The following is a 276,196-nucleotide window of genomic DNA, read 5'->3' on the forward strand; positions in this document are numbered from 1 at the left end:
TGACTCAACTCTTTGGCAGACGTTACATCCCCATGTATGACCTATTTCTTTCACAAAAGGTACATGCCCATGTATGACTCATCTCTCTGACAGAAAGTACATCACCATGTATGACCCATCTCTCTGACAGAAGGTACATGCCCATGTATGACCCATCTCTCTGACAGACGTCACATACCCTTGTATGAGCCATCTCTCTGACAGAAAGTACATGCCCATGTATGGCCCATCTCTCTGACAGAAGGTTAATCCCCATGTTTGACCCATCTCTCTGACAGAAGGCACATCCCCATGTATGACCCATCTCTCTGACCGAAGATGCATGCCCACGTATGACCCATCTCTCTGACAGAAGGTACATGCCCATGCATGACCCATCTCTCTGACAGAACGTACATCCGCATATATTACCTATTTCTCTAACAGAAGGTACCTCCCCATGTATGACCCATCTCTCTGACAGATGGTAAATCCCCATGTATGCCCCTTCTCTCCACCAAGGTACATCCCCATGTATGACCCAACTCTCCGACAGAATGTACATCCCCATGTATGACCCATCTCTCTGACAGAACGCACATGCCCATGTATGACCCATCTCTCTGACCGAAGATGCATGCCCACGTATGACCTATGTCTCTGACAGAAGGTACATCCGCATGTATGACCTATCTCTCTGACAGAAGGCACATCCCCATATGTGACCCATCTCTCTGACAGAAGGTACATGCCCATGTATGACCCATCTCTCTGACAGAAGCCACATCCCCTTGTGTGACCCATCTCTCTGACAGAATGTACATGCCCATGTATGACCCATCTCTCCGACAGATGGTACATCCCCATGTATGCCCCTTCTCTCCGACAAGGTACATCCCCATGTATGACCCATCTCTCTGACAGATGGTACATCCCCATGTATGCCCCTTCTCTCCGACAAGGTACATCCCCTTGTATGACCCAACTCTCCGACAGAATGTACATCCCCATGTATGACCCATCTCTCTGACAGAATGCTCATGCCCATGTATGACCCATCTCTCTGACCGAAGATGCATGCCCACGTATGTCCTATGTCTCTGACAGAAGGTACATCCCCATGTATGACCCATCTCTCTGGCAGAAGGCACATCCCCATATGTGACCCATCTCTCTGACAGAAGCCACATCCCCTTGTATGACCCATCTCTCTGACAGAAGGCACATCCCCATATGTGACCCATCTCTCTGACAGAAGGTACATGCCCATGTATGACCCATCTCTCTGACAGAATGCTCATGCCCATGTATGACCCATCTCTCTGACAGAAGGTAAATCCCCATGTTTGACCCATCTTTTTTGAAAGAAGGCACATCCCCATGTATGACTCATCTCTTTGGCAGAAGTTACATCCCCATGTATGACCTATTTCTTTCACAAAAGTGACATGCCCATGTATGACCCATCTCTCTGACAGGAGGTACATCCCTATGTATGACCCATCGCTCTGCCACAGCAATCCAGCAAGTCCCACTCCCCTGCCTTTTTAGAGTCATAGAGTCACAGAGATGTACTGCATGGAAACAGACCCTTCAGTCCTACCCATCCATGCCAACCAGACATGCCAACCCAATCGTGTCCCACCTGCCAGCACCCGGCCCATATCCCTCCAAATCCGTCATATTCATATACCCATCCAGATGCCTTTTAATTGTTGCAGTTGTACCAGTCTCCACCACTTCCGCTGGCAGCTCATTCCATACACGTACCACCCTCTGTGTGAAAACGTTGCCCCTTATGTCTCTTTTATAGCTTTCCCCTCTCACCCTAAACCTATGCCCTCTAGTTCTGGACTCCCCCACCCCAGGGAAAAGACTTTGTCTATTTATCCTACCCATGCCCCTCATGATTTTATAAACCTCTATAAGGTCACCCCTCAGCCTCCGACACTCCAGGGAAAACATCCCCAGCCTGTTCAGCCTCTCCTTGCAGCTCAAATCCTCCAACCTTTGCCCAGCCATTTCTTTTCTCGTCTGGTAATGATCCCTTTGTCTTTTCAAAGCCACAGTTGGACCTGCCGTTTTCTGGCTATCCATGTGTTTCCAACTCTGACCCCGTGTTGCTGATGGGATTCTGCCTGTGCTGCCATTGCTTCTATATGGAACCATTTTAAATAGAGTTCCTCTGCTCCTTGATTGTCCTGCCATTGAGACCAGTCTCTCTGACCATGCCCCTCATGTGTTTGAAAACCTCTGGTAGTCCCAATGAGTCTGCTTTTCAAATCATTATTAAACACGCTGTCATTATTACTTCCCTCTTTTCCCATGCAGAAGGAGACCCAGCCTGGCCTTTCCTACAACAGCTTCTGAGAATCAGGCAGTATTTTCTGCTTTGATTTCCATGAGTTGACACGTTCAGTTGTGTCACTGTTGGAATGACAATGATGCAGCTGTCACTCACAGTGAACGGGGAATGTCATGGGGAGCCCCTTATTAATGTGGAGAAAGTGAGGAATGCAGATGCTGGAGATCGAAACGTGTGGTGCTTGCAAAGCACAGCAGGTGAAGGGTTTAGTTCTTAAATATCAATTCTCCTGCTCCTCGGATACTGCTTGACCTGCTGTGCTTTTCCAGCATCACACCTTTTGACCCTTATTAACATGGTTCAAGATGCCACAATGTTACATTTTGCATGGGAGTCCCACAGCTCCACAAAAGATCTTTTCACTAGCTAAAAAATAGGAGGCAAAACAAACTTTTTTTAACAATGTGGTGAACGTGGTCTCACATTTTGGAACTCAATATTCACACTACTGTGAAAATTTCACAGGAACTGTTTTCAGAGGTGTTGAGGTAAAGGAGAAGACTGGCAAAGCGACCAAGGAAGAGAAGAGTAAAATTCCCTTTAGTCCAGTCAGTTGCGAACTGAAACACATTGCTTCAAAGGACAGTGAAAGCAAAAATGATCATCTGGCCATTGGCTGGATACTTTATCTGCAAAAAGAATTGCAAGATGAGTGAAGACAGAAGAACGGAAAGGGAATTAATTGAACAGAGCTTTTGAAGAGATGCACAGAGCAGACACATGGGAATGAAAGCATTTGTTATTAGTATATGTATTACCTAGTGTTCACTTTCATTTCATTCCTAGTTGCCCCCGTTGAGCACCATCAGTACATATGTGCTGTCCATTTATCTTGGTCCCATGATCATTCCACCACAAGATGTATGTGCAATTTCAGACGCATGCAATTTAACACACATATGCGATTCCAGCAAAGACCACAAGCTAAGTATATGGCAGTAATTCTCCCGAGTCCCTGGTAAACTAACAGTGACCTACCCCTGCATATAAAGCTCTTCACCTTGGCGTCAAATGGCCCCCTGCAAATGTGCTATCAACAGGAAGCTGCTGAACAGACCAAAGTGTTTCAAAATGACACTGCTGCATCAGTTCTCCAGAAGAATCCCTGCCTTCCACAATCATGAAAAATAATGTAGGAAGAAAGGTTACTCCCTGACCAGAATAAAGAGAACAATAACGTCTTAGAAAGCTGGACCTTGGTAAGCAGCTAATTGCAGAACCATTTAGATTTTCCTGTTGAAACCTGCAGCATAGATTAAGTAATCCTTAGGGCCTGTAGTCATATTTCCTTCTGTTTCATGCAATGAGCAGTCATGGTTCCACAGTTAGTTTTGAGGTTAAACATATCCCTTCGCCTCAGTTAAAATGCTGCCCCGGGAATAATTGCAGGATCCATCTCGAACCCAGGCACAGAATTAGCAGCAAATTAGCTCTGAAAGTTTGCGACATGCCAGTCTTCTTAGAGAATTGCTTTTCCGACAATGCCCTACTCTGCTTAAATGTGAAATATTCTCTGCATACATTTATATATATATATATATATATATATATATATAGCTGCGTATAAATGCATATTCATAGGCCCCATTGCTAAGATCTGGCTGACTCACAATGTATAACTGTTACTTACCCAAGACAAAGCCAGCAGCACTGGCAATAAATGTTCCATTCTTTGCCACTTTCCCATACATGTATATTCCTTGCTAAGTTTGAATGCAATTTGAGAACTTGCTTCCCCATTTAACAAGTATTTGCTGCCTCATCTCCCTGTCTGAAGCTCAGCAGTGCCAGAGACAACAGCAAAGGCTGCCCCTTGGAATTGGCTAGCGCCAAGAACTCACTCACTGGCGGACTGACCCTTAACAGCCTCATGCAGAAGATCATCCTTAGCACTGGCTCTGCAATCTGGTGCCCTCTGGGCACAGTAGGCTCTGAACAGGCTTCCGCTGAGTTTTCTTAGTCTTTGTGAAGACTCACACTACAATGACTTCTTGTCTTAGTTCATATCACTTACGAAATTGGCAGAACTGAAATTAACATTTATTATCATTGTAAACACATCTCCCAGATATGGTCACAGACCAGGAAGAATGCACACATGGGAACGGAGGAAAGGGAAGACCTGGGAGCTGGAATGAAATGAAGGTGGGTGGGGTATTGGATAAAACATACTTACAAATATCTTTAGAATGCCTTTGAAAACATTTAAGGAGTAAATGGAGAAGTAGATGGGAGCGCATTGTTAATGAGGTTAGAGTCATAGAGACATACAGCATGGCATACATATATACCCTTCGGTCCAACCCATCCATGCCGACCAGATATCCCAACCTAATCTACTCCCACTTGCCAGCATTTGGCCCATATCCTGCTAAACCCTTTCTATTCATGTACCCATCCAGATGCCTTTTAAATACTAGTGTCCACACTTCCTCTGGCAGCCCATTCAGCTCTGCTGATGAAGCAGGCCTAGGAGCCGGGGTGGGTGGGTATGGGGGCGGGGAGGGGGGGGGGGGTGAGGTTGCAGGGGGTGGGGGTGGAGGTGACATTGTAGAGTTATTGGAGCTCAGGAGGCTATTTGTCCCGGTATGTCTCTTCAGGAGCAGCTCACCTTATTCTCTTGGATTCTTTTTCGAGACGTGGTGTGTGTTTGGGCTCGAAGCTAAACAATTCAGTTGCACTGTAACACGCTTCCCACATGTGTCATGCTACAAGTGAAGTCAGTAAGATGGAGACCGAGAGCTTCATACCATTGGGCCACCTGCCATGATATTTTCATGACAGTATATCCCTTGCCGATGTACCGCATTGCTGCTTCAAGACATACGTTGTGAGAGGGATATAAACAGTTCACAGAGAGACATTGGTAGGTTAGGTAAGTGGGAGAGAAGTTGTTCATTTTAGAAGGGAGAACAAACAAACAGACTATTACTTAAGTGGAGAAAAACTGCAGAAACCTGCAATACAAAGGGACTTGGGGGAATTGGGCACAAAACACAGAAAGCTAGCTCACAGGCACAGCAGATAATCAGGAAGGCGTATGGAATGTTGGCCCTTATTTCAAGAGGGTTGGAGTGTAAGAGTAGGGAAGTCTTATTGTGACTGTACAAGGTGCTGGTGAGACCACACTTGAAGTACTGTGAGTAATTTTGATCCCTTATTTAAAGCAAGATATTGTTTCATTGGAGGCAGTTCAGTGAAGGTTTGCTGGGACGATTCCTTCAATGGAGAGATTGCCTTATGAGCAACAGTTGAATTGTTGAGGGTATCATTCACTAATCTAACATTTGCCTTCTCATTTCCATAAGAGTAGAGTACAGTAACTTTTATTTGTCATTTCTACCATATACAACTGATACAGTAAAAAACAAGACAGCCTTCCTCCATTACCAAGGGTGCTACATGAACAGTACAAACTGCACAATTGTGCACAAGGCTGGGTAAATTGTATAGGAAGTGCAACACTCAACTTACAGTGTAATAAACGAATGATAATTAATAGACATTTTTCTAGCAGCAATTCGAAAGAATTTCAGATGGAAAAGAGTCTGATCATACAGTGTTCAGGAGCCTGATGACCTGGGGGAAGGAACTGTTCCAGAGTCTGGCTGTGTGAGACTGAGTGCTCCGGTATCTTCTGCCAGATAGTGTGTAGCTTTCTGATTTATTGAAGCAGAGTACAAGGTCTGTTTGTACCTTTCTTTTACTTGCTTTGTTGTTGTGTCCTTTTGGTTTTCCTTATTTTGCTTCAGGTTTTCATTATTTTTAATGGCTGCCATCTCCTTAAGAAGGGTTTTGTGAGAATGGGTGTAAGACCTTTCAGAGATAAATGTTTGTTTATAGCAGCTTTCAGTCATAGAGAGAGAGAGAGAGAGAGAGAGAGAGTTTGCACCAGATAAGAAGTAGTGATGTTTGCGCCATTCCATTTTTGGTGCCGAATTGAAAAAAAAGCTTGCATAACCAACTGCACATGGATAAGCTTCTTCAGGGTAAAAAAAAAATCACTTTGCGAAGCTTAAACTTCTGTATTCTCCAACAGGAAGGCTTAGCAGTTACTGTCACTATTCATTTAAGCCTGTAGGAAGCCTTTTAACCTTCAAATTTTCTTCAAAATACTGAAGAAGTCCTTTGACTGTATACCTTAGCTTCTATGTCAGGAAGCAGACTGAAACTTTGCTTTTTTAGTTTGTGTTAAAGAGGGCCTCAGGCCTTCGGGTCTTGTACTTCAAGTCAGTAGAAAGTAAATCTGCTTCTTGTCTAACTAAATTCGAAGTTGGTCATCTGAATGCTTGGAGACAGTGAGGACTGCAGATGCTGGAGGTCAGAGTTGAGAGTGTGGTGCTGGAGAAGCACAGCAGGTCAGGCAGCATCCGAGGAGCAGGAGAATCAATGATTTGGGCAGGAGCCCTTCATCAGGCATGAGGCTGGGAGCCTCCCGGGTGGAGAGATAAATGGGAGGGGGCGGGGCTGGGGAGAAGGTAGCTGAGAATGCAATAGGTGGATGGAGGTGGGGATAAAGGTGATAGGTCAGTGAGGAGGGTGGAGCAAGTAGGTGGGAAGGATGATTGACAGGTGATGAGGGCGGTGCTGAAGTGGCAGATTGGAACTGGGGTAAGGTGGGGGGAGGAGAAATGAGGAATCTGGTGAAGTCCACATTGATGTCCTGGGGTTGAAGGGTCCCAAGGTGGAAGATGACGCGTTCTCCCTCTAGGCGTCAGGTGATGAGGGAGCAGTGGTGGAGGCGGCCCAGGACCCGCATGTCCTTGGCAGAGTGGGACGGAATGCTGGGGTTGATTGGTGCGGGTGTCCCGGAGATGTTCCCTAAAGCACTCTATGTGAAGGCGTCCAGTCTCCCCAGTGTAAAGGAGACTGCGTCGGGAGCAACGGTTACAATAAATGACATTTGTGGGTGTGCAGGTGAAACTTTGATGGATATGGAAGGCTCCTTTGGGGTCTTGGGTGGAGGTGAGGTGGGAGGTGTGGGCGCAGGTTTTGCAATTCCTGTGGTGGAAGGAGAAGGGCGCCAGGACGGGAGGGTGAGTTGGAGGCGGCGTGGATCTGACCAGGTAGTCACGGAGGGAACGGTCTTTCTGGATAGGGGTGGGGAGGGAAATGTATCTCTGGTGGTGGAGTCCGTTTGTAGGTGGCAGAAATGTCGGCGGATGATGCGATTTATGCGGAGGTTGGTGGGGTGGAAGGTGAGGACCAGGGGGTTCTCTCCTTGTTGCGGTTGGAAGAGTGGGGTTCGAGGGCGCAGGTGTGGGATGTGGGATGTGGATGAGATGCGTTGGAGGGCATCTTCAACCACGTGGGAGGGAAAGTTGCAGTCTTTAAAGAAGGATGCCTTTAAAGAAGAATGCTTTACAAACCCGAGCTGTCTAATCTTTAGCGAGGATTCTTTAATAATCAGGTATTCACGCTTATGAGTGTACCATCACCACAATGTGATGTGATGTGATGTGATAGCTGATGGTCGTCAGATGTTGTGGTGTGGTACTTGTCTTAGCTCCCGTAACCTAAGAATGAGACATGGGCCCTGAGGAATTCAATGAATCTTTCTTGCAACACCTGCTATCCACATATTTACAGGACAGTTAGAGGGATTGGTGTATCTGGGCCTAAGCTAAGTAATTTAGCTGTACAGGACCATGCTACCCACAACATGCTGCAAGAGGACTTCAGTAAGATGGAGGCTGAGAGCTTCATACCATTGGGTCGCATGCCACGATGTGGTGATGACTTCATGAGCGTGTTCCTTAAAGGTACACCGCTCTGCAATTGGGAGCTATAACCCTCCACTTGGAAACCTGGATACTGATCAGAAAATCTCAATCTGACACTGTAGGGAGCCTAACAGACACCAGGAAAATCCCAATTGCTTAATAAGTGAACTGTCGCTTGCATGCAGGCCCTCTCCCCTTGATTGGCCCTCCTGTAAAATTGCTCAGGGGCAGGATAATCCCAGTGCACTGGCTGATTTTGCCAAACTTTGTGTCTGCCAACTCTGCCCCCTCCCCCACCACCCACATTCCTGGTCCCATACTGGGATTACAATCCTGTCTCTGGTTGTAGGTCTATTGATGAGGGAAGCAGAAAACAAGATTCTTTTCCCAACTGTGGTATAAAGGCTTTAAGATTCTGGAGTAATCAGTACGTTGTGTTACTTTAATGTTCAAATCTGAAGCAAGCTTTCTTTCGCCACCAACTGGTCTTGAAGTCTCACAGTGGATCCAAGTCAATGTGTATTTTAACAGGATATGACATCACCATAGGAAATAATGTCACTACAGGAAATGACATCACCAACCCAAGGAAACTCAAATATATGAAGATGTTATCTGGTATGGTGATGAAATGTCTGAAAATGAACCTTCCAGCTCAGCGAGCAAATCTACATCCAGAACTGTGTCCCCAGGTTTCACACCTCAATTATCAGTCTTCATGTGAGTCAACTGATGGTGTCAGGTGAGTTTGAGAGACTGGGAGATGTGTGTTCTAGAGACTGGGAAACCTGGGTTCTGTGATCTGGAGGTTGAGAGATATGCGTTCTATGATACTAGAAGATCTAGGACATGGAAGACTGGGAGATCTTGAATCTGGGATATCTGGGACACTGAGAGATTTGGGCTCTGGGATCTGGATATTGGGAGATATGCGATGTGATACTGGGAGATCTGGGATCTGGGAAATCTGGGATACTATGAGATTTGGGTTCTGGGATCTGGATATTGGGAAATCTGGGTGACTGGAAGATCTGGAATCTGGAGGTGGGGAGTTCTAAGTTCTGAGAGATCTGGGATATTGGGCAGCTTGTTGGTTAGCTCTTTTGCTCAATGTGTGGCATAATGAGAGTGAATATGTTGATGATGATGACATAGAAAATGATCCAATTGTGACATCAGCGGGGATCCCGAGGAGAGAGATGAATGGAAGAACTGTACTAAAGAGCTGAAGCACACCCCAACAATATTCCCACATTACTATGTAAATGCGAGAGTTGGTTGGAATGAGATAATGACTGGATAATCAGTTTGCATGGTATTGTTTGAGGGACAAGGGAAATATGAACTAGGACATGAGGAGAACGGCTGTGCTCTTCTGCTATTGGATATTTTCCACCCATCTAAAAGAAGGAGCCTCAATTTGGGAAAACAACACCTTTGCCAGTGTGGCATTGCCCTCAGCAGGGCACGACAGAGTCAGTCTGGGTGATGTACTCAGGCCTCTGGAATGGGACATGAAGTCATGACTCACTACCCAATCAGCCTGGCTGGGCACCTTCAGCCAATCATGAGCTTCCCTCTCCTACTGAATAGCAACGGCATGGCAGAGCTGCCTGGAGCTCATCGATCATGTCCATATGGCTGCCATGCAATGCTGATTGTGTTAGCAGTATGCAGTCAGAATGTGTCACTGGGATCCTCTGTGTGAATCACACCAGCAGGACCTGATACCACTCGAATCAGGGAGAAAATAGAGGTGTTGCAGCGCTGCACAGCCCATGTAGTGCTACTGAGTGACTGCGATGGCACTGTTTGGGCAGGGGAGGAGATAGTGTAGCATGTACAATATATGAGCTGGCCAGCCCACCACCTTTACCCCCACTCCCAAGCCCCCACTCCTACCCCAGCACGGCCCCTGAACTCCCTGCCATCATTCACAAGGTGGGCATTTGCAAAAAAAATTGGCAACGTGCCTGCCGTATTTCAATGAGTAGCTAAGGATTAAGGCTGAACTCTGCATTGAAACGTTAGCTCGCTCTCTCTGCACGGGTGCTGCCTGACCTGTGGTGATCTCCAGCAGTTTTTATTTCAGTACTGATTCCAGCATCTGCACTAATTTGCTCCTATAGTTCAGCATTAATTGTTGGCAAACTTTGCAACTGGTATAATGTGCTGCCCATACCAAAATGTGCCAGGTATGGGTACTTGAGCAGGCTATTTTATATGAGGGACTATTGTGGCACATTGATAGTGTCATTACCTCTGAACCAGGAGGCCTGGGTTCAAACCACACTTGCACCAGAGGAGTGTCATTACATCCCTGACCAGGTTGATTGGGAAAACCTTATGGAAAAGGGAACAGGACACCTCAGTCAGCTCTACATGCACCCTCCACCCCAAAGGGGAGACAATGGTCTGGTGGTGTTATCGTTGGACTGTTAATCCAGAGATCCCAGTAATGTTCTGGGGACCTGGGTCCGAACCCTGCCACAGCAGATGGTGGAATTTGAATTCAATAATGGGAGGGGAAAAAAAAAATCTGGAATAAGGAGTCTGCCTTTATTCCTGATGAAGGGCTTTTGCCCGAAACGTCGATTTTGCTGCTCCTTGGATGCTGCCTGAACTGCTGTGCTCTTCCAGCACCACTAATCCAGATAATGATGACCATGAGTCAATTGTCAAAAAACTCCGTCTGGTTCATTAATGTCCTTCAGGGAAGGAAACAGCCATCCTTACCTGGTCCTGCCTACACGTGACTCCAGACCCACAGCAATGTGGTTGACTCTTAACTGCTTCTGGGGCAATTAGGGATGGGTAATAAATGCTGCCTAGCCAGTGATGCTCTCATCCCCTCAGTGAATAAACAAAAGAAGACTCACTTTCTTCTTTAATACACTTGCCCTCCACCCTGAGCCCTGTCCAAATCCAGCCTGAGATGGTTATGAATATCGTGGTCCTGTCTGATTGCCTGTGCATGGCAGGGAGGGGTATTGTGAAGTTACAGTTCTGAAACTGGGAGGACACAGGTTGTGGTGAATGTAACTGCGAACGACAGAGACTGGGATGACGAAGTACTGAGACTCCCCCCTTCCGAAGAGGCGCCATTTCCCACATTTTAGCTTCGACCTGCTGATTGAAGCGAGTCAGCTTCTTACAGTTAGAGGATTGTGTTGGATCCACACTTCAAGAAAGTACCTTTAAATGGCAAGATCAGAATCCTCACCTTTAAGAAGGGAATGGGATAAGCTGCTGAAGGGGGCAAGGATTGCAGGAATACCAGGAAAGGGCAGGGAAGTTGGGATGAGCTGAATAGTTCTTGCAGAAGACCAGCATGGACTTGATGGGATGACTAACCCTCTGTGTATGTCTGGGATGTGGCATTGCTGGTTATTATTATTATCCATCCCAAGCTGCCTTACTGAACCATTGCAGTTCCTATCGGGTGCTGGATTCACTAATTCTATTCCATGAATTCAGCTGATCCGGAAGGATTAATTTCTTAAAGCTTAATTGCATGTTTATTTGCAAATTTCTGCAGTTAATTGACTGTCTTTAAAACCCACTGAGGGACTGCTGTACAGGGAGAGCTCACTGCCTTACAGACCTCATAGCCAAACTTCTTTGCGGGGCCAGTTTGAATCTGCCCAGCCTGTCGAAAAGTTGGCATCAATAATCAGTGATGTAAGGAGGGATGCAATGTCAAAATTCCATGTAATTCCATGAGTTTCTCACCCAACCTTTAAGGGTAAAATTACTGATCTATCTCAAAATTTGTAAAAGCTATGAAATGAATGTATCAGAAGACGCTGAAAATTATTATTTCTGGGAAATTAACAAGGACACTGGTACTTATGTGTAAATGGCTTCCCAGTCCCTCCCCCTCCTCCCAGCCACCTATCAGATTCATTTCTCCCATTGACCAACCAGATCGTACCCTCTACCTGTCTTCACTGATCCCCCCCACTTAACCACCCTGCCCCCACTTCCCCCCATCTGCAGCTCCCCCACACCCAGCCCCAGTCCTGAAGAAGGGTTACACCAGAAACATTGACTCCTGCACCTCCTGATGCTAGGGGAAAGTGAGGACTGCGGGTGCTGGAGATCAGAGTCAAGAGCGTGCTGCTGGAAAACACAGCATGTCGGGCAGATCCAAGGAGCAGGAGAATTGATGTTTTGAGCATTAGCCCTTCATCAGGAATGAGGCTTCTCAGATGCTGCCTGACCAGCTGTGCTTTTCCAGCACCTCCTAATGCTGCCTGGCTTGCTGTGTTTCTCCAGCCTCCTGCCTGTCCCTCCTGATGCTGCCTGGCTTGCTGTGTTCCTCCAGCCTCCTCCCTGTCCCTCCTGATGCTGCCTGCCTTGCTGTGTTTCTCCAGCCTCCTGCCTGTCCCTCCTGATGCTGCCTGCCTTGCTGTGTTTTCCCAGCCTCCTGCCTGTCCCTCCTAATGCTGCCTGGCTTGCTGTGTTTTCCCAGCCTCCTGCCAGTCCCTCCTGATGCTGCCTGGCTTGCTGTGTTCCTCCAGCCTCCTGCCTGTCCCTCCTGATGCTGCCTGGCTTGCTGTGTTTTCCCAGCCTCCTGCCTGTCCCTCCTGATGTTGCCTGGCTTGCTGTGTTCCTCCAGCCTCCTGCCTGTCCCTCCTGATGCTGCCTGCCTTGCTGTGTTTTCCCAGCCTCCTGCCTGTCCCTCCGAATGCTGCCTGGCTTGCTGTGTTTTCCCAGCCTCCTGCCAGTCCCTCCTGATGCTGCCTGGCTTGCTGTGTTCCTCCAGCCTCCTGCCTGTCCCTCCTGATGCTGCCTGGCTTGCTGTGTTTTCCCAGCCTCCTGCCTGTCCCTCCTGATGTTGCCTGGCTTGCTGTGTTCCCCCAGCCTCCTGCCTGTCCCTCCTGATGCTGCCTGCCTTGCTGTGTTTCTCCAGCCTCCTGCCTGTCTCTCCTGATGCTGCCTGGCTTGCTGTGTTCCTCCAGCCTCCTCCCTGTCCCTCCTGATGTGCCTGCCTTGCTGTGTTCTCCCAGCCTCCTGCCTGTCCCTCCTGATGCTGCCTGGCTTGCTGTGTTTTCCCAGCCTCCTGCCTGTCCCTCCTGATGCTGCCTGGCTTGCTGTGTTTTCCCAGCCTCCTGCCTGTCCCTCCTGATGCTGCCTGCCTTGCTGTGTTCTCCCAGCCTCCTGCCTGTCCCTCCTGATGCTGCCTGCCTTGCTGTGTTCCTCCGGCCTCCTGCCTGTCTAGATTCTGGATTAGTGGTGCTGGAAGAGCACAGCTGTTCAGGCAGCATCCAAGGAGCAGCGTCCTGCTGTGCTCTTCCAGAATCTGGTTTCCAGCATCTGCAGTCATTGGTTTTACCTCCTGCCTGTCTACTTCAGTAAGAGAGTGGCAGATGTACACACGAATGGGAACACCCTAAAACTGCAAACCCAAGTATTTTAAAAACATCTGTGCCACTCTCTCATTTCAGGGAGAAAACTGGCCACGATAGGATAGAGGGCGCTGAGACATGGAGACAAGGAGACAGTTATGCAGAGGATCCTGACTGACTGCCAGGTGACTGTGTCCTTACCTCTGGACTAGTACTGGAGGCTGCCTTGACTTCCTGTGTTCAGATCTCCTGGCCAAAAGCTATCCCCATTGAAAACAAAAAAACGCTGGCACAGTGGTTAGCACTGCTGCCTCACAGCGCCAGAGACCCGGGTTCAATTCCCGCCTCAGGCGACTGACTGTGTGGAGTTTGCACATTCTCCCCGTGTCTGCGTGGGTTTCCTCCGGGTGCTCCGGTTTCCTCCCACAGTCCAAACATGTGCAGGTCAGGTGAATTGGCCACGCTAAATTGCACGTAGTGTTAGGTAAGGGGTAAATGTAGGGGAAATGGGTCTGGGTGGGTTACTCTTCGGAGGGTCGGTGTGGACTTGTTGGGCTGAAGGGCCTGTTTCCACACTGTAAGTAATTTAATCACAGCCGGTCAGGCAGCATCAGTGGAGTGAGAGCAAGTGAACATTTTGAGTTCAGATGACACTTCAGAGCTGCCATGAAGTGTGGAGGGAGACAGCATTCAGGCAATGACAGAGGGTGCTGGTGGAGAAAGGATGGTTACGGTGCAGATTAAGTGATTGGAATGTGAGAATGGCAATAACAATGGCATGTCCAACTGGTCAGACCAGAAAGGACAGACAGTCCCATTGGGGTTGGGGGAGGGGAGAGAGGACATGGTGACAGAGAATGTAACAAGGAAAGTGAAAGGAATGGGGAGGACCATTTGAAGGTGTTGGTCTCAATTTTAAGGCCAGAAGATTGTAAAGTGGATCAAGGACTGTTGACACACTTCTTGACTCTGTGTCTGCACATGGGTGAACTCTATCGCTATAGAATGCCACATGTGTCTGTCATTAAATTCCCATAATGAGCTATGTGTGAGGAATATTCCTTCATATATTTAAAGAGACATTTACCTTTTTACCTGAGGTATAATTTGCCTGTTAATTCACCATTGATCTGCTTTCATTCTGATGTGCGTTAAAAGTTACAAGGAGTCAAACCTGGATGGTACTGTCTTCATTTTGGGCACATTCTGTAAATTTGTCCATTTTAGTTTATGGCTCTCCCCTCATTCCCATCACCATCTCTTTATCTTCCTTCTTAACCTGATCTGACATGGAATAAATCCCGTTTTGATTCATTCCCCTTCCCAATCCTGTCCAGGTCAACTTTCCAATCCTTAAATCCCCATTGCTTAGATGTTGATTGCTCTGTCTACTGTTTTTCACCTCTTGCTGAGCCATTCCCCGGCAATGTAGTGGGCAAAATATTTTTCAGCTGTGAGCCACAGGGATGAGTCTGAACAACAACCGTGGTTATTACTGGCCAGCCGCAGTCAATCCTGGTTAAAGCCTCTTCTTTGTGTCACGCTTATAGATTCCTGTGAGTCACAATATCCTGTATTGTTCCGTTCCATCGACAATCACTTATTAATGTCCCCGGCCAGTCCCACCATAACATTTAAGAACATTTTTTTGAAATATAAAAAGAAAGCTCTATCTATTTTTGTTCCCCATCTGTTACTTAAATTTGCTCTTCAAAACTGTTCTGCTGTCAATCACTGAGTGCAGGAGACCGGAAAAGGCCTTTTCCATAGATTATTACTTCAATACGGAACGCTGTAGGGGAACCACCTCATCCCTGGATTCTCCTGCCAGTCATTCCTTGGATATTTGTCATCTTTCCCTCCTTAGTGACTGGGTCAAGACCACAACCCTATCAAATCCCACAGACTGCAGTGGTTTAGGAAGGCTGCTCACCACCGCATGGTCAAAGGTGACCAGGGATAAGCAATAGTCCTTTTCTCGGGACTATTTAGAGTACTGTGCCTCAGGGTTTCCACACCATACCTAAAACATGGAAAACTTCATTGTACAAACTGAAGTTGAGGCAACTGTCAGAGTCATTGAATCATAGAAACAGGCCCTTCAGCCCACATGTCTATGCTGACCAACAACATTAAATTATACTAATCCCATTTGCTAATCCCATCCCACTTGGTTCAAAGTCAACTGACATTTTAAATGCTCATTGAAATGCTTCTGAAATATTCCTCAACTGCCTCAACCACTTTGCCAGGCAGTGTCTTCCATATTTCTGCCACTGTCTGGGTGAAACGTTTTCCTCAGATCCCCTCTAAACCACTTACTCTACACTTTAAACTAATGCCCTCTGGTCTTAGACATAGCTGTCTTCCTCCTTTATGATGCTCATTGAAACCTCTGTGACCACCTTTCCTTTTAGCTCTCTCACTGGCTCAGTACCAAACGTCATTTATGAAGCGTGTTGAAGCAACTTCCTCAGATCACACACCCATCCTAATTTGTAATATGGCAGCGATGTCCCTTCACTGTCATCGAGTAAAGGAAAAGAAAATTTCCCTCACTAACAACACCTTGAAGGCACCGATACCAGACAGACTGCAGTGGTTCAAGAAGGCATCTCACCATCACCTTCCCAAGGGGCAGCAAGGGATGAGCAGCAAATGTTGGCCAAGATTAGAGTGGTGCTGGAAAAGCCCAGCAGGTCAGGCAGCATCTGAGGAGCAGGAAAATTGACGTTTCGGGCAGGAGCTCTTCATCAGGAGCTCTCATTTCTCATGAAGGGCTTTTGCCCGGAATGTCAATATTCCTGCTCCTTGGATGCTGCCTGGCCTGCTGTGCTTTTCTAGCACCACTCTAATCTTGACTCTGATCTCCAGCATCTGCAGTCCTCACTTTCGCCTAACAAATGTTGGCCTAGCCAGTGATGCCCAGGTCTCATGAACAAATTTAAAATAAAATAGGTTTTACTAAGTCTCACAAAATCATTAAAAGTGCAAAACAAAGGCAGCTTATGTTGGTTCTTGAAGATTGATGTGAGGAAAGTGAGTGTTAGGAATGGAAGACATGGAACTAAACAAAGATTGGGAAGGAGGCATGTGGGAGTCTGGAATGCATTGGAATATTGTCACCAATCTGATTGGTTTGTATTGCTTGGTGATGTCAGTGAACAGCCCTTAATCTGGAATAGCAATGTACCTTTTTACAGGAATATTCCTAGTTACTGCTTGGTCAGATTCCAGTCAGTATGATTAGTGAACAAAACACATGATTTACCTCACAGATAGTAAGTTGTTCATTGTTAAGCTGTAGTCATAGGGTTATAGAGTTATACGGCAAGGAAACAGATCCTTCAGCCCAACGTATCTGTGCTGACCAGATTTCTGAAACTGAACTAGCCCCATCTGCCTGCATTTGGCCCCTATCCCTTCAAACCTTTCCTATCCATGTGCTTGTCCAAAGGTCTTCTAAATCTTGTAATTGTAACTGCCTCTACTACGTCCTCTGGTAGCTCCTTCCTTTTTGTGTGAAAATGTTTGCCCTCAGGTCCCTTTTAAACCTTTCCCTCTCACTTTTGGCTTACGCCCTTTAGTTTTGAATTCTTCTGTCATTGGGATATTTGAGCCAATTGGAATTGTTTGGGTTTACAAAGATACTCCACACCCTCAGGGCAATACTTACACTATCGGTACTTGAAGGTGAAGATGTTCCTGTGTATCTACTGCCCTTGTCCTTCTAGATGGAACTGGACGTGGGTTTGGATGGTGCTGTCTGAGGAGCCTTGGTGCATGTCTGTAAGTGTATCTTGTAGACGGAACACACTGCTGCTACTGAGTGTCGGTGGTGGAGGGAGTGAGTGTTTGTGGATGGGGCGAGTATCAAGTGGGCTGCTTTCTCCTGGATGGTGTCAAGCTTCTTGAGTGTTGTTGGAGTTGCACTCATCCAGGAAAATGGGGAGTATTCGATCACACTCTTGACTTGAGCCTGTGGATGGTTGACAGGCTTCAGGGAGTCAGGAGATGAGTTACTCACCGCAGTATTCCTAGCCTCTGACCTGTTTTTGTAGCCACTATGTTTATTTGGCGAGTCCAGTTGAGTTTCTGGTCAATGGTATGTCCATTATGTTAACAATGGGTGATTGAGTGATGGTCTCTTATTGGAGTTGGTTATTGCCTGGCATTTGTATGGTGTAAATGTTACTTAACACTTGATTACCAGTTATGATCCAAGCTTAAACCCACAATAACGGTTCAAGTAAGGGGAATAGAATTATAAAACAGAACAGAAGAAACGTGGAACTTTGTAAACTGCATCAAAAGATGTGAAAAGTAAGCAATTCCTCATGAATAGAATCATGACAATTACGAAGTAACATGGAACTGAATGAAAAGGTCAAAGCATTGAAAGGATTATTTCAAAATGTACAGAGGTTGATAGTTTGAGGTGAATTAAATGAGAAGACGCCAACTTAGAGATAAAACAGCACCCTGCTTGGAGAGACAGTGCTGTAGTAGCAATAACATTGGACTGGCTGACACCCTGGGGCCTATGGTTCAATCTCACCATGATGGTGGGATGGAATTTAATTTTAATTCACTTTGAGAACTGACAGAAACTTGGAGTGTAAGGATAGTCTCAGTGACAGTGATTGTGAACCTATTATTGACTGAGGGAAGAAACCTGTGACTTTCACCTGGTTTGGCCTACATCGCCACATCAGCGTGCTTGACTCTGAAATGGCCCAGCGGGCTGCAAGGGTAATCATATGGGATGAATGACAAGTGCCGGTGATGCCAACACCCTGAGAGAAGGATAAAAATAAAGATTGTTTCCTTCTTGGTTGTAATGTTTCTGCAGACCCATGCAGTCATACTACATTCTCCTGAGGTGAATGGAAATTGGAAAGTTGAGGAGCCCGACAGAATGGCGGATTGGAGATTGTGATGAAAGATACCCAGGAATCAAACAGCAGCCCTGATCCTTGTCCTGGGTAAACTGTGAGTGAACAGGCCCCACTGGGGAGACATGCGGCCTACTCGGAACCCTGGGTCGAATGGCCATCTTACCGCTTAGATTCATGAAAAGTCCAGTTGGGATCGGATGTTAAAGGAAGTGTCTTTGGGGAATGGGGCACATGTGCAGGCACTATTGGGGCATATTAAAGATTGGATCAACACTCATCAAAAAAAGAAGAGGAAGATGAGCACCTGATCAACTGAAGTCCGTTGATTTTTAATTTGGTTGGAACTGCTTTGAATGAGCCTCTGAAGTGACACATGTTGAGGCCATGTTGGAGGAAGTGCAGTGGTTAGGTTTATGGGGGCCATGATCACATTGGCCAAAACCGACCCAGACAATAGCTCCCCCCCGCCACCATCACCACCTCCACGCACCCCCGTCCCACCCAAACTCACCCCCCCCCCTCCCCCACCCCTACCTCACGCTGCTTCTGACAAGGATGTCAGTCACCAATGTTCATCAGCTGCTCCGAAATTGGAGTAATGGGCACTAGAGGCGAGGTGTCAGTGGTGAATAAGCCTTTGTAGAGCCAGCCTTGGCACTCCCACTCAAATACTGGGCAGGAGGGTGAGGAATCCAGAGTGTCAAAACCCCCATCGTTGGGAGGCAGGGGAAAAGGAAAGATCATCGCGATCAAAGCATCAGAATTGTGTTACAAGAATTCTTCCCCATCACTTTTCACAGTAACGGACGTGGACAAATTCCAGATACCATAAAATTAGCAAAGGAATCTGCAACAGATGTAGAAGTCACTGAAATATTCAGCGTGTAGAAGTTGAAAGGGTTTAAATGCCTGCAGATGTGGGCTAGATTGATTGCAACATGCAATCTTTAGAAAATAGAGGAGGCCATAGGTATTATTCCAGCTTGGTTTCAAAGATCTCTTGCTCGCATTAGGAGCTATACAAATGAAGAGCAAGGTTGGGCCATTCAGGCCCTTAAACATGCTCCAATATTCAGGAAGATCTGAGTGTAATCACAATCCACATTCCCGCCCACCCCCAATGACCTTTCACCCCTTTGCTGAACAAGAATCTATCTCTGTCTTCGAAATGTCCCAGGATTCTGCTTCCACCATCTTTTCGTGGAGATAGACCCAAGGACTCACAATCCTCTGCCTCATCTCCATTTTAAAGGTGGTTGACCCCTGAGTTTGAAGTAGCGATTCCGAGTTGCAGATTCTCCTAAAAAAGGAAAGGCCCTCGTCACGAGTTACCCTGTCAAGACCTTTCTGCGTTTTATGTTTCAATCAAAGTCAGCTCCCAATCCTCTAAACTCCAGCAACCTTCCCCCTTCTACCTTAAACCTTGTTGCAGTAATGGGCATTAATGTCCCCTTGACACTTCTACCCTGGGAAAAAGACTCCAACTATCCATTCTATCACTGCCTCTCATAATTTTGTAAACTTCTACCAGGTTGTCCCTCGGTGTCTAATGTTCAAGTGAACACAAACCAGGTTTGTCCAATAGCTGATACCTTCCAAACTAGGCAATATTCTGGTAAATCATTCCTGATCCCTCTGGAAAGCCTCCACATCCTCCTGGTAGTGTGGTGACCAGAACTGGACACAATATTCCAAATGTGGTCTAACAGTTCTATACAGGCCTCATTCCTGATGAGGGGCTCCAGCCTGAAATGTCGATTTTCCTGCTCATTGGATACTGTCTGACCCGCTGTGCTTTTCCAGCAACACACTCTCAATTCTGATCTCCAGCATCTGCAGACCTCACTGTCTCCTCATTAGGGAGAGGTGGCTGATGGTGAGTTTAACCTGGGGGTCACCAGGCCTCAGGTGAGGGGAGAGGTTGGGAAGGAGAACCCTTCATGATAAACTGAGCTGTTGGAAGAATTGAACCCACGCTGTTAGCGTCACTCTGCGCTGCAAACTGGTCATCCAGCCAACTGAGCTAACCACCTCCTCCACCCACCCCCCCCAACAGAGTGACACTGAAAGACACAAGGGACCTTCAAAGTGCAGCTGAATTAGATTGTAAAGTGGATCTGCGATGTGTCACGCTGATGCAATGAGGCTAGTACGTGTTGAATGCCCAGGTCAGTGGGCCCAGGGAGCATGTGGTCACTGCCCACCAAGTGCCCGCTGAGAAGTTGATGCCAAGTGTCCAAGACGGAGTGCCAGAGGATTGAGCAGCGAAATAGAGTCACCAGGCTCCCCCCCCCCCCGCAACCCTGTGCAAATTTCCACGTTGGGAATTCTCAGTGTCTGGTTCCTAGCCAGTAGTAGGAGAATGGAGTAATAATGAGATATTAATGCAGGCAAATAGGCCTTATGCCACTCACAAGCGAGAATTTCATCTCACCCTTCAACATCTCAGTTAGAGAATGGGACTTTCATCTCTTAACATTAAGAAGCTCCTCACTGTCCACCTCACAGAATCTCCCCAACTTCCTTGCCACAGCCTCCCTCATTCAGGGCTTGGGATGATTCTGCCTATTCTCTCAATTCCTTCCTGTTATGGTCAGTTTATTATTTACCCATATTAAAATCTTTACTCTGTTCTATTTTACTACATCTTCCCAAATTTGATCCCCTAAACCCTACTGTTTACTTTAAATTCCTCTCCACTCCCCTAGTTACGTAGTTGGCGAGAACACCAGCCCTAGCATGGTCCAAATAGTCCCATTTTACCTCCTGCCAAGTTTAACCTGAGGGTCACCATACCTCAGGCAAGGGGAGAGATTGAGTTCTTCATAGCAACCTCAGCCAGTGTGGGAATTGAACCCATTAGGCTCAGGCTACATTACAAATCAGCCTTCCAGCCAACTGAGCTAACCATTTTCGCCAATGCTAATTGTCTTAAATGTAAGTTCTCTTCTTATTGATATTGTACTGACCCCTCTACCATTGACACCATTAGTTTCCCTATCAAAACCCTCTGTGAGTTTGGATACCTACATCAACAGGACAGTCCCACTTGGTTTTTCACTTCCTGATATTCTGCCCCTGATGGTCTTGGACATTGGTGGGATTGTGAGGGAGTTGACCTGAGAATGACCTTATGAGGTAAAGTATATACAAGGCCGAAGAAGGGGGATTTTTAATCAGTTCGGGAACCCGTAAGGGGAAATGGCAGGAAAATGGAGCTGCGTTCCGCTCAATGTTGACTTCACCAGTTTCCTCACCTCCCCTCCCCCTGCCCTCTTGAACTGTCCTACCTGTACATCTTCTTTCCCACCTATCCTCTCCACCCTCCTCACTGACCTATCGCCATCACCCCTCACCTGCAGCTACCTATTGCCTTCCCCAGTACCTCAGCCCACCCCCACCACCCCCTCATCCCCACCCCCTTTATCTCTCAGCCCCCTTCCCCCCACGCAGTCTAGATGAAGGGCTTATGTCCCGAAATGTCGACTCTCCTGCTCCTCGGATGCTGCCTGACCTGCTGTGCTTTTCCAGCAACACACTTTTCGACTCTGACTGTCCAGCGGCTGCAGTCCTCACTTTCTCTTTGAGGAGTATCAGTCAGCCGTGATCTCATTGAATGGTTGATGTGATGGGCCGAATGGCCTACTTCTGCTTCCATGTCTTATGATCTGATGATCAAGAAGCGATGAGAAACGGTGGCAATGAGTAGCAGAGCTAGATGGAGTCTGCGCTGCTTCCCATGCACTTTACAATAACCGACTGGTCTGTATAATACTGATGACCATGAACTCTGTAATCGAGAGAGCGCATTTGAAGAGATACTGATCTCATGCAAACTGGACAAATCAAAGAGATGGAATGTGAAAGGAAGATTGATGTGAAAATTGAAAAGTGGTGGATTTTAGAACAGGAAATACAATGCATGTGTTTGCAATAAAAGGATTAAAGAAAATGTTTAATTGGGTGCTTATTGAAATCGTCCAATGAAAATTTTATATGAATTTACCACTGAGAAATGGGCGATTTGGTTTATACTGGAAGGGGGTGGGAGGGTAGTGTCCACCTGACTAACGTTAGAAAAGCTCCATCAGAGCACAGCTCAGCTTTCTCTTTTCTGGATCACACAGTGAGGAGCCAATCAGGAGAGTCATTCAATGATATCAGCAAGCTCCCCCCTGATTCACTTAAGGGGGTTAGTAAGGCCAAGGCTGCATTTACATGACACCTTCTCAGGATCATTCTACCAGGTTCCAGCTGCAGTACGACGATTGCTGCAATGGAGAGCAAAAACTGCAGCCCTTTCATGCACAGAAAGATCCCACAGTCGATGACGAGAAAAGCCAGCTGATTGGCGGTTCATTGTCAGTGGTGGTTGTGAGAACTTCCCGATGGCCCAGGCCACTGGGAGAGTTCCTGCCCAGGCGACCCAGCCTACCTCACAGGTTCCCAGATGTTTACAGCACAGGATGAGGTCATTTGGCCCATCATATCCACACTGGTCAACAAAGAAGCCATTCCACCCATTCCATTTTCCAGCATTTTAGCCTTGGAGGATAAGGCTATACACATGAACATCGAAACACTGTTTAAATGTTACAAGTGCTTGTGAGTTAGCAGTGCGTGCAAGGATGGCTGAGTCTCAAACTCGTGTAACATATAATCCAGACTCCAAACACAGTTCCTCAGATCTCTTCTTAACTCTGTGCCCCCTGGTTGTTGACCCCTCGACCAAGGATAAGATGCCTTCCAATCTCTTTCCCCCACTTTATTCAGTTGAATTCAATTCAGTTCAATTCAATTTATTGTCACGTGTACCGAGGCACAGTGAAAAGCTTTGTCTTGCGAGCAATACAGGCAAATCATAGAGTTAAGTAGCGTAGATAGTAAATAACGGGTAAATAGCAGCAAACACAAAAACAACAGGTACAGCGAATGTTATGAGTTTGTGAGTCCATTCAGTATTCTAACAACAGTAGGGTAGAAACTGTTTCAAAACCGGCCAGTGCGTGTGTTCAGGCTTCTGTACCTTCTCCCCGATGGTTGAGGTTGTAGAAAAACATTACCAGGGTAATTAGATTACATTAGAGTGTGGAAACAGGCCCTTCGGCCCAACAAGTCCACACCGACCCGCCGAAGCGCAACCCACCCATACCCCTACATTTACCCCTTACCTAACACTACGGGCAATTTAGCATGGCCAATTCACCTGACCTGCATATCTTTGGCCTGTGGGAGGAAACCGGAGCACCCGGAGGAAACCCACGCAGACACGGGGAGAACGTGCAACTCCACATAGTCAGTCGCCTGAGGCGGGAATTGAACCCGGGTGTCTGGCGCTGTGAGGCAGAAGTGCTAACCACTGTGCCATCGTGCCATCCCAGGGTGGGATGGATCTTTGAGAATACTGGCAGCCTTTCCTTGACAGTGGGCCTGGTGGATGGATTCCATAGAGGGGAGGTTGACCACTCTCTGTAACCATCTCCGATCTTCAATGGCACAGTTGCCATACCAAATAGTGATACATCCAGACAGAATACTCTGGATGGCGCACCTATAAAAGTTGGCAAGGGTATGCGCCACCATGTCAAATTTCCTCAGCTGCCTGAGGAAGAAGAGAAGTTGTTGGGCCTTAGTAACCAGTGCGTCCACATGAAGGGTCCAAGGTGACCCCCTTCTCAGACCTGAAAATTCTAATTTATTTTACTATCACTTTAAATCCTAATTCCCAAATGATAGCATATTATATATGTTTTTCAAGGTACTAATCAGGTATATGGAGCTGAAATGCCTCTGAAATGATTTCTTATTGAGGGATAAGGTAGGCTTAAGGGGCTGATTGGCCTCCTGCTGGTAGCTATGTATAGTTCCAGGGATGGTCAACCTAGATTGGAGAGGTTTGGACTCTTGCCATTGTCGAGGGGAAGACTAACAGGAAATGGGAGAGAATTTTTCAAAATCATGAAGGGTGCAGACAGAACAGACAGGGAGAAAGTGTTCCCACCCACCAAGGGACTGAGAGCTAGGTGGAACAGTGCTTTGCAAAAGGAAACAAGTGCAAAGTGAGACAGACATTTCCACAAAGTGAGCAGTTTAAGACTCGGAATGTGCCACCTGGAAAGTGGTGGGGGTGGGGTGTGGGTGGAAGCAGGTTCAATTGAGGCATTTAAAAGGACACTGGATGATCATTTAAATGGAAACAATGCGTACCGTTATGGAGTTTGGCACTGAGTCAAAATGTCTCAGAGAACAGGTGAAGACACAGTGGGTTGTAAAAATAATGTGATTCCATTCGCTTGTTAATCTTTTCAACACCTAAAGGCTAGGGGACAAAGATAATTCCTTCCAAGCCTCTATGTTACAGCATTAACATCCTCAGGCTTTAGCTTTAGAATTGGTTTGAAATTATCTGAATTTACCTGAAAATTGTATGAATGAGTGAACCGATAATATTGATCCCACAGTGGGTGGCTCTCTTACATCGCACTGGGGTTGTGTGTTGGAAACGGAGCCCTATTATTCCTGGAATCATCACAAAAGTTAAAGATTTTATAAAGTATGCAAAACTCCTCAATTAACCTGACTTTCAGAGTCCGGCTGATGGAAATCATGGACCAGGCTATTTTGTATCAAAGAAGAATGACTATTTATTACAAGCAATTAGACTCTCGTTACAGGTAAACAACACTCCTAATTACACCTCCCCATTACACTCACACAGCCAGATTAGATTACATTACAGTGTGGAAACAGGCCCTTCGGCCCAACAAGTCCACACCAACCCGCCGAAGCGTAACCCACCCATACCCCTACATTTACCCCTTACCTAACACTACGGGCAATTTAGCATGGCCAATTCACCTGACCTGCACATCTTTGGACTGTGGGAGGAAACCGGAGCAGCCGGAGGAAACCCACGCAGACACGGGGAGAACGTGCAAACTCCACACAGTCAGTCGCCTGAGGCGGGAATTGAACCCGGGTCTCTGGCGCTGTGAGGCAGCAGTGCTAACCACTGTGCCACCGTGCCACCCTTAAGATAAAGTTAAGTACATTGTGGATAGAAAGAAAAGACCAGGAAGCTAGTTCAGTCATCTTTGTTCCTAGGTTTTGTTGACAGTGATTTATTTCGAACCCCTTTCTCCACTGATGCATCCACTGGTTGGGAAGGAACACAAGGTGGTCAGTTTACTTACAAAGAGTCTCTGACTCATCAATGAAAAGTCACAAGTTGCAACATATTTTGCAGGAGAGGTAAATTAGTTTTTTTCAGGTTTGCAGTGAATTTTTGACTACAGAGAACAAAGAGACTGCTCCTGACCTGGGGAAGATCTGTATTTTTTTTCAGGTGTGGAGTTGAGATTTATTTTTTTTTTCTCTCTTTTTTTTCTTTTTTTTTTAAATTTTTTTTCCCCAGCACCCATGGTGTGTGTATGCCAGTGTGAGACACAGTGAAAGAGGAAGATCTGTATACGTCTCTCTCTCTGTAAATAGCTTGTTACCAGTTCAAAGCTGTTCAATTGTCTAAGAACCAATCACATTGTGGTTGGCAAGCAGAAAAAAAGGTCTCTGTCATTAATATCTGGTCACTAGCCCGTAGACCAATCAAATTCTTGTTGCCATCAGAAGCTGCATCTGTCCGACTTCTCATCTGCAAATCTTCTACAACTCAAACTACAGTTTCCAAGAAGCTTGCAATCAGTATCAGGTTACTTAATTTCAAAACATACTGCCCCCTTTTCAAAGACCGGTTCTTTCTCATTTCAGTCCACAGTTTAAAAAAGAAACAAAACAAGAAGAAACAGTTCTTACAGCACCCACTGCTGTTAACATGGCTCTTACAGTAAATAGGTCGGCAAACTTCACCAATAATATCCATTCCACCATGGCAGCGAATTGTTGGCTATCCATTAAGATCGATATACCTAACAGTTATCAACACATGGTCCAACCCTGCAAGGTTATTCCCTGGTATTGAGGAGCAAGTTCAGACCAATAATTCATATCTTTTAACCTGGATAGTCTTTTAGACAAGCTCAGAGTTACAGGGACGTTGTTATAGTTTAGTGCCTTTGTTATAGACTAAGCCAGACCACCCAAAACATTCTTAAACAGGCAGCCCAGACCATAACTTTGCAATTTGTTTTGGCAAGTATGCAGTGAAACTTACCCAGATTAAGTTAGCTATGTTGACTACTAAGTTTTAAAATTGACAAAAATTTGTTCACAAAATTACACAATGAAACACCAAGAACGGAATGAAGAACCCCTACAGAACCCAGCCGATCCAAACTAGACTGAATTATGCTGTTCCAAATATGCACAACAGTCCCAATAAGCAAACCCCTTAAAACACAGTAAAAATTAAACAAAATCTTCCAGGTGGAGGTTCGAAGGGCAGAAAGAGAGAGAGCTGAGTAGCCTGTTTCCACACAGCTCCACTGCTGAACCCCTAATAAAGATCTAGACGGAACTGCACAGCTAGAAAGCTGCCCAAGCCCTCTTGACCTGTACAGGTTATTTCGAAAAACATAAAAGCTTTGGCCGAAAGTCTCATCTGTTTACGTATAAACAAAAAGGCCTCTCAATAAATACCCTTTTATCTCTACCAAACCCAGCCGTTTCGGAGCCCGGAATGTTTTATGACCCCTCTGAACAAAATCAAGGACACAGTATCCTTGAGAAAAGCAACAGCTTTCAGGAAAAAAGGACCAGCTTTGTGACAACTTTCTTGATTTTTTTTTGCAAATTGCTGGACAAGGATGAGGTCCACGTATCTGACCTTGTACAGAATGGGTTATGTCTTCACTACAATTGGCTCCTGGGCCTTTGCTACAGAAAGTATACAGTCAAAGGGATCTACAGCACAGAAAATTGAGTCTGCATTGGTGAAAAACAACTACCTCACTATTCTAATCCCGCTTTCCTGCACTTAGCCCATAGCCTTCTATGCCTTAGCATCACAAGAGCATATCTAAACCATGTGGTGAGTGTTTCTGCATTGACCATCGTGACAGGCAGAGAGTTCCAGATTCCATCAAACATCTTTCTTCCCATCTCCTCTAAAACTTCTGCCCTTCTGCCGAAACCATAAATCTCTGACCCTAGTTATTGATCCCTGCACCAAAGGGATAAGTTTCTTCCTGTCTACCCCATCTATGGCCCTCATTATTTGAGACATTTCAATCATGCCCCCTCTGAATCTCCACTGCTTTAAGAAAAACAACTCCAGTCTTTTCTTTGTTTTTAGGTATATATTTATTGGAAATTTTTTTCGCTCTTTTACAAAAAAACCCAAAAAAGTTATAAAGGTACAAAAGTGCAGAGAAGTAGAAATAATATCGTACTACTTTATTACAGTAACGTTGACAATAAACTACTTACTACAGCCCTCTCATATTTATTTAACTTAAACCAAATTTGCATAAACTTAAATTAAATAAAGTAACATTGAATTAAGTTACAATCCACTGAAATTAAATTACTCCATATTGTACTATATTACATTACTCCACTCCGGCACCTCCATCAAGACTCTTGTCCACGGGAGTAACTGTTATTATACCCATATTTACTAGGCCTCTTCCCCCTGCCCCCATGAGGGTCCCCGGACTGCCCTTTACGGCCCTCGTGGCTATATCTAGGCCCTAATCAGTACCGCCGATAAGTTCATATCTATGTGATTTAGAATGGGCCACCATGCTACAGGGAGATGCTGAACAGGCTGGGACTGTTTACCCTGGAGCGTCAGAGGCTGAGGGGTGACCTTATAGAGGTTTACAAAATTATGAGGGACATGGATAGGGTAAATAGACAAAGTCTTTTCCCTGGGGTCAGGGAGTCCAGAACTAGAGGGCATAGGTTTAGGGTGAGAGGGGAAAGATATAAAAGAGACCTAAGGGGCAACTTTTTCACGCAGAGGGTGGTGCGGGTATGGAATGAGCTGCCAGAGGATGTGGTGGAGGCTGGTACAATTGCAAGATTTAAGAGGCATTTGGATGGGTATATGAATAGGAAGGGTTTGGAGGGATATGGGCTGGGTGCTGGCAGGTGGGACTAGATTGGGTTGGGTTATCTGGTCGGCATGGACGGGTTGGACCGAAGGGTCTGTTTCCATGTTGTACATCTCTATGACGCTATGACTATGTCTTATAAAATTGCTCCATTCTGTGGTGCACCATACTTATCAGGTAATCCGAAAGGGACGTGCTCCATCACTAGTCTGCGTCACCCTGCAAGACCTGGAGGTTTTTCTAATATCCAATTCATGAGGATGTTCTTCCTCGCTCTGTGTGTAAGAATATTGAATACTCTCTTCCCATGCTCACCCAAAAGACAGCAGATTCGGTCGTCCCAAAAGGAGCGACACCAGATCCTCCCTAACATTCATTCCCAGAATCCTCTCCAGCTCATTCACTATGGCCCCACCAGTATCCACGGAGTTTGTAACAGGACCAAAAGCAATGTGTAAGGGTGCCGATACTGTTATTACATTTGGGACCTTTCGAGAAGATCCTTTCTTAAACTTTGCTAACCTCTGTGGTGCCATATGGGCCCTGTGGATGATCTCAATTGCATCGCTTGCACCTCACTGTATATTGAAACGTTCTTCACATTCTCCCATATATCCTCCCATGTTTCTGATGAAATTTCTTCCCCTAACTCCTGATTCCAGATCCCATGGAGTCTCTCCATATCCCCCAAGGCATTCCCTCTCTGCAGATAGTATATGGTACTAACTGAGAGAGTACCCCATATTGGAGCACTCTTCTTTCTATATCTGAATTGTGGGGCTGGGTCAAGAACGTGGTCTTCTTCTGTATGTAATCCCTAACCTGGAAATATTGGAAAAGGTCCCTATTGAGAATCCCATATTTCTGACTTAATTGTTTAAAAGACATCAAGACGTCTCCTTCGAATGAATCTCCCAAACAGGAGATTCTTTTACCCTCCATGTTCTGAAGCTGGAGTCCATTGACCCCGGCCTAAATCCTGGGGCTCCCACTAACGGGGTGAACAGTGATGTCTTAAGCAATTTGCCCTCACCCAGCCGCATAATCCTCCATGCTTTCACCGTATTTATGATAATCATGCTCTCACAGTGCTCAACCACAGATCTCATCTTATCCATAAACTGTAAGTTGTTGAGGGGGCATGTCACCTGCGAGGCCTCAACATCAAGCCATATCGACTTTGAGTCATTGTGCACCCATTCACCTACATATGACAGCAGGGTGCCTGTTTGGTATCTCTTCAGATCTGGAAGGTCATTCCCCCCCCCATATCCTGTGGAAGTTGCAGCTTAGTAAATTTAATTCGGGGGCCCCTACAGCTCCAAATAAAGAATCCAAGCCAACCGGCAAACCTCCGCAGCGTGCTTGTTTGGGTAATAACAACGGGAGCATCCTCATGGGATATAATAACCGAGGAAGAAGAATCAATTTAATCAAGGCTACACAGCCTAACCATGATATGGGTAGTCCCTCCCACTGTTGCAAGTCCTGCTTTATTCTCTCAAACAACTGCACAAAGTTAGCTCTGTACAGCTGACAGAAGGTAGGGGTAATACAATTTCTCAGATAGAGAAAACCTTTCTGTGACCATCTAAAAGGAAACTCCATTCCGTCCTCCAGCTTTGGTACTTCCATCAATTCCCCCCACTTCCAACTTTGCAAAATTTATCCTGTATCCCGAAAAGCTGCCGAATTATTTAATGTTTTTGTATTAGCCGGGGTACGGACTTTTCCGGGTTAGCCAAAAGCAGAAAGACATCATCCACATAAAGAGTAATTTTGTGTTCCCCAATTCCCACCTTTGGTGTCACTGTTTCAGGGACTTTTCGGATGGTCTCCGCCAATGGTTCAAGTACCAGAGTAAACAGCAGCGACAAGAAGGCGGAGAAGGATTCCCAGTCGGCTGCCTCTCCCCACACTAAAATTGCTCGATTTGACCCCATTCGCCTTGGGTCTCTATATAATACTACCACCCCCTGGCGAAGGTCCTTCCCAAACCCAAAGCGATCCAGAACAGCACATAGATACGACCAATCCACCTGACCAAAAGCCTTTTCTGCATCCAGGGAGACCACCAAGCCCGGAACCAATCCCTGCTGACAAACTTGCACTGTGTTCAGTACCCTCCTGATATTGTTGGAGGAGCTGCGGTCCTTGATAAAACCTGTCTGGTCCTCTTTTATAATAACGGGCGGCACCTTCTCCAACCCAAGCACCTTTGATAAAATTTTAAAATCCGCACTCAACAACGAGATGGGCCTATACTACGTGCAATCCTCGGGATCTTACCCTTTCTTTAAAATAAGTGAGATATTAGCCTCCCTAAGAGAAGGCGGATGGCAGTCCTGGCTATACGAATGACTATATATCTCCAGAAGTGGTTCAGCTAACATGTGTATAAACTCCTTGTAAAATGCACTCGGGAATCTGTCTGGACTGGGTGCCTTGTCACCTTGGAGCAGCTTTCCCGCTCCTTGCACCTCTTGTATCGTCTGAGGTGCACTTAAAAGGGAGCGCTGATCTGTGTTTATACAGAGAAGGGCCAGGTTTTCAAAAAAGGATACCATTCTTTCTACTCCATCCCCACAGCCATCCAACCGGTATAACTCTGCATAGAACTCCTGGAATCTGACATTGATCTTCCCAAGGCTGGAATCAAACCCAGGTTCCTGGTGCTGTGAGGCAGCAGTGCTAGCCACTGAGCTACTGTGCTGCTCCTAAACACATGTAGGCGCACCTCAAGAGCCATTAAATTAGAGACTGCGTCAACTAAAAACTTGAGGGGATGCGTCGGGGGAACAGTAAATGTTCAGGATACCATACTCTTCTCCGTGTACCAGAGCCTTGAGAATGATGAACACATGCTTGATTTGATCTATCACCTCAAATGGAAGGTTCCTTCATACCGGTATGGCCACTTCTCTGTTTTTGGAGCTGAAGGAGGTGAAGAATACTCTATCGTATCCCCCCCTTCTGTAACTCCAGATGTTCCCTATCAGTTAAATGTGTCTCTTGGAATAGAGCGATGTCAACCCAATCCTTCTTGAGGTTTGAGAGCACCTTTTTTCTTTTAATGGGAGGATGGCTCCCCTTTATATTCCAGGTGCACCACCTGAACAGTTTGTTAGCCATGACTGCACACTACAGCCCACAGTCCCCTGAGAGGAAGAAGCCCATTCTATGTAAGATGAGTGGAGAAAAAACAAACTTTATCAGATCTAAAGACTATTCCTACAAACACTATCAAAACTACTAAAACTAAAAAAAAACCTCTATTCCTAACTTGAACAAATAAACACAAAAAACACAAATCTCCAGAGACCTCCCCCCTTGCCCATAGGGGCCATTCACTCCCAACCTCACAACCATCCCAGCACCTTGCAGGTAAGGCTGCTCCCCGAACCCAAGCAATGGAGAAAAACAACACTATTTACACTCTGACAAGTTAACAATGGACACCCACCCCACCCCCTCCTCATCTCAACCCCACACATCTTTACATCAAAGGAGTAACCGCCCCTTCCCCCAGCAAAACAGAGCAATAGAATAACTAATAACCACCACACAGATATAATATAAAACATACCAGATTTCACACCAAAGCAATACCAAGCCTATAAGGCCCGAGACCCCAAAAGGGAAAAGAACAAAAAGAGAGAAGATTTAAAAAAAATCATGCCATTGTCCGCACACATCTTTTTCTCCTTCCCCCTCAGCCAAAGTCTATAATTTCAGTGAGTTCAAAAATTCTTGGAGTTTTCCTGCCGAGTTGAAGTTAACATAGAACATTACAGCTCAGTACAGGCCCTTCGGCCCTCGATGTTGCGTGGCCCTGTCATACTAATGTGAAGCCCATCCCACCTACACTATTCCATGTACGTCCATATGCCTGTCAAATGACGACTTAAATGCACTTAAACTTGGCGAATCTATACCGTTGCAGGCAAAGCATTCCATACCCTTACTACTCTCTGAGTAAAGAAACTACCTCTGACATCTGTCTTATACCTATCTCCCCTCACTTTAAAGTTGTGTCCCCTCGTGTTTGCCGTCCCCATACTTGGAAATAGACAGATCCCCCATAATTAAAACATAGCACTGACGGGTACCTCAGAGAGTATTGAATGTTTAAACCTCTTAAATTTTTGTTTACATCATCAAAGGTCTTCTTTTTCTTAATTATGGCCCCAGGAAAATCATGAAAAAACATTGTCTTCGAACCTTTATAAGCCAAAGCCTGTGGATCTCCTCCCAGTCTTCTGGCTGTTTCCATTAGTAATTGCTTTTCCTTGTAATGCTGGAGTTGCACTAGGACTGGGCGGGGGCGCTGGGCCTGCTCCACACTCACCCACCCTGAATCAATCTCCAGCCCCAGCAACTCCAGAGGCCAACTCTCGAGAAAATCGGCCAGGTTTTCACTTGCTTCACACTCCGGTAAATGCGAGGTGCTGCATTTTGGGAAAGCAAATCTTAGCAGGACTTATACACTTAATGGTAAGGTCCGAGGAGGTGTTGCTGAACAAAGAGACCTTGGAGTGTAGGTTCATAGTTCCCTGAAAGTGGAGTCACAGTAAATAGGATAGTGGAGAAGGCGTTTGGTATGCTTTCCTTTATTGGTCAGAGTATTGAGTACAGGAGTTGGGAGGTCATGTTGCAGCTGTACAGGACATTGGTTAGGCTGCCGTTGGAAATTGCGTGCAATTCTGGTCTCTTTCCCATCGGAAAGATGTTATGAAATTTGAAAGTGTTCAGAAAAGATTTACAAGGATGTTGCCAGGATTGGAGGATTTGAGCTATAGGGAGAGGCTGAAAAGGCTGGGGCTGTTTTCCCTGGAGCGTCAGAGGCTAAGGGGTGACCTTATAGAGGTTTACAAAATTATGAGGGGCATGGATAGGGTAAATAGGGGAGTCGGGGAGTCCAGAACTAGACAGCATAGGTTTAGGGTGAGAGGGGGAAGATATCAAAGAGACCTAAGGGGCAGCTTTTTCACACAGAGGGTGGTACGAGTATGGAATGAGCTGCCAGAGGAAGTGATGGAGGCTGGTACAATTGCAACATTTAAAAGGTGGGACTAGATTGGGTTGAGTTATCTGGTCGGCATGGATGGGTTGGACCGAAGGGTCTGTTTCTGCATTGTACATCTCTATGACTCTATGTCTCTAAATCTCAGGAAGGATACACGTCCCTGGAGCACGTTCAGAGGAGATTCACAAGAATGGTCCCAGGAATGAAAAGCTTAACATATGAAGAACATTTGAGGACTCTGGGTCTATATTCAATGGAGTTTAGAGGATGAGGGGATATCTAATTAACACATACAGAATGCTGAATGGAATGGACAGAGTCGATGTTGGGAAGGTGTTTCCATAGTGGAAGAGACTAAGACCCAAGGGCAGAGTCTTCGAGCAAAGGGAAGATCTTTTTGAAGAGAAAAGGAAGGACTTCTTCAGCCAGAGAGTGGGGAGTCTATGGAATTCACTGCCACAGAAGGCTGTGAAGGCCAGGTCATTGAGTACATTTAAGACTGAGATGGATAGGTTCTTGAGTATCAAGGGGATCAAGGGTTACAGGGAGAAAGCGGGAGAAGGGGTTGAGAAACTTATCAGCCATGATTGAATGGTGGAGTAGACTCGATGGGCTGAATGGCCTGATTTCTGTTCCTATGTCTTATGGTCTCATGGTCTTATGAGAGCTGAGGAAGTTACATTCAGCTGATTAAATCAATCGAGAATAACAACTGCAAGAATGATTCACCAAAGCCTGTCCACCATCTACAAGGCCCAAGTCAGGAGTGTGATGGAATGCTCCTCATTTGCCTGGATGGGTGCAGCCCCAACAACGCTTAAGAAGCTCGACCCCATCCAGGAGGAAGCAGCCTCATTTGATTGGCACCACATCCACAAGCATCCATTCCCTCCAGCACCGATGCTCAGTAGCAGCAGTGTGTACCACCTACAAGATGCTCTGCAGAAACTCACCAAAGATCCTCAGACAGCACCTTCCAAACCCACTTCCATCTAGAAGGACAAGGGCCACAGATGAGTCAAAATCCTAGAATTCCCTGCTGAACAGCACTGTGGGTTTGTTTACAGCACACACCAACTGCAGCAGCTCACCACCACCTTGTCAAGGGGCAATTAGGGATGGGCAATAAATGGTAGTCCCGACAGCAATGCCTTTGTTGCACGAGGGAATGAAAGCAAATAGCAGAGCAGTGTAGTAGGGCTGATCAGGCCATTCCTGATCCTACTGCTACATCTGATCTGGGGCCATCAGCAATGTTTGAATGTTTGGAAAGTCCCAAAAGCCACCATCAGTCTGGCTATGATCGATAACGAATCAGGGCCAGCTGCTAATGAGAAGTAACAGGCACAGAGAAGCATCTTCAGCCAATGGCTTTGGCAGAAAAACACCATTCTTTTTTCAGATGTTCTTGTGGTATCACAATTCCTGAAAACAGAACCATTCATTAAACCTTACTCTTCGTGGACTGCTCTGGACCAATTCTTACACCGAACAACCTCGTGTCTTTTATGAATGTCAGTTGCTTTACTCATGACTTTACATTCGTTTCAAAAATGCCGAAAACTCATAAATATGCACAGGACAGCTTTCTGGGGATTTAGGCCCTGAGAAACTATTTTGAACTCTTCCATGATGAGGGCATAACTAGCTTGGCATGGATTTACTGCCCATAGGTAAAAACAATGACTGCAGATGCTGGAAACCAGATTCTGGATTAGTGGTGCTGGAAAAACACAGCAGTTCAGGCAGCATCCGAGGAGCAGTAAAATCGACGTTTCGGGCAAAAGCCCTTCATCAAGTACTGCCCATAGGACAGTTGAGAGTCAATCACGTTGCCTTTGGTCTGGAGTTACATACAGGTTCAAAACGTGTGGTGCTGGAAAAGCACAGCAGGTTGGGCAGCATCCAAGGACCAGGAGAGTCGACGTTTCAGGCATAAGCTCTTCATCCGGGATGTCGATTCTCCTGCTCCTCGGATGCTGCCCGACCTGCTGTGCTTTTCCAGCACCACGCTAATCTTGACTCTGATCTCCAGCATCTGCAGTCCTCACTTTCTTCTGGAGTTATATCTAGACTAGACAAGATAAGAATGTCAGATCGTTTCCTCTAAGGCATTAATGAACAAGTTAGTTTTGTTTTAACTAAAATGACAACGGTTTCATGGTCACCATAAGGCCATAATGTCAGACTTGGTTGAGTTCAAATGTCACCATTTGCCAGAATGGGATTTGAACCGATTTTTCCCTCAGAGCATTGGTCTCGGGATTCTGGATTGCTAGTCTAGACGCTACCACCACCTTCCCACATGATATATCAAATGGCACAAAGAGGTAGCATGGGTTAATCACCACATCAATTGACCCAGTGATGTTACTACAACAGGGGCATTGTATAGGAGTGCTAATGCCAGTGGGCTGCTTGGGGGAGTTCATTAGCTCAGTTGGCAGAATGAAGAGTGATGCAAACAGCATGGGTTCAATTCTGCACCAATAAGATTACCAAGAACACCCGACCTCTGAACATTGCTCCTCACCTGAGGAATGGTGACCCTCAGGCTAACTGCACCACAAATTGTCTCTTTCTCTCAGCCCCAGGGTCCAGTAGGAGTGTGGCTGCTTTGCTGGACTGTTAATCTTAGAGCATTGCAACCAACAACAGAGGAATGGCAGACTGCCAATATGAAATAATGAGGGCATAACTTCTGAATAAAGGGGCACCAATTTAACACTGAGATGAGGGGTATCTCTTCTCTCTGAAGGTTCTGAGTCTTTGGAACTGCTTGCCACAGCAAAATGTAATGGGGGAGAACAAAGTCCATGTGTATATTTAAGGCTGAGATAGATAGACTCTCGATCAGTCGGGGAACCAAGGATTATGGGAAAAGGGTGGGAAGTGGACGTGAGGAGTGTCGGATCAGCCGTGATCCTATTGAATGGCAGAGCAGGTGAGAGGGGCCGAGTGGCCTCCTCCTGTTCCTATATCTTATGGTCTTAACATTTGGAAGATATGACCTTAAATCCTATCACAACAGTTGTGAAATTTAAATCCAATCAATAAATCAGTAATTAAATGCAAGTCACATTAACGATTGATCTCATTATTTCACTAATGCCTTCACAGACCTGATCTTACCAATATGTGACACTAGACCCATAGCAGTGAGGTTGATCCTTAATTGCCCTTGGGAATGGCCTGGTAAACTATCTGTGGTGGGTGGCTGACTGCTACCAGTTCAAGGGCAATTATGGATGGGCAATACGTGTTGACCTTACCAGAGATGCTCAAATCCCAAGAGTAAATGTTAAAAAATGTCTTTTCTTCGGGCAGAGATGTTTAGAATTGAACACATTTTCCAGTTTCATCTTGTTACCAAAGTGACCACCTGGTGGTTGTGGATAGAATCCTAGAATCTCTACAGTGTGGAAACAGGCCATTTGGACCATCAAATCCACAGCAATGCTTGAACATCATCCCACCCAGACCCCATTACCCTGTATTTCCCATGATTGAGTCACCTATCCTATACATCCCTGGACACCATGAGTAATTTAACATGGCCAATCCAACTGACCTGCACATCTTTGGACTGAGAGAGAAAACCGGGGCATCCAGAGGAAACCCACGCAGACATGGGGAGAATGTGCAAACTCCACACAGACAGTCGCCCTAGGGAGAGATCGAACCCTGGTCCCTGGCGCTGTGAGGCTAACCACTGAGCCATCATGTCACCCTGAATGCCTGGATGCACGAAGAGAGGATGGGGTTTGGTGATGAGCCATCCAGTTAGTAACATAAGCATCAGAACCCAATGGTTAGATGATCTTACAACTTTGGGACAATCTTAGAGCACAGTCACCAACAACAGAGGAATGGCAGACTGCCTTAGGGTGACGTGAGCTGATGAATCCTCAAACAACGGGGCACACAAAGAGGCCAGTTGACCCATTGTATCAATGGCAGGTTTTGGAAAGCACTGTCCACTTAGTCTCGCTCTCCTGCTAATTCCGTACCATCCTGAAAATCTTTCAGGTATTTATCCAATTTAGTTTGGAAAGCTACTACTTCCACCGTCCCCTCAGGCAGTGCAGTCACGGTTGTAACAACTCGACAGAAAAGAGTTGAGAAAAGCCTTAACAAAACATGATTTGAATTGTTTTCCTGGAAGTGTTACCCCAGTGTAATGCACCAGACAGCGGTGGAAGCTGAGCAAAGAGATTTACTTCAGGCTGGGTTCGAGAACCGGATAAATGCAGCACGACAAATAGGTTGACAATAAGAATGATTTATGGAAACTAGCCGTGGAGATTTCCACATTTACTGCTCTTGAATTTATTTTAGAAATAGTTGGTAGTGCAGAGCCGAGCCAAGTCAGCAGATGGAAACATTTTGTAAATGCATTCCGATATTATTGCAGAGAAGGGTAGGATCAGAAAGCCAGTGTACAATAAATTAAGCAAACACCAGCACATGGTGGAGGGGGTCAGGCGAAATGTCATCATTGCTAGTTGCCTGCAAAGATCAGGAAGTCAGCTCACTTGGTCACTTTGAGCTTGGGAAGTTGAATCGTGGTCACAGCTGATTGCATGCGAGCCAATGAGAACCAGCTCCTTGCCAGAGCCTTGCCAATTAGTCAATCGATCAACTGACAAAAGAGGTAAACGTTTCCAAACATTGGCAGACGGATTGAGTAGCGGAGCAGAGACGGCACTAGGGAACAGAATGGTGTGAAATGAAATCCTAAAGATCAGGAGTGTGTTGACACCTCAGCAGCTATTGGGGAGAGTGAATGAATCACTTGCAAAAGGCAGTGCATTTGAACCTGGAAAGGATATCCCTGCCATAGAGGGAGTATGGCAAAGCTTTACTGGACTGATTCCTGGTCAGACTGTTGTATGAGGAGACACTGGTTTGTTTAGGACTATATTCACTGGACTCTGGAAGAATGAGGAAGATCTCATAGAAGCCTACAAAATCCTAACAGGACTAGACAGCATAAACACAGGAAGGATCTTCCTAATGGAAGGGGAATCCAGAACCGGGGAGGGGGGGGGTCACAGTCTAAGGATAGGGAGTAAACCATTTTGGACGTAGATGTGGAGGAATCAGAGAGGAGCAAGCCAGTGGAATTCACAATCCCAGAAAGCAGTCAAGGCCAGAAAACTGAGAGTTCTCAAGAAGGAGCTGGGTGGAGCGAGGAGGATCAATTTGATTTGAGGGAAAAGCAGGAACAGGTGACTGAGTTGGAAGATCAGCTATGATCATAATGAATGATGGAGCAGGCTTGAAGGGCTGAATGGCCTGCTGTGCTTCTGGTTTTCACTCTTTCAGTGGGAGTAGTAAATGTCCAGATGGCGGTGAGAATTGTGACCCAAAGGCTCAAGCGGTCATGGATCACAATGTGTTGGGGTCACAGGTCAATGCCACCCTCGGGTGAGGGCACTGCCCGCTGACTGAACATTTTCTCAGTAACCAGGAAACTGTGGGTGAATCTGATCCCAGAAGGCTGTAAGCATTCCGCAATCTGAATGTATCGCAGATAAGCTGGCTGGACAAAAACCAGGAAGGATGCGACACAGTCAAATACTTAAAGAGAGGCTCTCCCAGTTCAACCCTCTTCAGAATGTTAGTGCAAGCAATTCTCCTTGTGATGACTTAGGAAGAAATATATTCTACTTTTCACCAATGTGCTGAAACCTTTTTCGAGTGGAGAGCTATTAAAATTCCAGCCAGGAAGGTGTTGATATCACACTGTGATCTGGCACTCATTCTGTTGTTTGAGAGGGCCATCTGTTCCCAATATTCCAGAGCTCACGTTAGCCTCCATCCCAAGGCAGTGTCTGGGAAGCATATCTGTCAAATGAAGACTCCACCTCTCCTTAAACTCCACTCTACATAGAGAAACTGAAGCCTATTTGCTTTCTGTCCCATGTGCGTTGGGAGACTGTAAGTAAGAGCGTTGAAAATGTAGACGGCTGATGTGATTCCCTGAGCAGAGCATGAAATAATTTCATCCTAAACGTGATACGTCAAGGCAGCAGGCATACAATACTTCAGGAGGTGCATGATGGTCTAGGTTCTATGTGGCCCTAGGAAATCTCCTAATGCTGCTTAATCAACTGCTCACAAATGCTTGGATAATGTTTATTGACAAAAGAGGGTCAAAGTTAGACCATTGGGTATTGAGTCTTTTTGTTCATATGCATGTTCCGTCATAATGAATTGAAGATGACAAATGGTATTCACGCTGAACTGGCCAGTGCCTCTCCTGAACAAATACAGTAGGCAGCTAGCACACTAGCCCCAGCGACCTCCTTCATTGCGTGCACTCATCTGTAGAGGGCCAAGTCTAGCATGCACAGAAAGGGATGTTAATCAGGATTATGATAGCAACACTGCAGTCTTTACTCTATGAAACTGCCGATGTCCCTCCAGAGGGAGTTGAATGAGGAAATCCAGAAGCTGCTGTTAGTGGTTCCCTGCTCCCCCACAGTGAATGTTCTTTAGTCCTTACTGATAGAAAACGTAGATAAATGGAGCAGGAGTAGGCCATTCTGTTGAACAAGCCCACCCGACCATTCAACAATTACATAGCTGTTCCTCAAACATTGCCATATTTACGTACTGTCTCTCTCTCCCTTGATGCCTTTAACTTCTAAAAATCTATGTCTTTCCTGAATGTGTTCTATGTCTTCACCTCCACAGCCTTCTTCCATGGAGAATTCCATGCGTTCACCATGGGTGAGGAAATTTCTCCTCGTCTCTGTCCAAAATGCCCTACTGCGTATCGCGAGGCTGTGACTCCTTAATGTGGACACAACCCTACCCCCTCTCCCCACCTTGCCATCCAGGGAAATCATCATCCTTGCATCCAATCTGTCCAACCAGCCCCCTGTCAGAATTTTACATGTCTCTCTGAGGTCCCCTCTCATTCCTGTAAACTCCAGTGAATACCCGCCCTGCTGTCCCAATTTCTTCATCAATTAGAAACCTACCAACTTGGTATGAATTGCTATGAATGTGTTAAAACACTTGGAAAATGCTATCCTCATTGATTTAGAGATAACTGGGTTTTAACAGTGTTCTACGTGATAATTCCAAAAACAAACTCTATGGCCCAGAAAAAAATTTGGTTTTGAATTCATAAAACATCAAATTGCCTAATCTTTGCTTAAAAAATTGTCTAGAGTTTGAAAATAAGTTATTAAATGTGCTTCAAGATATTTCAGCTTCTACCTTAATCTTATGCCCCAATTTTGTGTTGGTTTTTGTAAAATTTGTAAAGTGAATAGGAAGACCAGCTTGTTACTTCCTGGTTGGCTGTCCATGGGAATGCTTCAAGGTGATTGGTTGCTTCACTTTTTGATGATATCCCTTTTGTTTGGCACTTTGAGATCCCCCTCTGTCTTCAGGTACCATGAAGAGGCATTGGAAACCATAGGCTTCTGCAAGATGTATACAATTAATGGTTGGGGCCCTGGGTAGTGTTGTAGAACAGAGGGACCTGTGGGTTCAGGTATATAATTCTTTGAATTTTGCATCACATATCGACGGAGTGGTTGAAAAAGTGTTGAGTGCGGTTGGCTTCCTTGCTCAGTTCTTTGAGTATCAGAGTTGGGAAGTCATGTTGAGGTTGTACAGGACATTGGCGAGGCCTCTTCTGGAGCACTGTGTCCAATTCTGGTCACCCTGATATAGGAACAATGTTTAGATTTGATTCCCTACCGTGTGGAAACATGCCCTTTGGCCCAACAAGTCCACACTGACCCGCCAAAGAGCAACCCACCCAGACCCATTCCCCTACATTTACCCCTTCACCTAACACTACGGGTAATTTAGCATGGCCAATTCACCTCACCTGCACATTTTTGGACTGTGGGAAGAAACCAGAGCACCCAGAGGAAACCCACGCAGACACGGGGAGAATGTGCAAATTCCACACAGACAGTTGCCCGAGGCGGGAATTGAACCCGGGTCCTGGCACTGTGAGGCAGCAGTGCTAACCACTGAGCCACCGTGCTGCCAATGTTATTAAGCTAGAGAGGGCTCAGAAGAGATTCACCAGGATGTTGCTGGGTATGGAATGTTTGAGTAATAAAGAAAGGATGTATAGGCTGAGACTTTGTTCAGCAGAGCACTGGGGTTTGGGAGGTGACCTTATAGAGGTCTATAAAATCATGAGGGCTATAGATAGGATTAATGGTAGGTATCCTTCCATCAGGTGGGGCATTTCAAGAAGTTGGGGCTTTTTTTTAAGATGAAAAGAAGGTGATTTAAAAAAGACATGGGGGACAAATTCTTTTATTCAGAGGCTGGTTCGTTTGTGGAATGCATTCCCAGAGGAAGTGGTGGATGTGGGTACAATTACATTTGTTTCCAAACAGTATGAGTCTATGACACTATGGCTCCATGGTTATGGTGGGCTAAGTACAGTGGTTTGCCATTGTCTTTTGTTAATCACTGACAAGAAGACCCTCCAAATCTTACCACCTGCCATTGCTGTATGTTGGAAGGATTTACAAACTGGTACTCAATCAGTCAGGCTCTGTTATAAAACCATATTACAAAAAGTACTGGGCAAGGACTTGAACTTAGAGGTTCCGACTCAAAGGTGAGGACACTCAGGAGATCTTTCCAGGGATAGCCGAGAGCTGCCAAAGTGAAGTTAATATTGGAAAAAACTAATGTCGATGCCTTGGTGTGTGTGGGATCTTTGTGGGCAGATTTTTTTTCTCTTCAATGTCACTAATGAGCATTCTCCAGGCCGTTGGATCCATTCTGCGATTACCTTTTGGCAGGACGATGACTAGCCAGCTCAGCAAAATAATCTGTTCCGTTGACAAGCCCCCCCACACACAGAAGACAATCACCCAGATGCCAGCCATCACCCAAATGCCAGCCATCACCAGATGCCAGCCAATCGACAGGTTGCGCTGGGGAGGGTCAGCCAGATCCCACACTGAAGTGGAGGACAAATCTCTGAGTCAAAAGTGGGGCAAGTTAAAAATCACTCAACACCTAGCTTTCGGAGCATTGGTGCTTCCAAATAAACCTGTTGGACTATAACTTGGTGTTGTGTGATTTTTAACTTTGTCCATCCACGTCCAACACCAGCTCCTCCACATTAAAGAGGGAAAGTTAGACAAACAGTTGGAGAGAGAGAGGAAGTACAAGACATAGACCTGGTGGTGGTGTTTCAGAATGTTCTCTTCATTCATTCACAGGATGAGGGCATCACTGACTATGTATTGCCCAGAGGGCAATTTAAGAGTCAACCACATTGGCTGTGGGTCTGGAGTCACATGCAGATTAGACCAGGTAAGGACAACAGTTACCTTCCCTAAAGGGCATTCGTGAAGCAGATGGGCTTTCCCAACAATGGATTCATGGTCATCATTAGACTTATTTTTACATGGAATTCAAATTCGACCATTTGCCGTGGCTGGACTCGAACCCGATTCCCAGAATCGGGATTAGCAGCCTGGCTATAATACCATTGGACCATCTCCTGCCCAGTAACTGATCAGAGTTTCTGGAAACACAGCTGAAGAGTGCATATGCTGAGCCATGAAATGGGGAGGTGGTGATACTGAATTGTTAAAATCTCAAGCTGGGTGGCCCAGAAAGAGCACGGCTGATCCTTCTTCTTTTTGAATCTCAACAGTAAAACAAATGCTTTTTTTTTGGGCTGCACTGTGAGTGATCTCAAACAGTTTCTCTGCAGCCTTTTGGCTGTGTAGCCAACCATCAATGCAAGTAGACCGTACATGTACAAACACTGTCCATTTGTTGTACTGATGCTAATCCGTGCCATCCCACAGACACAGGAGAAGAATACAAACTGGTTTTTGTGTGATTTGGTTGAACAGAAATGAACACTATGGGAGAATCGCACTAATTGCAGTAATCAGTGAGGAATGTTGGAGCAGCCATGATCCTACTAAATGGCAGAACAGGTCCTTGGGGCCAAATGGCCAACTTCTGCTTCCTATGGCCCTTATCAGTTACTAGGAGGACTTTAATTGTAAAGACAAAATAATCACAATGCGATCTGAAGAGGCATTACCAGACTTGGAACATTAACTCTGTTTCTCTCTCTACAGACACTGCCAGACTAGCTGAGTCTCTCCAGCAATCTCTGTGTTTGTTCAAGATCATCTTAAAATGTGTCTAATTGCCATTAATAAGAACCCTTTGCAATGAAGCTTCTATAAAGCTTCCAAACAGCAGATTCAACACAGATCATGTCTTCAGGTAATTTTTTCCGTGATAGTTTAATGTTATCACTGGCACCTCCTCTCTGATTACACTCTGACATTTAAAAAGAGCTAATGTACCAATAGAAAATTATGGGAAATCCCAATTGCTGTATTTCCCAGGCCAAGCCAATGACTCAGAATTTATAATTATCAAAGTCGATGGCTTACAAATGATTTCCTGACTAGACAAGTGACCCTTTTGGGCCTCAGTCAACTGCTCGTAAAGTGGAGCTTGTGTTTTCTACAGGCATATTGTTTTGAAAAGTGTAATGACTTGTGTCCATGTCAATCTGCAGACAGGGATTTACATTATTTTCATGTTTTGGATGGACCCGGATTCCATGTATCTCCACGTTTATCAATGGGGCACATCTCACATTCACTCGCAGAACTACAGACAGATATAATCATTTCCCACGCCCAAGCCACTGACAAAGGCTCAACTGCAGAATGTGCCATTAGATCTGAATAAAACAGTCCCTTTTCACCCTAGATGTCACATTCCATAAAGTTAGTCCATAACAGGAATGAAGAGGTGGATTCCATTTGAACAAACCCATCAATTCAAGAAAATATTATCATTTATCCACTTATAGTATTCAGCTGCACTTCCAAAGTTAATTTAAGGTTTTTGCTTCCAGTGCCTTATATGAAAGTCCATTCTAAATACCGATCATCCTTTAGGTAAGTGTTTTTTTTTAAAGAGTATTATCCTTCTAATCTGTTTTTCCACTGATTTGGGAATGCAATAATGTTTGAGTGTAAAGAATAGGACCCTTTGAGGTGTGAGGTGATCATAGATAGATATTAGTGTCATAGGGTCAGAGAGATATACAACATGGAAACAGACCCTTCAGTCCAACTTGGCCATGCCAACCAGATTTTCTAGATTAATCTAGTACCACTTGCCAGCATTTGACCCATATCCTTCTCAACCCTCCTATTCATATACTCATCTAGATGCCTTTTAAATACTGTAATTGTACCAGCTTCCATCATTTCATCTGGCAGCTTGTTTCATACATGCACCACCCTCTGCGTGAAAAAGTTGCCCCTTAGGGCTCTTTTATATCTTTCCCCTCTCACCCTAAACCTATGCCCTCTAGTCCTGGACTCCTCCACCCCAGGGAAAAGACCTTGTCTATTTACCATATCCACATCCCTCATGATTTTTAAAACCTCAATAATGTCACCCCTCAGCCACCGACGCTCCAGGGAAAATAGCCCTGTCAGCCAATCAGAGGGCCACCGGGATGCCAGGAGACAATACCAGACTAACCACATGAGTACGTGCGGAGAAGGTGAGGACTGCAGATGCTGGAGATCAGAGTCGAAGCATGTGGTGCTGGAAAAGCACAGCCAGTCAGGCAGCACCCGAGGAGCAGGGGAATCGACGTTTTGAGTATGAGCTTTTCGTCACACGAAGGCACACTGACTGTGGCAAGGCTCACATGATCTAACAGGCTCCAAAGTGAGACCGGGTAGGATCACAGCCAACAATGCAGCCCTCCCTCATGAGCTCAATGTATTCTACATCCGTTTTGAACAGAAGGCCGGGTGAAGTGATGTCAGCTGGCTCTGCCAGCATCTGGTGCACCTTTACCTATGGTCAACACCGCAGAGGGCCAATCAGCCCACTAGAGGGTGAACCCATGGACAGCGACTGTGCCCGGCTGTGCACCCTGATCCTGTGTGGACCAGCTGCTAGGAGTCTTCGCAAACCTCTCCTTACTCTGATGTGAGGTTCCCACCTGCCTCAAAAAGGCCACCATCATGTTGGTGCCAAAAAAAAATCGGGTAACGTGCCATAATGGCTACCACCCCAGTGGCTCTGACAGCCATCATTATGAAGTGTTTCAAGAGGTTAGTAACATAGAATAAAGGACATAGAAAAGTACAGCACAGAGCAGGCCCTTTGGCTCATGATGTTGTGTCAGGGATTAATCCTAATGTAAAATAAAATAACTTAACATAATAATGTAACGGCACACATCGGCTCCAGCCTCCCAGATTGTCTTGATCCTCTACAATTCGCTTACTGACACAATAGGTCCACAACAGACACCATCTCGCTGGCCCTATACTCATCCCTGGAACATCTGGATAGCAAGGACGCCCACATCAGACTCCTATTTATTGGCTTAGCCTCGCTTTTAGCATCTAATTTCTAACAAAAGTCACTGTAATCTCCAAGTGTTTGGACTCTGTTGTCCCCTCTGCAACTGGATCCTCAACTTCCTGACCTACAGAACACAATCAGGAAGAATAAGTGGCAATGCTTCCTCCACAGCAATCCTCAACACCGCTGCTCCACAAGGGTGCGAACTCAGCTCCTTACAACACTCCTTATACACTCACGGCTGTGTGGCCAAATTCAGCTCTGACTCCATGTACTACCTTACTGATCACACTACTGTAGTAGGTCAGATTTCAAACAACAACGAGACAGAATACAGGAAAGAGACAGACAGCTTAGTGGCACAGCATGAAGATAACAATCTCTCCCACAATGTCAGCAAAACGAAGGAGCTGGTCATCAACTTCAGGAAGCAGAGGCGAGGACACGTCCCTGTCTGTCTCGGTGGTGCTGAGGTGGAGATGGTTGGGAGCATTATGTTCACAGGAGTAAATATCACCAACAAGCTGGACGGCATGGTGGCTCAGTGGTTAGCGCTGCTGCCTCACAGTACCAGGGACCTGGGTTCAATTCCCGCCTTGGGTGATTGTCTGTGTGGAGTTTGCGCATCTCCCCCATGTCTGCATGAGTTTGCTCCAGTTTCATCCCACAGTCCAAATATGTGTAGGTTAGGTGAACTGCCCATGCTAAATTGCCTGTAGTGATATGGTGCATTAGTCAGTGGTAAATATAGGGGAATGGGTCTGGGTACATTACTCTTCGGAAGGTCAGTGTGGACTTGTTGGGCCAAAGGCCTGTTTCCATACTGTAAGAAATCTACTCGAATCTGTCCTGGTCCACCCATGCTGACACTACTGTTAAGAAAGCACACCAACATCTCAACTGCCTCAGAAAGAAATTTGACATGTCCACAATAACTCTGATCAATTGTTTATAGGTGCACCACAGAAAGCATCCTATCCAGATGCATCACAGCTTGGTATGGCAACTGCTTTGCCCAAGACCACAAGAAATTACAGCGAGTTGTGAATGCAGCCCAGTCCATCATGAAAACAAGCCTTTCTTCCATTGACTCCAGCTACACTTCCCACTGCCTTGGGAAAGCAACCAACATAATCAGAAACCGCTCCAAACCTGGTTATACTGTCTTCCATCATCTTTCATCAGGCAGAAGGTACAAAGGTTTGATTACACATAACACAGATTTAAGGACAGCTGTTTTCAGACTTTATGAATGAACCTGGCGGCACGGTGGCACAGTGGTTAGCACTGCTGCCTCACAGCGCCAGAGACCCAGGTTCAATTCCTGCCTCAGGCGACTGTCTGTGTGGAGTTTGCACGTTCTCCCCGTGTCTGCGTGGGTTTCCTCCGGGTGCTCTGGTTTCCTCCCACAGTCCAAAGATGTGCAGGTCAGGTGAACTGGCCATGCTAAATTGCCCGTAGTGTTAGGTAAAGGGGTATGGGTGGGTTGCGCTTCGGCAGGATGGTGTGGACTTGTTGGGCCGAAGGGCCTGTTTCCACACTGTAAGTAATCTAATCTAATCTAATCTAAAAAAAACCTCTCATATATCAAAGCTGATCTCTTTTTGCACCTTCTCTGTAGCTATAACACTGAACTATATACCCTATATACCCTGAACTATATACCAAAGCAATACGTTTCACTGTATCTTTGTACATGTGACACTAATAAACCAAATCGAAATCAGAGTGGAAGCACACCATCCTCTCAACTAGGAATGGCTGGGGAGTCTTGGAGTGTCAAGTCATGTCCAGCAAGACACCACTGGAAGGTTTGTGAGGCAGGCTGGTGGTGTCATGGTCAAGTGGGCAGCTCCCCTCCCTGAGCCAAGAAATGCCCGAGTGACAGAGACTCCCTCAAGCTTTCCTGCAAGGATCCACCAGGCACAGCTCGGCAGCATTGGGAAGAGGCAGTATGCTAGCCCCATAAATGGATCAAATGGCCTCTGGGAGTGACAATCTCCTTCCATCTTGCCTGCCTTCCCTCGCCATGTAATGGGCACTCCTCACCAACGCTCCTCAACTCATTCCTGGAATGCTGCCCTCAGCTTAGAGATTTCCAATTGGGGAATTGTAGTGGGGGATGGGGTTGGGGTTGGAATCTCAACAACTGGAGCATCATAACATCACTGCCAGATTTCCTCAGCATTCAAGATTCAGGGAAGACCGATGTGGAACATTGGGCTCTTCCGCATCACTGGAATCACCAGAACCCAGGACATTCCCGATGCTCCCCAGGCAACAGTGGAGCAGTTGAGAGGTTGCTACTTTTTCAACCACTCGACAATTTGAAACGCACGGATATTCCAGCCGGTTCTAATTTGCATTTTCGTTGCGGCATTTTAACATCATTTAATCCTTAAAACAATAATGAGCTCTCTATGTTTTTCTACCCAACCACTGTTAATCTATGCACAGCTTTGAAGATACAGTGACTCACCCCTCTCTGCTTACACATCTAAACAGCAGCAAATGGGAGGGTGTGACTGATGGAGAGTGGCCCCCAGCGCTTGTTCCCAATTACCCAATGTGGGGGCAGTCCCCATGTTCTACAGACACTAAGGGGTGATATTGATTAGAGCCATTTAAGTTACAAGTGATAGCGTGGTGTCAGCTGAGGCTGAGCTGGCTCATCATGGAGGGCGTCCTGATGAAGGGCTTCTGCCCGAAACATTGATGCTCCTGCTCCTCGGATGTTGCCTGACCGGCTGTGCTTTCCCAGCACATACCTTTTGACTCTGGATGATATGTCCATTCCCACAATCGGAAGAGTGTGAATTTGAGGCTGAGACTGAAGAACAACACTGTGGTGCAACACTGAAGGATTACTGCGTCCTGGGAGGTACCATCTTTCAGGTGGTGATTGATTTCAGATGTCCCACCCCCCTCCCCACTTTTCAGATGGATAGTGCCAGGCCCATGGAGCTATTTTGAAGATGAATACTGGGAGTATACCTTGACCGACATTTATCCCTCTGTCAACGTTGCAAACCATCGCTGTTTGTGGGAGCTTGCTGTGTATAGATTGGCTTTTGTGTTCCTGACATTGCTGGGGTGGCACGGTGGCTCAGTGGTTGGCACTGCTGCCAGGGACCTGGGTTTGATTCTTCCTTCGGGTGGCTGTCTGTGTGGGGTTAGCATGTTGTCTGCGTGGGTTTCCCCCCACAGTCCAAACCTGTGCGGGTTAGGGTGGATTGGCCATGGTGTCCAGCGAAGTGAAGGCTAGGTGGATTCGCCATGGAAAATATAGGGTAGGGGGATGGGTTGGATGCTTTTCGGAGGGTCAGTGTGGATTTAGTGGGCCGAAGGGCCTGCTTCCACTCTCATATGGTATATGAACAGTGGCTACGCATCCTAATGACATAGAACTTTGAGACATCTGGCGATTGCAAGAGGCATGATACAAATTCAAGTCTTTCTTATATTGCAAAACAAAAACATAGATCATGTATCAGACCACAGGGCTGGAGATGTTTCTTACAGAATGTACTGAGCCCATAGAAGTACTGCCAGAATCTCTCCCCACATCCCAGTGTTAAGTGGCTTTCTAGTGTTAGTAATGGAGGCCAGACCGAATGCAAGCAGCCAACTTTCAGTTATATTTAGTGTGTGGTATGCTCTGTCAGCATCACCAGAGCACATTAAATTGCAAGAACATAGGAGAGTTGCAATCTCAGATCCAGAGTAACGGCAATAAGGGCAGGGAGAAAAGCCGAGAGGAAACGGATCTGTTTTGAAGTGGACCTACTCAAAATGTGCAAGATGTTTCATGGTTCAGAAAACATAGCATCAGTCACTTAGACCTGTTCTCCCATTCAGTTTTGGATTATCTGTACTTTAACTCTATTTATCTCAATTTAGATCCATATCTCTCAACAACATTACCCAATAAGAATCTATCAACACAAATACTACTTTCGGCAAATGCTGGAAATATGAATTTAACAAGGTGAGAGAGGAAACCAGGAAAGTGGGAAGTAAGGCTCAGAGAATGAAGGCTAGAGGCTACAAAGGCAGCAAAACATCCAAACTAAAGGCTCTGTATCTGAATGTGCACAGCATTCTTCAGCAAGTAAATTATTTGATCGTGCACATTGAAGGTAAATATATATCATTAGATAATCATTGCATGCCTACAGGATGACAAGGATTGGGCCCTGAATATTGAGGCAACTTGAATTTTACAATAAATTAGGAAGGATTTACGCTGAGAATGGGAATGGTCTGGAATGGTCTGGCCAGCTGGGTATTGGACATGAAAACAGTAGGATTGCTGGGGTAGCACAGCGGCTCCTTGTCCTATGTGTCCAAGGATGTGCAGGTTAGGGTGGATTGGCCGTGGGAAATTGTCCCATTGTGTCCAGGGTTGTGTAGGTTAGGGTGGATTGGCCGTGGGAAATTGTCCCATTGTGTCCAGGGATGTGTAGGTTTGGGTGGATTGGCCGCGGGAAATTGTCCCATTGTGTCCAAGGATGTGCAGGTTAGGGTGGATTGGCTGTGGGAAATTGTCCCATTGTGTCCAGGGTTGTATAGGTTAGGGTGGATTGGCCATGGGAAATTGTCCCATAGTGTCCAGGGTTGTGTAGGTTAGGGTGGATTGGCTGTGGGAAATTGTCCCATTGTGTCCAGGGTTGTGTAGGTTAGGGTGGATTGGCCGTGGGAAATTGTCCCATTGTGTCCAGGGATGTGCAGGTTAGGGTGAATTATCTATTCTAGTACTTTCACCATTCTCTCAACCTCACCAATGCAAGCTTTCCATAATAGTACAATAAAATTGCTGTTATCCAGCACACAGTGATACTTCTTCCCTGGAGCGTCGGAGGCTGAGGGGTGACCTTATAGAGGTTTACAAAATCATGAGGGGCATGAATAGGGTGAATAGACAAGGTCTTTTCCCTGAGTTGGGGGAGTCCAGAACTAGAGGGCATAGGTTCTCGGTGAGAGGGGAAAGATTTAAAAGGGACCTAAGGGGCAACTTTTTCACACAGAGGGTGGTACTTGCATGGAATGAGCTGCCAGAGGAAGTGGTGGAGGCTGGTACAATTGCAACATTGAAAAGGCATCTGAATGGGTATATGAATAGGAAGGGTTTGGAGGGATATGGGCCAGGTGCTGGCAAATGGGACTAGATTGGGTTGGGATATCTGGTCGGCACGGATGAGTTGGACCAAAGGGTCTGTTTCTGTGCTGTACATGTCTATGACTCTATGGTAAAAGGGGGAAAAAAAAGTGAACCCATTGCAGCTCTTGTCTCACAAACTTGATTGAGTTTTTTGAAGAAGTAACAAAGAAGATTGATGAGGGCAGAGCAGTAGATGTGATTTATATGGACTTCAGTAAGACGTTCGACAAGGTTCCCCATGGGAGACTGGTTAGCAAGGTTAGATCTCATGGAATACATGGAGAACTAGCCATTTGGATACATTTCAGACTGGAGGCCTGTGACCAGTGGAGTACTACAAGGATCGGAGCTGGTTCCTCTACTTTTTGTCATTTACATAAATGATTCGGATGCGAGCATAAGAGGTACAGTTAGTAAATTTGCAGATCACACCAAAATTGGAGGTGTAGCGGACAGCGAAGAGGGTTACCTCAGATTACAACAGGATCTGGACCAGTTGGGCCAATGGGCTGAGAAGTGGCAGATGGAGTTTAATTCAGATAAATACGAGGTGCTGTGTTTTGGGAAAGCAAATCTTAGCAGGACTTGTACACTTAATGAGAAGGTCCTAGGGAGTGTTGCTGAACAAAGAGACCTTGGAGTGCAGGTTCATAGCTCCTTGAAAGTGGAGTCACAGGTAGATAGGATAGTGAAGAAGGCATTTGGTATGCTTTCCTTTATTGGTCAGAATATTGAGTACAGGAGTTGGGAGGTCATGTTGTGGCTGTACAGGACATTGGTTAGGCCACTTTTGGAATATTGCGTGCAATTCTGGTCTCCTTCCTATCGGAAAGATGTTGTGAAATTTGAAAGTGTTCAGAAAAGATTTACAAGGATGTTGCCAGGTTTGGAGGATCTGAGATGTAGGGAGAGGCTGAACAGGCTGAGGCTGTTTTCCCTGGAGCGTCGGAGGCTGAGTGGTGACCTTATAGAGGTTTACAAAATTATGAGGGGCATGGATAGGATAAATAGGCAAAGTATTTTCCTTGGGGTTGGGGAGTCCAGAACTAGAGGGCATAGGTTTAGCGTGAGAGGGGAAAGATATAAAAAAGACCTAAGGGGCAACGTTTTCGCACAGAGGGTGGTACGTGTATGGAATGAGCTGCCAGAAGAAATGGTGGAGGCTGGTACAATTACAACATTTAAGAGGCATTTGGATGGGTATATGAATAGGAAGGATTTGGAGGGATATGGGCTGGGTGCTGGCAGGTGGGACTAGATTGGGTTGGGATATCCGGTCGGCATGGACGGGTTGGACCGAAGGGTCTGTTTCCATGCTGTACATCTCTATGACTCTAATAGTAGGAACTGAATAAAGATCTTTTTATAATTTACACAGAAGCTTAGAACCTCTCCATCTTGGTCTCTTTTCACTCCGAATGCAGATGGAAAGATAGTTCAGTCTTCAATTGCAAAACCAGAAATTGCTGGAAAAGCTCAGCAGATCTGACACCACCTGCGCAGAGAAATCAGAGTTAACGTTTCAGGTCGAATGACCCTTCCTCAGAAACTCCCCCAGTTCTGTTTGTTTTTCTCTCCACAGACCTGCTGAGCTTTTCCAGCTTTTCCTGTTCTTGGTTCTGATTTACAGCATCCGCAGTTCTTTCGGTGTTTAATCCAATCCTCAGCTGGTTTTTTGCGAATGGTTCTTTAAAGGTGATTGGGGGGGGAATAGATAGGAATGTGGAATTTGAAACACAAACAGCATGAACCTTGGAACAGATTCGAAGGAGCTGAATGGTCTACTGTTCCTATTTCATGTCTTCGTGTGTACAATCGTGTGTGTTAAAAAACAATACTTTTTAAACAACCTGTTAATGACCAACCATCAGTGAGACTTGACTCCTGGCCTTCAGAACCAGAGATAGACTCATTACCACTGTGTCACCAGGCCCATTTGCAGTGACTGCTGCAGGGGATATCGGAGATTCCAGTAGGTGAGTATATTCTGGTTGGTGGGGTGCCGGGTAACATGAATTTGATCATATTGCCAATCTTAAACCGGGCCTGTTGGCGCTGTGGCTGGCATTAATGTGGGTGAGTCTGGGCCAATCATTGAAGTGATGCAGCCGTGTTAATAAAGAGCTCCATACTCAGACATTGTCCCGTGGGGCCTGGACACGTGACCAAAGTCTCCACAGTCGGGATGCAAGAAGAAGATTTTAAAGTGGAATCTCTAAAAGTGAGATATTTAGGAGTCAGGTTAGGAGATTAAGGGGCATTGGCACAAGAGGGAGGGGGAAGAACTGAAAGATTGGCTTCCCTCAGCATGGAGGTACAACCATGACACCGGTGCCGGAATGTTCCACAAAATACCGGCCGGAATTCGACTGCAGGGACTCGATGCTGAAAGCTGCTTCTCCAAACACGGGACGTTGTCATGACATCAACTGTTATTTTGCAGTTTTGACTCCTTATTCGTTTAACCGAGGATTCAGTGACACTCATTACCGAAAGGTGCAGTGCTGGTTTTAGACTCAGAACACTACAGCGACTTCTCCACCAGGAGATCGATCTGACTCACAGCACCGCGATCTTCACCACACCGGGAACAAAGAGGCAGGTCCCACATTCAGCACAAATGGAACTGGCATCAGCCGTCACCACCGATTTGATCCAAACTGACCACTCAGTCAATGGCACTGACCATGCACTCTCACACTGACGACCCAAACAATGGAGTTGACCATGAACACTCACACTGACCACCCAGTCAACAGGACTGACGGTACTCTCTCACACTGACCACTCAGTCAATGGACCTTACCGTGCACTCTCACACTGACCACCCAGTCAATGGCACAGACCGTGCACTCTCACACTGACCACCCAGTCAATGGCACTGACTGTGCACTCTCACACTGACCACCCAGTCAATGGCGCTGACTGTACACTCTCATACTGACCACCCAAACAATGAAGTTGACCATGAACACTCACACTGACCTCCCATTCCATGGAACTGACCGTGCACTCTCACACTGACCACCCAGTCAATGGCGCTGACTGTACACTCTCATACTGACCACCCAGTACATGGAGCTGACCATGCACTCTCACACTGACCACCCAGTCAATGGCACTGATTGTGCACTCTCATACTGACCACACAAACAATGGAGTTGACCATGAATACTCACACTGACCACCCAGTCCATGGAACTGACCGTGCACTCTCACACTGACCACCCAGTACATGGAGCTGACCATGCACTCTCATACTGACCACCCAGTAATGGCGCTGAACGTGCCCACTCAAACTGACCACCCAGTCAATGGCACTGACCGTGCACTCTCACACTGACCACCCAGTCAATGGCACTGACCGTGCACTCTCACACTGACCACCCAGTCAATGGCACTGACCGTGTACTCTCACACTGACCACTCAATCAATGGAGCTGACCGTGCACACTCACACTGACCACCCAGTAAACAGGACGGACGGTGCTCTCTCACACTGACCACCCAGTCAATGGAGCTGAATGTGCACTCTCACACTGACCACCCAGTCAATGGAGCTGTCCGTTCACTCTCACACTGACCACACAGTAAATGGCACTGACCGTGCACTCTCACACTGACCACCAAGACAATGGAACTAACCGTTCACTCTCACACTGATCACCCAGTCAATGGAACTAACCGTTCACACTCACACTGACCAACCAGTCAATGGAACTAACCGTTCACTCTCACACTGACCACCAAGACAATGGAACTAACCGTTCACTCTCACACTGATCACCCAGTCAATGGAACTAACCGTTCACTCTCACACTGATCACCCAGTCAATGGAACTAACCGTTCACACTCACACTGACCAACCAGTCATTGGAACTGACCGTGCACATTCACACTGACCATCCAGTCAATGGCGCTGAACGTGCCCACTCAAACTGACCACCCAGTCAATGGCACTGACCGTGCACTCTCATACTGACCACCCAAACAATGGAGTTGACCATGAACACTCACACTGACCACCCAGTCAACAGGACTGACGGTACTCTCTTACACTGACCACTCAGTCAATGGAGCTTACCGTGCACTCTCACACTAACCACCCAGTCAATGGTGCTGACTGTCCCCTCTCATACTGACCACCCAGTCAATGGCACTGACTGTGCACTCTCACACTGACCACCCAGTCAATGGCACTGACCGTACACTCTCACACTGACCACCCAGACAATGGAACTGACCATGCACTCTCACACTGACCACTCAGTCAATGGAACAGACCATGCACTCTCACACTGACCACCCAGTCAATGGCACTGACCGTGCACTCTCACACTGACCACCCAGACAATGGAACTGACCATGCACTCTCACACTGACCATCCAGTCAATGGCACTGACCGTGCACTCTCATACTGACCACCCAGTCAATGGAACTGACTGTGCACTCTATTACTGACCACCCAGACAATGGGGTTGACCATGAACACTCACACTGACCACCCATTCCATGGAACTGACCGTGCACTCTCACACTGACCACCCAGACAATGGAACTGACTGTGCACTCTCACACTGACCACCCAGACAATGGAACTGACCATGCACTCTCACACTGACCATCCAGTCAATGGCACTGACCGTGCACTCTCATACTGACCACCCAGTCAATGGAACTGACTGTGCACTCTATTACTGACCACCCAAACAATGGAGTTGACCATGAACACTCACACTGACCACCCATTCCATGGAACTGACCGTGCACTCTCACACTGACCACCCAGTCAATGGAACTGACCGTGCATTCTCACACTGACCACCCAGTCAATGGCACTGACCGTGCATTCTCACACTGACCACCCAGTCAATGGGGATCTGTACACTCTCATACTGACCACCAGTCAATGGCACTGACTGTGCACTCTCACACTGACCACCCAGACAATGGAACTGACAGTGCACTCTCACACTGACCATCCAGTCAATGGCACTGACTGTGCACTCTCACACTGACCACCCAGTCAATGGCACTGACTGTGCACTCTCACATTGATCACCCAGACAATGGAACTGACTGTACACTCTCACACTGACCACCCAGTACATGGAGCTGACCATGCACTCTCACACTGACCACCCAGTCAATGGCACTGACCGTGCACTCTCACACTGACCAACCAGTCAATGGCACTGACCGTGCACTCTCATACTGACCACACAAACAATGGAGTTGACCATGAACACTCACACTGACCACCCAGTCCATGGAACTGACCGTGCACTCTCACACTGACCACCCAGTACATGGAGCTGACCATGCACTCTCACACTGACCACCCAGTCAATGGCGCTGACTGTACACTCTCACACTGACCACCCAGTACATGGAGCTGACCATGCACTCTCACACTGACCACCCAGTCAATGGCACTGTCCGTGCACTCTCACACTGACCAACCAGTCAATGGCACTGACCGTGCACTCTCATACTGACCACACAAACAATGGAGTTGACCATGAACACTCACACTGACCACCCAGTCCATGGAACTGACCGTGCACTCCCACACTGACCACCCCGTACATGGAGCTGACCATGCACTCTCATACTGACCACCCAGTAATGGCGCTGAACGTGTCCACTCAAACTGACCACCCAGTCAATGGCACTGACCGTGCACTCTCACACTGACCATCCAGTCAATGGCACTGACCGTGCACTCTCACACTGACCACCCAGTAAACTGGAAGGACGGTGCACTCTCACACTGACCACCCAGTCAATGGAGCTGTCTGTTCACTCTCACACTGACCACACAGTAAATGGCACTGACCGTGCACTCTCACACTGACCACCAAGTCAATGGCACTGACCGTTCATTCTAACACTGATCACCCAGTCAATGGAACTAACCGTTCACACTCACACTGACCAACCAGTCAATGGAACTGACCGTGCACATTCACACTGACCATCCAGTCAATGGCGCTGAACGTGCACTCTCATACTGACCACCCAAACAATGGAGTTGACCATGAACACTCACACTGACCACCCAGTCAACAGCTGATGGTACTCTCTCACACTGACCACTCAGTCAATGGAGCTTACCGTGCACTCTCACACTGACCACCCAATCAACAGGACTGACGTTGCTCTCACACTGACCACCCAGTCAATGGAGCTGAATGTGCACTCTCACACTGACCACCCAGTCAATGGAGCTGTCCGTTCACTCTCACACTGACCACACAGTAAATGGCAATGACAGTGCACTCTCACACTGACCACCCAATCAACAGGACTGACGTTGCTCTCACACTGACCACCCAGTCAATGGAGCTGACCGTACACTCTCACACTGACCACCCAGTCAATGGAGCTGACCGTACACTCTCACACTGACCACCCAGTAAATGGAGCTGACCGTACACTCTCACACTGACCACCCAGTAAATGGCGCTGACCGTGCACTCTCACACTGACCACCCAGTCAATGGAGCTGACTGTTCATTCTCACACTGACCACCCAGTCAATGGAGCTGAACGTGCCCACTCACACTGATCACCCAGTCAATGGCGCTGACCATGCACACTCACACTGACCACCCAGTCAATGGAGCTGACCATACACTCTCACACTGGCCACCCAGTTAATGGAGCTGACCATACACTCTCACACTGGCCACCCAGTCAATGGAGCTGACCATACACTCTCACACTGACCACTCAGTACATGGAGCTGACCATGTGCTCTCACACGGACCACCCAATCAATGGCACTGAACGTGCACACTCATACTGACCACTCAGTCAAAGGAGTTGACCGTTCACTCTCATATTGACCACCCAGTCAATGGACCTGATGGTGCAATCTCACACTGACCACCCAGACAACAGAGCTGACCGTGCACTCTCACACTGACCACTTTGTCAATGGCGAGAAAGTGAGGTCTGCAGATGAGGGGAGATCAGAGCTGAGAATGTGTTGCTGGAAAAGCGCAGCAGGTCAGGCAGCATCCAGGGAACAGGAGAATCGACGTTTCGGGCATAAGCTTATGCCCGAAACATCGATTCTCCTGTTCCCTGGATGCTGCCTGACCTGCTGCGCTTTTCCAGCAACACATTTTCAACTTTGTCAATGGCACTGACCGTACACTCTTACACTGACCACCCAGTCAATGGAACTATCGGTGCAATCTCACAATGACCACCCAGACAATGGAGCTGACTGTACACTCTCACACTGAGCACCCAGTCAATGGAACTGACTGTGTACTCTCACACTGACCACCCAGTCAATGGAACTGACGGTGCACTCTCACACTGACCACCCAGTCATGGAGCTGACCGTGCACTCTCACCGTGCACTGTCAATGGCACTGACCGTACACTCTTACACTGACCACTCAGTCAATGGAACTGACGGTGCAATCTCACACTGGCCACACAGTCAATGGCGCTGACTGTGCACTCTCATACTGACCACCCAGTCGATGGCGCTGACCGTTCACTCTCACACTGACCACATAGTAAATGGCACTGACCGTGCACTCTCACACTGACCACCAAGACAATGGAGCTGACCGTTCACTCTCACACTGACCAACAGTCAATGGCATTGACCGTGCACTCTCACACTGTCCACCCAGTCAATGGAGCTGAACGTGCCTACTCACACTGACCACCCAGTCAATGGAGCTGACAGTACACTCTCACACTGATCACCCAGTCAATGGAGCTGACGGAGCACACTCACTCTGACCACCCAGTCAAAGGAGTTGACCACTAACTCTCAAACTGACCACCCCGTCAATGGACCTGATGGTGCAATCTCACACTGACCACCCAGACAACAGAGGTGACGTGCACTCTCACACTGACCACTTTGTCAATGGCACTGACCGTACACTCTTACACTGATCACCCAGTCAATGGAACTAATGGTGCAACCTCACACTGACCATCCAGACAATGGAGCTGACCGTACACTCTCACACTGACCACCCAGTCAATGGAGCTGACTGTGCACTCTCACACTGGCCACCCAGTCAATGGAACTGACTGTGCACTCTCACACTGACCACCCAGTCCATGGAGCTGACCGTGCACTCTCACCGTGCACTGTCAATGGCACTGATCGTACACTCTTACACTGACCACCCAGTCAATGTAAGTATCGGTGCAATCTCACAATGACCACCCAGACAATGGAGCTGACTGTACACTCTCACACTGAGCACCCAGTCAATGGAACTGACTGTGCACTCTCACACTGACCACCCAATCAATGGAACTGACGGTGCACTCTCACACTGACCACCCAGTCATGGAGCTGACCGTGCACTCTCACCGTGCACTGTCAATGGCACTGACCGTACACTCTTACACTGACCACTCAGTCAATGGAACTGACGGTGCAATCTCACACTGGCCACACAGTCAATGGCGCTGACTGTGCACTCTCATACTGACCACCCAGTCCATGGATTTGACCGTTCACTCTCATACTGACCACCCAGTCGATGGCGCTGACCGTTCACTCTCACACTGACCACATAGTAAATGGCACTGACCGTGCACTCTCACACTGACCACCAAGAAAATGGAGCTGACCGTTCACTCTCACACTGACCAACAGTCAATGGCACTGACCGTGCACTCTCACACTGTCCACCCAGTCAATGGCACTGACCGTGCACACTCCCACTGACCACCCAATCAATGGAGCTGACCGTACACTCTCACACTGACCGCCCAGTCAATAGCGCTGACCATACACTCTCACACTGACCACCCAGTCAATGGAGCTGACCGTGCACTCTCACACTGATCACCCAGTCAATGGAGCTGACGGTGCACTCTCATACTGACCACCCAGTCCATGGAGTTGACCGTTCACTCTCATACTGATCACCCAGTCAATGGCACTGACCGTGCACACTCCCACTGACCACCCAATCAATGGAGCTGACCGTACACTCTCACACTGACCGCCCAGTCAATAGCGCTGACCATACACTCTCACACTGACCACCCAGTCAATGGAGCTGACCGTGCACTCTCACACTGATCACCCAGTCAATGGAGCTGACGGTGCACTCTCATACTGACCACCCAGTCCATGGAGTTGACCGTTCACTCTCATACTGATCACCCAGTCAATGGCGCTGACCGTTCACTCTCACACTGACCACATAGAAAATGGCACTGACCGTGCACTCTCACACTGACCACCAAGACAATGGAGCTGACTATTCACTCTCACACTGACCACACAGTCAATGGCACTGACCGTGCACTCTCACACTGACCACCAAGACAATGGACCTGACCGTTCACTCTCACCCTGATCACCCAGTCAATGGAACTAACCATTCACACTCACACTGACCACCCAGTCAATGGAACTGACCGTGCACTCTCACACTGACCACCCAGTCAATGGAACTGACCGTGCACTCTCACACTGACCACCCAGTCAATCGCACTGACAGTACAATCTCACACTGACCACCCAGTCAATGGAGCTGACCGTTCACTCTCACACTGACCATCCAGTCAATGGCGCTGACCGTGCACTCTCACACTGACCACCCAGTCAATGGAGCTGAACGTGCCTACTCACACTGACCACCCAGTCAATGGAGCTGACAGTACACTCTCACACTGACCGCCCAGTCAATGGAGCTGAACGTGCCTACTCACACTGACCACCCAGTCAATGGAGCTGACAGTACACTCTCACACTGATCACCCAGTCAATGGAGCTGACGGAGCACACTCACTCTGACCACCCAGTCAAAGGAGTTGACCACTAACTCTCAAACTGACCACCCCGTCAATGGACCTGATGGTGCAATCTCACACTGACCACCCAGACAACAGAGGTGACGTGCACTCTCACACTGACCACTTTGTCAATGGCACTGACCGTACACTCTTACACTGATCACCCAGTCAATGGAACTAATGGTGCAACCTCACACTGACCATCCAGACAATGGAGCTGACCGTACACTCTCACACTGACCACCCAGTCAATGGAGCTGACTGTGCACTCTCACACTGGCCACCCAGTCAATGGAACTGACTGTGCACTCTCACACTGACCACCCAGTCCATGGAGCTGACCGTGCACTCTCACCGTGCACTGTCAATGGCACTGATCGTACACTCTTACACTGACCACCCAGTCAATGTAAGTATCGGTGCAATCTCACAATGACCACCCAGACAATGGAGCTGACTGTACACTCTCACACTGAGCACCCAGTCAATGGAACTGACTGTGCACTCTCACACTGACCACCCAATCAATGGAACTGACGGTGCACTCTCACACTGACCACCCAGTCATGGAGCTGACCGTGCACTCTCACCGTGCACTGTCAATGGCACTGACCGTACACTCTTACACTGACCACTCAGTCAATGGAACTGACGGTGCAATCTCACACTGGCCACACAGTCAATGGCGCTGACTGTGCACTCTCATACTGACCACCCAGTCCATGGATTTGACCGTTCACTCTCATACTGACCACCCAGTCGATGGCGCTGACCGTTCACTCTCACACTGACCACATAGTAAATGGCACTGACCGTGCACTCTCACACTGACCACCAAGAAAATGGAGCTGACCGTTCACTCTCACACTGACCAACAGTCAATGGCACTGACCGTGCACTCTCACACTGTCCACCCAGTCAATGGCACTGACCGTGCACACTCCCACTGACCACCCAATCAATGGAGCTGACCGTACACTCTCACACTGACCGCCCAGTCAATAGCGCTGACCATACACTCTCACACTGACCACCCAGTCAATGGAGCTGACCGTGCACTCTCACACTGATCACCCAGTCAATGGAGCTGACGGTGCACTCTCATACTGACCACCCAGTCCATGGAGTTGACCGTTCACTCTCATACTGATCACCCAGTCAATGGCACTGACCGTGCACACTCCCACTGACCACCCAATCAATGGAGCTGACCGTACACTCTCACACTGACCGCCCAGTCAATAGCGCTGACCATACACTCTCACACTGACCACCCAGTCAATGGAGCTGACCGTGCACTCTCACACTGATCACCCAGTCAATGGAGCTGACGGTGCACTCTCATACTGACCACCCAGTCCATGGAGTTGACCGTTCACTCTCATACTGATCACCCAGTCAATGGCGCTGACCGTTCACTCTCACACTGACCACATAGTAAATGGCACTGACCGTGCACTCTCACACTGACCACCAAGAAAATGGAGCTGACCGTTCACTCTCACACTGACCAACAGTCAATGGCACTGACCGTGCACTCTCACACTGTCCACCCAGTCAATGGCACTGACCGTGCACACTCCCACTGACCACCCAATCAATGGAGCTGACCGTACACTCTCACACTGACCGCCCAGTCAATAGCGCTGACCATACACTCTCACACTGACCACCCAGTCAATGGAGCTGACCGTGCACTCTCACACTGATCACCCAGTCAATGGAGCTGACGGTGCACTCTCATACTGACCACCCAGTCCATGGAGTTGACCGTTCACTCTCATACTGATCACCCAGTCAATGGCACTGACCGTGCACACTCCCACTGACCACCCAATCAATGGAGCTGACCGTACACTCTCACACTGACCGCCCAGTCAATAGCGCTGACCATACACTCTCACACTGACCACCCAGTCAATGGAGCTGACCGTGCACTCTCACACTGATCACCCAGTCAATGGAGCTGACGGTGCACTCTCATACTGACCACCCAGTCCATGGAGTTGACCGTTCACTCTCATACTGATCACCCAGTCAATGGCGCTGACCGTTCACTCTCACACTGACCACATAGAAAATGGCACTGACCGTGCACTCTCACACTGACCACCAAGACAATGGAGCTGACTATTCACTCTCACACTGACCACACAGTCAATGGCACTGACCGTGCACTCTCACACTGACCACCAAGACAATGGACCTGACCGTTCACTCTCACCCTGATCACCCAGTCAATGGAACTAACCATTCACACTCACACTGACCACCCAGTCAATGGAACTGACCGTGCACTCTCACACTGACCACCCAGTCAATGGAACTGACCGTGCACTCTCACACTGACCACCCAGTCAATCGCACTGACAGTACAATCTCACACTGACCACCCAGTCAATGGAGCTGACCGTTCACTCTCACACTGACCATCCAGTCAATGGCGCTGACCGTGCACTCTCACACTGACCACCCAGTCAATGGAGCTGAACGTGCCTACTCACACTGACCACCCAGTCAATGGAGCTGACAGTACACTCTCACACTGACCGCCCAGTCAATGGAGCTGAACGTGCCTACTCACACTGACCACCCAGTCAATGGAGCTGACAGTACACTCTCACACTGATCACCCAGTCAATGGAGCTGACGGAGCACACTCACTCTGACCACCCAGTCAAAGGAGTTGACCACTAACTCTCAAACTGACCACCCCGTCAATGGACCTGATGGTGCAATCTCACACTGACCACCCAGACAACAGAGGTGACGTGCACTCTCACACTGACCACTTTGTCAATGGCACTGACCGTACACTCTTACACTGATCACCCAGTCAATGGAACTAATGGTGCAACCTCACACTGACCATCCAGACAATGGAGCTGACCGTACACTCTCACACTGACCACCCAGTCAATGGAGCTGACTGTGCACTCTCACACTGGCCACCCAGTCAATGGAACTGACTGTGCACTCTCACACTGACCACCCAGTCCATGGAGCTGACCGTGCACTCTCACCGTGCACTGTCAATGGCACTGATCGTACACTCTTACACTGACCACCCAGTCAATGTAAGTATCGGTGCAATCTCACAATGACCACCCAGACAATGGAGCTGACTGTACACTCTCACACTGAGCACCCAGTCAATGGAACTGACTGTGCACTCTCACACTGACCACCCAATCAATGGAACTGACGGTGCACTCTCACACTGACCACCCAGTCATGGAGCTGACCGTGCACTCTCACCGTGCACTGTCAATGGCACTGACCGTACACTCTTACACTGACCACTCAGTCAATGGAACTGACGGTGCAATCTCACACTGGCCACACAGTCAATGGCGCTGACTGTGCACTCTCATACTGACCACCCAGTCCATGGATTTGACCGTTCACTCTCATACTGACCACCCAGTCGATGGCGCTGACCGTTCACTCTCACACTGACCACATAGTAAATGGCACTGACCGTGCACTCTCACACTGACCACCAAGAAAATGGAGCTGACCGTTCACTCTCACACTGACCAACAGTCAATGGCACTGACCGTGCACTCTCACACTGTCCACCCAGTCAATGGCACTGACCGTGCACACTCCCACTGACCACCCAATCAATGGAGCTGACCGTACACTCTCACACTGACCGCCCAGTCAATAGCGCTGACCATACACTCTCACACTGACCACCCAGTCAATGGAGCTGACCGTGCACTCTCACACTGATCACCCAGTCAATGGAGCTGACGGTGCACTCTCATACTGACCACCCAGTCCATGGAGTTGACCGTTCACTCTCATACTGATCACCCAGTCAATGGCACTGACCGTGCACACTCCCACTGACCACCCAATCAATGGAGCTGACCGTACACTCTCACACTGACCGCCCAGTCAATAGCGCTGACCATACACTCTCACACTGACCACCCAGTCAATGGAGCTGACCGTGCACTCTCACACTGATCACCCAGTCAATGGAGCTGACGGTGCACTCTCATACTGACCACCCAGTCCATGGAGTTGACCGTTCACTCTCATACTGATCACCCAGTCAATGGCGCTGACCGTTCACTCTCACACTGACCACATAGAAAATGGCACTGACCGTGCACTCTCACACTGACCACCAAGACAATGGAGCTGACTATTCACTCTCACACTGACCACACAGTCAATGGCACTGACCGTGCACTCTCACACTGACCACCAAGACAATGGACCTGACCGTTCACTCTCACCCTGATCACCCAGTCAATGGAACTAACCATTCACACTCACACTGACCACCCAGTCAATGGAACTGACCGTGCACTCTCACACTGACCACCCAGTCAATGGAACTGACCGTGCACTCTCACACTGACCACCCAGTCAATCGCACTGACAGTACAATCTCACACTGACCACCCAGTCAATGGAGCTGACCGTTCACTCTCACACTGACCATCCAGTCAATGGCGCTGACCGTGCACTCTCACACTGACCACCCAGTCAATGGAGCTGAACGTGCCTACTCACACTGACCACCCAGTCAATGGAGCTGACAGTACACTCTCACACTGATCACCCAGTCAATGGAGCTGACGGAGCACACTCACTCTGACCACCCAGTCAAAGGAGTTGACCACTAACTCTCAAACTGACCACCCCGTCAATGGACCTGATGGTGCAATCTCACACTGACCACCCAGACAACAGAGGTGACGTGCACTCTCACACTGACCACTTTGTCAATGGCACTGACCGTACACTCTTACACTGATCACCCAGTCAATGGAACTAATGGTGCAACCTCACACTGACCATCCAGACAATGGAGCTGACCGTACACTCTCACACTGACCACCCAGTCAATGGAGCTGACTGTGTGCTCTCACACTGGCCACCCAGTCAATGGAACTGACTGTGCACTCTCACACTGACCACCCAGTCCATGGAGCTGACCGTGCACTCTCACCGTGCACTGTCAATGGCACTGATCGTACACTCTTACACTGACCACCCAGTCAATGGAACTGACTGTGCACTCTCACACTGCCACCCAGACAATGGTGCTGACTGTGCACTCTCACACTGACCACCCAGTCATGGATCTGACCGTTCAATCTCACACTGACCACCCAGTCAATGGATCTGACGGTGCAATCTCACACTGACCACCCAGTCAATGGAGCTGAACGTGCATTCTTATTCTGGCCACCCAGTCAATGGTGATGACTGTGCACTCACATACTGACCACCCAATCCATGGAGCTGACCGTTCACTCTAACAATGACCACCCAGTCAATGGAACTGACGATGCAATCTCACACTGACCACCCAGTCAATGGATCTGACGGTGCAATCTCACACTGACCACCCAGTCAATGGAGCTGAACGTGCATTCTTACACTGGCCACCCAGTCAATGGTGATGACTGTGCACTCACATACTGACCACCCAATCCATGGAGCTGACCGTTCACTCTAACAATGACCACCCAGTCAATGGAACTGACTGTGCACTCTCACACTGACCACCCAATCAATGGAGCTGACGGTGCACTCTCACACTGCCACCCAGACAATGGCGCTGACTGTGCACTCTCACACTGACCACCCAGTCATGGATCTGACCATTCAATCTCATACTGACCACCCAGTCACCAAACTGACGCTGCACCCTCACACTGAACACTCAGTCCTTGGAACTGACCATGCACTCTTACACTGACCACTCAGTCAATGGCGCTGACGGTGCACTCTCACACACAACACCCATTCAATGGAACAGACCGTGCACTCTCACACTGACCACTCAGTCAATGCCGCTGACCGTGCACTCTCAAACTGACCACCCAGACAATGGAACTGTCCGTGCACTCTCACACTTACCATCCAGTCAACACAACTGACGGAGCTCTCTAACACTGACAACCCAGTCAATGGAGCTGACCGTGCACTCTCACACTGACCACCCAATCAATGGAACTGACCGTGCAGTTCCACACTGACCACCCGGTCAATGAAGCTGACCGTGCACTCTCACACTGACCACCCAGTCAATGGAGCCGAACGTGCCTACTCACACTGACCACCCAGTCAATGGAGCTGACAGTACACTCTCACACTGATCACCCAGTCAATGGAGCTGACGGAGCACTCTCACACTGACCACCCAGTCAATGGCGCAAACCGTGCACACTCACTCTGACCACCCAGTCAAAGGAGTTGACCACTCACTCTCAAACTGACCACCCCGTCAATGGACCTGATGGTGCAATCTCACACTGACCAACCAGTCAATGGAACTGACCGTACACTCTCACTCTGACCACCCAGTCAATGGCACTGACCATGCACTCTCACACTGACCACCCAGTCAATGGAGCTCAACGTGCTCTCTCACACGGACCACCCAGACAATGGAGCTGACCGTGCACAGTCACACTGACCATCCAGTCAACAGAAGTGACGGCGCGCTCTCACACTGATCAACCAGTCAATGGAACTGACCGTACACTCTCACTCTGACCACCCAGTCAATGAAGCTGATCGTGCACTCTCACACTGACCACCAAGTCAATTGAACTGACTGTGCGCTCTCACACTGACCAACTAGTTCACGAAACCGATCGTGCAATCTCACATTGACCATCCAGTCAATGGAACTGACCATGCACCCTTACACTGACCACCCAGTCAATGGAGCTAACCGTGCACCTTCACACTGACCACCCAGTCAATGGAGCTGATCTTGCACTCTCACACTGACCACCCAGTCAATGGAACTGACTGTGCACTCTCACACTGACCACCCAGTCAATGGAACTGACTAGACACTCTCGCACTGACCACTCAGTCAATGGAACTGACCATGTACTCTCACACTGACCACCCAGTCCATGGAACTGACCGTGCACGATCACACTGACCACCCAGTCAATGGAACTGACCGTGCACTCTCACACTGACCACCCAGTCCATGGAACTGACCGTACACTCTCACTCTGACCACCCAGTCAATGGCACTGACCGTGCACTCTCACACTGACCACCCAGTCAATGGAGCTGAACGTGCCTACTCACACTGACCACCCAGTCAATGGAGCTGACAGTACACTCTCACACTGATCACCCAGTCAATGGAGCTGACGGAGCACTCACACTGACCACCCAGTCAATGGCGCTAACCGTGCACACTCACTCTGACCACCCAGTCAAAGGAGTTGACCACTCACTCTCAAACTGACCACCCCGTCAATGGACCTGCTGGTGCAATCTCACACTGACCAACCAGTCAATGGAACTGACCGTACACTCTCACTCTGACCACCCAGTCAATGGCACTGACCATGCACTCTCACACTGACCACCCAGTCAATGGAGCTCAACGTGCTCTCTCACACGGACCACCCAGACAATGGAGCTGACCGTGCACATTCACACTGACCATCCAGTCAACAGAAGTGACGGCGCGCTCTCACACTGATCAACCAGTCAATGGAACTGACCGTACACTCTCACTCTGACCACCCAGTCAATGAAGCTGATCGTGCACTCTCACACTGACCACCAAGTCAATTGAACTGACTGTGCGCTCTCACACTGACCAACCAGTTCACGAAACCGATCGTGCAATCTCACATTGACCATCCAGTCAATGGAACTGACCATGCATCCTTACACTGACCATCCAGTCAATGGAGCTAACCGTGCACCTTCACACTGACCACCCAGTCAATGGAGCTGATCTTGCACTCTCACACTGACCACCCAGTCAATGGAACTGACTGTGCACTCTCACACTGACCACCCAGTCAATGGAACTGACTAGACACTCTCGCACTGACCACTCAGTCAATGGAACTGACCATGTACTCTCACACTGACCACCCAGTCCATGGAACTGACCGTGCACGATCACACTGACCACCCAGTCAATGGAGCTGAACATGGAATCTCACACTGACCACCCAGTCCATGGAACTGACCGTACACTCTCACTCTGACCACCCAGTCAATGGCACTGACCATGCACTCTCACACGGACCACCCAGACAATGGAGCTGACCGTGCACGTCACACTGACCATCCAGTCAACAGAAGTGACGGCGTGCTCTCACACTGATCAACCAGTCAATGGAACTGACCGTACACTCTCACTCTGACCACCCAGTCAATGGAGCTGATTGTGCACTCTCACACTGACCACCAAGTCAATTGAACTGACTGTGCGCTCTCACACTGACCAACCAGTTCACGAAACCGATCATGCAATCTCACATTGACCATCCAGTCAATGGAACTGACCATGCACCCTTACACTGACCACCCAGTCAATGGAGCTAACCGTGCACCTTCACACTGACCACCCAGTCAATGGAGCTAACCGTGCACCTTCACACTGACCACCCAGTCAATGGAGCTGATCTTGCACTCTCACACTGACCACCCAGTCAATGGAACTGACTGTGCACTCTCACATTGACCACCCAGTCAAAGGCGTTGACTGTGCACTCTCACACTGACCACACAGTCAATGGAACAAACCGTGCACTCTCACACTGACCATCCAGTCAATGAAGCTGATCGTGCACACTCCCACTGACCACCCAGTCAACAGAACTGACGCTGCTCTCTCGCCCTGACCAGCCAGTCAATGCCACTGACTGTGCACTCTCACACTGACCACCCAGACAATGGAACTGATGGTGCACTCTTTCACTGACTACCCAGTCAATGGAACTGACCGTGCACTCTCACACTGACCACCCAGTCAATTGAACTGACCATGCACTCTCACACTGACCACCCAATCAATGAAACTGACCGTGCACTCTCACACTGACTCCCTAGTCAATGAAGCTGACCGTGCCCTCTCATACTGACCCTGCAGTCAATGGAGCTCAACGTGCTCTCTCACACAGACCACCCAGACAATGGTGCTGACCGTGCACAGTTACGCTGACCATCCAGTCAACAGTACTGACGGCGTGCTCTCAAACTGATCTACCAGTCAATGGAACCGACCGTGCACTCTCACTCTGACCACCCAGTCAATGGAGCTGATCGTGCACTCTCACACTGACCATCCAGTCAATGGAGCTGACCATGCACACTCACACTGACCACCCAGTCAATGGAGCTCAACGTGCTCTCTCACACGGACCACCCAGACAATGGAGCTGACCGTGCACAGTCACACTGACCATCCAGTCAACAGAAGTGACAGCACGCTCTCACACTGACCAACCAGTCAATGGAACTGACCGTACACTCTCACTCTGACCACCCAGTCAATGGCACTGACCATGCACTCTCACACTGACCACCCAGTCAATGGAGCTCAACGTGCTCTCTCACACGGACCACCCAGACAATGGAGCTGACCGTGCACAGTCACACTGACCATCCAGTCAACAGAAGTGACGGCGCGCTCTCACACTGATCAACCAGTCAATGGAACTGACCGTACACTCTCATTCTGACCACCCAGTCAATGGAGCTGATCGTGCACTCTCACACTGACCACCAAGTCAATTGAACTGACTGTGCGCTCTCACACTGACCAACTAGTTCACGAAACCGATCGTGCAATCTCACATTGACCATCCAGTCAATGGCGCTGATCATGCACTCTCACACTGACCACCCAGTCAATGGAACAGACCGTGCACTGTCACACTGACCACCCATTCCATGGAACTGACCGTGCACTCTCACACTGACCATCCAGTCAATGGAACTGAATGTACACTCTCACTCTGACCATCCACTCAATGGTGCTGACCATGAACTCTCACACTGAACACCCAGTCAATGGAGCTCAACGTGCTCTCTCACACGGACCACCCAGTCAATGGAGCTGACCGTGCACAGTCACACTGACCATCCAGTCAACAGAACTGACGGCCTGCTCTCACACCGATCAACCAGTCAATGGAACTGACCGTACACTCTCACTCTGACCACCCAGTCAATGGAGCTGATCGTGTACTCTCACACTGACAACCCAGTCAATGGAACCAATCGTGCACTCTCACACTGACCACCCAGTCAATAGCGCTGATCGTGCACTCTCACATTGACCACCCAGTCAATGGCGCTGATTGTGCACTCTCACACTGACCACCCAGTCAATGGCGCTGACCGTGCACTCTCACACTGACCATCCAGTCAATGGAGCTGACCGTGCACACTCACACTGACCACCCAGTCAATGGAACTGATGGTGCACTCTGACACTGACCACCCAGTAAATGGATCTGACCGTGCACTCTCACACTGACCACCAAGTCAATTGAACTGACTGTGCGCTCTCACACTGACCAACCAGTTCACGAAACCGACCGTGCAATCTCACACTGACCATCCAGTCAACGGAACTGACCGTGCACACTCACACTGACCACCCAGTCAATGGAACTGACTGTGCCCTCTTACAGTGACCACCCAGTCAATGGAGCTGACTATGCACCTTCACACTGACCATCCAGTCAATGGAACTGACGGTGCACTCTCACACTGACCACACAGTCACTGGAGCTGATCGTGCACTCTCACCCTGACCACCCAGTCAATGCAACTGACTGTGCACTCTCACCCTGACCACCCAGTCAATGCAACTGACTGTGCACTCTCACAATAACCATCCAGTCAACGCAAATGACTGTGCACTCTCACCCTGACCACCCAGTCAATGCAACTGACTGTGCACTCTCACACTAACCATCCAGTCAACGCAACTGACTGTACACTCTCACACTGACCACCCAGTCAATGGAACTGACCGTGCCGTCTCACACTGACTACTCAGTCAATGGAACTGCCGGTGCACTCTCACACTGACCACCCAGTCCATGGAACTGACCGTGCAGTCTTGCACTGACCATCCAGTCAATGGAACTGACCGTACACTCTCACTCTGACCACCCAGTCAATGGAACCGAACGTGCACTCTCACACTGACCACCCAGTCAATGGAGCTGATCATGCACTCTCACACTGACCACCCAGTCAATGGAACCGAATGTGCACTCTCACACTGACCACCCAGTCAATGGCGCAGATCATGCACTCTCACATTGACCACCCAGTCAATGGCACTGACCGTTCACTCTCACACTGACCACCCAGTCAATGGCGCTGATCATGCACTCTCACATTGACCACCCAGTCAATGGCACTGACCGTGCACTCTCACACTGACCACCCAGTCAATGGCGCTGATCATGCACTCTCACATTGACCACCCAGTCAATGGCACTGACCGTGCACTCTCACACTGACCACCCAGTCAATGGCGCTGACCGTTCACTCTCACACTGACCACCCAGTCAATGGCGCTGATCATGCACTCTCACATTGACCACCCAGTCAATGGCACTGCCCGTGCACTCTCACACTGACCACCCAGTCAATGGCGCTGATCATGCACTCTCACATTGACCACCCAGTCAATGGCACTGACCGTGCACACTCACACTGACCACCCAGTCAATGGCGCTGATCATGCACACTCACACTGACCACCCAGTCAATGGAACTGACAGTGCACTCCCACACTGACCACCAAGTCAATTGAACTGACTGTGCGCTCTCACACTGACCAACCAGTTCATGAAACCGACCATGCAATCTCACACTGACCATCCAGTCAATGGAACTGACCGTGCCCTCTTACACTGACCACTCAGTCAATGGAGCTGACCACACAGTCAATGGAGCTGACCGTGCACACTCACACTGACCACCCAGTCAATGGAACTGATAGTGCACTCTCACACTGACTACACAGTCACTTGAGCTGATCGTGCACTCTCACCCTGACCACCCAGTCAATGCCGCTGACCGTGCACTCTCACACTGACAACCAATCAATGGAGCTGACGGGGCACTCTCACACTGACCACCCAGTCACTGGAGCTGATCGTGCACTCTCACCCTGACCACCCAGTCAATGCCGCTGACCGTGCACTCTCACACTGACCACCCAGTCAATGGAGCTGACCATGCACTCTCACACTGACCACCCAGTCAATGCAACTGACCGTGCACTCTCACACTGACCACCCAGTCAATGCAACTGACCGTGCACTCTCACACTGACCATCCAGTCAACGCAACTGACTGTACACTCTCACACTGACCACGCAGACAATGGAGTTGACCATGCACACTCACACTGACCACGCAGTCAACAGAACTGATGGTGCTCTCTCACACTGACCACCCAGTCAACAGAACTGATGGTGCTCTCTCACACTGACCATCCAGTCAATGGAGCTGACCGTACACCATCACTCTGACCACCCAGTCAATGGAGCTTATCGTGTACTCTCACACTGACAACCCAGTCAATGGAACCAACCGTGCACTCTTACACTGACCACCCAGTCAATAGCGCTGATCGTGCACTCTCACATTGACCATCCAGTCAATGGAGCTGACCGTGCACTCTCACACTGACCACCTAGTAAATGGATCTGACCGTGCACTCTCACACTGACCACCAAGTCAATTGAACTGACTATGCGCTCTCACACTGACCAACCAGTTCACGAAACCGACCGTGCAATCTCACACTGACCATCCAGTCAACGGAACTGACCGTGCACACTCACACTGACCACCCAGTTAATGGAACTGACTGTGCCCTCTTACAGTGACCACCCAGTCAATGGCGCTGACCATGCACCTTCACACTGACCATCCAGTCAATGGAGCTGACGGTGCACTCTCACACTGACCACACAGTCACTGGAGCTGATCGTGCACTCTCACCCTGACCACCCTGTCAATGGTGCTGACCGTGTACTCACACTGACCACCCAGTCAATGCAGCTGACTGTGCACTCTCACACTAACCATCCAGTCAACGCAACTGACTGTGCACTCTCACACTGACCACCCAGACAATGGAACTGATGGTGCACTCTCACACTGACCACCCAGTCAATAGCGCTGACCATACACTCTCACACTGACCACCCAGTCAATGGAACTAATGGTGCACTCTCACACTGACCACCGAGTCAATGTAGCTGACCGTACACTCTCATAATGACCACCCAGTCAATGGCGCTGACTGTGCACTCTCATACTGACCACCACAGTCAATGAAACTGACCGTGCACTCTCACACTAACCACCCAGTAAATGGAACTGACTGTACACTCTCACACTAACCACCCAGTCAATGGAACTGACCGTGCCGTCTCACACTGACCACTCAATCAATGGAACTGCCGGTGCACTCTCACACTGACCACCCAGTCCATGGAACTGACCGTACACTCTCACTCTGACCACCCAGTCAATGGAACCGAACGTGCACTCTCACACTGACCACCCAGTCAATGGAACTGACCGTACACTCTCACACTGACCACCCAGTCAATGGAGCTGATCGTGCACTCTCACACTGACCACCCAGTCAATGGAGCCGAACGTGCACTATCACACTGACCACCCAGTCAATGGAGCTGATCGTGCACTCTCACACTGACCACTCAGTCAATGGCGCTGATCGTGCACTCTCACATTGACCACCCAGTCAATGGCACTGACCGTGCACACTCACACTGACCACCCAATCAATGGAACTGACAGTGCACTCCCACACTGACCACCCAGTAAATGGATCTGACCGTGCACTCTCACACTGACCACCAAGTCAATTGAACTGACTGTGCGCTCTCACACTGACCAACCAGTTCATGAAACCGACCATGCAATCTCACACTGACCATCCAGGCAATGGAACTGACCGTGCCCTCTTACACTGACCACCCAGTCAATGGAGCTGACCACCCAGTCAATGGAGCTGACCGTGCACAATCACACTGACCACCCAGTCATGGAACTGATGGTGCACTCTCACACTGACCACACAGTCACTGGAGCTGATCGTGCACTCTCAGCCTGACCACCCAGTCAATGCTGCTGACCGTGCACTCTCACACTGACCACCCAATCAATGGAACTGACGGGGCACTCTCACACTGACCACCCAGTCAATGGAACTGACCGTACACTCTCACACTGACTACCCAGTCAATGGAGCTGATCGTGCACTCTCACACTGACCACCCAGTCAATGGCGCTGATCGTGCACTCTCACATTGACCATCCAGTCAATGGCACTGACCGTTCACTCTCACACTGACCATCCAGTCAATAGAGCTGACCGTGCACACTCACACTGACCACCCAATCAATGGAACTGACGGTGCGCTCTCACACTGACCAACCAGTTCATGAAACCGACCATGCAATCTCACACTGACCATCCAGTCAATGGAACTGACCATGCCCTCTTACACTGACCACCCAGTCAATGGAACTGATGGTGCACTCTCACACTGACCACACAGTCACTGGAGCTGATCGTGCACTCTCACACTGACCACCCAGTCAATGGAGCTGATCGTGCACTCTCACACTGACCACCCAATCAATGGAACTGACGGGGCACTCTCACACTGACCACCCAGACATTGGAAATGACCGTGCACTCTCACACTGACCCCCCAGTCAATGCAACTGACCGTGCACTCTCACACTGACCACCCAGTCAATGGCGCTGATCATGCATTCTCACATTGACCATCCAGTCAATAGAGCTGACCGTGCACTCTCACACTGACCATCCAGTCAACACAACTGACTGTACACTCTCACACTGACCACCCAGTCAATGGCGCTGATCGTGCACTCTCACATTGACCACCCAGTCAATGGCACTGACCGTTCACTCTCACACTGACCATCCAGTCAATAGAGCTGACCGTGCACACTCACACTGACCACCCAGTCAATGGCGCTGATCATGCACTCTCACATTGACCACCCAGTCAATGGCACTAACCGTTCACTCTCACACAGACCATCCAGTCAATAGAGCTGACCGTGTACACTCACACTGACCACCCAGTCAATGGAACTGACAGTGCACTCCCACACTGACCACCCAGTAAATGGATCTGACCGTGCACTCTCACACTGACCACCAAGTCAATTGAACTGACTGTGCGCTCTCACACTGACCAACCAGTTCATGAAACCGACCATGCAATCTCACACTGACCATCCAGTCAATGGAACTGACCGTGCCCTCTTACACTGACCACTCAGTCAATGGAGCTGACCACCCAGTCAATGGAGCTGACCCTGCACACTCACACTGACCACCCAGTCAATGGAACTGATGGTGCACTCTCACACTGACCACACAGTCACTGGAGCTGATCGTGCACTCTCAGCCTGACCACCCAGTCAATGCTGCTGACCGTGCACTCTCACACTGACCACCCAGTCAATGGAGCTGACCATGCACTGTCACACTGACAACCAATCAATGGAACTGACGGTGCACTCTCACACTGACCACCCAGTCACTGGAGCTGATCGTGCACTCTCACACTGACCACCCAGTCAATGGAGCTGATCGTGCACTCTCACACTGACCACCCAATCAATGGAACTGACGGGGCACTCTCACACTGACCACCCAGACATTGGAAATGACCGTGCCCTCTCACACTGACTACCCAGTCAATGCAACTGACCGTGCACTCTCACACTGACCATCCAGTCAACACAACTGACTGTACACTCTCACACTGACCACGCAGACAATGGAGCTGACCATGCACACTCACACTGACCACGCAGTCAACAGAACTGATGGTGCTCTCTCACACTGAACACCCAGTCAATGCAGCTGACCGTGCACTCTCACACTGACCATCCAGTCAACACAACTGACTGTACACTCTCACACTGACCACCCAGTCAATGGCGCTGATCGTGCACTCTCACATTGACCACCCAGTCAATGGCACTGACCGTTCACTCTCACACTGACCATCCAGTCAATAGAGCTGACCGTGCACACTCACACTGACCACCCAATCAATGGAACTGACAGTGCACTCCCACACTGACCACCCAGTAAATGAATCTGACCGTGCACTCTCACACTGACCACCAAGTCAATTGAACTGACGGTGCGCTCTCACACTGACCAACCAGTTCATGAAACCGACCATGCAATCTCACACTGACCATCCAGTCAATGGAACTGACCGTGCCCTCTTACACTGACCACCCAGTCAATGGAGCTGACCACCCAGTCAATGGAGCTGACCGTGCACACTCACACTGACCACCCAGTCAATGGAACTGATGGTGCACTCTCACACTGACCACACAGTCACTGGAGCTGATCGTGCACTCTCACCCTGACCACCCAGTCAATGCTGCTGACCGTGCACTCTCACACTGACCACCCAGTCAATGGAGCTGACCATGCACTGTCACACTGACCACCCAATCAATGGAACTGACGGGGCACTCTCACACTGACCACCCAGACATTGGAAATGACCGTGCACTCTCACACTGACCACCCAGTCAATGCAACTGACCGTGCACTCTCACACTGACCATCCAGTCAACACAACTGACTGTACACTCTCATACTGACCACGCAGACAATGGAGCTGACCATGCACACTCACACTGACCACGCAGTCAACAGAACTGATGGTGCTCTCTCACACTGAACACCCAGTCAATGCAGCTGACCGTGCACTCTCACACTGACCACTCAGTCAATTGAACTGACCATTCCCTTTCACACTGACCATCCCGTCAATGGAGACGGCCGAGCACCCTCACACTGACCACCCAATCAATGGAACTGACCGTGCACTCTCACACTGACCATCCAGTCAATGGTGCTGACCGTGCACTCTCACACTGACCACCCAGTCAACGCAACTGACCGTGCACTCTCACACTGACCATCCAGACAATGGCGCTGACCATACACTCTCACACTGACCACCCAGTCAATGGAACTAATGGTGCACTCTCACACTGACCACCGAGTCAATGGAGCTGACCGTACACTCTCATACTGACCACCTAGCCAATGGAACTGACCGTGCACTCTGACACTAACCACCCAGTCATTGGCGCTGGCTGTGCACTCTCACACTGACCACCCAGTTAATGCAGCTGACCGTGCACTCTCACATTGACCACCCAGTCACTGGAACTGACCGTGCACTCTCACACTGACCACCCAGTTAATGGAGCTGGCCGTGCACTCTCATACTGACCACCCAGTCAATGGATCTGACCGTGCATTCTCACCCTGACCACCCAGTCAATGGATCTGACCGTGCATTCTCACCCTGACCACCCAGTCAATGGAGCTGACCGTGCACTCTCATATTGACCACTCAGTCATCGGAACAGACCATGCACTTTCACACTGACCACCCAGTCAATTGAACTGACCGTGCCCTCTCACACTGACCATCCAGTCAATGGAGATGGCTGAGCACTCTCACACTGACCACCCAGTCAATGGTGCTGACCATTCACTCTCACACTGACCATCCAGTCACTGGAACTGACCCTGCACTCTCACACTGACCACCCAGTCAATGGACCTGACCGTGCACTCTCACACTGACCACTCAATGGAACTGACGGTGCACTCTCACACTGACCACGCAGTCCATGGACCTGATCATGCGCTCTCACACTGACCATCCAGTCAATGGTGCTGACCGTGCACTCTCGCACTGACCATCCAGTCAACGCAACTGACCGTGCACTCTCACACAGACCACACAGTCAATGGAACTGACTGTGCACTCTCACACTGACCACCCAGTCAATGGAGCTGACCGTGCACTCTCACACTGACCACCCAGTCAATGGAACTGACCATGCGCTCTCACACTGACCATCCAGTCAATTGTGCTGACCGTACACTCTCACACTGACCACCCAGTCAACGCAACTGACCGTGCACTCTCACACTGACCATCCAGTCAATGAAGCTGATCGTGCACTCTCACACTGACCACCCAGTCATCGGAACTGACTGTGCACTCTCACACTGACCACCCAGTCAATGGAACTTCCATGCGCTCTCACACTGACCATCCAGTCAATGGTGCTGACCATACACTCTCACACTGACCACCCAATCAACGCAACTGACTGTGCACTCTCACACTGACCATCCGGTCAATGCAACTGACCGTGCACTCTCACACTGACCACCCTGTCAATGGAACTGACCATGCACTCTCACACTGACCACTCAATGGAACTGACTGTGCACTCTCACACTGACCACCCAGTCCATGGAACTTCCATGCGCTCTCACACTGGCCATCCAGTCAATGGTGCTGACCATACACTCCCACACTGACCACCCAATCAACGCAACTGACTGTGCACTCTCACACTAACCATCCAGTCAACACAACTGACCGTGCACTCTCACACTGACCACCCAGTCAATGGAACTGACTGTGCACTCTCACACTGGCCACCCAGTCAATGGTGCTGACTGTACACTCTCACACTGACCGCCCAGTCAACGGAATTGACTCTGGACTCTCACACTGACCATCCAGTCAATGGAACTGACCGTGCACTCTCACATTGATCACCCAGTCAATGGAACTGACCGTGCACTCTCACACTGACCACCCAGTCATCGGAACTGATCATACACTTTCACATTTAGGAGCCAGTCAATGGAACTGACCGTGCACCATCTCACTGACCACCCTGTCAGTGGAGCTGACCGTGCGCTCTCACACTGACCACCTCGGCAACGCAACTGACCGTGCACTCTCACACGGACCATCCAGTCAACTGAACTGACCGTGCACTCTCACACTGACCACCCAGTCAATGGCGCTGACCATAAACTCTCACACTGACCACCCAGTCAATGGAACAGATGGTGCACTCTCACACTGACCACCCAGTCAATGGTGCTGACCGTACACTCTCACACTGACCATCCAGTCATCGGAACTGATCATGCACTTTCACACTTAGGACCCAGTCAATGGAACTGACCGTGCACCATCTCACTGACCACCCTGCCAATGCAACTGACCGTGCTCTCTCACACTGACCATCCAGTCAATTGAACTGACTGTGCACTCTCACACTGACCGCCCAGTCAATGGTGCTGACCATAAACTCTCAGACTGACCACGCAGTCAATGGAACTGACCGTGCACTCTCACACTGACCACTCAGTCAATGGAGCTGATCGTGCACTCTCACACTGACCACCCAGTCATCGGAACTGACCGTGCACTTTCACACTTAGCACCCAGTCAATGGAACTGACCATGCACCATCTCACTGACCACCCAGTCACTGGAGCTGTCCGTGCGTTCTCACACTGACCACCCAGTCAACGCAACTGACCGTGCACTCTCACACTGACCATCCAGTCAACGCAACTGACTGTGCACTCTCACACTGACCACCCAGTCAATGGAACTGATGGTGCATTCTCACACTGACACCGTCAATGGTGCTGACCATACACTCTCACACTGACCACCCAGTCGATGGAACTGATGGTGCACTCTCACACTGACCACCCAGTCAATGGAGCTGACCGTACACTCTCACACTAACCAACCAGTCAACGGAACTGGCGAAGCACCCTCACACCGACCACCCAGTCAATAGGGCTGACCATACACTCTCACACTGTCCACTCAGTCAATGAAACTGACCGTGCACTCTCACACTAACCAACCAGTCAACGGGACTGGCGGTGCACTCTCACACTGACCACCCAGTCAATGGAACTGATGGTGCACTCTCACACTGACCACCCAGTCAATGGGGCTGACCGTTCACTCTCACACTGACCACCCAGTCAATGGGGCTGACCATACACTCTCACACTGACCACCCAGTCAATGGGGCTGACCATACACTCTCACACTGACCACCCAGTCAATGGAACTGACCGTGTGATCTCACACTGACCACCCAGTCATTGGCACTGACCGTGTGATCTCACACTGACCACCCAGTCAATGGGGCTGACCGTGCACTCTCACACTGACCACCCAGTCAATGGGGCTGACCGTTCACTCTCACACTGACCACCCAGTCAATGGAACTGACCGTGTGATCTCACACTGACCACCCAGTCAATGGCACTGACCCTGTGATCTCACACTGACCACCCAGTCAATGGAACTGACCGTGTGATCTCACACTGACCACCCAGTCAATGGCACTGACCGTGTGATCTCACACTGACCACCCAGTCAATGGAGCTGACCGTGCACTCTCACACTGACCACCCAGTCAATGGGGCTGACCGTTCACTCTCACACTGACCACCCAGTCAATGGCACTGACCGTGTGATCTCACACTGACCACCCAGTCAATGGAGCTGACCGTGCACTCTCACACTGACCACCCAGTCAATGGGGCTGACCGTTCACTCTCACACTGACCACCCAGTCAATGGAGCTGACCGTGCACTCTCACATTGACCACTCAGTCAATGGAACTGACCGTGCCCTCACTGAGGATCGTTGTTGCTGTGGGAACATTCCCCTTCACGAGAACTTTGTAGTGTGGAGCTTTAGACAATGAGGTAGAGGCACCAGCATTATTCTATTTCCCCCACGGACCATCAGCCTTCCCTCTGAATCTGCTCCTCGGCATTGGTTTATTTTGGAAGGATTTATAAGTTGATACTCTACCTCTTTGGCCGTGTTGTGATGTTGCCTTCTTTGTCTAATGGTTCCTGGATCCCACCCAATAAACAGCTCTTTAGGACTGTGAACCTGTAAAACTCTCTCCCACGGATGGCTGTGGAGGCCACAGTTTTAAAGGAATCATGGATATGTGGGGAAAGGAGTAATATGGCATTGAGATAGAGGATCAGCGCTGTTGTGAGTAATGGAAGAGTAAGGAAAATGAAGAAAGCTTGAAGAGAGTCCATCAGTCCTGTGCTTACCCATCACTGTCAATCACACCTGTGCCGCCATCTTGTCCACCACTGCTTCGTTTCTGTCTACATCATACCCAACCAACGTGGAAGTCGCCACGCTACCAACCCCTGCTCCCGCTGTGCCGGGCACACCAACACCGGAGTCACATCTCACGCCACTGGCTGGAGGAAGAATTTTGACAGGAATATTGGGAAAGGGTGAGCAAGTGGGTCTGACTGGATCGCTCTTGCAAAGGGCTGCCACATGTTTGATGGACTGAATGTGTGAGCTGCATCATTCGACCAGCGAGGGTCAAGCTGGAACTCAGGACTCCTCCATAAATTTCAGCTTCACTGAAAACTTTCCATCACTTGTTGGCCAACAGGATCATTCGTAGAAGAAACATTTGTTTTTATTTCTTTTGTGTGTAGTTCTTCCAGACAATGAACACTGGGCACTGTGTGCTGGAGATAGATTGCAGCCTCGCTGTTTGTTACACTGACAACTACATAAATAAATCCTTAGGTTTCCTTCCAACTTTCTCAGCAAATCGCAGCCGTGTCAATTTGTTGAGCAACTTCATGCAGGGAATGTTGAACAAATGGGGCACCCCCAATTAATAACCTGTAACGGTGTTCCCAATGACAGCGTATGTGGAACATCCATTTCGCAGCATGACTGAGGATTGAAGTTTAAGGTCATTAAAGCTTTTGTCATTCTTTTGCAATGTGCAATGCCTTATTAACTAAATGCGGAAAATTTGAGAAGTTGAAGTTGCTGCTCCCAAACCACAAAAAATGAACAGCGGCTGGTGCTCCTTTCTCAGTCGATTCCAGTTCTGTGTTCTTCCCCAGGTCTGACGAATGAATTAGGTTCTTGTGGTCAATTTGTTGGAAACTTGAGAGAAACAGTGGTCATTCAGTTTCAGGGAGACAGGCATTCCAACCTGCATCAGAAAGAAGCCAGTAGTCAGTGACCACAATTTATTGTCTGGGCAGAAAGAGCAGTCTGATCACTATCCCGGAAATTGTTGAGGCTATTTACAGACGGATGCTCAGGAGCTTGTGATACTGTTAGAAGAACAGCGTCTGTGCTATTCTGTACTCCTAGGCCAGTGCCAGAAAACAGACTCTTAGGTAACCTTCTGTCTGGCAGACTTTGCTTTCCCCAAATTGGTCGTGTTTACCTGCTAAATAACACTGGGCTGCATAAGTTACTGCTTTGAAACAGTTTGGGACAACTTACGGATGTGGAAAAACCAACCGAAGATGTGCAGGTTGTTAAATAGACCCACCAAGTCAGGTCGTAAAATACCAAGTTAGATACAAATCATTTTCTTGATCGTTCATTTATTTACAGAATGCAGCTTTGCACATGTCAGCCTCTCACATACTAGCCCAGTGTCAGAGCAATCTCTCCTTATCCCACAAGAACATAAAGCAGAGGTTATTCAGCCCATCAAATCAGCTCCACCATTCAACCAGTTTGTGACTGATCTGATAACCCCCCAGCTCCAGCTTCCCCCCATTTCCCCATAACCCGTCATCCCTTCCTGATTAAAAACCTGTCTAATTCAGCCTTGTATATACTCACTGACCCAGCCCCGACAGCCCTCTGTGGTAAAGAATTCCACAGGTTCACTCCCCTCTGAGAGAATAAATTCCTCCTCATCTCTGCCTTCAATGGGCAACCCCATGTTTGGAGATTGTGCCTTCTAATCCTGGACTCTCCCACAAAGGGGAAATGGTCTTTCTATGCCTACCCTGTCAAGTTCCTTCAGAATCTTGTACAATGTCACCTCTTCTTCGATATTCCAACGAGTACAGGCCTAACCTCCTAACGCTCTCCTCGTGGGACAATCCCTCCATACCTGAGTCAGCTTCCCCTGGACTGTGTGTAATGCCAGAATGTCTCTCCTTAGATAAGGGGCCCAAAGCTGTTCCAGCTGTGCTTTGACTAGTAGTTTGTATTGTTTTACCAAAACGCCTCTACCATTTCAATTAAAAGAAATGAATCCAGTCACTTCCCCTTTGTTGTTTCCCTGTCACAACAAACCAAACCATCAAAGGAAGCTGACAACGTCGAATGAAGAATGTCATTATGGAAAAGCAGGGTGATGATTGCATCCCAGTCCTGGCGATGTGCCCACAGGCTGAAGGTTGTCGGGGGCCTATCGATGGGGCACTGCCCGTTCCCTTGCCAGGGACACGTGGGCACGGGCAAGACCCCAATGCAATGGATCAAACGTGTTTCTGAACTCGGCGTTACTGATGAGAGAGATCGCAAATTAACAAACTGTGACGGCTGGGAATCAAATTTGGGGCAACCATGTCTCACTTTTGACACCGCTGTCACTGCACGCCAGTCTCACTGCCAACGCACGTAGGAAATCCGTGAAACAGAAAGGAAATCAAAACGGATCCTATTAATGATTGACGGCATTTTAACAGAGCTGTCCAGAACAGGATATAAATTCCAAAGGAAACTTAAGAATTTAAACCATTTTCGGGAGTGGTAATGGCCCTGGGATACCTCAGTTGGTACCTCATGCTCACTCTTCAAGGCTAGGCTGGCACCAAGGTCTCTCTTTGTCCTACTTTGGGAAACCCATTAAACAAATTAAAATAAAGAGCCCCTTAGTAGGGCACTGCCTATATTTTCTGGAGAATGGAGCAATTCCATTGAAATGCACAACATTTTGAGAGAATGTAAGTTTTTTTATTGATTCAGGATTGGCAAGTCCGGAATTTCATACAGATCCCTATTTCCCCGGGAGCAGGGTATATGCTGAGAAGTAGTTTCACCCTGGCTGCAGACCAGAACTGGAGGTGGGGGGGGTGGGGTAACTTAAAATAAGTAGTTTGGATTGAAATGATGGAACAGAACTTCACTCGGAGGCTCGTGAATCTCTGGAATTCTCTACCCTAAAGGGCTTTGGATGCTCAAGAGTTCTCATGATCGCTGAGGAATCGAGTGAAATGGGGATAGTCAGGAGGGTGGAGTTAATGTAGAAAGTCTGGACTGAGCGATGGAGCAGGTTGAGGTGGTCATGTTATTTCTGCTCCAATTTCCTGTGTCCTTGGGCTCCATGCCCAATTGTCCTGGTGAACGGCAATGATAACTGGGATTTGCTCAGCCATGACAACATTGCATATAAAGTGCTGAAAGCAACATCTTCACTTACTCCACAAACCAGCTTTCTTTTGTTCTTTCATGTGTTGTGAGCTTCCCATTTGGCAGCCATCCCTGTTTGCCCTTGAGAAGGTAGTGGTGAGCTTCCTTCCTGTGAAGTTCCAGCATTACGATCCAAAGATAGCCAAGGAACAGCGATGTATTTCCAAGTCAGGATGATGTGTGACCAGGAGGGGAAATGGCAGGAAATTGCATGGTGCTCCTATCCATCTGCTGCCCCCGATCTCCCCGATCGGGAAGTCCATTGGTTTTTGAAGTTGCTGTTGAAGGAGTCTTGTTCAGTTGGCACAGTGCACCTTGTAGATGTTAGACAATGCTACCACTGTATTCCAGTGAAACATAGAAACTTAGACATAGAAACGAGGTGTAGAAGTAGGGCATTTGGACCTTTGAGCCATTTAATATAATCTTTATTGATCCTCTATCTCAAAGCCATACTCCCACTTTCTCCCCTTGATGTCATTTAAATCTAAGAATGTATCTATCTTTTCAACATTCAGTGACTTGGCCTTGACAGCTTTCTGTGGTTGAGACTTCCATAGGGTCTCTATCCACTGAATGAAAACCCTTTCCTCAACTCTGTCCGAAATGGTCTACCTTGTATCCTGAACTTTGACCCCAAGTCCTAGATTCCCCAACCTAAGAAAACATCCAACCTGCATCCTACTAGCCCTCTTAGTATGTTATCCCCTCTCCTCCTTCTGAACTTCAGTGAACTGCAGTATGACATAGTGGCTCAGTGGTTAGCACTACTGGCCTCACAGCACCACGGACCCAGGTTCCAGTCTCGGACAACTGTCTGTGTGGAGTTTGCACAATCTCCCCGTGTCTGCGTGGGTTTCCTCCAGGTGCTCCGGTTTCCTCCCACAATCCAAAGATGTGCAGGTTCAATGGATTAGCCACACTCGCCGGTCTATTAGGGGACGTGATGGCCTAGTGGTATTACCCCTGGACTGTTAATTCAGAGGCTCAGGTAATGTTCCGGGGACCCAGGTTCAAATCCTGCCATAGCAGATTGTGGAATTTAAATTCAATAAACACCAGGAATTAAGAATCTAATGACGAACATGAATCGATTGTTTCATTAATCCCCTTTAGGGAAGGAAACTGCCATTCTTGTCTGGCCTACATGTGACTCCAGACCCATAGCAATGTGGTTGACTCTCAGTTGCCCTCTGGAAGGGAAGTAAATGCTGCCCTAACCAGTGATGCCCTCATCTGAGTTCACCATACCAGGTAGTGATACATCCAGACAGAATACTCTTGATGTCACACCTATAAAAGTTGGCAAAGGTATTCACCATCTTGCCAAATTTCCTCGGCTGTCTGAGGGCCTTTGTAACCAGTGCGTCCACATGAAGAGTCCAAGAAAGCTTGTTGTAGATGACCCCTCCCAGGAGCTTGACACTCTCCACTCGTTCCACCTCTGTGCTGTTAATGTATAGGGGGGCATGAGTAACATCCCACTGAAAGTCAATAATGAGTTCCTTGGTTTTGCCGGCATTGAGAGCGAGTTCTCAGTGTATCATTGTTCCAGGTCTTCCACCTCCTGTCTGTAGTCTGTTGTCGCCATCTGAGATTTGACTGACTATGGTCATGTCATCAGCGAATTTGTAAATGGCATTAATCTGGTATTTGGCAACCCAGTCATGGGTATACAGTGAGTACAGTAGGGGGCTGAGTACACACCCCTGGTGGGGCTCCAGTGTTGAGTATTAGTGAGGATGAAATATTGTCCCCAATCTTCACTGATTGTGACCTGTGGGTCAGGAAACTGAGAATCCAGTTGCAGAGAGTGGGGCTTAGTCCAAGATCACTAAGTTTAGTAATCAGTCTCGAGGTGATAATAGTGTTGAAGGTTGAGCTGTAGTCAATGAGTAGGATTCTTACATAGCTGCTCTTGGTGTCAAGATGTTCTAGGGAAGAGGGAAGGGCAAGTGATATGGCATCTGACATGGATCGGTTAGTCCGATGGGCAAATTGGAGTGGGTCAAGAGTAGTGGGAGTTGATTAATGCCATGACCAGGCGAAAGTGAGGCCTGCAGATGCTGGAGATCAGAGTCAAGATTAGAGTGGTGCTGGAAAAGCACAGCAGATCAGACAGCATCCGAGGAGCAGGAAAATTGACGTTTCGGGCAAAAGCCCTTCATCAGGATTCTTAATGAAGGGCTCCTGCCCGAAATGTTGATTTTCCTGCTCCTCGGATGCTGCCTAGCCTGTTGTGCTTTTCCAGCACCACTCCAATCTTGACTCTAATGCCATGACCAGCCTTTCAAAGCACTTCATGACCACCAAAGTGGTTTCACAAACTCTTAATATTCACCTGTACCTGTTGTCTTTGTTTTTGCCGCTGTTTACCTATTATTTACTATCTCTGCTACTTAACTCTGTGATCTGCCTGTATTGCTCGCAAGACAAAGCTTTTCACTGTGCCTCGGTACACGTGACAATAAATTCAATTCAATTCAATTAAAAAAGAAAGCAGAGTTATAGGGTAGGGGGCCAGATTTGGACAGGATGCTCATCAGATGGTTGGTGTGGACTTAATGGGCCAAAGGCAAAACTGAGGACTGCAGATGTTGGAGATCAGAGTCAAGATTAAGTGTGCTGGAAAAGTACAGCAGTTCAGGCAGCATCTAAGGAGCAGGAAAATTGACACTTTGGGCAAAAGCCCTTCAATGGGCCAAAGGCCTACTTCTACATTGTAGGGATTCTATGAATACACGGTCGGTTGAACCAATCTCTCCTCATAGGACGGTACTGCCATCTCTGGTGTCTGCCCAGTAAACTTCACTGCACTCACTCAATGGCAAGTCTATCCTTTCTTAGGCAGGGAGACCAGATCTGCAATTAATACTCCAGCTGTGGTGTCATCAAGGCTCTATAAAACTGCAGTAAGACATCCTTCAGAACTGACAATCCTCCTGCAATGAAGGCTAATGTGTAAGAAGGTGTGAATGTTGAAGGTGGTGGATGGGGTGTTGATCATGCAGGATGCATTGCCCTGCTGATGTTGAGCTTCTTTCTGTGCTGTTGGAGCTGAACCCATCGGTGCCTTGTAGGTGATAGACAGGTTCTGGACAGTAATAGGACACCAATCGATCAGCTGTCTAATGTTGGGGAACAAAACAGAAACACACAAGTGGAATTGGATGATGGAGTTTAAGGGTGTTTGCTTTCTGAAACTGACCAGTTTCCAGGATGTTTAGCAGAAATATTCATCCACGTTTCTTTTCCAAATCCTGATGCTTTTCCCCAGCTCTTTGTTTCATTTCTCTCCTCCAGTGTTTATCTCTCAACAGCTGAAAACTAGCAACCTTTATTTCAAACCCAATGTTAAGGTTGACCCGCTGTTAGCAACATGTCATCGCCAGTGCTTTAAAAGGGGTTTGAAGTTCAGAGCAAAGAAGCCAGTATCATTCCTCAACTCCGGAAGCAGCCACAGGATTGTTAATGTTTATTGGAAGCGAGGGCTTTGAAATTAAAGACAAAATCCAACTGGCTGCACAGTTCTTCCCATCGCTAATGACGAACAGGACACGTAGCAGAAACTAAGGAATGAAGCACACCGACTAGAGGGAACAAACATTCTCGATTCATTGATAAAAATAACAAAACTGCCTCACTTTAGGTATCTGACCCTCAGAGCAATGTTGCTGCGAGACCAGATTCTGGAATAACAGACCAGGTGACTTGTACAGATTGATATTCCCAATCTAGATAGTTTCTAATCAATCTGTTCAGAGATGTTATTACACACTGCTGGAGCAGCTAGGTCTTGAACCCTGTCCTCCCAGTCCAGGGGTATGGATACTACCACTGAGCCACAGGAGCGCCCCAAACATTTTTTTTTAAATTTAATCTATTTTTTTTTAAATCAATCTGATCAGAGATGTCATTACACGCTGCTGGAGCAAGTGTCACCCACAGATCAGTCCTTCCAATCTAGAGGTAGGGATACTACCACTGTGCCACGAGATGGTTCCAATCTAACCCAAAAATGGAGAAATCTAGCCTGGCTGTGCTTTCTAAGTGGAGATAAGCACACATCCAAACACGCACATTAACACTTAAAGAAAAGGTAGTGAGGATTTAGTGACTACATCACACCAAGCTTCGGATAAAAGGCTATGAAAATTGTAGACGGAAAAGGCAAATTGATCTCAGAAATTGATATCTGCACAAATACCGTGGGAGAGTCAGAGATAGATCATAAATGCTTGACTTCTGAGGAAGAGTCACTGGACTCGAAACGTTAACTCTGTTTTCTCTCCACAGACTTGATGAATTTCTTCAGCAGCTTCGGATTTTGTTTCAGATCTGCGGTTCTTTGTTTTGTTAAAAAAAGGTTTGGATGACATTACCTTGGGGTAGACTCCCCAGCTGGGGCTGTTGCTGTGCAAGGTGGACATGTACTCATTTCATTCCTGCCTTGTCTTAACCCACTTCCAGGTGGTTTGCAACAGCACATTAATGATTGTTATTTTTGTTTTCTTGCCACCCATTCCTAATGATTATACTGAGTAGCTTGTAGGGAATGTTTCCATGCATCTACTAAGTGGTAGCGATGGTACAAGAATGGTACTGACTCACTGTGGTCCTATTAGGGCTGCTCAACCACCAGAGAGAGGGAGGTGGTCACTATGCCTCAAGGTGAGGGGAGAGTTTGAGAGAGCCCCATATGGTAACCTCAGCTGCTTTGGGAATTGAACCCACACTTCCTGGCATCACTCAAAGCCATCCCAGCTAACCGACCCTGCTACCATCTTGATTATCATCGTGATTTTACCTTGAGCTCCCTGGCGACAACAGGATAGATTTGAGGTTTGGGATCGGTGTTCAATTTATACTTTCATGCTTCGTTGAAGTCAATGGCATGTAAAACCAGACTGAGTTTAAAATGGGCCTCCAACCCAAACTTATCACGAGGTGGATTTGCAGGAGGGATGTGGAGGGGAGAGTACTGGGTTTTCCCACGTTGTAGGGTAGAGGAGCTGGTTAACAAATAAGTGTTTGATTGTTTGCCTGTCCCATTTTTACATGTCAACCATTCTCTCTGAGATGCTTTCTCCTTTAGTTATAGACTGTGTCTCTTTTTCAAGACACACATTTCCTCATTTATTAAGAACAGAACTGAGCCAATCGAGTCACAGCTATGTTGCTGTTACTGCCATGAACTATGCTTACTAAAGCCATGATTAAGTTATTTTTCTGAAAATATTATGGAAAAACTGCACATGACCACACACTGTGAACATCTGCAATTCCCTAAAAAATGAAACAACAATATCCTCTCCCAATAAGTACAATGCTGGCTGAGAGTCTTGTAAGAAGTTTATGAGTAATAATGGAATAATGTTTCCCTTAAATATTCACCTTCTTTGATCTCTCCACACTTATATTTAAAGTTGCAGTCCTCCAAACAGGTTCCATCGGGTATAGAGTAAAGGAAAGGAAACAAACCCAGGAATGCAACAGGTTTCTCAGGGAGAATCCCTATGAAGAATCCCTTTTGGCTGGAACGTCAGTGGAAGATAAACATGTCTCCCAGAAGAATGGCTGAAAATGCTGTTCACACCTCTAGATCATGGAGTTTTAGGGGTGCCGTGGTGGCTCAGTGGTTAGCACTGCTGCCTCACAGGGACCTACCAGGCACCCAGGTTCGATTCCACCCTCAGGCGACTGTCTGCGTGGAGTCTTCATATTCTCCCTGCGTCTACGTGGGTTTCCTCCGGATGCTCCGGTTTCCTCCCACAATCCAAAGATGTGTGGGTTAGGTGAATTGGCCACGCTAAATTGCCCACAGTGTTCACAGATAGGTGTGTTAGCTGTGCGAAGTTACAGAGATGGGGTGCTGAAAATGTGTTGCTGGAAAAGCGCAACAGGTCAGGCAGCAGCCAAGGAGCAGGAAGGGCTCATGCCCGAAACGTCGATTCTCCTGCTCCTTGGCTGCTGCTTGACCTGCTGCGCTTTTCCAGCAACACATTTTTCAGCTCTGATCTCCAGCATCTGCAGTCCTCACTTTCTCCTACAGAGATGGGGTGGGTTTGGTTCATATGCTCTGTAGAGGGTTGGTATGGACTCGATGAGCTGAATGGCCTGCTTCCATACTGTAGAGATTCTGAGTCTTACATGATAGAAGAGGCCCATTGTAGCATGCTTCATATTGAGACCATGTAACATCCACTCACATTATAGCAGGGACTTAAGAGGATGCCCAACAAAAATATTCGCTTCCATAGGTTCCCTAGGTGTTTAGTTGATGTGGTGGAGGCTGGTACAGTTACATTTAAAAAGCATCTGGATAGGTAAATGATTAGGAAGGGTTTAGAAGGATATTGGCCTAATGCTGGCAAATGGGATTAGATTAATTTAGGAATATCTGGTCGGCATGGATGAGTTGGACTGACGGGTCTGTTTCTGTTGCTGTTCAGCTGTATCTCTGAGGTGTAATATTTGTGGTTCAGATCTTGCTCTAGGCAAGATTCAGGGGCTCACACTCTTTTAATAGAGCCCTATTGAAGGCATCAAATGAGATGTTAAACCTTATCCCTGTTTGCTTCCTCTGGGAGTGCAAAATGTCCCAGCGCACTGTCCTGAAGGTATGCAGAAAGCTCCTTACAAACATTGTGTATCGACATTTGCCGCGTACAAACTAGCTGCTGTGTCTCCTACTTGCAACAGTGATTGTACCTCGCAAAATACTGCACTGGCTATGAGGTACTTTCACACCTCCGATGGTCATGAAGAAGTCTATACAGATGCAAGTCAGAGTGACTATCCCGAGATAACTTGCCTATTTGATATAGAATTGGGAAATTCTAAGATAAACCTCCCACTGTGGCAATCAATCGGAACAATTCCTTCAGCAAGGAATAAGCTACTTCTAATAGCACAGATTTCAGCTCATCATTGTGAGAGGATTCAGCCTCGGCTCTCAGCTGACTAGTGGGACTCAGAGCAACAGTTACATGTTGAATCGAATCTTGTGGAAACATTGTGACCTTAAAAAGTCTCACACAGGCAACGCTGGTGTGTTACTTTGTTGCTAAAGTTTGTGAGGGTGACATGATTCTCAGAGGAGAAAGTGAGGTCTGCAGATGCTGGAGATCAGAGATGGAAATGTGTTGCTGGAAAAGCACAGCAGGTCAGGCAGCATCTAGGGAACAGGAGAATCGACGTTTCGGGCATTAGCCCTCCTGAAGAAGGGCTAATGCCCGAAACGTCGATTCTCCTGTTCCCTAGATGCTGCCTGACCTGCTGCGCTTTTCCAGCAACACATTTCCATCTATGACATGATTCTCACTAAAGATAACATTCCTTGCACATAATTAAGTTTATAAAGTCCTTGTGCAATTTAAGGTTTACATGAAGGCATAATCCAAAAAGTTCATTCAATGTTCAACTTCACTTTCAGTGCTGTGTTAATGTTTCATTTCATTTCAGACATAAACCGGTTGTAAAAAAAAAGTCCCCAGAGGACTATGGATGCTGGTGATCTGAAATTGCTGGAGAACCTCAGCAAGTCTGACCCCAAAACTTTAACTCTGCTTTCTATCCACTGTTGCTGCCACACCTGTTGAGTTTCTCCAGCAATTTCCATTGTTGTTATAAAATGGCAACAATACGAAATAAAGATAAACAACGTGTTATTTTTGAAAGTCCTGCAGCCCTTTACATTGAGAATTAGCCAGAAACCACAAATGACCAGTAGGTATCTCTGTGCAATGTGGAGAGCTCATTAAAGGTTACCTCCCTTCATTAGAGAGACAGAGGCAATTGGACTTTGAAACCTTCAGGGGCATCATTCTGCCATTGGTCAAGGTGAGTAGATAGGACTCCATAAACACCTTCGACACACAGTGCCACCATAACAACACTAATATGAATGAAAAATATGAATTCAAGTTTGTACATAGAACCGTGGAGTCATTCAGCATGGAAACAGACCCTTCGGTCCAACTCGTCCATGCTTACCAAGTTTCCCAAACTATCATTGACAATTTTCTGTGCATCCATAGTTATCAAACTTTTAACTCCCACAGGAACATTATGTAATACATACAAGTGCTCATGTACATGTGTATATATGTAGATAGTAAATGTTTAGATTGATATTCTTACATGTCTGTATTTAGGTATAGATTTATATGTTTGCCCTTCATAGATGATATTTTAATATCTAGGGGTACAATTACAACATTTAAAAGGCATCTGGATGGGTATACGAATAGGAAAGGTTAGGAGGGATATGGGCCAAGGGCTGGCAAATGGGACTAGATTAATTTAGGGTATCTGGTCAGCATGGACGAGTTGGACTGAAGGGTCTGTTTCTGCGTTGTATATCTCTATGACTCTATGACTCTATGTGGCAGTGAGGGAGTTGATGGCATCATGGGGTTATTGCTGGTCAATCAATCCAGATACCCAGATAATGTTCCAGAAATCTGGGTTCAAATCCTGCTATGGTCGATGGTGAAGTTGAATTCAGTAAAAAATCTAGAATGAAGGGTCTGATGCTGACTATAAAACTATTGCGAGGGGAAAATTTCCCAATAAGGGAAGGAAACTACTGTCCTGACCTCTTCTCAATGACATGTGACTCCAGACTCAACAACAATGTGATGGAATTTTAACTGCCCTCTGGGTAATTAGGAATGGGCAATCGATGCTGATGAGCCAGTATTGCCTACACTCTGTGAATGAATAAAAAAAGGGGCATTGATACAAGAATTGAACCTTTTTCTGAATGTTTTTTAAGCAAATTCTTTTTTAGCTTTCAATTCTGAAGAAGAATCAGAGGGGTCTCAAAACATAACTCTGTATTTACCTCCTGGATGCTTCCAGAACTGCTGGGTTGCTACTTTTATTGCAGATTTTGAGCATCTACAGTTCTTCAAGTGTCCCATTCAGCCTTAGCTTGAGTGAGCCGTATCTGTTCAGCTTGAGTCAATTTTTAAAATCTGAATTCTTTCAGCAAAAGCCTTGTTTCTGTAGCTTGTAACTAGTGAACGTTTGTGACCCTCAGTAACACCAGCAGCCAGGGATTGTGACATGCAGAGTTTCGTCGAGATAGCTCTCATTCACTGACACAGTGCTGACATTGTCAGGATGGAGTGAAGGGTCAGGCCTCTGCACAGGGATTGAGGTCAAACAATACAAAAAGAGGACGTAAAGCTGAGCTCTACTTTAAAGACTCGCATTTGGAAATGGAGCAGCGCACAGTTACAGGATGAAATCGAAACCCCGAACATTTCTAACTCTGCTACTCCACTGGAGATGCTCGAGTTGCAGAGAGAGATCATTCAGCACATGGAGCTCATGAAGTGGAGAAGTCCTGTCAGCCCCATTCCCACATGGTGACCCCAGAGCCCCTGAAAGTTTGCTTCCCTCAAGAGCACTTTTGAAAGCAACCAATCACTACCCTCATTAGCTGTGGGTTGCCCCAGTAAGTTCCAGTGTGTTTAGTGTCTGTATAAATTCACCAACTAAGATTAACTAACAAACCAAGAAAGGGCAAAGAGAGTTAATGCATTCTTGTCTGTTTGAAGTGTTTGGACTGTGCTGTGTGATCAGAGCTCATTAGTATCAATGTTAACTTGTGAATCCAAGCAGCAAGGCAGACTGTAATCGATGCCGGTTTCAATGTAAGCCCTGTCACAACTCCTCATCCTGTTAGGAGGTGATATCTCAATGTGAGATCAGTCTCCAAGCCGAGACGTTCATGTGAAGCCGTTCATCAATCATTTTAAAGAGCATTGAACCTTGTATCATTTCACGTCACGTCAAAGAATCACTTCTTACGTTTTTATGCAGCTCAGTCCTTCCAACTCATGCAAACCCACAGGGACGAGCTTACTGTCGGTTCACATTCATTTGCATCAGGGTCACTGCAGCAAAGTTGAAAATTAGGAGAGAGGTAAATGGTTCCCCTCTCCATACAGACACACACACACACACACACAAATACACACAAACATACACACACACACACAGACACAGATACACACACATACACAGATACACACACAGACACAGATACACACACACAGATTTACTCATACGCACAGATACACACACAGATACACACACAGAGATATACACACACACAGATATACCCACATACAAACACAGACACACAGACAGATACACACAGACAGACACATACACACAGACAGACACATACATACAGATATACACACACACATATTTACACACACACAGATATACACACACAGATACACACATACACATGCAACACACACACAAACACAAACATACATACACAACATATGCACAAATACAATCATATATACACATGTATACACACATGCATTGTCAGACACATCCATATACAGACAAATGCATACAGGTCAATGTGCATGTCTATACACATACACTGCACGCGCACATTTACACATACATACAGGCATGTATACATCCATATTTACACATGTGAATAGTCATATGTATTTACACATATAAACATGCACACATATTCGCACATACACACACGTGTTAATACTCATGTCGCTAAGCGGTAGCCAAGCGGTGGAGATGATTACTTGGCCTTTTCTTGCTGTTTTATTCAGAAAGAGTGGACCTGCCAGAAACAGAGACTGACATCACCTCGCACTACCCGGCATCTAAAACGGTGCACAGAAAAACACTTTCTGTAACGACTGGGATTTATTACGAAAACACGCAAGCACACCCGAGATTTCTGCCAGAGTTTAATTAAATGCAAGTCCTTTGCTTGTTTTGTAGAATAGGCTTTCAAAGAGTGTTTGATTCACTTGTTCCCAGTGCATGCATCTTGCGCAACCCATGCCGCTTCCAATATAAACATGCTCGATGAGCTGGAACTCGTCCCCAGGGAGACAGCTCCGTTCTCTTAGGGCTTGTCTCGATGTGGAAGACAACGCAGGTTTATAACTGGCGACAAAAACTGGGAATTCAACAGATTGGATCAAGAAGTGAAAGATGAACAAAGGGGAGCTCCAGCTATTGGGAACTGGCACCTCAAACAATCCAATAAACCCCAGTGTAGAAATAGCTCTGATATATTGTAAAGAATGAAATAACAGCTCAGCTTTCTTATCTCATGAACAACACCAAAACCTTCCACTGTCATTGCACTACTTTCCTCCAGCTCACAGTCACCAGCAAATCTTCCATCCTCGTCCAGGCTCCATTTCTCCTCGGATCTATTTGTTAAATCATAGAGTCATAGAGCTGTACAGCATGGAAACAGACTCTTCGGTCCAACCCGTCCATGCCGACCAGATATCCCAACCCAATCTAGTCCCACCTGCCAGCACCCGGCCCATATCCCTCCAAACACTTCCTATTCATATACCCATCCAAATGCCTCTTAAATGTTGCAATTGTACCAGCCTCCACCACTTCCTCTGGCAGCTCATTCCATACACATACCATCCTCTGAGTGAAAACGTTGCCCCCCAGGTCCCTTTTAAATCTTTCCCCTCTCATCTAAGCCTATGCCCTCTAGTTCTGGACTCCCCCATCACAGGGAAAAGACTTTGTCTATTTATCCTATCCATGCCCCTCATGATTTTATAAACGTCTATAAGGTCACCCTTCAGATTCCAACGCTCCAGGGAAAACAGCCCCAACCTGTTCAACCTCTCCCTATAGCTCAAGTCCTCCAACCCTGCCAATATCCTTGTAGATGTTTTCTGAACCATTTCAAATTTCACAACATCTTTCCATTAGGAAGCCGACTAGAATTGCACACAATATTCCAACAGTGGCCTAACCAATGTCCTGTACAGCCGTAACATGACGTCCCAACTCCTGTATTCAATACTCTGACCAATAAACAAAAGCATACCAAACGCCTTCTTCACTATCCTATCTACCTGCGACTCCTCTTTCAAGGAGCTATGAACCTGCACTCCAAGGTCTCTTTGTTCAGCAACACTCCCGAGGACCTTACCATTAAGTGGATAAGTCCTGCTAAGATTAGCTTTCCCAAAATTCTCATCACTCATTTAAAATCTCTGCTGGCCACTTACTCTCACCAACTACCTATCTATTAAGTTTATCCATTATTTCCATCTGTGCGAATCCAGAAATAGCTCTTCTAAATTTCTCCATGACTACACCCTCCTCAACCCTGCAGCCTCCTCCATGGGATTCGAATAGTTAAGTAGTTGTGCTTGACTGGTATGGACATGACGGGCCGAAGGGTCTTTGCTGTGCTATAGGTCTCTATGACTCTACTCCTCTCTCACTCTGCACCCTTATGGGCTTCTTGACCACAAATGTCTTCACTTCTTCCTAGGCCCCTAGCTCTGGAATTCTCTTCTAACCTCCCACTAAAACCTCCCTCCTTGTGGTCCCATGTCCTGGTATCTCCTTACGATTTTTAACGTCAGATTTTGCTTGATTATTCTCCTGTGATGAGCCGTGCAATGTTTCCCTACTTGTTGTCTTAGCTATTCTTGACTATCTCAACAATTTTCCCAAATCAATCTGACTCCTATGTTCATTTGAATGTTCTTCCAATCTCTTGCCCTACTCTAAGTCTGAATTACCCACCACTGTCTCATTAACATCTGCGGGGATGAATTGTTCAGAAATCCATTGGATATGGGCGGGGTGCTGGCAGGTGGGACCAGCTTGGGTTGGGATATCTGGTTGGCATGGACGGGTTGGACTGAAGGGTCTGTTTCCATGCTGTACATCTCTATGACTCTATGACTCTATGTGTCTTGAATGTTGATAGCCATTGTGGTATGTTCAATCTCCGCCTAGAATAGAACAGCAATTTATGTCACATGTATTTTTACAAAAAAAACAGCAAAAGGCTTTTTAAGTTGCTATACAACGATGTCATAGCTATTATATGTAAACTCAGGTCATTGGAAATAAATCCGTGTCATAGTCTATATTATTGTTCTAATTTGCGTTGGAAAGTTTATTGTCAAATCGTGGAATCCTGTATCTATTAGGAAGTTCATTGGATCTCACCTTTTGTGACTGTAAAGATAAAGATTGCTTATCCCTCAGCAAATTGTAAGATAATTTGATGATCTTGACCAGGATTGTAATGTGAAGTTGCAAATCTGGTCTAGGATCATAACATTCTGCAATTAGCCTTTTATTGCCAAGGTGAGGGAATAGAAAAGGTCAGGAATTATTGCTACAATTCGGTGAGACCACATTCCCAATCTAAAGAGGGATATACTCACATTGGAAGCAGTTCAGAGAGGGTTCACTTGGCTGATTCCTGGGATATAGGCATTTGTCTTATGTGGAAAGTTTGAGCAGGTTGGGTCTGTACTCATTGGAGTCTAGGTGAATGAGAGGTAACCCATTGAAAGCTAAGATATTCTGAGGGGAGTTGATGGGGTAGATGGTGAAAGGATATTTCCACACATTGTGGTGGGTGGGTAGGTGTCAGGGGATACAGCTTCAAATTAAATGGTCTCCCATTTAAGACAAAAGTGAGAATGAACTTAATTCCCTGAAGGGACCATAGTGTTCATAATTCTCTTTCCCCCAGTGAGGCTGGGACATTGGATATATTCAAGGCTGAGTTAGACAGGTTTTGATTGATGAGAGAGCTGAGTGAATGGAGCTAATTGTGTCTGTCATGATCTCATTGAGGCAGTTCAGGCTTGAAGGTCTGAAGGACCTAATCCTGCCCCATGTTCTTATTTCTCATGACCTTATTGTTATTACCACACTCAGCAATGTCATAACTATCTTGTCTGGTCTATAAGAAAGGGCTGCCTTTCTTATGGATCTATTTCTGGCCCTTAGCCATCTCCCCCTTCACTGTGAAATATTTCACTGGAAATTTTTTTGTCTTGAAAAAGATGCAAAATATTAGTTTACTAACTCAGCCATGACTTCTGCCTCGGTGCATAGATCCTTTTATTGGTCCCAAGTGAACAGCAGCTCTGCTTTGGCCATCTTTCCCATTATTTATATACCTATAGGAGACTTTGGATTTTATGTTACACTAGTAACCAGTCTCTTCTCAGACCCCGTCTTTGTTTCTCCTTCTTCCTACTCCTCTGTCCCTCTGTACATTCAGCAGTCAGCCTGGCTCCCAGTGGTATTATCAGCCTTTCAGTTGTCCCCTCCTTCGTGTCCATCTTGGTGTTGACACTTTTCTAATTTCTTCTGGTTTCGTTTACATGACCTTTCCCCTTTCTGGGAATGCATTCTGGTTTCCCACAAAACTTTCGTCCCAAAGGAAAACCGATTGCTTCCTTGTTGCTCTTGACCGTGAAGAATATTTTCTTGCATCAGAATTGCTCCCCTGAGAATACCATTAACCCCTCCCCCGATCACTGAGCGTACCATCACCCCCTCCCTGATCACTGAAAGTACTATTACCCCCTACCCCGATCATTGAGAGTACCACCCCCTCCCCGATCACTGAGAGTACCATCACCCCCCCGATCACGGAAAGTTCCATTAACCCCTCCCCGATCACTGAGAGTACCATCACCCCCACCCTGATCACTGAAAGTACCATCAACCCCTCCCCGATCACTGAGAGTACCATCACCCCTCCCCGATCACTGAGAGTACCATCACCCCTCCCCGATCACTGAGAGTACCATTAAGCCCTCCCCCGATCACTGAGAGTACCATCACCCCCTCCCCCGCTCACTGAAAGTACCATTACCCCCTCCCCCGATCATTGAGAGTACTACCCCCTCCATGATCACTGAGAGTACCATCCCCCCTTCCCGATCATTGAGAGTACCACCCCCTCCCTGATCACTGAGTACCATCCCCCCTCCCCGATCATTGAGAGTACCGTCATCCCCCTTCCCCGATCACTGAGAGTACCACCCCCTCCCTGATCACTGAAAGTACCACCCCCTCCCCGATCACTGAGAGTACCACCCCCTCCCTGATCATTGAGAGCACCACTCCGTCCCCGATCACTGAGTACCCATCCCCCCTCCCCGATCATTGAGAATACCATCATCCCCATTCCCCGATCATTGAGAGTACCAGCCCCCCCGGATCATTGAGAGTACAGACTCCTCCCCAACAGTTACTGAGAGTACAGTCTCCCCCCGCCCCCAATCACTGAGTACAGTCTCCCCTCCCCCGATCATTGAGAGTATCATCATCCCCTCCCTCCATCAGTGCGAGGGCTGGGCCATGTCACTGGGAGGGCTAGGCCATGTCACTGGGAGAGCTGGGCCCGTCACTGGAAGAGCTGGGCCGTGTCACTGGGAGAGCTGGGCCCGTCACTGGGAGAGCTGGGCCGTGTCACTGGGAGAGCTGGGCCGTGTCACTGGGAGAGCTGGGCCGTGTCACTGGGAGTGCTGGGCCGTGTCACTGGGAGTGCTGGGCCGTGTCACTGGGAGAGCTGGGCCGTGTCACTGGGAGTGCTGGGCTGTGTCACTGGGAGAGCTGGGCCGTGTCACTGGGAGAGCTGGGCCGTGTCACTGGGAGAGCTGGGCCGTGTCACTGGGAGAGCTGGGCCGTGTCACTGGGAGAGCTGAGCCCCGTCACTGGGAGAGCTGGGCCGTGTCACTGGGAGTGCTGGGCTGTGTCACTGGGAGAGCTGGGCCGTGTCACTGGGAGAGCTGAGCCCCGTCACTGGGAGAGCTGGGCCGTGTCACTGGGAGTGCTGGGCTGTGTCACTGGGAGAGCTGGGCTGTGTCACTGGGAGAGCTGAGCCCCGTCACTGGGAGAGCTGGGCCATGTCACTGGGAGTGCTGGGCCCGTCACTGGGAGAGCTGGGCTGTGTCACTGGGAGAGCTGGGCTGTGTCACTGGGAGAGGTGGGCCCCATCACTGGGAGAGCTGGGCCGTGTCACTGGGAGAGCTGGGCCGTGTCACTGGGAGAGCTGGGCCGTGTCACTGGGAGAGCTGGGCCCGTCACTGAGAGAGCTGGGCTGTGTCACTGGGAGTGCTGGGCTGTGTCACTGGGAGAGCTGGGCCGTGTCACTGGGAGAGCTGGGCTGTGTCACTGGGAGAGCTGGTCCGTGTCACTGGGAGAGCTGGGCTGTGTCACTGGGAGAGCTGGGCTGTGTCACTGGGAGTGCTGGGCCGTGTCACTGGGAGAGCTGGGCCCGTCACTGGGAGAGCTGAGCCCCGTCACTGGGAGAGCTGGGCTGTGTCACTGGGAGAGCTGGGCTGTGTCACTGGGAGTGCTGGGCCCTGTCACTGGGAGTGCTGGGCCGTGTCACTGGGAGAGCTGGGCCGTGTCACTGGGAGAGGTGGGCCGTGTCACTGGGAGTGCTGGGCCGTGTCACTGGGAGAGCTGAGCCCCGTCACCGGGAGAGCTGGGCTGTGTCACTGGGAGAGCTGGGATGTGTCACTGGGAGAGCTGGGCCGTGTCACTGGGAGTGCTGGGCCGTGTCACTGGGAGAGCTGGGCCGTGTCACTGGGAGAGCCGGTCCGTGTCACTGGGAGAGCTGGGCCGTGTCACTGGGAGAGCTGGGCCGTGTCACTGGGAGAGCTGGGCTGTGTCACTGGGAGAGCTGGGCCGTGTCACTGGGAGAGCTGGGCTGTGTCACTGGGAGAGCTGGGCCGTGTCACTGGGAGAGCTGGGCTGTGTCACTGGGAGAGCTGGGCCGTGTCACTGGGAGAGCTGTGCCCTGTCACTGGGAGAGCTGGGCCGTGTCACTGGGAGAGCTGGGCTGTGTCACTGGGAGAGCTGAGCCCCGTCACTGGGAGAGCTGGGCCGTGTCACTGGGAGAGCTGGGCCGTGTCACTGGGAGAGCCGGGCCCTGTCACTGGGAGAGGTGGGCCCTGTCACTGGGAGTGCTGGGCCGTGTCACTGGGAGAGGTGGGCCGTGTCACTGGGAGAGGTGGGCCGTGTCACTGGGAGTGCTGGGCCGTGTCACTGGGAGAGCTGAGCCCCGTCACCGGGAGAGCTGGGCCGTGTCACTGGGAGAGCTGGGCCGTGTCACTGGGAGAGCTGGTCCGTGTCACTGGGAGAGGTGGGCTGTGTCACGGGGAGAGCTGGGCCGTGTCACTGGGAGAGCTGGGCCGTGTCACTGGGAGTGCTGGGCTGTGTCACTGGGAGAGCTGGGCTGTGTCACTGGGAGAGCTGGGCTGTGTCACTGGGAGAGCTGAGCCCCATCACTGGGAGAGCTAGGCCGTGTCACTGGGAGAGCTGGGCCGTGTCACTGGGAGAGCTGGGCCCGTCACTGGGAGAGCCGGGCCCTGTCACTGGGAGAGGTGGGCTGTGTCACTGGGAGAGCTGGGCCCGTCACTGGGAGAGCTGGGCCCGTCACTGGGAGAGCTGGCCGTGTCACTGGGCGAGGTGGGCTGTGTCACTGGGAGAGCTGGGCTGTGTCACTGGGAGAGGTGGGCTGTGTCACTGGGAGTGCTGGGCCGTGTCACTGGGAGAGCTGGGCCGTGTCACTGGGAGAGCTGGGCCTTATTATTGGGACAGTTGGAGGTGAATGGCAGATGCTTTTCATTATGTTTCTCTTTCCAAAGTTTTAAAAGTTAAGTTTGAAGATTGATGATTATAATTATATGGGGAGGTGATGGTGGACTGTGAGTGCTGCATGAAAACAACAGAAACTGCTCCTATGCAACATGTCTGAGCTTTATCTCTACACTGCCATTTGCGTGCGACTGCAGTCATGTCAATGATCGATTAGTGACCACAACCTGATCTCTTTATTCCAGAAGCATCTGCAGATCAGAACACAATTGCTCTCTCCCCTCCTGCTTTCAGCTTCAATTACAAGTGTGACAGATCCATAATTGTAAGGACTGTGCCTTTTTGTGTTTGTACTTTTTAAAAGTGTTGGCTGAAATGGGAAATAATTGTTTTAAAGCTGCTGTTTTTAAAAGGATTGCTGCATGTTTTCAAAAGCAATTAACCTGACCCTCATGGCAAACATTGGGTAAACTGCTGTTTGCAGATGAACTGTGTACAAATGGGGCTAGATGGCAGCAAGAAGTTGGTTGGTCTATGAACTAGTGACCAGTTATTGATGACTGAAGTCTTCTGCCTGCCAACAACCATGTGATTGGTTCTCAGGTAACTGAACAGCTTGAGACGGGGAATAACACAGGGACAAGGCATCTCTGTTCTCTGTAGTGAAACCATTTTAAACCTGAAGAAAACCAATTTCTCTTTCCTTCAGCAGTTGTTGTTAAGCTGTGACTTTTAACTGAGACCTCTTATAAGTGAACCAGACACCCTGTGCCTCCTGCAAACCAGTGGAAGCATCTGGAGAAAGATGACTGAAGAACTTTATCAGCAATCAGTTGAATAGAAACCACTAACCTGCCTTCCCATTTTTTCTCCATCCATGACCAATTTTTCCTTGTTTGTCTGACTGTATGTGCATGTAAAGGGGTGTTTATAAATGGAAAAAAGTCTTAATTTGCGGTATGATAGTTTATAATAAGCTGGAGTAGAATTACTGGTAAAAGTGATTTTTGTTCAGCACAGAAACCTTGCCTGTGCTTTGTGAGCCTGAAAATCAAATAAATTGATGAATCTTGATTACTTATTTTAAAATCTTTAAATTTGTGACAATTTGTGAATAACAACCCTTGATTTACTGCTTACTAGCCAGTCGGTTATGAGATATTACTCAGTGGTGTACAGTGGATGTTAGTTGCTGACATCTTGGCCTGAGTTAGTGGTGGGATGGGTTAAGCATACATTGGCCCTCTCCCCAACCCCACTGGCTCAATGGGAGTGGACTGAGAACCCCACCTGCCTGATTAAAAGCCACCTATCTCAAAGTGAAGTGGGGAGGGCAGGCACAAGATTCACCTCCTTATGTTAGTCACGAAACAGTGGAGTCAATTTCCCTCAGTCCCCATTCATCTGACCTCCAGCAATGCTATCAAAAACAGGCTTTAGCTTTGTGGGATTTTGCTATGCACAGCATATCAGCACCGCCTGACTGCATACTGACAGTAGGTGGTTTTCAAAGTCATTTTCCAATATCAACAGAAGGCAAGGTGCTCAATAAAACTGTTTCCCACTGAAATGTTTTATGAGTGAAAGCAAGAGTTCACTGTTCCACTTATTGCATTTTTTTTGCAAAAGGGAAAATAAAATCCATACTTTCCTTTTTTTTTCCACATTTGGATTTTTGGCACAGGGACCCTTGAAACAAGAATAAATCTTCCAGGGAAATAAATGCTTCCCAATCAGAGGCATCCTTCCACAATCCCCTCAGGTATCATCCGCAAGTTTCTGAAATAGATTTGCTGGAATTGAGCTGCCATAGGTGGATATCCAAACTGCAGAGTCTTCAGCGAGACCCCCATCGCTCACCACAGGAAGCAAGAACCATTCACGTTTTCCATCGACTTTTGAAAACTACAGAACAGTGAAGAATCTAGCCAAACCAAAGTCAGGTTTCCCCATTGAATACACTCCCAGTTAGGCTTAGAAGTTGCACACCTCTGACTGTAAGATTGCAAAGTGGAAGAGATGATTTTCATCCAAAGAGGAAGTCAACCCAGCAAGGCTCAAAGAGGGAATACCTGCAGCGTTGGGTTTTTTTTTGTCATTATCCAGGTTTAACACATGCAGAATGGAGTTGACAGAGTAGTGCTGGGAAAGCACAGCAGCTCAGGCAGCATCCGAGGACCAGGAAAATCGATGTTTCGGGCAAAAGCCCTTCATCAGGAATGAAGCCCAAAAAGTCGATTTTTCTGCTCCTCGGATGCTGCCTGACCTGCTGTGCTTTTCCAGCACCACTGTCTCAACCCTAATCTCCAGCATCTGCAGTCCTCACTTTCACCAACGTGCAGAATGGAGTCCAGACAGATTAGAGGGTGGGTTCTTTCACAGCAAAGATCAGGAAAGGAGTACGGGGAGAAAATTATTAGCTAAATATTCTCAGTGAGCATTGTCAGTTCAACATAGGGTCAAGGGTCAAACTTGTGCCCACACCTCCGCCACCCTTCCCCCTCCCCCCCATCCTAGGCCCTAAAGGAGCCTTCCGTATCCACCAGAGATTTTGCTGCACATCCACCCACCTCATCTACTGCGTCCGCTGCTCTCGATGTGATCTCCTCCACACCGGGGAGACAGGACACCAACTCACGGACCGTTTCACGGAACATCTCTAGGACACACTAAACCATAAGACCATAAGACATAGGAGTGGAAGTAAGGCCATTCGGCCCATCAAGTCCACTCCCACCATTTAATCACGGCTGATGGGCATTTCAACTCCACTTATCTGCACTCTCCCTGTATCTCTTAATTCCTTGTGAGATCAAGACTTTATCAATCTCTGCCTTGAAGACGTTTAACGTCCCGGCCTCCACTGCACTCCGTGGCAATGAACTCCACAGGCCCACCACTCTCTGGCTGAAGAAATGTCTCCTCATTTCTGTTGTAAATTGATCCCCTCTAATTCTAAGGCTGTACCCACGGGTCCTAGTCTTCCCGCTTAACAGAAACAACTTCCCAGCGTCCACCCTTTCTAAGCCATGAATTATCTTGTGAGTTTCTATTAGATCTCCCCTCAACCTTCTAAACTCTAATGAATACAATCCCAGGATCCTCAGCCAATCATCGTATGTTAGGCCTACCATTCCAGGGATCATCCGTGTGAATCTCCGCTGGACACGCTCCAGTGCCAGTATGTCCTTCCTGAGGTCTGCGGCCCAAAACTGGACACAGTACTCCAAATGGGGCCTAACCAGAGCTTTATAAAGTCTCAGTAGCACATCGCTGCTTTTATATTCTAACCCTCTTGAGATAAATGACAACATTACATTTCCTTTCTTAACCACAGACTCAACCTGCAAGTTAACCTTTAGAGAATCCTGGACTAGCACTCCCAGATCCCTTTGTACTTTGGCTTTATGAACTTTCTCACCGTTTAGGAAATAGTCCAGGCCTGTATTTTTTTCCCCAAAGTGCAAGACCTCGCATTTGCTCACATTGAATTTCATCAGCCATTTCCTGGACCACTCTCCGAAACTGTCTAAATCTTTTTGTAGCCTCCCCACCTCCTCAGAACTACCTGCCTGTCCGCCTACAAATCAGGTAGCCAGAAAGTGAAGGATAGAACCGAGACCAATCTTTACACATGTTTATGCTTTTATTTACAAAGCTACACATGATCAATACACCCTCAATGCTGAAGTCTAAAGTTTCCATCTGCATCTTTATGTAGGAGCACGAGTGAATTTCCAGTTAATACCCATCACTTGAATAACCATCTCAATTATCACACAACTTAAGTGCAGGCCCTCTGCCCTGTTGAAGTAGATTATGGTTAATCTTGATGGCTTTTAGCCCAGGCCTTGTCTTCATAGCTTTTGGTACCAAAGATCACCAATCTCCATTTGAAAATTAAACTTGACTTTGATTCTTCGCTGGGATGTGAGTCCTCATTCACACATTGGCTTTAAGTCCTTGCGCCCAAGTATCTGTGTGAACCTGGGGAGAAACACCACCAGGTGTTAGACAGCCCCTTTTGGCCTGGAGAGTCAGCTCTCCCTCACCTCAGTCACAATTCTGCAAGCATACTGATTCCAAACCCCATCCTCCCAGGGACCAGATGAATGGTACAGTATTTTTGCAAAGCAAGAGGAGGAGGTCATGTACCCCTGTTTATGCCATTTCACCCTTAAATTCAGTCATGACTGGTCTGTGGCCTAACCCTACATCCCCTGCCATGGTCCTTCATGACCTTAATTAAATAAAAATCACAGCAATCTCAATTTGACGAGTGCCAAGGGATCTGGTATCAACAGCTGTTGATGGAAGAGAGTTCCAATCTTCCATCACCCACTGTCTGTACAAGGGTGTTCCATATTAACTTCTTTCAGCGGTATCTTTAAGTTTTAAACAATGTCCCTGACTCATGGACTCACTAAATGACATAAGAACTAGAAGCAAGAGGAGGCCATTCAGCCCCTTGAGCCTGCTTCGCCATTTAGCATGATCATGGCTGATCTCACCTCAGTCTCAACTCCATTTTCCACTCTTTAACCCTTTAACCTGTTACTAATTAAAAATCTATCACATTAATGTCCCAGCATCCAACACACACTGGGGTAGTGAATTCCACAGATTCATGACTCAGGAAGGGAGTAATTCCTCCTCTTCCCTGTTTTAATTCTGCCCTCCCACCGTAAATCCCAGACCTCTTGTTTTAGATTGCACTGGAGAGAGCTCAAAAGCAGAACCCATCCATCCTGAGCTTTCCAGTGGGTTCCCCTAAAAACTGTGAAAACCTCAATCAAATTGCACCACTCCCCCTCACCCCCTATATTACAAAGAATACAATCCGAGTTTTTGTAACCCTTGCTCTTAATAATGTCTGGAATCAAAAGATTAACTGATGATAAACCTCGATTGTGCTTCTTCTGAGGTCGATATATTCTTTCTGAAATGCAGCATTCAGAATGACTTACAGTGACTCCACATAACAACCTGACCAGAGTTTGTATGGCTGAAGAATAACTCACTGTATGCTCAGGAGCTGGTTAGCTCAGTTGGCTGGAAGGCCAGTTTATGATGGAGAGGAATGAAAACAGCATGGCGTCAATTCCCATATCAGCTGAAGTCACCCCAAAGGACTCTCCTTCTCAATCTCACTCCTTGCCCGAGGTGTGGGGACTCACTGACTGAAGCACCACCAGTCATCTCTATCGAATGAGATAAACCCCCTGGTCCAATAGGACAATTTTCAAAGGGAGCTCATGTCTCATGGTAATGTCGCTGGACCAGGGGTTTAAATCCACCCAGCAGAATTTTAAATTCAATGAATAATTCCGCAACATAGAGCTGGTCTCGATGATGGTGACCATTATAACTGCCATCGATTCTTATTAAAACTCATCTGAGGGTACTCATTCCTTTGAGGGAAAGAAATCTGCAGTCCATACCTGGTCTGGTCTATGTGGGAGTGCAGACCCCCTGCATTGTCATCGACTCCTGGTTGCTGTCACCTATGGCCTGGGAAGTGACTCAGTACAACAACAAATATAAGTCATGTCTGTGATGACCACATCCCATGCACCAATACAAAGGACAGCATTCCATTAACCTTCTATGATCATTTTCGGCAAATAATTGTGACATTTTAATGATCTACTGAGCTAAGCTACCAACTCACCTTGGGATTCCAGTGCAGTCACCCCAGGTCCCAGTACTGCAGTGACTCCAGGTCCCAGTACTGCCAGTGACCCCAGACCCCAGTACTGCAGTGACCCCAGGTCCCAGTACTGCAGTGACCCCAGGCCCCAGTACTGCAGTGACCCAGACCCCACTACTGCAGTGACCCCAGACCCCAGTACTGCAGTGACCCCAGACCCCAGTACTGCAGTGACCCCAGGTCCCAGTACTGCCAGTGACCCCAGGTCCCAGTACTGCAGTGACCCCAGACCCCAGTACTGCAGTGACCCCAGACCCAAGTACTGCAGTGACCCCAGACCCCAGTACTGCAGTGACCCCAGGCCCCAGTACTGCAGTGACCCAGACCCCACTACTGCAGTGACCCCAGACCCCAGTACTGCAGTGACCCCAGGCCCCAGTACTGCAGTGACCCAGACCCCACTACTGCAGTGACCCCAGACCCCAGTACTGCAGTGACCCCAAACCCCAGTACTGCAGTGACCCCAGGTCTCAGTACAGCAGTGACCCCAGGTCCCAGTACTGCAGTGACCCCAAGTCCCAGTACTGCAGTGACCCCAAGTCCCAGTACTGCAGTGACCCCAGGCCCCAGTACTGCAGTGACCCCAGACCCCAGTACTGCAGTCACCCCAAGTCCCAGTACTGCAGTGACCCCAAGTCCCAGTACTGCAGTGACCCAGACCCCAGTACTGCAGTGACCCCAGACCCCAGTACTGCAGTGACCCCAGACCCCAGTACTGCAGTGACCCCAGGTCCCAGTACTGCAGTGACCCCAAGTCCCAGTACTGCAGTGACCCAGACCCCACTACTGCAGTGACCCCAGACCCCAGTACTGCAGTGACCCCAGGCCCCAGTACTGCAGTGACCCAGACCCCAGTACTGCAGTGACCCCAGACCCCATTACTGCAGTGACCCCAGGCCCCAGTACTGCAGTGACCCCAGGCCCCAGTACTGCAGTGACCCCAGGTCCCAGTACTGCAGTGACCCCTGGTCCCAGTACTGCAGTGACCCCAAGTCCCAGTACTGCAGTGACCCCAGGCCCCAGTACTGCAGTGACCCCAGGTCCCAGTACTGCAGTGACCCCAAGTCCCAGTACTGCAGTGACCCCAGGTCCCAGTACTGCAGTAACCCCAGGCCCCAGTAATGCAATGACCCCAGGCCCCAGTACTGCAGTGACCCCAGGCCCCAGTACTGCCGTGACCTCAGACCCCAATACTGCAGTGACTCCAGACCCCAGTACTGCAGTGACTCCAGACCCCAGTACTGCAGTGACCCCAGACCCCAGTACTGCAGTGACTCCAGACCCCAGTACTGCAGTGACACCAGACCCCAGTACTGCAGTGACCCCAGACCCCAGTACGGCAGTGACTCCAGACCCCAGTACTGCAGTGACCCCAGACCCCAGTACTGCAGTGACTCCAGACCCCAGTACTGCAGTGACACCAGACCCCAGTACTGCAGTGACCCCAGACCCCAGTACGGCAGTGACTCCAGACCCCAGTACTGCAGTGACCCCAGACCCCTGTACTACAATAACTCCAGGTCCCAGTACTACAATAAATCCAGGCCCCAGTATTACAATAGCTCCAGGCCCCAGTACTGCATTGACCCCAGACCCCAGTACTACAAAACTTCCAGACCCCACTACTGCAACAACTCCAGGCCCCAGTACAGCTGTAACCCCAGGTCCCAATACTGCATTGCCCCCAGACCCCAGTACTACAATAACTCCATGCCCCACCACTACAATAACTCCAGGCCCCAGTACTGCAATAACTCCAGGTCCCAATACTGAAGTGACCCCAGGTCCCAGTACTGCCGTGACCCCAGGCCCCAGTACTGCATTGCCCCCAGACCCCAGTACTACCATAACTCCATGCTTCACCACTACAATAACTCCAGGCCCCAGTACTGCAATAACTCCAGGTCCCAATACTGCAGTGACCCCAGGTCCCAGTACTGCCGTGACCCCAGGCCCCAGTCCTGCATTGCCCCCAGACCCCAGTACTACAATAACTCCAGGCCCCAGTACTACAATAACTCCAGGCCCCAGTACTACAAAACTCCAGGCCCCAGTACTACAATAACTCCAGGCCCCAGTACTACAAAACTCCAGGCCCCAGTACTACAATAACTCCATGCCCGAGTACTACAATGACTCGAGGCCTCAGTACAGCCGTGACCCCAGCCCCAGTACTACAAATCTCCAGGCCCCAGTACTACAATAACGCCAGGCTCCAGTACTACAATAACTCCAGTTCCCAGTACAACAATAACTCCCAGTTCCGTACTACAATAGTTCCAGGCCACAGTACTACAATAACTCCCTGCTCCAGCACTGCAATAACTCCAGGTCCCAGTACTGCAATAACTCCAGGTCCCAGTACTGCAGTGACCCCAGGTCCCAGTACTGCCTTGACCCCAGGCCCCAGTCCTGCATTGCCCCCAGACCACACTACTACATTAACGCCAGGCCCCAGTACTACAAAACTCCAGGCCCCAGTACTGCCATGACCCCAGCCCCAGTACTACAATAACTCCAGGCCACACTACTACAATAACTCCCTGCTCCAGTACTACAATAACTCCAGGTCCCAGTACTGTAATAACTCCAGGTCCCAGTACTGTAATAACTCCAGGCCCCAGTACTGTAGTGACCCCAGGCCCCTGTACTGCAGTGACTCCAGACCCCAGTACTACAATAACTCCAGGCCCCAGTACTACAATAACCCCAGGCCCCAGTACTACAATATCTCCCTGCTCCAGTACTACAATAACTACAGGTCCCAGTACTGCAATAACTCCAGGTTCCAGTACTACAATAACTCCAGGTCCCAGTACTGCAATAACTCCAGGTCCCAGTACTGTAATAACTCCAGGTCCCAGTACTGCAATAACTCCCTGCTCCAGTACTACAATAACTCCAGGCTCCAGTACTACAATAACTCCAGGTCCCAGTACTACAATAACTCCAGGTCCCAGTACTGCAATAACTCCCTGCTCCAGTACTACAATAACTCCAGGCTCCAGTACTACAATAACTCCAGGTGCCAGTACTGCAATAACTCCAGGTCCCAGTACTGCAATAACTCCCTGCTCCAGTACTACAATAACTCCCTGCTCCAGTACTACAATAACTCCAGGTCCCAGTACTGTAATAACTCCAGGTCCCAGTACTGTAATAACTCCAGGCCCCAGTACTGTAGTGACCCCAGGCCCCAGTACTGCAGTGTCCCCAGACCCCAGTACTGCAGTGACTCCAGACCCCAGTACTGCAGAGACCCCAGACCCCAGTACTACAATAACTCCAGGCTCCAGTACTACAATAAATCCAGGCCCCACTACTGCAACAACGCCAGGCCCCATCACTGCATTGCCCCCAGGCCCCAGTACTACAATAACCCCAGGCCCCACTACTACAATAACTCCCTGCTCCAGTACTACAATAACTCCAGGTCCTAGTACTGCAATAACTCCAGGTCCCAGTACTACAATAACTCCAGGTCCCACTACGACAATAACTCCAGGCTCCAGTACTACAATAACTCCAGGTCCCAGTACTACAATAACTCCAGGTCCCAGTACTACAATAACCCCAGGCGCCACTACTACAATAACTCCAGGTCCCAGTACTACAATAACTCCAGGTCCCAGTACTGCAATAACTCCAGGTCCCAGTACTGCAATAACTCCCTGCTCCAGTACTACAATAACTCCAGGCTCCAGTACTACAATAACTCCAGGTCCCAGTACTGCAATAACTCCCTGCTCCAGTACTGCAATAACTCCAGGTCCCAGTACTACAATAACCCCAGGTCCCACTACGACAATAACTCCAGGCTCCAGTATTACAATAACTCCAGGTCCCAGTACTACAATAACTCCAGGTCCCAGTACTACAATAACCCCAGGCGCCACTACTACAATAACTCCAGGTCCCAGTACTACAATAACTCCAGGTCCCAGTACTGCAATAACTCCAGGTCCCAGTACTGCAATAACTCCCTGCTCCAGTCCTACAATAACTCCCTGCTCCAGTACTACAATAACTCCAGGTCCCAGTACTGCAATAACTCCCTGCTCCAGTACTGCAATAACTCCCTGCTCCAGTACTACAATAACTCCAGGTCCCAGTACTACAATAACTCCAGGTCCTAGTACTACAATAACTCCAGGTCCCAGTACTACAATAACTCCCTGCTCCAGTACTACAATAACTCCCTGCTCCAGTACTACAATAACTCCAGGTCCCAGTACTACAATAACTCCAGGTCCCAGTACTACAATAACTCCCTGCTCCAGTACTACAATAACTCCAGGCTCCAGTACTACAATAACTCCAGGTCCCAGTACTACAATAACTCCAGGTCCCAGTACTACAATAACTCCCTGCTCCAGTACTACAATAACTCCCTGCTCCAGTACTACAATAACTCCAGGTCCCAGTACTACAATAACTCCAGGTCCCAGTACTACAATAACTCCCTGCTCCAGTACTACAATAACTCCAGGCTCCAGTACTACAATAACTCCAGGTCCCAGTACTGCAATAACTCCAGGTCCCAGTACTGCAATAACTCCCTGCTCCAGTACTACAATAACTCCAGGTCCCAGTACTACAATAACTCCCTGCTCCAGTACTACAATAACTCCCTGCTCCAGTACTACAATAACCCCCTGCTCCAGTACTACAATAACTCCCTGCTCCAGTACTACAATAACTCCAGGTCCCAGTACTACAATAACCCCCTGCTCCAGTACTACAATAACTCCAGGTCCCAGTACTACAATAACTCCAGGTCCCAGTACTGCAATAACCCCCTGCTCCAGTACTACAATAACTCCCTGCTCCAGTACTACAATAACTCCAGGTCCCAGTACTACAATAACCCCCTGCTCCAGTACTACAATAACTCCAGGTCCCAGTACTACAATAACCCCCTGCTCCAGTACTACAATAACTCCAGGTCCCAGTACTACAATAACCCCCTGCTCCAGTACTACAATAACTCCAGGTCCCAGTACTACAATAACCTCCTGCTCCAGTACTACAATAACTCCAGGTCCCAGTACTGCAATAACCCCCTGCTCCAGTACTACAATAACCCCCTGCTCCAGTACTACAATAACTCCAGGTCCCAGTACTACAATAACTCCAGGTCCCAGTACTACAATAACTCCCTGCTCCAGTACTACAATAACTCCAGGTCCCAGTACTACAATACCCCCTGCTCCAGTACTACAATAACCCCCTGCTCCAGTACTACAATAACTCCAGGCTCCAGTACTACAATAACTCCAGGTCCCAGTACTGCAATAACTCCCTGCTCCAGTACTACAATAACTCCCTGCTCCAGTACTACAATAACTCCAGGCTCCAGTACTACAATAACTCCAGGTCCCAGTACTGCAATAACTCCCTGCTCCAGTACTGCAATAACTCCCTGCTCCAGTACTACAATAACTCCAGGTCCCAGTACTACAATAACTCCAGGTCCCAGTACTGTAATAACTCCCTGCTCCAGTACTACAATAACCCCCTGCTCCAGTACTACAATAACTCCAGGCTCCAGTACTACAATAACTCCAGGTCCCAGTACTGCAATAACTCCCTGCTCCAGTACTACAATAACTCCAGGTCCCAGTACTACAATAACTCCAGGTCCCAGTACTGCAATAACTCCCTGCTCCAGTACTACAATAACTCCAGGTCCCAGTACTGCAATAACTCCCTGCTCCAGTACTACAATAACTCCAGGCTCCAGTACTACAATAACTCCAGGTCCCAGTACTGCAATAACTCCCTGCTCCAGTACTACAATAACTCCAGGTCCCAGTACTGCAATAACCCCCTGCTCCAGTACTACAATAACTCCCTGCTCCAGTACTACAATAACTCCAGGTCCCAGTACTACAATAACCCCCTGCTCCAGTACTACAATAACTCCAGGTCCCAGTACTACAATAACCCCCTGCTCCAGTACTACAATAACCCCCTGCTCCAGTACTACAATAACTCCAGGTCCCAGTACTGCAATAACTCCCTGCTCCAGTACTACAATAACCCCCTGCTCCAGTACTACAATAACTCCAGGTCCCAGTACTACAATAACTCCAGGCTCCAGTACTACAATAACTCCAGGCTCCAGTACTACAATAACTCCAGGTCCCAGTACTGCAATAACTCCAGGTCCCAGTACTGCAATAACTCCCTGCTCCAGTACTACAATAACTCCCTGCTCCAGTACTACAATAACTCCAGGTCCCAGTACTGCAATAACTCCCTGCTCCAGTACTGCAATAACTCCCTGCTCCAGTACTACAATAACCCCCTGCTCCAGTACTACAATAACTCCCTGCTCCAGTACTACAATAACTCCAGGTCCCAGTACTACAATAACCCCCTGCTCCAGTACTACAATAACTCCAGGTCCCAGTACTACAATAACCCCCTGCTCCAGTACTACAATAACCCCCTGCTCCAGTACTACAATAACTCCAGGTCCCAGTACTGCAATAACTCCCTGCTCCAGTACTACAATAACCCCCTGCTCCAGTACTACAATAACTCCCTGCTCCAGTACTACAATAACTCCAGGTCCCAGTACTACAATAACCCCCTGCTCCAGTACTACAATAACTCCAGGCCCCAGTACTACAATAACTCCAGGTCCCAGTACTGCATTGACCCCAGTCCTCAGTACTACTATAACTCCCGGCTCTAGTACTACAATAACTCCAGGCCTCAGTACTACAATAACTGAAAGCCCCAGTATTGTGGGTGGACGGCACGGTGGCTCAGTGGTTAGCACTGCTGCCTCACAGTGCCAGCGACCCAGGTTCAATTCCCGCCTTGGGTGACTGTCTGTGTGGAGTTTGCACATTCTTCCTTTGTCTGCGTGGGTGTACTCTGGGTGCTCCAGTTTCCTCCCACAATCCAAAGATGTGAAAGTGAATTGGCCATGCTAAATTGCCCATTCTGTTAGGTGCATTTGTCAGGGTAAATATAAGGTCAGGGAATGGGTCTAGGTGGGTTACCCTTCAGAGGGTCTTGTTCGGCCAAATGGCCTGTTTCCATACTGTAGGGAATCTAATCTACTGCAATGACTCTCGGCCTACAGACCATAGTACTGTACTGACTCCTGGCAATCTCACAGGCCCCCAGCCATCCTGGGCTATTCAGTATCCAAATGCCAGCCTACCCAGGGTATGCCTTCACTTTGCTGAGCTGACTTGCTTTTAGTATTTTTAGTGAAGCTTTAACAAGCGCCTGAGACAGCAGCTTCTCGTTAAAGTGCCTCTCATTGCAGCCGAGGCCTGCTCTGTTTCGGGAGCCTGCTGGCTGTCCTTACATGCCCAGGGACACTGTCTCTGTGCCAACTGGAAATAGTCCCAACTCCTGCTTCCACTTCCATCAGGACAATTTGTGGAGTGCATGCTGACTGGGCTCACGAATGTCAAAGTGTTCAGTTGTCAGATCTGTGGCTTATTTTCCATGTTTCATGTCAGGGTAGGCTGACCACACTTTAATGTTGAAGGCGTATCCATTTCCTTTCCTCCTCTCCTCTCAGGGGGTCGAAGTCTGTGGAATTCACTTCCCTGGAACATTTTGGAAGCAGGGTCATTGAGCATGAGTTAGAAACATTCGTGATTGATGGGGAGTCAAGGAGTACTGGGGGCTAGGTGGGGATTGATGGGGAGTCAAGGAGTCAAGGAGTACTGGGGGCTAGGTGGGGATTGATGGGGAGTCAAGGAGTCAAGGAGTACTGGGGGCTAGGTGGGGATTGATGGGGAGTCAAGGAGTACTGGGGGCTAGGTGGGAAAGCGGGGTTGAGTCTTCTGGTCAGAATAGACCATGATCTTATTGAATAGTGGAGCAGGCAAGGTGTTTGCTCCTATGGGCCAGAGTTTTGTCATTACTAAATGCTTTTCCATCAGTTCACACATTGGGGCTTGGGCACTGCCCTGTAGCACTCTGCTGCACTGACAGCCTTTGGTTTAAAACCAATTAGAAGATGCAAGCCTTAACATTGCCCTTTCGTTTTTTTATTCCCTCAAGCAGAGCAGGGGGCAAAAGTGGATTCTCAAAAGGTGGCATATGTGCCATGCCTGTAGGGTCTTCCCAATGTGAGAGGAGGAAGCTACAGGCCGTCGTACATCAATTTACCCACACTGCACAGCAGGAGGCAACAGGGCTCCAACGGGAACCTTGTAACAAGTCACCCTAAACGTATCAATGTGGAAGGAAGAGCTATGTATAAAGTTACTTATGGACCCACCAGGTTTCAATTAAATGTAGGATATTTTGAGTGAGGAGATTCATGATCTTGCCAGAACTGGGTCTTGCCCAGCCTTCCTGAGCTAAGGGATTGTGAAATAGAAATTGAACAAGCAGGAGAGTTGGAAGAGCATTCATTGGTTCCTCTTCACTGGGGGAATACTTCCTCATCTCGAGCTTCAGTTAACTTTAGAACCGACAAAGAAGGTCAAGGAAAGATCAAGGTACTCATTAAAAGCAAAACTGCTGGAAATCTGAGACAAAAACAAAAAATGCTGGAGAAATTTAGCGGGTCTGGCAGCATCTGTGTTAATGGCTTGAATCCAATATCTCTTTGGAAGTGATCGCTCTTCATGTATGAAGAAGAGTCATAACAGATTCTAAACATTAACTGTTTCCTCTCACCACAGATGCTGCCAGACTTGCTGAGTTTCTCCAGTCTTCTTCATTTTTATTTCAGCTGTTCATTGGTGCTCAGACAATACCTGCCCTGTCTCCTCACTCCTGAAATCACTCACTCCAGGAATAGTTTGAGGAACCATTCCTTCCTGATAAAGGCCCAGAAAGCAGTTGCAGTGACATATCTCGAGCTTAACTTACCTAACACAGAAATGACCTCATCCCCACCATTCCAGAATGTTCTTACTCCTGAATATCCTCCTGAATGTCATACTCACCATCTTTACCCCCAGCTCACAACATTTATAACCCATCCATCATGATTCTATCCTTTGATTCTGGAAGGCTCTCTCTCGCTTTCACCTTCACATACATTCTCTGTTTTCAAAGACTCACAGAAAAGCTCACAAATCCTTACAGTGCACAAACAGGCCATCGAGAACACAGGACAGTACAGAACAATACAGGCCCTTTGGCTCTCAACGTTGTATCGGCTTTTTATCCTAATTTGTCCCATCATGTCTGCGCAAGGTCTTTGTAAGAAACTGTCCAATTAAACCTATACTTTCTGTTCTTTCTCCACAGCTTGGCAACTCTCCTGTTTATCAAGGATTTCTCCAACTGCATTCTGAAAATTTCAATTCAATTCTGGCCCCCTCTCTGGCATTGCCTTCCTGATCATAACAAGCAGATGAGTAAACAAAGAAAATTTTCTTGCAGGTTGCAATTTAGTCAACATTGACAGCAAAACTGTGAAGGCTGTTCACTTCAACACAAATGTAGAATTCCATTCATCATGCAGTGTACATGGAGTCAAGAAACAATTGAATGTATTTCTTGCTGAGGGAAGGGTTGACAGACAGCGGGAGAAGGCAGTTTGATGGACTGGCTTCTGAAAGACAAGGTTTTTCTCATTATTCTTTCAGGCGATGTGGGCATCGCAGGCAAGGCACACACCCCTGCCATTGAGTGGAGTCACCACTTCACTGTCGATCGGGGGGCAAGTGTAAGCCAGACTAGGTAAGGACTTCAGATTTTCTTCCTGAAGGGGTGATCCACCTGGGCTCAAAGTAGGTGTGACCCCACGGCACAATTCTAAATGTCGAATGGCTTTCATGATGTCCTGACCAATATTTGTCCTCAACCAACGTGACAAAGACAGATCACCCCGATACTGCCCACTTGCAGCTTGTTCTGTGTGCAATATGGTTGCTGCATTCTCTTCTACGTTAGAACAGTGGCTACACCACAGAGGTTTGTGGGATTTCTAGACACTCTCTTCCTTTCTATCTAACAATCCCTGACTTCTGTGAGCTACTACAGTTTGTTGTTGCTTTCCCCTCCCCATCTATGACACACTGTTTGAACTCATGACAGAGGCATGTTGTAAGTGTGACACTTATTACCCAAGGAAGAAACCATGCAGATTGCTTCTGCTCTGCTTTATCACCTGAGCCAAATGCATTGCTGTACAGGAGAGCAATCCTTTGCAAGCGAGTGCTGCAACTCTGATAAAAGAATATTGAAACGTAAAGCTGAGTATTTTTATTAAATGCTTCATTAACAAACTGCACCCTTAGCTATGTACAGTTAATGTGCTAAACTTGTGTGCGCGTTTATGCATATATTTATATACTTCCAAAGAAAAAAAAAACACAATGAACAAGTGTCAAAATCTGATGAAAGAAAACGAAACCTGCAGTACTCAACTGCTTTACAATGTGAAGGCATGCACTGATGTGGCAAGATTTTGGATCAAACAACACACGGTTATCCTGATGCTCTCAGAGGGGGGTGGAATATCGCCGTACACTCATTGTGCAGTGTTTGAGGTAAATACCACTAGAATGGAGCAATGGAAAATGTGGGAGTTGCCTGGTGCCAGCAATAGTTGGCGAAACCAACCCTGCGATCGTTGTAGGGCACGGTTTGCGATGCCTGGTCAGAAAGTGCCCGTTTATTACTGGCAGGCTTGCCCAGTTTGAATTTGCCAGGAAGAGGTCAGGCACGGGTTTTGGGGAAGGGCCTGTTGCTTGAGTGAATATTAAGTCAGAACTGCCAAGTTCAGTTAGTACCACTCGCTTCAGGGACAGAGCAGATTAATAGAGAGGCCAATTGTGTCATGAGAGGCCTGCACAGTATCCAAGGTAAACACCAGGCCTAAGTATAGGCCTTGGTCTCGCCTGCTTTGCAGAATACCAGAGTTTATTTTTATTTTACGATTTAAACGGATACCCAAGGTAGAGCAAATTTGACTAACAAATACTGTGTATTAACACAAATTGGTTTAACTCACAGAACACTGTTTCAGCCTTTTCGATAGTTTATTTGCCTAATATTAATCAAAAAAATATAGATTAGGGTTTGCCGGCCAAGATTCTTTTTTTCAAATTTCGATATTGCTTCAGTGTAAACAAATAAATAAATTATTTACAATCTTTGGCAAAATTCACTGCTTCCCACAAACAATTTTTTTTTAAAGAAAGGGGGGAGAGAGAGAGAGAAAATAAAATCATAAATAAATTAAATAGGAAAATATGATACAATCTAAATATTCACATCTTTTGCCCCCTCACCCTCTGCAAACTGTTTTCTCTTCCTTTGAAAGGTGGTCGTGTTTTGTGTGATGGTCTGTGGAACCACTTGACGTTCCTTGTCCAACGATTCTGAGGTGCGGTGGGGGGGGGGGGTGTTGGTGTGTTGGGTAAAATGGGATGGGGAAGGGTTGGTGGGGAGGTTGGGAGAAAGGAGGGGAGGGGAGATGCAGAAAGGTTACAAGGAGGAAGGGGTTGCTTTTCATGTCAGAAGAAGTGTTAATAGCTGTCACTAACATTGAAAGACTGCAATGTGTGTACAATAAAACAAAAATGATATGTGATATATAGAATATACATAGATGCACATCCACATATATTCAGATGAAGCCGATATATTATTGGTTGCGGCTTGCTTTGTCTATGAAGCACCCGCCCAGAATAGCTTTCACTCAGCTGAGCATGTCAGTTAAATCAATTCAGTGTTACATAAGAGAGAGAATGTCTATAGGATTTGTATGTTATGACTGCAATAGCTGTGCCTCGTGTAATACCGAATGGCTGAAAGCTTTTACATACAGACAATGAAATGTGCTAGAAAAAGTTGTAAACAAAGTGTTTTGAAAACTTTTTTTTGTAATTCATTCTTGTTTCCCAGAAGATGTCATTTTTAAACATTGTTAAATCAGACTTCCTTCTTTCTCTCGTTTTTTTTTGTTAAAGAAAGTAACAGTCCGAGTCTCCTTGACAACAGCCTTATCAGAAAATAGTAACGGCAGGCTTAAATTGCAGTACGATACGTTTGTTAAATGATCAGTAATCCCTCTAACTAGGTATAGTGACAGTTGCGAGACGTGTCGGAGATACAGTCGGCTTCCTGTCGGGAACATCTAGGTTTGCCGCATTCCTGCCAGGCCGTTCAGAGGGAGCTGGTGCACAGAGCGGGAGGGAACAGTCACCACAGTTGGCTGAAGGTGAATGGAGTTGTGTGTGAGGGAAGGGGAACGGGGTCGGGGAACAGTGTGGAGGGGCCACAGGTCGAAGGTTACACTCAGAACGACAATGGAGGGGGCGGGGACGGAAGGAGGGGTGGGCGGAAAGTCGGGACTCCCAGTCCAGTTGAGGTGACGGGGCAGCACAGGAACATCCAGGGATTCCATCGCGTGTGCCGCCAGCGGGTGCTCAGTTATCTGTGAAAACAAGATGTCGCATTGAAACTCTTTACACTCGGGGGCCTCCCATGACTTTGCAAAATGGTATCTCATAAGGGCTTGGTGCAGGAGTAGGCCATTCAGCCCCTCCAGCCTATTCCTCCATTCAATACAATCCTGGGATGATTTCATCTTGGCCTCAACTCCACTTTCCTGTCTGCTCTCCATAACCCTTCAACCCATCATCAATTTTAAAAAATCGTTCTTATCTCCTAAACTTAGTCAGTGTCCTGGCATCCCTCACACTCTGGGGTAGTGAACGCCACAGATTTTTCGCCCTTTGAGATGAGATAATTTCTCCTCATCTCAGTTTTAAATCTACCATCTTTGTCCTCTCATCCTAGATTGACCGATATGAGAAACATCCTCTCTACATCTACTGTCACTCTCCTTTCGCATCTTAGAGACCTTGATGAGATCTCCTCTCATTCTTCAAAGCTCCAGTGGGAATAGGCCTAAACTGCTCAAACTCTCCTCATAGGTGAAGCCTTTCATTTCTGGAATTAATCTAAGCTTTCGCTGAACTGCATCCAATGGAATTGCATCCTTCCTCGAATAAGGGGACCAAATCTGTACAGATTACACCAGCTTCAGCCTTGCTAATACCTTGTGCAGTTGCAACAACCCTTCAGTATTTTTATGTTCCATTCTCTTTGGGGGAAAATGCCAACATTCCATGTGCCCTCCTTGATACCCGCTGTACCCTCCCCAGCTAGAAGTCTCAAGGAAGAGAGGAATATTTCCAAGACACACTGTCAGAATGTTTCTTTTTGCACTCGTCAGGACTGATGCAAGAATGCCAAATTTCAGAGTATAGCTTGAGAAAATGGTGCAGATTGGTCTTCTATTCTGGTTAGTCATGGCCTCTCCATGGAGAATGCACCAGGGAACTACTGTTGGCCCACTTTCAGGTAACACAATAAAGACACAATGCCGAGACAATAGTTCTTGATGAAGAGTCACCTGGACTCGAAACATTAGCTTGCTCTCTCTCTCCATGAGTGCTGCCTGACCCACTGTGATCTCCAGGTTGGAAGGGCTAAAGGAACTCCTGCTGTTCCTTTGTTAATCATTGTGAAAAGAATCCTTTCGGAGTCATAATCAGAACAGGACAGCTCAATGACTGAGAGGGATTTAATTATTTTGCAGTGTGACACGTTGTATACTCACATGTACAAGTTATATTTTATTAATATATAATAAATAAGCAAAATATGATAAAATGTAACTATAATGTGTAACTGTCTACATTTTCAATGTAAATTCTAGGTCATAAAGACTGCAAATGGCCCATTCCAACTTTGTCCAGGTTGCTTCAACCAGTGGGTGGGTCTGTAATAATGAGAGGGTCCTGTGAACACCTATTTGGAGGTGGGACCGCGTGAGGAGGCGACAGGGAATCTCCTGTGGTTATTATATATTCCACCATAAAACACCCAGAGAAAAACACCAACAGTCACTTACCTCGACACTCGTATTTGAGGTCAGAGAAGTAGAGGGCCTCTTGGGAGAAGACAAACAGCCCTAGTCGTCCGCCAGCTAATGTCTTGTCGTAGATTGGGCCAGAGTCAGCCATGATTTGTTTTCCTTCATACACCACCACTCTGCAGAAAACAGAAGCAGAACTGAAGACGCTTCCTAACGCACCAAACCGTACTCGCAGGGAAAACCAAAATGCAGGAGATCGGAATCGAAAGAGGAAATGCTGGAGGAAGTCAGCTGGCCTGGCAGCTTCTGTGTCCATCAGCAACAGCAGCAGGACTCTGAGTTCAACACCGGACTCGAAAAACTAACTCTGTTTCTCTTTCCCTCTCAACAGACGCTGCCAGACCTGCTGAGTCTCTCCAGCAATCAGTGTTTGCTGCACTTCCAGATGTTGGGTACTTGAAATCCACTTCACACAGTGTCTGCAACCACAGAATGAAACCTGAACGCACCCACATCAGAACACATCCCATAAACAACTACTACAGCATTCACATTCAAAGTAGATGTCCCTCACTAACTTCTCTATCTCAGAGCACATCATAGGTATGGACATTCACTCTATGAAATCTGACGTACAGATCAAAGGCAGTACTTCAAGTGAAGTGCGGTCACTATTAATTTTGCATTTTGTTTAAGAGAATGGCCTGTCTTGAACACTTCTAAAGTTCACCAACAGCATTTCCTGTAATTCTTTTGTCTGTTCCAGGAACTCCAGACTCAGGAGTCAATCATTGGGCTGATGGCTGATGGGCATGGAGCGTCCACTGCCCATGGGGTCATGCAGCTACCTGGGGTTTGGTGTTCACTTTCACTGTCAGAGACAATTCGTCTCTTCTTCACTCTTTAGAGTGAGGCGGCACAGTGGCTCAGTGGTTAGCACGGCTGCCTCACAGAGCTGGGGACATGGGATCCATTCCACCCTCAGGTTTGGAGTTTGCACATTCTCCACGTGTCTGTGAGAGTTTCCACCCACAATCCAAAGGTGTGCAGGTTAGGTGGGTTGGCCATAGGCCATGCAGGGTTACATTGGGTGGGCCTGCATGGAGGACTCGATGGGCTGAATGGCCTGCTTCCATGTCGGGATCTGAGATGGGCCTGCAGACTTACTTTGCTGTCAGATATTCCAGAATTTACAGTTTGAGACTGAGGATTAGACCGGGTTATCTGCGGGTGACACGAGGCCCCTAAGTGACTACTTTCAACTTCCAAAGCATCATTTGAAAACTCACCCTCAATGTATTTGAATAACATCCCCTTTGTCACCATCAATGACTAGGTTAAAGGAAATGGCATTTAAGTCCAATAAAAGTTTACCTTTTCCTTCGTTGAGGAGATATGGGTATCGCTGTCTGCGCCATCGCTTATTTCCCATCCCTCACTGCCCATGCGAAGGTGACTGTGAGCAATGGTGCTCCTAAATCTAACTGAGTGGTCAACTGGGCTGTCTCAATGTACCAATGCTTTAAAGGTTAATTTCTAAATGTCGGACGTTTGTAATTTTGCTGCAAGTCATCAAGAAATGATCAACGAGCAGGGGCTGAACAGGCTGGGGCTGTTTTCCCTGGAGCGTCGGAGGCTGAGGGGTGACCTTATAGAGGTTTACAAAATTATGAGGGGCATGGATAGGATAAATAGGCAAAGTCTTTTCCCTGGGGTCGGGGAGTCCAGAACTAGAGGGGATAGGTTTAGGGTGAGAGGGGAAAGATATAAAAGAGACCTAAGGGGCAACGTTTCACACAGAGGGTGGTATGTGTATGGAATGAGCTGCCAGAGGAAGTGGTGTAGGCTGGTACAATTGCAACATTTAAGAGGCATTTGGATGGGGATAGGAATAGGAAGGGTTTGGAGGGATATGGGCCAGGTGCTGGCAGGTGGGACTAGATTGGGTTGGGATAGTTGATCGGCATGGACGGGTTGGACCGAAGGGTTTGTTTCCATGCTGTACATCTCTATGACTCTATGAACGCCTCTGTCTCAGCAAACCATGTTCCGTAGTGACAGATTCAGTATGTGAAGCCAACTGGGATTTAGAGAACACTTAAAATAATAAACTGTCCCCAGGCAGCTTCAGAGGAGTATTGGAAAGGAGCATTTGACACCAAGCCACATCGTGAGACATTAGGGCAGTTCGCCATCAGTTTGGCGCGAGAAGCAGATCTTGAGGACAGTCGTAAAGGGAGACAGAAGAATTTCAATCAGATTTTCACTTTGTGCTTCACGTGATTCCTTCTTTATTGAATGGCTTCAGATTTCAAAACGCTTTCAAATCAGTTAGTAATAACTCAACACGCTTATTTTGTGGCCACTGACTGAAATCTTCACCGTTCACCCTGTAAATGTTGGCGCTGAAAGGGAGCTGTGGTGTGAGGGGATTTATTGCATTCCTCAGAGATTCCTCCGTCTTTAGTTTCAATCGAGGTGTCAACTGAGTGAAATTCAATCAGTGAACACCTCCAGGAAAATAGCAACTGAAAACCTTTGTACGACTGTCGGGGGGGGGGGGGGGGGTGCGGGTTGAGTAAAGAAGAAAGGCATATTTGTGCGTGAAACACAGAATGCTATCACACAGGTACAGCATTTAATCAGGAAGGCTAATGGAATGTCAGCCCTTATTTCAAGCGAGTTGGAGTACGAGAAGTGGGAAGTCTTACTGCAACTGCACAAGGGGCTGGCGAGATCACACCTGGGGTACTGTGAGCAGTTTTGGCCCCCTTACTGAAAGAAAGATATTATTTAATTGGAGGCAGTTTGGAGAAGGCTCATTCTGAGGATCCCTGATACGAAGGGATTGTCTTATGAGCAGAGTCTGAACCTGTTTAGTCTCTGCTCATAAGACAATCCCTGGAGTTCAGCAGAATGAGAGATGATCCCACTAAATGATATCAGATTCTTTAAGGGGCCTGACAGGGTCAATGCTGAGACGGATGTTTCTCTTCATTGTAGTGTCTAGATTAGACAGAATAAAGGGGAACCAGTTTAAGACGGAGATGAGGAGGGACTTCTTGTCTCAGAGGGTTGAGAGTCTTTGGAATCCCTTGCCCCAGAGAGCTGAGGGGGCTGGGTCCTTGTGTATATTTAAGGCTGAGACAGAGAGATTGCTGATCAGTCGGGGAATCGAGGGTTATGGGGAAAAGGGTGAGAAAGTGGACACGAGGAATGTTGAATCAGCCATGATCCTATTGAATGAAGGATGTTCAGTTGGAAAAATATGTACCCACAGAGGTATACCCTGGGACCCCCATTAAAGGGGGTCACTCTATCCCCAACCAAGGGGATAGGCATGATTCTGAAGCTTAGAACAAACAGAGTTGTAGTGAAACAAGACAGCCTTGTACATAGAATCACAGGTAGGTCAGATTGGGTAAGGGCTGCAGATTTCCTTCCCTCAAGGACATTGGTGAATCCAATTGATTGTAGTTGTATGGTCGCTTTTGGATTTTTTCTGAGAAATGGAGTTCAAATGTCAGCATTTGGGATTTGAAACAATGTCCCTGAAACATTCCCTGGATATCTTCTATCTTGCAGACAGCCAGATAGACACAATGGCTGCAATGCCACATTCTCTGTTGTAAACATTTTATGAGTCTGTCATAGAATCATTTTGGGTGGCACGGTGGCTCAGTGGTTAGCACTGCTGCCTCACAGTGCCAGGGACTTAGGTTCGATCCCCGCCTCAGGCGACTCTCTGTGTAGAGTTTGCACATTCTCCCTGTGTCTGCGTGGGTTTCCTCCGGATGCTCTGGTTTCCTCCCACAGTCCAAAAATGTGCGGGCCAGGTGAATTGGCCATGTTAGGTGCGTTAGTCAGGGGTGAATGCAGGGGAATAGGTCTGGGTGGGTTACTCTTCGGAGCATCAGTGTGGACCTGTTCAGCTGAATGGCCTGTTTCCATACTGAAGGTCATCTAATCTGTATCTCATATACCTTCTAACGACTCTGTCAAATTTTATCTTGTGATCTCCAAGGACAACAGACCCATCTTCTGCAGTCTCACCATGTATTAGAAGATCTTTGTCTCTAGGAGCACTTTAGCACATTGTATAAATACTGTGGCTCCAAGAGGAGGTCAGAGTCTAGGTGTTGCATAGTAACTAACTCAGGCCCTGACTCCCCAAAGCCTACAAGGCACAGGTTAGGAGTGTGATGGAATACTCCCTACTTGCCCTGGATGGATGCAGCTCCAACAACACTCAAGAAGCTTGACACCATCCAAAGCAAGGCAGTCCACTTGATCAGCACCACATCCACCACCTTCAACACTCGCTCCCTTTACCACTGGCTACAGTAGCAGCAGTATGTACCGTTTTCACAATTTACTACAGAAACAGTCTTAGGCTCCTCCAATAGAACCTTCCAAATCTGCAAGCTCTACCTCCACCACCTTATAGGATGAGAGTACCAGCTACATGGGAACACCTGCAAGTGCCCCTCCATCCTGACATGGAAATTTATCACCATTCCTTCACTACCACTGGGTCAAAATTGCAGAGCTCTCTCCCTAATAGCTTGGTGTCCCTACACCCAACAGATTGCAACACTAAGACAGCAGCTCATCACCACTTTCTCCAGAGCAATTATAGAGTCACAGAGATGTACAGCACGGAAACAGACCCTTCGGTCCAACCTGTCCATGCTGATCAGATATCCCAACCCAATCTAGTCCCACCTGCCAGCACCCGGCCCATATCCCTCCAAACCCTTCCTATTCACATACCCATCCAAATGCCTCTTAAATGTTGCAATTGTACCAGCCTCCACCACTTCCTCTGGCAGCTCATTCCATACATGTACCACCCTCTGCGTGAAAAGGTTGCCCCTTAAGTCTCTTTTATATCTTTCCCCTCTCACCCTAAACCTACACCCTCTATTCTGGACTCCCCAACCCCAGGAAAAAGACTTTGTCTATTTATCCTATCCATGCTCCTCATAATTTTGTAAACCTCTATAAGGTCACCCCTCAGCCTCTGACGCTCTAGGGAAAACAGCCCCAGCCTGTTCAGCCTCTCCCTGTAGCTCAGATCCTCCAACCCTGGCAACATCCTTGTAAATCATTTCTGACCCCTTTCAAGTTTCACAACATCTTTCCAATAGGAAGGAGACCAGAATTGCACACAATATTCCAACAGTGGCCTAACCAATGTCCTGTACAGCCGCAACATGACCTCCCAACTCCTGTACTCAATACTCTGACCAATAAGGGAAAGCATACCAAATGCCTTCTTCACTATCCTATCTACCTGCGACTCCACTTTCAAGGAGCTATGAACCTGCACTCCAAGGTCTCTTTGTTCAGTAACACTCCCTAGGACCTTACCATTAAGTGTATAAGTCCTGCTAAGATTTGCTTTCCCAAAATGCAGCACCTCGCATTTATCTGAATTAAACTCTATCTGCTACTTCTCAGCCCATTGGCCCATTTGGTCAAGATCCTGTTATAATCTGAGGTAACCCTCTTCGCTGTCCACTACACCTCCAATTTTGGTGTCATCTGCAAAATTACTAACTGTACCTCTTATGCTCGCATCCAAATTATTTATGTAAATGACAAAAAGTCGAGGGCCCAGCACCGATCCTTGTGGCACTCCACTGGTCACAGGCCTCCAGTCTGAAAAACAACCCTCCACCACCACCCTCTGTCTTCTACCTTTGAGCCAGTTCTGTATCCAAATGGTAGTTCTCCCTGTATTCCATGAGATCTAACCTTGCTGATTAGTCTCCCATTAAGGCCATGAATTAATAATTTACATATTGATAAAACCTCTGCATCCTCTGTGTTGCTGCCTGGCACAACTATCAAACCAAAATGATAGGACAGACCAGGCAAAACCTCTCCCATCCCAGGGCAATGGAATTTCCACCTCGAGACAGCCTCTGTGCTATTTATCCAGGAGGTGGTTTTCTAGGTGAATGTAGGATTTGCATTAGAGAAATTTAGGAATATAGGCCATTCAGCCCCTCATGCCTGTCCTACCATTCAATGAGATCATGGCTGATCTGTGGCCTAACTCCATAGACCTGCCTTTGACCCGTCTCCCTTCATATCTTTTCTTTTACAAAAAATTATCCTTCTCACTGCTGTTTGTGGAAGAGAGTTCCAAACCTCTCCCACCCTGTGTGTGTGTAAGTGCTTCCTAACATCTCTCCTGAATGGTCTGGCCCTAAATCTCAGACTATGTCTCTAGTTCTAGAATTCCCAACCAGTGGAAATAGTTTATCTTTATCTGCCCTGTCTTCTCCTGTTTACACAGAATCATACAGTCAGACTTAGACAGCACGGAAATAGACCCTTCGGTCCAACCCGTCCATGCCGACTAGATATCTCAACCTAAACTAGTCCCATTTGCCAGCACTTGGCCCATATCCCTCTACACCCTTCCTATTCATATGCCCATCCAAATGCCTCTTAAATGTTGCAATTGTACCAGCCTCCACCACTTCCTCTGGCAGCTCATTCCATGCACGTACCACCCTCTGCGTGAAAAAGTTACCCCTCAATTCCATTTTAAGTATTTCCCCTCTCACGTTAAATCTATGCTCCACAATTTTGGAGTCCCCTATACCTTGAAGACTTCAAACAGATCACCCCTTAACCTTCTAAATTCTAGGCAAAACAGACCTAACTTTTACAATCACTCCTTATAACTAAATCCCTGAAGTCCAGGTATCATTCACGTAAACGTGCACTGTGCTCCCTCCCAGGCCAGTACATCGTTCCTAAGGTGTGGTGTTCAGATCTGCTCACTGTACACTATGTGGGGTCTAACCAGGGTTTTGTATAACTCCAGCGCAAGCTTTGTATCCTTACTCTCCAATCCTCTCGATATAAAGGGCAGCATTCCATGAGCTGACTTGATTATTTTCTGTGCCTGTCTGTGTGCCATGTTACAGATCTACGCAGCTGAACCCCAGTCTGTTTGGACACCTGTAGCTGAGTGGGGATATTGAGTGACGTACCTGATGAAGCCTGTTTTGGGTCGGTGAATCAAATGCCACCTGTAGGCAGTATAATCCTTCCAGCCGATGTTCTTGGGATCATGCCATAATGTTCGAACCTGAAACACAAAGAGATTCGCATGCTAAAGGCAGAACTCCATAGATTTCTGGATACCAGTTACATCAGGGAACAAATAACATGAGTGCCGAGAATCAGCCATGATCCTGTTTGAATAGTTACACAAGCTCGATGGGATGAATGGCCTGCTCTTGCTCTGATTTCCTTTCTTCCTTTGATTCACAAAGTTTTTTCTGTTGGTTCAAGCTTCCCAAAAGACTGAGGATCTTGTCAAAGGATCTCCACTTTGGTCCATCCTTACACACTCCCATAATTCAGTGCAGCCAGTGCATTCGATCCTCGTCCACTGCTTTCCTGTCTGGGGATTTCAGAACCGAGGCTCACAGTCTAAAGGAATGGGGTCAGCCATTTGGGACTGAAACGAGGAGGAACTGCTGCACCCAGCGAGCGGTGAGCCTGTGGAGAGGCGACTGAGGCCAAAACACTGAATGTTTTCAAGAAGGAGTTAGGTATAGCTCTTGGAGCTTAAGGGATTGAAGTAATTGCACAAAGGCCAGAATCCTGTCACCAAGTCACCCTTTTTCACTTGTGCAGTTACTGGTTGTGGCCAGCTAGCTCAGAGCCAGCTCCCTGCTCTCAGGAGATGTTATATCCTTTTGTCCCCCTCCTCTTCAAGCCTATTGATAGTTTAAAATTACATTTCTATAGTTCTAAGACTTCAGTTGCTTTTACCTTCTGTCTTAAAAAAACTGATTTCAAGCAAATGACTCTTTACAGTAGTCTAATTGTATTATACCAAACTAACATCTTGATTTTCATGAAAACATATTCAACTGCTGTGCAGTTCCAATCCTGTATGCTATGTGTTTGTTGTGTTATTTCATAATGGGTATTATAGCTCTAAACTGCATTCCAAAATTTACTCAAACTTCTGCTTGAACATCTGTATCTCCGACACCAACTCTGGTTTCAGTTACAGTTAAGTTGGTTACTCCTATGATGTTACTTCCCGTGATGCTTCTCTCCCATGATGCTTATCTCCTGGCTACATTGGGTCATCCAGAGCTTTCCTGATTGGCCCAGGTTAACAACCCCAATCAAGGATCTCATAATCAACAAGATCCAGCTGGTTCCAATCACCAGAGATCAAAGACTATGGAGAGAAAGTGGGCTGAATTGGACAGTCTGCCATGGTCATATTGGCTTGAAGGACTGAATGGCCTCCACTTGTTCCTGGTTTCTTTGGTTCCCTTTCCCCCACTATTTGTTGATATTTCAGTAAATGATTCTATTGTCTGCTCCAATGGTGTGCCCTAACTGTCTTCGATGTTATGCACTAATTTGCCCTTTTCTCCCCTATGGGCTGCGGTGGATATATGGAACGCCCTCCTGTACTTCCCACATTTTGAATAAGCCTTTAGCTTATGGATGGTTCCATGGAAAGAATGCAGATAACACAGTCTATCACCTCAGCGTTCTTTTCCAAAGATTCAAGTTGGGTTTCTTCGATGTTAACCATTTATTAGCCAGTCTGCAGATCATGGCTCTAATGCATCTTTATTCTAGTTGCCTGCCTTGGCTCTGTATCCCTTTAAAAACATCCCAACAAAGACAGGTTTCAGCCAATCCTCCACTACCCACAGATGACACTGAATCACTGTCATAAGCTTTCTAGGGAAGCTGGTAGGAACTCTTGCCGATATGGGGTGAGGGAGGGGGGACATGACTCCAATGGAATCTAATTCAGCTCAGAGTTTGTGCTGAAGCGAAGGTTCTGGGAGCCCAATGATTATATGAACCCAGATGTCATGGCCTCAAATCTCACCTCGATGCCAATGTCTAGCGCTAAATTTAGTACATGTCGCAATTTGTGGGTTGGCACCAGATGAATGACCGAGACATCTGCTGCCTTGTCATAAAAGTCCAATTTGTTGATGGATTTGGCCCCTTCTTAGCCAGTCTGGCCTCAGTCCCACACCATCTGGTCGTCTCCCATGGCAACTCAAAATGAACAGAAGAACTGGGAGCTACGGTAGGCCATTCTGGGAGTTAGGGTAGGCCATTCTGACCCTTCAGCGTCCTTAGACTTCGGCTGATCTGATGGTGGCCTCAACTTTCACCTCCCTGCCTGCCCCCATAAACCTTGACAGCCTCGGCTGATCAGAAATCTAACTCAGCCTTGAATAGATTTAGTGACTATCCTCCACCGTGCTCTGCCAAACAAAATTCCAAAGGTATACGACCCGCTGAGAGAACAAGTTCCTCCTCATCTGTTAAGTGGAAGACCTCTAATATGTAATTTTAGTCCCTTTCACATCTCTTTAGCGCAAACCCTGTCAAATCCCCTCACGATCTTATATACCTCAATAAAGTGACCCCTCATGGTCTTTACTCCTGTGGCTACAGACCCGACCAGTTCAACCTCTCCTCATAAGACAACCCTTTCATCCCAAGAATCAGTTCTGTGAGCCTTCTTTGAACCGTGACACCTTTAATTAAGACCAAAATTCTCCAAGGTAATCCAGGTGTCCTATATTACTACAGTAACATTTCCACAACTTTTATATTCTATTCCCCTTGCAATAAATGCCACATCCCATCTGCCTTCCTAAGCAGTAGCTGTTCCTGCAAACTAACGTTGTGTGATTCATGTACCAGGTAATGGTGGTAATGTCACTGGAATAGCTAAAGACACAGACTAATATTCTGGGGACATGAGTTCAAATCCCATCACAATGTAGGAATTTAATAGAAATTTGGAATTAAGAGTTAATCTAATAGCAATTGTTATAAAATCCCACCTGGTTCACTAGTGCCCTTAAGAGAAGGAAATCTGCCATCCTTATCCAGTCTGACTGATATATGACCCTTCACTGCCCAATGGGCAATAAATGCTGACCTAGCCAGTGATGGCCATGTCCAATTCTCAAATGAAACCAAAAGGTTACAGATCCCATTGTACGGCACAGACTGCCTTGCTGGTTTCTGACACAGTCTTGAAATAAATTGTAACAGTGGACCTCTATCCTTGCAGTCAGACTGGCTTTACATTATAATATAGGTTAAGTCTATTCAGTGACTGGCCATGTGTTTATTCAAATAGTTACACCAACTAGCTCTGTACACCAGTAAACCCCTCCCTGCCATTGGATGAACTTTCTTTCATTAACTTTCTCCATTGAAACCCTGACAGTGAAAGGCTGTTTTCCTTTATGATAAGTTTATTTTTTAAATAGAGTCACCTTTTGAGTGTATCTACATGTGCTGAAATAACAAATAGAATAGAATTAGATTTAGATTATCCTCTATTGTCACATTTACTCAAGTACGGAAATACAGGAGTACAGTGAAAGGTTTACAATGTCACCCACGTGGCACTACCTTAGGTACAAAGTACCTAGCTACAAATCTTAGACACAAAATACAGATATAAAGGGAAAAAGAAAGGGAAAAAAATTACATTACTCAGTTGTACTTATATCTATGGAGCACCTTTAACATAGAAACTTCCTAAGGAGTGAGGCAGAATGAGTGAGAGACAGAGGGAGTCTCTGACAGAGAGAGCAATAGAAAGAGGGAGTGAGAGAGCAATAGAAAGAGAGAGTGAGAGAGCAGTAGAAAGAGGGAGTGAGAGAGCAATAGAAAGAGCAAACAAGAGGTAGAGAGAGTGAATAGAGACAGCGTGAGTGTGAGAGAGAGCACGTGAGAGATAGATAAGCATGCACGCACCAAATCAAAGCCACATGAGCAATAGCATGAGTGATACAGAGAGTGTGAGAAAAAGAGAGGGATGTTAGGGAAGGGATTCCAGAGCTTGGACCTTTGGCAGACAAAGCTAACCGAGATGATTAAAATCAGGGGAGCTAAGCTGGGCAGATCTAGGCTGCAGTGAGCTCAAAGGTTTGTACAACTGGAAGAGGTGACAGAGTTAGGGAGAGGGGAGGCCAGAGGCAAAGTCAAAAGCAAGGTTAAGAATGCGAAGTTTGAGGCACTACCAGACCATGGAGGAACCAAGTTAAGCCAGCACCAATCAGGGGTCCGGGGGAGTGATGAGGGATTGGGGCAGGTTTCACACTCAGACAGGCTGGACCCACTCCACTCACTGCCCCCAAAACCCCTCCAGCCTTGGATTGGGTGAAGACATAATCTGCTGGTGATGGTGGCACACAGGCTGGGAGACACTCACCAGGCAATATCAGCTAAAGCCCTCAGTAATCAGGGTTAATGTAAGAGGCTTCAAGGTGCATCTATCGTCTGGGCAGTATCTCTTCAATCAAATAAAGAGCACCAGTCCATGGAAATTAGCCTGAGGAAAGCTACATCTGCTCCTGAAATGTACATGAACCGAGAGGAACCACTGACCCTTGGTCTCTCTCATGTCGAGAAAGCCAGACTTTGGTTGCTGCTTTTAGCCATTGAGCTCAGACCCACCTCTCCTCCAAGTCTCTATAACTGACCCGCCCTTTGATGGCGTTGCCCCCCCCCCATTCAGATGCTCAGGAGACCATGTCCTTCCTTCTGCTTTCAGCTGGTGACATGGAAGGGCCTGAGGCAGCACAGATACAAGTGACAGGATGCGGAGAGTCACAGTGAAAGGTGGTTTCTCAGACTGACTACACAATGGAGTTCAAAGGAGAGGATACTGGGACCACTGCCTGTCTTAAACAAAAACTGACCAATCCAGACTTGGGTGGACGGGGTACAATGTCAAACCTTGTAAATGATTCAGAACTTGGGCAGAGTGTGAAGTTTGTGGACGGCAGTGACAAACTCTTGAGAACATGTGGATGGGGTGGTGGATACATAGCTGGTATCATTCAACGCAGAGATGTGTAAGATGATTCAGTTTGGTAGGTATCATGCAGAAAGACAAGGTTTCAGAAACAAAAGGACTCTGAGGTATCTGTGAACAAAGCAATGAGGTGATAGTGCAGGTGTGGTGGTAATTAAAAAGACAGACAGCATTGGGGCATGTAAAAAAGTTTACAGAAAGAACTTGAGGCAAGGGGTTTCAGTTCTGTGGATAGGGGTTGTTCTTGGAGAACATCGAGAGAACTTCTGAATCATGAAGGATCAGCACAAAGCAGAGAGAAACTACTCCCCCTGGAGGAAGGATTAAGAACCAGAGGATACTGAAGGTGATAGGAAAAAGGAGCAACAGTGGTCGGAGGACGAACCTGATCACAGAGTGAGTGGTTCGGGTGTGGGAAACCACTCTTACAGCGATCGAGAGAGAAACATGTCTTTGATAAAGGGAACGGGACCAGAAACCAAAATATTAAAATGGCAGGGAGGCGGGAACAGGAAGGGGAAATGGACTATCTCCTGTGGACAGCCAGCACAGACATGATGGGCAAATGACCTCCTTCTGACTTAAACAACAAATGAGTCAAGGTTCCTAGTCCATGATTGTACAAATGTGCACTGGACTTCACCCCCAAGTGTGTGCACAAACACACACACACCAACACAGATACATGCTGACAGACAGACACAAACACAGATACACATGCACACACACATACCGATACACACACAGGCATAAACAGACACACAGATGCATACTGACAGACAGACAGACACAGACACATATCAACAGACTGACACACACATACTGACAGACACAAACACAGATACACATACACACACACACTTAGACACGCACACATCACATACTGACAGACACACACCGATAGAAACACACACACACCAACACAAACAGACACACAAATACTGACAGAAACACACACACACACACACACACAAACACAGACACACAGATGCACAAACACACACTGACAGACACTCATACCGGCAGACACACAGACAGACACACAGACACACACACACGAATGAAGTACTGTAGGCTCTAAACAGGAGTTTATACAAAGTGTAATGTTGCTTCCTCTCCTTTGTATTCCTTCACTGACCCTGGCTGCCATTCACATTCCCTGAGAGTTGGATTTATGGACAAAGACCAAAACAAATAGGTGGATGATGCAAACCCTGCTCCCACATTTCCCAGAGCTGGTGGTCACCAAAGGGAAGGCTACAGGGTGACCTGTCGGTGGGTTGCTTGGGGTAAAATGTTAGATATTTTCATTTGACGTGCGGAGAAATTTGAAACCAAGACCCTCAAAAAATAATAAATCGAAGGAGGAATTCAGGAGAAATATTGTCGCAGATTGTAATTAAAAGGTGGAACCCACAACCACCAGGGAGAGACAGTGGGGCCAATGGTGTCTAAGTTAGTGAAGGAATGAAATGGAATGGAATGGATATGTAGACTGGATTAAATGCAGCCAGGTGAAAATGAGCAGCGTATAAGGACCAATGGGGACCTGTTTTTGTGTTTACTCTTTCACAGGATGTTGGCATCACCAGGCCAGTATTTATTGTGCATTCCTGTGTGCCCTGCAGACAGCGATAGTGAGTCCCGTTTTTGTTGCAGTCCATATGGTGTAGGGACAGCCCCAGAGCTAGACCCAAGGGGCCTACTGACCTCTTTCTGTATATTCGATGCATAGTAACTGCCTTCTGAGACAGAACTGGAGTGCAAAGGGAGGCCCGGGTCATCCAATGTCACTCGGTGGGTCTTACCTGTCCAGGGGTGTTGCCGGTATGCCACAGGGCATTCCGCAGGTGCTCTCCACGGCCAGTGGTGGAGTTCACCACCTTCAGGGAGACTCCAGCATAACCGTGAGCTCGGGACGGCTTCTCTTCCCAGTAGGTCTGGGTGACCTGCTTCCACATCACCACGTAGAAGCGGCTGCTGGACTGGTAACCGAACACAAACCCAGCGTAGTCATCATCACGGTCCGTGTTGACGTAGAAGGTGCCACTGAAGTCGATAGCGTTGAACTCATCGAAACCTGTGGATTAGCAAGAGACAGGTTTCCCCTCAGTGCATTCACAATCCAGGAGGCTACACGATCATCTCACGACAGCTCAACACTCTGCTCACTCACTCTCACACTATGGTCAGTGTTTATTACCCATTCCTTGTTACCTCCTGAACTGCAACATCACAGTATTGGTACTCCACAGCGTGGGGCAAAATTTAGGTTGTGGGGTGGGGTGGGGAATTTCTACTTGGCATTATGTCAGTGACTGCCCTACCTATGTTAGAGACTTTATACACACACACACACCATAGACAAAAACACACACCACAAACAAACACACACACACACCCACACCAAAGACAAACACACACACCCACACCACAGACAAACACACACATACACGCACACACGCACACACACACCACAGACAAAAACACACACCACAAACACATACACACACCCAAACCACAGACAAAAACACACACATACACATACCACAAACAAACACACACACCACAGACAAACACACACAAACACACACACACAGACACAGACAGACAAACACACACACAGACAAACACACATACACAAACACAGACAAAATCACACACACACTGACTCAAAAACACACACCACACACACAACTATAAACACCACACACACCACACACCCACATGAAAACACACCCACACAAACCCTCAGGCTGGGCTGTAGTGGGAAGATAATTGATCAGAAACTATCAATCACATCTCACAACACAAGTGTAGTTCAGTGTAATGTGTTTACAGCAAAGGACAGTACCCAGGTGAATCACTGAGTTTAGGTGTCTGGGCGTTAGAGCTTCCGATAGCATGCTTACTACTCAACAGCAGGAAGTGGAGGGAGGGTGGGCGGGACTGGTGGTCAATACAGTGCGAAGGTGGTGTTAGTAAATGGAACACAGCCCCAGGTCATTAAAAACGTTACAATGGTGCTTCCTGCATAAAGGGGAGAGTCTGGTAAGGGTGAAGGTGGGAGGGAGGGAGGGGTCAGGATAAAGACAGATGATGCCTCAGAAAATGCTCAGTAGGCCTTTCCTTTGGCGCTCATTGCTAATACAAACTTGGCAATTAGTGCTCAGCTCCATCAACTGCCTCATCAGAAGCATCGTTAAAAAGTGTTTGCACTCCACAGCCTTCATGTGCCTCGTGTGACTGATACTACACAGAATTCCACCCACCATGTGCTCCCCAGTCACCTTGGCACATACAAAGTGAATGAGACAGGCCTCAGGCCTCACCACCATGACAGGGTGGGCACCTCAGACTGGCTCCTCAGTGCTGCTTACCAACGGCTAGGCCAGGATCAGAGTTGGCTGTCTGCAGCAGCTCCTTGCCCTGGTTACGCACCACCCAGTTCGGATCGATCTGTGTTGTCCCCTTCGGGTCAAGGTGAACCATCTGGAACTTCCTCAGGTCGGTCTGGCTAATGGCATTGTTCTCAGGACACACGTCAAAAATGTCTGGGATGTTGTCGTTGTCGAAGTCATCCTTACACGCGTCTCCTCTGCCATCACCTGCCAGGAACATTCAAAAGCGGTTAACTCCTGTAGCTCCCCCTCCAGAGCACTGTGTTCGAGAAGAGACAGAGGTACTGTTTTCACTACAGGACACTCAGCCCAGGGGACAGATTTTTGGGAATCAGCAAAGGAGCCAGTGGTTAGCTGAAAAAACTGGGCCAGATTTTCCAAGGAGTGACGACGGTGCTCCTGACACATTACATTCAGAAGGCACTCTGAGTTTCTGACAGGAGATTCAGGTCAGGGCTCCTTCAGAGAGGTGGAGCTCGACTCTAAATCTGACAGATCGCTCACTGTGCAGATCAGTCAGGGGAGGGTAAACCATGGACCATTGTGTCACATCACAGCACTCAGTCACCACCTTCTGTTACTGAACTCACTGAGATAAGTGATTTGGGTATGAATATAGGATGTATGGTTAGTCAGTTTGCAGATGACACCAAAATTGGAGGTGTAGTGGACAGTGAAGAAGGTTACCTCAGAGTACAACAGGATCTTGATCAGATGGGCCAATGCGCCAAGGGAGTTTAATTTAGATAAATGCAAGGTGCTGCATTTTGGAAAGACAAATCAGGGCAGGACTTATACACTCGATGGTAGGGTCCTGGGGAGTGTTGATGAACAAAAAGACCTTGGAGTGCAGGTTCTTGGTTCCTTGAAAGTGGAGTCGCAGATAGATAGGATAGTGAAGGTGGTGTTTGGCATGCTTTCCTTTATTGGTCAGAGTGTTGAGTACAGGAGTTGGGAGGTCATGTTGCAGCTGTATAGGACACTGGTAAGACCATCTTTGAAATATTGCATGTAATTCTAATCTCTCTGCTATAGGAAGGATGTTGTGAAACTTGAAAGGGCTCAGAAAAGATTTACAAGGATGTTGCCAGGGTTGGAGAGTTTGAGCTATAGGGAGAGGCTGGATAGGCTGGGGTTGTTTACCCTGGCAGTACTTCAAGTGAAGTGCCGTCACTATTAATTTTGCATTTTGTTTAAGAGAATGGCCTGTCTTGAACACTTCTAAAGTTCACCAACAGCATTTCCTGTAATTCTTTTGTCTGTTCCAGGAACTCCAGATTCAGGAGTCAATCATTGGGCTGATGGCTGATGGGCATGGAGCGCCCACTGCCCATGGGGTCATGCAGCTACCTGGGGTTTGGTGTTCACTTTCACTGTCAGAGACAATTCGTCTCTTCTTCACTCTTTAGAGTGAGGCGGCACAGTGGCTCAGTGGTTAGCACGGCTGCCTCACAGAGCTGGGGACATGGGATCCATTCCACCCTCAGGTTTGGAGTTTGCACATTCTCCACGTGTCTGTGAGAGTTTCCACCCACAATCCAAAGGTGTGCAGGTTAGGTGGGTTGGCCATAGGCCATGCAGGGTTACATTGGGTGGGCCTGCATGGAGGACTCGATGGGCTGAATGGCCTGCTTCCATGTCGGGATCTGAGACGAGCCTGCAGACTCACTTTGCTGTCAGATATTCCAGAATTTACAGTTTGAGACTGAGGATTAGACCAGGTTATCTGCGGGTGACACGAGGCCCCTAAGTGACTACTTTCAACTTCCAAAGCATCATTTGAAAACTCACCCTCAATGTATTTGAATAACATCCCCTTTGTCACCATCAATGACTAGGTTAAAGGAAATGGCATTTAAGTCCAATAAAAGTTTACCTTTTCCTTCGTTGAGGAGATATGGGTATCGCTGTCTGCGCCATCGCTTATTTCCCATCCCTCACTGCCCATGCGAAGGTGACTGTGAGCAATGGTGCTCCTAAATCTAACTGAGTGGTCAACTGGGCTGTCTCAATGTACCAATGCTTTAAAGGTTAATTTCTAAATGTCGGACGTTTGTAATTTTGCTGCAAGTCATCAAGAAATGATCAACGAGCAGGGGCTGAACAGGCTGGGGCTGTTTTCCCTGGAGCGTCGGAGGCTGAGGGGTGACCTTATAGAGGTTTACAAAATTATGAGGGGCATGGATAGGATAAATAGGCAAAGTCTTTTCGCTGGGTTGAGGGAGTCCAAAACTAGAGGGCATAGGTTAAAGGTGAAAGGGGAAAGATTTAAAAGGGATGTAAGGGGCAACTTTTTCACACAGAGGGTGGTATGTGTATGGAATGAGCTGCCAGAGGAAATGGTGGAGGCTGGTACAATTGCAACATTTAGAGTCATAGAGATGTACAGCACTGAAACAGACCCTTCGGTCCAACCCGTCCATGCCGACCAGATATCCCAACCCAATCTAGTCCCACCTGCCAGCACCTGGACCATATCCCTCCAAACCCTTCCTATTCATATACCCATCCAAATGCCTCTTAAAAGGCATCTGGATGGGTATATGAATAGGAAGGGTTTGGAGGGATATTGGCCAGGTGCTGGCAGGTGGGACTAGATTAGGTTGGGATATCTGGTCGGCATGGACGGGTTGGACCGAAGGGTCTGCTTCAGTGCTGTACATCTCTATGACTCTAAATATCTAGCACCATAAACTGCCAACTTGACAGCCTCTGTGAAAGATTAAGTAAGTAAGGTAAGGGTGATGTTAGGGCACAAAGTGGGTAGGGGGCCCAGGGCACATAGTGGGTAATATGCCAGTGGATAAAAGGGCCAGGTCGGTGACAGACTGACCTGGAGTAGGTAGGAGTAGGCGGGAATATTATTGAAATGGTGATATACATCAAGTGTCGATGTATGAAGGGGTCTGGGTGTTCTTGTATGCCAGTCATTGCAAGTGGGTAGGTAGGTACAGCAAACAAGTGGTATATTGGCCTTTATTGCAAGAGGATTTGAGTTCAGAAAGTCGGGAGGTCTCACTACAGTTATACAGGACTTTGGGAAGTCTAGGACCAGGGAACATAGTCTGAAATTGCAGAGTACACCACTTAGATATGAGCTGAGGAAACATCTCTTCACTCAGCATGTAATCAGCCTGTGGAATTTGGTGCCACAAGTGGCTGTGGAGGGTGACTCACTGTGCATGTTCAAAAAAGGAATTGTTTAATTTTTACATATTAAAGACATTAAAGGATATGGGGAGAAAGCGGGAATATGGCGTTGAGATAGAAGATCAGCCATGACCATACTGATTGGCAGAGCAGACCTACAGGGCCAAATTGCCTACTCCTGCTCCTAGCTTCCCTGTTTCTACAGCATCAGCCCATTGACTGTCTTCCGCCACCACCATTCCTGAGACCATCACTGGGTCCATTAGTGGATCGATAAAGAGGAACGCTCACCATCAGCATCGAGTTGGTCAGGGTTGGGGACAAGGCGGCAGTTGTCCCTCCCATCAGGGATGCCATCATTGTCATCGTCAGGGTCACAGGCATCTCCTTGACCATCCTTGTCGTGGTCGGCCTGGTTGGAATTGGCGACGTATGGGCAGTTGTCCAGGTTGTTCTGGTGCCCATCTTCATCGATATCCTGATTGTCATCACACTGGTCACCCACCAGGTCAGAATCAGAGTCTTCCTGCAGGGCAACAGCACATGGAAGTTCTTTATGTCGCAAACAAGAAAGACTTGCATTTGTATAGTGCCCTTGACAACTTCAGAGTTGTCCCGGGGCACATTGCTGAGGTGTGGCCGCTGTTGCAACGTGTCAAATGTTTCACAGCAAATTCCATAAACAGATTTAGCGACAAACACAGAAATTGCTGGAGAAACTCAGCAGGTCTGGCAGCATCTGCATAGAGAGAAAGCAGAGCTAACCTTTTGAGTCCGGTGACCCTTCTTCAGAACTGGATTTAGGGATATTGGTTGAGGAATGTATATGGGCCAGAGCTCCCCTGCTCTTCTCCCGTCAGATCTTTTACTTCTGCCTGAGAAGGTGGGTCAGCTTAACAACTCGTCCATCATGACAGCATCCCTGTTCTTGCAGCAGCCCCTCAGATCAGCACAGGAGGCTCAGCCTATGGAGACAGCCTGGCCCCGGGGCAGAAGAATACAAACCCCGTGACTTTCTGACTTAGACAGCAGTGTGCTGTCAGCTGAATGCAAGCGAGGAAGGAATCGGAGGGAGCGAAGGACACTGGGATAGCAGTAAAGTGGATTCACTGTCTTCGAGATGGGAGCATTGTTCATACCCCCCAGCAGCACACCCCACCCCCAAACATACACTGTGAGCCCATCTTGAAATAGAAGACTGGAGTCAAGCGCTACATGTTCAGTGGTGGCATTGTGGTAATGTCACTGGACAAGTAATCCAGACCTGTGGGTAGGGCTCTGGTGACATGAGCAGAACTCCCAGCATGGTCGATAGTGAAATCTGAATTAAACTCTTTTTAAAATGACAGGCTCCTGTCAATTTTACTGTCGTAAAAATCCATCTGGTTCCTCCTTTAGGGAAGGAAATCTTCCATTCTTAGCTGGTCTGGCCTACATGTGACTCCAGACCCACACCGATGTAGTTGCCACTTAACAGCCCTCTGAGACAGGTAATAAATGGTTGCCTAACCAGCGGAATTCACATGCCATGAATGACTAACTAAGTAGCCAACAGAGCACAACCCAGCCAATCAAGTGCTTTCTCAGGGTACCATCACCTGTGTAATGTCCAAAAAGCAGCAGCAAAATCCCACAGACAGCAAGGACCAAGCCTCATGACATGTTGAGGGAAAGCAGAGTGGGCACAACTCAGAATTACAGGTCAACCCTGTTAAGCACTGAAGAGAACTTAACTTGATTTCAGCCAAGTCATAGCTGATACCCATTACACTGCCCACAACCATCAGACTGCCAATGGACACCCCACTGCCAACAGACAACACCCTGCCAATGGACGCTCTCCTGCCATCACCACCTCCCTACCAACAGACACCCCACTGCCAATGAACATCTCCCTACCAATGGACACCGCACTGCCAAGGGACATCGCCCGCCAATGGACACCCCACTGCCAAGGGACATCCCCCTGCCAATGGACATCCCACTGCCAAGGGACATCCCCCTGCCAATGGACACCCCCCTGCCAATGGACACCCCCCTGCCAATGGACATCCCACTGCCAATGGATACCCTCCTGCCAATAGACATCCCACTGCCAAGGGACATCCCCCTGCCAATGGACACCCTCCTGCCAATGGACACCCCACTGCCAATGGACACCCCACTGCCAATGGACACCCCACTACCGATGGACACCCCACTACCAATGGACATCCCACTGCCGATGGACACCCCACTACCAACGGACATCCCCCTGCCAATGGATACCCTCCTGCCAATGGACATCTCACTGCCAATGGACACCCCACTACCAACGGACATCCCCCTGCCAATGAACACCCCATTGCCAACGGACATCCCACTGCCAACGGATATCCCACTGCCAATAGACATCCACTGCCAATAGACACCCCACTGACAATGGACATCCCACTGCCAACGGACACCCCCCTGTCAATGGACAACCCCTGCCAATGGACATCCCACTGCTAATGGACACCCCAGTGCCAACGTACACCCTCCTGACAATGGACATCCCACTGCCAATGGACACTTCCCCTGCCAATGGACACCATACTGCCAATGGACATCCCACTGCCATGGACACCCTCCTGCCAATGGACACCCTCCTGCCAACAGACACCCCCCTGTCAACGGACATCCCACTGCCAACGGATATCCCACTGCCAATAGACATCCCACTGCCAACGGACATCCCACTGCCAACGGACATCCCACTGCCAACGGACACCCCCCTGCCAATGGACAACCCCTGCCAATGGACATCCCACTGCTAATGGACACCCCAGTGCCAACGTACACCCTCCTGACAATGGACATCCCACTGCCAATGGACACTTCCCCTGCCAATGGACACCCTACTGCCAATGGACATCCCACTGCCAATGGACACCCTCCTGCCAGCGAACATCCCACTGCCAATGGACACCCTCCTGCCAACGGACACCCCCCTGTCAATGGACACCTCCTCACAATGGACATCCCACTGCCATGGAGACCCTCCTGCCAACGGACACCCCACTGCCAATGGACACCCCCCTGCCAACGGACATGCCCCTGCCAATGGACACGCCCCTGCCAATGGACACCCCGCTGCCAACGTACACCCCCCTGACAATGGACACCTCCTCACAATGGACATCCCACTGCCATGGAGACCCTCCTGCCAACGGACACCCCACTGCCAATGGACACCCCCCTGCCAACGGACATGCCCCTGCCAATGGACATGCCCTTGCCAATGGACACCCCACTGCCAACGTACACCCCCCTGACAATGGACACCTCCTGCCAATGGGCATCCCACTGCCATGGAGACCCTCCTGCCAACGGACACCCCACTGCCAATGGATACCCCACTGCCAAGGGACATCCCACTGCTAGTGGACACCCCAGTGCCAATGGACACCCCACTGTCAATGGACACACCCCTACCAATGGACACCCCACTGCCAATGGACACCCCACTGCTAACATACATCCCCCTGACAATGGACACTTCCTAACAATGGACACCCCACTGCCAATGGACACCCCACTGCCATGGACACCCTCCTGCCAACACACATCCCACTGCCATGGAGACCCTCCTGCCAATGAACACCCCACTGCCAACAGATACCCCACTGCCAATGGACATCCCACTGCTAGTGGACACCTCACTGACAATGGACACCCCACTGCCAATGGACACCCTCCTACCAACAGACATCCCACTGCCAATGGACACCCCACTGCCAATGGACACCCCACTGCCAACGGACTTCCCACTGCCAATGGACACCCTCCTGCCATCACCATCCCCATGTCAATAGACACCCTCCTACCAATGGACAGCCCCCTGCTAAGCTAGAGCTGAAAATGTGTTGCTGGAAAAGCGCAGCAGGTCAGGCAGCATCCAGGGAACAGGAGAATCGACGTTTTGGGCATAAGCCCTTCTTCAGGAATGAGGCCCGAAACGTCGATTCTCCTGTTCCCTGGATGCTGCCTGACCTGCTGCGCTTTTCCAGCAACACATTTTCAGCTCTGATCTCCAGCATCTGCAGTCCTCACTTTCTCCCTGCTAAGCTAGGCACAACAGTGGCATCTGTTACTTCTTACCTGGTCGGGGTTATGCATAAGCGGACAATTATCACACATGTCTCCAACCCCATCCTGATCAGTGTCCCTCTGATCAGTGTTGTAAACAGAAGGGCAGTTGTCATTCTCATTCAGGATATCTGTTGATATTGGAACAAAATAATTATAAGATAGCAATGATGGAACACGTCAACGTAATGATTAAATCAGCCTCAGGTTTTAATGTAACTTGATGCTCCAAGGAGAGAAAGCCCAATTTCTCAAATCTTCCCTTCGGTCTAAAATCCCTCATTCCTGGAGTCATTCCTGTAAATCTCCTTTGAATTCTCTCCTGGACTTTTACATCTTTCATAAACAGGTGCCCTGAAGAGAACACACTACTTCAAGTGATGTCTGACCAATGATTTGTAGCGGTATAACATTATTTCCTAAGAAACCAAGAAAGTTCTAACTGGGTTAGATTCAGCAGTGATTTTTTTTAGATTAGAATACCTACAGTGTGAAAACAGGCCCTTCGGCCCAACAAGTCCACACCGACCCGCTGAAGAGTAACCCTCCCAGTCCCATTTCCCTCTGACTAATGCACCTAACACTATGGGCAATTTAGCATGGCCAATCCACCTGACCTGCACATCTTTGGACTGTGGGAGGAAATCAGAGCACCGACAGGGAGAATGTGCAAATTCCACACTGACAGTCGCCCAAGGCTGGGACCTTGGTGTTGTGAGGCAACAGTGCTACCGACTGAGCCACAGTGCTACCCCATTGTATTGAAGTATTCAAAATTATGAACTATTTTGACAGGGTAAAGAAGGATGTTATGTTCTCACTAGTTGGTATGTCAGTAACTAAGGGTCATAATTTCAAAACTGTCAGCAATAGAGCTGGAGTGAGATGGGGAGTAACTTCTTTACTCAGAGAATTGTTAGGATTTGACCACATTGCACAGGAGAGTGGTGGAGGTTGAGGTTTCAAAAGAGAGCTGGCTATACATTTGAAAGGTGATGAGGGTTACGGAGACAGGGCTGGAGAATGGGAGGAGCTGGGGCTGCTCTTTCAGGAGCTGTTACAGACACAATGAGCCAATTGGCTCTTACTGTGAAAACTCTACGATTCTATGTGATCCCCTCTCACAGCAGATCCCACACCAAACTTCCCATGCTCCCGGTGCTCAACGTTCAACAGAATCACATAGCACAGGCACAGGCCATTCAGCCCAGTTCATCCTGACCCTGTGAGTATGCTGCACACAAGCTGTCTGCCAACCTACTTCAAGCACCTCTAACAGTATTTCCTTCCAATCCTCTCTCCCTCACGCACGTATTCCCACTTCCCCTTAAATGCATCACTGTAATTTGCCTCAGCTACTCCTCAGCTCAAATCACCCTAGTCTCTGGGTAAAGGAGGAGCTACTGAATTCTCCCTTTTTGAACACTTTATTGGAAGGCAAAATAACATAAAATTACACAAAGCAAGCACAGTCTACAGCAGTGATCAGTGGAGGCTGGGACGTTAAATGTCTTCAAGGCAGAGATTGATAAATTGTTAATCTCACAAGGAATTAAGGGCTACGGGGAGAGTGCGGGTAAGTGGTGTTGAAGTGCCCATCAGCCAGGATTGAATGGCGAGTGGACTCGATGGGCCGAATGGCCTTACTTCCGCTCCTATGTCTTATGGTTCTTAATACTAGAGACTGATATGCATTGACTCCAGCTTTAATCTCCTACAAACATGGGAAAATGTACTTTCTGTTCACCTGATCAACTTCGGAGGTCAGTTCAAACAGGCTGGCGTTTTCCTTTCTCTAGCAGACATTGTGGATGGTAATAATCCCTCAATTACTTGGACCCATTTTCACCACAATCCCCCACCACCCCCCTCCCCCACCCCCTTCCCCGCCAAGGGCTGAATTACAAAGTGGAATTGAGAACCCTCTGACGGTCAATCCTGGTGGGCAGGTGAACTGGCCCAACCCTTAGCACACTCACCGTCTCCGTCAATGTCAACTGAACAGGCATCACCTTCCCCATCCCCATCAGTGTCGATCTGCGCTGGGTTGTGGTCGTAAGGACAATTGTCACAACGATCACCCACATCGTCCTTATCATAATCAAACTGCTGTGGGTTATAGAGGAGAGGGCAATTGTCCTACAAAAAAAAATAAGGAAAACCATCAAAGGATTACCTGTGCGGATTCAAGTCACGCGGGTGGATAGGTTATGACAGACTTTATTGGTGGGTGAAGCAAAAAGCAGCTTCCGGAACTCACCCTCTCGTCATTTCTGCCATCGTTATCGTCATCTTTGTCGCAAGCATCACCCACTCCATCCCTGTCAAAGTCCTCTTGTCCAGAGTTGGGCAGGTGAGGGCAGTTATCCTGTTTGGGAGATTAAAGCAAAGCGGAAGTTACTGGAGCGTCAGGGGCGGAGGTTGTATTCACAGACAGAACCCTTATCACGAAGGATGTGATTCCTTTTCGAACGCAGTTGGGAAATTGCCCACACCATGTCTCATTTTGAGTTATCCACGTCCTGAAGTTCTGCAGGGCTGATTTGCAATTTGCCCAAACTGTTCCAGAAAGCTCTGCGAGAAATACTGCTTTTAAAAAAAAACAGTGCCCTGGCAACTATTTATTGCAAGAGTTTTCTTTATCTGTCTGGCCTACTTTGATAAGTTTTCCAGCACTGACGACATCTGAGTGGATGACTATTACTGCTATTATCTGCAATGATTTGACTGGAGGGGGCTCTGGTACAAGACACAGCTACAGTTCATCTGTCAGAAAGCATGACAGAGAACCCTCCTTCCTCAGACATAAGATCCCATGGCAAAGCCATTTCTCATTCTCAAGGAAATGGGTCAACTGTGTTCATTTTCTGTGGATCACCACAACAGTGAATCCTTTCCTTCCAACTCCTTCTTCCACAGCTGATGTCTGTCTGACTGCAGTAATCTTAAAGTTCAGAGATTAATGCTGTTTCCTAACAACAAATTAGCATCAGGCAGTCAGTGATGGCACTAGCAAACTCGTTTTACTTTTAAATTCTCTGTCGGCAACATTACCTTCGCTGGCAAAATTGGCATTTCTTACCCATCCCTAGTAGCCCTGGATACCACTGGGTTGCAGGTCAATCACCTCCTGGAGGCACAGATAAATCCAGAGAGGGTGAGCATGGGCAGATTCATTTCACTGAAGGGTGTCAAGGAAACCGGTTCGATTTTTAACAGCAGTCTAACATCTCCATGATCCCAGCTTTTCGTTTCCAGTTTTTAATATTTAAGCTGGAAGAAACTATGCTTAGGGCAGAGTTCATAGAAATCTAACACTCGGGGGAGGTCAGTGCTCTGAGGCTGGAATTGGAGTTGGAACTGGAAAAAGTCTGCTCTAATCTCCCTCATACTCACTCGCATCGTCACAGACAGAATTCATATGTGAGAACATCAAAGTCTAAGGTCACTGCAGTGCACCATGTGCATTAAAATGGAAAGAATTAAGAGACACAGGAATTCATTATCATAGACTCTCTTCAATGCAGAAAGAGGCCATTCGGCCCATCAAGTCTGTACTGACCCTGCAAAAACTATCCCACTCCAGCCCTATAATCTTAGACTGTGGGAGGAAGCCCTAGCAGACAATGTGCAGACCCCATGCAGACAGTTGCCCAAGGCCATGGGTCCCGAGCACTGTGAGGTAGCAGTGCTAACCATTATGCCACAGTGCCATTCTCTCATTTTGCTGGTAACACTGTCAGCATTAACTTCACATTCTACTAAACTACAGACGTTAAACATGCTTGAATAAATCCCAAGCTTGCAAGAGAAAAGGTGAGAGGTGGATAGAGAAGGAGTCAGTGAGAGACCTGCAGTGACTCAGAGCACAAGAGAGACAGCTACAGTGACAATAATGGATCAGTGAGACACAGACAGAGGGGGCAAAGGAGACAGAAACAAAAACAGAGGTATTGACAAACACAGCTGACAGAGAGAGACACTGCTAAAAAGGAGGGAGAGTAAGAGTGATGAAGTAAGGGAGAGGGCAGATAAGAGATAAAGGAACAGAGTGAGAGACACAGAGGAAGAAAGAAAGAGAGACAGTCTTAATCACTAACAGGTGAAAGATCGAGTGGGGAATATTTTCCTTCCAAACATGCTTGTGTATCAGTTTTGCTTTTCCTGACGTAATTGTTGGGTGGAAGATTTCTGCCTGGAGGAAGCTGGCTGGAAGATTCTCCAGCGACATGACTGGCGTCAAAACTCTCCATTCAAAATGTGGAACATATCTGGAGTCTATTCTCACCCACATGATAGCTACAGGATGGTGGATTCTCTTTCTAGTTTTCCAGCTCTGGACTCATTTCTTTTTCCCTCTGGAAACAAGATTGTCGGACAATTTGTTTAAAATAAAAAAATAAATGATCTTTTTTGGAATTGTCCCACGTGAAGCTGGATCAGGGTCACAGGCTGTGTGCACGTCATGGGTCAGTAAAAAATGTTCACTGTCAATTCAGCGTGTCTCAATGTCTGACCCCGAGATTAACCTGCAATTCCAAAATACACACCAAGTGTCTCACTGATTCGAACACTGACCACGTGACGTACCACTGGCCACTCGAGCCTTGGTGTTACTTTGTTTGAATAGTTGTACCATATCAGATTGCTGGGTGCGTAATTCTGCCATTCTGATGGATTGGTGCAAAACTGTACAGTACAAGAGGAAAACGTTCTACCCAACAGGTCTTTCCTGGTGTTCTGCTCCAAACAAGCTTCTCCCAGATCCGTCTTCATCGAAACCCATCAATACATCCTTCTAATCCTTTCTCCTTCAAGCCTTTATTTAACTTTACCTTGCATGCGTCTATCCTACATGAGCAGGTCAGGGGCTGGAACCCTGTAGTGAGTAACTTCCTGGCTTCCTAAAATCTGTCTATCATCTACAAGGCCCAAGTCAGGAGTGTGATGGAATACTCCCCACTTGCCTGGATGGGGGCAGCTCCAACAACACTCAAGAAGCTTGACACCACCCAGGACAAAGCAGCCCACCTGATTGGCACCATATCCACAAACATCCACTCCCTCCACCTGTTACTGATGCTCAGTAGCAGTAATGTGTACTTATCTACAAGACGCACCACAGAATCTTCTAAGCTCATGACCACTTCCATCTAGAAGGACAAGGGCAACAGATACATGGGAATACCAACCCTTGCAAGTTCCCCTCTCAGCCACTCACCATCCTGACCTCAGAATATATCGCCATTCTGGGTGAAAATCCTGGAATTCCCTCCCTGACGGCATTGTGGCTTCCGTACACCACAGGGACTGCAGTAGTTCATGAAGACAGCTCACGTTCTCATTAGCAGTTAGGAATGGATAAGAAGTGGTGGCCCAGCCAGTGATGTCCATATCCCATCATTAAATAATAATAAAAAAAACAATCCACTCAACTGCTCCTTGTGGTGGCTTGCCTCACATTCTAACCACTCTGAATATTCTCCAGAATTCCTTATAGGATTTACAAATTCGTAATGGGATTTATGAGTGACTATTGTGTCTATAATCACAAACTCTGATTCCCCCACCACATGGAGACATCTTCTCTATTCCTACCCTATCAAGCTCCTTCAGAATTTAAACACCTCCCTGAGATCAACTTCCTTGCAGGGAAATTAGCTGTAGCCTGTTCACTTTCTCCTGACTTTTATAACCACTCAGTTCTGCGATCAAAATTGCAAAAGTGCTCTATGCCCTTCTTGTCCAATGGAGGTTCAGCATTCCACATGCAGTTGAACCAGAATTAGATACAAGTCCAAAGTAACTTCACTTTTCCATTCTATCTCTCTCTAGAAATGAACTCAAGAGTTTTGTTTGCACTTTTTTTATGGTCCTTCCTACCATGTCTTTGGAAACAATCATTTGCATATCTATATCCCCAGATCTTTTCTTCTTCTATCAGTTGCTTCCCATTGGTCAATAACCAGGGGGCATTGATTTAAAGGAAGGTTAACAGGAGAGTTGAAGAGAATTTTCTTTCACCCTGAAGGTGGAGGTAGAGTCAGAGTCACTGCCTGAAAAAGATGGTTGAGTCACAAACCCTCATAGTTTGTCAGCAGTGTTTAGTTGTTCACTCATGTTGCCAGAACCTCAGGGCTATGGGCTAAGAGCTGGGGAAAAGAAGCTGAAAAATGGGATTAGTATAGTCAGACCTTTGTTAATTGGCATGGATATGATGGGCAAAATGGCCTACTTCTGTGCTGTAAACATATTTTTGTCTATACTATTAGATTCTTATCATCTTTCAGAGGTGACTACCTCAATCTTCCTTTCAAAGGAAGTACACCACTGCACACTGAAGGATATCAAAATTCACAGGAGATCCACTCTGCATGTTTATTGACACCTACCTCTTGTATTCTGAATGCCCCTGTGTTACCCATGTCCTTACCTTCTTACAGTGGTACGTGGCATTGGCTGTGCAAGCCAGCTCCTCATTGGGCCAGCCATCCAAGTCAGAATCTTCTCCACAAACAATGCCATCCCCAGCATACCCGATCCGACAGCTGCACTTGTACAGGGGGTCACTGAAGAGACCCAGGTAGATACACCTGGCATATTTGTGGCAGTTATGGGACTTATCCTTACACGGGTTATGGGGCTCACAGACCTGCGGGAACAACACACCAGGGTCACAGTAACAGCCACAACCTGAACCGAGATATTGAGCGAGTACAATGTCCCTCAGTGAGAAAGTGAGGACTACAGATGCTGGAGATCAGAGCCAAAAGTGTGGTGCTGGAAAAGCACAGCTGGTCAGGAATGATGAAGGGATCATGCTCAAAATGTCGACTCTCCTGCTCCTCAGATACTGCCTGGCCGGCTGTGCTTTTCCAGCACCACAATTTTTGACAATGTCCCTCAGGCACTTCACAGGAGCAATAACAGACAAAACCCAACACTGATCCATGCAAGGAACATATTAGGCCAAGGGGATCAGCCAATTGATGAAAGGTAAGATTTGTGGAGCTTCTAAGACTCAGAATGAGGGTGTGAAGTGGATAGGTTCATAGAGAGGACTCCAGTGCTCACTGCCTAAAGTTACCATTTTCACCCAATAGGTAGATCTAGCAAACCTACACCATCCTGCAGCCATACTATTCCTAATGTCTTATGTACAATGCTAGAGGCAGATGGAGGGAACACACTATCCTTAGAAATTAGTTTCTTTTTGGCATGAAATACATCAGTTGAGTAAAGACTGAAAGAAAGAAGTTGCGTTTATGTAGCACCTCCCCTCAGTTCAGCACTACCTGAGGATTTCACAGTCAGTGAGGTACTTTTTGAAGATGTTGTAATGTGACGCATGTGGCAGCCATCTTGCGTCCAGCAAACTCCCTCAAACAGCAATGTGAATATGAGCAGCTAATCTGCTTTTGAAATACTGGTTGATAAATACTCATCCCTGTTCTTCTTGGAAGTGGTGACGAAAGGGTCTTTTAAATTCACCTCAGAAGCCTCAATTTTAATATCCCATCTGAAAGACAGCCCTTCCGATTGTACAGCAGTCACACGCATCGGACATAACTGTAGAGTGTCTGTATGGGCCACATGCTCACATCTCCACGGTGAGACTTCAGACTATAACCTTCAGCCCGAGAACTGCAACCATCGGACCAAGGCTAACACATTGAGAGAGAGTTCCTGTTTGTGCTGCCGATAGTGCACTGGTCAATTAACCATGAATCTGTCTGTCTGCTTTTCATTTTCATTTTAAGTTGTCCGTACTTACTTTATCCGTACGGTGATCAAGGCTCAGTAAATTCGGGCTTGAGTTTTGAATCCAAAAGCATTTGATCTGACATGCAGTCTGAGCTCCAAACATTGTGACTACCACAGGGAACTAACTAATGATGTCAGAAATATGGAGCCAGGGATACACGTGTGCTTCGGCGCTGGGCGCTGATTGAAGCACCCTAGGGGAGGTGACCTTGGGGGTTAAGCCCAGTGGTTTGCCCAGTGTGTTTGTACTTGCTGTAAAAGGTGGGAGACCCACAACCTGCTGGAAACACAAACGCACATCCTGCCCTCCATTTTGTGGACATTTCTCAGCCACCTGCAGCCTGAAAATCCAATCCAATTTCTAGGCCATATTAATCTACACGGCTGTAATACTGAAGGCTTATTTCATCCCTAACGATCCCACTTTGTGCCCTCCTTACTTGCTTGTTGGTCTTGGCCACTTCGATTCCCAAGCCGAAGGGTTGGTTCCCTCGGTAACGCGGTGGGCAGGGCAGACAGTGAAACCCGGGCTCCGTATTGACACATCGCTGAACTCCATTCACTTGGTGGCAAACATCAGAGACTTCGTCACACTGCAACAGAGAGGCAAATAAAGATCAGCAGGGTTCCGAGAGATCTCTGGCCCACCATGTTTTGAATCCCAACTGCCTCCCTGATGTCCCCGTACCTCATTGATGTCCTCGCAGAATGTCCCGTTGCCCCGGTAACCAGGAGGACATGGCCCACAATCCCAAGAGCCATCTGGGGAACTGCTGCACTCCACCCCAGCAAAGCATGGATTGGAGAGGCACCCGTCTGTCAATAGATAGTGTTCGAGAATTGAGTGGACTCTCCGCACTGTAGGAAATCTCATCTAATCTAAACAACCCGACAACAAATGGCTTAATGACCTCAGAGAAACTGGAGAGTGAGACAGACCTCCCAGTTCCTACTCCGTCATCAGAGGAGAACTGCATTTTGTAATTACTTTTATATTGAAATCTTCACAACATTTTAACATTTCGCACATGATCTCTAACTTAATGATCATCTCATGACAATGTTATAAATTACGATTGCTTGCTTTCTATGAGCTTTCAATAAACAATGTGTAAAGGAAGAGAAAGTGAGAAGCTCTCGTGACCGTAGAGAGCCACAGTATCAAAACCATCTCAGTGATTTCATCCACTGGATTGGATTGTTAGAAAACCTGAACAGGTTTACCAACCTGGTCTGGGGAGAAAGAAAGGCCCATTCATTCATGACTCCAGGCCAGTGTGATTGACTCATCTCAAAAGTGGCTGAGCAAGTGAATCAAAGGCAATAAGCATTCGGAGAATGAACATCTTTCAATAAATACAGTTAAAGGAAATAGCCATGCGCCTTCCAAAAACAAAAATCACGTCCCACGTGCTTCCACCTACCAATTGGGCAGACGTTGTTGTTACATATTTTACTGTCCTTGGCATCTCCCAGGCACTTCTTGCCTCCGTACTTGGGCACTGGATTATTGCAGGTGCGTTTGCGCTCATGCAATCCCCCGCCACACGTGGCTGTGCAGACAGACCATGGGGACCAGGGGCTCCAGTTACCGTCAACTGTGAAGGAACAAGGCAGCCAGTCAGTCAGTGAGCCGGTGATCTGAGGAGGAGGCTGGTGAAGTCTTTCACAAGGCAGCCTGATGCGTGGGGGCAGCAAGTGTGACACAGATAGACAGACCAAGAAAACTGACTCCCAATGATTTTTCTAGTGCCCATCAATAGCAGAGGAACAAAGTGGGGGGAAGGAGCCCGCTGTTCTTCTCAGTTGACACAATGGGCTCATAAAGAGACCCATTCCTGATCTCCGAACTCTAAATGAATGAAAATGTAAACCCAAAATCTGAAGTCAAAAGGGGGACAAACAACTGAAACAATCTTTCTGGCAGCCCAGAAGACTTTGGAAGCCTCAGACCATATCCTGGATGCAACGTGAGAAGAGATGAGGGATATGGTCTTGGCCCTGTCTGGGATTGTGCCCTCATTCTGTCCTTTCGTATCAACATTGAAACCTGCCCAACATTTTAATCTGGTCTTTCCTCAGATGTTGACAGATCTGCCATCACGCTTTCCCACCATTTTCTGACACAGAAATATAGAACCTTCCTGAACAGGAACAGGCCATTCAGCCTCATCGTGCTAGTATAGCGCTGGCTCTCAGAGAGGTTTTAATTTCAGTTTCACTCCCTTGCTTGTTCCCCCACAGCGCGACAACGTTTCCCCTTTAATTATGAATCCAATTCCCTACTGAATGTCATCCATTAGTCTTTCAGAAAATCCATTACAGATCACAATAACTTGCTGCATGAAAAAAAACTCAAATCCCACCTGCATCTTTCACTGTTTACCTTAAACTGTGCCTTGATTCTGACCCTCTGGAGTGGACTGATTTTCCCTATTCTAGGAAAAGCTTCCAGGATTTTGAATGAGTCTGTCAAATCTCCACTTAACCTTCCCCGCTTGAAGGACACCACTTTTTCATTTTCCTGCCTCTCTACAGAACTTGGCTCCCTCAGCGTGGATACCAGGCTGATACATCTCTTCTGAACTCTCTGCCCACTTGCCTACAGTGTGCCACCAGGAACTTGCCAGTGTCCGCTTTTTCAGACCCTGTTGATCGTAGGTAAGAGCAACTTAATAATACAGTCGTGACACATCGAGGATTAACTGCTAGGCCATAGCTGAAACCATAAGCCAAAACCGAACATTAGCTCAAAGCAGACACAGAGAAGTAGCAGCCAAACAGCCACAGGAGCGGACTTACTGGGGCATGGAGCTTTTATGCATTGTTTTGTCTCCCGTCCGTTCCCCTGACAATCCTGGCCATCCAGCTGTGGTACCGGTGAGTTACAGAGTCGGATGCGGGTGGTAATGCCTTCATCACAGGTGACTGAACACGGTGACCAGGGAGACCAGTGGCTCCAACCACCATCCTGACGAACTAAAGACACAAACCTTCACATCAGCAACAGGGAACGAGACGGTGACATATACACTGCTGCCCAAATTGACAACAGATCAACTGATGCATTGAATGGAAGATAATCAAGACTCCCCCAAGCATTTATTTTATACATAGTGGCACGGTGTCTCAAGTGGTTAGCAGTGCTACCTCACTGGGTTCGATTCCAGCCTCAGGTGACTGTCTGTGTGGTGTTTGCACATTCTCCCCGTGTCTGCTTGGATTTCCTCCCACAGTCCAAACATGTGCAAGTTAGATGAATTGGCCAAGCCTAAATTGCCCATAGTGTTCAGGGATGTATAGGTTAGACGCATTAGTCGGGGAAATGGAGAGGGCTGGGTTACTCTTCAGAGGGTCAGTGTGGACTTGTTGGGCCAAAGGGCATTTTCCCACACTGTTGGGATTCTGTAGGCATTCTATGGCATGGCAGGGAGAAGCAGACTGAGACAGCCACATGACCTATCAAAGGCAGGGATACTGAATATAATCATAGCTTAATGGGGACAAGGCAGGAAGGTGGAGTTGAATCAGCCATGATCACACTGAATGGCAGAACAGACTCAACATGCCAATGGCCTACTTCTGGTCATATGGTCTTCTCAACAGTGTTGACATGGCCTATACCACTGATCCTTCATCATCACTGAGTAAGGATCCTGGAACTTCTCCCTAACAGCACAACTGTCTCATTTTCACCAGGCTGCAGAAACTGTCACCTTCTCAACGGCTGTTAGGGATGGGCGTTAAACTCTTCACCAATTTACTCGAGTTCTTTGATGGAGTAAAATGTGCTGTGGCTGTAGGGAGAGGGCCCTGTAGATGTACTGTGCTGAGATTTCCATTAGGCATTAGAGTAGGTGCCACATCATAGCTTCTCTGTTCCCATGGAAACGGGAGCCAATGAGGCATCAGATGCAGCTTCTGTGGGAGCAGAACTTTCTAATTACTGCTCCCAATGGAATAAACCTGTTGGGCGGATTGTGCTTGGGTGAAGGATGACTACATTCCAACCCATCTCCTTCTTCTTAACCACACCCGCCATCACATATCCCAAAACAAAAACTGCAATCGGATATTACAGGTGAAATCTGACATTAGGATTGGGATGGGGACTCCAGTCTGAGCCTAGTGCTGCCGTAGGCCTGGGTCCCTGCCATTTACATGAACACAGGGAGCTCCGAGGACCCTGGTTATTGGACCCTGATGTACTACCCACCCCATCCCTCTGCTGTTCTGGCCCCAGTTTTTGATGGGTCTGTCCGAGAGGGGAACTGGGTGTTCAACCTCCACTTGCTGGTTACATTGGAGACGTCACACTGATGTACCACAAGGCTTTGACTTTCTCAGTCAAAGCCCTCACCTGGGCTTCCCAGTTGTAACTGGTGTCTGATATATTTCAGGAAAGGGCCAGGGGAGAATCTAGGGTAGTAGTAATGTCACTAGACCAACATTCCAGAGCCCTAGGCTAATGTCCTGAGGACCTGGGTTCAAATCCCAGCCATGGAAGATGGTGGAATCTGAATTTAATAACAATCTGAAATCTAAATTTACAGTAAACACTGTTGATTGGCGTCAATGTCCTTTAAAGAAGGATATCTAACCAATCTGGCCTATGTGTGACTGCTGGCTCTGCAGCTACAGCAATATGACTCTTGGGGATATAAATGCTGGCCTAGCCAGCGAAGGTATTTAACAACAGCTGAGAAAGAGTGACCCCAGCAGCAAGGTGTGTGCCGGCTCATTGGCCACCACAGCCAGACTGATTGTGTGGTTCCCAAGTAATCCCCAACTGCTCCCCGAACACACACACGCGCACACACAGCCACACACACACGCGCATGCGCACGCACACACAGCCACACGCACACACACATACGGCCACATACAGCCACACGCACACGCATGCGCACGCACACACAGCCACACACGCACACGCGTACGCATGCACACACACGCATGCACACGCACACACACGCACGCAGCCACATGCGCACGCACACACACGCGCACACATACACACACACACGCATGCACACACACAGCCACACACACACACGCACGGCCACATACAGCCACACACACACACGCACACACACAGCCACACACACGCACGCACACAGCCACATGCGCACGCACACACACACGCACATACACACACACACATGCGCATGCACACATACACACAGGCACACACACAGCCACACACACACACACACACAGGCACACACACACACACACAGACACACACACACACACACGCATGCGCACGCGCACACACAGCCACACACGCACACACAGCCGCACACACAGTCACACACGCACAAGCATGCACACGCGCACACACACACAGCCACACATGCACACACACACAGAGCCACACACGCACACGCACACACACAGCCACACGTGCACACGCACACACACCGAGTGAGACTTACTCCGATTGTCACATTCCACTGACTGGCAGGATTTTGTCTGGATGGAGGGGCCCTCACAGCGGCTGCTGGTGGGATCACATGACCGTCCCCGTTGCTGGGTCCCAGTGCCACAGGAGACAGAACATTCCGTCCACTCTGACCAAGGTGACCATCCGTCTTCACTGTCCTTAACTGGGGAGAGAACACAGGAGGAAAAAGAACACCCTGTTGCTGTTTGTTTGAAGAAGAAACGAACTGAGAAGCTCAGTTGAAAGGTCAGAGGTCACAGTGCAAGAGCTCTTCTGAGCTGATCAAAGCAGAAGTGGGAAATTGGCGGGGAGGGGCAGGCAATGATCAGGTTGAAGATCGTCCCAGGTTGGGGGGGGAATGGGTGTGCAGATTGTGGAAGACAGAGGCTGGCTGCCTCCAGTGGGAGTCCATCCACTGAACCTTCTGGGTAACATCTCGAAAATCAGTCATTGAGGCAACACAGTACAAGAGGTGAAACAGAAAGCAAAAAAAAGATTTATTCCGGCAGAGAATGCGCCAGATCATTCACAACGATTAGTACATGGGTTATGCATGTTATAGTGGATCTACTTCACAGATAGGCCATTTGGCCCAAAAAATCCATGTTAGCATCTCCTCCCACCTTTCCTCAACTGAATCCACCAACTTAAACCAGATTCCCTTTGCCCTCAAATATTTGTCTCGGTCTCCGGTAAACGCACTGATGCGATTTTCTCCAGTCACTCCATGTAGTAAGGAGTTCTATATCCTCATCACTCTCTGAATAAAGAAAGTCTGTTCTGATATCCTGACTGGATTCCTGCGTGACGGTCCCATCCTGATGGCTCCTCATTCCGCTCTTCCCCGCAACAGGAGACACTCTCTCGGTGGCCACTCAACCAAAACCGCCCAGAATCTCTAAGACGTTTATTCGGTCCCCCTCTCAGCCTTTTCTGTTTACCAGCTCGCAGACCTGGCCTGTTCGCATTGACCTGAAACTATCAGCGAGTTTGCCTCTCGCACGAAGGCAACACTTGCAATCCTTCCTTCTCTGAAGAAACTCTGCAATTTGGCATGAGCCTCTAACAATACTCACTCTTTCAAGTCAGCAGCTTCTAAGGTTCAAAACTGCTTTCTAATCTGAGACAATAATTAATAATCGCCAGTCTGTCCAATCAGGATTTGAGATAGGCATCAAACTATGTGCTAATGGCCTCAATCTTACAATCACAGATTTATTTCCAAAATGTTGCAGCTGAAACAGCCATGCACCCGTCATGCAAAAAGTCATTAATTCCATGTTTTGACAGGACTTAGGCTCTCTATATGTTACAAGCGGCAATATATTTGTTATTAACAATCTGCGGGTTTCATAAATAACAGGAGTTGTTCACACCGCCAAATCCTTTGGAAGGTTTTGATATTCCTTACTCTGAATCCAATTATGGTCATAATCATGACCCAAAACTGAGCCTGCAGTGACTGAGATCGATGTACATTCATCAGCGCAGTACTGAAGGAGGGCTGCTCTGTCAGAGCCGCCTTCTTTTGTGTGAGACATTAAGCCTTGACCCCTTTTGCCCCTCTCCAGTTGAATGCCAATGACCTCAGGGTTCCCAAGAATGGTACAAAACATTCTCCCTGGCTCTGGTCAGAATTTCTCTCTCAGCTGACATGATCAAAGCAGCTCGCCAGTCATGATCTCATTACTCTTGGTGGGAGGCTTGCTGCTGTCTTTCTGACATTTGAAGACTTTAAAAGCACCCCATTGACTGCAAAAGGTCAGCCCGAGTTGGAGATTGGTGCTGTGTAAATTCCAATGTGGTGAAGACATTGTGGAGGCTGCCTATCCTTTTGCTTGATTGTAACCTTCTAACTTCCAAACAAGATTCATTCTCCCACCTCCCCTCCTGACAGACCCCAGACCACACAACAAATGTATTCTTTGATCCTTCCTCTGGGATTTATTGCCCTGGACAAGAAGGTGAAGAGCTGATGCAGTAGGAACACCTGGAAAGCTGGAAGGGAGGGAGTTCTGGGATTTGGAATGTAGGATGTATTTCCAAGTCAGGACGGTGAGTGTGTTGGAGGGGAACTTGCAGGGTGCCCTTGCCCTTCTCGATGGAAGTGGTCATGGGTTTGGAAGGTGCTGTTGGAAGAGTCCTGGTGAGTTGCTGCACTGCATCTTGTATAAGCTGTGCATCAGTGACGGAGGAAGGGAATTTTTGAAGGTGCTGGATGTGGTGCCAGTCAAGTGGGCTGCTTTGTCCTGGAAGGTGTTGAGCGTCTTGAGTGTTTTTGGGGCTGCACCCATCCAGGTAAGTGGGGAGTATTTGTGCCTTGCAAGTGATGGACAGGCTTTGGGGAGTCAGGAGATGTGTTACTCACCACAGTACTCAGCGCCTCTGGCCTGCTCTTGACATCACTATTTGTGGTGAATCTACTTGAGTTTCTGGTCAATGGTGACCCCCAGGATGTTGATAGTGGGAGATTCAGTGATGGTAACACCATTGACTGTCAAGGGACGTTGGTTAGATTGTCTCTGATTGGTGATAGCAAGGCAACCACTCCAACAAGCAACCACTCCCTCCATGCTCAGTAGCAGTAATGTGTACTATCTACAAGATGTACTGCAGAAATTCATGAAAGGTACTTAGACAGCCCCTTCCGAAACCATGATCAATTTCGTCTAGAAGGACAAGGCTTTGGAGTTTAGAGGCTGGATTTGGTCCTTAGAGACTCCCTGCTTTGCAAATTACTGAACAGACTGTCCACTCCAGTCCAGTATTCTAACCTCTGAATGCCAATGCCCAGCCTTCCAGAATCTCAGAGGTGTTTCTGAGGCTGCTCAGTCCATCGTGTCTGCACCAGCTCTTTGCATGAGCATCATTACCTCGTGCCAGTTCCTTGCTTTCTCCCCATACAGATTAGTTTTACCCAAAACAATCAGCTATTTCTCTCAGTAGTGCTTTCCATCCTCTAACTACTTGCTGAGTGAATAGGTATTTCTCCCTGCACTCCACACTTGATCCTTTTGCAAATCAGTTGACACCTGGGCTTTCTGCTTCTTGATCTTTTTGCAAGTAGGAACAACGTCTCCTGATTCACTCTGTCCTGACCCTTCCAGATTTTGAAAGATCTTTCAGCCTTGTTCTCTCCAAGGAGAACAGTCCCAACCTCTTCAATATATCCTCATTGCTGAAATTCCTTATCTCCGGAACCATTCTTGTAAACATGAGGCTCATTGACTGGCTGTCAGTGTGGAGTCCCAATTGCAGGCTGTAAAGGTAACCAGGAGGAGCAGGTTGACGAATGGGGGGGTGTCATCGACTGCTTCGCAGCTTGTTCTCAACTTGCTGTTGAGCAGAAGTTACAGCTTTGGTCATTCATCCAGATCATCCCTCGTTCGGATGCTTCTCTTGTTTTCCTCTCAGTTGCTTCCTGTCTGAAGCTCTGTGGTTATCAGGTTGACAAAACACACAGAATTCTCACAGCGTAACCAGTTTTCTGTGGCTTCCCCAGGCTAGCTTCACCCGTGGCTCAGGGACAAACTCCTTTCGAAATTTACAACCTTCAAACACTTGCCCGCACAGCAATACCACCCCTCCCACCCCACCCCAGACCCATCGCGATGATCCACTCTGACCTCCCTCCTTATTGTCACCGTGAAAACGAATCCTTATAAATAAAAACTCCACATTAAAAATGGCATTCTCAAAGAAGAAAGCCTTTCTCAAAATGTAGGGGTTAAATTGCTACAGGATCTGGAATCTGTACTGAAAACCACAAATGCTGGAGCCCACTGTGGGTCAGACAGCATCCATGGAGAGGGAGCAATGTTGTCTGACCCACTGTGAGCTCCAGCACTTGTTGTTTTAAGCACAGCCTTTCTCATGTCACCCTTGTGGAAGGTGTGTTCCTTATGGAGTAAGTGAAACCTCCAGCAGCCTCACTGAGAACGGGCAGGAGAGATGTCCAAGGAGATGATCTTTTGCATTGATGCTGACTGAGGGATAAACACTGGTTGGGACACTAGGAGATAATCACTGTGACATCCACCTGAGGGTGCAGGGGATTCACAACCTGATCTTGCTGGATAGCTCAGTTGGTTGCATGGGTGGTTTGCAATGCACAGTACCACCAACAACACAGGTTTGATTCCCACACCAGCTGAGATCACTGCGGTAAGTCTTACCTTCAGGTTAAACTCACCACTAGTCATCTCTCTACCTGAGAGAGCAGGAACTTTACCTTGAACTGGCATGTCATTGGGGGGTTAAATCCTGATTCCAGCACGGCAACACAACTAATCAAACTCTCCGCATTTCAAGAAATATACTTACGGAGACAGGAAGGGCAACACTCTCCTTCAATGAAAGACGGATTGGCACAGGACACTGGCGGGCACGTGATCCTCCGGCAGATGATGCTGAAGTCCTGCAGTGATGGAAAGGAAGGTCAGCCTTTTGAATTCCTGAGAAACCCTTCTCTATTCTGTGTTCATTTGAAAGTAGCAGCCCCGCTCTCAGTCTGGGTAACTGTCGCACAGCCCTGCATTCTGGCTCAGGTGACCAGAACAGAATGACACCAACGCCATGGATTCACTGCCCATGTTGGATAAGGTCGCTCCTTCCGACTCCATCACCCTCCTCACCTGAGCCACGGTGACCCTCAGGTTAAACCACCCCCAGTACCGCGCCCCACCCCACTCTCTCTCTCTTATGAGAGGATGGGGCTATGGTGAGATTACTTTATTCTGAGATGTCATCTAACCCATCATTCTCACTTTCTGGGGTCCTGCATCCTAACTCCTCGCGCTATTTCTCCACCTCCCCTTCCCAGCACTCTCCGCGTGTGCCAACCTAATGCTGGCCTCAATGTTAGCTGCCTTGAGTAGTTTTTAAAAATTATGTCCAGACCTCCCCACAGTCTCACATCTCCCATCCACCAGCCCCCCTCCTCCATCCCGATAACAATCGCCCCTCATCCCACCTCAGAAATAACTGCATTTCTCAGACTCCGGTCTCTTTTACATCCCCAATTACATCCTCCCAAGACATCAGACCCTTCTCTCTGGAATTTCATCCTCATGCTCTGTACCTTTTCTTTGATCTCTGCTCTTATACAATTTACAATGTGCCTCCTGTGGCCTAACACCCCTGAGGGCCTTACAACTGCTCCTTCCAAACCCACACCTCGCCCACTCAGAAGGAGGTAACCTGCAGGCCTGTAGCAACTCCAACCCTCATACCCTCCTGATGTGACTTGCTCCTTCAGTGTCACACTGGCCGCAGGGTCCTAGGTCTCCCTGTCTAACAGCACTGTGGGTGCCCCTCCACCCCAGTGATGGTAGTGGTTCAAGGCAGCAGCTCACTACCACCTTCTACAGTGGGATTAATAAATGCTAGTCTATATCCATGGGCGGCACGGTGGCTCAATGGTTAGTATTGCTGACTCACAGCACTAGGGACCCAGGTTCGATTCCAGCCTCGGGCAACTGTCCTTGTGGAATTTGCATGTTCTCCCTGCGTCTGGGTGGGTTCCCTTTGGGTGCTCCATTTTCCTCCCGTGATCCAAAGATGTGCAAGTTAGGTGAACTGTCTGTACTAAATTGCTTGTAGTGTTCAGGGATGTGTAGGTCAGGGTAACTGAATAGTAACGAGGGGCGGGTTACTCTTCGGAGGGTCAGTGTGGAATTGTTGGGCCGAATGGCCTGTTTCAACACTGTCGAGGATTCTATGATCCAGTGACACTCAAGTTCCAAGATCAACTCAAAGTAAGCGCCGGTTTCAAACTTTCTTTGGGATGTTACACTGTATTAAACGTGCCATCTAAATGCAACTTGCCATTGTTGTCAACAGCCCACACGATGGCTAATTCTTCACTCCTGTGCTACAGGGAAAGTGCAGGAAAATGGAATTGGAATAGCTAGATGCACAGAGACAATGAGCCTTTTCAATGCTGTGAAAGCTCTGACATCCAGGAGAGCGCTCGTGAGGCTGGTACAATGACCTACAACAAAAGCAAAGCTGGAAATCCAAAATAAAAACAGAGTGCTAGAGAAACTCAGCAGGTCTGGCAGATTCAATGGAGAGAGAAACAGAATTAATGACTCCTTTTCAAAACTGGATAGCTTTATGCTGTAATATAATAAGGGCAGTGGGGACAAATGGACCAAAACAATGGGACAAGGTAAGGTAAGAGGGCAAGGGAGATTAAAGATCCAAAGTGCTATGGAGCAGGAATAGTCCTGCAAAGGCTTGGTGTTGGGGAGAGATGGTGTGAGCTACAGCCTGTGTCCATGCTGGTGAGACCACACCTGGAGTAGTGTGTGCAGTTTTAGTCTCCTTATTCGAGGAAGGATGTTCTGGCGATGGAGGGAGTGCGATGAAGGTTTATCAGAATGATTCCTGGGATGGTAGGGGTGACGCATGAGGAGAGACTTGATTGGTTAGGATCACCAAAGAATGAGGGAGGTTCATATAGAAACCTGTATAAGGCTGTAACAGACTGGACAGGGTAAACAGGGGAAAGATGTTCGTAATGGCCAGGGAGTCCAGAACCAGGGCTCACAGTTTAGTGATATGGGGATGGCTATTTAGGATTGAGACAAGGAGAAATGTCTCCATCCAGAGAGTGGGGAGCCTGTAGAATTCTCTGCCACAGAAAGTAGTTAAAGCCAAAACACTGATTATTTTCAAGGAGCTAGATATAGTTCTCAGAGCTAAAGGGATAAAAGGGTATGGGGATGAAAGTGGGAACAGGGGACAGAGGTGGATGAACAGCCAATATCCTTCTGAACAGCAGAGCAGGCTCAAAGACCAGAATGTCGGTATTTTCTGCACTTCTACTCCTCAGGTGGCAATGCTGAAATGGGATGAACTTCATGTCTGAGTATGTTGTTTTAAAAAAAAATGGTATTTTTCAATTACCAGCAGGACCTGAATTCCTTGCATAACTCAGTATGGGGTAGCCTCAGACTAAAAATCAAACATGCAGCTTAAAAAATACCGTGGGATCTGAGAGTGGTTTATGCAGGTATAATGCTTCCAAATCTCAACCGCCTGTCAGGGCAGTCCCAGTAACTCCACCTCCCCCCCTCCCCGAGTGTACTTCCTTTGACCGTATAACTGCCCCCATCCTGAAGGTCAGAACCTCATGAGCTGGCTTCTTGCAGATGCACACGCTCAGAGTCTCTCCTCAGATGACCACCAGATTTCCGAGCACAAGAGGAAACAAGATCAGTTTCCCGATGTTTCATCGCAATTACTTGAGGGCTTCACTCCTCTCAGACGCAGAGATCTGCTCTGTATTATCTCTTTCAACGAAAGAGATTTTAAAGTGCCAATATGAGTCGCATTAAAAATGGAACTGCTTCCCTGAATTTTAAACACATGGTGCCAAATATGCATGACTGACAATTGAAAGAATTGAACCTTTTAACTTGTACACCCAAATAAGAAAGAGAGCCTCCAGGTTCAGCACTTCCCTCGGATTCCAAATATTTAAATTGATTTATTCCCAGCTTTATGTTCCAGCTAATGAGATTTGCAATGCAGGCTGGGAATGGTCCATCCTGCAGGGTGCAGCCATTGACGTTTGTAGCATTTGACCTGAAGGTTGGGACCTGCACTAACTGCCATTAAGACAGAGGTATCTCGGAGAATAAAAGAGCTGAACCCAATGACTGAAAGTCTGCTGCAAAAGGGCGATCTGCTGTTGAAGGTTTCTATCTTGCAATTGTCTGGATATGAGCAAGAATGCCAAATTTGTGACCATGTGTTTGGTATTCTTGCCTTATGTCCTGCTGAGAGCGAGTCAAAAAGCTTTGATGGTGTCTCTCTCTCTCTCTCCCACAATAATCAAGTTCTGGGTTATGACTCTTTGTCTCATAAAGAGTTTCTGGTTTTTATACTGGCTCATCCAGATGCAACGACACTGTGCGTTCAGCGATGAAGCACACCATACAGACTGAACTGCAGCTTATGTGGACATTGAAGCTAAGCAGGAAGAGAGTGGAACTGGGACAGCACTGCAGTTTGGGCATCATCCAGAGAAAGTGTGTGTAGGAGAGAGTGTGCGAGAGAGAGAGAGAGAGAGAGAGAGGGGGAGAGGGAGTGAGAGTATGTAAGTGCATGCATGAGACAGTGAGTGCGCGAATGTGTGCTCTTTTAAGACACTTATACTGAAGTCAGTGCAAAAAAGGCAATTTTGTTTTTAATTAGGAAATTTGCTCTGAGTGTTCAAAGAAAGTAGTGGTTAATGAAGAGGCGTTTTTTGTTAATGCAGTGGGCTGTGATCTGGAACCCGTGGTCTGATGAACAGGTTGGTGGAAATAGAGTCAACAGTAGCTACTGAACGGAAATTAGGGAATTACTTTAGAAGGAAACCTCTGGAGGGCTGTGGAGAAGTGCACAAGGAAATGGGATCAGTTAGATTGCTCTTTCAAAAGAGCCAGAACCACCTTGATGGGCCAAAAGGCTTCGTTTTGTGCTGCATCGATTTGTGATCCATCGTGAGGTGTTTCACATGAACTTCCTTCAAGCTCTGGATCACATGCACAGCTGAGAAAGTACCAGCACTCCCTCAGGTTGGTGCTGAAGAACATCGCAGCAGAACAGGGGTTTTGCCGTCACATCGAGCACAGTTTTTAATCTGGGAGGCACTGAGCAAGGAGAGTTGGTGCCTAACGATCATAGAGGGATAGGCAGCCTCGTCCACACTGCAGACCGGGGCTTAATGCACAGGGAGAGAGAGAGAGAGAGAGAGAGAGAGAGAGAGGGAGGAAGAGAGATGGAGAGAGAGAGGAAGAGAGGGAGGAAGAGAGAGAGGAAGAGAGAGAGGAAGAGAGAGAGGAAGAGAGAGAGGAAGGGGAAGAGAGAGGGAGAGAGAGAGGAAGAGAGAGAGAGAGAAAGGGGAAGAGAGAGGGAGAGAGAGGAAGAGAGAGAGGAAGAGAAAGAGGAAGAGAAAGAGGAAGGGGAAGAGACAGGGAGAGAGATAGGAAGAGAGAGAGAGAGAGAGAAAGGGGAAGAGAGAGGGAGAGAGAGGAAGAGAGAGAGGAAGAGAGAGAGAGAAAGGGGAAAAGAGAGGGAGAGAGGAAGAGAGAGAGGAAGAGAGAGAGAGGAAGAGAGAGAGAGAGAGAGGGGGAGAGACAGAGAGGGGGGGGAGAGAGAGAGAGGGAGGAGAGAAAGAGGGAGAGAGAGGGGGAGAATAAAAAGCACTGAATTTATAATCCACCTTTCAGAACCTCAACCTGCCCCCACACCACTTTAGGTCAGGAAATATACCTTTGAAAAAGAGCAGTCATGACAATCGATCAATCAGTCTGTGCCCAGCAAGTTTCAACAAGATAAATGACCAGGTTGACTGTTCCTTTGTGCTGTTGGTTGAGGGGTAAATATTGGCCAGGAGTCCGGGGAACATATGCAATGAGATCTGTGGCCCGATAATGATTAAACACACAGCCGTTGGAAGGGCTGCCTCCGACATAAGAAGACTGATTGGAAACATCATGATCGAAACCTTTCGTAGACTTCAGTTACATCTGTTACAAATCTGATTTTAAAAGTCATTATTCACTCTTTGGTGTGGTTTGTGTTTCCAGGCCAGGAGCTGGTGGTGTGGTTATTACACCGACTCTCCACTGCGCCTCCCAGCCCCAGCTTTTACAGTGGATCCCAAAAACTCCAAGGAATCCGGCCGATGGTTCAGATGAAACTAATTATTGCCTATTTATTGACTTTACAGCTGAGCATAAAACATATGTAGGAAATCTGGCTGAGGCATCAATAGGAGGCAAAGTCATTCGAAGAGAGAGAGAGGATCCACATGTCATGAGAAAAGTCACCAAAGTCTACGGCACAAAAAAATGGATCACTCAACTCAACGGATCCATACCACGTTCCTGTTCCAGATCAGCCTCCTTCTAACTTCCATCTAACTCTGACAGCATAAACTAGCAATCAAATCATCATTTGGTAATACTGAACTTGAGCACCGCTGAAAAAGACACACTTTGTTAAAGCTTTTCATCTTGCAGTCATCAGGACAATTCACACAATTCTGAGGAAGGGTCACTCAACTCGAAATATTAACTCTCCATAGATGTTGCCAGACCTGCTGAGCTTTTCCAGCAATTTCTGCTTTCGTTTCTGATTTGCAGCATCAGCCACTTGTCCAGTTTTTATTTCACAAGATTACCAATTTAATGGCAACACCAAATGGTACGGTATGAGAGGAGAATGGCAATTGATTGGCAAGAGCACGCTGGAAGAGGCGATGTCATGGAGAGTTACACAGAGTCCACCAATCACATTCTTCTCTTACAATTGTTGGTTTCCCGTTAAATTGGTTTTCTTGTGAAATGTCCTGATGAGTGTAAGATGACAAGCTTTGACAGAATGTGCAATTTTCCAGCAATAAACTTGTATTCCCTTCTCCCTTGAGTGCTTATCCATCTTTGCCTCGAATGCTATTCACCTCAATTCCTTACGTACCGTGTTCCATATCACGACAGCATCCCTTCTTCTACTCGAGCTAACCCCCTCATTATCTGGAGGACCTTGATCAGATTACCCTTTTATTCCCTCAGAGAAAACACTCCGAAGTTTTCCTCCGCCCTCTGAAGAAAGCTCAGGGAGTCTCTCTCCCACTGCGATCCCCAGGTTCACCATCACACCAACACATCCCCGCACGCGATCCTCCCTCCCTCCACATATTTCTAGGCACCTTCCCCCTCCCCAGTCCTGTCGAAGGGTTGTGGCCCAAAACGGTGACTTTCCTGCTCAGAGTCATAGAGATGTACAGCATGGAAACAGACCCTTTGGTCCAACCCGTCCATGCCGACCAGATATCCCAACCCAATATAGTCCCACCTGCCAGCACCCGGTCCATATCCCTCCAAACCCTTCCTATTCATATACCCATCCAAATGCCTCTTAAATGTTGCAATTGTACCAGCCTCCACCACTTCCTCTGGCAGCTCATTCCATACACGTACCACCCTCTGTGTGAAAAAGTTGCCCCTTAGGTCTCTTTTATATCTTTCCCCTCTCACCCTAAACCTATGCCCTCTAGTTCTGGATCCCCCAACCCAGGGAAAAGACTTTGTCTATTTATCCTATCCATGCCCCTCATAATTTTGTAAACCTCTATAAGGTCACCCCTCAGCCTCCGGCGCTCCAGGGAAAACAGCCCCAGCCTGTTCAGCCTCTCCCTGTAGCTCTTCTCGGATACTGTCTGGCCCGCTCTGCGTTTCCAGTTCCACATCTATTGACTCTGGCTTCAAGCTTCAGCAGCCCTCACTGCCTGCAGCCTGCTTAGTTTTTGTTTTAATGAGTGTGTCCTCACGGCTCTTCTGAATCTTTTTTTTTGTGCTTTGTCCAAAGTCTCAAAATCCTTCAGATAATACGAGCAGAACTAGTCACAGTCACAAAGAAAGCTCGCTGCAAAGTTAACTCACGCTGAAAGCAAATAGGATAAAGGGCCAGTGGGTGCTGGAACAGGACGATAGAGAGCATCAGAAAGTAGAAGAATCTGAGAGCTCGTAAGACACTGATTAATAGAAATTACAGCCCATAAGGTGCTCCCTTCTCCTCCTGAGGATGTATTGGTGTTAGATCACAGCCAGATCTGTCTGAACTAATCCCATATCCTTCACCTTTCTCAACATCTTCACCTTCTTCCTTCACAAAGGTCTATGCTACTCTTTGTCTCTGTTTCATTGGCCATTTGTTGGACTTGATGTTGCGACAGTTTTGCGTGGGAGAAAACACGTTAATCTGGGTTGACTCCCCTGGGGTTAAGTGGAAGCTCAGACAGGAGAAGAGGTGCACTATGGGACCGAGAAAAACACAGGAATCACACAGAGGGAAAGCCTGAATTGTGCAGAGTGGAGAGGGTACAGGCGATCACAGAGTAGGTACTGATACAGATTAATAAGGCCATTAAAACTCTGGAGATAGTTTGTGTTGTGATGGGAGTGAAAAGCAACATAATTATTTAAATTTGTGTAGAACGTCAGTTAGACCACATACGGATTGTTGCCATGAATGGTTAACGGATGAAGAGGATAATGGGGAAGGTGCAGGGGAGATTGATTGGAACAATTCCAGAACTGAGATCTTGTATTGATCAGGAAAGATTGAAAAATCTTCTGATCATTTCTCTAAATAAGAGGAAACGGGGAAGGGGAGTGGGTGGGGTCCCAGTAGAGGTTATGCAAGGGAAAGCAAAGATTATAGGCGTTCCCCTGAATGGTAAAACCCAGAAACTAAATATGAATTTGTCACAACATAGAGTTTCACACAAACAGCGGTGAAGATGGAGTTCACTACTACAAGGACTGGCTAATGCAAGAACACTTTGCATGTTCCATCGTTGGTGGAATTTGCGCTCTTTCACAGATACCTCCACTCGCTCACACTCCCCAATGTTGAGAAACTATGGTTGACGAGAGTTTGCAGTAAACATCAGTTAACACAGACCAGAAGCTGAACAATCAAGCAAAGGAGCAGGACTAAATGTTTGCCTTCCCTCGAGAAACACTTTTTGAAATTAGTTACAATACCTTTGAGGTAACTTTAAAACAATGACATCAAATATCTAGTACAACTGAACAAAATCCAAAAGAGTTGTGCTTCCTGATTACAGCATGAATTACATTTGTGATTATACTTCATAAATTTGGAAAACATTTCCACCTCACCAATTTAGGAAATTACACTTCTGAGAGATTAACTGTCTCTCGGTCATGCAGAACTTTAGCTTCTCACTGAAAAAAAAAGACGTTGCTGAAAGATTTTTATGTTTTGCACTCATCAGAACAAACGCAAGAATGTCAAATTTCAAACAATCCCAACAATTTATAATGGAGGGGGAACTGGTTGTCAGGTCAACTCTGATTGGTCAATGTGTTGCCAAGGTGATATTACAGGCTCCCCAGGCTCCTAGTTAATTCAATCAAAAAGGTGCAAGGCTTGAACATATTCTCCATGGCAATACGTCAGCCAATCAGAGTCAATCAGCACAGTCTTCCTGTGAAATATACATTGATGCGCTCGTTTGTGATTTGGCATTCTTGCACTTGTCCTCATGACTGCAAGATGAACACCTTCAGCCGTCTCCTTTCAGCAATAACATAAACAACTGCTGAAACAAAATAATGTCTCATCGATCCATGTGTTTGCGAGGAGGGTGTTGGAAAGCCAGGGGAAACCTGGGAACACTGGCCTCACCTGACAGGTACATTTGGTACAGCTGTCCACTGTCCACTCTTCCTCATTGTCAAAGAGACGCCCACTGTGCCAGCACTGTCCTGGTCGCACGTTCTTCAAAGTGTCATCGAGAATATCACGAATGATTACATTTTCCTCGGTCTGCGAAAAGAAAGGATTTCCAGGTGAAGTAATGTTTCTGTGTCATCTAATTAAATCCTTGTTTGTCACTCCTTTTTCACTACACTGTGCCTAATTTCCTGATGCTACTCATTACATTACAGCTACGGTTAATGGTGATCATGCCCATTATAAGTTGAATGTACAGATGCACAGTTATAATCATAGAGTCATAGAGATGTACAGCACGGAAACAGACCCTTTGGTCTAACTTGTCCATGCCGACCAGATATCCCAACCCAATCTAGTCCCACCTGTGAGAACCTGGCCCATATCCCTCCAAACCCTTCCTATTCATATACCCATCCAGATACCTTTTAAATGTTGTAATTGTACCAGCCTCCACCACTTCCTCTGGCAGCTCATTCCATACACTTACCACCCTCTGTGTGAAAACATTGCCCCTTAGGTCTCTTTTATATCTTTCCCCTCTCACCCTAAACCTATGCCCTCAAGTTCTGGACTACCCCAGCCCAGGGAAAAGACTTTGTCTATTTACCCTATCCATGCCCCTCATGATTTTGATGTCGGAGGTCATGCCTCAACCTCCGACACTCCAGGGAAAACAGCCCCGGCCTATTCAACCTCTCCCTATAGCTCCATAGCTTTCAGCCTCCCCGGGGTTTACTTCACCGAATTCACTAAAGCTCCTCAGATAGCACCTTCCAAAACCCAAAAACTCACGGCCATCAAAATAAGAAGGGCAGCAGTTACATGGAAACATCACCACCTGCAAATTCCCCATCAAACCACTCATCGTCCTGTCGTGGAAATATATCACTATTGCTGGGTCAAAATCCTGGAATTCCCTCCCTAAGGGCATTGGGGGTCAACCCACAGCACGTGGTGCGAGTCAGGGTTCACCCCCACCTTCTCAAGGGCAACTAGGGATGGACAATAAATTCTTGCCCAACCAGTGACGCCCACTGCCCACGAGTGGCTGAAGGGATTTCGACAATTGCCCCATCCCTCTGCACTTTTCTGGCAGTGCCTCCAGCCTTAGAATGTGCCCTCACAGTTGGCGCTACAACAGGGGCACATACCACTTTGACCAGTCCGTCCGCCAGGTTGCTGACAAGGACCCTCAGTCCGTTCAGCTCCTTGAACATGTTTCCGATGTCACTGCAGGAGTGGTCGCAGAAATCCACAACTTTGTTGGTTTTGTGCCCGATGAAATCGCTCTTGATGGCGGGGCTGACTCCGGCAAATTCTTGGTTTTCTTTGCTACTCGCTGCCTCAGCTGTTCCAGAAAAGTAAGAACAACAGGATCAACACTCATCACGCTCGAGTGCTTTTATAAAACACGAGTCGTCTGGTAGGAAACACAGAGGAGAATCAAGGCAGGCAATACATGGTGGCCAGCCAATGACACACCTATGTGCCGCGAGTGAACTAAAAAAAACATGATAACTGGCACTCGTCGAATTAATGTTCTGGAGACACGGGTTTGATTCAGTAGCTGGGGGAATTTAAATTCAATTAAATAAACATCTGGAATAAATTGCCGCTCTCATTAAGAATGATCGTAAAACTGCTGGATACTTGTTAAAAACCAATCTGGTTCACCAAGTCCTTCAGCAAAGGAAATCTGCTGTCCATATCAGGTACCAACGGACCCTGGGGATAAGTTAGCTCAGCTGGTGTGCGATGTAGAATAACAGCTGACGGCATGGGTTCCATTCCTGTTACTGACTGAGTGCACTGTGAAGGACTCGACCTCATCTATGTCTTACGGTGATCCTCAATGGTCTCTCTTTAACAAAGATTGAGCAAGAGCAGGGTCCTTCGAGCCTACTCCACCACTCAATAAGATCATGGCTGATCTTTTCAGGGACTCAGCTACCTTAATTCCAGATTAGATTCCCTACAGTGTGGAAACAGGCCCTTCAGCCCAACAAGTCCACACCGACCCTCTGAAGAGTAACCCACCCAGACCCATTTCCCTCTGACTAATGCATCTAATACTACGGGCAACTTAGAATGGCCAATTCACCTGACCTGCACGTCTTTGGACAGTGGGAGGAAGCCAGAGCACCTGGAGGAAACCCAGGCAGACACGGGGAGAATGTACAAACTCCACACAGTCACCTGAGGCTGGAAATGAACCTGGGACCCTGGTGCTGTGAAGCAGCAGCGCTAACCACTGAGCCACCGTGCCGCTCAAAGGAATCTATCTTAGCTTTAAACACATTTACCGAAGTAGCGTCAACGACTTCACTGGGCAAGGAATTCCAAGATAACTTTACCTTTTGTGTTATCGGCCTATCTGTGACTCTCAAGCAACGGTTAACCCTGAGAACCACTGAGCCATACCCGACTGTGACAGGACGCAGTGTGGGTGTGGGTGTGTCTATGCCACATGGACTGCAGGATTTGTGAAGGCACCTTACCACGACATTTTATAGCAATAGTTTTTTCTTTGTTCTTGTGTGGGACTTGGGCATCACTGGCAAGAGCAGCACCTTGTTGTCCTGTTCCCAATTGCCCTTGTACCAATTCAGGTGGCAGCCCAGAGTCCGGACTCATGTGTCAGCCAGACCAGGGAACTACAGCAGATTTCTGAACCAGATGGGTTTTTGACAGCACTCAATAATGCTGTGGTCATTATTAGTGGGATTAACTTTAGAATTCCAGAATTATTCATTAAATTCCAGCAGCAGACATGATGGGATTTGAACCTGCAACCCAGAGAGTTAGACTGGGCTGATGGATTACTAGTTCAGTCACATTAGTGCACCACCATCCCATTACCATGTTCTAAGGATGAAATTTAAAAAAAAACTCAAAATGGCCACCCAGCAACAGTTGCTAACGTTTCCCTTGTAGTTGCCAAAGTGATTGGTTTTTATGGAATATGTTCAGGGGATGCATCAGCAGAATTTTAATGGACTCAGCACAGTGAATCTATTTCTGCAGCCCTCACTGGCAACCAAAACAGCCAATTTTACAGACAATTCTCGCATTAGGAGGAGAATCATTAGGGACCAGATTCCAGAGCCAGCATGCATCCAAAATAAATCACTGTGGGGGAAGTGGAAAGTGTAATAATCAGGGAAAAACGATGGCAGATGCCTTTATGTGAAGACTACTGCACTGCCAACGGTTGGAAACTCAACACACACCAGCCTTTCGTCACTTCAATCTCCTTGCTAAGTCTGAAATATTGCCGCTGACAAAATATTACATTATTACTGCTAAACTCCCTCAGACAGAAGTACAACCACCAAACCGTGACATCAACGTCCTTACATATGCAGAATGCTATGCTGCCGACAATGTTAGTTTTGAGTCACTTCCATTCAAGAATGAAAATGAAATCATGAGATAGAAGAAGGATCAGTGCACCCCATCGAGAAAGGTTTCGGATCTTCCCCAGCAAGGCACTCAACTCTCTCTTACACCAACTCCAATTTCTACTCTGCATTATCCTGACTGTGGAGTTCATTCACTCCTGCCTCACTACTGATGGAGTGCTGCTTTACCCAAACAGCTGTTTCATGGTTGAAGTGGGTTACAGCAAGACCCTATCTGCTGTCTCAGGATTTCAGTGCAGTTTTTGGTTAAGAATCGAAGGGATCTCCTTGCTGTCTTGGTCCAACATTTGAACCTTATCCTACAATCGCTGAGGAACAGCTTATCTAGTCATTAATGCATTGCTGCTTCTGGGAGCTTGCTCTGTGCCCAAAGGGGCTGCTGTGCTTTACGTTATAGTGAGAGCACTAAACATTTTACCAGCTGTCAAGTGCTTTTGGGATGGTCAGAGTTGGAGAGAGGTGGAATATAAACACAGGTCTTGTGCTGTTACTTCCTCATGATCCTTTGAAGGTTGGTACAGAATGTTATACTAATGAACTCCACCACATCCTTGCTTTTCCATACAGGATTACAGACCAAATTCCAACCAGCTAATTGGAAAAACGCGTGGCGTAGTGCATATCCTGATGGTTAATGAACCATGTATGCCAAGGCATTAAGGCAAGGTCTAAGTCAAAGGCTAAATAAAAACCGAAAGGACTGCAGATGCTATAAATCAGAGACAAAAATAGAAATTTCTGTAAAAGCTCAGCAGATGTGGCAGCATCTGTGGAGAGAAATCAGAGTTAAGGTTTCAGATTGAGTGACCTTTCCTCAGAACGGAGTGACCCTTTCTCAGGGTCCTGAGGATCACTTGGACTGAAACATTAACTGATTTCTCTCCACAGATGCTGCCACATCCACTGAGCATTTAGAGCAATTTCTCTTTTTGTCTGTAAATAAAAGGTTGAATTATTATTGAAGACCTGTGCTCCATCCTGGATTTGTTTGTAGACAGTGGGATTGGGTAAGAAGCCACTCTCTTATCAGTATCGATGGGCTGTTTGAAATATCACATGCAGAACCAGGAAGTTCCAGCACCAAGCTCTGGATAGAGTGTAAAAAGTCACAGACTCAAAATGCCCACTAACAATGGGTTGTTCCAGTTGCAAGTCCATGCAGGTCCATACAACCAGCTAAATAATTCCCAGGATTGGTGATGCAAACAGTGTACAGACACCCAGCCTAAACCTGGGCTAATACTATGCGAAAGTGAGGACTGCAGATGCTGGAGATCAGAGTCAAGATTAGAGTGGTGCTGGAAAAGCACAGCAGGTCAGGCAGCATCCGAGGAGCAGGAAAATCGACTCGGCAAGCACCGAGCAACAATTTGGCATTAATTCGTTCAACGCACACCCCACGGCACATCTGCTTTCAAAGGTCTTCTTTATCACTGGGCTTCAACTCAGAATTGATTCAGCTCCCTACTCTTGGTCTGGTTGGTTAGCTCAGTAGGTTTGACAGCTGGTTTATAACATAGTGTGATACCAACAGCGTGGGTTCAATTCCCACACTAGCTGTGGTTACAATGAAGGACTCAACCTCTCCCCTTAACTGAGGTGTGCTGAGCCTCAGGTCAAACCACCACCAGTCATCTCTCTCTCAAATGAGTGAGGAGCCTTATGGTCTGGTGAGACTATGGTGACACTTGTCACTTTAGCTGATATTTCTGCCTGAGTGGGCAATAGAAACCCAGGCTACCCAATAATTTGCTAACTCCTCTCAAATTTTCCAAGGTTCGCCGAATTAGTTCTTACAGTTACGACTAGTTAAGACATGGCCTTTGAATGTGTCATGAATGAACGTCTATTTATACGGATACCCTGATATGGAACATGCATAGTTGTCATATCATCCTGAACATTCAGCAGGTACCATTTCATATTTGTTTAGCTCATGCAAAACTCAAACGATAGCTTCCACCTTCGCTCAGTTTAAAGAGATTAGTCTGCACTGGGGGATACTAAGGGAGGCAATGGCCTAGCGTTTTTATCATTAGTCTGTTAATTCAGAGATCAGTTAATGTACTCGGGACCTGGGTTCAAATTCCATCATAGGAGATGGAGGAATTTGAATTCAATTAAAAAATCCTGAATTATGAGTCCAATGATGACAAAATTATGAACAACATTATCAAAATGATATAGAGTCACAGAGAGATTCAGCATGGAAACAGATCCTTCGGTCCAACTCATCCATGCCAACCAGATAGTCCAGATAAATCCAGTCCCATTTGCAAGCATTTGGCCCTTTTCCCTCCAATCCCTTCCTATTCACATGCCCATCCAGATGCCTTTTAAATGTTGTCATTGTACCAGCCTCCTTCACTTCCTCTGAAAGCTCATTCGATACACGCACCACTCTCTGCGTGAAAATGTTGCCCCTTAGGTCCCTTTTAAATCTTTCCCCTCTCACCTTAAACCTATGCCCTCTCGTTTTGGACTCCACTACTGCAGGGAAAAGACCTCGTCGATTTACCCTATCTATGCCCCTCATGATTTTATAAATCTCTATAAGGTCACACCTCAGGCTCCGATGCTCCAGGGAAAACAGCCCCAACCTATTCAGTCTCTCCCTGTAGGTCAAACCCTCCGACCCTGATAGAGTCATAGAGTCATAGAGATGTACAGCATGGAAACAGACCCTTCGGTCCAACCTCTCCATGCTGACCAGATATCCCAACTCAATCTAGTCCCACCTGCCAGCACCCGGCCCATATCCCTCCAAACCCTTCCTATTCATATACCCATCCAAATGCCTCTTAAATGTTGTAATTGTACCAGCCTCCACTACTTCCTCTGGCAGCTCATTTCTTACACGTACCACCCTCTGCATGAAAAAGTTGCCCCTGAGGTCTCTTTTATATCTTTCCCCTCTCACCCCAAACCTATGCCCTCTAGTTCTGGACTCCCCAATCACAGGGAAAAGACTTTGTCTATTTACCCTATCCACGCCCCTCATAATTTTGTAAACCTCTATAAGGTCACCCCTCAGTCTCCGACACTCCAGGGAAAACAGCCCCAGCCTGTTCAGTCTCTCCCTAAAGCTCAAATCGTCCAACCCTGGCAACGTCATTGTAAATCTTTTCTGAACCCTTTCAAGTTTCACAACATCTTTCCGATAAGAACGAGACCTGAATTGCACGCAACAGTGGCCTAACCAATGTCCTGTACAGCCGCAACATGACCTCCCAACTCCTGTACTCAATACTCTGACCAATAAAGGAAAGCATACCAAACGCCTTCTTCACTATCCTATCTACCTGCGACTCCACTTTCAAGGAGCTATGAACCTGCACTCCAAGGTCTCTTTGTTCAGCAACACTCCCTAGGACCTTACCATTAAGTGTATAAGTCCTGCTAAGATTTGCTTTCCCAAAATGCAGCACCTCGCATTTATCGGAATTAAACTCCATCTGCCACTTCTCAGCCCATTGGCCCATTTGGTCCAGATCCTGTTGTAATCTGAGATAACCCTCTTCGCTGTCCACTACACCTCCAATTTTGGTGTCATCTGCAAACTTACTAACTGTACCTCTTATGCTCGCATCCAAATTATTTATGTAAATGACAAAAAGTCGAGGGCCCAGCACCAATCCTTGTGGCACTCCATTGGTCACAGGCCTCCAATCTGAAAAACAACGCTCCATTACCACCCTCTGTCTTCTATCTTTGAGCCAGTTCTGTATCCAAATGGCTAGCTCTCCCCTTATTCCATGAGATCTAACCTTGTTAATCAGTCTCCCATGGGGAACCTTGTCGAATGCCTTACTGAAGTCAATATAGATAACATCTACTGCTCTGCCCTCATCAATCTTCTTTGCTACTTCTTCAAAAAACTCAATCAAGTTTGTGAGACATGATTTCCCACGCACAAAGCCATGTTGACTATCCATAATCAGTCCTTGCCTTTCCAAATACATGTACATCCTGTCCCTCAGGATTCCCTCCAACAACTTGCCCACCACTGAGGTCAGGCTCACCGGTCTATAGTTCCCTGGCTTGTCTTTACCACCCTTCTTGAACAGTGGCACCACGTTTGCCAACCTCCAGTCTTCCGACACCTCACCTGTGACTATTGATGATACAAATATCTCAGCAAGAGGCCCAGCAATCACTTCTCTAGCTTCCCACAGATTTCTCGGGTACACCTGATCAGGTCCTGGGGATTTATCCACCTTTAACTGTTTCAAGACATCCAGCACTTCCTCCTCTGTAATCTGGATATTTTGCAAGATGTCACCATCTATTTTCTTACAGTCTATATCTTCTATATCCTTTTCCACAGTAAATACTGATGCAAAATATTCATTTAGTATCTCCCCCATTTTCTGTGGCTCCACACAAAGGCCGCCTTGCTGATCTTTGAGGGGCCCTATTCTCTCCCTAGTTACCCTTTTGTCCTTAATATATTTGTAAAAATCCTTTGGATCCTCCTTAATTCTATTTGCTAAAGCTATCTCATGTCCCCTTTTTTGCCCTCCTGATTTCCCTATTAAGTATACTCCTACTTCCTTTATACTGATATCCTAGTAAGTCTTTTCTAAACCCTTTGAAACCATGTTGACTATCCCGAATCAGTCCTTGCCTTTCCTATTACAGGGAGACCAGAATCGCACACAATATTCCAACGTGGCCTCACCAATCTCATAACATGTTGTTAGAATCCCATTTACAGGCAGTACCCAATCTATGCACATTCAACTTTGTCAGCCTAACGAATAACAATTGTAAGGATCCAATGTGTGAAGAATGCTTACAAACTGTCATTTTATACCACATGGTGTTCTGATGTGCGTTCAAATCGAAACTACGAACATACTCAGGAACCTGGGGATAGCCTGGGGAAATGACAACAATGCTAAATCATTCCAGAGATCTGTCCATCTCCCTATGATTCTTGAGAACATTACAATTTTAACTGTGGCAAGTGATAACATGACAGTTAGATGGTTGTTTCTGACCGGTGTGGACATGATGGGCTGAAGGGCCTTATACTGTGCTGCAGATCTTCACAACTCCATGACAATGACAATTCTCAGAATATCAGTGCGAATTGTTAATGTCAGAATGATACAGAATAGACAGACAAAATAGACACATGTCCACATAATATCTCAATGATAGCCTAGGAGATCATATTACAATATTACTGAGGAAATTAATACATACCAGGATGATAATCTGGTGTATTATTAATGTCAGAATGATATTCCACAGCTTGCCAATATTGCAATGATACCTGAGGGAATGATAATGTTGCAACTGTACCTAGAATCAGCTATTTCAGACTGAGATGAAGAGAAATATCTTCAGACAAAGAATTAAGAATCGTTGGTTTTCTCCACTCAGGAAGTGATGGGTGCCCTCTCACCCTGCCTTGTAGCTACCCTGACCAGGTCCACAGCAGTGATGTGTCTCACTGGTCTGTCTGTGCCACCTTCACATGTCCATGCTTGTACAACTGTGATACCTATCATCCAAATACACCTCGGTCACCCCCTCATTTAACCTGTCCTTCTGTCACCCACCAGAAAAGATCTCTGTTGCTTTCCAACTCTGGTCAAAAGGCTGAAACGCTGACATTTTCTTTACTGGATGTTGCTTTTGAGACTCTCTAACTCTTGGAAATTCAAACAGCGCTTTAGTTTAAACCTGTCTCTGGGCATCCACATTTCTGCTTTCTCTCCATGATCTTGACTATTGTAGTAAAGATTGCTGAGGCACACAGGACAGTGAACAGAAGGTGGCATCTTAGGAGTCTTTTACTTGTTACCAGATTGAGTTTTCTTGTTCTCAACACATCATTCATCTTCACAATCTAGCTTCTGACCCTTCCTGCGTTTTCCACTTTGTCATTGTGGGTGGCACGGTGGCACAGTGGTTAGCACTGCTGCCTCACAGCGCCAGAGACCCGGGTTCAATTCCCGACTCAGGCGACTGACTGTGTGGAGTTTGCACGTTCTCCCCGTGTCTGCGTGGGTTTCCTCCGGGTGCTCCGGTTTCCTCCCACAGTCCAAAGATGTGTGGGTCAGGTGAATTGGCCATGCTAAATTGCCCGTAGTGTTAGGTTAAAGGGGTAAATGTAGGGATATGGGTGGGTTGCGCTTCGGCGGGTCGGTGTGGACTTGTTGGGCCGAAGGGCCTGTTTCCACACTGTAAGTAATCTAATCTAATCTAATCTTTCTGTGGAGGATGCTCGCTCACTGAGTGCATGTTAGTCAGGGGTCGATAGAGTTTTGAACACCGAGGGAATAAAGGGATAATGGGGGTAGAGTATGAAGGAGATTTAGAGGTAGCTCAGCTTGATTGATAGAGCAGGCTTGAGGACTATATGGCATTCACTATTTCCTATGTTAGTTAAGAATATCACAGAAACATTTCAGGGAATTGGTGCGATTGCAATAATACAGCCTCCATAGCTTATAGAGTCCAGATCCAAAACAGACAACCACTTATAATGACCAGAAGGGCACCAGCTTATGATCTGTGAGTATTAGTTACCACAGTTGTCACCTACAGTTTAACAGCTCCATTTATTTTGGGCAGAAGGAGTTGTACTCCCTCATCCTCATGTCCCTCATGCCTATTCTTCCTATTGACCTCCTCTGCAGTGACCTGTGTGCTACTCTCAATCCTCTTGCCTAATTCACATTGCCACGGACTTTACAATGCCATCTCGTCAGGTACTAAAAGGGCCACAGCTTCTTCCCCCAGCAATCTTCACCATTTCTGTTCCTTTGGCATTTGTCAGCTTTGCTGAGATATTGAAGGAATTCTCCAATATCAGGTCTGAAAGCGGGTGTATTCGGTCTCTCGTGCTCTCTCTCACTATAACACACCAAATGCAAATTCAGATATCTTCACCGTCGTCAACCAGCTGGCAGAGAAAAGCATCAGCAATGGTGCTGTACACTGTGGATTGCAAATGCCTTTAATAACAAAAAAGGAAATATAACTTAAAGTGATAGCCTAATGGATTATAATTACTGTACCAGAATTGTACTTGACCCCAAGTTAATGTAAAACTATTAAAGCTGGCAAATTAGTTCATAACAATACTCTAGGGCAATGTAAATACTCTAATACTTTGTTAAAGAAATACATTTATCAATCTGTGTAGGTAGTAAATATTGTGTTAATGGCTGCATTGTTTCAGAAGGAGGCCAGTCTGTCCATTGCACCTGCACCAGTTTGTTAACTGAGCATCATTACCCAGTGGCTTACAATAACAGGGTGTTAATAGAACATGTTATACTAATGCGCAGAGGTTCAGACAACCTGCTTGTATTAAATTTATTTGTTCACAGGGTGTAGCTGTCGATGGTGCCCGTCCGAATTTCCAGAAAATGGTGACTAACCACCTTTTTGAACGACAGAGGAGCAAGCTGTTGCTGTGGTGAGACAGGTTCAAATCCCATCATGCTCTCTGCTGGAATTTGAATTCTGTTTGTAAATCTGGAATTAAAAGCTGGTTTTAGTCATGGCTGTTAGGTCAAAGCCCCAGAGCTCCTTTCTGAGCTACCTGGGTAAGAGTACTGCTGCAATGATTACCTCAATATCAAGGATTGATAACATTTACAAGAAGGCCAAGTATTTTTTTTAATACAACAAAAAATTTTCCTTTTGGCAGATAAAGTATTGGATTAATCAACTTAAATTCAACAAATGAGGATATCACTTGGCTTTGCGTTTACAAAATAAAGAAAACGGAGAATGCAAAGTCCAGGGCTACATGATGGAAGTCTTTACAATTTCCAAAGATTTGGACAGGGTGGTTAGAAGCACATGGTTTCCAGTTGCTGGGGGATGTAGAATGAGTGACCATAGATACGAGACTCAGAGTCGAGAACTGAGCATGGGAAATTAACTTTGAGGGTCAATGACTACATAGGCTCCACGGCAGTGCTTTACCCTCAGAAAATCTCCTTCTACTTTTAAAAAGTTTACACAAAGGAAATTGCTCTCCCTGTTATAGAAGCATCCCATTTTTCTATTGACCATACCCCTCCCAAAAAGGGGGCGACATAGGCCAGATGATGGACAGCCTTTGAGGTTATTACCTTTGGAACAGTCTGTGCTACACCCAACCACAGCAATCAGATATCGCCACTCGCAAGGATACTGTTCATTGAAGCTAGGTGTTTTGTTAACGTTCGGTGAACAAGACGTTTCCGAGGAGTAATATTCAATACAAAGAGGATGACACTGAACAACTAGCTCAGAGGCACTGTCCTCTAGAATTGAAGTCTCACTAGGCAGCAGCAATGTTCAGAGAATCAGGCCTGCTATGATTACAATCCAACCTCACATTTTACTTCAGTCTCCAAGAGCACAGCTTTGCTGGCTGGTTGCTCAGGAAGTCTCATGTCTGCACACGGCTCTATTCTCTTGGGCGTCAAGACCCCTAATTTGGGAATGCACTGTGTACACAAGAGTATGAGTTGCAATTCCAACATCACTGCATTGAAAACTTGGGTGTTCACAAAGCAGGTTCTGTCCACTTCATAAGATGATGAGACAAGTGCAAGTCCAAGGTATCCATCAAAAAGGTCAAAGTCCCACACAATGCCATCACCTCATCCAACTGGATTCTGACTGAATCTTTGCTGCTACAAAATTAGCTGAAGGACCTTTGTGAAGTTGTCCAGTCTCTGATGTTACAAGTTATTCCTGATGTCCAGAGTTACATTTGCCTCCATCTTTCTCAAATCCCAGATGTACTATTTTTCTCTTGCAGCCTGCAGGGATTTGTATAACTGCCCACCTACCCTGCCTGGTACGTCAGTATATGTGAACGCAGAAGTCCTGATAAGCCGGAACTCAAACTCGGCATTTGGAACACTGAACTCCCTCCTGAGCTTTTCCCAATATTGTCCGGATGCTTACAGAAATTACGATGATGTAAATGGTAATTGTGCTTTGGAAAACATATTAAGATTTGAAAAGCTTTGCATCTTGAATCTACCACTGCGTTGTAACTGCTCTAAATTGCCTGATCAGAATTGACCTGAATGCCTAATTCACTGCTTCCAAATCCATTTCTGACAGATTTATTATGAAATCCCTTCAGCAGTCCTGTTGTCTTCCCCAGCCCATGCGCCAACCCATCCACTGGACAGCGTTATCGCACACTCCTCCAGAATTCCCACACTGATCTGAAATCCAAAGGTGACTAAATGACTACGGATGGTGCTTCCATTGTCCTCAACCTTTACTTCCCTGGTATACATTAGACATATCCCACTGAGATAACATGATCTTGCCTGCTTTATAAAGTACAGCCTCCTTCCATTATTAGACTTTCCAATTTTCTCTGCATGACAACCTCTGCATTAATACCATTCTTGGGGGTCTGCATGGCTTCAATCGGAGAGAGCTGGAAACCAGCTAATAAACATTTATTAGTTGGATAGGTATGGAGGGATATGGACCAAACGCAAGCAAATGTGGCTAGTTTAGTTGTGAAAACTGGGCGGCATGGTCAAGTTGACCCAAAGGGCCTGTTTCCATGCTGTAGTTCTTGTTAACTCTTTGCAAGGTAGACTGCTGCAGGATTTTATTGCAATCTCTCTCTCTTAGGTTCTAGCTGCACGTGTATTGATATCATCAATGACGCACCTTAACAAGTAGTAGAATAGTGACCAAGCCCTTATCCTCCAGTATTTTCTTTAATGAGGACATGGGGATGATTCCTCAGGGAACCCTCTTCTTTACTTTCTTTTTCTTTCATGGAATGTGGGAGTCACTGGCAAGGGCCAGTATTCGTTCCCTGCCCCTAACAGCCCTTGAACAGAGTGAGTTTCTCCATCATTTCAGAGGGTAGTTAAGTGTTGACTCACACCACCCATTGCTATGGGTCTGGAGTTGTGTGTAAGCCAGACTGGGTATGGATAGCAGATTTCCTGCCTCAGAGAAAATCAGCGAAGCAGACAGGTCTTTATAACAAATCGATAGTTTAATGGTCCCCATTACAGAGACTAGCTTTATAATTCCAGACATAATTAATTGAATTTAAATTCCACCAGCTGTAATGGTGGGACTTTAACACATGTCCTCAGAGCATTTGCCTCTGGATTTCTGGTCCGGTGACATTTCCATTTGACCAGCAGATCCAGCACAGGATCATACTGGCCTGTTCCTGAGAGTCTTTACCCTTCCTCTGCAGCTGACCTTCCCACTGTTCATATCCTTGGGAAAGGGAGCGCAGAAATCTTAAGTTTCTGACTAATTTATTTCTTTATCGTGTTCTCTTCTGTACATTTTCTGTTCAGCTTGGTTCCCCACTGTGTGATGGATCTGAGTCAGGGAGATCACGTCAAACCAAGCTGGCTGTTTTTGAGGATGTTGCTAACAGCGTGGACGAGGTGGTCTGCACAGGCTGTCAAACTGGGTTTGCCAAAGGTCCTCTGCACAGGAGATGGCTGGGAAAAACACAAGGTTTCGAAATAATGCGGTGGCATGGGTCGTTATCTGGCTGGGAGAAGGGATGCCATTGTAATAGCCATCTCCAGTTGGGGCTTTGCCTCCATGTCATGAAGGCAGTTTTCCATTTATTAACCTTTTGAACTCAGCCGGCTCACACAGACAGCTCCCACGTAATGACACAGCGTGGGAGACTAACAACCGAGCAGGCTTTTTCTCGACCAGGCCTGAGCTCCAACAGAAGGCAGCCACTGTCTCACACTGCCACAACAAAACAGCTCCCATTTCACAGTTTGGTGAGGACATGTTCCAAGCGGGAATGTAAGCAACCTCCCTCAACCGCCCCCACCCTCCCCTCCGGGCACCAATGAGCCAAAAACCAAATTGCTGCTGATGCCCGCAGAGAATGACAATGAGTAATCGCTGTCAGCAAGTGGTGCCTTTTTCATTGGCACGTGTGCCTGCTGGGATCCTGCCAGCCACACTCGAGACAAACTGTGTAATGACTGCCAGCAGTGGTGGTTTCAAAGCTCTGCCTCACAGTGGGTTCCAACGTCGCCACCAAGCTCAGTTGCCTCAGCACACTGCTCAGCGTGAACGGGAACCGTGCGACGCTGAGTATGTCCTGGCGTGGAGCCGATCTCATGACCTTAGGTAAGACCTGACTGACCGGGAGAAAGTAGAAAACGCAAGGCTGCAGGGCGGGTTAAAGCTAAGGGGCCTGACAGACCATTTCACCCGCAACATCAATCTGCTCCCCCTTAGCTAAAGGGTATAACCTTACACGGGGACAGTATTTTTGAGTGAAAGAAATGAGGTTTGAGTAAATCCTTTGTGGGTGGCAGGGGGAGCTGAGGCAGATAGTCCTCCAACCTTTAAACAGTGTGTAGAATGAGCACATGGGGTGTTTGAACTGTCAAGGTTATGGGTCTCGTGTGGGGAAGTGGGACTAGTGTAGTAAACCTTTGGCAGTACAGACATGATGGGCCGAAGGGCCTCTGCTATATTGTCATGATGCTACGTACTACCATTAACTTGCTGCCAACGCTGCTCATTCTTCAGCTTTTCTTCAGAGCAGCCTTCCAGTTGCTGATCACCTTCTGACCTTTGTCTTCTCTAAGCTAGCCGAATTATTTATGTTCAATTGAAACAACAAAGGGGAGGGGGGGAGGCAGGCTTAGCATCACACCAGCTCTGGCACTGCACAGGGCTCCCTCGGTATTGGATGAAAGACCTAGACATCAAGTGCCTACGGTGGTGACTGAGGCAGGGCTATTTCAATTCAGAAGACCACAAGACATGGGAGACCATTCAGTCCATCGGATCAGCTCCACTTCTCAACAAGATCATGACTGATCTGATAATCCTCAATTTCCCTTGATTCCCTTTCTGATTTAAAAACCTCTCCGGCTTGAATATGCTTAATGACCTGGCCTCAACCGTTCTCTGCAATAGAGAATCGCTCTGACTCACCCCCCACATTCCTCCTCAGGCCTCTCTTCAGTAGGTCACCCCGTATTCTCAGATGATGCCCTATGGTCGTGGAAGTTTCCACCTCAGGGTAACAACCTTTCCTGCGACAACCCTGTCAAACCTCCTAAGAATCTTGTACATTTCAATAGAGGACATGGGAAAGGGGGAGTCACTCAAAATACAGCCACTAAGGAAAGAGCAGAGTCTGAATAAAATAAAAGGAAGGTAATGCCAGCAAATAAAAGGGAAGTCAATCTGTCAGCACCAGCCGCAGACTGATCAGACTCAGGAGGTTACTCCATCAGCAGTGAGCACACTTATTTCACTCCTTGTTACATTCAGGGATTTTCACTTAGATCGTTAAAATAGCAGAATGCTTCACCATGTCTGCAATCTAGTCATTAAACTCTAACCCTCACATTGTTTTGTTTTTATAAAGATTTGCAAATGAAGTAAAGATGATGTAAGAAAAACCTCAGTGAGTAGTTACAGTACTGCCTGGAAATATGCCAGAGGCATGTACAACTGAGGCATCGAGAGAGCACTGGATGGTTATTTGGATAGTAGTAGCATGCAGTAGGATGGGGAAAAGGCAGGAGATAAGCACTGGGTGATAAACCTATTGCAGGCATGATGGGCTGAATCTACACGATAATCATTCTGTTATTCTGGTGAATCTACTTTGCACCTCCCCTCTGGTCACTACATCCTCCTGAGGTACAATGCCCTGTGTACGGAATGAAGTGCAGTAATCCAGCAGCAGCCTAACCAGAGATCTATACAACTGGAGCATAACCTCCAATCCCTTCGGACCCCAGCCACCTTGAGAAGTAGTTCTGGTAACCATGATTTGGAGATGCCGGTGTTGGACTGGGGTGTACAAAGTTACAAATCACACGACACCATGTTATAGTCCAACTAGCTTTCAGAGCGCCGCTCCTTCATGAAGAGGTAGTGCTCTGAAAGCTAGTGCTTCCAATTAAACCTGTTGGACTATAACCTGGTGTTGTGTGATTTGTAACTTCCAGTAACCACTGCATTTTTTTTTCACATTGTCGTTAGTTTTAAATCATGTCTGCATTGGGACGGCTGTCCCTTCACAGTTCCTTACTCCCTCCCTTTAGAAAACACTTGACCTGTCTTTCTAAATACTGCAGATGCTGGAAGTCTGAAACAAAGACAAAACATTCCAGAAATGCTCAGCAGCTCAAGCAGCAACTGCGGAAACAGAAACAGAGTTCACACTTCAGTGCCATAATCCAGTGTTCTGGCAACAGGTCACCCATCTGAAACATTAATTCAGATTCTATGTTTCCCTCTCTCTTTCTCTGTGTTGCCTGCTCAAATCTTTTTTTGGAGTTAGAAATGATTCATAGAATCTCTACACAGTGTAGAAAGAGACTATCAGTCTGCATCAACCCTGCAAACAGCCTTCCCCCACAGTTAATCCAATTTGCCTGTATATCCCTGAACACTACAGGGCAATTTAGCACGGCCAACCCACCTAACCCAGCCATCTTTGTGCTCAGTGGGAGGAAACCCACACAGACACAGTAACAACATGCAAACTCCACAAAGACCAAAGTCACCCAATGCTGGGAATGAACCCTGGTGCACTGAGCCACTTGCTCAACCACTTGTAATGTGTTTCAAATGAAGATGGAGGCTAGTGTCTACTGGTAAGGAATTCAAAACGTTTCTCGGCGATGCACATTTCCTGCTGTCATAATGGTTTCGCAAGAAAGATTAACAAATATTTAAAAGGCTTGGGGATATCTGGAGACAGTTGGTGACTGATCTCCCTAATTTATTATTTTACTGTCTGGTACCTTACTTGTAGTAATTTGGCAGAAACATAACAAATATCAACGCAGATACAGCAACTGTTGTCATTGCTCCAAAAAGCAACAGTGGAACTATCTTTTCAACAAAATGACTCCAATGATGTCCAGTCTTTTAATGATAAGTATGAGAGTCTCTGAATAAAGGGAGCTAGGTTTGTCCACACTGGGAAAAGCAAAAGATATTCCTGAGGAGGAAAACGGTTCAAAGTTTTGAAATGATATCCACCTAAAAAGAGTGATTGGACCCGGGAACTAATAAAGGCTTAAGCTTTTGATAAAGTTTAACTCTCGGCATTAGGAATGCTGGAAACACTCAGCAGGTCAGGCAGCACCAGTGGAGTAAGCAACGCACGGACAAGAATTCCAGTCGGCAGAAATGGAGCTGAAATGCTAACACCAGCTGCCCTCTCTAACAGATTCCGACTTCAAACTTCCAGCATCTGCAGCCTATTGCTTTGCCTTTATGGAGTTGTCTGCCACCTAGCGCAGGGAATGGTTAAACCAATTTGGAAACCAAATAATACATGGTGTAAGTCCTGAGCCAGTTACAGGAATGATGATGGAGCTCCTCATTGTAAGGGGAGGTAGCTGATTGAAGTTTAAGCTGGTTCCTCCACAAAGCTCTGAATAAGGCCAGCAAAATGGAAAACAACATTTCCCCTACCATCACGTCATTTTGTCTTTTATTATTGGTCTTTGCTATTTCTGTCTGAAAATATTTTACTGATCTTGAACTAAAGCTATCCTGACAATATAAACTGTTCAGAGCTGTCCTCTACAATAGGTACATAGGACTGAAATACTCTTCTATATTCTGCTATTATCAATTAATATTTTGGTATAACTACAGTACTAACATTTTAGGGATAAACAATCCACATATTTTTTATTAAATCGTATTCCAATCCAACCACCAGGTCATCAAAGCAAATCAACCTTGAGAGACTTTAAAACAATCCACTTTGATAATACACATATATTCTAAGCTGGAGACAGCAGTTCCCTCTCTTTAGTTCTCCAACAATTCCCATAAATAATCCCCAACTTCGAAAGCATTTTCTAAATCCACTTGTTTGTTAAATGGAATTAAATGGGAAACTGTTGCTGTGATCTGTGATCAGCTCTCTGACTGGGGCCAAGGCAAACAGCTCCACTCAATCAGATGGCAGCCAATGCTCCCAATTACACCCTTGGATCGATCACCATAAGCGCAGCAGGGCACCATCCCATTGATTAATCTACTTTGCACCTCCCCTCTGGTCACTACATCCCTCTGAGGTACAATGTCTGGTGTATAGAGTGCAGTAATTCAGCAGCAGCCTAACCAGAGATCTACACAACTGGAACATAACTTGCAATCTCTTTAGACCCAGCCACCTTGAGAAGAAGTTTCAGTAACCACTGCATTTTTTTGTCACATTGCCTTTTGCTTTAAATCATGTCTGCATAATTTAATAGAGAACGCTTAACAGAGACCAATTGCATTTTGAGAACATAACAATAGTGATGGTGTAAACTACTTGGCCGACTAAGCCTGTTCCCCCATTCATTACGGTTCATCTTGTCCTTGCCTTTCCTGCTCACTCCATCAATTACTTGAAAGGACAAAGATCTGCCTCTCGCCATCCTAAGTGCATTCTGCTCTGGAGCATCCACAGCCTTCTGGGAGAGAGGATTCCGAAGCCACACAACCCTCTAAGTGTCAGTGGTCATCCCCTTACCCTGAGGCTGTGCCCCGTGCTGTACATTCTCCAGCTGGAGCTGGGGAACCTCTCAGTGCCCACCCTGTCAAGCCCCTTCGGAGTTCCAGTGCGTTCCCACTGCTGTGTTTCAACTCAAAAGCTGAGAAACAATTCGAAGCCACCTCTAGCACCCAGCAGCAGCCAAGAAATCAGACCTTACCTATCTGCAGACAGCCATTACTCTGGAGAATATCCACTATCGATGAGCCAAATATTAGGTGCATGTTCTGCAAGTAGCCCTGAGGACAGAATGGAAACACCTTTAATTTATAAGAGTTAGGACTGAGGTATTGAAAAAAGCAAATCCATTTCTCATTAAGGAATATCATTTTGGAAACCATTAGATAAAACATTGGAAATGACTGAATACTGTTAATTATATGAGTAGACACTTGGGCTGAAGAATCTAATTTCTCCAGCTTTGTCAGTGTTAGGTTGTCAGAAAAGGAGGTAGGATACATACCCTGAAGTTGCTGCCTGGTGTTAGTCCTTTAGCCACGTAGAGTTTGCCGTTGGTGGCACTAAGTTGCTCATAAATGGGGTCGTCTAGGATGAAGCTGTCCGCTAGCTCACAGTCCACATACAGGTTGGCATTCTCTCCATTCACATGGACAGTGATGTTCTTCCACTGGGAGTCAGCAATGTCCACATGGTGGAAGGAGGCCAGGTTCTGTGTGTTCTCCACCGAGTACTGCAAGTCCAGGCTGTTGTCCACGCCGTTAGAGACGATCTGCAGCTGGCGTTTGTAGCCCGGGCCCTGGATAAGCAGCAAGGTGCCCCGGGTCTTCCTGTCCTGTCTCAGAGTGGCCGTCAGGATGAAGCCCTCATGGTAGTTCATGAGGCGGAGCAGGGCCTGAAGCTGGTCCCCAGAGGCAGCCGGGATCTTGTCGAACCGGGAGAAGCGGAAAGCCGGTTTGCGGGGGTCGGGGCCTCGGAACAGCTTCACTCCCGGAGTCTGTCTGTTCACATTGCTGATGGCGAACAGGTCAAAGACAGCTTTCTCATCCCGAGGAACAGCTGGAGGGACACAGGGGGAACAGGAAGGAAAAGAAGGGCAAATTAGTGAGACCCAACAATAATGTAACCATGAGGGAGGGGAATGAGCTCAGGGGAGAGGGTGGGGAGCTGGGGGACACTTACCCAGGGGCTGACTCCTGACCCCCAGTGCCAACAGGACAGGCAGCAAGGCCAGCATCCCATTGCTCAGTAACATCAGGCTGGCCAGCAGGAGGACAGGGCACCTTCACAAAGCAGTCTCAATCCGAGTCCCCCCCTTTCACAACGTCCCACACCACTCCGGATTGCCCGCCTGTTTAAAGTGAACAGCAACATTTAATGGCAGGAAAACAATCCGCATCACTAACCCGCGAATCCGACTCAATTCCACACTGGGGGAGACTTGCAACACACACACCGACACACACTCTCTGTCTCACACCCACACTCTCTCTCACACCCACACTCTCTCTCTCACACACAGTCTCTCTCACACACACTCTCACACACACACTCTCTCACACACACACTCTCTCTCACACACACACAGTCTCTCTCACACTCACACAGTCTCTCTCTCACACACACACTCTCTCACACACACACACACAGTCTCTCTCACACACACTCTCTCACACTCTCTCACACAGACACACTCTCTCACACACTCTCACACAGTCTCTCTCTCACACACATTCTCTCACACACACACACACTCTCTCACACACACTCTCTCTCTCACACACACTCTCTCTCACACACACTCTCTCTCACACTCTCACACACTCTCACACACAATCTCTCTCTCACACACTCTCTCACACAGTCTCTCTCTCTCACACACTCTCTCACACACAGTCTCTCTCTCACACACACACACTCTCTCACACACAGTCTCTCTCACACAGACACACACAGACAAAGCTCGCGTGTACCTTTGTTTTCGAAGCAAAGTTTGTATTTAAAAGAAAGTTGCAGTATTATTATTTTTTAAAAGTATGTCATGCGAATAAATATTGTCTCACCTTGCGTCGGAGCTCAGCAGCAACTTTGTCCCGTCTCTCTCTCTCTCCAGTTGTAGCCCAGTCACTGGTTTGGGGGAGAGGGAAGGGAAGGTGGGAGAAGGGGATGGGGAAAAGTCTTGCTATCCGGACAATGCTGGGACAGCCTGAGCTACTGCTGTTGCTGCTGCTGTCTGTTCAACAGCGTGTACTGGCGGAATCGTCCCTCCGGCCTGCCCTTTATATAGACTGAGGGGAGGCTGCTGTCAATCAGGCTGGTTGGGGAGCTGGGGAGGGGGTGGTGGAGGAAATGCAGCTCATTCATTCTTTCAGGACAAGTTACATAATCCGTCTGCCCTGCAGAAACCCCAGGCTTTTCGCTCCTGCAGCCTCCCCTCCCCCGTGGGTGTGGGGAAATCCAGGCTCCTGTTAACCCTCACCTTCTCCTCTTAACCCCCCCCCTCCCCTAAACACCTCATATTAAAAAAAATCCACTCAGTTTTCACTTGGAGTGGAGTGGAGGAGGGACTGAGCTACCCCCAATCCCCCACGCCACACTTACCTCGTCTGTGAAATGTAGACAGTCTGATGGATAAGTGTAGCTGTTGTCATATTTTAATATCACAAAAAAAACATAGCAAGCCGCTCCGGATCGAGCAGAGCACACGGTTTCACCACGTGGAGAGAAAAAACAAGTTTAATGTGAGCTCTCCCTTTTGCCTGGGGGATTTTGACGGTGGGTTCAGAGCTATGAACACACACCCTGCTTCTTGGGTGCCCAGTGGTCACAAATCACCTTGTTCCCCGCGAAAGTGCATTTATTTTGTTTGCTGCTGGCTTGAATAAAAACAAAATCAGTAAAAAAATGTACACAGCTTGACATCCCAGCGATTTTCCGTCCTCAAAATTACAGCGCTGTCAATGTGAAGGCTGGACTCTCTCCCAGTCTCAGTCCATTTATAAAGCGCTTTACCAGTCAATGTTTATGTAAGTTAATGTCGTATTAATATAATAGGTTGAAACCCCAAATTTGTGCTCCCCATTCAATAACCGCCGAGCAGAGGCCTTGTAGGTTGTGTGAATAAATGTTGAAACTGTGCTCCCCCTCCGTTCTCACGCTTTGGTGTGTTTCACCCACACTGGGTTCCTGGAGATCAGTCAATTGGACACTGGGTTATCTGCATTCCCAGCGATTGTCTCCATTAACGCAGCTACCAATACACCCTCACAGGTCTCCCCCTGATAGAAACAATTCCAAGCCGCTGCGAAATGGGTTCAGTTTCTTCATTCGTTCGGACAGCTCCTGCTCTGCCTCACGCGCTGACCCTCACCTTAATTAGGGTAACATCCCGACTGGACTGGCATCCCGACTGGATTAATCTATCTACTGGATTAGCACATACAGTGGATTAACTCTTCCACTGGATCAGCATCCCCACTGGGTCCATGTGTTCACTGGATTAACTCTACAACTAGAAACTCATCTCCACTGGATTCGCCTCTCTACTGGATTAAGTCATCCACTAGATTACCAGATCCACTGGATTAACTACATAACTGGATAAGCATCTCCACTGGAATATTTTACTAACAGGATTAGCATTTCCACCAGATCAGATTATCCACTGAGAATAACATCTGGAATGAATTAACACACCACCTGGATTTCACCTGTTTTGGATTAATTTGCCTGGATTAACCCCTCTACTGGATTAACATCTTCACTGGATTAGTTTCTCCACTGGATTACCACCCCCTACTGGATTAACCCTTCCACTGGATTATCACACTCACTGGTTTCAACAACCTCATTGGATTAACTCATCTACTGGATTATCATCTTCACTGGATGATCACCTCTGTTGACCATTGCACAAAGTACAGTTGTTTCAAAGTGATAATATAGTTCAATAAGCAGTCAATAATATTTCTCAGTGTAAATCCAGTATCCATCCTGCCCCATTGTATGTATAGGAATTCCTTCCACTCTGCAGTCTACTTTGACAACTCAAAGTTGTTTATTTATGTAGGTGCTTAAACATTTTGAATCACCCAAACTTTAGAATAAACCAATTAAAACAACATGCCAATCTGTAAATGTTATATTAATGTATTATTAAATATTTTGCTTGAAGCAACTTTGATGAGACGGGTGTCTGTATAATTCCATTCCTGCTTCACTTATGTTATAACCTCCAACGTTTGCGGTTTATAAATGAGGAATGACATCGTATCAGGAAATGACCCCTCACAGTGAGGTAAACCTAACTCAGACATACAGAAAATACACAGATGAGGAATTAAAACCCAATCAGTCCTTTCCAAATGTTATGCTTCACTCGATTCAGTTGGCTACTGAGGGCAATTGTTTAATCACAAAGAGATCAGCAGTCAAGAGAGCATTGCTTGGTTCAGGGAGTTAACTCTTGTTGAGTGGGAAACAAAACAACTCCTGTTTCTGACTCGAGTGACAGAACAGGTTTGGAATGTATTATTTTCTACGCAATCAGCACGTCATATTTGCTGCATCAGGACAATGTTCTGCAAACAGCTGAAACCTCCCACTTTCATATTTCTGTAATGTCTGGTGTGGGGGAGAGTGGAGGGCAACAAATTCTGTCTGTCAAGGTATGAGGCTGAGGAATTCAACACTTGGCACCCAGCTCCCAGCATCAAAGCGTCCCATCGTCAGGTACCGCACAGGTCAGGCACCAAACCATTTTCCCTCATTGCATTCCTAGCAACACACCCCAGCAGCACACCACATGCAGTGCCAGTGTGAATGTTACAGTTCCCACAGGAGCGTTCTTTATGAGGTGTATTGCTAGCTCGGTGCCAATTTGTTCTGAATTATGGGATAGTTTCACACTGTGGAACTTTGCCCGCGAGGAGGACTGGATGAAGTGTTATGCAGGCTTGTCTTCCTTAAGTTAGCAGGGAAAGAAAATGCTTCAATCCCTCAATAAAAGAGGGGTGTGAGAACGGACTCAAACGTCTTTGAAATTCTTACACGGTTTGCACAGGTAGATGCAGAGAGGGTATTTTCCCGTGTGTGTGTAGGGGGGGGGGGGGGGGGGAACCATAATGACTCTTCACAAATACAAGACGCTAATACATCCTGAACGGAATTCGGGAGAAATGTAAGGCGGAGGCGAGGAGACATTTATCCAAAGGGTTGTGAAATTTTGAAATTTGCTGCAACAGAAGGCAATGAATTCTCACTGGGTTGAATATAGTCAAGGCAGAAATCAATTGAGTTTGAGATGCAAAGGGAATTAAGGATTTGGGAATAAAGGGAGGAGGTACAGCTGAGGTAGAAAGATCGACCTTGTTGAATTATGAGATAGGCTTGAAGGGCCAAATGGCCTCGTCTAGCTCTGGTGTGTGTGCAGTTGTGGCCTCCTTATCATCAGAAAGATATACCCACCACAGAGAGAATCCAGCAGATGTTCACCAGTTTAATTCCTGAGAGGAAGAGATCATCCTTTGAGGATGGATTAAATAGATGGTTGCCTTTATTTTCTACGTTGAGAAGAATGAGAGATGATCTCGCAGAAGCAAACAAATTTCTAACAGGGCTTGCCTAAGGTGGATTTAGAACGGTGTGTTCCCCCTGTCTGGGAGCAGAGTCAGTCTAGAATCAGACAACAGAGTCTCAGAATAGACGTAGGCTATTTGGCATGGTGGTTAGCACTGCTGCCTCACAGCACCAGGGTCCCAGGTTTGATTCCAGCCTCGGGTGACTGTCTGTGTAGAGTTGCACATCCTCCCCGTGTCTGCGTGGGTTTCCTCCGGGTGCTCCGGTTTCCTCCCATAATCACAAAGATGCGTAGGTCAGGTGAATTGGCCATGCTAAATTGTCCATAGTTGTTAGTTGCATTAGTCCAAGTGGGGTGGGTTACTCTTTGGAGGGGTGGGTTGGGCCGAAGGGCCTGTTTCCACACTGTAGGGAATCTAATCTGAAACAAAACTGAGATGAGGTAGAATATTGTCTCAGATGGTGGTGAGTCTGTAGCATTCTGTACAACAGAGGACACTGGAGGCTCAGTCATTGAGTGTATTAAAGACAACCATTGATAGATTTATACATATTAAAAAGGGATATCAGATTGTATAGGAAAATGGCATTAAGACAGAAGACGAGCCATGATTTTATTGAATAGTGGAACATACCTTCTCCAACTCTAAGTTCCTTTGTCCTTATTTCTTCTGTTCTCTTGCCTCTTTTTTTATCCCTGAGAAAGTTTAGAATCTGGAACTTGGTGCCACATGGAGCAGTGAAGACAAACAGCATAAAGGTGCTTCAGAGAAACTAGACAACATCTACAGGAGAAACGGACTAGGTAGATGGAGTGAGACAGGAGGAGGTCCAAGTGGGGGAATAACATTGGCAGAAATCAGTTTGACTAAATTCAAAATATTAACAGGAAAATAAAGGATAAATGAAGATACACTATTGCCACTGGTTGTCAATTCTAGAACTAGGGGCATAGTCTGAGATTCAGGATCAGACCGTTCAGGAGAGATGTTAGGAAGCACTTCTACATACAAAAGATTGGAGAGGTTTGGAATTCTCTGGCAGTGAATGTTGGATCAGTTGTTAATTTTAAGCCTGAGATCGATACATCACAGTTAAGCAGAGATAGTAAACCATATGGGCCAAAGGCAGGTATATGGAGTTAGGTCACAGATCAGCCATGATCTGATTAAAAGTTGGAACAGGCTCAAGGGGCTGAATGGCCTACTCCTGTCCCTATGAATGGCCCAATTCTGTACTTAAATTCGAAGTAATCCATCAGACTGGGCTAGACTTCAACCTGTGCCCCAGAAGTTAAAAAGAAGGAAGCCAGCAAATAGTCTGTGACTCAGTTTCCATCTCCACTCATCTATGAAGTCAACCCAGGTTACCCACTCGACAGAATAACACATTCTAGAGCTGACTGGGACATTCTGGCTTAGACCTGTGTATCATAACCATATGGACCAAGATCAGAATTATGTTCGACTGTGTGAAAAATTAATCACAGCTCCGTGTTACACTTCAGCTGTTTCTACATGGAGGTAACTTTGAGTTAGTCAGCTTCATAAATAATGATAAGAGATCTTGATGAGAACATTCTGATTACAACTCTCTGTCAGATGAGTTATCTATAAAATGGCAAAGTGGGAAAAAATTCCATTCGTAAATCCTGTTCTCCTCCTGCTTCTCTCTTTTTAGATCAAGCCAACAATGATTTATCCTGGGTGTCTGAAATATGAAGCAATAAAATATTTTATCAGCTCCAGCCAATTGTGGCTCCATTAAAGAACATTCTACAGGAAGCCATTTGAGTAAACAGATTCATAATTCTTAGAGCTCTAGTTCAAAATTTCTCAATCACTATCAGATACGCGTATGAAGTTCAGCTAGCCTTAATGGTACTTTGTTTTCTTTAGCTTTTATGGCAATTGGGTCATTTACTATTAATATGATGTTAATAAACTACAGTTACTGAGGGTAAACAATAGTGAAAGAAAATAAAGGGGAAAAGTTTCAAAACTTAGCAAAGAAGTTTGTCTGGGCTTCAAGCTTGACATTGCAAATAGGCCAAGAGCAGAACGTTACTGAATATCAATAGCAGTGTTTAAAATTTGGAAACAGAGAGCACACAGAGTGGTTGAGTTGCAATAGCAGAGTTATCTTTGGGGGTAAACATGTATGAGATAAATCCATGAAGGAGAAAGAAGTAAGATACAGAGGCGTCCCAATTGTCCAGCATTCGGTTATCCGAATTTTGGATGATCCGAACAAGATCGTAAGGTCCCGATGCTTGGCAAAACTCTGTTATCCAGCATTCGCTTATCCGAACATTCGATTATCCGAACAAAATACTTCCTGCACGTGCTATTCAGATAATCGAGGTTCCTCTGTACGTTGATAGGGCGAGGTTAGTGAGGGCAGGAGGGAACTTCTGTGAGCATAAACAATAGCCTGGACCTGTTGGGCTGAATGTACTGTAAAATGATTTGTAATTCTGCATAATATTAACAAAACAACCAACATTGCAAGTTCTTTGACAGAGTTATTCAATTAGTCTACCCCCCTGCACATTCCTTCGATTTCTCCTCTACACTTTTCTTTATTTGTTCGTGGAATGAGGGCATCACTGGCAAAGCTAGCACTTATTGCCAATCCTAATTGTCTTTGAACCAAATGGCTTGCTAAGCATTTCAGAGGGCAGTTAAGAGTCAACCACACTACTGTGGGTCTGGAGTTATATACCAGCCAGATGAGGTAAGGACAGCAGATTACCTCCTCAAAAAGACTTAAGTGAACCAGATGTTTTTTTTTAAACACCAATCACAATCATGACTAATTTTGCATTTAGGATTTAGTAATTGGATTGATGTCCCATCAATTCCCCGATCGGATTTGAACCCACGTCTCTGGAGAGGACAATTTTGTTCTCAATATGCAATTCCCTTTTGAATATTATGATTGAAGGTCCTCCTGTTACCCTTTCAGGAAGTGCACCCCTGATCATCACCATTCACTCGGCAAAAAATCTATTCGTTAAACTATTGCTCCTTCCCATTACTCACCCTGATTTTTATTGTCAATTACTCATGACCTTGGGTTACCAACTCACCTATCAATGGAAACAGTTTCTCCATTTCTTCTTCATGAAAGTCCAATGTAATTTTGAATGTTTCTATGATAACTCTATCTAGCTTCTCTCCTTCAAGGAGAACAAACCCAGCTTCTTCTGTCAAGAAAGAGTGGATGCTGCGCTATGTTCTGGTCCTGTCCGCTGTCACAATGCCAGACAGTGTTAACTGAAATGTCTTGGATCAATTCACTGCCAACAACCTTCTTATTGATATCAGTCTATGTTACTGATATCAGATGAGGAGTGATACCCGAACAGTGTCTTTGGCAGAAGAGAGGCTCAATTGTCATGAGCAGAATAGGTTTGTTACAGCTCTCTTAATATTGCTGAGAAAGGGCACATTCTGTCAAATTTAGTTTTTGTCTTGTATTCCTCAGGACAATTCACAAAAACAGCAATAAAGAGGAAAACTAGCAGTTATATTGAGAGAGAGGAAGTTGGCAAGTGAACTCTATACAGTAGACGTGTTACCATTGAGTGTGCACCAGTTAATGATGATTGACTGTTAATTGCCAGGTTTTGTTTAGATTTCAAACCAGGCACGTTGACACTGATTGGTCTGAAAAATGATCCTATTTTATTGAATTGATGCACATGTGAAGACAGGGATTGTTGGCATTTAGTGACAGAGCAATAATACTGCAACCTGCTTTATTTCAGTTGGATACAAAGTCAAAATAAAAGCAGAATGCTAGAAATCTTATATATTGAATAAAAAACATGAAACGTTGGGAGCACTCAACAGGCCCTGCAGCATTTAAAAGAGACAAGTTTCTATTTCAGGCAGGAAATTCCTTTGGATATAATTATACTTGGGATACCCAAAGGATGTGCTTCTTTGACAATAGTTTCTGTTTCAATGTCCTTTTATTACACATTAGGAATAACAATGAGTATCTGGAGAGATAAATAATGTTCATTCTCTTGATAGGCTGTCTCAGTTGCAAATTGACCCCTTTCTGTCATGTTGAACTGAGAAGGATAGAATGAATGCGTAATCCCACATTTAATTGCCAAGAGGTTAAATCATTTTATAGACGCTGCACTTAAGTGATAATGACACTAGAAGTGAGACTGCACTTGTGACCTGAACTGTTGACCTCCTGCTGAACAGCACTGGCTAACCAGTGCTCGTGAAACATTGCATAGAAATTTCCTGGATGATCAGCTGCTTACAGACCCTTTGCACCAATACTTGTGTCACGGTCTATATAAATGAGGATACCCAGGAATATTGGGTGATGGATGAAGCACTTTTGTCTTAAAGATGTCACAGTCAAATTGAGGAAGCTGTGGGCCACAGTTTATTGCTTTGTTTCAGTGACATTAGTGATAATCTGCAGTTGACAGCAAGCTGTCTTTAGTGTAACTTGGAGGTAAACATGTATGAGATGCTCTTTTTTTCACAAAGGTGCTAATCTGACATTTCCAGCGGTACATTTCACATAAAGAACATGTTATTAATATTATCTGAGTGTTAGGCAGCGTGCGCTTCCATCCAAGGAGAAGGCTAGGGACTAACCACAGAGCTGTCTGGCAGCAATAAAATGAGGACCATATTTATTTCCCCACCATAGCGATGATTTATTGTTAAGAGGATAGTGAACATTCTTTAGCTTTACCACATTCCCCACACTTCTTAAAATTTCCTGGTATTCTGGTGAATCAAATATTTCTCAAACATGGACTGTGTTTAATTGTCTAATGGCTAGATTCCCAATCCAGTGGGACAACATGTAAAAATTGGTAATGACTCCAATGTCTTGTACATTTGAAAGGAGAAATCTGGTATGAGCAGTACATCATTTCCATGTATTATTGTGTTTTTTAAACTGTCTTCTCCATCTCAGTATGAGGTTACTGTAACACTGAGAATACGATTATGTTCTCCTGGTCCAAAGACCAGGTTTGCCTAGAAATAGCGAAAACGTTAAAGCTACCATACGTATTTATCAATTTTTCACAAAGTGTTGTATATCCTATTTTGCGTGAAATTTCAGAATTGTTTGATTGTCGGACTCATCGTATAACCTATGTCTGGTTGTTTGTATCAAATATCTTGTCTCTCCAGCTGTTCACCACAAGCAACTGTACCCAACCAATCTGAGCTCACACAACTCACAAAAGTGTGTCTAATTTTGATTGTGATTCTGCAAACATGCAACATTTTCTGATTAGTGCTGAAAGTGTAAGGTATTACACTGGCAACCAGTTTAAGATTGTCAGTTAGGCTCATGTATATACTTGTGTGTACTGGACACTTACTACATTAATGCACAGCGCCTCACTCTTTACAGACAGAAAGAATATGTTGTAAGCATTACCTTGTTACAACTCAACAAAATAGGGATGGTTGTTTGCTGTTCTTGTGTTAGACCAGTCAGAGACAAGGTGCCCGGTTTAAAATTTAAACAAAACTTGGCACTTAGTTATCAATTAGTGTTAATGGTAAATGCTCCATGGTGACAGCTCAATCAGAGTCCACTAGTTTACCAATCAGCACGCTTCTCTCATGCTGTGTAAGTGTTGGTTTCCCCCTCAGATTGGTTTTCTTGTGAATTGTCCTGATGAGTGCAACCAATAAGCTTCACCGAAATGTGTCTTTTATCAGCAATACCCAAGTTCAGTATTGCCAAATAAGTGTAAATATTAAGGGGTTTAGCATCTATGAAAATGGATATAGTATTCGGCCCAGACAGCATGTCTCTGCTTGAAGAAGGGGCTGAGGTAGCACAGACTTTGACCATCACTTTCTAATCCTCTCTAGAAACAGGTGTGATATAGGAAACCACTAACCTGTGCTATTGTTTAAAGAGGGAATCAAGAATAGATCGAAAAATCACAGGCCTGTCAATCTAACCCTGTTTTCATTTAGAGTGACACTGATTAATCTAGGAAAATCCCATAGAAGTGTTTAGGCAATGGTGGGGTCTGACCAGCTTTAATTACATTTTCTTTGATGAGATTACAATGGGATCCATGAGGAGAGCAGGTTCGATTTCAGGAAATCTCTTAACAAGGTCATGATGTAGTCTGGTCAAAACCCATCCCATCCAAAAGTAAGTAAGAAACTGGATCTAAAATTAGGGAGCAATGGATAATAGTTAACAAGTGTTCTTTTTTGCTGTTTACTGAGTGGATGTACAGAATACCGGGTCCTAAAAGTTTTACGTGTTTGTGTCATGATTTTACTTCAATGTACCAGTAAGATGCTCTCAGGTAATACAGAACTTGATAGAGAAAAAGAAAGTTGCGTGATTGCAGAAAGATATCAGTGACCTAGTCAGATAGACAGAATGATGACAAATGGATTCACCTTGAACAAGTGTGAAGTAACCCACCTGGGGAAGGTTATCAATACCTAGTGAATGGTAATATACTAAGGGGCATAACGGAATGGAGGAAGCTTGGAATATGTGGGCATAGATTCGTAAAGATTGGAGGACAGATATGGTGGTCAAGGAAGAACACAGTATATTTGCCTTTATAAGTCCAGATATAGAACATAAGATGGATTGGAAGGCCCTTGTGACACAGGGGCAATATCCATATCTGTGAGCCAGGAGGCCCGGGTTCAAATCCCACCTGCTCCAGAGGTACAGAAAAACATCTCTGAGCAGATCAATTAGCAATATTTATGAGGTAGTTTGAGGGGGGCGGTGTCGGGGTTGGTGAGCTTGGATTCCTAGATGTAGTTCTGAATAATGCCAACACAAGTGGGTCAATTCTCATTCCAGTTAAGGTGAACCTGGGACCTACCAGCTCACTGTGGCCATGAGAGTGGAAGGTAATGGGGAAAATAAGCACCACTGACTAACGCTGCTAAGAAAACAGCTCGGGATGAAGCATCAGCAAACAATGAACCAAGGGCCTGTCTGTGGGGATGACACGAGTAAATAAACAAGAAAACAGGAGCAGGGAGGTTACAAGAATGTAGGAACACGGAGGTCGTTGTAGAACAATATCATAATTAGACAATACCAGGGAGAATGCGTGCAGTTTAGTTCACCACATTACACGAAGGATGTGATCACACGAAGGGAAAATTGACAGGAATGCAGAGTTGTGGTAATGAGAAAAGATTGGGTAGGTTAGAAATGTTTTCTATGGAACAGAGGAAGTTGAAGGAACATTTAATTGAAGTGTATATGGGGCATGGTTGGAGGAATAAAGGACCAATTTGCTTCAGCAGGGAGCTCAGTAACTGAGGGCATGATATAAAGTTTACAGAAAGCTTAGAGGGAAGTTGAGGGACTCTTTTTCACCCAGAGGGTGGTGGAGATCCAGAACTCATTGTTTAAAAGGATGGATGTGGACATGTTGTTTCTCCTTGTGGGAGAGTCTAAGACCAGAGAGCACAATCTCAGAATAAGGGGCTGTATATTTCAGACAGAGATGAGGAAGAATTTCTTTTCTCTGAGGGTAGTGAATCTGTGGAATTCTTTATCACAGACGGCTGTCAAGGCTGGGTCATTAAGTATATTCAAGGCTGAGTTAAATCAGTAAAAGGGATTCAAGGGGTATACAGTCATAGGGCCATATGGAATGGAAACAGACCCTTTGGTCCAACTAGTCCACACTGACCATGTCCCCAAACTAAACTAGTCCTGCTATTGGTGTACGAACATAGGAAACCTAACTGCAAAGGAACATTTTATTAGCTTTTATTAATAGAGGGATTGAGTTCCGGAACCATGAGGATATGCTGCAGCTGTACAAAGCTCTGGTACAGCCACACTTGGAGTATTGTGTACAGTTCTGGTCACCGCATTATAAGAAGGATGTGGAAACTTTGGAAAGGCTGCAGAGGAGATTTACTAGGATGTTGCCTGGTATGGAGGGAAGGTCTTATGAGGAAAGGCTGAGGGACTTGAGGCTGTTTTCGTTAGAGAGAAGAAGGTTGAGAGGTGACTTAATAGAGACATATAAGATAATCAGAGGGTTAGATAGGGTGGATAGGGAGAGCCTTTTTCCAAGTATGGTGATGGCGAGCACGAGGGGGCATAGCTTTAAATTGAGGGGTGATAGATACAGGACAGATGTCAGAGGTAGTTTCTTTACTCAGAGAGTAATAAGGGTATAGAATGCTTTGCCTGCAACGGTAGTAGATTTGCCAACTTTAAGTACATTTAAGTCATCATTGCACAAGCATATGGATGCACATGGAATAGTGTAGGTTAGATGGGCTTCAGGTTGGTATGACAGGGCGGCACAACATCGAGGGCTGAAGGGCCTAGACTGCGCTGTAATGTTCTATGTTCTATGTTCTATGTTCTATCGATTATTGTTGAACATCAAAATAGAGCCACTACTCATGGCACCCATAAGCTAGCTCTAGCCCAGGACAGATAGTTCCACAGACCCAGCCCTGAATCTGCTTTACAAAGGGCTTAGGTGATGAGTTCAAGCCAGACAGACAGGTTACCAAGGGAACTCATACACATGAGCTTCATGAGGAGATTAATTAGTGATTCCCCATGGGCCTTGTAGGGGTTACCACATGGGAAAACACAGGAAAGTGGAGTTGTGAATTTTCAGAGCAGCCGTGTTCTTATCGAATGGTGGAGCAGACTAGATGGGCTGAATGGCCTTCCTCTGCTCCTGCATCTTATAATCTTATTCTGGATCATAAATGTTTATTGTATTTTTTAAAACAAATCTTCTTCGATGCTCCCCACCCCTTGGATTTATTTGACAAATTATTTTGACAAATCTATGTTCCATTGATATCGACCTGTCCCACAGTGGAAAATAATCTCTTTATCTATTTTATTAAAGTCCCACAGAATCTGGAACACCTCTCTCATATTTCCTTTAAAGCCCCTTTACTTTAAGGAGAACAATACCAACATCTCTTTTCGATGTCAAAGAAACAACTATGCAGAAAATCCTTCCTTTATTCTCAAGTCACAAGGCTTGCTTTCCAAGTGAAGATATATGTGGCAAAACGTTCATCACTTTCTGGCAATAAATCTCTTAGAGACCCAACTTCGATCTCACAGTACAAAGGAATTTTTATTTTCTTGATTATTTTTGCAGGATGCTGCTCATTGTTAAATTTCCTTGAACGGAACAAGTGATTTGCTAGAGCAGAGAAAGCAGGCTCTTCGGAAGAAGGGTCAATGAACCTGAAACATTAACGCTGTTTTCTCTCCACAGATGCTGCCTGAGCTCCAGCAATCTGTTTTTGTTTCAGATTTCCAGCATCTGCAGTTCTTTCGTTTATTTAAGTGATTTGCTAGGGTCATCTCAAAGAGCAATAAAGAGTTTGCTAAGCATCAGTTGTTATGGGCCTGGAGGTTTGGTGAGAACAACAGATTTCCTCCCCTAAAGAGGATTGATGACCTAGATGGGTTTTTTACAATAATCGATTAGAATGATCAGGGCCACCATGACTTATTTATTCCAGATTTTTAAAGTGAATTTAAATTTCACCAGCGAGTAACTCACCTCCTGCCTCCCCAAGTATCTGTCCACCATCCACAAGGCACAAGGCCCAAGTCAGCAGTGGGATGGAGTACTTTATATTTGTCTGGATGAGTGTAGCTCCAAAAATACTTCAGAAGTTTAACACCACATGCTGATTGGCACCACATCCACTCCCTTCACCACCATTGCTCAGGAGCATTAATGTGTCTCCAAGATGCACTGCAGGAATTCACCAAAGAGCCTAAAACCGCACCTTTTAAACCTATAGCCAGTGCCATCTAGAAGGACATTGATAGCACATACATTGGAACACCACCATCTGCAAGTTCCCCTCAAAACTATTTGCTATCCTGACATAGAAACGTAGAAAATAGGACAGGCCATTCGGCCCTTTGAGACTACTCTGCCATTCAATATGATAATGGCTGATCATCCAGCTCAGTACCCTGTTCCCTGCTTTCTTCCCACACCCTTTGATCCCTTTGGCTCTAAGAATTACATTTAACTCCTTGAAAACGTCCAACGTTTTGACCTCACCCACTTTCTGTGGCAGAGAATTCCACAGGTTTGCCACTTGGAAATATATCCTTCAATGTCACTGTGTCAAAATTCTGGAATTCCTTCCTTAATGTCATTGTGGGTCGATCAAAACCAAATGGACTGCGGTGATTCAAAAGGCAGCTCATGACCACCTCCGCAAGGGCACATAGGAATGGGAATAAGTACTGGCCCAGCCAGTGATGCCCACATCCCGTGAGTGCATAAGAAAGCTGAGTGGTGGGAGTTCAGCTTCAGTGTATTAGGTTGGCCTCTGGATGAATAACCCAGTAACATTACCATTGTACTGCCATCTCCCCTATAAATCTCAATGTAATATTCAAACGTAGAACCTATATACCACATATGATAACAGCAAATAAATAGAATATACAAACGTACAAATCTACCAATATTTTAGCTGAACATCAAGTGGTCAGCTTTGTTTCATTTTGATTCAGAGACATTACTGTGTTTGCAACTCATCTCAGTTTATACTCCTCATTCAATGGAAGAAAATTCAACAGACGAGTGACTTCACACCCACCACCACATTGGCCCCAGTAATCTGAAGCTGACCGCTTATTTTAACATTGAGGGCCAGTCAAGCCTCAAGGGGTCACAGGTCAATCTCTTCACTTCAGGTCAATGAGCTGTTGCTACCTTCCCAGAGGTCACTGCACTGTGCAACGTTCCAATCAATTTGGAGTATATTCGCTGGAGTTCAAAAAATGCAGGAGAATCTCAGAGGGACCTATATAACCCACCTGGATTAGACAAGGAGAACTCAGCAAGGATGTTCCCAATGGTGGGGGAGCCCAGAACCAGGCATCAAGGTCTGAGGATACATTTAGGACAGAGATGAGGAGAAATGTCTTCACCCAGAGAGTGGTGAGACGGTGGAACTCTCTGCCACAGAAAGCAGGTGAGACCAAAACATTGAATGATTGCAAAAAGGGGTTAGATGTAGCACTTGGAACAGAGGGAACGGGGGTATTGAGTTGGATGTCAAACCACGATCATAATGAATGGTGCAGCAGACTAGGCTGGGTTCCAGCTCCTATTTTCTATGTTTAATGTTTCTGTGGTACATCACCCGTAGTCGGAGTGCTGCATTGGCCACCAACAGACTGACCCCGATTAGATGTTAGACAATCGCTAGGGTTCCTGTTGCCAGATTGAACCAAAGGGATTGCTGCACTGTGGAGCTGGTGCCACCAGAAACCACGTCGAGGCACAGGACTGGCTGCAATGCCCCTCATTATGACCTACCTCCTCTGGAGGTGGGTGTAAAGCTGGTGGAGGCAAACCCGCATGACTGGGTAGAAGGGCAGGAACCCACTACTCTCCTTCTCTAATTATGGGTGGAAAGGATCAAGGATGATCCTCCCATTCTGGGCCTGAAAACTGAACCCTTTAACGGGGGCAATCAATTCCCATTCAGGGCCATTACCAGAGTCACTGGCATTTGAGCTGAGGGCAACTGGCATGTGGAGGGAAGCAAATCCCAGGTGGTTCTCTTGCAGCCTGGTGGGAGATTCTCTTGACTGGGGGATCCAGCATAAGGATAAATGGGGGCCATGGAGAGTCAATTTAGGCCCTTTCCTCCGATAGCCCTCCCTTCTTTATTCAACAAATCCCTGAGTCCCAGCCCATCCTCATTTTCCATTGGTGAATGAGCTATACTGTCGGCAGCAGCCCCTGCTCCTGGTGGAGCTAGCTCTCATGGACAGATTCAGATGGAGTTGGGGGTCAAGGTTTCCCTTTTACAGGGGGCTGTCCCAGAATTAAATGCCCCCTGTATAGCCAGGAGCTAGTTAGGGGCTTGACTTCCTCGGGACTCCAGGAGAATGGGCAGTATCACAGATGGTGGTAGGCACTGTGTTCCCTTGCACCCTCAGTGAATTCCACCCAGAGGCTTACATACAACATACAGCACAGGAACAGGCCACTTGCTCCAACAGGTTCATGCCCGGTTTATGCTCCATGTGTTTTGTCGAAGGTCATGGTTCTGACAAGGTCAACGTGGAGGTTCCATGAAGCAACCTGATGAAGTCACGCTGGCTTGGGCAGGGGGAAATCAGGAACACAGCTTTGGACGGATGTGTCATCTCTGTCTACTAACACTCTTCATGACGCCGTCTAACAAGCCCATGTAATTTATATTGCTATTGTGGAGTAAACTATATTTGCTAAATACAAATCCTCCCTTGTTAGGACTCACTAATGGCTGTTCCTCGGCTACTCTTAATAAAAAGGCCTTAGATCTTGTCAAAGAGATGATTGTGGTATCATCTTCGACCCATAAATATCACAATATTTACCTCCACTCACTGCTCTTCACCTCATCTCCTCTTGCCCAAAACTACCCATAGTTCTGTGCTTTTTTCCCTCACATGCCTACCTACCTTCACTGTGGATGCTTCTATGATATCCACTTCACCCACTCCTGGTAGTGACTTCCCACATTCAAACCCGGTTTCTCCTGAGCTCGCCGTTGGATTAATTAAAGTGAATAATCTTATATTTATGGCACCTAATTTTAGATTTGTACTGTTAAATGTTTTCTTTGTAACATAACCAAGGGACGGGCAATAAATGCTGGCCTAGCCAGCAACGCCCACATCCCATGTGTGAATCATAAAATAAAACACACTTGGAAAGCAAAAATGTACTAAACCATTTGCGGGTCATCACAATCTAGTCAAGCATCCAATAAAGCGACTTTCTTTAAGTCTTCCCTGCTTGCAATAAATTGATTCAGAACAGTCAAACTGTTTGGAAAGAAAAATACAAGATTAAAAGGATCACAAGGGTATTGTGATTATATTTCATTGACCGCTACTTTCCCACTCCAATGCTGACCTGTTTGACCAGTTAAACATAGGAAGCAAAATGGTGAGCAGGCTATATGAGTACACCTCATGGGAATCTCCAAAATCAGAGTCTGAAATTATCTAGAGGCTGGGGGTGGAAGGTGGTGTGAATGCATGCAACCCTTGATGATTTTTATTTTATTTGCTTAGCTAGCCTGCACCTTGACTTCATCTACCCTCCTTTAGTACCCTTCACCGAACCAAAAATACAAACCATCGGTCTCCATTGTGACCTCCTGAAGATTAGAGGAGAATGGTAATATGTCAGCCACAGGCCAGACCCCACATTCAGAGTGTGCCCACCTGGCTTTCCCGTGGATGTTGACTATGAAGTAATGGCCACCCTGTTCCCTCTCGCTAACGTGTATTAAACAGAAACATTAACTTGGACAGTGCAAAACAAATGAGGAAAAATAAACCATCCAAGCAGTAAGCTGAGGTTACTAGAAAGGAATTGCACCCGTCATCCAACTATTTGAGTGATCTCGGAAAACGGGACTCTCTCACTTTTCTGCTCAAAATGAGATGGAAGCTATCAAGAGAGATCACTAGATAAACAGTCTTTCCATTCTCACTTTTCAACAAACATTTTCCAGATTGTTAGTATCAAATCCTCAAACTGAATCGTGTTGACTTGTTCATACTGGATTCCAGCTCAGCTGCCTCAGACGCTTTGTGTGAAATATGTTGGGTTACATTCCTTCTGACAGGATAGAATTCTTAAAGAGGACTGCTCTTTCCGAGACAGGGTTTGTCCGGTTTTAATGTACAGAGCCGCAGTGGCCTTTTGTTTATTTCTGATACAGTGTTTTCATTTCCTTCACACTTAAAGGATTAACAACACAGTTAAAATAAATCAAACCGGAATTCAGCATCAACAGGCTGTGCTAGAAATAGCAAGCAGGGGAAATTAAAAAGCCAGCCATTGTTTTGCGACTCCTCCTGACGTGTCCCCCGTCTCTGCTGAGCCACTAGTTTAACTCGTGTGGAGTTATGATTCCATATGTCCTGGTTGATCACAGTCCCTTCCATAGACCGGCACAGGAACAGACTCTTTGGCACACCATGCCTGTGCCGACCATGATGCTATTCAAAATTAAGCCCATCTGCCTGCTCATGTTCCCATATCCCTCTATTCCCTGCCTGTTCACGTGGCTGTCTAAATGCTTCTCCAACCTTGCTATCATTTCTGATTCCATCACCCACCCTGGCAGCACATTCCAGGCACCTGCCAGCCTCTGCACAATAAACTAACCTCGGACCTCTCCTTTAAACTTTTCTCCTCTCACCTTAAACTTAAGCCCCCTAATATTTAACATTTCCACCCTGAGTAAAAGACTCTGACTATCCAGGAGAAAGGGAGGACTGCAGATGCTGGAAATCAGAGTCGAGAACGGGATGCTGGAAAAGCACAGCAGGTCAGGCAGCATCCGAGGAGCAGGAGAGTCAGCCAAAGGGTTTATGTCCAAAACGTTGATTCTTAATGCTGAGGGGACAGGATGTACATGTATTTGGAAAGGCAAGGACCGATTAGGGATAGTCAACATGGCTTTGTGAGAGGGAAATCATGTCTCACAAACTTGATTGAGTTTTTTGAAGAAGTAACAAAGAAGATTGATGAGGGCAGAGCAGTAGATATGATCTATATGGACTTCAGTAAGGCGTTCGACAAGGTTCCCAATGTGAGACTAGTTAGGAAGGTTAGATCTTGTGGAATACAGGAAGAACGAGCCATTTGGATACAGAACTGGCTCAAAGGTAGAAGACAGAGGGAGGTGGAGGGTTGTATTTCAGACTGGAGGCCTGTGACCAGTGGAGTGCCACAAGGATCGGTGCTGGGTCCTCTACTTTTTGTCATTTGCACAAATGATTTGGATGCGAGCATAAGAGGTACAGTTAGTAAGTTTGCAGATGACACCAAAATTGGAGGTGTAGTGGACAGCGAAGAGGGTTACCTCAGATTACAACAGGATCTTGACCAGATGGGCCAATGAGCTGAGAAGTGGCAGATGAAGTTTAATTCAGATAAATGCGAGGTGCTGCATTTTGGGAAAGCAAATCTTAGCAGGACTTGTACACTTAATGGTAAGGTCCTAGGGAGTGTTGCTGAACAAAGAGACCTTGGTGTGCAGGTTCATAGCTCCTTGAAAGTGGAGACACAGGTAGATAGGATAGTGAAGAAGGCTTTTGGTATGCTTTCCTTTATTGGTCAGAGTATTGAGTACAGGAGTTGGGAGGTCATGTTGCAGCTGTACAGGACATTGGTTAGGCCACTGTTGGAATATTGCATGCAATTCTGGTCTCCTTCCTATTGGAAAGATGTTGTGAAACTTGAAAGGGTTCAGAAAAGATTTACAAGGATGTTGCCAGGATTGGACGATTTGAGCTATAGGGAGAGGCTGAACAGGCCGGGGCTGTTTTCCCTGGAGCGTCAGAGGCTGAGGGGTGACCTTATAGAGGTTTACAAAATTATGAGGGGCATGGATAGGATAAATAGACAAAGTCTTTTCCCTGGGGTGGGGGAGTCCAGAACTAGAGGGCATAGGTTTAGGGTGAGAGGGGAAAGATAAAAAAGAGACTTAAGGGGCAACCTTTTCACGCAGAGGGTGGTACATGTATGGAATGAGCTGCCAGAGGAAGTGGTGGAGGCTGGTACAAATGCAACATTTAAGAGGCATTTGGATGGGGATAGGAATAGGAAGGGTTTGGAGGGATATGGGCCAGGTGCTGGCAGGTGGGACTAGATTGGGTTGGGATATCTGGTCGGCATGGATAGGTTGGACCGAAGGGTCTGTTTTCATGCTGTACATCTCTATGACTCTATGACTCTATGACTCCTGCTCCTCAGATGCTGCGCTTTTCCAGCACCACACTCTTGACTCTGACTATTCACCCTTCCTAGGCCTCTCATAATTTTAGACACTTCTCTCAGGTAACCTCTCAGTTTCCGACACTCTAGTGAAAACAATCCAAGATTGTCCAACCGTTCCTTTTAGCTAGTACACTCCAATCCAGGCAACATCCTGCTAAAGCTATTTTGCACCATTCCCCAGGGATTCCATTCCTTCCAATTGTTGCGATCAGAACTGGACTAAATCCTCAAAATGTGGCCAAACTAAAGTCTTGTACAGCCGCAACATGACTTTCCAACTTTAATACTCAGTGGATGAAGGCAAATATTCTATATGCTTCTTTACCCAAAATGCTATCCTCAAATGTTGCTGAATCAACAACAACCCATTGCATTTATTTAGCACCTTTGATATAGTGAATCATTGCAATGCGCTTCACAGAAAACAATATAACACTGAGCCACATATGGAGATATTAGGACAGATGAATGACTTTTATTTATTTAATCATTCGGAGAATGTGGGCTTTGCTGATGGATTTGGAATCTACTGCCCATTCCTAATTGCCCCTTGCGAAGATAATGGTGAGCTGCCTTCTTCAACCACGGCAATCCATTTGATTAGCTAGCTAGGTGTGGCGGAGTGTCTTACAGGAGGAAAGGGAGATGGAGAGGTTTTGGGATGGTATTGCAGAACTTGAAGCCCAGGCCAAGGAGGGTTTAACCATAATGGTGGACAAAAAAAACAATCAGCTGTACATGAGACCTTAACTGGATGAACGCAGAGATCTCAGGAGGATTGGGGAGGGACTGCAGAGTTATAGAGATACGAGAGCACGAGAAATTTGAATGTGTGGCCAAGAGATTAATAACTCAATGTTGTTGGACCCAGAGCAACTGTAGGTGAGTGAACAGAGTACAAGCAAGTGCTGGGAACTTGCTGTGTATTAGGATATGGGGAGCAGAGATTTGAAGGAGTGGACAATGAGACAGAGAGTGGAAATTGAGACAGAGAGTGGACAATGAGACAGAGAGTGGACAATGAGAGGCCAACCAGACCAACATGAGAGTAGCTCCCAGTAATTCCTTCCTGGTGAGCCCTGACAACATGCAGCTTCCAATAGAGTAAACTAAATCATTATTAGTGGTGGGTACCTTGGCTGTTTCCACGGTGATGATAAAGCGTCTGAATCGTGATTGAAAAAGAGGCAAGTACATCACTCAATCAATAAAAATCTGCTATTCAGACCACCTCCATGTCACTCATCACTCTGGCTCAGTCTTAGCGTGGAGAAACAGTCCCAGAGCCTGTCTCAGAATTGGCCATCACCACGATGACATTATTTTGTACTGCTGTATTTTATTTTGCAACTGCATTGTGAATTCCTCTTATTTTATGTTCAGGTTTAACCAAAGCAACCCCAGGCCCAGCTTGAGAGGTCCCCTTCTGGAGTGGGGGTACGCAGAAGTTTTCTGGGAACCTATCCATTGAAAACTTCAAGAGACAGATGGGAACGCAGCATGTTTGCAAAACCAAACTTTGGGTTGGGAATTTTCTATCAGAAATAAAGAGAAAATGAAAGGACCACGACAGGACAGACATTACCCACTACTGCTCATGGTCATGGGTCATAGGTTTTCTTAAGAAAGGTGGGAGAAACTATTCCCATGTGTAAAAGGAACAAGTACAACAGGGTACAGATTTAAAGTGACTTGATAAAGAAACAAGGGTGATATAGGAAGAAGGCTAGGGATGGAATGCACCACCTGGGAATTGAGTTATAGAGTCATTGAGTCAAACAGCAAACAGACCATTCAGCCCAATTGGTCCATTCTATAAATCATAGAGTCATACAGTAGGGAAATAGACCCTTCTGTCCAGCCAGTCAATGATGACCATAATCCCAAACTAATCTGATCTCACCTGCCTGCGCTTGGCCCATATCCCTCCACCACCTTCTCTGAAAGTGCATTCCACACACAAATCACTCTCTGTGTAAACAACAATTTCCCCCATGTCTTTTTAAAATCTTTCTCCTCATGTTAAAAATATGCCCCCTACTCTTGAAAGCCCCCACCCTAGGGTAAAGACACCTGCCATCTAACTAGTCTGTACTCCTCATGATTTTATAAACTTCTGTAAGGCCACCCCTCAACCTCCTACACTCCAGTGAAAAAAGTGCCAGCCTCTCCAACTTCTCCTTGTAACTCAAACCCTCCATCCCTGACAAATCTCTTCTGAACCCTCTCCAGCTTAGTAGTATCCTTCCTATGACAGGGTGACCAGAACTGGACACAGTGTTCCAGAAGAGGCCTCACTAATGTCCTGTACAACCTCAACATAATGTCCAAGCTCCTATACTCAAAGTTCTGAGCAATGAAGGCAAGTGAGCTGAATGCCTTCTCAACCATCCTTTCTATATGTGACACAAATTTCAAAGTATTATTTACCCGAACCCCTAGATCTCTCTGTCCTACAGTGCAAAGTCCTGCCATTAATTGTATAAGTCCTGCTTTTGTTTGTTTTACCAAAATGCAATACCTCACATTTATCCAAATTAAGCTCCATCTGTCTCTCTTCGGCCCATTGACCCAATTGATCAAGATCAGTTTGTAACCTTAGATAACCTTCTTCATTGTCTATTATGCCCCCATTTTCGGTGTCGTCAACAAACGTACTAACTGTGCCTTCTATATTCTCATCGAAATCATTTCTATAAACACAAACAAAAGTGGACTCAGCACTGAGCTTGTGAAACTCTGCTGCTCACACGCTTCCAGATGCCAACCTGGTTTCCAAAACGGAACTAGTGCTACTTGCCTCCATTGGTCCAACCCACTCCATTTCCCATCCACATACCAGTCCAAATGTCTTTTAAATGCGATAGTTGTGCTTGCCTCTACCACTTCCTCTGGCAGTTCATTCCATATATGCGTCACCCTCTGTGTGAAAAACGTACCCCTCAGATCCATTTTACATTTCTCCCCATCACCTTAAATCTCTAATTTTGAACTCCTGTACCCTGGGGAAGAGACCTTGGGTATTCACCTTATCTATGCACCTTGGGATTTTATAAACCTCTGTAAGATCACCCCTTAGACTTGTATGCTCCCGGGCACATAGTCCCAGTCTGTCCAGCCTTCCCTTATAACTCACACCCTCCAGTCTCTGTAACGTCCTTGTCAATCCTTATTGGCACCCTTACACCCCAGTTTGGTAACATCCTTCCTAAAGCAGGGCAACCAGAATTGTACGCAGTACTCCAAATATGGCCTTGCCAATATCTTATACAGTCACAACAAGATGACCCAACTCCTGTACTGAGTGCTCTGACTGATGAAGGCAAGCATGTCAAACACTTTCTTCATCCCCCCCGTCTACCTGTGAGGCCACTTTCTAGGGAATATGTACCCGAACCCCTAGATCACGCGGGAGGCAGGTTGAATTTTGGCATTTTAGAGAGCATCGCATAAATATTTGGATAGAAATAGTGTGCAAGGATATGGGGAAGAAAACATGAGATTGGCATGAGGTAATGGTGCTCGTTTGAATAGCCAGTGCAGACAGAATGGGCTGAATGGCCTCCATCTGTAATTTTGAGTCAGTCAAAGGTACAGTGTAGCCAGATGTAATAAGACCATAAGAGCATAGGAAATTGGAACAGAAGCAGGCCATTCAGCCCCTCATGCCTGCTCCACCATTCAATAGGATCGTGGCTTATGTAACTCTCCTCAAACCCACTCTCCTGCCCTTTTCTCCATATCCCTGATTCCCTGACTGATCAAGAATCTATCTATCTCAATGAGAGACGGTCAGAACCTTATTGATGAAAAATTCTCCAATAAATGGAGCACTTTCTTCTTAAATCTCTTAGTGTGCGCTGTGAAGCAGCGAGAAAGAGTGCAATATGTACGGCATTACAAAAACTCTCAACTCAGACAATGAGTGGTCTTGCAGTCATCAGATTGGAGCATGTGTTTCATTGTTGGCAATGAAATAACCACAAATATCCAGAAATAATCTACCAGTCATTCTTTGCATCCTGGAACATTTAGAAGCAGTTTATTAAGTCATTCTTGGACAGCTAAACAGTTTTTTTTTAGCTTGCAAGGTACGTAAGTATTTTCTAAAGTACGACATCTGAAACGGAAGGATTTTCTTTACATTCCTACAGTTTAATGGCTAGATTGGGCAAATGTAAGGATCCCAACACATAAGAGCTTTGAATCTGTTTAAAGTCTGCCTCTTTACACAAATCAGCAAGAGCAAAGATTGTTCTCCAGACAGCAGCGATTGGGCTGACAGGTAAAACAAACGTGGAGCTGAGATTACTTACAATGTGGAAACAGGCCCTTCGGCCCAACAAGTCCACACTGACCCACCGAAGCACGACCCACCGAAGCGCAACCCACTCCCCTACATTTGCCCCTTCACCTAACACTACGGGCAATTTAGCATGGCCAATTCACCTAATCTGCACATGTTTGGACTGTGGGAGGAAACCCATGTAGACACGGGGAGAATGTGCAAACTCCACACAGACAGTCGCCTGAGGCAGGAATTGAACCCGGGTCTCTGGCACCGTGAGGCAGTAGTGCTAACCACTGTGCCACCCACAAATGATCCCTTGGATCATTTCTTAAAATATGTTTGTGGAATGTGAGCATTGCTGACAAGATCAACACTTATTAACAATCCCCAATTGACACTCGGGGAATAGTATTTCTTGAACTGCTGCAGTTTGATATAAATAGTTGGCCGTTTCAGACAGCCTTCATGAGTTGTCCACATTGCTGTGGGTGTGTAGTCCCATGCAGGTCATATAATGTTAAGATGGCAAGTTTCCTTCCTGAACACAATGATCCAGAAGTTTCAGGAGAGAGATTGGAGGACTTCTGTAATCCACAGCGGACCCAGTGGATACAGATGGTACAAAGAAGGAATTGAAGAGCCCCAACCAGTTAGGCGTATATCTATTGTTGACACCATCCAAATCTAGCTCTCTTAACCCTCCCAGGATCCTTGAATTGACAGACTGATTGTCTAACAAGATGGATGAGGAAAAGCTTGCTCCAATAAAATATTAGGGAAGCTACTTTTTTTGCAACACAGTAAGCTCCATTCCCCACTCACCGGCAAACCTCTTTCTCTCTCACCTCACCTTCCAAAATGGAAGCCCGCATTTATGCCTTTGTTATCACTTGGCAGATGGAGTTTAATTCAGGTAAATGTGAGGTGCTGCATTTTGGGAAAGCAAATCTTAGCAGGACTTATACACTTAATGGTAAGGTCCTCGGGAGTGTTGCTGAACAAAGAGACCTTGGAGTGCAGGTTCATAGCTCCTTGAAAGTGGAGTCGCAGGTAGATAGGATAGTGAAGAAGGCGTTTGGTATGCTTTCCTTTATTGGTCAGAGTATTGAGTACAGGAGTTGGGAGGTCATGTTGCGGTTGTACAGGACATTGGTTAGGCCACTGTTGGAATATTGCATGCAATTCAGGTCTCCTTCCTATCGGAAAGATGTTGTGAAACTTGAAAGGGTTCAGAAAAGATTTACAAGGATGTTGCCAGGGGCTGTTTTCCCTGGAGAATCGGAGACTGAGGGGTGACCTTATAGAGGTTTATAAAATCATGAGGGGCATGGATAGGATAAATAGGCAAAGTCTTTTCCCTGGGGTTGGGGAGTCCAGAACTAGAGGGCATAGGTTTAGGGTGAGAGGGGAAAGATATAAAAGAGACCTAAGGGGCAATGCTTTCACGCAGAGGGTGGTATGGGTATGGAATGTGCTGCCAGATGATGTGGTGGAGGCTGGTACAATTGTAACATTTAAGAGGCATTTGGATGGGTATATGAATTGGAAGGGTTTGGAGGGATATGGGCCGGGTGCTGGCAGGTGGGACTAGATTGGGTTGGGATATCTGGTCGGCATGGACGGGTTTGACTGAAGGGTCTGTTTCCGTGCTGTACATTGCTATGACTCTATGACTTGACTATTCCAACACATTCCTGACCAACCTGCCATACTCTTACAGTTGTAAACTTCAGGCCATCCAAAACCCCCCAATCCATGTCTTCGCTCAGACCAATGAAGAGGGTCCAATGTGTTTGGAGTTCTCTCCTTGAGCCATCAGTGAAGGTTAGGCCACGAAAATAGTCAAGGTTGAGTTGGACAGCTTTCCGATCAACAAAGAGAGAAGTCAAAGACCATGTGGCACAGGCAGTAGAAAACAGCTGAGACTACAGTCATGATCTTATTCAATGAAAAAAGTAGACCTGAGGGGCTGAATGGCCCACACATGCTCCTCTTTCTTATGATACTACACGCTTCAAAGATAAAGAATGCTTGCAAAAAATGATGGTTCCTGGGAAGATCTTGTGAGATATAGCAGTGGCTGACAGCTGAACACCACCCTATCACTCCCCTTCCAACTTTGTAATGACCTCTAGGAGGTTGGGTCTCCCTCCCTTGGAGTGAGTGGCAGCTATGTTGCAAATAGCAGCAGGCCTTCAGGCAGGAGGCAGTGTAGCCAGTTTCCAGCTCAGAGGAAAGATTGGAGATTAAAGCATAATCTTCAAACAGTGGCTGCTTCTGTGTCTCCAACCTCTCAGGGTCATCTAATGCCACTGGAGCTGTAAATGAGAGAGAAAGACCTGTATTTATGCCATAGCTTTCACAACCATTGAGTCTTCTGAACATTTTATAGCCGACCTAGTCTTTTTTTGAGGTGAAGTCACTGTTGTAATGTAGGAAAACACAACAGACGATTTACACACAGCAAGCTCTCACAAACAGCATTGCCCAATAATCTGAGATTGTGATAATTTTCTTTGTACTTGCTCATGGAACAAGTGGATAACTCTGGCTAGACCCAGCATTTACTGTCATCTCTGATTGCCCAGAGGGCAGTTAAGGGTCAGCCACGTCACTACAGGTCTGGAGTCACATGAAGGTCTGACCAGGTAAGGATTGCAAATTTCCTTCAGGACATTTGTGAAACGGATGGGTTTTAATGTCAATCATTTGTGGTTTTAATGGTAATCATCCATTTCCAGATTTTCTATTGAATCAAAGTTTCCAGATCTGCCAAAGTGAGATTTGAACACGTTCCCAGAGTACAGGCCTGGGGCTCTGGATTAGTGACATTATCACTGCAATAGCACCTCCGCTGAGTGAGGTACATTTATAGGCCAGGACAATGGGGAGAACTCTCTGTTCTTCTTCCACATAATGCTACAAGATCTTTTTACATCCAGTTGAGAGGGCAGATATCTCAGCTGACAGATCTCACTTCCAACATGGCTGCACTCCATCGGTACTCCAATAGAAATGGCCACCTTGAATTTCCTGCTCAAATCTTGGACTGGGACTTTGTGAACGGAGGTGAGGGGGCTACCAACTGAGCCACGGATGACATCAATATGAGGCTTACAAAGACTGAGATACGTTCTGCAAAGTAATCACAAGGACACTGGAAATACCGACTAAACTCAGTCCCTCATGACATAGGACATAACCTCTTTGAAGAGAGCATTACATTTGGAGCAGAGTCAACAGTCGTGCAAAAAGTCTTGTTTGCAACTGATGATGAGCAAAAATGATCCAAATCATTTTGGAGTGCGACTGGCGTCAGCTAGGTTAACATTGTGGAGATGGACTGTAACCCACACCATGGGGGAAACAGGCTGTCCTGCTACATGCAACTTGCTGCCAAAGATCTACTGGCAATAACTCCTGCACTCTAATTAATATCTCCTATTTTAGGCTGATTAATTGCTGTGCATTTGGCATGGGACATTATTTTTCAACCAAGCAAACTGTTTCCCTGTGAGTTGACGGCCTTCCTGTAAACATTGCCCTGAAGCTGAAGTTTGTAGAGAACCCTGAGTCACTGAAGCCATGCTGGATCTAGAGTGACGAATGTGACATTTATTTGTAGACCTGCCACCCAGCCTCTTAATTTATTGAATGTGAAAGAGCAAACAGTTATTTGAAGGTCTCTATGATTACACAATTACTATGTGTGTGGATCTTTCTCAACAGCATTTTATTTAGTCTTGACTGGGATGTGGGGGTAAAAAGAAACAAAGTGCATCAGGCAGAGAATTAAAAATGTGCAGCTAAGATTTCCAGTAGCTCAGCAGGTCGTAACCGAACAGAGTGCCTTTCCAACTGACCACATCACATCTGGCTCCATTTCACCTGGACCACAAAATGAGCTTGTCTAGATTTCTGGATTATCTGTTGCAATTGTCCAGTGTGCCATGGTGTTTCAAAAAGCTAGTAGCACAATAGTACTGTGCATGATGTGAATTCTAACAATCCATGTATTTCACACTGGATTAAACACAAGATATGACAGCAAATATCAATTAACTGAACTGTAGGAAGATAGCCCCATGTGCGTATGTAGTTGGCGTGTGTGTGTGGCCATCAAACCCTCATTATTCCTTCATCGCGACAGGAGAGATAATTGTGGAAGGGGAGGTGGTGTTGCTCTTTTGATCAAGTGATCAGTTACAGCAATAAGAAGGAGTGATGTCTTAGAAGTCTGTAAAACAAAAAAGGGAGCAATTGCATTATAGGGAGTGTACTATAGACCCCCAAAGAATCAAGTAAAGATTAAAAAGATAGATATGTAGGCTAATCACAGAGACCTGGAAGAACTTAGATAATGGCAAAGCAAGTCATATATGCAAATTTGCTGCTGACACCTAGTTAGGCCACGTTGTAGACAGTAAAGGCGATCACAAAGGGACATTGATAGATTTAGTGAATGGGCCAAACTGCAGCTAGTAGAGTTCAATGTAAGCAAGTCTAGGCTTATCCTGCTTGGGCCAAGAAAGGATAGATCAAGGTATTTTCTAGATGTTATCATGGTGAATACTGTGGTTGTCCAAACAGACTGGGAGGTTCTGGTGCATAGATCTTTACAATGTTATGAACAGGTGCAGAAAATAATCAAGAAAACTCATGGCACGCTGGCCTTTATATCGAGAGGTCTGGAGAACAAGGAGGCAAATGTTCCGCTGCAGTTATTTAAAACCCCGGTTCGAACCCGCTTGGAGCACAGTGAGCAGGTCTGGGCATCAAACCTTCAGAACAGCTTGGCCCTGGAAGGAGTACAACACAAGCTTACAAGAATGATACCTGGACTTCAGGCGTTATGAGGAGAGATCATACAAATTAAGCCTGTTTTCTCTCGAATTTAGAAGGTTCAGAAGTCTTCAAGATTTTAACAGGTAAAGACACAGTAGAGAAAGGTAAACTATTTCCACTGGTTGGGATTCTAGAGTTAGGGGCACAGTCTGAGAGGTAAGGCCAGACCAATAAAGGGTGGCAGAGGTTAGGAGCTCTCCTCTAATAACGGCAGTGGATGTAGGATCAGGATACATCATTTTTTATTAAGCAAAGATGTTAATGGATACAGGCCAAAGGCAGGACCATGGAGTTCGGCTACAGATCAGCCATGATCTCATTGAATGGTGGAACAGGCTCGAGGGGCAGAATGGCCTACTCCGGTTCCTATGTTTCTAAAAACAGGGCAGTAAGAAGGATTTCAATGTCCCAATATTAACTGGGATAGACAGAATGTGAAAGGCTTCGTAGGAATTTTGAAATGTGACCAAGAGAGCTCTCGAAGCCATTGCGTGGAATTCCGACAAGAGAGGAGATAGTGTTGGACCGAACTTTAGGAAACAAAGTCAGGCAAGTGGTAGTTGTGGCAGAGGGGGAAAGATTCTGATAGTGACCTTAACTCTCTAAGATTTTAGGTCATTGTGGAAAAGTTGGACAGGAAATAAATGTTCTGAACTGAGGGCAGGACAATCAAAATTTTAGATGCTAGATCTGGGCAAAGGGGACAAGGAGCATCTACTGGTTTGGAAACTCCACATCCGAGCAGTGGGATTTCTTTAGAAAGGGAATAGTGAGAATGCAAGTCCAACATGTTCCTGTAAAGGCGATGGGGCAAGGTTCAAAGAATTCCAGGGAACGCTGGCTGCTGAGGATTGTTACAGGAATAGACTCAAGAAAGAGAGAAAGCATGCAGTAGATACAGAGGACTCAAAACAGCAGAAACCCTAAAGGATTAAAGAAAGTGCTGAGGGTTATTTAAGAAAAAAACTAGGAATGCAAAGAGCAGTGTGAAAAACCACATGGGCAAATAAAGGATAATCGAAACATATTTTACTGGTCTATCTGAAGCAAGAGGACAAATAAGCATAGATCCATTAGGAACAAAAGTGGCGAAGAGAATGTGGATCCAGGAGATGGAGGTGGGGTTTACATGACTGCTTTGTTACCTGTGTTCACTAAAGAGCAGGAAGATGGTGGTATAGAAATCAGCAACAGTGACTGTCATAAATTTGAACAAATTCACCTTGAGATGGAGGGGGAGGCATCAGCAGTTTCTGCAGATTTAAAATTGGATAAAGATGAGGTGCATCCATGGCTGCTGAGGGAGATATGGGGGGAAATTGCAGGGCTCCTGAAATTAATTTTCAAATCCTTTCTGGACACAGGAGAAGTGCTGGAAGACCAGAGGACATCTAAGGTGGTACCATTACTCCAGGAGGGTGGTAAGGATTAAGTATAGGCCAGGGCAGAGGCTTAGTGAGTATTTAACGAGAAATTACATCCCCCAGGAGTTGGAGAGAATCTGGAACTCACGGTCTGAAATGGTGGCAGACATGGCAACATTTACGACTTATTTTGATGAGCACTTGACATTCCATTGAATTCAAGGCCAAGTGCCAAATGCTAGGGAATGTGTTTACGGTAGAAAGGTGGACACAATAGGCCGAAAGGGGCTTTTCCCATGCTGCAATACTGGATGTATTTATTTTCGAATCAGTCTGTTCAGAGATGCTATTTCATGCTTCGGGAGCAGGTGGGACATGAACCAGAGGTAGCACAGAGGTAGGGACACAACATGAAGCTTGTTATACTCTTTGGCCCTATGACTATAATCAGTTTCAGGTGACGTTGATTGATGGATAAGTGTAGGCTCAGAGACTGGGGAGAAATTCTCTGTTGTTTCTTTGGAATAGTACCTTGGAATTTTTTACATTGGAAAGGACAAAGAACGCCTCAGCACTGCGCTGGAGTATAAGTCTTGATTTTGTGCATCAGTTCACAGAGTGAAACTTGAATTCGCAATCTTCTGACTCACAGGCATGAGTGCTACCCAATGAACCACAAAGGAGAACAGACTCACTCAACAGCCAGTTCTATGGTTTCCCAAATATTTCAGTGTCTGGGAAAGAGGACTTACACAGAAAGATCAAATAATGACAGGATCCTGGAGAGCTGCACACATAACATCCCCAATAATCCTTTTGGCTTGCACAGCCAGACATCTCACACTTCCCAGATCCAATGTGTGATTGCATAAGAACAATACACAATTTTTCTATCCAAAGCATCAACTTGCTTAACACAAACTGATGGTGTCTATAGAATTGCAGAAAAATCCCTCATCTTCCTTTAAATCGAGGAAGTCCTTCAGAAAGAGAAAGGTACAGCTTGCATTGTATAGGGTGGAATCTTATCATTTTGTGACGAAGTGTAAATCATGTTAAGGTTGTTGGAGTGGTTTTTGCCATGAGGCAGAGCAAGTTTTCTTGCTGTTACTTTTGTTTTTAATTTACTTGTGGGAAGTGGGCATCATTGGCTGGGTCAGCATTTATTGCCCGTCCCTAGTTACCCTTGAGAAGGTGATGGTGAGCTGCCTCCTTGAACCATTGCAGTCCATGTGCTGTCGGTAGATGCACAAGTGGAATATTCCATCACTCTTCTGACTTGTACCTTGTAGATATTGGCTTTGGGGACTGAAGAGGTGAGAGCAGTTACAGTTTTCCTACCTTCTGACCTGCTGTTGTAACCACTGTGTTGAGATGGCTGGGCCAGTTCAGTTTCTAGATAATGCTAACCCCTACGATGTTGATAGTGTGTGTTATGCATCTAATTCAGACATTTGTTCAATGCAGATAGTGATGGCACATTCTGTGATAAAACCCATCTATTAAAATCATCCAAACCAATAACTGCTATTAGTTAGGAATTAGAAACATGATAAAATGTGTTTTTTAATTAAGTTGACTAAATAAAAACAAACTAACTCAATTTTATGTACATATATACATATCTTTTCTCCAATTGTAATTGCAGCCTTTTTCTGGAAATTATAATCTTAATATGCTCATAAAATAACTTATAAAACCATAATTATATGGAATTTAGTCAAAACTAACAATTTAGTGTCTTCTACTCTCCATTTAGTCTTTCCACTGCTGTTGTGGATGTTAATTGGTTTCGTGATCCACTTGGGGGCTGGGAATACGTGTGAGTGATCTGATTCCTTTTCTTGTCCCATTCCTCCACTTATCAAAGTTTAAAATATAAAAAGTGGCAATATTGCCAATTGCATTAATCACTCTGTGTATAGTTCACTGTCAGGAACAACTCAGCCAGGCCCCTATGTAACAACCAAAGAATTAACTTCGTGCAAACAAAACTTACTCAAAGATTATTAACAAAAGGGTTAAACAATACAAATTTACACATACACTTGCAAGTCAGGGGAAAAATACAAAACTCTACAGAATGCTATCTTTAAAGTATTTTGGTTAAGTAACAGTCAAATTCAGGAAAGAAATAATTACTCACATTTTGTTTAAATGTTAGCCTGTAGTCAAAGACACTTTGTCTAAGGACTGTTGGGGTTGGGGTGTCTAACTGGGTCAGTCACGCCAGATGAATTCACTTTTCTGAAGACAGTGGTGGAGATTTCAGGTTCTCCTATAGTAATCTGTTAGAGATATTCCATTGAGTTTACACCTCTCAAATTTTGATGAGAGGTGTTTCAGAGAAAAGAGAGATAAAGAGCAAAGGCTGTTGCTTCAGGCAAGTTATCTTTCTGATGCGTGATGAAATCAATATCCTTGTTATACTCAAAAAGAGAAAAATAAAATGAAATTCTTCAGATAAGAAAAAGACGCACATATAGGATGTTCCTGGTTGCTATGTCACATTATAGAGTACACTGAGTTCCGTAGTCTATGCCTGAAGGCAACAAAGTTAAAAATCACATCACACCAGGTTATAGTCCAACAGGTTTAATTGGAAGCACTAGCATTCGGAGCGCCGCTCCTTCATCAGGTGGTTGTGAGATGAAGCACCTGATGAAGGAACGTCGCTCCGAAAGCTAGTGCTTCCAATGAAACCTGTTGGACTATAACCTGGTGTGGTGTGAGTTTTAACTTTGTCCACCCCAGTCCAACACTAGCAACTCCATGACTTTGAATGGCCGGCCTTTGGTTGATAGGCAGCCAGATAATGAACATCCCAGTAAGAGAGAATCGAAACACCCCCTCTTGACATTGTTGGGCGAGAGGAGCCCAAGAAAGTCAAAAGCAATAGCAGCATAAATACCGCAACTGGAACATTCTGGATATTCTGTAGTGAATATCTCAATTCCTGATTACCCAAAACCCCTTCAGAGACTGCAATGCATAAGTTGTGGGCGGCACGGTGGCACAGCGGTTAGCACTGCTGCCTCACAGTGCCAGAGACCCGGGATCAATTCCTGCCTCAGGCAACTGTCTGTGTGGATATTGCACATTCTCCCCGTGTCTGAGTGGGTTTCCTCCGGCTGCTCTGGTTTCCTCCCACAGTCCAAAAAATGTGCAGGTTAGGTGAATTGGCCATGCTAAATTGCCCATAGTGTTAGGTGAAAGGGTAAATGTAGGGGAATGGGTCTGGGTGGGTTGCTCTTCAGAGGACTTGTTGGGCCAAAGGGCCTGTTTCTACACTGTAAGTAATCTAATCTAAGTCAGGAGTGTGATGTGAAACTTCACACTTGTCTGGATGAGTGCAGCTCCAGCAACACTCAAGGAGCTCAAAACTTATTGGAGACAAAACTTATTAAGTACCACGTTCAGAGTCTTAGTCATCCATTCCTTCTGCACCAATGGACTATGTACCGTGCAAAGGGTACCCTACAACAATTTGCGGTGGCATTTTAGACCGTACAACCCAAGTCCATGATTATTACCACCAAGAAGGACAAATGCAGCATGAGGCAGTTGTGTTTTGGTTATATCACTGCACTGGAAATCCAGGATCCCAGGCTAATGTTCTGAGAGCATGAGTTCGAATCCCACTAACATGGATGGTGAAATTTGAATTTAAAAAAAGATCTGGAATTAAAAGCGAGTGGCGAATACATACTATTGTCAATTGCCATAAAAATCCTTTGTGTTCACTAATGTCATTTAGGAAAGAAAATCTATAAACATCATCTTTTTTTATTTTTCTGTACTTTTGATTGTGGACTCAAATGAAAGACAAATTGTTCTAAAAACCAATAAGTGTGGAAAGGATTGGTACACTTTTTAAAAACAAGTTACCTGACTCTCAGTGCAAGTGTTATTTACACTGCTGCTTGTTAAAGCAGTGGAGACAGGCCAGAGCCAGGCATGTGTACGACTGGACTCAGTCAGGAATAATTAGCTGATCGGTCTGGGGAATGGTGACCTGTTGTCAGTGACAAAGCTCTTCCACCCTCAACAACTTTGTGATTGGCTCCCAGAGAGCTGAACAGCTTGTGGGTGGGAATATTTGGGCCGAAGCCATTGGACCTCCACAGTGGGAGGTGCTGTCCTCCTATCGCAGTAAAATAAACAGCTAAAGCCTAAAGAAAGCCAACTTATTTTCCTTCATTAGTCACTGCAAGCTGAGGGTTGTAACCAATTGTGGGAGGCTTTATTAGTGTGAACTAGTTGGACTGTGCCTCCTTCACATGAGTGGAGGTACCTGGAGAAGGAAGGTCACGGATAAGCAGGAGATGGCAAGCCAGAAGAACCATCACAGTGAACCCAGTCAGCAAAGGAGCATTAAACAGCCTTCCAAGATTACTCTCCACCCATTTACTGTGTCAGTGTGTGTCTGTGTCAGTGTGTATGTTTCGGTGTGTGTGTGTATCTGTGTCAGTGTGTATGTGTCGGTGTGTGCGAGTGTGTGTCTGTGTTTCTGTGTCAGTGTGTATGTGTCAGTGTATGTGTCTGTGTCAGTGTGTATGTTAAGTGTGTGTGTGTCTGTGTGTCTGTGTCAGCGTGTATGTGTCGGTGTGTGTGTGTCTGTGTCAGCGTGTATGTGTCGGTGTGTCTGTGTCTGTGTGTCTGTGTCAGTGCATATGTGTCGGTGTGTGTGTGTCTGTGTCAGTGTGTATGTGTCGGTGTGTGCGAGTTTGTGTCTGTGTCAGTGTGTATGTGTCGGTGTGTGCGAGTTTGTGTCTGTGTCAGTGTGTATGTGTCGGTGTGCGCGAGTGTGTGTCTGTGTCAGTGTGTATGTGTCGGTGTGTGCGAGTTTGTGTCTGTGTCGGTGTGTATGTGTCGGTGTGTGTGTGTTGTGTCTGTGTGTATGTGTCGGTGTGTGTGTGTATCTGTGTCAGTGTGTATGTGTCATTGTGTGCGTGTGTGTGTCTGTGTCAGTGTATATGTGTCGGTGTGTGTGTCAGTGTGTATGTGCCAGTGTGCGCGCGTGTGTGTCTGTGTCAGTGTGTATGTGTCGGTGTGTGTGTGTGTCTGTGTCTATGTCGGTGTGTACGTGTTGGTGTGTGCGTGTGTGTGTCTGTGTGTCTGTATCAGTGTGTATGTGTCAGTGTGTGCGAATGTGTGTCTGTGTCAGTGTGTATGTGTCGGTGTGTGCGAGTGTGTGTGTGTCAGTGTGTATGTGTCGGTGTGAGCGTGTGTGTGTCTGTGTCAGTGTGTCTGTGTCAGTGTGTGTGTGTGTCTGTATCAGTGTGTATGTGTTGGTGTGTGCGTGTATGTGTGTGTGTGTGTGTCAGTGTGTCTGTGTCAGTGTGTACGTGTCGGTGTGTGCGTGTGTGTGTGTGTAAGTGTCTATCTGTCGGTGTGTGCGTGTGTGTGTCTGTGTGTCTGTGTCAGTGTGTATGTGTTGGTGTGTGTGTGTGTCTGTGTCAGTGTGTATGTGTTGATGTGTGCGTGTGTGTGCCTGTGTCAGTGTGTATGCGTCGGTGTGTGTGTGTGTTTGTGTCAGTGTGCATGTGTCAGTGTGTGCGTGTGTGTGTCTGTGTGTCTGTGTCGGTGTGCATGTGTCGGTGTGTGTGTCTGTGTCAGTGTGTATGTGTCGGCGTGTGTATGTGTGTCTGTGTCAGTGTGTATGTGTCGGTGTGTGTGTCTGTGTCAGTGTGTATGTGTCGGCGTGTGTGTGTGTGTCTGTGTCAGTGTGTATGTGCCGGTGTGTGTGTGTGTCTGTATCAGTGTGTATGTGTTGGTGTGTGCGTGTGTGTGTCTGTGTCAGTGTGTGCGTGTGTGTCTGTGTCAGTGTGTTCGTGTCGGTGTGTGTGTGTGTCTGTGTCGGTGTGTGCGTGTCGGTGTGTGCGTGTCGGTGTGTGTGTGTCTGTGTCAGTGTGTATGTGTCGGTGTGTGTGTGTCTGTGTCAGTGTGTATGTGTCGGTGTGTGCGTGTGTGTGTCTGTCAGTGTGTGCGTGTGTGTGTCTGTGTCAGTGTGTACGTGTCAGCGTGTATGTGTTGGTGTGCATATGTGTGTCTGTGTCAGTGTGTATGTGTCGGTGTGTGTGTGTCTGTATCAGTGTGTATGTGTCGGTGTGTGCGTGTGTGTGTCTGTGTCGGTGTGTGCGTGTGTGTGTCTGTGTCAGTGTGTACGTGTCGGTGTGTGTGTGTCTGTGTCAGTGTGTGCGTGTCGGTGTGTGCGTGTCGGTGTGTGCGTGACGGTGTGCGCGTGACGGTGTGTGCGTGTCTGTGTCAGTGTGTATGTGTCGGTGTGTATGTATTGATGTGTGTGTCGGTGCGTGCGTGTGTGTGTGTCTGTGTGCCTGTGTCAGTGTGTATGTGTCTATGTGTGTGTGTCTTTGTCAGTGTGTATGTGTTGATGTGTGCGTGTGTGTGTGCCTGTGTCAGTGTGTATGCGTCGGTGTGTGTGTGTGTCGGTGTGTGCGTGTGTGTGTGTGTAAGTGTCTATCTGTCGGTGTGTGCGTGTGTGTGTCTGTGTGTCTGTGTCAGTGTGTATGTGTTGGTGTGTGTGTGCCTGTGTCAGTGTGTATGCGTCGGTGTGTGTGTGTGTTTGTGTCAGTGTGTATGTGTCGGTGTGTGTGTATCTGTGTCAGTGTATACGTGTCGGTGTGTGTGTATCTGTGTCAGTGTGTACGTGTCGGTGTGTGTGTGTCTGTGTCAGTGTGTATGTGTCGGTGTGTGTGTGTGTGCTGAAAATGTGTTGCTGGAAAAGCGGAGCAGGTCAGGCAGCATCCAAGGAGCAGGAGAATCGACGTTTCGGATAAGCCCTTCTTCAGGAATTCCTGCTGCGCTTTTCCAGCAACATATTTTCAGCTCTGACCTCCAGCATCTGCAGTCCTCACTTTTTCCTCGGCGTGTGTGTGTGTGTCTGTCAGTGTGTATCTGTCGGTGTGTGTGTGTGTGTCTGTGTCAGTGTGTATGTGTCGTTGTGTGTGTGTGTGTGTGTCTGTGTCAGTGTGCATGTGTCAGTGTGTGCGTGTGTGTGTCTGTGTGTCTGTGTCGGTGTGCATGTGTCGGTGTGTGTGTCTGTGTCAGTGTGTATGTGTCGGCGTGTGTATGTGTGTCTGTGTCAGTGTATGTGTCGGTGTGTGTGTGTCTGTGTCAGTGTGTATGTGTCGGCGTGCGTGTGTGTGTCTGTGTCAGTGTGTATGTGCCGGTGTGTGTGTGTGTCTGTATCAGTGTGTATGTGTTGGTGTGTGCGTGTGTGTGTTTGTGTCAGTGTGTACGTGTCGGTGTGTACGTGTTGGTGTGTGTGTGTCTGTGTCAGTGTGTGCGTGTGTGTCTGTGTCAGTGTGTACGTGTCGGTGTGTGTGTGTCTGTGTCGGTGTGTGCGTGTCGGTGTGTGCGTGTCTGTGTCAGTGTGTATGTGTCGGTGTGTGTGTGTGTGTGTCTGTGTCGGCGTGTGTGTGTGTGTCTGTGTCAGCGTGTATGTGTTGGTGTGCATATGTGTGTCTGTGTCAGTGTGTATGTGTCGGTGTGTGTGTGTCTGTATCAGTGTGTATGTGTCGGTGTGTGCGTGTGTGTGTCTGTGTCAGTGTGTGCGTGTGTATGTCTGTGTCAGTGTGTACGTGTCGGTGTGTGTGTCTGTGTCAGTGTGTGCGTGTCGGTGTGTGCGTGTCGGTGTGTGCATGACGGTGTGTGCGTGACGATGTGTGCGTGTCTGTGTCAGTGTGTCTGTGTCAGTGTGCATGTGTCAGTGTGTGCGTGTGTGTGTCTGTGTGTCTGTGTCGGTGTATGTGTGTCTGTGTCAGTGTGTATGTGTCGGCGTGTGTATGTGTGTCTGTGTCAGTGTGTATGTGTCGGTGTTTGTGTGTCTGTGTCAGTGTGTATGTGTCAGCGTGTGTGTGTGTGTCTGTGTCAGTGTGTATGTGCCGGTGTGTGTGTGTGTGTCTGTATCAGTGTGTATGTGTTGGTGTGTGCGTGTGTGTGTCTGTCAGTGTGTACGTGTCGGTGTGTACGTGTTGGTGTGTTTGTGCCTGTGTCAGTGTGTGCGTGTGTGTCTGTGTCAGTGTGTACGTGTCGGTGTGTGTGTGTCTGTGTCGGTGTGTGCGTGTCGGTGTGTGCGTGTCGGTGTGTGCGTGTCTGTGTCAGTGTGTATGTGTCGGTGTGTGTGTGTGTGTCTGTGTCGGCGTGTGTGTGTGTGTCTGTGTCAGCGTGTATGTGTTGGTGTGCATATGTGTGTCTGTGTCAGTGTGTATGTGTCGGTGTGTGTGTGTCTGTATCAGTGTGTATGTGTCGGTGTGTGCGTGTGTGTGTCTGTGTCAGTGTGTGCGTGTGTATGTCTGTGTCAGTGTGTACGTGTCGGTGTGTGTGTCTGTGTCAGTGTGTGCGTGTGTGTGTCTGTGTGTCTGTGTCGGTGTATGTGTGTCTGTGTCAGTGTGTATGTGTCGGTGTGTGTGTGTCTGTGTCAGTGTGTATGTGTCGGCGTGTGTGTGTGTGTGTGTCAGTGTGTATGTGCCGGTGTGTGTGTGTGTCTGTATCAGTGTGTATGTGTTGGTGTGTGCGTGTGTGTGTCTGTCAGTGTGTACGTGTCGGTGTGTACGTGTTGGTGTGTTTGTGTCTGTGTCAGTGTGTGCGTGTGTGTCTGTGTCAGTGTGTACGTGTCGGTGTGTGTGTGTCTGTGTCAGTGTGTGCGTGTCGGTGTGTGCGTGTCGGTGTGTGCGTGTCTGTGTCAGTGTGTATGTGTCGGTGTGTGTGTGTGTGTCTGTGTCGGCGTGTGTGTGTGTGTCTGTGTCAGCGTGTATGTGTTGGTGTGCATATGTGTGTCTGTGTCAGTGTGTATGTGTCGGTGTGTGTGTGTCTGTATCAGTGTGTATGTGTCGGTGTGTGTGTGTGTCTGTGTCGGCGTGTGTGTGTGTGTCTGTGTCAGTGTGTATGTGTCGGTGTGTGTGTGTGTCTGTGTCGGCGTGTGTCTGTGTCAGCGTGTATGTGTTGGTGTGCATATGTGTGTCTGTGTCAGTGTGTATGTGTCGGTGTGTGTGTGTCTGTATCAGTGTGTATGTGTCGGTGTGTGTGTGTGTCTGTGTCGGCGTGTGTGTGTGTGTCTGTGTCAGCGTGTATGTGTTGGTGTGCATATGTGTGTCTGTGTCAGTGTGTATGTGTCGGTGTGTGTGTTTCTGTATCAGTGTGTATGTGTCGGTGTGTGCGTGTGTGTGTCTGTGTCAGTGTGTGCGTGTGTATGTCTGTGTCAGTGTGTACGTGTCGGTGTGTGTGTCTGTGTCAGTGTGTGCGTGTCGGTGTGTGCGTGTCGGTGTGTGCGTGACGGTGTGTGCGTGACGATGTGTGCGTGTCTGTGTCAGTGTGTATGTGTCGGTGTGTATGTGTCGGTGTGTATGTGTCGGTGTGTGCGTGTCGGTGTGTGTGTCTGTGTCAGTGTGTATGTGTCGGTGTGTATGTATTGATGTGTGTGTCTGTGTGTCAGTGTGTACGTATGTGTGCCTGTGTCAGTGTGTATGTGTCGGTGCGTGCGTGTGTGTGTCTGTGTGCCTGTGTCAGTGTGTATGTGTCTGTGTGTGTGTGTGTCTGTGTCAGTGTGTATATGTCAGTGTGTGTGTGTCTGTGTGTCTGTGTCAGTGTGTACGTGTCGGTGTGTGTGTGTCTGTGTGTCAGTGTGTGCGTGTGTGTGTCTGTGTCGGTGTGTGCATGTTGGTATGTGTGTGTCTATGTCAGTGTGTACGTGTCGGTGTGTGTGTCTGTGTGTCTGTGTCAGTGTGTACGTGTCGGTGTGTGTGTGACTGTATGTCTGTGTCAGTGTGTATGTGTCGGTGTGTGTGTGTCGGTGTCAGTGTGTATGTGTCGGTGTGTGCGTGTGTGTGTCTGTGTCTGTCTGTCTGTGTCCGTGCGTATGTGTCAGTGTGTGTGTGCGCGCACACGCTTGTGTGTCTGTGTGAGTCTCTGTGTCTGTCAGTGTGTGTGAGTCTGCCAGTGTGTGTGTGTGCCTGTGTGTCTGTCAGTGTGTATGCGTAGAAGGAGTTTTATAAACAGCTTTCAGTTTTAACTCATTGTTAGATGCCATAAGTTTGTAGAATTTATGTAGCTAGAATTTATATTAATATAGAATAAAAAGTCATTTTTGTTAAGTACAGAAACACATCCATTCTTTCTGTTAACCCGGGTCTAAATGACAGGTACTTTGGAAATCTTGCTCACTTTTATAAAAGCTTTAACGTCTGTGACGACTGCAGGAATAGTGGGGCTTGATTTCCAGTGGACCTCATCAGAGGTGATGTGACCAATGTGTGAGGGCTCACCAGAGCGGATGTGACCAATGTGTGAGGAATCATCAGATGGGATGTAACCAATGTGTGAGGGCTCAGAGGGGATGTGACCAATGTGTGAGGGCTCATCAGAGGGGATGTGACCAATGTGTGAGGGCTCAGAGGGGATGTGACCAATGTGTGAGGGCTCATCAGAGCGGATGTGACCAATGTGTGAGGGCTCATCAGAGGGGATGTGACCAATGTGTGAGGGCTCATCAGAGGGGATGTGACCAATGTGTGAGGGCTCATCAGAGGGGATGTGACCAATGTGTGAGGACTCATCAGAGGGGATGTGACGAATGTGTGAGGGCTCATCAGAGGGGATGTGACCAATGTGTGAGGGCTCATCAGAGGGGATGTGACCAATGTGTGAGGACTCATCAGAGGGGATGTGACCAATGTGTGAGGGCTCAGAGGGGATGTGACCAATGTGTGAGGGCTCAGAGGCGATGTGACCAACGTGTGAGTGCTCATCAGAGGGGATGTGACCAATGTGTGAGGACTCATCAGAGGGGATGTGACCAATGTGTGAGGGCTCATCAGAGGGGATGTGACCAATGTGTGAGGGCTCATCAGAGGGGATGTGACCAATGTGTGAGGACTCAGCAGAGGGGAGGTGACCAATGTGTGAGGACTCATCAGAGGGGAGGTGACCAATGTGTGAGGACTCATCAGAGGGGAGGTGACCAATGTGTGAGGGCTCAGAGGGGATGTGACCAATGTGTGAGGGCTCAGAGGGGATGTGACCAATGTGTGAGGGCTCATCAGAGGGGATGTGACCAATGTGTGAGTGCTCATCAGAGGGGAGGTGACCAATGTGTGAGGACTAATCAGAGGGGAGGTGACCAATGTGTGAGTGCTCATCAGAGGGGATGTGACCAATGTGTGAGGGCTCATCAGAGGGGATGTGACCAATGTGTGAGTGCTCATCAGAGGGGATGTGACCAATGTGTGAGTGCTCATCAGAGGGGAGGTGACCAATGTGTGAGGACTAATCAGAGGGGATGTGAGCAATGTGTGAGTGCTCATCAGAGGGGATGTGACCAATGTGTGAGGGCTCAGAGGGGATGTGAGGAATTTCCTTTTCACCCAGAGGCGCCGGTAATCTGGAACTCACTGCTCATAAGGGTGGGAGAGGCGGAAACCCTCACAACATTGAAGAAGCTCTGAGATGTGATGTCCAGGCCATGGACCGAGGGCTGGGAAATGGGATTTGAGAAGGTGGGTGCTTTGTTTTTAACGAGCCCAGACTCTGTAGGCCAAAGGGTGTTTTTTCTGTGCTCTAATCCTCTATGACTTTATTCAGGATTGATTTGAGAAATGAGGATTTTGGTGTTGTAGCTGTAGGAGAATGCCTGATTCTGTGCTGCATTTAATACAAGGACCTCCTGCAGGTGGCACAGTCATCCCTAACAGGCCCTGACCTGGTCTGGCCCACATGTGACTCCAGACCAAAGCAATGTGGTCAATTCTTAATTGTTCTCTGGACCGTTAGGAATTGGCAATAAATGTTGGGGCAAGCCAACAACTCCCATATCCTGTGAATGAATATTAAAAAATTACGATCTCCAAGTTGCCTTCAAGCAGCACATCGATCTGGCTTGGACTGTATTCCCAGTCCTTCCTGGCAACAGGGTGAAAATGCCAGAACTTCCTGCTAAATAAAGTCACCAGAATTCCTTCACCCAACAGAATGCAGTGGTTCAGGGTTGTGGCTCATTGTTACCTTCTCAAGGGCAGCTAGGGCTGAGCCATAAATGTTGGCACTCCCAGTGACATCCACTGCAAGACCCATTTCTCAAAATATACGCTTGAATCATCGAGGAGTCAGAATAACTTTCAGAATCTCAAATCATTTCCTGGATTAACATTTGGACAAATCTTGCACAAACTTTGCTTTTTGGAGAAGGAATCCTTAACAGCGAACTTGATGAATGAGTTTGTTTTAAGCTATGGATAACTGCTAAATGACGCAGAGGCTATGTTCGTCCAAACTACATCACTGAACCACGAAAGTTTTCTTTATGGATGACCCTCGAGTTAAACAATACATTTTAGGTCACTGCCTTCTTTTCATTCATTTACATGACATGGACATTACTGGCTAGATCAGCATTTATAGCTTATCCCCAGTTGTTAAGAGTCATCCCACATTGCTGTGGGTCTGGAATCTCCAGTTGGCCAGACCAGGTAAGAATGGCAGGGTTCCGTCCCTAAAGAATGCTGGTGAACCAGACGGGTTTTAACAGCAATCTACACTGGTTACACAGTTGCCTTCAGCCGGCTTCTTTAATATTTTTTCCAGATGTTGTCGAATTCAAATTTCACAGACTGCCAGGGTGGGGTTTAACCTCATGTGTCCAGAATATTGGCCTTGGGTTCTGGATGGCTAGCCCAGTGAGATGACCACTATATCACCACCTTACTTCTTAGCCTCAGATGAAATACTGCAAGGAAAAGAGATCGCTAACGAAAAGGAACTGAGAAAGACGTTGTCAAAAAACTTGACCTAAATTTTCTCCTGTCCTTGACTCCTTGATTAATGAGGAAGGGTGGCTCAGTGGTTAGTCCACTGCCTTTCAGCACCAAAGACATGGGTTTGATTCTAGCCTTGGGGTTTGCACATTCTCCCTACGTGGGTTTCCTCTGGGTGCTCTGGTTTCCTCCCACAGTCCAAACGTGCAGATTGGGTGGATTGGCTGTGCTAAATTGTCCTATAGTGTCCAGGGATGTGCAGGCTAGGTAGATTAACCATGGGAAATGCAGAGTGATGGCGATAAGATTGGGGGTGGGGGTGGGGGGCGGAGGTTGGGTCTGGGTGGGATGCTTTTCAGATGGTCAGTACAGACTTGGTGTGTCGAATGCCCTCCTTCTGCTCTGCAGGTATTCAATGATTCCAAAGCTTGGTCAATGGACTTCCATTGGATTGATTCATGCTCCAGAGCAGGGCACTGCAGTGGTCTACTCCTGCCTTCCACAAGATGAGTGACCAGGAAGCTGTCCTGCTCTTACTGCTTACCAATGGGCGTATTAGAGTCATAGAGATGTCCAGCATGGAAACAGACCCTTCAGTCCAACCTGTCCTTGCCAACCAGATATCCCAACCCAATCTAGTCCCACCTGCCAGAACCTGGCCCATATCCCTCCAAACCCTTCCTATTCATATACCCATCCAAATGCCTCTTAAATGTTGCAATTGTACCAGCCTCCACCACATCCTCTGGCAGCTCATTCCATACACATACCACCCTCTGCATGAAAAAGATGCCCCTTAGGTCTCTTTTATATCTTTCCCCTCTCACCCTAAACCTATACCCTCTAGTTCTGGACTCCCCGATCCCAGGGAAAAGACTTTGCCTATTTATCCTATCCATGCCCCTCATGATTTTATCAACCTCTATAAGGTCACCCCTCAGCCTCCAATGCTCTAGGGAAAACAGCCCCAGCCTGTTCAGCCTCTCCCTGTAGCTCAAACCCTCCAACCCTGGCAACATTCTTGTAAATCTTTTCTGAACCCTTTCAAGTTTGACAACATCTTTCCGATAGGAAGGAGACCAGAATTGCACACAATATTCCAACAGTGGCCTAACCAATGTCCTGTACAGCTGCAACATGACCTCCCAACTCCTGTACTCAATACTCTGACCAATAAAGGAAAGCATACCAAACGCCTTCTTCACTATCCTATCTACCTGCGACTCCACTTTCAAGGAGCTATGAACCTGCACTCCAAGGTCTCTTTGTTCAGCAACACTCCCCAGGACTTTACCATTAAGTGTATAAGTCCTGCTCTGATTTGCTTTCCCAAAATGCAGCACCTTGCATTTATCTAAATTAAACTCCATCTGCCACTCCTCAGCCCATTGGCCCATCTGGTCAAGATCCTGTTGTAATCTGAGGTAACCCTCTTCACTGTCCACTACACCTCCCATCTGCAAACTTATTAACTATACCTCTTGCGTTCACACCCAAATCAATTCCCATTCTCCCCGTGTCTGCGTGGGTTTCCTCCGGGTGCTCCGGTTTCTTCCCACAGTCCAAAGATATGCAGGTCAGGTGAATTGGCCATGCTAAATTGCCTGTAGTGTTAGGTATGGGGTAAATGTAGGGGTATGGGTGGGTTGCGCTTCGGCGGGTCGGTGTGGACTTGTTGGGCTGAAGGGCCTGTTTCCACGCTGTAATGTAATGTAATGTAATCTAATCTAATTATCGAAATTGTTCAACCTGTTTGACTGCTTTATGAATACACCTTCCATCTTGGCAGTGACCATCCCAACAAAAGAGAGCCGAAACATCTTTTCTGAACATTCCATGAGATTACCATCTCTGGCTAACCATCAGGGGAGGAGGATCACCATTGACAAGAGAGTCAACTGGACCAGCTACATAGGAACTGTGGCAACTAGAATAGGACTCATACCTGCCGCCTCTGGTCCAGTAAGCTGACAACTGCCCTATTGGACCTCCTACAAAGTACTTCATATCAATTTTAAATGTTGAGCATGACATAATCTGAGATATGAAGAAAAATCTGCAATTTTTTAAAGTTGCCTGTTCTTTGGCAAAGGGAAAGCTTCTAAGGAAGTGGAGTTTTTTAATTAGATCCCCTGCAGTGTGGAAACAGGCCCTTTGGCCTAACCAGTCCACACCGACCCTCCAAAGAGTAACCCACCCACACCCATTTCCCTCTGACTAATGCACCTAACACTATGGGCAATTTAGCATGGCCAATTCACCTGACCTGCACATCTTTGGACTGTGGGAGAAAACTGGAGAACCCAGAGGAAACCCATGCAGACACGGGGAGAATGTGCAAACACCACACAGTCACCCGAGGCTGGAATCAAACCTGGGACCCTGGTGTTGTGAGGCAGCAGTGCTAACCACTGAGCCACTGTGCCGCCCTACTGTAAGTTAATTGCAGTATGTCTGATATGTGACCCTGACAGATTGTTAGGCATGGGGTGTTGACTAAATCTTGATTAAAAAGATCAGGTCTGACTCTGGGCTTTCTCTGTCCCTTCATTTGGGGAACACATCGGTAATATATACCGAAGGATTGCGCAGGTAGGAGGGGGAGGGAAAGAATTTTCCTTGATCCTGCAAAGGGGAATGCTCTTAAGCATAAGGGCTAGATATGATTGCACATGTGGAAAGAGAGAATGAAAAGGTAGGAGTGGATTAGGACAGAGAGGGGCTCCAGTTGGGGAAAGCTGAATTCACATGGCTTTCCATGAATAATCTTGTACAGTGTAATGTGTTTTATTTTAAGAAAAAGGTGAAATGCAACAGGAATAAAATTATTATTTATTTTTCTTGAGTTCTGACGATGAAACTAACCACGGTATTAATTATTTTTTTAATATAGAATTCAAATTCCAATGGATTTCCCTCTCAAGAACAAAAGCAAACATCTGTGACTGTGTCAACTCTTCAAATAACATTCCCCACTTAATTAAAACATTAGTAAGGAGAAAATTGGAGGAATTCTGACACGGAAATTTGTTGCATTTGGAATGGAAACTCTGCCTTAATGCTAATGTTGAAACACATCCAGTTTCCAATACTTACTTTGAAAGGATTGCATAAATATTACAGATGCGATCAGAAGATTCAGATGTGTCGTATTTAGAGTGTACGGGAATTGTCAAGAAGCCAAAAACTTAACCTGAAAATTTCCAAACCGGTCCTTGGTCTTTTACTAATATTCAGACCTTTAACATTTAAAAAACTGCAGGATGGTTTGTTCCAGTGAGCAGCATATCCCAACAATATCCCTGTGGAGACCTTTCATGGAAGAAATAACAATAAAAGACCCTAGAGATGGTTGCAGGAGTAGGTTCTTACAACCCCTTCAGCATGCTCCACATTCAATAATTTGAGGACTCATATGATCTTGGCCTCTACCCCCCACTTTCCTGCCTGTTCCCCATTGTCCTTGGCTGCTTTGTAGTTCAAGAATCGAACCCAACCTTGAGTAGTTTATGATTCAGCCTCCACTGCTCTCTCAGAAATTCCTTATGTACACCACCCACTGAGGGAACAAATTCTTCCTCGTCTCCGTTTTCAATGGGACGCCCCTTATTCTGGAACTGTGCCCCCCCCCTCAGTCTAGATTCACTCACAAAGGGAAACATTCCCTCAGCATTTACCCTGACTACCTCAGGGTCCTGCATGTTTGTTGAGGATTTATATAAAGATAACATTATCAAAAAATGTGGGTTGGTGAAAGAGGGGCTTCTCAGTATAATTCACTGTCAGAAAGGGTGGTGCTGGAAAAGCACAGCAGGTCAGGCAGCATCCGAGGAGCAGGAGAATCGACGTTTCGTGCATAAGCCCTTCATCAGGAGGTTTTCTCTGAGAATATGATGAAAGTTCTTCATAGGAATAAAAGTAAAAGCGCCACAGTCTTTCAGACCATAGGGGCTCATCAGAGAGATAAACTATCACCAGTGACAGTTTAACCCGAGGGTCACCACAGCTCAGACAAGGGGAGAGGCTGATAAGGAGAGTCCTTCATGGGTACTTGATGGGGGTGAGGGCGTGGATATGATTTAAGTGAGATTGCCAGCACCGTTCCTCTGTAAAGACTGACACCAAAAATAATGGAAGTCAGAATGTGTGGAAATAGTTTCAAGTGGCTGCATAATCAGCGGAATTCAGAGAGGGCTGGTCTAAGGGTGGTCGTTAGCCTGGGAGAACATTACTGTTGAGAATTTGGGATCTTTTCTGTGTAATATTTTTACAAGTTCCTTGGAGTTGCAAGGACAGAGATTATGTTTGTGGATGACCACAGAGCTAATGAAGATGGCGCAATTCTGAGCTGAATTCAATAACCCACAGGATGATTTGAACGTAGTTGGACATTGGCGAGAGTGGTGCTCAGTGGAAATAGCATCTGAGGAACGCCACAAAACAAAGACAACAAATAAATTCCAGGAAGAAGCTATTCCTGAAACAGAAAGCAGATAGTGATCATGGAAAATTAGAGAAATCTCGGGGTACTGATCACCACGAGTGATGTTACCATAGCTCCAGTTATTAAAGCAAGTCAGATGTTGCAATGTATTAAAAGGTCAACATTGAGCCAAAATAGTGAGATAATCCTGGAAAAGGAATGGTGATGTAACTGTTACTTTCCTAGGATTGTAAAAGGACTAGATAATGCAGACCAGGGATGTCAAACTTGATTATATGGTGGGTCTGATCTGGCTTCCTAACACTTGATGAGTCATTTTCTGGAGATGTTATTCAGAAACACTGGGACAGAAATTAATATTGTATTCTGCTTATTTTTCAGGACATAAAATAGACATGATGTTTACAAACTTCCGGGCCTCATGTCCTGCACTTTACCTGTATGGTACAGATAAAATCCCATTTGCAGATAAAAAATGCTCATCTTCCCAGTTACAGGCATCACTGGTGACTGTCTGAAATCAGCATTGTATCAATTTTTTTAAAAAGGCTTCCTGCACCTTTAGGATTCTTCTGTAAAACAGGTGTAAAACTTGCATTCACTAAGAAACAGCGTCTAACTTACAACCCCCTCCCCTACTTTCTCTTTCTGACGCTGAGGGATTTTAAATCACGCAGAGGATAACAGGTTTGCATGCCCGGTACAGTTGGCTGGACAGTTAGCTTAACAATTCTGTAGTTCAAAATATCGTGCTGTTCTCATTCCTGCTCTGGCTGAGGTCAATTCACCTCTTGGTCTGAGCTCCTCATCTTCCACCTGAAGCAATACATTAAAAAGATGGTCAAGGATGAAGCATCAGCAGACAATGACACAAGGATTTGACTGTGGCCAGAGTACTTGTGACATGAAATGAAGTCTCTAATAGCATCTCCCAAAAGTGGAACAGACCTTCAGGATTATCCTAAAACCTGAACTCAGTAGCTAAGTGCATCTGTAACTCAAACAATTCTTGACAAGGGTCGAGAGGGTGGTGCTGGAAAAGCACAGCAGGTCAGGTAGCATCTGAGGAGCAGGAGAGTCGACGTTTCGGGCAAAAGGTCTTCATCAGGAAGGGCTTTTGCCTGGAAAGTTGATTCTCCTGCTCCTCGGATGCTGCCTGACCGGCTGTGCTTTTCCAGCACCACACTCTCGACTCTAAACTCCAGCATGTGCAGTCCTCACTAATTCTTGACAAGGGTTTGATATCAGTATCAGAAAGGGATTTCAAACTGAGGATTCCATGACTGGCGTCTACTTGGTATCAATTGGGGTTCATTGGTTTGTTATTGTGGATTGTGCAATCCCACTCACTGCATCACTTTGACGCTGAGCTCACTGAGGCATTTCCAAATCACGTTCCCACAAAACTTTGGAAGAAACTCGCAACAAAACAATCAGGACAGAGGCATATAGAAGATTATACAAGGCACTAGCCAGGCCACAGCTAGAATATACTGTGAACAGTTTGGGCCTCTTACCTAAGGAAGAATACACTGGCAGTTCAGTGAAAGTTCACTATACTCATACCAAGCATGGAGGAACATTCTTATGAGGGGTTGAGTAGATTGGGCCTGTTCATGTTGGAATGTAGAAGAACCAGAGCCAATTTTATTGAAGCCTACAAGCTTCTTCAAGGACTTGACATGTAGATGCAGAAAGGTTGGTTTCCTGTGGGAGAGTCTGGACTAGGACGAGAGGATATCATCTCAGAATAAGGGGGTGCACATTTCAGGCAGAGATGAGGAGAACGTTCTTCCCTCAGAGGGTTGTGAATCTATGGAATCCTTTACCTCCGTTGATGCTGCATCATTAAATATTTTCAAAGCTGACAGAGAGAGATTTTTAATCTGTAAAGGAGCGAAAGATCACGGGGAAAAGGCAGGAAAGTGGAGTTGAGGATTATCAGACCAACCATGATCTCGTTGAATGGCATAGCAGGCGCGATGGGCTGAATGGCTTACATCTGCTCTGACATCTTGTTGTGTCAAAGGACATAGAATGGCTAAATTAATGGTGTACGTTCCCTTCCAGGAAATTCCGTGCTGAAGGTCCAGCTCCACTCAAAGCTAAACTGTGGAATGTCAGTGTGGAAGGAGCAATTTCCGACAATGTGATATTGATGTTGAACTCTTAATGACAAGGTGGAAGAAAATAGTTTGTTATTCTTTCATTTTTATTTTCCTTCTGATTTTCAGCCACACTGGAACCTAGAGATGACTCCTGAATTGCTGGTCTTTTGCAGAAAGTCGAAGCCTACACCATAACTGAAATGCTTTCGGTGATTATTCCAGAGAGAAGCCAACCAGAAACGTGAAGGATTAAGTAAAATGAGGAGAGGAATCAACAATCCAGGCCAGTCAGTGTGGATCCAAGCACAACGATCAAATAAGCACCCACTGTGTAAGATTTCATATTAGTAACTCATCTACAGAGCCCATTGGTTCCAAACTAGTCAAAGGCAATATCCTGTTGGACTAATATGCAATAATATTTCCAGCACTGCTACTGTTACGACACGGGGTAAACCCTCCTGCTTATTTAAAACCAGCAACACAGAAAGGATTTATCCCGTGCAGTAATCTGTGAAAATTCAAGAGGTCAAGAATTATTTGAAGTAAAAATTAACAACTTTATTTCTTAAAGTATAACAGAGAATAATTAACTAACAATTATTTACAACTCCTTACTCTAACCTATCTTTTACCTTCCCCTCTCTGATACTAGTCCAATAAAACCACTGATTAAGATTTACAAAACAAAACTCCTTATCTCAAATCCAGGCAGCTTCCAGTTTTTTCTGTATTCCAGTCTTCTTTTTGTCTTGGGGATTCTGCTTCACAGGTTACTGATCGATAAAGGTACCTTTAAGAGAGCTATTTTTCAGGCAGTCTTTTTACAGGCTGGTGGCTTGGCAGCTCTCCTCTCAACTGTTCACTTTTCTCTGGTCTTATACTCCCAAAGCATTGGATTGTATCATTGGCTTTTAAGATTGTCAATATACTAAATTCAAATTGGATTGGTGTTTGGTATTTTTCGGCGTATTATTTAAACTGATTGGTCTAATTCGAATCTGTTTCATCATTTCCAGGCAACTAGCTACCCTAACTACCCCAGTAGCTGGAGAACATGTTACATTGTATCTTATTGAGAACACTTGGTGCTGTCACTGCTCACTTTTAACTCTCTAAAGGGTACAGTACACCCACATCTTCATAATAACACTAATGCGCTTGACTCTTATACAAAACATTTTGCCTGGCTGTCTTCAAGAAGATTGTTTAATTCCATACCCTTTTGTTTGGTGTATGTGTAATTTAAATAGTGTCATGTCATGTTTCATTGAGTTATCAATTTTCAGCTCATCAATCTGAGGGTGCACCTCTTGTGATATAGTGGGTAACGTCCCTGCCTCTGAGGCAGGAGCTCCAGGTTCAAAGTCCCACTATGGCATTGCATGGTTGCAGAAGGTGTGTCCATAATGTGAACAAACAGGTTGAGTATCAGCCCGTTTAAAAACTTCCAACACTGGTCATAACGGATGAAAAGAGCAGGTAGTCTCCTGGTCATACACGTTCGATGCAGAGTGGCACCTCTCAAACTGTAGCCTGGCAATAGGCCGGTGACCTGTTCAAAGAAATTAGGTGGATGAAAATTCTTCAACGGGGCAGCACGTTGGCACAGTGTTTAACATAGCACTGCTGCCACACAGAGCCAGGGACCTGGGTTCGATTCCCGCCTCTGGTGACTTTGTGGAGTTTGCACGTTCTCCCCGTGTCCACATGGTTTCCTCCAGGTGCTCCAGTTTCCTCCCATAATCCAAAGATGTGCAGGTTAGGTGGATTTCCCGTGCAAAATTGCCTATCGTGTCTGGGTTGGGTGAGTTAGCCATGGGAAATGCAGGGTTTCAGGGATTGGGGGGGGGGGGGGGGATCTCGATGGGATTCTCTTCAGAGGGTCAGTGTGCACTTGATGGGCCAAACGGCCTGCTTCAACACTGTTCGGATTCTAATTATAATCCTCGTCCTTTCTTTGTGACTATTCTCGATCAGGTGTATCCCTCAGATGACCCCACTCGCTAGGTTTGAGAAACACTTGACACTTGAACAAAGCAAAATATTGCAAATGCTGGATATCTGAAACCAACAGAGAAATTGCTGGAGAAACTCAGCCAGTCTGGCAGCATCTGTGAAGAAAGAAACAGAGTTAATGTTTTAACATGTAATGTATGACTTTTGTTCAGAGTCATGGCTGATTAAATACTTCAATACATTTTGCCCACATTAGCCCCATGACCATTCATAATCAAGTAATGTACCACTGTCTACATTAAACATGCTGAAGTAATGTCCTTCCACTGTCCTCTGGGCTACAGAATTCCAGTCATATCCGTTATGTTGGACAATTACCTCTTAATGATTAGAACTCAGGTTCCCGGATTCAGTTGATAAACAATTGAATTGCATCATTGGAAAGCTCAGCTTTTCAATGTGATGCTGTAGTGAATGCATTTACAAATTTATCAGCACCTTAACTGAGGGGATGAGTCCAAATCAAGTTTTTCAGAAACTCTCAATGTGTAAAAGGATGCAGAATGACATTACACAGAATGGTAGTGAATTTTCCTTTGAATTCCATAGAAACATAGAGGCCATTCAGCCCTTCGAGCCTGCTCCACCATTCATCACAATCATGGCTGATCGTCCAACTCTAGCCTATTCCTGCTTTCTCCCCATAACCTTTGATCCCATTCGGCCCAAGTGCTATATCTGGCTGTCTCCTGAACACATTCAATGTTTTGGCATCAACTACTTCCTGTGGTATTGAATCCCACAGGAGAAAGTGAGGTCTGCAGATGCTGGAGATCAGAGCTGAAAATGTGTTGCTGGAACAGCGCAGCAGGTCAGGCAGCATCCAGGGAACAGGAGAATCGACGTTTCGGGCATAAGCTGTTCCAGCAACACATTTTCAGCTATTGAATCCCACAGGCTCACCACTCTTTGGGTGAAAAAATGTGTCCCCATCTCTGTCCTGAATGGTCCACCCCCAATCCTCAGACTGTGACTCCTGGTTCTAGAACACCCACGATTGGGAACATCACCCCTGCATCTACCCTGTCTAGTCCTGTTAGAATCTTATAAGTCTCTATACATACAGGATGCTGGACAGCATGAGCACCAAGTATCCCCCTATTCAGTTGTGCCTTTGCTCTGATTCAAAGAAGAATCAGTCACACAATCTAATGTCAGCCCTAGTCTCTTGACCAGATGGGCCAATGGGCTGAGAAGTGGTAGATGGAGTTTAATTCAGATAAATGCGAGGTGCGGCATTTTGGGAAAGCAAATCTTAGCAGGACTTATACACTTAATGGTAAGGTCCTTGCGTGTGTTGCTGAACAAAGAGACCTTGGAGTGAAGGTTCATAGCTCCTTGAAAGTGGAGTCGCAGGTAGATAGGATCGTGAAGAAGGCATTTGGTATGCTTTCCTTTATTGGTCAGAGTATTGAGTACAGGAATTGGGAGGTCATGTTGCGGCTGTAAAGGACATTGGTTAGGCCACTGTTGGAATATTGCATGCAATTCTGGTCTCCTTCCTATTGGAAAGATGTTGTGGAATTTGAAAGGGTTCAGAAAATATTTACACAAGGATGTTGCCAGGGTTGGACGATTTGAGCTATAGGGAGAGGCTGAACAGGCTGGGGCTGTTTTCCCTCGAGTGTCGGAGGCCGAAGGGTGACCTTATAGAGGTTTACAAAATTATGAGGGACATGGATAGGATAAATAGGCAAAGTCTTTTCCCTGGGGTTGGGGAGTCCAGAACTGGAGGGTATAGGTTTAGGGTGAGAGGGGAAAGAGACCTATGGGGTAACGTTTTCATGCAGAGGGTGGTATGTGTATAGAATGAGCTGCCAGAGGAAGTGGTGGAGGCTGGTACAATTGCAACATTTAAGGGGCATTTGGATGGGTATATGAATAGGAAGGGTTTGGAGAGATATGGGCCGGGTGCTGACAGGTGGGACTAGATTGAGTTGGGATAATTGGTCGGCATGGATGGGTTGGACCGAAGGGTCTGTTTCCATGCTGTCCATCTCTTTGACTCTATGGTGATGGCAGAACAGCAATATCACTTGGCTAGTAAACCAAACGCTGGGGAACATGCATTCAAATCATACCACAATAGCTTGGTGAAAGTTAACTTCAATTAAGCTGGAATTATAGGCTAATCTCAGAAATGGTGACCACAAAACAATCATCAATTGTTGGGGGAAAAAACTCATCTGGTTCATTCATGCCATTTAGGGAAGGAAATCTGCCCTCCTTACCTGGTCTGGCCTACATGTGACACCCAGACCAACTGCCCTCTGAAATGTCTGAGCAAATCACTCAGGGAATCAGGGATGAAGACGTATTGTTGGGGCCCTGTCTACAACATATACCTTCTATGAAAGAACAATCAAAAAAATGGCCACTTTCCACAAGAACACAACTAACAGACACCCTATTCATAAAAACAGCAATTGAACTTTATTTCACAAATTAATGAATATTATTCACACCATCCACTCTGTTCTTCAGTGCAGTGCCCAGTGACCACACAGGGCCTCAAGCAAAACAAAACCTGTGGCACTGTTAGCAGTTTTATTTTGGAAGGTGAATGAAGGTGAATTATTCTTCTTTTCACAGGAAATTTAAAGCTGGTAACATTTACAGAAGTTCATACTTTGCCCCATCCATCAGATTATGATTCAAGAGAAAATACCAGCAATCCTAATATTAAGAGCACTCAGGTCAGGGCAGTGCACAGCAGCTATTATGTGGGATCAATGTGAAAAAATAAAGTCCCTTTCTTCTGCGAAGATTATGTGACTTGATCCCAGACACGATACCATTATCCACTTCTCCTTGTCTCGAAGAAAGTGACTGCTGATTCAGTTTTGTGCCACGGGCCCCTGTCATTTGGGAATGAGATGGAAACGAGCTTATTTCATAATGAAAGCCTTCTAGCAGCTGAAAGCAGATGCATTTTCCTCTGGCTCCTCATGCTCTGCTGCCAGATTAAGAAAACATCTCAAACATCGCAGAGTGCAAATTACTGACCTCAAGAACCAAGATTTGTTTATAATTTATCCAGCGCCTTTCACGACCTGAGGACATCCCAAAATCCGTCGCAGCCAAATTGGCACTGTTTGAGATGGAGTCAACGTAGCAAGAAAGCGAATGTTGAAGCCAATTTGCACATGCGCAAATAGCAATATGACGATCGCAGTATGGTCACAGCAAACCCCCTTTCCAGGTGCTGCTTGAGGAAAGAATATCAACCAGGGCAACGGAGGGAACTAACTCAAAGGAAAATACTGTGGACGCTGGAAACCTGTATTTAAACCATAAAAGTCTAGGAATACTCAACAAATCTGTCTGAGGAGAACAAAAACAGCTTAGATTATGGACATTGGCAAACAGTGTACTGGACTTTCTCAGTTTTGGGGAGACAGAGTTCAGGATGGCAAGGGATAGGAAAATAGGGAGCAGCCATGTTGGGAAGGCTAACTCACCTATTCCAATCTTTGGGATACTTACTCAGGGGTATTGGGAAGATGGTTTGGCTGCTTGCTCCAATTAAGACCCTACTTTGGTGGAAATGGGGTGTTGGCATCCCACTGCCTGGCTACACACTATTGCCTCATGGGTATTTTATCCATGCGCAGGGGTTATGAAGAGTTCCTTACACCCATTGGCCAATTGAAACCCTCAACTATCCAATTTTAGGTAAGGAAATTTGCCATCTCCGCCTAGCCTGTTTCATGTGTGGCATTAGATGCACAGCAAAGTGTCAACATTAACTACCACTGAAATAGTGTAAGAACCCACTCATGAATTGGGAACATCGGAGATAGCAGGATTAGGCCACTTAGTCCATCAAGCATCTTCCCCTGTTTGGCTACAGCATGCTGACCTTCTACCTCGATTCTGTATTTCCTCACTCTCGCTGTATCCCTTCATATTCTTCATGTCTAGAAATCTATTGAACTCTGTCTTGAACACACTCAATGACCATTCATCCATAACCCTCTGATGCAAAGAATTTCGAACACTCAACATCGTCTGAGTGAAGAAATCTCATCTCGGACCTAAATGGCCTGGCCCTTATTCTACACTTGTTCCTGGTCTTCCAGTGTTTGGATCCTTCCTGCCAAGACCTCAGCCATGGTCTCCAATGCTGCAGTCCCCTCCTCCACTGCTTCTACTCTTCAGTTCAGTGTCTGAATCTCCTGCTCCTGCTTTGTCAGTGTGGCAGATATCGGCTCCATCGCTGCTTCAATCTTTTCTCAGAGTTTGGCAAACTCTGAGAGTAACTGCTGCTGCTCCATTAAATCCTGAGGCCAAGGGGCCACCCCAGGAGTTTGAGTAATGGCTGCGGGCACCCCCGACATAGCATGGCAGTGCCCTGCCTGCTGCACTCCTTTCACCCCCTTTTCCTTTATTCACCTTCATCCTGATCATAGAGCTGTCAAACCACAATGTTAGCAGCACCAATGCTCATTAATCTTAGATTATCGATTTTTCTCCTGCGAGTGGTTAACAAGGGGAAGGGTAAAGGTCTACCTCGCCAAGGGGTATGGCACAAAGCCCAGCACAGCACACTCAGACTGCCGCCATCTTGGATCCCCCCGGGCCTGGACCTTATTCTAACACTGAATCCTCTGATTTTAGACTAATAGCTAGCATCGTGCTAGTTTCGTAAACAGGAACCAGAACACAAAAAATAGGAGCAGGAGTAGACCATTTCGCCCATTCAGACTGCTCCATTCAATAAGGCAATGGATGATCTTTACTTTAACTCCACTTCCCTACCCACTCCCCACCTTCCTCCATTCCCCTGAGACATCTCCCAGTCTTAAATGCCCTCAATGCTGGAGCCTCCACAGTCTTGGTCATACAGATACAGTCTGACAGCTCAGAAACAGACTCTTCAGTTCAACCACTCCATGCCGACCATAATCTGAAACTAAACTAGTCCCACCTGCCTGCTTTTGGCTCATATCCCTCCAAACATTTCTTATTCAGGCGCTCATCTAAATGTCTTTTAAATCTGTAACTGTACCCACATCCACACTTCCCCTGGAAATTCATTCACCACGCGAACCACTCTCTGGGTCAGAAAATTGCCCCTAATGACTTTTTAAACCTTTCTCCTCTCACCTTATAGCAATGCCCTCTAGGTTTCCAATCCCCCATCCTAGGGGAAAGGCACCTGCCATTCACCCTATCTATACCCCTCATGATTTCATAAACCTCTATAAAGTCACCTCTCAACCTCTTAGGCTCGAGTCAAAAAAAGTCCCAACCTATCCCGCTATCCTTTATAACAATCTACTATTCCTGGCACATCCTGTTAAGTCTCTTCTGAGCCCTCTCCAACATAATAATATCATTCCTAGGATGGCACAGTGGCTCAGTGATTTGCATTGCTGCCTCCCAGGGACATGGGTTGGATTCCAGCCTCGGGTGACTGTCTGTGTGGAGTTGGCACATTCTTCCTGTGTCTGTGGGGGTTTCCTCTGGGTGCTCCAGTTTCCTCCCATAGTCCAAAGATATTCAGGTGTGGTGGATAGGCCGTGCTAAAATTTCCCATAGTGTTCAGAGATGTGTGGATTAGGTGCATTCATCAAGGGAAATGTAGAGTATTAGGGGAATGGGTCTGGGAGGGATATGCTTCAGATAGTTGGTGTGGACTTGTTGGGACAAATGGCTTGTTTCCACCCTTTAGAGATTCTATGATTTCTATGAATATATACATATATAATATCCTCAGGGGTACAGAAGTCCAAAGGCCAATAACCTTCCATCTGATGAAATTTCTTTTTATCTAAATCCTAAATGATCAGCCCCTCATTCTGAGACTGCACCTCTGTGTCCCGAATTCTCCCAATCTCACAATGTCTATCCTATCAAACCCCTTCAGAGTCCTGTACACGTCCAAGAGATCAGTCTCGCTCTTGTAAACTTGAGAAAACACGGGCTTGATTTATTCAGCCTCTCATCTCAGGGACCAATCGAATGAAACACCATTGTACTGCCTTGAGTGTAAGTACAGCCTCTCTTAATCAGCGAGAGCAAAACCATACACTCTGTTCCTGAACACAATGGCTTCACTTTCAGACAGTCAGTTGAAACTTCAAATGAATCAAAGTCTGACTTTCCGTTAAACAGTTTGGTTCAGTTGATGAAACCCATTGGTCTCATTTTCAATTCGCCTTTCAGAATAGTGGCTCGACAATCTCCCCATTATGGTCAAAGGCTGAATATAAAATGTGTCGACCAAACCCAACACTCAACCCCGTCCTGTTGGTCATCTGCACCATGTATGATTTTGGTCCCACGAACTCCTTTCTCACAACTTCACACCCAGTCCCTTCCCCCCAGCCCCCACCTCTACACCTGGTCTCATGTTGCCCCATTGTATCTGAAAAACTTGCTGCAATTTCGCTGTCGCTTGACTTTCCATATTCCCTATTTCTGGCAAGACCATGAACACAAACCCCGGATGCAGGAACAGGAATCGGGGCGCCCCCTAGTGATGCTCCTGGGTCCTGACTTGAAGAAGTTGGCCCCGTGACTGATCCGAGCACAGTAGGCCCTGAGTCCAAGGCCCAGTGTGGCCTCTGCATCAGGCCCCTCCATACGCACAAGGTTTCTTTACAAAGTCAAGGAGCTATGTCGCTACTCTTCCTCTCACTAACCCTGGGATAAGCCTCATCTGCAATACGTCTTGCAATGTGAGATAAATTTGTTACTTGTTCTTGCAACATTTACAGATGCAAATTAAATGGCAGCAATCATCCAGTTAAACTGCTCCATAATCACAGTAAACTGTTTGGTTTACACAATTCCACATCTTGGCATGCAGCCGTTGCCATATTTGGCATTCCTCTGTAACTTTAGCGAGCTGAATAATGAATGTATTGGATGGAGATGAGTTCTCATTTGTTACAGTAAAAGCAGAAATGCTCCATATTGATAGGGATTATTGTTGCCATGGTCGCTGTTGTCAATATAAAGCTTGCATAAATAAGACAAGCTGATACAGAATGGCTGGTTGCCTGTAAACAAATGGGAAACATTGCAACTGTAATTCAGATGGAGCTAAGCTGTTGGCAATTTTCACTTTATGAATCAAAAACCTCCCCTTTGCTCTCCTCAGTAATCTCCCTGACCTTCATGCTCTCTTGGAGGTAGAGTTCCATCAGAACCTTCCAGTGCTTCAGTTACCCATCCATCACTCACAGCCCAGTCTTGCATGTTGCAGCCGAAGCAGAATACTTGACTACAAAGCCTTACAGGAAGGCCACCTCTTAGTATTTCACTTTGCACTCTCAGAGAGTCAAGGGCAAGGGTAGGATAGTAAAGTTGAGTTGGAAAATCAGCCATATTGAATGTAAGAACAATCTTGGCAGGCTTTTACATGGCTTTGATTTTACGTTCCAACGTTCTTTGTCTTTATTCTTTCACGGGACGTGTGAGTCGCTGGAAAGGTCCACATTTGTTGGTTGTTCCTGATTGACCTTGACCTGCCTGCTCACATTACTGTGGTTACATGTTGGCCAGACTGGGTAAGGTTGGCAGATTTCCTTCCTTATTGGAACCAAAGGGGTTTCTATGACAATGGATGACATCTATCAATGTGCAATGGCCAAGATTAGCTTTCCTGACTTATTGCCACAAATTAATTTATGAGCCTGTAATATTGTTTGTAAGTCACTTTGATTTTCTTCCCTGGAGTTTTCATAATATTCCGTCTAACTTTTCAAGCTCTTCTGTATTATCCAATTTGATTTCCAGAGGGTCTACTTTAAAATTTTCAATTTGTGATTCATTTTCATTCCAATATTTTATTTAAATCCCTAATTCTTTTCCTATTACATATACACTTCTGTTCTGACTATCCTCCCTGTCATAGTACGGCTTTAACGTAAGACACACTGAGTGATTTTGTTTTCCTGTCTGAGTACTTTGGAATTCATATCATTAAGCTCTTTTTGATCTGATAAGGTTCAGTGACTTTTGTTTCTACTGGTTCCTCAGAGACAGGTATTAACACTAACAACTTGTCTCCAGCAATATTCCAAACTTAAGCCTCTATAGTTTCTCCAATTTTAATTGGTTGTTGTGCACTCTTCAAATGTTTTTCGGCAGACTCATATGTTATGGTTAGATTTTCCCGGAAATCTGACACAAAGATTGGAAATGCAATCTTTAAGCTTTGGCTTATAATATTTTCTTTAATTAATTTGATGTGGTCCTCTCACCTCAAGTCCATCTATCAGGCCAGAAGGACTGAATCCTGCATTACCATAAGGGGCATCCTTGATGATAATCAATAATAAGAGAATTAGATTAGATTCCCTACAGTATGAAAACAGGCCCTTCGGCCCAACAAGTCCACACTGACCCTCCATAGGAGTAACACACCCAGACTCATTCCCCTACCCTATATTTACCCCTAACACTATGGGCAATTTAGCATGGCCAATTTACCTGACCTGCACATCTTTGGATTGTGGGAGGAAATCCACGCAGACACGGGGAGAATGTGCAAACTCCACACAGACGACCGGCCAAGACTGGAATCGAACCCAGGTCCCTGGTGCTGTGAGGCAGTGTCGCTCCTTATCCCAATTGTGAGGACAATCCTGGCAATAATAGCTCTAATTATGGACATTAAAGTTTGATGCCGTCTTTCTAATTTTTCTTGAGATTGTGGATGATAAGCTGAAGGTATGAATTGTTTTTCTTCCCCTCATCTCTTCATTATTTCTTTGAATATTTATGATGTAAACTTTGAATCTTAAACTAATTGTATTTCCTCGGGTAATCCATATTTCATAAAAAACCAAGCTAAATCCTCCAGTACCATTTTTTATTGTAACACTTTCCAAAGACATTGCCTTAGGAAATCTTGCCAAAACATTTGTAATTGTTGGAGGTTACTGATTTCCACTTCCAATTTTATCTAGGGGTCTATTAAGATTCTCAAAATGATTCCCTGAAAACTGTTATCAGAATTAAAGGTGCAAGTCTAATGGCTGGTTGGGATTTCCCCACTATCTGACGTAAACATCTCGCAAAATTTGACTATGCCCTTACATAGTCTGAGACAATAAAATTGTTTTAATATTATAATGTGATTTCAGAGGTGGTGATGTTGAGCAGGGGAGATCAATCAATCCAGCAGACTCTCTCTCCAGAATAACGTATCTTAGAAACAAGCTTCATGGAGAGAGGTAGAGAAAGGCAATAGATTCCCTCAAGCAGGTATGAACCACAGGCTTAGTTCCATGTAAATATTATTTTCATCTTAATTTCACTTCATGATTTTAAAAGACCTAATGCTAGTGGAATAAAGAATTCATGCTTCACAATCTTTGGGCCATCTAGGTGGTTAAATCTTGTGTTATATTTCAGTTGCAGGATTTAAAGCACCATCACCAAAGCAGGTATGGCACCAAGCAGGGGAGATTGAGCAGTCATAGCTCATCACTGGAGGGAAGGATATCTTTGCCAGAATGATGTTTCCTTCGAGACAAGGGGGGACAGACAAGAGATTTCTTTAACATGTCAACTCCAGGCTTAGTTCCATGCAAATACTCTCTTTCCATAGCTTGACTTTAATGTTTGTAATGACATGATATCAGTTGAACAATGAATCCTGACTCTGCGATCTTTGGGCTGTTAAGGTGCTTAAGTTTTGCGTTACATTTTAGCCCAATTTTTTCAAATAGCTAAATAACCTGCCATTGAAATTTAGTGAGCCACTTTGTTACCTGACTCTCGTAGAGCTACTGTTTATGACATACGGCCCACTCCTCATCAGCTGGCATTTGAGATGGTTTCCATTTCCTCATTATCACTTTGTCTTTTAAATAACAACACTAAGGTACCGTTTGGGCTAAACACGACAGCCTCATTCTCTTTATCTTCCTTCTTTTCACTTTGCAGAAAAATTCCAGCTAACTAAATTTCCACATCATCTCCCTCTTTCATACATTCCTCTTCTTGCTTTTTGATTTAATGAGCCTGAGATCTAGTCACAACACATAATCCACAATACTCGTCCTGAGTCATCTCAGTTTCTCTTCCCTCCATTCCTCAGTGAAGCTAATATTTTTGAATCAGCCAGGTCACTCCCCAAAATAACAGCAATTACTTTTACAGCAATTTGTCACGCTCCTCTGACTATACTTCACCACTTACTAAGTCGCTATTTAATCCAATTTGATCAAATGGGGCCACTTCCAAACTTCTAATTAATACACTTCCCTTCATTTGCCCCTCTGGAATTTAAATTGCATTATCAGCCAGCATCAACTACTGACCTACTCCAATATCTCAATATCTTTACTCTATAATTAGAAAAAATAAGGAAATGATAAATGAAATATTCAGAACCTCCTCTGGTCTGATTTTCTTCAGCAACAATTGAGGAATAATTTTCTTGACAGTCCTGAGCCAATTCTCCTTTTCTGATAGCTTTGAATCAAACTGCAGCACTGTCGTAGTTTTAATATGTCTTTTCCTCATCCACACTCCCAGGTAGCACTTATGGTGGCACAGTAGCTAGCACTCCTGCCTCACAGCACGTGAGTCCCAGGTTCGAGACCACCCTCGGGCAACTGTCCATGTGGAGTTTGCACATTCTCCCAGTGTCTGTGCGGGTTTCCTCCCACAGCCTGAACCTATGCAGGTCAGGTGAATTGGCCGTGCTAAATTGCCCATCGTGTTAGGTGCATTAGTCAGAGGGAAATGGGTCTGGGTTGGGTTACTCTCCTGAGGGTCAGTGTGGACTGGTTGGGTGGAAGGGCCTGTTTCCACACTGTAGGGAATCTAATCTAATCACTTTTCTGAGGACTCCTTCGGGATTTCTGCTTCTCTGATAGGTCTCCCATTTAACTTCCAGCAATTAGCTTAAGTATGCCCAATCTTTTCCAATGAAAGCACATTAGTTTCTTGATTTATTTTTAGGTTCTAGCTTTTCTCCTTTAAGAATTTGGTGTGGAACTCCAACAGTAACTCCTCCACTTGAGGAATTTTGCATCCCTCTCTTTGTTGCCAAACAGAAAACTTTTCTCCCCCCATCCCCAGATGTACAATTGCTACAATGTCCTTGTCGGTTCCCATATGACCATTTCCTCACATGTAGCTCTCTGTGTGAGATATCACAGCGGCTGAACTGCCACTTCTCGGATCTTTGAACCTTGACATCAATATGAATAAGTCTTAAGGTTTACCAGAAAGGTATTTTGGAATTCTTCCATGATCATGGCTTCACTTGTGTTCTCAAAACTTTTCTCTAACTTCAGTGATTGCACCAACTGATTGCAGAATTTTTTTTACTTCTTGCAAATTTTACAAAGGTCAGATTAGGTATCTTCCTTCTAGTCCTGAATTCTAATTGATAAGCTTCAGTGAGATGTTCATAATCATCGAGTATTGGCCTTTTAACAGCTTAATTGCTCTTCTGACAAACTGATGGACACATTTATAGCTGTATCTGTCAGGACATTCAGAATCACAGAATTGTTACAATGTAGAAGGAGGCCATTCAGCCCATCGTGCTGTACCAATTCTATGATCAAGTATCAATGTGTTGCCTTTTGCCCATATTTCTGAAGACCATTTATATCCAAACAGTCATCCAATTCCATCTGCAATGTTAAGGTTCTAACATCTTTCAGTCACAAAACTTCACAAGACCAACTTTTCCAATGAGGAATCTTTCAATTCCATCATTTGTAAATGTGTAAATTGTAAACAAAGATTTCTAAGTTAATCACATTCCTCACTGGCATCAAAATCATTGTCTGTGCTATCACTTCTTCATTCCTCTTCTACTCTAAAGCTTTCTCTTGCCAAGCCACGACTGGTGATATCTTGGGAAAGAGTCCATATCACAGTAGAGGAAGTGTTGGATGCATTAGAGTGTATGAATGTAGATAAATCTCTTGGTCCTGACCAGATATATCCAAGAACACTACTACAGATGAGAGAAGAAATTGCAGGATCCCTGGCTGATATTTTTGCATCATCATTAGCCATGGGTGAGGGCCCAGAAGACTAGAGGGTAGTGACTGTTGTGCTGTTATTCAAGAAGGGCTGCAAAGGAGCAGGCAGCATGGCTTTGTGAGTGAGAGATCATGCTTCACAAATTTGTTAGAGTTCTTTGATGAAGTGCCCAGGAAGGTTGATAAGTTCTTTGATGAAGTGCCCAGGGTGGTAGACATAGTCCATATGGATTTCAGTAAGACTTTTGATAAGGTTCCATGTGGTAGGCTGCTCTGGAAGGTTAGATCACATGGAATCCAGGGGAGCTGGTGAAATGGATACAAAATTGGCTTGATGATAGGAAACAGAGGGTAATAGTGGAAGGATGCTTGTCAGACTGGAGGCCTGTGACTAGTGAAGTGCCTCAGGGATCGGTGCTGGGCCCAATGCCGTTTGTTATTTACATCAATGATTTGGATGACAATGTACAAGGCATGATTAGTACGTTTGCTGATGATACAAAGATATTGTGGACAGTGAGGAAGGTTATCAGAAATTGCAGCAGGACCTTGACCAGCTGGGGAAGTGGGCCCAGAAAAAGCAAATGGAGTTTAATACAGGCAAGTGTAAGGTCTTGCATTTTGCAAAGTCAAATCAAGGTAGGAGATTCATGGTGAATGGTAGGGTCCTAAGGAGTGTAGTGGAACAGAAATACCTTGAAGTTCAGGGGCACGGTTCTATGAAAGTGGAGTCACAGGTAGACAGGGCAGCACTGCCCTTCATTCCTGATGAAGTGCTTTTGCCCAAAACATCGATTTTTCTGCTCCTCGGATGCTGCTTGACCTGTTGTGCTTTTCCAGCACCGCTCTAATCTAGACTCTGATTTCCAGCATCTGCAGTCCTCACTATTGCCCTTCATTAGTCAGAGCATGAGTATGGAAGTTGGGAAGTTATGTTGCAGTTATACAGGGCGTTGGTGAGGCCGCACTTGGGGTAATGTATTCAGTTTTAGTCACCTTGTCATAGGAAGGATGTTATTAAATTGGAAAGAGCGCAGAAGAAATTTACAAAGATGTTGCCTGGACTCAATGGTCTGAGTTAAAGGGAGAGGTTGGACAAGATGGAATTTTTTCATTTAGAGCGTAGGAGACTGAGGGACAACCTTTTAGAGGTGTAGAAGATTAGGAGAGGCATGGATAGAGAGAATGCACTCGGTCCTTTTCCCAGGGGTGGGGAATCGAGGACTAGATGGCATCAGTTTAAGGTTAGAAGGGGAAAGATTGCATGCAAACCTGAAGGGTAACCTTTTTACACAGAGGGTGGTATGCATATAGAATGAGCTGCCAACGGAAGTGGTTGAGGGGGGGGGGGGGTCATTAACAACATTTAAAATGCTTTTGGACAAATACATGAAGAAGAAAGGATTAGAAGGATATGGGCCAAGTGCATGGAAATGGGGTTAGCGTGGATGGACATTTTGGTCAGCATGGCCCAGTTTGGGCCGAAGGGCCTGTCTCTGTGCTGTAGGAGTCTGTGACTCTCAGACTGGATTTCCTTTCTATTTTGTGTTCAACAAAGAACAAAGACCAGTACAGCACAGGAACAGGCCCTCCAGCCCACCAAGTCTGTGCCAACGCAGGATACCTTTCTAAAGTAAAAGCCTTTGACTCTAAATAGCCCATACTCCTCTATTTCCCACCTATTCATGCAGCTGTCAAGATGCCTCTTACAAGTTGCCATTGTATCTGTCTTTGCCACCACCTCTGGCAGCGCATTCCAGACACTGTGTAAAAAAACTTGCCTCTCGCATCTCCATTAAACTGAGCCCCTTTCACCTGAAACCTATGTCCTGTTGCAACTGACATTTCAACCCTGGGAACAAGAAAACCTCCAACCATCCATTCTATCTGTGCCTTCCATAACTTTGTAAACTTCTGTCAGGTCACCCCTCATTCTTCGATGTTCAAACTTTTTAAATTCTGTTTTCCCTTCTGCTCCCTTGTCAATTTAAACTGGTTTGTTTCCACCTCTCTTTTTCTTTTTATTTCTTTTTCCCTCTTCTTTTCTTCCAATTCAAGCATTTTGAATCTTAGCTAATTGTTGTGATGGTACATCAATTGCAGGCCTCCCTCATTTTAATTCTGAATCACTTTCAGCTTATCGCGTGCTTCATGCAAGGAACATCAGAAATAGATACAGGAGTAGGCCAATCAGCCCCTTGAGCCTTCTACACCCGTCATATGTCACTGGACAGTCATACAAACAGCCTTCTACCACTGGCCTCTGTCTCCTCCATTTTGGATCCAACCTTCCAAGTTTTCCTGGATTCGATGTGTTTTTAGGGAAGGCATTCCATGATTGTGATCCACTGAACATGGAACAAAAGAGAGTATTCTCTTATCATTGAGTCTCAGGGAAGGCTATGTCCTTGGCCGGGATCAATGCAAAATGCTGAGTGCGAGGCTGTTGGGAATTATAGATATTTCCCTAATCAACCTGCCCAGAGATATTACAACACACCTCTGCAGCAGGATGAGACTGAAACCTGGGTCTTCTGACTCAGTGCACTGCCACTGCACCACAAGGAGCCCTATTAAACAATACTGACATGCCTGACCTTCCAAGAGCAGCTGTTGGCTTTAATTTAGAAACATAAAAAACCCAAGGTGTCTAAAGCAGAAATTGTAAGGTGATAAATTTAATCTCTGATGAGCCAGAGGATAGAATAGATAGCATAGCAATTTATTGTCACTTGTATTTATGAAAATACAGTGAGATGTGTATAAGTCACCAAATTTTCCTGAATCAAAAAACTGAAATCACATCTCAAGTGCACAATCTTTCCTTTTCCACTGAGTTTAACGTTGAAAGAGTATCGCCTTTTCTTCGAAATGTTGCAACTTGTCTTGCTAGTCTCCTTTCCTGAAGTTTTTATGCTCACAATGTACAGACGCCTTCACAGTGGAATCATTTCATTGGGACTTTCACAGACAAGTGGAAAAATGTGATGCTGAAACACCATGAATGACCAAGGAATCCAGGACAGGGCGCAGTTGGCTCACACAGTCTGCTAATGGTTCTTCATTGGTTTGAAAGTAAACAGGGAAACATAGATTTAGTTTAGAAACAAAACGTCGAGATTCATTCTAAAGAATTCAAACTAAAATTGATGCCAGAGTCTCCTGTGTGCAATAGCGACAGAGACATTATTGCGATGGTGTGAAGGAAAGGTCCAGATGATTGTAAATAAACACAGGCTAAATGTGACCTGGATCTGACTCTGGCAGAGGCTAGAGAGGAATGATTGATTCTCGGGAAACCCGAGCAGATTGGAACTGACACACACTCTCGGCGCCCAGTGTAAAACGAGGCACTGAGCTGGAAGCCAGGCTCAGTCAGAGCAAACAGACGAAAGATATTCCCGGGCTAAACCAGTCAAACAGTGAGAGGCCCTGCTGACATACAGGCCTTGCACAGTGGGCTTTGTGTGTGTGTGTGTGTTTAAATCTAGCAGTATCCTCAGATGTTTGCTATTAGCGCACTAACGGTAGCAGCGAGACCCAGCTCTCTGCCAGGAGTTTGACAGAACTGTAAATTATCCCAGTTGCACAATAAGGCGCAGTCCATCGTGGCTTCTAACCCAACGCAGAGCAGATGACAGACTCCAACAGTGCCAAGTGAGCTCTGGCTTGTACATTTATAAAAGCAAAAAAAAAGGAGAGGGGGTATTTTAGACTCAAGGAAAACAAATCACTGTTACCTTTCTGCCCCACTGAACAAAGGATGGGATGGGGGAGGGTCTCCCTGAGATAGACACAAAGGGATTTCTGACCAAGCTGCTGAAGTTAAACCAAGTTCCTCCTCTCTCTCGCTCTCGCCACCAGGAAGCTGGGTGGGAGGAGCTTTTGGCTTTGGGTCCCTGGGCACTAAGGGTGCTTGCTCCCAGCTCTCAAGCTGCACAGCTCCAGGGCTTGTTAAAATGCAGGAATGCTGCTGTATGAGCATTTAGCCCTGTTAAAAATATAAAACCACAGGCGGAAAATCCGACACGCAGGAGATTCCAATGTATTTTGTTTAAATTCTCTGTTCGCTCAATTACTTTGTGGGAATTTTGTCCAACAAGCCTGTTTTGTTGGGCTAGTCTTGCTGTGCTGCTGCTTTCTGGTAGAACTCAGGGAAAGGTGTTGGATAAGAGAGGCTCAATCTTTCATTAAACGTTGCGCTAATCCCAACAGACCCTCAGGGCAGCTCTCCAATTAGAGAGAGAGACGACAACAGGTGCTGAGTTTAACTTGAGAGTCACCAAACTTCAGGTAAGGGGAAAGCTAACCTCAGCCTGCTTGGGAATGTGAACGTAGGCTGTTGGTATTACTCTGCATTGTTAACCGGCCATTCAACTAACTGAGCTAACTGACTCCCAACACCAAAATTCTCAGGTGACGAGGTTATCCCATGTTAGCCACTAGGTAGATGAGGCCAACTTGGAATCCAAACGTGGCCAAGAACATTTCTGATGAACAAATGGAAGTTCCATTCATATGTGGTCCCAGCACAGCATTTGCAGCGTGACCTCCTGCCCTGAGATAGTACAACAGTTTGGACTGTGTGGGTAGTAGCCATGTCATGGATTGTTACCCTTGCTGCTAAACTGTAGCTCCATCACTGCTCATATGATGCACTCAAAATGTGCAATTCAAACTTGAGGTCGTTTGTTAAAATGGCAAAACAAAATGCAGAATGTGTGAACGTATTTTGTTTGTTGTGAGGGCTTTACTGACTAACTGCACAGTCATTGAACTAATCTGACACAGGTTAAATATATATGTCGATTTGGAAGTAAATGTATACAAATAAAGATATAAATAAATCGGCAAATTCAAGCTGGACTTCATTTCCAACTCTGCACTTTCCACCTTCTGGTCACAATATTAGGATTAACAACTTCAGATCATTAACTCTGTCCTCCATTTCAATACACATATACATTTCTTTTCCCCCAGTGCCCATTGCATTTTTTTCGCCTTAAATTAGAGCTGATTTTAATTCTGCAATTGCCACCTGCTCTGGATAAATGCTTTATTCTTTCTCTACAACCAGTACCGCTCCTTTTGTATTTTTGTCCCATGACAGTTTTGATGTCTGATCTCCTTCGCCCTCTAACCATCCCCTGTCCTAACTAATTCCCTCTCCTCCATTTTCCACTGCCCCTCTTTCTCAACAGCATAAAGCCCATCCCATTTCCACTGCTCGTCAGTTCTGAAGAAGAGTCACAGTGGATTTGGAGCCTCGATTCAGAATGTTTAAGTGTGATCAGAAACCCTCTGTCTGATCCTTACCTTTACATGAGTGCTCCCTGCCAGCTTACTCACTGTCTGTAATGGTGATAGAGGCAGAAACACTCACATTGTTTAAGAAGTATTCAGACATGCACTTGTGAGGCAAAGGGCTTTTGCCCGAAACATTGACTCTCCTGCTCCTGAGATGCCACCTAATCTGCTGTGCTTTTCCAGCACCCCACTCTCGACTCTCCAGCATCTGCAGTCCTCATGTTCGCCCTGTGAGACAAAAGAAAGAGGACTCTGGCTTAGAATTGTTAGTTGCTTGTTTTTTGACTGGTACAGATTCGATGCCCAGAAAGATCTTTTTCTGTGCGGTGTCCTGATGAGCTGAATCTGCAGGAGATGCCTGGAATTTTGGAATTCCCTTGGGTTAACCACTCAGCATCTACAACTGCCTGCAATAGTCCCCATCTCAAAGTTGGAGTTGGATATTTTGGAGGATTCCAATTCAATTTAGCTTGATAGTCACATAGCAAAAGTTAAAGGATTAAAAGCTGCTTAATCTCCCCATTAACTACTAAACAAGAACCCAGAATTGCCATTGACCCCAGCCCTTGACCCAATGACCCAGTCCTGACTCACTATACACCCACATCCACCTGATCTAATACCCCACTCCCTCACCATGAACCAGATGTCCCTTACTCAATCAAGATCCCATAGTACTCGCACACAACTTCTTCACTGCCCCCATACCATCAATTAGCAAACTTAATAACCATCTCTCCTATATTCTCTTCCAACCTGATGTACAACAGTGGACCTGGCATTGATACTTTCAGCATATTGTGTTCACCTGTATCTGGTCTAAACAACAATCCTCTACCATCACCCTTTGCATCTGACCATCAAGCCAATTTTGTGTCCAACTGGTGAGCTCTCACTGGATCCCCTGTGATCTAACCTTATCAAAGAGTCTTACCATGTCATACCTGTTGAAAGCCTTGTTAAAGTCCATGTAGACAATGTTTACTTTACTGCCCTCTTCTATCTTTTTGCTTACATCCTCAAAAAACTCAATCAAGTTTGTGAGACATAATTACCCATGCACAAAGCCATACTGACAACCCATAACCATCCTCATCTTTCCAAATGTGTGTAGATCCTGTCCCTCAGAGTCCCCTCCAACAACTTATCCACCAATGATGTTGGGTTCATCGGTCTGTAATTCCCTGGCTTTTCCTTACAGCTTTTCTTAAATAATGGCATGACACTCCAGTCTTCCAGCACCTCACCCATGGCTATCGATGATATAAATATCTCCACTAGGGGACGTGCAATTTCACCCCAAGCTTCCACAATGCCCTGGGATAGACTTGATCAGATCCCAGGGATTTATCTCTCTTTTGTGCATTTTAAGACCTCCAGCACCTCCTCTTTTGCCATGTGGGCTTTATTCAAGACATCACTATTTACTTCCTTGAGTTCCCTAACTTCCATCTGTTTCTCCACAGTAAATACAGATGAGAAATATTTATTTAGGATCTGACCCATCTCCTGTGGATCCACACATAGAGGATCTCGTTGATCTATAAGGGATCTTATTCTCTCCTTAGTTACTCTTTTGCCCTTAATATACTTGTAGAATCTCTTTGAATTCTTCTTTAACATTTATCTGCCATATCTCATGTCCTGTTTCCCCTCTTAAGTGTATTCCTTCATTGGTCAGAGTATTGTGTACAGGAGTTAGGAGGTCATGTTGCAGCTGTACAGGACACTGGTTAGGCCATTGTTGGTCTCCTTCCTATCGGAAAGATGTTGTGAAACTTGAAAGGGTTCAGAAAAGATCTACAAGGATGTTGCCAGGGTTGGAGGATTTGAGCTATAGGGAGAGACTGGATGTTTTCCCTGGAGGCTGAGAGGTGACCTTATAGAAGTTTATAAAATCATGAGGGACATGGATAGCATAAATAGGATCTTTTCCCTGGGGTGGGGGAGCCCAGAACTAGAAGGCATAGGTTTAGGGTGAGAGGGGAAAGATATGAAAGAGACCTAAGAGGCAATGTTTTCACGCAGAGGGTGTTACATGTATGAAATGAGCTGCCAGAGGAAGTGGTGGAGGCTGGTATAATTGCAACATTTAAAAGGCATTTGGATAGGTATATGAATAGGAAGGGTTTGGAGGAATATGGGCTGGGTGCTGGCAGGTGGGACTAGATTGTGTTGGGATATCTGGTCGGCATGGACGATTTGGACCGAAGGGTCTGTTCTGTGCCTTACATCTCTATGACTCTAATACCCCCAAAGTCCTCAAGGGATTCACTTGATCCCAACCATCTCTACCTGGCAAATGCCTCTTTCTTTTTCCCAGACCAAGGCCTCACTTTCTCTCGTCATCCAGTGTTCCCTAAACCTGCCAACCTTGCCCCACAATACAAGGACAATGCTGTCCCTGAACTCTTCCTTTCATGCTTTTAAAGGTCTCCCCCTTTACCTGAAAACAGCCTCCCCCAATCAACTTCTGAAAGTTTCTGTCTAATAACATCAAAATTGGCCTTGCCCCAATTAACATGTGGAGCAGGCTGGTTGAGGAACGCTTAAAAAAAGTTCATGACTCACAACTAAGGAGATCCCAGTGAAGAGGAAGGATTGCAGGAGGGAGATTGTGGTTAAGCAAACAAGTTAAGGATAGTATCAAATTGAAAGAAAAAGCATACAGTGTGGCAAATATTGGTGGTAAACCATCATTCGGAAAGTTTGGAAAACCAAAGAAAGTTGACCAAAAAGATAATAAATGGAGGAAAATAAATTCTGAGATTAAACTATCAAGTAACATAAAAAGAAGGATAGTAAGAGCTCCTTTGAATATAAAACAAGGAAGATAGAGTCAAACTGACGATAAGCCTCTTAGAGAATAAAGCTGGGAGATAATAATGGAGAACCAGGAAATGAAAGGAGTTGAATCAATACTTTGCATCAATCCCCATGGTAGAAGACATTGATAGAGTCAAAGGGGTCTATGGCACAGAAAAAGGTCCCTGAGCCATTGATCTGCTCTTAAACAAGTTACCATTGTCGAGGAGGGTCTGCCTACTGAGTCAGTATGGGTGGAAATTAGGAACAGTAAGGGAGCAGTCACCTCATTAGGGGTTTACTACAGGCCCCCCAATAGCAGCAGGGAGATTGAAGAAAGCGTAGGTCAGCAGATTTGGGAAAAGTGTGAATGTTGTTGTAATGAGTGACTTTAACTTTCCCAATATTGATTGGAACCTCCTTCAAGCAGATGGTTTAGAAGGGGCTGTTTTTATAAGGGGTGTTCAGGAGGGTTTCCTAACTCAGTATGTTGACAGGCTGACAAGGGGAGAGGCCATTTTGGATTTGGTGCACGGCAATGAGCCGGGGCAGGTGACAGATCTTGCAGTGGGAGAGCATTTTGGTGATAGTGACCACAACTGCCTCACATTCTACATAGCTATGGAGAAGGAGAGAAGCAGGCACAATGGGAGGATATTTAATTGGGGAAAAGGAAACTTTGAAACTATCAGACGTGAGTTGGGAAGCATGGACTGGGAGCAATTGTTCCATGGAAAGGACACTATAGACATGTGGGGACTGTTTAAGGAACAGCTGTTGCGAGTAATGCACAAATGTGTTCCTCTGAGACAGGCAAGAAGGGGTAAGATAGAGGATCCTTGGTTGATGAGAGCGCTCCTCCGCTCTCATCAAAAGAAAGAAGGCAGCTTACATAAGGTGGAGGAAGCAAGGATCTTGCTCAGCTCTAGAGGATTACAGGCAGGCGAGGAAGGAGCTCAAAACTGGTCTGAGGAGAGCCAGGAGGGGGCACGAAAAAGGCTTGGCAGGAAGGATTAGGAAGAATCCAAAGGCATTTTACTCGTATGTGAGGAATAAGAGAATGATCAAAGAAAGAGTAGGGCCGATCAGGGATAGCATAGGGAACTTGTGTATAGAGTCTGAGGAGGTAGGGGAAGCCCTAAATGAGTTGTTTGCTTCTGTCTTTACTAAAGAAAAGGACCTTGTAACGAGTGAAACCATTGAGCAGCAGGTAAGCATGCTGGTACAGATAGAGATTGAGGAAGCTGATGTGCTGAAAATTTTGACAAACATTAAGAATGACAAGTCGCCAGGGCCAGACCAGATTTGTCCTCGGCTGCTTTGGGAAGCAAGAAATGTGATTACTTCGCCGCTTGCGAAGATCTTTGCATCCTCGCTCTCCACCGGAGTTGTACCTGAGGACTGGAGGGAGGCAAATGTAATTCCTCTCTTCAAGAAAGGAAATAGGGAAATCCCCGGCAATTATAGGCCAGTCAGTCTCACGTCTGTCATCTGCAAGGTGTTAGAAAGGATTCTGAGGGAAAAGATTTATGACCATCTGGAAGAGCATGGCTTGATTAAATGCAGTCAGTACGGCTTTGTGAGGGGCAGGTCATGCCTCACAAATCTTATTGAGTTCTTTGAGGATGTTACTGGACAAGTTGATGAGGGTCGAGAGGTGGATGTGGTGTATATGGACTTCAGTAGGGCAATTGATAAGGTTCCCCATGGTAGGCTTGTTCAGAAGGTCAGGAGGAATGGGATACAGGGAAATTTAGCTGTCTGGATACAGAATTGGCTGGGTCGACAGAAGACAGCGAGTGATAGTGGAAGGAAAATATTCTGCCTGGAAGTCTGTGGTGAGTGGTGTTCCACAGGGCTCTACTCTTGGGCCTCTACTCTTTGTAATTTTTATTAATGACTTGGATGAGGAGATTGAAGGATGGGTTAGCAAGTTTGCAGACGACACAAAGGTTGGAGGTGTTGTTGACAGTATAGATGGCTGTTGTAGGTTGCAGCGGGACATTGACAGGATGCAGAGATGGGCTGAGAGGTGGCAGATGGAGTTCAACCTGGATAAATGCGAGGTGATGCATTTTGGAAGGTCAAACTTGAAAGTTGAGTACAGGATTAAAGACAGGATTCTTGGCAGTGTGGAGGAACAGAGGGATCTTGGTGTGCAGGTACATAGATCCCTTAAAATGGCCACCCAAGTGGACAGGGTTGTTAAGAAACCATATGGTGTTTTGGCTTTCATTAACAGGGGGATTGAGTTTAAGAGTCATGAGATCTTGTTGCAGCTGTAAAAAGCTTTGGTTAGACCGCACTTGGAATACTGTGTCTAGTTCTGGTCGCTCTATTATACAAAAGATGTGGATGCTTTGGAGAGGGTTCAGAGGAGGTTTACCAGGATGCTGCCTGGACTGGAGGGCTTATCTTACGAAGAGAGGTTGACTGAGCTCGGACTTTTTTCATTGGAGAAAAGGAGGAACAGAGGGGACCTGATTGAGGTGTACAAGATAACGAGAGGCATAGATAGGGTTGATAGCCAGAAACTTTTTCCCAGGGCAGAAATTGTTAAGACGAGGAGTCATAGTTTTAAGCTGTTTGGCGGAAAGTATAGAGGGGATGTCAGAGGCAGGATCTTTAAACAGAGAGTTGTGAGAGCATGGAATGCATTGCCAGCAGCAGTTGTGGAAGCAAGGTCATTGGGGATATTTAAGACACTGCTGGACATGCATATGGTCACAGAAATTTGAGGGTTCATACATTAGGTTTGCCTTACATGAGGATCAGTGGTTGACACAACATCGTGGGCTGAAGGGCCTGTTCTGTGCTGTACTGTCCTATGTTCTATGTTCTATGTTCTAAACAAAGAAACAGCGTTAGCTCTTCTCTCGTCCTCTGGGATCTCTCCTGTGATTAGAGAGGATGCAAAAGATTTTGTACAAGGCCCCAGCAACTTCCTCATCTGCCTCTCTCAACATTCTGGGATAGATTTGATGAGGTCCTGGGGATTTGTCTACCTAAATGCTTTTCAAAACAACCTACAACTCCTTTTTGATATCGACGTGCCCTGGACTATCAAAGTATACCAGCCCCACCCCCAGACTCACCATCCACCATGTCCTTCTCCTTTACACCCACATTCTCTTGCTCCATGCATAAATTCTCTCCTCTGTCTTTGAGTGGACCTAGCCTTTGCCTAGCTACCGTCTTACTCCTTACATATGTATAAATTGCACTGGGATTTTCCTTTATCTTCAATAGGTTAAGTGAGCAGGCAAAGATCTACAAAATGGAATTTAAAGTGGGAAAGTTATGAAATTGTTCACTTTGGCAAAAAGCATAAAGAGTGTATTATCAAAATGGTGAGAGGTTGCAGAGCAATCTGGTGTCCTAGCACATGAAACACAGGTTCAGCAGGTGACGTTTGGTATGCTTTCCTTTGTTGGTCAGTGCATTGAGTGTAGGAGTTGGGAGGTCATGTTGCAGCTGTACAGGACATGGGTTAGGCTCCTGTTGGAATACTGCATGCAGTTCTGGTCTCCTTGCTATCGGAAGGATGTTGTGAAACTTGAAACGGTCCAGACATGATTCACAAGCATGTTGCCAGGGTTAGAGGGTTTGAGCTTTCAGGCGAGGCTGAATAGCCTGGGGCTATTTTCCCTGGAACGTTGGAGGCTGAGGGGTGACCTTATAGTGGTTTATAAAAGCATGATGGGCATGGATAGGATAAATAGACAAAGTCTTTTTCCTGGGGTGGGGGAGTCCAGAACTAGAGGGCATAGGTTTAGGGAGGGAGGGGAAAGATTGAAAAGGGACCTGAGGGGCAGCTTTTTCACACAGAGGGTGATCCATGCAGAGGAAACGGTGGAGGCTGGTACAATTACAGCATTTAAAAGGCATCTGAATGGGTACATGAATAGGAAGGGTTTAGAGGGATATGGGCCAAATGCTGGTAAATGGGACGAGATCAGGAAGGATATCTGGTCGGCATGGACGAGTTGGACCGAGAGGTCTGTTTCTGTGCTGTATATCTCTATGACTATAAGTGACTCCAGTCCCATGCCAATGTGGGGTCTCTTAATAATTCTCTGGTATAGTGCAGTAAGCCACTCACTTAAAGCAGATCCATCAGTAAGGGTGGACAGCAAAGGCCAGTTTTCCTAGTGATGGCCACCTTCTGAACATTAATGAAATATATCATCCCAATACATTGAGTTGTCCTAAAATGCTAATCGAAGGAGTTACTCAGTTTTAAGTGGAATGACTGTTGTTATAAAGGCAAATGGGGCAGACCTTGGGCAATGACAATGTTTAATCTGCATTTGAACGAAACACCAGTCCCTCTGTGGTGGTGCCAGTCACGGGGAGGAATATTGACCAGGAAACTGGGCAGATTCCTCCCAAATGAAAACAGAAGTTCCTGACATTTGCTCCATTGTGACTCACCAACACAATGCCAGGACCTGTGGCGAATGCATTCCTACAAGTTGACATTTATTCCCAATGAACAGCAAGAAGTGCCGATAGGAGAAGAGCAGGCTGGAGTTTGGATTGTGGCTGTATTGGCCTGCTGTCCTCACTGAGATGGCAACGGTGAGCTGCGGCAACTGTTCACAATCCCCCCTCCCCCCACCACCCCCGGCAGTAGGTCATCAATCATGGAGGGATGGAGGGAGTGGGTGGGGTGGTAATTGGTTTGAAGGAGGATCTGGTAGATTCACCAGATTAATCCACCAATTGGCCAGTTATAGGTCCCTCCTGAGTGCCTTAAACAATTAGGCTGGTGTGAAGTTCTCTGATGCGTTAACACATGAGCCCTGGCACTTAGATTGTGACTAAACCATTCCATTCTTATTGTCTTCTGGATGCAGGTTTGCTCGCTGAGCTGAAAGGTTCATTTCCAGATGTTCCATTACCTTACTAGGTAATATTTTCAGTGGACCTCATGCCAAACAATACTGAAAATTCCTGCTTTCTATTTATCTGTTTGGGTTTCTTTGGGTTGGTGATGTCATTTCCTGTGTTGAAGTCACTTCCTGTCCCTTTTCTCAGGGGGTGGTGGTGGACCCCATCTACCACCCCTTGACAAAAGGAGCAGGGAAATGACATCACCAAACCAAAAAACCCAAACACATAAAGAGAAAGCAGGAATTTTCAGCATTGCTTCGCCTGAGGCTCACTGAGGATGTTACCGAGTAAGGTAATGGAACGTCTGGAAATGAACCTTCCAGCTCAGTGAGAAAACCTACATCCACAACTTCAACCTGAGCTACAAATCTTCTCAAAGCTCACATTGTCTTCTCTTGAGCTCCTTCACTTCATTCATTATCATTGTTTGTCATACTAGTAGTTGAACCTTGGAGCAGAACACAGTTTCTGGAATTTGCTGTTGAATATAGGGGCCATTGTATCCTCCAGATCTCACTTTGTTTAACATGACCCTCACAGATTCTGCATTGGCTGCTGCCCATTTGAAACATATTTTCTCCATAACCATTTTTTTTATGAATTACGTTTTGTTTTTCCTAAGTTTATTCTGTACAATGTGCTCTCTTATCTCTCCTGAAATAAAAAAAGACATGGGCAAGATTTATTTTTGTTACCAGGAGGAATGTGCATGTCTTGAATGGATTTTAAGCTTCTGTTCAAATTTATGCTCCCTACCAGATCAGCTCTGGAGGTTTATCTTTCTTTTGAAACGGACCTGGGAAGGGAACAGAAAGATTGTGCTTCCCTCCTTACGTGGTGTAGTGTAACAGGGTACAGGGGTGGCCTATGCCCAGGGGTGACTGACTTTATTTTAAAATATTCTTGGGATATGGGCATCACTGGGTTAGTGTTTATTGTCCATCCCTTACTGCCTTCAGGAAGCGTACTTGTTGATTTAATAGGAGCCAGTGCTGCTGCATTCCCACATGGTGAGAGTTTCCACTTGCCAATGGTTCTGCCTCATGAATTCCTGAAAGCGACAGGTCCATATTAAACATGCTAGGGCAGATATATGCGTTTAGCAGTCCTTGCTCATTGAATGTATTATCATTCTGGAACTACGTTAGTAATCTCACAAACTGTTGGATGAAAGCAGTGAGACTAATTAGAGCTAATCAGTATAGTCTTGATCAGGATGCATTCAATACCTCCATGTCTGATGGCCTTAATTTGCCAATAATTGACGTAATTATCAATTGCATGTTTTAATAATTGATTAGAGGGACGTCAGACCTCTATCGAGGCAAATAAAGCAAGTTTGCGTCAGAGAAGGTTGAAATTGGATAGAGTGACGTCAATGAGATTTGCCTGCTATTATTCATGCATCACAACCACCAAACAGACTGAAACAAAATAGGAGAGAGTGAGGACTGCAGACGCTGGAGAACAGAAAGGCTTATGCCCGAAACGTCGATTCTCCTGCTCCTCGAATGCTGCCTGACCTGCTGTGCTTTTCCAGCACCATACTCTCCAGAATGAAAAAAAAACTTTACAATGTGCCTTTTGCATCACCAGTCTGTCCCAAAGTGCTTCGTGGCCAGTGAATAAGATTTTGAAATGTAGTCACTGTTATAATCTAGGGAAACATGCAAGCCAATGTGTGCACAGCAATATCCTAAAACCTCCAAAGTGATAATGTGGAGGGAATCTGTTTTCAAACAGACATTTGATTATACAGAACTTGAAAAGAAAAAGTAAACAATTTGTCGAAACCTTTTGTCTTGCATTCAGGCTAATTCACATGAAATACTGCAAATTGTTCTGATGCATATAAGGTGAAAACCTTGCCAAAATATGCACTTTCCCAGCAACAATCTATTTTGTTGTGATGTTGATAGAGGGATGAATATTGGCTCGGCCAGGTGTTTTATCTCCCCAGTCTTCAGCAATCTTTTACATCCAATTTAGAGAGCAGCAAAGTCCTCTGTTTAATGGTTTTATCTAAGAGCACCTCAGACAGCACAGCCCGTCAGTACCTTACTGGAGTAATAGCCGAGGTTGCTGTGAGCAGTCCTGCAAGGGGCTTTAACTTTCTTACTCAGTGATAAGATCACTACCACCTGAGCCAGAGCTAATACAGCAAATTCAGGAACACATCATTCCATTAGTCTACAAGTAATATCAACCCATCTGTTAACTGGTATGGCAAAACATCTTGTCCAATTGATGAGGCGTTATGGGGAAAAGACAGGAAAGTGGAGTTATCAGCCATGATCTCATAGAATGCTGGAGCAGATTCAAAGGCTTGGAATGGCTTCAATGCTCCTATGACTTGTGGTCTTAAAGACTAACCTGCCATCCTTCCTGCCCAGGTAACTCAGCAGATCATTCCCTGGCTTTTAAGACACCTCAACACAGGCATGCTGGGTCTCCGGGAACTGGTGTGGGTCCGAAGATCAGCCGCTTGAAGCTCATTCTGAAGGGGACCTAGCCGTGAGGAAGTACATTTTCTTCCTTCTCACAGGGTGGGGGTTGCTGGGTGTGGTGGGTCAGGAGTGGGGGGTCAGAGGTAAGGGAAGAGACTGGTCAACCCTCTTTCCTGCTATAGGTGTCTCCAGTTCTCCTCAGATTGGGCTTCCCCTTGAACTCAGCAGGTAGGTCCCCCTGTTTTCCCAGTTGGGAAAAGAGCCATTTTTCTGACTTGCTATGGAAGGCAGGTAGTTTGGGAAGGTGATGAGTGGAGGCCCTAAAGTGGCCATTAATTGACCAATTAAGGTCCTTGATTGCTGGCAAACAATAAAGTCATCCAATAATAAAGTTATTTTCACTTGGTGTTTTTCACCCACACACACAAACATGGCTGCTGAAGGAAATGAGCACTACTGCTGGGGGGGGGGGGGAAACAAAAAAAAAATATACCTAGCCAGGAGATAGGTATCTCCTCAGTGGAGGACAGACTCCAAGCTGGCTGGCCACAGCCAGTGTACTGTGACAAAGAATTATAAAAATAGTTGTCCAATGCATCTAGACAAAAAATCACACAGGCCCAGTATCCTGGAGACCGAGGCTTTAACCCACCAGGGCAGAACTCAGAGAGAAAGGTCACTCATGAAACTGAAATAAACCAAAGGACTGTGGATGCTAGAAATCTGAAACAAAAGCAGAAATTGCTGGAGAAACTCAGCAGGTCTGGCAGCATCTATGGAGGGAGAGCAAAGTTTCAGGTCTAGAAGGGTCACAACGACTCTGCTTTCTCTCCACAGAAGCTGCCAGACCTGCTGAGTTTCTCCAGCAATTTTGGTTTTTGTTTCCCCCCCATGAACCCGCTGACTCAGCACATTGACACAAATGGTGAGAAGGGTACCTGTTCCTCTCCAGAGCAACGCCGTCTAATTACTTCCTCTTTGTTCCACTTTTCTTGCCACCGCCAGGTGCTGACTGACCTCTCCCACCTCCAGTGCATATAAAAAGGGAGGTTAACACTGCTGCCCTGTGGACTATGGGTTTAGTGCTGGGTTTGAAGACATTGTCATCCAACACTGTTCTTTGCAGGGCCAAAGGCTGCACCGACAGACTGGAGCTGACACTGAATTGCGTCATTGATGTCTATCCTCACTGAAAGGAGGTATGAGAATTCGTCCACATGGTTCCGTACCCCGATGTGGATCCTGTCAGTCAGGAACAGTGCTGAATTGCAGGGTTAGGCTGCTCAATTGATGTAGACTTCCAGAGGGTTGGTCTAAGGCCCATTCTGCCATAAGCCTCTGAATATGCATCAATAATAGTTAAGAGTCCGGTAAGAGTTCTTCAGTGAATGGAAAGAGGAGTTGGAGAAGGATTTTTGCAATGACCTTCCCCCAGTGCTGCATCTCCTTTCTTCAAGATGGTCACAATGACAGTGTCTCAGAGATCCCCTGACATGCTTCCAAGATGAGGTCATGTATTCATACCAAAAGTGTTTCCCTGCTGCAATGTGGATTGGACTGTGTCTGCACCAGTGGCCTTGTTGGTTCTAAATTAGATAATCATTTCAACCTCACGTTGGGCTGGAACTGTGCTGAGGTGGTGGCAGGTAGCATGATGTGGGATGTGGTTTCGGTTACCCATATTGAGGACAGGGCTTGGCTGAGGAGATCCTTGAAGTGCCTACCCCTCTGTCCTCAATGGGCACCACTCTACTCTTAGCTCTCCACAGGGTAGGTCCTTGATGCTTGGGCTGCACATGGCCTTGACTGTGCTGGAGAATGCACACTTCATTGACAGCAGCAAGTTGCTAGGTTACCTGTGCTCTTTCCACCCACCATGTGTTCTTCAGGTCACAGGTTTTTTCCTTTCCACCTCAGCCTTCATTTGGCTGTTGACCGTCTTTCTTTCCTTTGTGTTTTGGTGTTGCTTCCAGTTTAGGTACACCTTGTGCTTGTATTTACTGGCTGCTGAAACAGTCATCCTCATCAAACAAGTCAACATTTCCTGGTTTTTAGGAATTTTAACTTGCAAGTGATGTTTAAGATGGATTTAAGTGCAGACCTGCCACCACAGTCATTCTGTGGCTCAATGGGAGATAGGGAACAGGAGTAGGTCATTAGCCCTTGAAATTTGTCCCACCATTCAATGGGATCATGGCTGATCTGTGGCCTCACATTATTTACTTGCCTCTGGTCCATATCCTTTAATACCTTTGCTTAACATTGATCTATCATAGATTTAACATTCACAGCTGATTCCAGCCATCTGCTGCCATTTAAAGAACAAAGAAAATTTACACACCAGCAACAGGCCCTTCGGCCCTCCAAGCCAGAGCCGATCCAAATGTACTGTCTAAACCTGTCGCCCAATTCCTAAGCATCTGTATCCCTCTGCTCCCCACCTACTCCTGCATCTGTCCAGATGCATTTGTGGAAAAGAGTTCCAAACATCTACCATCTTTATGTGCAGTTCCTATTCATTAAGTGCCATCAGGTTCCCTGTGAGAGACTGACTGGTTTCTCTTCACGGAGTCCTTGAGTCCATGAACATTTATTTCCTGCGGCCATGCCTCTGTTGCTGCTTCCACTTTTGGGCCAGGCTGGTGGAAACAGGAGGCCAGTTTAGGTGATGGTGCTTTCAGCCGTCTCAGCTCCTGTTATACAGGGTGACGGGAACATCCTCACTGTCACTCACTCGGAACAATGTGGAGTCATGTCGCTGTTAATGTCCAGATTGGGGGTGTTGCCATGAGGTCTGGTATTGCTCTCTCTGATGAAATAGGGCGGTCGCTATGACCACTCTATGCTGAAGGCATTTTGTCAGGAGTCAAACTCTGTTGGTGTTTTCCTTCCCTCTGCCTTCTTTGCCAATCATGCCTTTCCAGAGGTTTGTGTTCCTCCCAGCTCGGACATTCAAATCACCAAGGAGAATCATCTACTTCCCTTTGGGACATGGGACACTCACCGATCAAGGCTGTAGTAGGATTCCTCTTGATGCTAGTGCACGTGGCTCCGCTGCCTCACAGCACCAAAGACCCGGGTTCAATTCCCGCCTCGGGCGACTGTCTGTGTGGAGTTTGTACATTCTCCCCGTGTCTGCGTGAGTCGGGATGGGACCATTCGCCATAGCAGGTTCACCGCCGCAGATTAGCCACTGCCCTTTCACCGCCGAGGACGCTTAGCCATCGCCCATTGGCCACTGAAGACAATTTGCCACCGCAAGTATTTGTAACTCGTTTTTATATATAAACCAATAAAATGATATTTATTTTACCTCTTTTTTTATCAATATGTAGTATGCAGTTGTATAGATAAAGGGGACTGAGAAGTATGAAAGAACAGGCGGGAGGGAAAACAGTCAGTACATATATATATATATTTCCGGTGGCAAATAGTCTCCAGAGGTCAAACGACCCCAGTGGAGAAACGCTGGTGGCGAACCGGCAGTGGCTAATTGGTGGCGGCAAATGTGTCGTGGTGAATCGTCACCAACCCGCGCGGGTTTCCTCCGGGTGCTCCGGTTTCCTCCCACAGTCCAAAGATGTGCAGGTCAGGTGAATTGGCCATGCTAAATGCAGGATTACACGGCGAGGGTAGGGTACTGGGTCTGGGCTAGGATGCTCTTTATAGGGTCGGTGTGGACCCGATAGGCCAAACAAACCGTGTCCACACTGTAGGGATGCTCCATTTATCGAGAGGTGCGAGGGAGGACTGGAGGACTGCTGGGAAGGTGAGTAAGAAACCAAATGTTTTGAACAGAGTGGCGAGGAGAGAGGGCAGAGAGAAACGAGGGCTGCTGGGAAGTTTTTAAGTGGGTGGGATTTAAACCTGAGACCCTACACCATAGGGCCTCCCTCCCACCCACCTCCTCTAACCTTATTAAGAGTCTGTAAACTCGGTAAGTTTTCCTTTTCTTCTCTGCCTTTGTTTAGTCCTGTGTGGGCTTTCAGCGTAGCGGGATATGGATGTTAGGGCAGTTGCATGTTCCTCCTGCAGAATGTGGCAGATGAGAGACACGACACATGTCTCTGCCGACCACATCTAAGGGAAGTGCACCCAACTCCAGCCCCTCGAAAATTGAGTAAGGGAACTGGAGCGGGAGCTGGATGAACTATGGATCATCCGGAAGGCTGAAGGGGAAATTGAGAGGATGTACAGGGAGGTGGTCACTCCTCAGACACAGGATAAGGACAGCTGGGTTACTATCAGGGGGAGGAAAGGGAACCAATGATCAGAGCAGGGATCCCCTGTGGCTGTTCCCTTCAGCAATAAGTATACCGTTTTGGATACTGCTGGTGGGGACAGCCTACTAGGGGAACACCATAGTTGTCAGGTCTCTGGCACTGAGCCTGGCACTGTGGCTCAGAAGGGAAGGGGGCAAATAGAAAAGCACTAGTGGTGGGGGACTCAATAGTTAGACGGATTGACAGGAGGGTTTGTGGTCAGGAACGCAATTCTCGGAAGGTATGTTGCCTCCTCAGTGCCAGGGTCCGGGATATCGCCGATCGGGTTTACAAGATTCTGAAGGAGGAGGGTGAGCAGCCATAAATCGTGGTACATATTGGCACCAATGATATAGCCAGGATAGGGATTGAGGATCTGAGAAGTGACTACAGAGAGTTAGGTTGGAAGCTGAAGAGCAGGACAAGTAGAGTAGTGATCTCAGGTTTGCTACCGGTGCCACGAGATAGTGAGGTGAGGAACAGTCAGCGAGTGCAGCTTAACACGTGACTGCGAGGCTGGTGCAGGAGGGAGGGCTTCAGATATCTAGACCATTGGGATACCTTCTGGGGAAGGTGGGACCTGTACATGAAGGACGGATTGCACCTGAACTGGAGGGGCAAAATGTCCTGGGTAGGAGATTTGCTTGTGTGGTTCGGGAGGGTTCAAACTATTTTAGCAGGGAGGTGGGAGCAGGGAGATGGCCACAACATCGTAGCCCCAAGCACTGATCCACGCTCTAAGTTTGTCACTCTTATTTCAGACACTCCTTGCATTAAAGCAGACACACTTTAACCAATCCCTTTGTTTCATCGCGTGAGAAACCTTCCTGATAGATTCACTACATCTTGTCACTGCCCCATCTACAACTACCCCCTTCTCCGACATGAGGGGAGAGACAGTTTTGGATTTGGTGTTCAGCAACAAGCCAGGACAGGTGTCAGATCTCGCGGTGGGAGAACACTTTGGTGAAAGTGATCACAACTGCCTCACATTTAGCATAGCCTTGGAGAGGGAAAGGAGCAGTTACTGAGGGAAGATATTTAATTGGGGAAAAGGAAATTATGACGCTATCAGACAGGAGTTGGGAAGTACAGACTGGGAGCAATTGTTCCACAGAAAGGGCAAAGCAGACACGTGGAGACTATTTAAGGAGCAGTTGTTGCGAGTGATGCACAAACCTGTTCCTCTGAGACAGGTAAGAAGGGGTAAGATTAAGGAACCTTGGATGACGAGACCAGAGGAACTTCTCGTCAAAAGGAAGAAGGCAGCTTACGTAAGGTGGAGGAAGCAAGGATCTAGCATGGCTTTAGAGGATTACCGGCTTGCTAGAAAGGAGCTCAGAAATGGACTGAGGAGACACAGGAGGGGGCACGAGAAAGGGTTGGCAGGAAGGATCAGGGAGAACCCAAAGGCATTTTACTCATATGTGAGGTATAAGAGAATGATGACGGAGAAGGTAGGACTAATCAGGGATAGCGGAGGGAACTTGTGCGTGGAGTCTGAGCAGATAGGGGAAGCCCCAAATGAGTTTTTTGCTTCAGTTTTCACTAAGGAAAGAGACCTTGTTGTGAATGAGAACTTTGAGGAGCTGGGAAACAGGCTTGAACAGATCAAGATTGATGAAGTTGATGTGCTGGAAATTTTGGCAAACATTAAGATTGATAAGTCCCCATGGCCAGACCGGATTTATCCCAGGCTGCTCCGGGAAGCGTGAAGGAGGTTGCTAAGCCACTGGTGAAGATCTT

General features: G+C 46.5%; 1 protein-coding gene and 2 long non-coding RNA genes across 3 annotated transcripts; 1 reads left to right on the forward strand and 2 right to left on the reverse strand.

Annotated features, from left to right (window-relative positions):
- Window positions 1-117,974: 117,974 nt before the first annotated feature.
- Window positions 117,975-191,870, reverse strand: LOC122552616 (thrombospondin-2-like). The gene is made up of 22 exons (XM_043695381.2): window positions 191,584-191,870; window positions 190,703-190,871; window positions 190,026-190,579; window positions 189,723-189,801; window positions 171,769-171,965; window positions 170,567-170,707; window positions 161,675-161,768; window positions 157,344-157,514; window positions 154,708-154,884; window positions 153,330-153,503; window positions 152,594-152,721; window positions 152,346-152,498; window positions 150,575-150,793; window positions 146,402-146,509; window positions 146,121-146,280; window positions 144,154-144,272; window positions 140,323-140,557; window positions 136,861-137,088; window positions 135,289-135,560; window positions 128,631-128,728; window positions 121,654-121,793; window positions 117,975-120,168 (listed from the first exon to the last, which is right to left on the reverse strand). Exons 2-22 carry the CDS (start codon window positions 190,773-190,775, stop codon window positions 120,161-120,163), a joined length of 3,528 nt encoding a protein of 1,175 aa, XP_043551316.1. The 5' UTR covers window positions 190,776-190,871; window positions 191,584-191,870; the 3' UTR covers window positions 117,975-120,160.
- A 2,341-nt stretch (window positions 191,871-194,211) lies between these two features.
- Window positions 194,212-242,928, forward strand: LOC148148912 (uncharacterized). The gene is made up of 3 exons (XR_015758272.1): window positions 194,212-194,262; window positions 240,872-241,076; window positions 242,726-242,928. It is a non-coding gene; the product is annotated as an uncharacterized LOC148148912 (long non-coding RNA).
- A 14,506-nt stretch (window positions 242,929-257,434) lies between these two features.
- Window positions 257,435-258,562, reverse strand: LOC148148913 (uncharacterized). The gene is made up of 2 exons (XR_015758273.1): window positions 258,474-258,562; window positions 257,435-257,792 (listed from the first exon to the last, which is right to left on the reverse strand). It is a non-coding gene; the product is annotated as an uncharacterized LOC148148913 (long non-coding RNA).
- Window positions 258,563-276,196: the final 17,634 nt, after the last annotated feature.

Source organism: Chiloscyllium plagiosum, unplaced genomic scaffold (genome assembly GCF_037043375.1).
Source record: "Chiloscyllium plagiosum isolate Xiang-an unplaced genomic scaffold, Cpla_swu_hap1 HiC_scaffold_10, whole genome shotgun sequence".
NCBI classification, from domain to species: Eukaryota; Metazoa; Chordata; class Chondrichthyes; order Orectolobiformes; family Hemiscylliidae; genus Chiloscyllium; species Chiloscyllium plagiosum.

Excerpts from the sequence above, each read along its gene's own strand:
- LOC122552616 (XM_043695381.2), bottom strand. The coding sequence starts at position 190,775 with ATGTTACTGAGCAATGGGATGCTGGCCTTGCTGCCTGTCCTGTTGGCA. Across the intron at positions 171,966-189,722 it reads TAATGGCTGTCTGCAGATAG|CTGAGGCAGCGAGTAGCAAA; the intron begins GTAAGGTCTGAT and ends TTTCTGGAACAG. Across the intron at positions 154,885-157,343 it reads AGTGGAATGTGACAATCGGA|TTCGTCAGGATGGTGGTTGG; the intron begins GTAAGTCTCACT and ends TTGTGTCTTTAG.